General features: G+C 42.8%; 5 protein-coding genes and 1 pseudogene across 10 annotated transcripts; 3 read left to right on the top strand and 3 right to left on the bottom strand.

The window, feature by feature from the left end:
* Positions 1-28676: 28676 nt before the first annotated feature.
* Positions 28677-123836, bottom strand: LOC311147482 (vitamin D3 receptor A). Of its 4 annotated transcripts, XM_084184206.1 has the most exons (10): positions 123755-123836; positions 123131-123271; positions 66625-66772; positions 65040-65170; positions 56752-56936; positions 56428-56527; positions 55598-55781; positions 30493-30647; positions 29412-29528; positions 28677-29217 (listed from the first exon to the last, which is right to left on the bottom strand). In XM_084184206.1, exons 3-10 carry the CDS (start codon positions 66768-66770, stop codon positions 28964-28966), a joined length of 1272 nt encoding a protein of 423 aa, XP_084040332.1. In that variant the 5' UTR covers positions 66771-66772; positions 123131-123271; positions 123755-123836; the 3' UTR covers positions 28677-28963. The 4 variants fall into 4 exon arrangements, with proteins under 4 accessions (XP_084040332.1, XP_084040334.1, XP_084040333.1 ...); XM_084184208.1 differs by lacking the exons at positions 123131-123271; positions 123755-123836 and adding an exon at positions 111951-112010; XM_084184207.1 differs by lacking the exons at positions 123131-123271; positions 123755-123836 and adding an exon at positions 81420-81629.
* A 2317-nt stretch (positions 123837-126153) lies between these two features.
* LOC311148101 (putative nuclease HARBI1) lies at positions 126154-127186 on the top strand (annotated as a pseudogene). The gene has a single exon. The product of its transcript is annotated as a putative nuclease HARBI1 (transcript).
* Positions 127187-139490: 12304 nt separating this feature from the next.
* On the bottom strand, positions 139491-181226 carry LOC311147353 (calcitonin gene-related peptide type 1 receptor-like). The gene is made up of 14 exons (XM_084184039.1): positions 181140-181226; positions 157200-157302; positions 152291-152345; positions 152051-152201; positions 147593-147700; positions 147351-147463; positions 147096-147187; positions 146531-146657; positions 146172-146325; positions 142816-142876; positions 142548-142614; positions 142215-142433; positions 142044-142085; positions 139491-141867 (listed from the first exon to the last, which is right to left on the bottom strand). The coding sequence occupies exons 2-14, from the start codon at positions 157283-157285 to the stop codon at positions 141604-141606; spliced, it is 1539 nt and encodes a 512-aa protein (XP_084040165.1). The 5' UTR covers positions 157286-157302; positions 181140-181226; the 3' UTR covers positions 139491-141603.
* A 35591-nt stretch (positions 181227-216817) lies between these two features.
* On the top strand, positions 216818-233347 carry LOC311148299 (E3 ubiquitin-protein ligase Itchy-like). 2 transcript variants are annotated; one of them, XM_084185215.1, is made up of 24 exons: positions 216818-216954; positions 221902-221993; positions 224005-224146; positions 224667-224791; positions 225993-226130; positions 226283-226328; positions 226406-226608; positions 226805-227018; positions 227354-227449; positions 227646-227820; positions 228364-228433; positions 228517-228601; positions 228832-228960; positions 229622-229694; positions 229881-229952; positions 230029-230117; positions 230380-230539; positions 230670-230803; positions 230977-231117; positions 231213-231333; positions 231458-231562; positions 231692-231788; positions 231920-231992; positions 232085-233347. In XM_084185215.1, exons 2-24 carry the CDS (start codon positions 221924-221926, stop codon positions 232182-232184), a joined length of 2658 nt encoding a protein of 885 aa, XP_084041341.1. In that variant the 5' UTR covers positions 216818-216954; positions 221902-221923; the 3' UTR covers positions 232185-233347. The 2 variants fall into 2 exon arrangements, with proteins under 2 accessions (XP_084041341.1, XP_084041340.1); XM_084185214.1 differs by having other exon boundaries at positions 216826-216954; positions 227646-227829.
* A 3464-nt stretch (positions 233348-236811) lies between these two features.
* Positions 236812-248945, bottom strand: LOC311147533 (zinc finger protein 341-like). The gene is made up of 15 exons (XM_084184283.1): positions 248888-248945; positions 248318-248428; positions 244527-244717; positions 244113-244262; positions 243332-243535; positions 243023-243206; positions 242796-242889; positions 242414-242673; positions 239102-239292; positions 238686-238894; positions 238423-238519; positions 238210-238342; positions 238006-238117; positions 237772-237842; positions 236812-237625 (listed from the first exon to the last, which is right to left on the bottom strand). Exons 1-15 carry the CDS (start codon positions 248916-248918, stop codon positions 237138-237140), a joined length of 2526 nt encoding a protein of 841 aa, XP_084040409.1. The 5' UTR covers positions 248919-248945; the 3' UTR covers positions 236812-237137.
* A 493-nt stretch (positions 248946-249438) lies between these two features.
* Positions 249439-258020, top strand: LOC311147554 (transcription factor E2F1-like). The gene is made up of 7 exons (XM_084184305.1): positions 249439-250841; positions 251003-251105; positions 251227-251446; positions 251889-252041; positions 253749-253863; positions 254019-254250; positions 256528-258020. The coding sequence occupies exons 1-7, from the start codon at positions 250596-250598 to the stop codon at positions 256761-256763; spliced, it is 1305 nt and encodes a 434-aa protein (XP_084040431.1). The 5' UTR covers positions 249439-250595; the 3' UTR covers positions 256764-258020.
* Positions 258021-288358: the final 30338 nt, after the last annotated feature.

A 288358-nucleotide genomic window follows, 5' to 3' on the forward strand; every position in this document is an offset into this window, starting at 1 on the left:
GGACTCCTACTTAGTTTCTAATATAATCTTTCGCGTCCTCTTCCGCATACTGACAAAAAATCTTCAACATTTAGATAAAAAGACGGTGGAAAGAAAAACATGAGGAACTGAGGACATAGAATGACAGAGGAAGCAGTCCAGTGGGAGCAATACACAGAGGAGAGAGAGAGAGGTAGGCAGAGAAGTACGTGAGACAGAGGGGGGAGAGAGAGGAGGCATGGATAGAGTGGAAGAGTGCATGAGCGAGCGAGCGAGAGAGAGAGGAGAGTGTGTGTGTTAGGGATAGAGCAGTGACGTGAGAGTGAAAGAGAGGTTCTGTGAGAGGTGGGCAGAGTCTCCCAGCTGGGTCCTGGTGTCTGTGTGGTCTGGTCCGGCTGTGTATGTGGTGCTGTTGGGAAACAGGCCTGACTCACCACAGCACACAGACACACAGTAACACTATGTAGCCTTCAGCTTCACATGCAACCAGAACAGAGCAAGAATGCATGCTCTTCTCTCCTCCTCCATGTCCAATCCCTCCCTCCCTGTCTGCCTGCCTGTTGCCCAGGCTGCAGATGCTTGCCTGGGCCTGGGTTCAAATCTCTGTGAGGCCCATCTTTCTTTGAGGCATTATCTGATGATTGTAGCAGACAGAGCTCTTAGCTCAAGGACAAAGTGGTGGGTTTAACAGCATGCTTTGGATGATTCTGCGCCATGTATTAGAGACACCAATATCTTTCACACAACGAGATGTTCAATATCTCCAGAGGACTGTTTCCTTGGGTTAAAATCTGGTACATTATGTCCCCTCTGATGTCATCAACTGGATCACATGGTCAAACCATGGTTGAGCACAGGTCCGATCGGCCTAGTCTGGTCCTGAGAGTTGAGAAAGTTTAGTTGAGAGGTCATGGATAATGCTTAATAATGCTGGTCGTGATGTACAGTGCCTTGCAAAAGTATTCAACCCCCTTGGTGTTTTTCCTATTTTGGTGCACTACAACCTGTAATTTAAATGGATTCTTATTTGGATGTCATGTAATGGACATACACAAAATAGTCCAAATTGGTGAAGTGAAATGAAAAAAATTACTTGTTTCAAAAACAAGTAGTGCATGCACATGTATTCACCCCCTTTGCTATGAAGCCCCTAAATAAGATCTGGTGCAACCAATTACCTTCAGAAGTCACATAATTAGTTAAATAAAGTCCATCTGTGTGCAATCTAAGTGTCACATGATCTGTCACAAGATCTCAGTATATATACACACCTGTTCTGAAAGGCCCCAGAGTCTGCAACACCACTAAGCAAGGGGCACCACCAAGCAAGCGGCACCATGAAGACCAAGGAGCTCTCCAAACAGGCCAGGGACAAAGTTGTGGAGAAGTACAGATCAGGGTTGGGTTATAAAAAAATATCAGAAACTTTGAACATCCCACGGAGCACCATTCAATCCATTATAAAATGGAACGAATATGGCACCACAATAAACCTGCCAAGAGAGGGCCGCCCACCAAAACACATGGACCAGGCAAGGAGGGCATTAATCAGAGGTAACAAAGAGACCAAAGATAACCCTGAAGGAGCTGCAAAGCTCCACAGCGGAGATTGGAGTATCTGTCCATAGGACCACTTTAAGCCGTACACTCCACAGAGCTGGGCATTACGGAAGAGTGGCCAGAAAAAAGCCATTGCTTAAAGAAAAATGTTTTGGTGTTCGCCAAAAGGCATGCGGGAGACTCCCCAAACATATGGAAGAAGGTAGTCTGGTCAGATGAGACTAAAATTGAGCTTTTTGGTCATCAAGGAAAACGCTATGTCTGGCGCAAACCCAACACCTCTCATCACCCCGAGGACACCATCCCCACAGTAAAGCATGGTGGTGGCAGCATCATGCTGTGGGGATATTTTTCATCGGCAGGGAATGGGAAACTGGTCAGAATTGAAGGAATGATGGATGGCGCTAAATACAGGGAAATTCTTGAGGGAAACCTGTTTCAGTCTTCCAGAGATTTGAGACTGGGACGGAGGTTCACCTTCCAGCAGGACAATGATCCTAAGCATACTGCTAAAGCAACACGCAAGTGGTTTAAGGGGAAACATAGAAATGTCTTGGAATGGCCTAGTCAAAGCACAGACCTCAATCCAATTGAGAATCTGTGGTATGACTTAAAGATTGCTGTACACCAGCGGAACCCATCCAACTTGAAGGAGCTGGAGCAGTTTTGCCTTGAAGAATGGGCAAAAATCCCAGTGGCTAGATGTGCCAAGCTTATAGAGACATACCCCAAGAGACTTGCAGCTATAATTGCTGCAAACGGTGGCTCTACAAAGTATTGACTTTGGGGGGGTGAATAGTTATGCACGCTGAAGTTGTTTTTTTTGTCTTATTTCTTGTTTGTTTCACAAGAAAAAATATTCTGCATCTTCAAAGTGGTAGGCATGTTATGTAAATCAAATGATACAAACCCCCCAAAAATCCATTTTAATTCCAGGTTGTAAGGCAACAAAATAGGAAAAATGCCAAGGGGGGGTGAACACTTTCGCAAGCCACTGTAAGAGCAGACATAACCCTCTGACCTTAGTAATGATTCTAAGACCCATTATGGATTCTGTGGAGACAGAGACCCTGGGCTACTGCTGCTCACTCAGAGGAGAGTCTACTCTTTCTGTTACATCAAGTGGAACACATCTGCCTGCTGTTGGAAAAAAGAACAACAATTGGATAAACATTTTAATTCTATTGCTTTGTTTCACGGAGGAGGAGGAGGAATTAGTTGGGAAATAGTTTTTATCCACTTTTTATTTTGGCACAGCCAGAACTCGAACTCAAGCAGAAGAAAAAACCTGATTAAGAACAGAAAAAACGTGAAGAAAACATAAAGGCGTGTTGAGAAGGCAATTTTAAAGGGCCGGTGCTCTTTTTCTCCTGTACAGCCAACAGGCATTTGGTCCGGAACAGCCAGGCTAATGCAGAGGGCCCCCAACCCAATCTGCTTTTGTAGGTCACCATTACATCAGCATGTTTATGGAAAAGACTTGGAAATACTTTTCATCTTGACCTACTTTTAGATTTATGAATGTGGCAATACTCTGGTTTTTCAACATTCTTCACTTCTTCACTGTATCAATGATAGATATGTTGTCTTTGTTTATGAGCGAGGTTACCTTGGTTTCCAGTAATAAATGAGAGAGAAATTGCATCAATGGATGAGCAGATTAGAATATTAACTTAATGAAGTTGAAAAATATTATGTAAGAAGTTAGGGTGCACATATTTTGTAGGGTGCACATTATGTGAAGGGGTTGGGACTTAATGGCTATGGGGAGAGAGCTCTCAGACAGATGAGTAGGAGGAGGAGTGTTTGGGTCTGGTGTTATGTGATGAATGATGCCATGTTGACTGGTCCTTGGGGTTAAGTACTGAATCTGGCCTCTCAGGGAGTGCAACCTGGTCTCAGAGCATTTCGTATTATTCGGTAAATGTGAGACATTCCATTTAGTATGATATGTTACGTTTCGTATGGTATGTATTAATTTGTGGATGTGCATCACCCATTTCGTATTATATGTTACGAATTTGCAAAACATACAATATGTTATGAATTTTCTAAATGTATGATATGTGACGAATTCTAGCTAGGTGGCTAACGTTAGCTAGCTGGCTAACGTTAGCTAGGCTAGGGGTTAGGGTTAAGATTAGGAGTTTGGTTAAAGGGTTAAGGGAAGGGTTAACTAAAATGCTAAGTAGTTCCAAAGTAGCTAAAAAGCATTAAGTAGTTGAAAAGTTGCTAATTAGCTAAAATGCGAAAGTTGTCCGCAATGACATTCGAACTCGCAACCTTTTGGTTGCTAGACGTTCGCGTTATACGGCAACCCATCCACCCCGACCAACCACCCTACTTTAGTTTTTGACTTAAGTAACGGTCTGTCTTATGTAACCATACCAAACGTAAAATATCATACTCATTTGAATGTCCCGGATTTACTTTTACTATGTTATGTCTAGTCTATGAGACCAGGCTGGGGAGTAGTGCACCACAAAGGTCCCCACTGGGCACAGAAGTCAGTTCAATGTCTAGTTTTGATTTACATTTGGTTGAGTTGTCAACTAAACTGAATTCAACGTGAAATCAACAAAACATTTCACCATGTCATTGGATTAAGGTTAAATGTTGGGTGAAAAAAATATACAATGGTCTTACGTTGATGACTTTTTGCAAATCCAATTCGTTTTCAACGTTGATTCAACTCCATCACAGATTCTTTGGGTTGAAATTATGTGGAAACAACATTGATTCAACCAGCTTTTGACCAGTGGGTCATGTTTTTCTCACACACACACACACACGGAAGATATGAACAAACACACTTTGATGGGTGATTTTAAGGAGTCAGGCGCAGGAGGGTAAATCACAGAATACAGAATTTATTCCGGAATCCAGAGTTACGCAGAAATGGGTCACAGTCCAGTACGCAAAACAGGCGCACTGGAACCAAAACAGGCACACGGGGAAAAAATACCCCACAATAAACAATCACACACAAGGACAAGGGGGCAGAGGGAACACTTATACAAGTACTAATGAGGGGATATGAACCAGGTGTGTGTAATAAACAAGACAAAACAATGATGAGAGGAGGAGCGGCAGTGGCTAGAAGGCCAGTGACGACGAACGCCGAAGCCTGCCCGAACCAGGAGAGGCGGCGGCTTCGGAGGAAGTCGTGACACACACCCTGTGCATACTCAATGTCCTACTGTCCTCCTAATATTGACGTATCTAACAGACTATTAATTCACCTTCATTATTTTGTCTGTGCACATTAGCTTTCATTATTTCATCACAGTAGACATTGGTGTAGACTACTTCTGGTCAGGAGGAAAATCCCTTTTCCCTGTGACTGAAATTCCCGTGGAGAGAGGGAGTCTGAGAGAAACAGAGGAGGGAAAATGGCAGCCAGGAACCAGAGGCCAGAGGCTGGGTCTTCCAGGGGCCAGCAGAGACAGTTGTCTCAGGGCATGTGGTGGCTGATTGGGTAGTGTTCTCCCCAACGTCCAGTCTGGTCCAACCATGTCTAAATGTAGAGAGGTTTTAGGAAGCCATCAGAAAAGGCTTTGGTTTGGTAGAGACATATGTGCTTTAGACACAGTAAGGCATTTGTGTGAGAGAGTGTGTGAGGGATTGTATGTGTGTGTGCGTGGGTTGGGTGATGGGGGATTGCTGTTCCAGTCAGCTGTGGTCTGTCTGTCAGAGGCACAGCTATTTCAGAGTCTCAGCCAAGTAAACATTTATCTTGCAAAATAATTATCATAACATCATGCAAACATGGTGATTTAAGAGATTTGGCAGATTAGCACAGCTGGTAAATGCCATGAGCATGAACACACACAAATGATAATGCACAGTGCCACCTACATTCACTACATGACCAAAAGTATGTGGACACCTGCTCGTCGAACATCTCGTTCCAAAATCATGGGCATTAATATGGAGTTGGTCCCCCCCCTTTGCTGCTATAACAGCCTCCACTCTTCTGGGAAGGCTTTCCACTAGATGTTGGAACATTGCTGCGGGGACTTGCTTCTATTCAGCCACATGAGCATTAGTGAGGTTGGGCACGGATGTTGGGCGATTAGGCCTGGCTCGCAGTCGGCGTTCCAGGTGTTCGATGGGGTTGAGGTCGGGGCTCTTTGCAGGCCAGTCAAGTTCTTCCACACGATCTCGACAAACCATTTCTGTACGGACCTCACTTTGTGCACGGGGGCAGTGTCATGCTGAAACAGTAAAGGGTCTTCCCCAAACTGTAGCCACAAAGTTGGAAGCACAGAATCGTTTACAATGTCATTGTATGCTGTAGCGTTAAGATTTCCCTTCACTGGAACTAAGGGGCCTAGCCCGAACCATGAAAAACAGCCCCAGACCATTATTCCTCCTCCACCAAACTTTACAGTTGGCACTATTCATTCGGGCAGGTAGCGTTGTCCTGGCATCTGCCAAATCCAGATTTGTCCGTCATCACTCCAGAGAACGCATTTCCACTGCTCCAGAGTCCAATGGCGGCAAGCTTCACACCACTCCAGCCGACGCTTGGCATTGCGCATGGTGGTGATTTTAGGCATGTGTGCGGCTGCTCGACCATTGGAAACCCATTTCATGAAGCTCCTGATGAACAGTTCTTGTGCTGACGTTGCTTCCAGAGACAGTTTGGAACTCGGTAGTGAGTGTTGCAACCAACGACAGATGATTTTTACGCGCTACGCGCTTCAGCACACGTCGGTCCCGTTCTGTGAGCTTGTGTGGCCTACCACTTCGCGGCTGAGCATTTGACCAACTAACTTGTTGGAAAGGTGGCATTCTATGACGGTGCCACGTTGAAAGTCACTGAGATCTTCAGTAAGGCCATTCTACTTCCAATGTTTGTCTATGGAGATTGCATGGCTGTGTGCTCGATTTTATACACCTGTCAGCAACGGGTGTGGCTGAATTAACCAAATCAGCTTTGATGGTGTGAGGCTGCAGACAGAGACTGAGGCCCTACACACTGTCTCATATCCCCAATTCTGCAACTGCATAGAGACACTACTGATGAAGTAATCAAACAACCCGGTCGTGTGCAAAGATACAGGTATTTTAAGAAACACAGTACACATGCTACAGAACTGTTTCTGTTTCCACACTGAGCTAAAGGCTAGAGCTGCCGCTTTCAAGGAGCGGGACACTAATCCAGACACTTATTAGAAATCCCGCCACAACCTCCGATGAGCCATCAAACAGGGAAAGCGTCAATACCCCCAACCCATAAGACTACTAAATAGTTAACCAAAAAACTACCCGGACTATCTGCATTGACCCCTATTTGCACTTAACTCTTTTGACTCATCACACGCTGCTGCTACTGCTTATTATCATGTTGCCTAGTCACTTTACCCCTACCTACACAGTGGGGGAAAAAAGTATTTAGTCAGCCACCAATTGTGCAAGTTCTCCCACTTAAAAAGATGAGAGAGGCCTGTAATTTTCATCATAGGTACACGTCAACTATGACAGACAAAATGAGAAGAAAAAAAAATCCTGAAAATCACATTGTAGGATTTTTTATGAATTTATTTGCAAATTATGGTGGAAAATAAGTATTTGGTCAATAACAAAAGTTTCTCAATACTTTGTTATATACCCTTTGTTGGCAATGACACAGGTCAAACGTTTTCTGTAAGTCTTCACAATGTTTTCACACACTGCTGCTGGTATTTTGGCCCATTCCTCCATGCAGATCTCCTCTAGAGCAGTGATGTTTTGGGGCTGTCGCTGGGCAACACAGACTTTCAACTCCCTCCAAAGATTTTCTATGAGGTTGAGATCTGGAGACTGGCTAGGCCACTCCAGGACCTTGAAATGCTTCTTACGAAGCCACTCCTTCGTTGCCCGGGCGGTGTGTTTGAGATCATTGTCATGCTGAAAGACCCAGCCACGTTTCATCTTCAATGCCCTTGCTGATGGAAGGAGGTTTTACATTTACATTTTACATTTTAGTCATTTAGTGAATACATTTTATACTGGCCCCCCGTGGGAATCGAACCCGCAACCCTGGCGTTGCAAACGCCATGCTCTATCAACTGAGCTACATCCCTCACTCAAAATCTCACGATACATGGCCCCATTCATTCTTTCCTTTACACGGATCAGTCGTCCTTGTCCCTTTGCAGAAAAACAGCCCCAAAGCATGATGTTTCCACCCCCATGCTTCACAGTAGGTATGGTGTTCTTTGGATGCAACTCAGCATTCTTTGTCCTCCAAACACGACAAGTTGAGTTTTTACCAAAAAGTTATATTTTGGTTTCATCTGACCATATGACATTCTCCCAATCCTCTTCTGGATCATCCAAATGCACTCTAGCAAACTTCAGACAGGCCTGGACATGTACTGGCTTAAGCAGGGGGACATGTCTGGCACTGCAGGATTTGAGTCCCTGGCGGCGTAGTGTGTTACTGATGGTAGGCTTTGTTACTTTGGTCCCAGCTCTCTGCAGGTCATTCACTAGGTCCCCCCGTGTGGTTCTGGGATTTTTGCTCACCGTTCTTGTGATTATTTTGACCCCACGGGGTGAGATCTTGCGTGGAGCCCCAGATCGAGGGAGATGATCAGTGGTCTTGTATGTCTTCCATTTCCTAATAATTGCTCCCACAGTTGATTTCTTCAAACCAAGCTGCTTACCTATTGCAGATTCAGTCTTCCCAGCCTGGTGCAGGTCTACAATTTTGTTTCTGGTGTCCTTTGACAGCTCTTTGGTCTTGGCCATAGTGGAGTTTGGAGTGTGACTGTTTGAGGTTGTGGACAGGTGTCTTTTATACTGATAACAAGTTCAAACAGGTGCCATTAATACAGGTAACGAGTGGAGGACAGAGGAGCCTCTTAAAGAAGAAGTTACAGGTCTGTGAGAGCCAGAAATCTTGCTTGTTTGTAGGTGACCAAATACTTATTTTCCACCATAATTTGCAAATAAATTCATAAAAAATTCTACAATGTGATTTTCTGGAAATTTTTTCTCTCAATTTGTCTGTCATAGTTGACGTGTACCTATGATGAAAATTACAGGCCTCTCATCTTTTTAAGTGGGAGAACTTGCACAATTGGTGGCTGACTAAATACTTTTTTTCCCCACTGTATGTACATAGGCTATCTACCTCAATTACCTCGTACCCCTGCACATTGACTCGGTACTGGTACCCCGTGTATATAGCCAAGTTATCGTTACTCATTGTGTATTTATTCCTCGTGGTATTATTTTTCTACTATTTTTCTCTCTGCATTGTTGGGACGGGCCGTAATAATTTCACTGTTAGTCTACACCTGTTGCTTACGAAGCATTTCTTGCAGACTATCACCGCTCCATTTTGAGGGACTTTTCTGCAGAGGGAATGCTTTCCAAGGGGGAGTCGTCAAAACAGGATACGTTTTATGTTGCTGAAACATTCCTTTTTTAACTCTCACAGGCAAACTAAAATAAATAACCCACTTTAGACTGGCTGAGGCTGATCTGAAGGATGCGGCCCAGAGAGAGAGAGAGAGAGAGCGAGAGCGAGACCAGAGAGACCAACCCCGGGGCGGGTTGGAGGCCCCAGCACCTCGTGAAGTCATTTCCTGTAAGACACACAGCACAGCCCTGACTCTGTGGCTGCTGCAGCCTGCTGCCTGCCGTCTAGTTCCAGTCATGACTGCAGTCCTCCATACTGTAGCAGGTCTGGGGGCCACACCCTCCTCTTCAGACCTAGCAGTAGTACCAGCACCACCATCTAGTCAAACACATCTGGCTGCTCTACTATAGTCTATAACCTTATTTTACAGTTATACTCTTATGGCACTTTTGATAATAAGATTTCCTAGCCCCTTTGAGAGGTATCCATACAGTAGGGAGAACAAGTATTTCATACACTGCCGATTTTGCAGGTTTTCCTACTTACAAAGCATGGAGGTCTGTAATTTTTATCATAGTCACATTGTATGATTTTTAAGTAATTAATTTGCATTTTATTGCATGACATAAGTATTTGATACATCAGAAAAGCAGAACTTAATATTTGGTACAGAAACCTTTGTTTGCAATTACAGAGATCATACGTTTCCTGTAGGTCTTGACCAGGTTTGCACACACTGCAGCAGGGATTTTGTCCCACTCCTCCATACAGACCTTCTCCAGATCCTTCAGGTTTCGGGGCTGTCGCTGGGCAATACGGACTTTCAGCTCCCTCCAAAGATTTTCTATTGGGTTCAGGTCTGGAGACTGGCTAGGCCACTCCAGGACCTTGAGATGCTTCTTACGGAGCCACTCCTTAGTTTCGGGTCGTCGTCATGCTGGAAGACCCAGCCACGACCCATCTTCAATGCTCTTACTGAGGGAAGGACGTTGTTGGCCAAGATCTCGCAATACATGGCCCAATCCATCCTCCCCTCAATACGGTGCAGTCGTCCTGTCCCCTTTGCAGAAAAGCATCCCCAAAGAATGATGTTTCCACCTCCATGCTTCACGGTTGGGATGGTGTTCTTGGGGTTGTACTCATCCTTCTTCCTCCAAACACGGCGAGTGGAGTTTAGACCAAAAAGCTATATTTTTGTCTCATCAGACCACATGACCTTCTCCCATTCCTCCTCTGGATCATCCAGACGGTCATTGGCAAACTTCAGACGGGCCTGGACATGCGCTGGCTTGAGCAGGGGGACCTTGCGTGCACTGCAGGATTTTAATCCATGACGGCGTAGTGTGTTACTAAAGGTTTTCTTTGAGACTGTGGTCCCAGCTCTCTTCAGGTCATTGTCCTGCCGTGTAGTTCTGGGCTGATCCCTCACCTTCCTCATGATCATTGATGCCCCACGAGGTGAGATCTTGCATGGAGCCCCAGACCGAGGGTGATTGACCGTCATCTTGAACTTCTTCCATTTTCTAATAATTGCGCCAACAGTTGTTGCCTTCTCACCAAGCTGCTTGCCTATTGTCCTGTAGCCCATCCCAGCCTTGTGCATTGAGTGTGTGGACAGGTGTCTTTTATACAGGTAACGAGTTCAAACAGGTGCAGTTAATACAGGTAATGAGTGGAGAACAGGAGGGCTTCTTAAAGAAAAACTAACAGGTCTGTGAGAGCCGGAATTCTTACTGGTTGGTAGGTCAAATACTTATGTCATGCAATAAAATGCAAATTAATTACTTAAAAATCATACAATGTGATTTTCTGGATTTTTGTTTTAGATTCCGTCTCTCACAGTTGAAGTGTACCTATGATAAAAATTACAGACCTCTCCATGCTTTGTAAGTAGGAAAACCTGCAAAATCGGCAGTGTCTCAAATACTTGTTCTCCCCACTGTATATACTATATCCACTATAAAAATATGAAGAAAATAAATGTTCCAATTGACCAAAGTGGGATTAAAATAGATTTTTTTTGTCAACAATCTACACAAAATACTCTGCAATGTCAAAGTGGAAGAACATTTCTAGCATTTTTTTAAAGATTAATAGGAATTACCTAAAATATAGTAGTTGCAGAAGTATTCAGTTCGCTGAGTCAATACATATTAGAAACACCTTTGGCAGTGATTACAGCTGTGAGTCTTTTTGGGTAAGTCTCTAAGAGCTTTACACTCCTCCATTGTGCAATATTAGCCCACTATTCTTTTCATAATTCTTCAAGCTTTGTCAAAATGTTGGGGATCATTTCTAGACAGCAATTTTCAAGTCTTGCCATAGATTTTCAAGCAGATTTAAGTAAAAACTGTAACTTGGCCACACAGGAGCATTCACTGCCTTCTTGATAAGCAACTCCAGTGTAAATTTGTCCTTGTGTTGTAGGTTATTGTCCTGCTGAAAGGTGAATTCCTCTCCCAGTGTCTGGTGTAAAGCAGACTGAAGCAGGTTTTCCTCTAGGATTTTGCCTGTGCTTAGGTCCATCCCGTTGCTTTTTATCCTGGAAAAACTCCCCAGTATTTGCTGATGTTAAGCATACCCATACCACGATACAGTCACCACCATGCTTGAAAATAAGGAGGCAGTTACTCAGTGATGTGTTTAGGCCTAAAAGTATATTCCTTTGCAGTGTTTTTTTTCTCAGTATTACTTTAGTGCCTTGTTGCATCCAAGTTTTGTTTTGGAATATTTATTCTGTATATTTGTATTCTTCTTTTCACTCTGTCATTTAAGCCATTATTGTGGAGTCACTACAATGTTGTTTATCCATTCTCTGTATCTGTTTTAAAATCACCAATGGCCTCATGGTAACATCCCTAAACAGTTTAATTCCTGTCCTGCAGCTCAGTTCAGAAGGACGACTGTATATTTGAGCTGTCTGGGTGGTTTAATACATAATCCACAGCATCATTATTAACTTGACCATGCTTAAAAGAGATATTCAATGTCTGATTTGTTATTGTTACCTATCACTTGCCTTCTTTATGAGGCTTCCGAAAAGCTCTCTGTTCTTTGTAGTTGAATCTGTGCTTGAAATTCAATACTTGACTGAGGGACCTTACAGATGTTGTATGCATGTGGGACATAGGAAAGGTTAGTCATTAAAAAATCACGTCAACCTCTATTATTTCCCACAGAGTGAGTCCATGTAACTTAAGTGATTTGTTAAGCCACATTTTACTCCTGAACTAATTTAGGCTTGCCTGAACAAAGGGGCTGAATACGTATGACACAACTATATTTTAGTTATCAAATTTGTATTAAATGAACCACTTTGACAGAGTATTTTGAGTAATCCCACTTTGTAAACACAATAAAATGTGAAGAAATCCAAGGAGTATGAATACTTTTGCAAGGCACTGTATAGGCCTACAACTGAAGGGAATGAGGACATGCAGAATAAATTACACAAACATACAAAATCCCTCTATATGAAATGGAGCGGCAACTGTGGAAATGATTTCCTCTTGCGGCCAATCATCTGGGCCATTCCCAGCTCTGGGGACACACAGGCACATCTTTGTTTGTGCACGCTGCATGATTCGGTGTTTTCTATTAGTCACAGTTACACTATCTGGCCGGCCCCTACAGAGGACCGGCCAACCGTCCGCACCCTGACGGACAGCGGACTGCTGCCGAATATTATGATCTCTGAGGGAGATGACAAGTCAGAGGAAACTGTCACTAAGAGAGACAAGCCTCTATATGTGACACTCAGCCAATACGAACCTGTTATCCCCAGCCAGGTCTTCATCCCATCCAGGAGCAGCAGAGACTTGACTCACCAGAAGATCCAGCCACCAGTCCAGCGACGACAGCTACTTCTCTCCACTCCATCTCCCAGGCCGTTGCAGTGACATGATGACAGGCTGTGGAGGCTGGACCAGGTATGCAATCTGGAGATGGACAGAGAGGGGACAGACACACTGACTAAGACACTGGCATACACACTGACTACAGACATTCTAATTATGGATACCTTAGAGTGTAATGGGCCTCTGATTCCTATAGAATTCACCTTTGTTAACTCAGAGGTAAACATGGGACATTATACAACGGGTGAGTTTAATCCTGAATGAAGTGATTGTGTTAGCTGTGGTGTTGGCTGGCTCCTCTGAACAAGTGTCCTGACGAGTGAGCACATTTTCTATGCCAGGCAATATCGCGCCTCATTAGCTCATTGTTATGGATGTATCCAAATAAATGTCACTAGAAAACAGCTTAAACAAATGCAAATTAAGCTACTTTGCTGTTATTCTGGCTGTAAGTTAGCCGTAGTTGGCTAGCTAGCAAGCAAGGGATAAGAACGTTGCCAGCCAGTATGGCAATGGAACATTTAGAACGAACGACTGGGTCGCGTCCATAGATACAGAAGAAAAAGACTGAACGTCTCTGGCAACCGAACCAATAGAATGAACGACCATCCAGCTAGGATAGCAACCCTAGATTTGTGTCGGGACTATATCTTGTGGAAGGATGAAATAAATAAATACATCAAAATAATTTTTTTAATTAAAATATGTCAATTATTATTTGAATATGTTGGTAACCTGTTATATAAAAGTGATAATACCCACGAAGCCGTTGTTTAGAGGATATATTGGCACGGTTTTATACTAGCAACACCCGTGCCAATATATCCTCCAAACACCAGACTGACAGTTATCCAGGGTCTATTGGTATTTGTTGTGCTGCTGTGCCCCTAGAGGCAGTGGCCATGAATGCCTGAAATTAATGAAAAGATGAATGAGAAACACACATCTCCAACAGGTACAGTTGTAGAGTATATATTTTATTTTCAGAAAGGCAGCAGAAACTACAAATGAATCATTCTCATGCAGTAGTAACGTGGGATCTATGTAGCAGATTGTTTAACATAGTTCAAACCAAAAGCCAGAGCAGAGGAGGATTTTCCAATACCAGAATTCCTCTCAACCCACACATACTTCCTACAGTTACAGCCGTCAACATGGAATCAGCTGGAGGTATGGAGAGCAGTGCAAGTGAGTGGAATTGAGGAAAAAGAGCTGCTGTTCCATATTAAAGTTGTGACAGTTATACAATAAATCATTGGGATATCAAATGGACAATTACAATGTTCCAGTTCCTATTGTCTTAAAGGTGAATGTTAGCAATTTTTTGTGGAGTGAGAAGAGTATGATTCCCCATCCTGCAATCTGAGCGAACGACTGGGATACACACTTCAATCCCAATTCCAGTCCCCAAAAAATATGTACTATTTTTACCACCATTACACTCCATAGAGGGAAAGCACGAGCCCTGAGCTTTTGGTTTTCCCGTAGATATGTTGTCCCTCCAGAAATGAAAATAAACACACGGAAAACCAGAAGGATAAATTTGGCTGCTTGTGTGGAAAAGTCGTTTTTTCTGTCTCTGTGAATGCTCTCTTGCGTGCATCCTTAAAAATAGATAGTTGAGGGGCAGTCAGGGGAAACGTTGGAAAGAAAAGAAAGAATGTAGTGGATGATTAAGTACATTAATGGCTGGCGTTGAGTGTCCACAGAGAAAACAAAGAGGGAATCATTTATATTTTGCTTATAAACGTGCAAGGAGGGATGAATACTTCACAAAGCATAGATCACCCAGAATATCTATGGTACACAAGTAAATCAAAACGAACAAATGCCAAGTAAGAATTTTGGACCATATGAGTATCATAAATCATATAGTGTAATGCAAAAGATAGAAACAGAAGTCATGTTAAAATACATATGCAAAACAAGACAATGCCATATGCTGGCTGTGATCATTAGAAAGAGTCGTCAGAGGAGGGTTTGCTCTCACTGGCTAATCTGCTGCTGATGTTTGTTAAATTCTGTCTGCTCAGCTTTGACTAACGGACACAGTATCACCTGTTGCTCCATATCTAACTGGGAATCCCATTGGGTAATCTGGGAAACGTCTCGCTGAAATAACAAACTGCCCAGCTTTGGTATCACAAACAGATACATTTTTTGACAAATTCCTCCCAGTGCAAGCCAGTGATATAGCAGCTACATTTAAACTGCCAAAATAAAGGAAACGCTTGAGTAAATGAGGCATACAAAGTATATTGAAAGCAGGTGCTTCCACACTGGTGTTGTTCCTGAGTTAATTAAGCAATTAACATCCCATCATGCTTAGGGTCATGTATAAAAATGCTACCATGGCTAGAAGAGATCTCAGTGACTTTGAAAGAGGGGTCTCAAAGGAGCATAGGGTGTGTGTGTCACCAGATCTCAACCCAATTTAACACTTGCGCCTGAGACAGCGTTTTCCACCACCATCAACAAAACACCAAATGATGGAATTTCTCAAGGAAGAATGGCGTCGCATCCCTCCAATATAGTTCCAGACACTTGTAGAATCTATGCCAAGACGCAATGAAGCTGTTCTGGCTGCTCAAAGCCCTATTAAGACACGTTATGTTGGTGTTTCCTTTATTTTGGCAGTTACCTGTATATTGTAGCTGGTGTATAGGGTGGGTCTAGTATATAGTTTAGTCTGCCTCTTGGCAGTGACAATGGCTGCTTCGCTTCTCCAGCTGCAGTAACAGTTGTCTGCTGACCTCCACGGTAACGTGAGCCACGCTGTTATCGGATCCAGGGTGCTTTTCCTCCCCGGGAAAGAAAAATACGTAGGGGAGGAAGAGGAGAAGGAGGAGAGAGCGAGAGAGGGGGGCAGAGGGTTTGGTCATGGTCCCATGTGGGAATATTTAATAACAAACATTAAAAATACCACAGAAATCCTTAACCACATTCCCACGGTCTGACTGTAGCCAGGCCCTGACAGCAGGGTTAGAAATACCAGCCACTGGACCCGCTCCAGAGAGTGCAAGCGCGTGCACACACACAATAAACCAGCACACTTCTACACTGAGTAAACCAAACATTAGGAACACCTTCCTAATATTGAGTTGCGCAACCCGCCCGCCCGCCCCCGCCTTCAGAACAGCCTCAATTCGTTGGGGCATGGACTCTACAAGGGGACGAAAGCGTTCCATAGGGATGCTGGCCCATGTTGACTCAAATACTTCCCACAGTTGTGTCAAGTTGGCTGGATGTCCTTTTGGGTAGTGGACCATTCTTGATAGACACGGGAAACTGTTGAGTGTGAAAAACCCAGCAGCATTGCAGTTCTTGACACAAACCGGTACGCCTGGCACCTACTACCATACCCCGTTCAAAGGCACTTACAACATATTCGGAAAGTATTCAGACCCCTTCACTTTTTCCACATTTTGTTACGTTACAGCCTTATTCTAAAATTGATCAAATATTTTTTTCTCAACTACACACACACACACAATACCCCAGAATGACAAAGCGAAAACAGAATTTTTGCTAATTTATTAAAACAGAAATACATTAACATAAGTACTCAGACCCGAAATAGAGCTCAGGTGCATCCTGTTTCCATTGATCATCCTTGAGATGTTTCTACAACTTGATTGGAGTCCACCTGTGGTAAATTGAATTGATTGGACATGATTTGGAAAGGCACAGACCTGTCTATATAAGGTCCCACAGTTGACAGTGCATGTCAGAGCATAAACCAAGCCATGATGTCGAAGGAATTGTCCGTAGAGCTCCGAGACATGATTGTGTTGTGGCACAGATCTGGGGAAGGGTACCAAAACATTTCTGCAGCATTGAAGGTCCCCAAGAACACAGTGGCCTCCATCATTCTTAAATGGAAGAAGTTTGGAACCACCAAGACTTTTCCTAGAGCTGGCCGACCGGCCAAACTGAGCAATCGGTGGAGAAAGGCCTTGGTCAGGGAGGTGACCAATAACCCGATGGTCACTCTGACAAAGCTCCAGAGTTCCTCTGTGGAGATGGGAGAACCTTCCAGAAGGACAACCATCTCTGCAGCACTCCACCAATCAGGCCTTTATGGTAGAGTGGCCAGACGGAAGGCACTCATCAGTAAAAGGAACATGACAGCCCGCTTGGAGTTTGCCAGAAGGCACCTAAAGGACTCTCAGACCATGAGAAACAAGATTCTCTGGTCTGATGAAACCAAAATTTAACTCTTTGGCCTGAATGCCAAGCGTCACTTCTGGACGAAACCAGGCACCGCTCATCACCTGACCAATACCATCCCTACGGTGAAGCGTGGTGGTGGCAGCATCATGCTGTGGGGATGTTTTCCAGCGGCAGGGACTGGGAGACCAGTCAGGATCGAGGGAAAGATGAACGGAGCAAAGTACAGAGAGATCCTTGATGAAAACCTGCTCCAGAGCGCTCAGGACCTCAGACGTCATACCCAAGAAGACTCGAGGATGTAATCATTGCCAAAGGTGCTTCAACAAAGTACTGAGTAAAGGGTCATAAAAATCCTTCTTTAACCTGTCTCCTCCCCTTCATCTACACTGATTGAAGTGGATTTAACAAGTGCCATCAATAAGGGATCATAGCTTTCAACTGGATTCACCTGGTCAGTCTGTCATGGAAAGAGCATGTTTCCCTAATGTTTTCTATCCTCAGTGGATACAGACTTATCAGTTTGTCAATAGAAACACATGAATACACAAACACAAACACTGTAAAGAGCAAGAACATGCTCACAACATAAACCATAACATATGTGATGTGTCAAGATGCATCACACGCACACACAATAGTAAAGCGAGGAAGTGTTGATAACAGTAGATAGTGGTACTGGTTAGCAATATCTTCCCTTTAAGGGAAGGCTTTCTGGCACTGTTCTCTCAAGCAGACACTTCCACCAGGCCGCATCCTGTCCTCCCTAGCTACAGATTGGAAGGCCGGACAGTGGCTTCTGTGCTGTGGGGTAGGAAACCAAAAGGTCCATTACTTTCCGCTGCTGAAACAACGTGTCTCGGGAGAGGCAGGCTTGTCGTTTGTCTGGAGTGGGTCTCCCCAGCTCCTGCTGCTTGGCCTGGTCACCTATTATACTTCCTGGTGCTACAGCTTAATAAACCCTCCATGGAACACAACATTCTGGATCGAGGGTCCCTAGCACTTACTGTAGAAAGATAAAAAAAATAATCGGTAATTGATAGTTATCAGACCTTTAACAAGTGCTAGATTCTATCCCCTTTCCCTGGAGTACTTAGATCTAGTCAAATAATTAATAGGTAATTGATAGTTATCGGCTATCAGAAGCTAGATTCTCCCCCACCTCAAGTGGGTTGCAAAGTACATTCACGCGGTCGCCAGAGGCTCCATGACCCCATCACTGGGATTAGAGATTCCTGCCAGGGATTCCATTTGCCTTCCCTTCATGTTTAATTCGTGCTTCAGCACTGTTACCACAGGCCTTTTTTCTCCCCTAACCTCCTCATTCTCCCATAGCAGTCTAGCCCAAACCGCCATGCCACCGCCTCCATCCCCCTCTCCTCCTCAGCTGAACTGAACCACCCAGTGCCCCACTTGCTCTCCTCCCCACAGCTCAGGGCCAAGGACAACCTCCCTCCTCAGAGCTGCCAAACTAGCCCTGTGAAACTCAAACTAGCCCATCTGGGCCACTGCAAGAGGAGCAATCAGGAGGGGGAGTCATAGGCTTTAACCGCTTTAGGCCACATTCTCCTCAGGGGTATTTTGGCGCACTGCGAGGCATACTCCCCTGTAAATCTACTTCATGTGTAGTCCAGTGGAGATATGTTGGACATACAGTGCATTCGGAAAGTATTCAGACCCCTTCCCTTTCTCCACATTATTACGTTAGAGCCTTATTCTAAAATGGATAACAATTTTTTCAATCTACACACAATACCCCATAATCAGAGAAAAAACTGGTTTTTAGACATTTTTGCAAATTTAATACAAATACACAAAAATACCTTATTTACATGAGTATTCAGACCCTTTGCTATGAGACTCAAAATTGAGCTTAGGTGCATTCTGTTTCCATTGATCATCCATTGATCATAACTTGATTGTATATTCAATTCATTGGACATGATTTGCAAAAAGGCACACACCTGTCTATATACAGTGAGGGAAAAAAGTATTTGATCCCCTGCTGATTTTGTACATTTGCCCACTGACAAAGAAATTATCAGTCTATACATTTTATGGTAGGTTTATTTGAACAGTGAGAGACAGAATAACAACAAAAAATCCAGAAAAACGCATGTCAAAAATGTTATAAATTGATTTGCATTTTAATGAGGGAAATAAGTATTTGACCCCCTCTCAATCAGAAAGATTTCTGGCTCCCAGGTGTCTTTTATACAGGTAACGAGCTGAGATTAGGAGCACACTCTTAAAGGGAGTGCTCCTAATCTCATTTTGTTACCTGTATAAAAGACACCTGTCCACAGAAGCAATCAATCAATCAGATTCCAAACTCTCCACCATGGCCAAGACCAAAGAGCTCTCCAAGGATGTCAGGGACAAGATTGTAGACCTACACAAGGCTGGAATGGGCTACAAGACCATCGCCAAGCAGCTTGGTGAGAAGGTGACAACAGTTGGTGCGATTATTCGCAAATGGAAGAAACACAAAATAACTGTCAATCTCTCTCGGCCTGGGGCTCCATGCAAGATCTCACCTCGTGGAGTTGCAATGATCATGAGAACGGTGAGGAATCAGCCCAGAACTACACGGGAGGATCTTGTCAATGATCTCAAGGCAGCTGGGACCATAGTCACCAAGAAAACAATTGGTAACACACTACGCCGTGAAGGACTGAAATCCTGCAGCGCCCGCAAGGTCCCCCTGCTCAAGAAAGCACATATACAGTCCCGTCTGAAGTTTGCCAATTAACATCTGAATGATTCAGAGGAAACCAGGTACCATCCCTACGGTGAAGCATGGTGATGGCAGCATCATGCTGTGGGGATGTTTTTCAGCGGCAGGGGCTGGGAGACTAGTCAGGATCGAGGGAAAATAAGCGGAGCAAAGTACAGAGAGATCCTTGATAAAAACCTGCCCCAGAGCGCTCAGGACCTCAGACTGGGGCGAAGATTCACCTTCCAACAGGACAACAACCCTAAGCACACAGCCAAGGCAACGCAGGAATGGCTTCGGGAGAAGTCTCTCAATGTCCTTGAGTGGGCCAGCCATAGCCCGGACTTGAACCCGATCTAACGTCTCTGGAGAGACCTGAAAATAGCTGTGCAGCTCCCCATCCAACCTGACAGAGCTTGAGAGGATCTGCAGAGAGTAATGGGAGAAACTCCCCACATACAGGTGTGCCACGCTTGTAGCGTCATATCCAACAAGACTCGAGGCTGTAATCGCTGCCAAAGGTGCTTCAACAAAGTACTGAGGAAAGGGTCTGAATACTTATGTAAATGTGATTTCAGTTAATAATTTTTTTTGCAAACATTTCTAAAAACCTGTTTTTGTTTGTCATTATAGGGTATTGTGTGTAGATTGATGAGGGGAAAAAAACAATTTAATCAATTTTAGAATAAGGCTGTAACGTAAAAAAAATGTGGAAAAAGTAAAGGGATCTGAATACTTTCCGAATGCACTGTATTTATGCTGTTATACTCAGCGTTATTCCAGGAAGTAACATCTGAATCTCTGAGCAGAGCAGGATATGACTAATCTCAGAAGGGGGCTGAATCAATAACTTGACTGTGAGCGGTTTGTTGAGTAAAATGCAGGAATGTTATTTTATTAACACTTCAGAGTGAGTCCTTCATGAGGCAATCATGACGCACACAGATAATTAGCAATCACTGTTTCACAGCATCTGGCTAGTGTTTTCAAGGCACATATAAAAGGAGGTTATTGCCAACCCAAAGACTTCAGTCATTCCACACCAACGTGTAAGGCACCATCCAGTTCGACGGGTCCACTTCAGACCCCTTCAAAATCTGTGGTGGAGTAAAACAAGGATGTGTGCTGGCACCCACCTCGCCAGCAACTTCACTTACCTTGGGTCCACCATCACCAACAGCCACATCGGAAATGCACCCTCCACCTTTGGTAAACTTACATATAGGGTATGGAACAACCACAGTACACACAAAAGGTACAGGGTGTGAAAAGCCTGTGTCACCAGCTCACTCCTTTATGGCAGCGAAACCTGGACACTAGATTCACAGCAAGAGCGAAGGCTAAACAACTTTCAGTTGCACTGTCTGAGGCGAATACTGGACATCACCTGGAAGGACAGGATCACACATAATGCAGTCCTGGAGAGAGCACAGCTATGTACTATCTCCTGAGGCAGCGACGACTTCGCTGGCTGGACCACGTCCGTCGGAATTATAATTCCCCATGCAGAATTGTCCGCTGGAAAGAGACCAACTGGCCACCCACAGCTACGCTATAAAGAGGTCTGCAAGCAAGACCTCAAGTCCTTTGCCATCAACATCGACACCTGGGAAGATGCCGCCCAGGACCGTCTCCACTGGCAGCAGGGACTTCGCAGCGGGCTGCAGAAAAGCGAAATTAACCTTGGCTCAACACAGAAGCAAAGATGAAAGAACAACATCTACAAACACCCGGAAAGGCCTACAAATGTGACATCTGTGGCAGAGTCTGCCTCTCACGGATTGGACTTCACAGCCACATCAGACACTGTGCTGAGACCTAACCCCTCAAGGCACAAGAAATCTATAGTCTCCCTAGACTGCGATGCCGACAACAGGGAAAGTCGAGGCTAAGGAAATATTTTATATTTTGCACCGCAGAAGAAATATCCCAGAATTGTCTCTCCTTTTCTTCAACCATCTGTCTGCCTCTCCCAGGAAGTGCAGACTCCTGTACATGGAAGGCATTCTAGTGGGTCACATGGCAGAGAGCGGAGATTGGCCTAATGATGTTTGGATGACTTTCACAAAAGACGCCAAACAGCCGGCCTCCTCCTCCTCCTTGTGAGAGCATCTTCTCAGCCATAATGGGGCCCAATTTAAGTGTAAAGTAAGGACGATAAAAACTCAACACAACCACTCAATTGCACTTACAAATCTCACACAAACTTTCAGAAAGCAAGCCAAGCCATATGATCACCACCAACCAATTACGCATGTGAACTTACAAACAAAACCCTCATTCATTTTCCCCACTCGACCTCTCGCTGATCCCTAGAACCAATTCATATATGCATGATTCACACTAGTCCCAACAACATGACTGGGGAGGAGGGCCAGTTGACTGAGGGAAGGAAGTTGACTGAGCAGGGGACTAGCTCCCTCTACTGGCCAAATGGGATAAAACAAGTGCAATTATTTTGGTGAGGAAGGCATCAATAAAACAGCAAGGGTTTTTGTGCCATGTTAACAAATGTATTCAATTTTCAAGACTTATACAGGCCCACCTTGAGGGTAACAAATATAGTATGTTTCTTTTTGAGAAAATAGGAAAATACACATGGATGTTTGCATCATTATGTACAGCGGTTTATTTGTGACTTTCCAAAACATTATATACTACATACAATGCACATAAATCAATGCACAATGGATCAACTTCAGAAGAATAAAAGAAACGTCAAAGAAACAGAACGGGCGGTGATTGAACAAAGACAATGATAATACTATCAATTAGAGCAATGACAAGGCTATGTTGAAAGACAGTTTGAAGCATCGAGTCATGAGAATTACATGGTGTGCATGTATAAAAGTACTTATCTTGGGACTTTGAGATCAATTACAATGATTGATTACTAATGAGAAATGGTCTGGCTATCAGAAGTCACAGTCAACAAAATGCCACATCCAACTAGTCCAAGAGTACACCAGTGTATGTTGCATTTTTGGAACAACTTTTCACAAGATCAATTTGGATGCTTCTTCATCAACTCAATAGTAACATATTGTCCTTTGAGAATGCATTAAGGATTAAAAACAAACACAAAGGAGAACTCGACCACTAGCGCTTGCTAACAACTATTTACTGGCATCCAACAGGAGTAAAGCGGTCCAGATTCAGAACAGTTCACACCGCCTTCCATTCCAGTGACACTTCCGCTACATACAGTGTACCAACTGTATTTGGCAGAAGTATACATAGGCTCTAATAACTACGTTAGCATAGCATGGCACTTAACATAAAAATGAGGAAGAATGGCCATTTGTTATATTTCACACAAATATACTGAACCACATCCTCTCTGCAGAACAATGCACTATGACGGTCTATAGGAATTAAATAAAAACGTTGTCAGGTCTGACATGGTGTCTATATACATGTTATGTTGGCCTTATGTATGCCCCTTAAGCATCACCTATAGTGCATTCGGAAAGAATTCAGACCCCTTGACTTTTTTTTCACATTTTGTTACGTTACAGCCTTATTCTAAAATTGATTATATACATTTTTTCCCTCCACAATCAACACACAATACCCCATAATGACAAAGCGAAAACAGGTTATTATAAATTTTTGCAAATGTATTAAAAATAATAAACAGAAATACCTTATTTACATAAGTATTCAGACCCTTTGCTATGAGACTCGAAATTGAGCTCAGATGCATCCTGTTTCCATTGATCATCCTTTAGATGTTGCTACAACTTAATTGGAGTACACCAGTGGTAAATTCAATTGATTAGACCTGATTTGGAAAGGCACACACCTGTCTATATAAGGTCCCACAGTTGACAGTGCATGTCAGAGCAAAAACCAAGCCATGAAGTCAAATATTTTTGCAGCATTCAAGGTCCCCAAGAACAGTGGAGTCCATCAGTCTTAAATGGAAGAAGTTTGGAACCACCAAGACTCTTCCTAGAGCTGGCCGCCCGGCCAAACTGAGCAATCGGTGGAGAAGGGCCTTGGTCACTCTGACAGCGCTCCAGAATTCCTCTGTGGAGATGGAAGAACCTTCCAGAAGGACAACCATCTCTGCAGCACTCCACACCAAATCAGGCCTTTATGGTAGAGTGGCCAGACGGAAGTCACTCCTCAGTAAAAGGAACATGACATCCCGCTTGGAGTTAGCCAAAAGGCACTTAAAGACTCTCAGACCATGAGAAACAAGATTCTCTGGTCTGATGAAACCAAGATTGAACTCTTTGGCCTGAATGCCAAGCGTCACATCTGGAGGAAAGCTGGCACCATCCCTACGGATGCAACATGCTGTGGGGATGTTTTTCAGCGGCAGGGAGACTAGTCAGGATGAAAACCTGCTCCAGAGCGCTCAGGACCTCAGACTGGGGCAAAGGTTCACCTTCCAACAGGACAATGACCCTAAGCACACAGCCAAGACAACGCAGGAGTGGCTTCGGGACAAGTCTCTGAATGTCCTTGAGTGGCCCAGCCAGAGCTCTGACTTGAACCCGATCAAACATCTCTGGAGAGACCTGAAAATAGCTGTGCAGCGACGCTCCCCATCCAACCTGACAGAGCTTGAGTGGATCTGCAGATTAGAAATGGGAGTAACTCCCAAATACAGGTTATGCCAAGCTTGTAGCGTCATACCCAAGAAGACTTGAGGCTGTAATTGCTGCCAAAGGTGCTTCAACAAAGTACTGAGTAAAGGGTCTGAATACTTAATGTGCAAACATTTCTAAAACCAGTTTTTGCTTTGTCATTATGTGGTATTGTGTGTAGATTGATGAGGGAAAAAACGATTGTATCCATTTTAGTATAAGGCTGTACCATAACAAAATTTAGAAAAGGTCAAGGGGTCTGAATACTTTCCGAATGCACTATGTTTTAAGGAATCTGGCTAAAGAGAGCTTCATAGCTTTCAAGATAAAGCATATTTGCATCCGGTGGATCACTATTTGACATGTGCTTCCCAGCAGGGGTGAGCTGATGGTTATGTTCTCCTAACCACTAAAGATTGATTTGACAATAAAAGGAATGTAGTTGTGAAAAGCCATTTGAACAATGTCTTAAATCAGAAAAAAAGTCCTTTGTTTTATTAAACCCCTGATATTGTCCCAAAATAAGGCTCCGGGTTCTAGGCACACCAAGGTAACTGAGCTAAAATGTGCATTCAATGTTAAAAGACAAACTGTTAATGACCCTGCGATGCCTCCATCATTGCAGATTTGCTATAGTGATCATCAGTAATAGATTTCAGACAAAAGTCAGAGCACAGAGACAGAAATACGAGTGCATCATTGGCAAAATACTGCTGGTGAAAGTGTGGACACAGTGTGTGCACATACTGTAGTAATGTGTTTGTTTGTGGTATGTGTGTGTGCATGTGTGTGAGAAAGCGCATATTAAAAGAGGTAGCAGATAACGTTCAGAGCAAAAAGAAAAGATTCCAAAAGTGACCAGCATTAATATGACTAGACTAAAACAGCCTTTCCTCCTCAGAGATCCGCATACCATCATCTCTTTTCTCATCTCTCTATCCAAAGAAAAATGTTTTGCCCCTCAAGAAGAAATCACAGACATAGGAATGGGAAAATCTCCCCAGCCATCACTACAGAGAAACTATGACTATACACACAACTTCCTTGAGTCCTTTATAGAAACATATTTAAACAGTATGCTTTGTTGGTAAAGCACTGTGCCACCATAGGGCTGTGTCCTGTACGTCAGCGTTTTACAATAAAGACCTGGATTCCAGAGTGATGAGCTATGAGTAAAAGAGGCAGTAGAACACTTTGCTGAGGGCAGACTGAGCAAGCGACTGCAAAGACGCAAGACAACTAAAACATCAAGACAGGATCCCAACATATCAGTTTCATAAAACATTTCATAAATCTTGAAACTACATCATATCACCTACTATGCAGATCGCTAACTGACGCTAACTTAGACCTCCAGCATGAGGAAGCGATGTCATAATATCCCAGCTACAAGCTGAAGGTGACACTTAATAAAAAGAGGAGCCATTTCAGCCCCCCAACACTAAGAGACGTGGAGTGGCGACAGCCTCCTCTTGATCTGTAGGCTTATTTTGAGATGTGTTGAGGTAAATCATCCAGCATTTGAGTAAAAGGAATAAATAAAATGAATTAGTGTAAAAATAGATGAAACAACCATGCCAAAAATACATGTGCGGATGGGAGAGGTAGTTTGTTTTGGTTAACACAGCGCCTGGCGGCACGACTCTGTATACAATCAAGTCTTAACAGGGATTCAGGATTAGGGTTGCAAAATCCCAGGAACTTTCAATAAAAGTCCCCAGAATTTTGCAACCCTATTCAGGATTCAGCTTGCTTCACACATTACCAGAGCAATACAACAGAGCCACCAGAAACCAGCAGCAACCATACAGGCAAAAATGTAGGTTGGGCCGCTGTGAGCGTTGCCTTATCAGGAACCTGCCTGCATTCATTTACGGATCTTAATATTACACTGAAAGAAGAAATGTATTACTTCTCTCTATGTATTATTTTTTGCCAATCCAGGTTATTTCAGTCAGTAAACCTGACAAGGCACTGATCACAGAGACACTGCCTCAAATCAGCCATGGTGACTGCATGATATACATACTATTAGTGATTCCTCAGCATCACTTATTCCTCACAATAAAATACTGATCAGGACTGGACAAAGTGGCAGTGGGAACCATTGATTCAGACGCACTATGATGCTTTGTTTTTTTTGTGGAACGTTGCGGCCTGCCTCTAACACGATTGTCTTGCTGTGATAACAAAGAAAAACAGACAGACACTCTGTGTGTGAAAACAATGTGATCCCTCTATACTGGGTTTGCAACACGGCTCTCTAAGCAGTTTCACTTCAAAGAAACAACTTGACGAAAAACAGAACACTGCAGAGGTTGCTGAAGAGAAAGTCGTGGTGTGTGTGAATGTATGCATGTGTGTGTGTGTGTGTGTGTGTGTTTGGGTCACTGTGTTATGTTTGGTTCCCTTCTATGCTATTATGAACATTTTCTGTTTCATTGAGGTATCTGTTAAATGTTGAACAGAGTTTTGTAAGGCTACCGAGGTGGAGTTGCTGACCTGCGTTGGGAGAGAGGGGTGCAGTTTCTGGGGTGTGTCTTTCTGAGCCAGCTTGGCAGCAGGCAGAGAGCTCTTGGAGGAGTTCCTCCCATTAGAGTCCCTGATCCCATCTTTCCTGCATTCCTTTACATTGGTTTATGCATACGTGATAGGTAAAAAAATAAGTCAGCTTTCTCCACATGACCTGGTTTACACACAGTGGGGTCTGAACAAGGGCTGCAATGTATTCTGTGATTCTTATTCTAAAATTATTCTTTAGATTTGTTATACACTTCTATACAGTCTCAGGGTTCACTCCTGAGTCCACCTCCCCAAGCTCTCCTCACTAGATCAGTTCGATGTCAGTCACTTCCTAGGTAAGGGACGTCCCCTATCTGAGTGACATATTCAAAGCCGCTACGCACAAACTCAGTCCCATCAGCCCTTGGTGCACTACAGCCATTGAGTTGGGCCTGAATGGCTGCTGTCGCGTTAAAGCTATGAAGAGTCCTGCGCGGCTGGCTGCTGTTCTATTGCACAAAAAAAGGTGTTGGTTGGCATGTTGAAGAGAGGCATGCCCGTCGCTACGGTGACTGATTGATTGGCCTGTATCCTTGTCAGTTTGAGTTGAGGCAGTGTTAGTAGTAAAGCGCATGATTGTGTTTGTTGTCTTTTTCCTGGTTCCAACGGTATGGTAGCTTTCCAGAGCAGCTTTACAGAGCAGCAGGTTGAGTCAGAATGTCTCCTTGGTATGTGAGAAGGTCTTGGCGCAGCTGAACGAACGCTGATTTTCGGAAACAATCTTGATTGAAATAAAACCAGTCCAAAGTAATGAGTTTGCATCAAAGCAATTATAGATATATAGTTGTCAAAGCTTATCGATACCTCAACTTAAGAAAATAGTCCATCTCATTTTTGCATATATATCCAGAGCATTCTTCTCAACTGAATTATCTTAGTATTTGCCAACCTTTTCATTATGTACAGAAATAACAAGTGGTATTTACAGGCAATGACCACAAGAGGGCGAGCCAGACCTGCAGAACACTCCTGTGATATGCTGAACTTTTGACCTACTAAGCTAAACCAAAAGACTCTCAAACAAACTGGTGGGGGCGAATTTGTGATTGTATTTTACCGGGATTAGAATTTGATCTAGCCTTAAAAGCATCTTCAGATTTGATTTAAAAGTTTTAGTAATTACAACAGTAATCATTACATCCTGACAGACAGGTTTGACTGAAGAGGCCAACCGTTTTTTTTTTAACATCCCCCTTGATTGTAGGCTTGCGTACATATTAAGTAAAGTGTACATTGTACACTGAACAATAATCAGGCTAACTTCTCCCCGAGGGACGGCCGTTAGTCACCTTACTAGGTTAGTTTAGCTAATCTTATTTTAGCTAGCCAATTATGCAGAATTAAAATGAACTAAAACCATGTTGCTCTTTCCTCTTATGAAGGCAAGAGCTTTTAAAAAATAAAATAAATGTTGAAGGGGGCAACAGATCCAAATAGTTACCAGATTTTCCACACATATCCTGTGTGTAGCCTACACTTTAACCGATCCATTAATTGTGACTTAAACACAGATGTCAGTCCTACTACTAAACACTCAGTCAGAGCCTGTGCGCAACACCCTCGTGGTCATTCAATATACAAACATCAAAAATAGAAGGCCCCTCACACTCTACTCAGGGTGTGTCTGTGCGTGTATGCTTGTGTGCATGCATTACATGTTTTACATTTGAAACACCCCATGTCAACACATACACACATTCATATGCACACAAATAGGGCCTACATAGCCTATAATATACAGAAGATTACTCATCCATTTGTTTTAATCGAAACAACCTTTTTCTTTTTTAAATATAGATATTAGCTTATATGTATTATATATATATATATATATATATATATATATATATATATATATATATATATATATATATATATATATATATATATATATATATATATATATATATACACACATATAAATACATTCTATTTGAAATTCCCTTTTTCTTATCAACGGGAAATTCCAACCTTATCAAAGCCCCTCCCTCCTCTCTTCACCCATAATCCCCTAATTAACCCCCCAAAACCTTCTCTTTGACAGTGTGACTATCAGGTCCATTCGGCTATCCCCCCTCAGAGATCCTTCCATCCCTGAACCCTCCATCCAGCAACTCAACTCCATCTAGGTGGTTCCTCATGGGGAGGGGGGTCGGAGGGGCTGCTATGACACCTCGCTCCCAAACACCTCCAGCACCAGCGGGGTGAGCTGCATGCTGTGCTCGGGCTGGAAGGACAGCGAGCGGTACTGCTTGGAGTGCTCCTCGTTGAGGCTGCGCAGGTCGGCCAGCTTCTGGATCATCCTGGCGTAGAGCAGCCGTCCTCCTGGGTGGTTCACCCTGATGTAGGCCTGGAGCACCTCCGACAGACGGTCCTGGAGAACCTCGATCTTAGCGTGGTCCTGCACCCCCGGACGATCTACAGGGAGGGGAGGAGGGAGGAGAGAGAGGCCCTTAAAAGGAGGGGTGGAGAGAGGGGAATGCACACAAAAAATGCCATACAAACAGAACCAAACACGCTGCACATGCGCGCACAAACACACACAAGGCATACATGTACAAAAGCATGCAAAGCACACTAACAAGCACACATGACAGTAAGCGGGTAGATACCAGGAGACAGCAGGCAGATGGCCATGAGCAGCACGTGTTCCTCCTCATGGAGCTTGAGTTTCTTCAGGCCCACCTGGAACTTCACCAGCGGCTCCAACAGGTCCAGAGTGTGACCCGCTACAAAGAGGGGCGAACAGTGGGTAAGTGTGTGCTCATGTGGTTTGACACTGCCCTCCATGTTTATTTGAACAGTGAAGCTAAAATGTTTACATTTGTCTCGATACTCCAGCATTTTGGATTTGCGATGAAAGCACTTTATATATCTAGTGCCCCCATTTGAAGAAGTCATAAGAATTTGGACAAATTCACTTATAGTGTGTTAAAGTAGTCAAATGTGTAGTATTTGGTCCCATATTCCTAGCACACAATGACTACTACATCAAGCTTGTGACGCTACAAACTTGAATGCATTTGCAGTTTGATTTGGTTGTATTATGTTTTTCCCAATAGGAACTGAATGGTGAATAATGTATTGTGTCATTTTGGAGTCACTTTTATTTAAAAATTCAATAGACTATGTTTCTGAACACTTCTACATTAATGTGGATGCTGCCATGATTAGGAATAATCATGAAGTTTAGCAATTTCTGCATAGTGCAACTTTAATGTAGAAGTGTTCAGAAACATCTTCTATTCTTATTTGTAATAAAAGTCACTCCAAAATGACAACTCATTATTTATCATTCATTTCTATTGGTCACAACCAAAACGAACAGCATATGCATCCAACAAGTTTGCAGAGTCACAAGCTTGATGTAATCATTGCGTGCTAGGAATATGGGACCAAATACCAAACTTTTAACTAATTTAATACGCTATAAGTGAATTTGTTCAAATACTTACGAATTCTTCAAATTGGGGGACTAGATACATAGTGCTTTCATTTCTAAACGGTAAAACAGATATGAAAATACCCTAAAATACAAGGTGACATTCTGCACAGTTTCTTCATATAAAACATTTCATCTCTAACCCAAAATGCTGGAGTATGGAGCCAAATTTAAACATTTTAGCTTTACTGTCCAAATAAATACGGAGGGCAGTTTATGTACAGTGTGTAGAGTGTGTACACGTTTTTCACCCTTGGTGACGTCTTTGACGCAGTACTTGAAGTCAGGGCCACCACCACAGCTCCAGGACATGTCCTCTAGGTTGAAGGACTGGTTGGAACGCAGCATAATTATCTCGATGGCACTTGACTTCAGCAGGGCAATCTGGTCCTCAGCAGTGAGCCCTCTGGAAACACACACACACAGTACATGTTTTGAGCCAAACATGCAGATTGACAGGGTGCCCTCACCCATCATCACATCACACACAGAGGGCCTCATCTGCTTTTATTTTACCAGATGAGAAACTGTGGCAATAGCAACCTGTTTCTCCCAACGTGAAATTCAGTCCAGATTTGATGGCAGAGATGTAAAGACAGTCTTCCATTGGTACCAAAATATTATGGAATCAGCATTACAACAAACCAAGGCTGGAATCTTGCAGCACATTGGACAATATCATTATTCTCTTCCGTAACTAAACAATGTAGCTCTTATCCTTGAAACTGGAATTGCCGGATTGTCTGACTTAATCAAATATTTCATCGCCATATTTTGCTCGTTTTTCTTTTTTGTACACACAGACTTATCTTCTGGCAAGATGAATGCATCAGCACTGTTTTCTAGAATTGTCTATGGGAGGGGGAGACCGGGAAGGACAGGAAGTACAATGCATTCTACGGTTACCGGGAAAATGGCGTTCCACAGTGCACTGCAGCGTGTGCTTCACTTACATGTTCCTATTGGAGGCATGAGCACACAGGGGCATGCGGTTCTATCCCCCCCTCCATATTCATACACCGGTACAAAAGGTTAACACCAAACTAATGGGAAACGATTTGCTCTGTCTATTCCCTTCTTATGACGAGTCATCATGACCCACAATAACACAGCCAGCCAGGCTAACGCACAGCCAGCCAGCCAGGCTAACGCACAGCCAGCCAGCCAGGCTAACGCACAGCCAGCCAGCCAGGCTAACGCACAGCCAGCCAGCCAGGCTAACGCACAGCCAGCCAGCCAGGCTAACGCACAGCCAGCCAGCCAGGCTAACGCACAGCCAGCCAGCCAGGCTAACGCACAGCCAGCCAGCCAGGCTAACACACAGCCAGCCAGGTTATTCTAAACAGATCCTGCGACAATGGGAATCCTGAATATATGCAACACGGACTGATATGGCTGGAGATGGAGATCTGTTTACACCTGTGATCAAAACCTTCGTCACAAATACAGGATTGAGCCATTTACCTGAATGCTTTGAGTCCAAATAAGTACTGTAAGTACTGCGCACAGGCTTTGATAGCTCATGGAGATCAACTATAGGGGAGAGGGTCCAGGAATGATTCAAACACTCTGAGGTGTGCCCTTAAAAACAATATGCCAAATTCAGTATGCGCTGGTGGGGATATTTAAGACCAACCGAAAGATGGCCTTACCGGTAACGTGGTTGGTTATGGCATGGATTTTGACAAAGGAAGTGCACCCTATCCAGCCATGACGCACAGTGACCATATGCACATTGAACAAGAGAGATGTGCTTTTTGTGCACGTAAACCTCACATTTAGTTAGAAACAAAAGTTTTTTCCCCCATTTCGTTTCATTTGATAAAGAAACAAGCATAGCCTCCCCTCCTCTCAATGACTGCAGTTGTTTTTGTCCTGCCCAATGCATTCACCAAGTAGTCAAGACTATCGATAAGGGTTTGGCTCATGAGACCTCTTTGAAATAAATCTTAATCACCAAAGCTTTATTAAAATAATCACATTTTAGAGCACCAAAACAGTGAGCAGACATCCCCTTGTCATCTATGTATGCTAACACTATTCTGGCCAGCTCCTGTTATTATTTTGGATGTGCGTAAAAACCCCTCCATGTAGGCTATATACCCATCATGGAACGAAAGTGAGATAATCCGGTGACACTCGTATTTAGAAACATTTCAGTTATTTTCCTGTAACCATTGCTTGGTTTTCTGTTTCATTTGATTTAAAAAAAACAAGCCCTTATAGCTGGGGTGTCAAACTCAAGGTCGCAAGGTCCATATAGCGCAAGGTCCATATAAAAAAATATAACAAAACACATTTGTGGGCCAGACATAGCCTATTCGGTTGTTTTTTTCCTTACAATGAAACGTGGACCCAAACTGGCCATAATATGCTGTGACCCTAATCAAAAAGTATGTAAATAACAAAAACGTAGCTAGGTTGTTGTAACATTTAAACCTAAAACATGTTTTTCATTTTTTTGCACTGCATGGCTCACCGGTGTGGTGGAACCTTGGCAAGACGGAGCTGCTCTTCCTCCCGGGGAAGGACTGCCCGTTCCATGATCTCGCCATCACGGTTGACAACTCCGTTGTGTCCTCCTCCCAGAGTGCGAAGAGCCTTGGCGTGACCCTGGACAACACCCTGTCGTTCTCCGCTAACATCAAGGCGGTGACCCGATCCTGCAGGTTCATGCTCTACAACATTCGGAGAGTACGACCCTGCCTTACACAGGAAGCGGCACAGGTCCTAATCCAGGCACTTGTCATCTCCCGTCTGGATTACTGCAACTCGCTGTTGGCTGGGCTCCCTGCCTGTGCCATTAAACCCCTACAACTCATCCAGAATGCCGCAGCCCGTCTGGTGTTCAACCTTCCCAAGTTCTCTCACGTCACCCCGCTCCTCCGCACAATCCACTGGCTTCCAGTTGAAGCTCGCATCTGTTACAAGACCATGGTGCTTGCCTACGGAGCTGTGAGGGGATCGGCACCTCTGTACCTTCAGGCTCTGATCAGTCCCTACACCCAAACGAGGGCATTGCGTTCATCCACCTCTGGCCTGCTGGCTCCCCTTCCTCTGCGGAACCATAGTTCCCGCTCAGCCCAGTCAAAACTGTTCGCTGCTCTGGCACCCCAATGGTGGAACAAGCTCCCTCACGACGCCAGGACAGCGGAGTCACTCACCACCTTCCGGAGACATTTGAAACCCCACCTCTTTAAGGAATACCTGGGATAGGATAAAGTAATCCTTCTACCCCCCCCCCCCCCAAAAAAAAAAAAGATATTGTAAAGTGGTTATCCCACTGGCTATAGGGTGAATGCACCTATTTGTAAGTCCCTCTGGATAAGAGCGTCTGCTAAATGACGTAAATGTAAATGGAACGCACCATTGCTGTATGGAGCACTCAAAATGTCTAGTAGTTGAGCAGCCAGCCTAGGCTACTGCTCAAATGTTGTCATAGGCCTACATGTTTCTCCTTTGCGTGGTGTTTTGTTGCAGGTTTTGTTTTTTGGTTATTAATTTGTCAAGATTTAAAAACCGAAACCAGACTGCAACATTTTAGTAGCCTAGCTAGGACTGTGGCATGTGTCTGTAAACTTTCCCTCCGCTGCACGCGGTAAACGAGACACACGAAAGCAGCGCAATTGACATTGAATTCACAGATGCCAGTAAGGGGGGGGGGGGAGTGTTCATTGTTGGACAATAGACCGTAAAAAAAAAACTCAGGGAAATCAGCTCTAAGTGATTTTAATTTAAGAAATCTGTTCCCATGCATAATAGAGAGACATGACGTGATAATATACAAACGTAAGCAAGGTTTGAAATGATTGTGTTTTAGTCAAACATTTGTTTGGGCTTCTTGCAGTCAATTTGCAGTCTACAAATTATTTGTAATTATGTAATCTACAGACCTTGAGACAACGGCATGCAGTATTAAGCACGTTGATTGGCCAGTGAGTGGCCAAGCCCATGTCATAGCCATCATTTATTTATCAAAACCCAGCCCTTTTGTGCCACCCGCAGCTATTGCACTCATAATTCCCGCAGTGAAAATAGCACAAATATTTCTGACACCGACTGACCTAACCCTACCACCAGCGCTAAGATTTATCATTGCGTTAGGTTTGTTAAAATAGAGCTTGGGGTTACTGTTTTTTTGACACTTCATGAATCAAGTCATTTGAAAAACATGTTCAAATGATCAGATCTTAATAATTGTGGTATATACAGTGCATTGGGAAAGTATTCAGACCCCTTGACTTTTTCCTTATTTTGTTACATCACAGCCTTATTCTAAACTGGATTTTTTTTTATTAATCAATCTACACATAATACCCCATAACTTTATTTTTTGTGCAAATGTATTAATAAAACAAAAATACCTTATTTACATAAGTATTCAGAACCTTTGCTATGAGACTCCAAATTGAGCTCAGGTGCATCCTGTTTCCATTAGATTTAGATTTAGATTTTAGTCATTTAGCAGAATGACTAAAAGTCATTTAGCATCCATTGATCATCCAGTCCACCTGTAGCCCCGTGTAGCTCAGTTGGTAGAGCATGGCTTTTGCAACGCCAGGGTTGTGGGTTCGACTCCCACGGGGGGCCAGTATGAAAATGTATGCACTCACTAAGTGTAAGTCGCTCTGGATAAGAGCGTCTGCTAAATGACTAAAATCTAGTAAATTCAATTGAGTGGACATTATTTGGAAAAGGCACACACCTGTCTATATAAAGTCCAATAGTTGACAGTGCATGTCAGAGCAAAAACCAAGCCATGAGGTTGAAGGAATTCTCCGTAGAGCTCCGAGACAGGATTGTGTCGAGGAACAAATCAGGGGAAGGGTACCAAAAAATTTCTGCAGCATTGAAGGTCCCCAAGAACAAAGTGGCCTCCATCATTTTTAAATGGAAGACGTTTGAAACAACCAAGACTTCCTAGAGCTGAACCCAATGGTCACTCTGACAGAGCTCCAGAGTTCCTCTGTGGAGATGGGAGAACCTTCCAGAAGAACAGCCATATCTACAGCACTCCACCAAATCAGGCCTTTATGGTAGAGTGGCCAGACGGAAACCACTCCTCAGTAAAATGGCACGACAGCCCGCTTGGAGTTTGCCAAAAGGCAAATAAAGGACTCTGACCATGAGAAACAAGATTCTCTGGTCTGATGAAACCAAAATAGAACTCTTTGGCCTGAATGCCAAGCGTCACGTCTGAAGGAAACCTGGCACCATCCCTACGGTGAAGCATGGTGGTGGCAGCATCATGCTGTGGGGATGTTTTTCAGCGGCAGGGACTGGGAGTAGTCAGGATCGAGGGAAAGATGAACGAAGCAAAGTACAGAGAGATCCTTGATGAAAACCTGCTCCAGAGCGCTCAGGACCTCAGACTGGGGTGAAGGTTCACCTTCCAACAGGACAACGCAGGAGTGGCTTTCAGGACAAGTCTCTGAATGTCCTTGAGTGGCCCAGCCAGAGCCCGGACTTGAACCCGATCAAACATCTCTGGAGAGACCTGAAAATAGCTGTGCAGCGACGCTCCCCATCCAACCTGACAGATCTTGAGAGGATCTGCAGAGAAGAACAGGAGAAACTCCCCAAATACAGGTGTGCCAAGCTTGTAGCGTCATACCCAAGAAGACTCAAGGCTGTAATCACTGCCAAAGGTGCTTTAACAAAGTACTGAGTAAAGTGTCTGAATACTTATGTAAATGTAATATTACAGTCTTTTTATTTTTAATACATTTGCAAAAATTTATAAAAACCAGTTTTTGCTTTGTCATTATGGGGTGTTGTGTGTAGATTGACGAGGGGAAAAACTATGTAATCAATTTTAGAATAAGGCTGTAACGTAACAAAATGTGGAAAAAGTCGAAGGGTCTGAATACTTTCCAAATGCACTGTATTCTAGTCAATGCCACTCCGACATTGCTCGTCCTAATATTTATATATTTCTTAATTCCTTTCTTTTACATTTGTGTGTATTGTTGTGAATTGTTAGATACTACTGCACTGTTGGAGTTAGGAACACAAGCATTTCGCTACACCCGCAATAACATCTTCTAAATGTGTGTATGCGACCAATAAAATTTGATTGGATTCAATTTAAAATTACGCTTCACCATCTGGCAGTCCGACGGACAAATCTGGGTTTGACGGATGCCAGGAGAAGGCTACCTGCCCGAATGCAGTGCCAACTGTAAAGTTTGGTGGATGAGGAATAATGGTCTGGGGTTGTTTTTCATGGTTCGGACTAGGCTCCTTAGTTCCAGTCAAGGGAAAGCTTAACGCTACAGCATACAATTACATTCTAGACAATTCTGTGCTTCCAACTTTGTGGCAACAGTTTGGGGAAGGCCCTTTCCTGATTCAGCATGACAATGCCCCTGGGCACAAAGCGAGGTCCATACAGAAATGGTTTGTCGAGATCGGTGTGGAAGAACTTGAACGGCCTGCACAGAGCCCTGACCACAACCCCATCGTACACCCTTGGGATGAATTGGAACGCCGAATGCGAGACAGGCCTAATCGGCCAACATCACTAATGTTATTGTGGCTGAATTGAACCAAGTCCCCACAGCAATGTTTCAACATCTAGTGGAAAGCCTTCCAAGAAGTGTGGAGGCTGTTATAGCAGCAAAGGGGGACCAACTCCATATTAATGCCCATGATTTTGGAATTAGATTTTTGACGAGAAGGTGTCCACATACTTTTGGTCATGTAGTGTTATTGTGACAACAATATCTAAAGAAATCCACACACACACACACACCCGTAGAGTATATGCAGTATAAGAAAATACAATGCAAGTCAATGGAGACTGGAAAGAGTCATTTTACAGCGTTCTCTTTTTCAGATCTTGAACATGTTCACACACACTGACCCACTCCTAGAGTACATTATACAGCATAAGCAAATCCAATTCAAGACGGCAAGATTATTAAGATCTGAACATGTTTAAGATCTGATAGAGGGAAAACGCTGTAAAATGACTCGCTCTGCAGTCTCCATTGACTTGCATTGGATTTGCTTAAACATGTATAAAATAAAATAAATGTAACCACGTGCCCAAAGACTAATTATAAACTGGGTGGTTCGAGCCCTGAATGCTGATTGGCTGACAGACGTGGTATATCAGACCGTATACCACAGGTAAGACAAAACATTTATTTTTACTGCTTTATTTAAGTTGATAACCAGTTTATAATAGCAATAAGGCACCTCAGGGGTTTGTGATATATGGCCAATATACCACGGCTAAGGGCTGTGTCCAGGTACTCCGCGTTGCGTCGTGCGTAAGAACAGCCCTTGGCCGTGTTATATTGGCTATATACCACACCTCCTCGGGCCTTACTGCTTAAATATAGTACGATACAGAAATGTCTGTAGTGCACAAACAACAATAAGTTGAATCATTAATTTGTAATTTAGAACAGGTCAAATAACAATACTATATGCAATCCAGTACTATTTCAAAATACATACCCTGAAAACATTAATGATATGTTAATATTTTCTCAAAATCCCAACTTCGACACTAGACGTATGATAGATAATGACAATCTTAATTTCAATGTATCCTGTCTACCACTTGTACTAACTGTTGACACCAAATGTCATGCATTTAAACAAAATAACTTGTTCTGTGGCGCCTTTTTATAGTAGAGGACGTGAATGGGTTATGAATGATGACTCATTCCCACAGTAATCAATTCTACTAGTGAGTCTATGAATGTTGAATTTGTCTGAAACACTCCCCTCCCCAGGTGGACAACATCATTGTTGCTTTGTCTATATACTCGGAACCACTTGTTATAAAAGATGGAACATCTTGTTGTGAATATACATTCACGTCATGTACACCATGTTCACTGACTGCATACAGTGCCTTGAGAAAGTATTCAAACCCCTTGCCTTTTTCCACATTTTGTTGTGTTAAAGACTGAATTTAAAATGGATTAAATAGATTGTTTTTGTGACTGGCCAACACACAACATCCCATAATGTCAACGTGGAGTTAGAGTGGGGAAAAAAAAGTATTTAGTCAGCCACCAATTGTGCAAGTTCTCCCACTTAAAAAGATGAGAGGACTGTAATTTTCATCATAGGTACACGTCAACTATGACAGACAACATTAGAAAACAAAATCCAGAAAATCACATTGTAGGATTTTTTATGAATTTATTTGCAAATTATGGTGGAAAATAAGTATTTGGTCAATAACAAAAGTTTCTCAATAATTTGTTATATACCCTTTGTTGGCAATGACACAGGTCAAACGTTTTCTGTAAGTCTTCACAAGGTTTTCACACACTGTTGCTGGTATTTTGGCCCATTCCTCCATGCAGATCTCCTCTAGAGCAGTAATGTTTTGGGGCTGTCGCTGGGCAACACGGACTTTCAACTCCCTCCAAAGATTTTCTATGGGGTTGAGATCTGGAGACTGGCTATGCTTCACGGTTGGGATGGTGTTCTTGGGCTTGTACTCATCCTTCTTCTTCCTCCAAACACGGCGAGTGGAGTTTAGACCAAAAAGCTCTATTTTTGTCTCATCAGACCACATGACCTTCTCCCATTCCTCCTCTGGATCATCCAGATGGTCATTAGCAAAATTCAGACGGGCCTGGACATGCGCTGGCTTGAGCAGGGGGACCTTGCGTGCGCTGCAGGATTTTAATCCATGACGGCGTAGTGTGTTACTAATGGTATTCTTTGAGACTGTGGTCCCAGCTCTCTTCAGGTCATTGACCAGGTCCTGCTGTGTAGTTCTGGGCTGATCCCTCACCTTCCTCATGATCATTGATGCCCCACGAGGTGAGATCTTGCATGGAGCCCCAGACTGAGGGTGATTGACCGTCATCTTGAACTTATTCCATTTTCTAATAATTGCGCCAACAGTTGTTGCCTTCTCACCAAGCTGCTTGTCTATTGTCCTGTAGCCCATCCCAGCCTTGTGCAGGTCTACAATTTTATCCCTGATGTCCTTACACAGCTCTCTGGTCTTGGCCATTGTGGAGAGGTTGGAGTCTGTTTGATTGAGTGTGTGGACAGGTGTATTTTATACAGGTAACGAGTTCATACAGGTGCAGTTAATACAGGTAATGAGTGGAGAACAGGAGGGCTTCTTAAAGAAAAACGAACAGGTCTGTGAGAGCCGGAATTCTTACTGGTTGGTAGGTGATCAAATATTTATGTCATGCAATAAAATGCAAATTAATTACTTAAAAATCATACAATGTGATTTTCTATTTCTATTTTATATTCCGTCTCTCACAGTTGAAGTGTACCTATGATAAAAATTACAGACCTCTACATGCTTTGTAAGTAGGAAAACCTGCAAAATCGGCAGTGTATCAAATACTGCTTTCTCCCCACTGTATATATATACACAAATACATACACACACTATATACACATATACATATACACACTATATACACATACACATATACATATACACACACATACAGCTGCAAAAAAAATTAAGAGACCACTGCAAGATTATCAGTTTCTCCGGTTTTACTATTTATAGGTATGTGTTTGGGTAAAAATAACATTTTTGTTTTATTCTATAAACTACTGACAACATTTCACCCATAAAAATATTGTCATTTAGAGCATTTATTTGCAGAAAATGACAACTGGTCAAAATAACAAAAAAGATGCAGTGTTGTCAGACCTCGAATAATGCAAAGAAAATAAGTTAATGTTCATTTTTAAACAACACAATAGTAATGTTTTAACTTAGGAAGAGTTCAGAAATCAATATTTGGTGGAATAACCCTGATTTTCAATCACAGCTTTCATGAGTCTTGGCATGCTCTCCACCAGTTGGGTGACTTTATGCCAATCCTGGCGCAAGAATTCAAGCAGCTCGGCTTTGTTTGATGGCTTGTGACCATCCATCTTCCTCTTGATCACACTCCAGAAGTTTTCAATGGGGTTCAGGTCTGGAGATTGGGCTGGCCATGACAGGGTCTTGATCTGGTGGTCCTCCATCCACACCTTGATTGACCTGGCTGTGTGGCATGGCGCATTGTCCTGCTGGAAAAACCAATCCTCAGAGTTGGGGAACAATGTCAGAGCAAAAGGAAGCAGGTTTTCTTCCAGGACAACCTTGTATGTGGCTTGATTCATGCGTCCTTCACAAAAAGACAAATCTGCCCGATTCCAGCCTTGCTGAAGCACCCCCAGATCATCACAAATCCTCCACCAAATTTCACAGTGGGTGCGAGATTGTTAGATTAATTTGGATTTTAAGAATAATGACTAAAGGATTTCACCCCAAATACAGTATAAATGTTAGAATTATCATGTAGTGTCAACCCACTAACAGAGGGGGCGGTACTAAACATTCAAGGGTGAAGGGGAAGGCGGAAACTGTTTAGAAAAGCCACCTAAAGGTGGGAGGAGTCAAGTTCAGGAGGTATAAAATCGTATGTTTGTGTTTTTGGCGGGAGAGCTCTCCATGAATAAATATACAGATAATACTTGTGGGTTGTGGACCTTGAATCATTGATGATTAAAACCAGAGCCTTACAACCTCTGGTAATGATTCAAGCTTAGGGTGAATTAGAGATAGAAATTCATATGACAGATTGGTCCTTTGAGCGGAGCTTAAATACGTCTTTATCGTTCTAAGGACACCGAATCCGTGCGCGGCCGGGTGATTGCATCCGTGGAGAATAGTCCTGGCCTTCGACGTTAAGGTTATAAACAGGCCGGTGATTACTCTTATGAACGATAAAGACGTTAACGAGTTTGAAAAAGCATTTAAATCCAAACTGCAAGGAAAAGGTCAGTAATTTTTATTCATGGATTTTGGTGAAATGATTTGAACTTGTATGAGAATAGTAATTATTGTGGAGGGCAGAGAAAAGTTACCAAAATCTCAAAGGAAGTAATAATTATTACGAAACGGGGAGGGTCCGCAATTGACCCTAGGTAAATAGCTATTACCAGAATAATCTAGTCCGAAATGACAAGGGGTGAAAGGCCATCACCAATGTAAACTAGTTTTTATTGAGACTGTACTGGGTACAGTGCTACGATAAACAGGGAAAGGGATGATTTTTGTCGTGTGCTATGGATACATAAAACAGGTCAAAAGTCGCGTATACGACTGGGGATTTGCTAGAACTCTGTGTGTTTCATGAAACTAGAGCAGTTACGACCTCTAGGTTACAAATAGGTTTAGCAAATGACTGTATAATGTTGTGTACGTGTGAGACTTGAGAATCCATCAGTATACGTGATAATTGTTTCAAGGAAGGAGCTAAAAAAAAAAAATAGGTCGCGTGAGAAAAAATTGTTATCGACCCCTTTCATGAAACCGGAGTTTTAAATAAAAAACTCTGGGTTAGGGGTTAAATAATTTTAAATGGTTAATTACAAAAGCAGATCATACATTGGCTCAAGAGACGCACTAAAATAATAGCTCCTAGAAGAATAATTCTGGGAATTATTACTAAAGGGGGGGGGGGGGGTTATTTTTCCACCATGGGAAATACATCTTCTAAAGAGGTCCGAGAATTAACGGGGGATGAAAGATATATGTTAGGAAGAGATCGAAGAAATATGTTTTATGGATCCATTTGGGAGAAGAGGTATGAATTTATTGGGCATCTCGAAGTAAAAAAGTTAGTAGGCAGATGCATATAAAATGAATTTGAAAAAACAGCGAAAGGAGGGGCTAGAGACAGCGAGTGTTTTTTTTAAGCGCGAACGTGCTTTAACGGTAACAAAGGAATATTTAACCATCGTGACTGCAGGGGTAAAGAAAAGGAATAGGACAGTCAATTTTTTGGTTCAACGGGTAAAATGTTTGAAAAAATGATTGGTGTCAATTAAGAATTGGCTAAAAACACCACAAAGCGATTATTTGAGAGGTACCTATAAAATTCCAACGATGCATATGTATGAATTTTCGCACTCAAACGTAGACGTACGTCATGAGTGAGAAAGTAGAGAATATTTACATTTGCATCTTTGGTCAATAGAGGGTTGCATTGAACTATTATGTTGTGTTGGGCATTTGAATGGCATAAGGTGAAATATGTGTGTAGGAGGGAATTCAACGGCGGGTATGAATGATAACCGGATACTACTTAGTATTTGGTTGGTTAAATGCTGAATAAAAGATTTGAGGCGTGGTTATGGGGTAACTAGGAAGACGCACTTATTCAATAGGGAATGGGTGGAGAGAGAGAGAGTTTTTACGTGTATTAAAAGTTGCATAAGATAGCTTTAGTAGTATTCTAGATAGGTCTATGAAAATATGTTACAAGTACGAATGACATTATTTCCTAAGAAGGTAGATTGTAAGGAAGTTTCCCGCGCCTCCCCCATAATGTAGGAAGGAGCAGGAGGAGGAGGTGAGACAGTACATAGTTCAAATGGTAGGAATGTCATTAAGTGTATGCTGATCAACGATATCAAGCATTTGTTTTATTGATTGGGGCCGAATCAGAGAGAACTGTTAAAGAGATTGAATAGCGAACTGAAATGGGTTAGCGGGAAAATACAAATAGTTGGAAAATTTTAAAACGATAATTTATTTTCGTTACAGGGAAGCAAGTGGCATTGGCTGTTGTGCTGGGGGAATAGCGCCAGCCTGTGGTGGGTTCTGGATTTGTTATAAATAAATTTATATTTTAAACTAAAGTGATGGAATAGACTACAATTATAACATCAGAAAAAGGACAATATAATTCGTAATAGTTATTATAATTATTATTGATAGTTATTGCAGTTATTAGCTCCTGAGTGGCGCAGTGGTCTAAGGCACTGCATCGCAGTGCTAACTGTGCCACTAGAGATCCTGGTTCGAATCCAGGCTCTGTCGCAGCCGGCCGCGACCGGGAGACTCATGGGCGGCGCACAATTGGCCCAGCGTCGTCCAGGGTAGGGGGGAAAATGGCCGGCAGGGATGTAGCTCAGTTGATAGAGCATGGTGTTTGCAACGCCAGGGTTGTGGGTTCGATTCCCACGGGGGGGGGGGGCAGTATTTTTTTTTTTTTTTTAATATGTATTCACTAACTGTAGGTCGCTCTGGATAGGAGCGTCTGCTGGGTGACTAGAATGTAAATGTATTATCATTGATTCAGTAATGATAGAAGGGTAGAGAGGAAATAGGCAGGTTAAGGGTAGAGTTAGATAGAGAGAAAGAGGTAGTAAGAGCTATAGAGGGTGTAGTGCACCCTAAGACAGGAACAGAGGGGTTCAGGAGGGATTTGGAGAGTCTAGCAGCAAGCTTTAAGCTAAACACAGGGGAAATTGAGAGGGCAGTCAGAACCCTAGTTGGGAAAGATTGGGCAGCTGTTCAGGGGCAGTGGGTTTCAGGGGATGCCAATGGAGTAGTCCTACCATGGGCAAATGATGGGCAATATGTTGGGAAAATAACTGAGTTGTGTAATAATTTAAGGGAACCTTACCATTGACATGCTGACTTCTCCAAAGTACATGAATGTAAACAGGAAGACAGTGAGACCATCAGCCAAGTGGCATACCTGAGCCTCCCCAGGGACAGGGAAATGATACTCCGTACCATCAGCAGCTAAAAAATAGCATTCCTTAGTGGAATGAGACCAGAAATAAGCAGGAATATTAAGAGGACTTTAGTGGGATGGGGAACTACTTCGTTAGCCGAGGTCAAGAGATATGCAATCCATCATGAGCGGAATAGTAGACAGGATAGAGTAAGAAAAATAACATACGGGAGCTGAGTATTTAATGGCCACTAGGGGAAATAGCTGGTAGAGGTAGAACTCCAGAATAGAAGAGGAGATAGATTTTACTAGGGGGTGGATCAAATAATTGATAATGGATCATTTGAAATGAGATCACATGTAGCAGATTTAGGGTAATCAATTAAATAATAATTAAATAATCATTGTATACTCGAAGAATTTTGAGTGGTTTTATGGATTAGTTATAAGGAATTAGATTGATACAAACATTATTGATGGGTTAGGACTGGGGATATCTGTATCATGTTTTGTGTGTACTACCATCTTTAGATTACGGATGGTAATTGAAGGTTAACAAAATGTATAACCAGGAGAAAGAGATTAGCTTATCTCATTGGAATATTGCTCAGGGCAAGGGGGAGCAGTAGTGAAGTTAGGCAGTATTTAGGTCATAAGAGGGAGCTACCAAATTAAGTTGACCCTAACTATCTTTGATTGTTATTTTTCAATTGGGTTTTTCAAATAAAAAAAACACACCCAGCATGATGTTTATAAAGGGTTGTTATGTTGAATTTAGGGGATTTTCAGCAGTTCATGGGACGTGTTTACTATGCTGTAGGATGGAACGGTTTGTTGGGGGATATTTGAACCTAAATTAATGGAATAAGCTGCAGTAATCAGAGGAATGTACAATCTAAGGCGAGACAACGATTGCCTAGATCATTGATTTAGCAATAGGATCAGGTAGATAGGGACTAGAGAAAAAATAAATAAATAAATTAGATGAAGAATGATGAGCTTTTTGGTAAGGATAGACTGCTGTAAAGCTTGGGTACTCCATTATGTACTGCATACGGGTAAATTAAGTGATCTTATCTATGGGAAGGCAATGGCGGCCCATGGTAAAATCATTTGGAACTCTAGGGAGGCATACATATATCAGGGATGTTACCCAAATGGTAGAGAATAAAGCGGGATATGACATTGGTCGTGATTTAAAGATGATGTTTTTTTTTTGGTGGGCTATTAGAGATAACTGGGTTAATCACGAACATAGAGGTTTTTATTCTTTGTTGCTAGGCAGAAGACTTAGGTGACCTAAATATGGACTTGTCATGTCCAACAATCAGTCTTCAGGTCAAGCCCGGGAGAGCCGGGGTAGAACAGAGGTTGAACTAAACATAAGTGTTTTTACAAGATAAGAGATTGATTGATTGGATTACTAATTGATTCTGAACTGAATGAAAGTCGAATTTAGCCGCCATAAAAGACAAAGGAAGTGGGAGGAGCAATAAAGAAGCAAAAGACAATCTCAAAAATGAAAGGCATGGCAATTGGTTGATAAATTACCTACGGGAATGTTAGGTAGGTGGTAAATATTGACACATGAGAAGAACTATGTGTCAAGAGGGGGGAAGAGGCTAATTGTAGGATTAAATAATATACGAAGGAGAGGACAAAATACTTAAAAAAACAAAACATTTTTTTAGATACAGTCTAAAAAGAGAATGCAGTCAGAAATTGTTAGATTAATCTGAACATGTGTGAAGATAGTTTATTAACCATACCCGTATGTCAGAGGTTTAGTGCCCCACAGGTGAACTAAAGGAGAAGGTGACCCACTATCTAACCAGGTGACTGGTGAGCATCCAGTCACTAGAAGGAAAACTGGAAGCAGGCCTGTTGGGAAGGGCCCTATCAGGTTATGTTGGTCACCGCCTTGGCCATTAGAATAGCAGAGAGAGGAACCTGGGTCCATGTTACCCACTGCAAGAAGGTAAGACCACATACAAGCACCGCTTAGCACACGCAGAGTTGGCGAGCAGAACTGGCCCACAGGGTCCGGGGGTCACCTCTGTCAACGAAGATCTCCTACCCAGACCTATCATCACTGTAGTGTGTTCCTAGGGTGTGAGTATGGGGTGGTACCGAGCAGAAGGACTCAAGACAGGAGAGGATTGGCGGTTTTTGGGAATATGGGCGACCCTGAGCTGCATCATAGTCTCGACAATAGTCGTGGTATGTCAAGATCCACCACCACCTCGCACCAATTACGCTATGGCCTTACCATTATTAAGAAATAAAAGGGAAGCGACCCGACATACTGACCGTCAAGGGCGAGTGATCTACAAAATAGGAGTCAGAGAAGGGTGGGGAGTAAGATTCAACTTACTGGGCTTGCGCGGACAAATACGGATGGGATACTTGTCTAAGATTACATTTGATGGAGTCAAAAGATATGGAAAGCACAGGTACTGTCATTAATCCACTAACAGCAATAGACCGAGTAGATCAGTCAAGGGATGACGGAGTCAATTCGACTAACCCGTCCACTATGAAAGATTTTCTCCTCCAAGAATGGAACCAAGGGGAAGTGGAGGGGTCCCTGATGATAATCTCTGGTTAAAGTGGATGAAATACACCGCTAGGGCCTTGCGGGAGACCAATTGTTATGCATGCTCCATTGGGCGACCGACAATGTTGACCGCCCCAATGCCAAAGGCAATGTTTCCCTGTGTATTAGACCTGGGGTCCAATCAAAAAGAGCCAAATTGCACAGGGATGGGCTGGCAAAATTGACATACTGGGCCAGCCCACCTAGATTCACTTTAACTCCTGGCGAATACCAGTGTTACAGACATAGAAATGGCACCCGTAACTTGGGTGATTTTGATGGCTGTAAGGAGATAATTAATGTGACTGATTTAGATAAGGAAGGGAGGAAAAAAATTAGGAGCCTAACCATCCCTCTGACTGATGTGTGGTGGGCATGCACTAACAAAGGGAGCATTCGGCAGACATTACCAGAGGGATGGGTGGGTACTTGTGCACCAGTATTGTTGGTCCAACCTGTAAAAATTGGTCATCAAAGACCAGTGACAGGAAGAATAATTAGGAGAAAAATAAATATAAGTCAGGAAGGAAATAGCCCAATTTGGATAGATGGTATAGGTGTTCCAGACGAATACAAAGCTATGAATCAAATATGGGAGAGTTTTACTACAACATTTTTCTGGTGGGTGACAACAAACAAAAATATGGATTGGATAAATTATATCTATTACAACCAACAACGATTTATTGACCAGACTAGAGATGCAGTAAAGGGGATCTCTGAGCGATTATCCGCCATCCCGCTCATAACTTAGTAGAGGTTGGTTCTAGATCAGGCAGAAAGGGCCGGTGTCTATAGAAAGATAAGCCATTGTTGCACATTTATCCCTAACAACACCACACTGGATGGGACAGTCACCAGAGCTCTTACAGAATTAACTGCACTAAGTGAAGGATGAACTGAACTCAGAAGTTAGTACATTGTGGATAGGGTGGTTTGATGAAATATTTGGTAAATGGAAAACCCTAGCAGCCACCATCTTAGGAGCGGTCAGTGTTTGTATGGGTATTCTTGTATTATGTGGTTGTTGTCTTGTTCCCTGTGTCCGAGGATTGGTGAGTCAGGCGTTGGTGAAATGCAGTATCTAAACAATGATGAGAGATGGACTGACTCCGGACTCTGACCAGGGGAATGTGAAAAACGATCCTCCAGGCTTGGTGGATGACGAGGATTTGGACCCTGAAAGACCGCAATTGGATGAAATGTTTATTAGTTCTGATGTGATCTCTGAGATTAATCATGCTTGTAAAATACATTTATCCTGAATGTGGGAATATTTAGTCAAAGGGGTGGATTGTTAGATTAATTTGGATTTTAAGAATAATGACTAAAGGATTTCACCCCAAATACAGTATAAATGTTAGAATTATCATGTAGTGTCAACCCACTAACAGAGGGGGCGGTACTAAACATTCAAGGGTGAAGGGGAAGGCGGAAACTGTTTAGAAAAGCCACCTAAAGGTGGGAGGAGTCAAGTTCAGGAGGTATAAAATCGTATGTTTGTGTTTTTGGCGGGAGAGCTCTCCATGAATAAATATACAGATAATACTTGTGGGTTGTGGACCTTGAATCATTGATGATTAAAACCAGAGCCTTACAACCTCTGGTAATGATTCAAGCTTAGGGTGAATTAGAGATAGAAATTCACATGACAGAGATACTGTGGCTTGTAGGCCTCTCCAGGTCTCCGTCTAACCATTAGACGACCAGGTGTTGGGCAAAGCTGAAAATTGGACTCATCAGAGAAGATTACCTTACTCCAGTCCTCTACGGTCCAATCCTTATGGTCTTTTGCAAACCTCAACCTGGCTCTTCTTTGCTTCTCATTGATGAAGGGCTTTTTTCTAGCTTTGCACAACTTCAGCCCTGCCCCTAGGAACCTGTTTCGAACCGTCCTCGCCGTGCACTTCACCCCAGCTGCCGTTTGCCATTCTTTTTGTAGGTCACTTGATGTCATCCTACGGTTGTTGAGTGACATTCGAATGAGTTGGCGGTCATCCCGGTCAGTAGAGAGTCGTTTTCACCCTCTGCCGGTCTGTAGCTTTGTTGTCCCCAATGTCTGCTGCTTGACCTTGTTCTTATGAACCGCAGTTTTTGAAGTTTTAAGGATGGAAGCAACCTGACGCTCACTGTAGCCCTCTGCCAGTCAAGCCAGAATTGAACCCTTCTTTTCCTCACTCAAAACTTTCAACTCTTTTGGCATGGCCAATAGTTATTTTTTTATTAATATTACTTTTGAGGTACTATTAGCACTGTTTTTGCCATCCAGCTGGTCCTATTGCAAGAGGATAGTGATGACCACAGCAGTGGTTTTGATACTTTTCCTCATTAAAAAAGATTTGGTTCATGTGCTCACCTAATCAGTACCTAATTCAGTAGAATGAGGTGTGCCTGTGTTGGAATTCAACAGACACTGGAATGGAAGTCATACATGTAGAGATGCTGATTTAAGAAACATTTGCAGTGGTATTTAAATTTTTTCCACAGCTGTATACATATACGGGCCCCATGTAGCTCAGATGGTAGAGCATGGCGCTTGCAACGCCAGGGTTGTGGGTTCGATTCCCACGGGGGGCCAGTATAAAAAAATATTAACATTTATATATATATAAATATAAAAATGTTAATATTTTTTTATACTGGCCCCCCGTGGGAATCGAACCCACAACCCTGGCGTTGCAAGCGCCATGCTCTACCATCTGAGCTACACGGGGCCCGTATATGTATACAGCTGTGGAAAAAATTTAAATACCACTGCAAATGTTTCATTCATATATATATATATATATATATATATATATATATATATATATATATATATATATATATATATATATATATATATATATATATATATATATATATATATATATATATATACACACACACACACACACACACATACACACACTAACTGTAATTTGCTCTGGATAAGAGCGTCTGCTAAATGACTAACATGTAAAATACATACACTACCGTTCAAAAGTTTGGGGTCACTTAGAAATTTCCTTGTTTTCGAAAGAAAAGCAAATTGTTTTTGTCCATTAAAATAACATCAAATTGATCAGAAACACAGTGTAGACATTGTTGTAAATGGCTATTATAGCTGGAAATGGCAGATTTTTTACGGAATATCTACATAGGCATACAGAGGTCCATTATCAGCAACCATCAGTCCTGTGTTCCAATGGCACGTTGTGTTTGCTAATTTATCATTTTAAAAGGCTAATTGATCATTAGAAAACCATTTTGCAATTATGTTAGCACAGCTGAAAACTGTTGTGCTGCAGCAAAGCACCCCCATAGCATGATGCTGCCACCCCCGTGCTTCACAGTTGGGATGGTGTTCTTCGGCTTGCAAGCTCCCCCTTTTTCCTCCAAACATAACGATGGTCATTATGGCCAAACAGTTCCATTTTTGTTTCATCAGACCAGAGGACATTTCTCCAAAAAGTACAATCTTTGTCCCCATGTACAATTGCAAACCCTAGTCTGGCTTTTTTATGGCGGTTTTGGAGCAGTGGCTTCTTCCTTGCTGAGCGGTCTTTCAGGTTATGTCGATATAGGACTCGTTTTACTGTGGATATAGATACTTTTGTACCCGTTTCCTGCAGCATCTTCACAAGGTCCTTTGCTGTTGTTCTGGGATTGATTTGCACTTTTTGCACCAAAGTACGTTCATCTCTAGGAGACAGAAAGCTTCTCCTTCCTGAGCGGTATGACGGCTGCATGGTCCCATGGTGTTTATACTTAGGTACTATTGTTTGTAGAGATGAACGTGGTACCTTCAGGCGTTTGGAAATTGCTCCCAAGGATGAACCAGACTTGTGGAGGTCTACAATTCTTTTTCTGAGGTCTTGCCTGATTTCTTTTGATTTTCCCACGATGTCAAGCAGAGAGGCACTAAGTTTGAAGGTAGGCCTTGAAATACATCCACAGGTACACCTCCAATTGACTCAAATGATGTCAATTAGCCTATCAGAAGCTTCTAAAGCCATTACATCATTTTCTGGAATTTTCCAAGCTGTTTAAAAGGCACAGTCAACTTAGTGTGTGTAAACTTCTGACCCACGGGAATTGTGATACAGTGAATTATAAGTGAAATAATCTGTCTGTAAACAATTTTTGGAAAAATTACTTGTGTCATGCACAAAGTAGATGTCCTAACCGACTTGCCAAAACTATAGTTTGTTAACAAGAAATTTGTGGAGTGGTTGAAAAACGAGTTTTAATGACTCCAACCTAAGAGCATGTAAACTTCCGACATCATCTGTATGCTGAGCACTTGTTGGCTGCTTTTGCTTCACTCTGCGGTCCGACTCATCCCAAACCATCTCAATTGGGTTGAGGTCGGGGGATTGTGGAGGCCAAGTCATTTGACGCAACACTCAATCACTCTCCTTCTTGGTAAAATAACCCTTACACAGCCTGGAGTTGTGTTGGGTCATTGTCCTGTTGAAAAACAAATGATAGTCCCACTAAGCCAAAACCAGACGGGATGCAGAATACTGTGGTAGCTATGCTGGTTAAGTGTGCCTTGAATTCTAAATAAATCACAGACTGTGTCCCCAGCAAAGCACCCCCACACCATAACACCTCCTCCATGCTTTACGGTGGGAAATACACATGCGGAGATCATCCGTTCACCCACACCGCGCCTCACAAAGACACGGCGGTTGGAACCAAAAATCTCCAATTTGGACTCCAGACCAAAGGACACATTTCCACTGGTCTAATGTCCATTGCTCGTGTTTCTTGGCCCAAGCAGGTCTCTTCTTCTTATTGGTGTCCTTTAGTAGTGGTTTCTTTGCAGCAACTTGACCATAAAGGCTTGATTCACACAGTACCCTCTGAACAGTTGATGTTGAGATGTGTGTTAGTTGAACTCCATGAAGCACTTATTTGAGGCTAGTAACTCTAATGAACTTATCCTCTGCAGCAGAGGTAACTCTGGGTCTTCCATTCCTGTGGCGGTCCGCATGAGAGCCAGTTTCATCATAGCGCTTGATGGGTTTTGCGACTGCACTTCAAGAATCGTTCAAAGTTTTTGAAATGTTCCGTATTGACTGACCTTCATGTCTTAAAGTAATGATGGACTGTCGTTTCTATTTGCATATTTGAGCTGTTCTTGCCATAATATGGACTTGGTCTTTTACCAAATAGGGCTATATTCTGTATACACCCCCTACCTTGTCAAAACACAACTGATTGGCTCAAACGCATTAAGGAAAGAATTTCCACAAATTAGCACCTGTTAATTGAAATGCATTCCAGATGACTACCTCATGAAGCTGGTTGAGTGAATGCCAAGAGTGTGCAAAGATGTCATCAAGGCAAACGGTGGCTATTTGAGGAATATCAAATCTATTTTGATTGGTTTTTAACACTTTTTTGGTGATCACATGATTCCATATGTGTTATTTCATAGTTTGATGTCTTCACTATTATTCTACAATGTAGAAAATACTAAAAAGAAAAGAAAAACCCTGGAATGAGTAGGTGTCCAAACTTTTGACTGGTACAGTATATATGTCGTTTTTTGATGAAACATTGAATTTGTCCATACTGCCATTAGCCCATAGAAACGCATTGAAAAACAGATTCATATACAGAAAAACAGAAAGTAAAAAAATTAATCAAAAGGAAGTGTGTTTTAAAGTGTCTGTCCTATAGCTTTCTTATCTAAGAAAGGAATTATTATTTTTTAAACATTGACCCATATTTAACAAAAAAAATAAGCACTAAACTACTTCAATATATAGTTCAAATTATTATTTTTTACAGGTACCAGGCCACCTTCAGACGAGTCTTGCGAGGATTGTGGGCATCCTAGAGCAAAACTACCATTGAAAAGTTTGGGGTCACTTAGAAATGTCCTTGTTTTCCATGAAAACATACATGAAATTAGTTTGAATAGAAAATATAGCAAAATGCATAGGAAATGTAGTCACTGACAAGGATGGAAATAATAATTGTGTCCTTCAAACTTTGCTTTCGTCAAAGAATCCTCCATTTGCAGCAATTACAGCCTTTGGCATTCTAGTTGTCAATTTGTTGAGGTAATCTGAAGAGATTTCACCCCATGCTTCCTGAAGCACCTCCCACAAGTTGGATTGGCTTGATGGGCACTTATTACGTACCATACGGTCAAGCTGCTCCCACAACAGCTCAATAGGGTTGAGATCCGGTAACTGTGCTGGCCACTCCATTATAGACAGAATACCAGCTGACTGCTTCTTCCCTAAATAGTTAATGCGTAGTTTGGAGCTGTGCTTTGGGTCATTGTCCTGTTGTAGGACGACATTGGCTCCAATCAAGCGCCGTCCACAGGGTATGGCATGGCGTTGCAAAATGGAGTGATAGCCTTCCTTCTTCAAGATCCCTTTTACCCTGTACAAATCTCCCACTTTACCACCACCAAAGCACCCCCAGACCATCACATTGCCTCCACCATGCTTGACAGATGGCATCAAGCACTCCTCCAGCATCTTTTCATTTGGTCTGCGTCTCACAAATGTTCTTCTTTGTGATCCGAACACCTCGTCTGTCCATAACACTTTTTTTCCCAATCTTCCTCTGTCCAGTGTCTGTGTTCTTTTGCCCATCTTAATATTTTATTTTTATTGGCCAGCCTGAGATGTGGCTTTTTCTTTGTAACTCTGCCTAGAAGGTCAGCATCCCAGAGTCGCCTCTTCACTGTTGACGTTGAGACTGGTGTTTTGCGGGTACTATTTAATGAAGCTGCCAGTTGAGGACCTGTGAGGCGTCTGTTTCTCAAACTAGACACTAATGTATTTGTCCTCTTGCTCAGTTGTGCACCGGGGCCTCCCACTCCTCTTTCTATTCTGGTTAGAGACAGTTTGCGCTGTTCTGTGAAGGGAGTAGTACACAGCGTTGTACGAGATCTGCAATTTCTTGCACAGAATAGCCTTAATTTCTCAGAACAAGAATAGACTGACTGAAAGTTATTTGTTTCTGGCCATTTTGAGCCTGTAATCGAACCCACAATTGCTGATGCTCCATATACTCAACTAGTCTCAAGGCCAGTTTTATTGCTTCTTTAAATCAGCACAACAAACAAACATAATTGCAAAAGGGTTTTCTAATGATCAATTAGCCTTTTTAAATGATAAACCTGGATTAGCAAACACAACGTGCCATTGGAACACAGGACTGATGGTTGCTGATAATGGGCCTCTGTACATCTATGTAGCTATTCCATTAAAAATCACCCGTTTCCAGCTACAATAGCCATTTACAACAATGTCTACACTGTATTTCTGATCAATTTTATGTTATTTTAAAATGGACAAAAAAATTGCTTTAGAAAACAAGGACATTTCTAAGTGACCCCAAACTTTTGAACGGTAGTGTACGTCTTCGTGAAAGTCTCACCTTTCCATAGAGGGGTCTTTAGTGTGTATCCCAAACTGTTTGGACGCTACAGACAGAAGTTGGGAGATTGGCGGTGCCGACTTCAGACGAGTCCCGTTACGCTTGTGGGGGTCATTGAGCAAAACGGAGAACACCATTGTGTTCGTGACACGTAGGCCAAACCGTTCGGATGCTACAGAAGTTTTCATGAGAAGACTGATTTTCGGGACGTCTCATGGTCTGACAAACACCGCTGTAGCTTGGCCACCTTCCACCGCATGTGGTGGATTGAGACGCAGCCCAGGCAAAAATACACAACTCTAGCTTAGACAGATTTTGATGGGGATTTTTATTATAATGCTAATTATATTTCCACTTTGGATGGTGTATCAATACACCAAGTCACTACAAAGATACAGGCGTCCTTTCTAACTCGGTTGCTGGAGAAGGAAACCGCTCAGGGATTTCGCCATGAGGCCAATAGTGACTTTAAAACAGTTACAAAGTTGAATAGCTGGGATAAGAGAAAACTGAGGATGGATCAACAACATTGTAGTTACCCCACAATACTAACCTAATTGACAGAATGAAAAGAAGGAAGCCTGTACAGAATACAAATATTCCAAAACATGCATCCTGTTTGCAACAAGGCACTAAAGTAATACTGCAAGAAATGTGGCAAAGCAATTAACTTTTTGTCCTGAATACAAAGTGTTATGTTTAGGGCAAATCCAATACAACAATCACTGAGTACCACTCTCCATAATTTCAAGCATAGTTGTGGCTGCATGATGTTATGGGCATGCTTGTAATCGTTAAGGACTGGGGAGTGTTTTTAAGAAGGAAAAAAATAAACGGAATGGAGCTAAGCACAGGCAAAGTCCTAGAAGAAAACGTGGTTCAGTCTGCTTTCCACCAGATACTGGGAGATGAATTCTCCTTTCAGCAGGACAATAACCTAAAACACAAGGCCAAACCTACACTGGAGTTTCTCACCAATAAGACAGTGAATGTTCCTGAGTAGCCGAGAATGTTTTGACTTGAAAATCTATAGCAAGACCTGAAAATGGTTATCTAGCAATGATCCACAACCAATTTGACAGAGCTTGAAGAATTTTGAAAATAATAAAATGGGCAAATGTTGCACAATCCAGGTGTGGAAAGCTCTTAGAGACTTACCCAGAAAGACTCACAGCTGTAATAGCGGAAAAGGGTGCTTCTACAAAGTATTGACTTAGGGGTGTCAATACTAATGTAAATTAGATATCTGTATTTCATTTTCAATAAATGTGCTAAACATTTCTAAAAACATATTTTCACTTTGTCATTATGGGGTATTGTGTGTAGATGGGTGAGAGAAAAAAAAATACTTAATCCATTTTGAATTCAGGCTGTAACAACAAAAAGTGGAATAAGTAAAGGGGTATGAATATTTTCTGAATGCACTGTGCATCTGGGGAGCGGATGGATCAGGAACCTTAATTGAACTCGTGTTGCACCCACTCTGTTCCAGTGTATTCCAGGAAGTCTTTATTAAATGCCTTACACACATAATAACACACTGTACCAAAGCATGTAGCTATGCAATTACCGAAGTTGACCACCAACATAAATAACTATTAATGGACAGTAGGAGCCTGACTAAGACAAAATCTCAGATTGAAATGTTGTTGTGTGATGGCCTAATTAACGATATATGGTGGAGCAATCATGTGTGTAGATCCTACACAATCCCTTTAATGTACTATATTAAGGATTCGGGGGGGAAGTTTCCACTATGTACAGATCTAGGATCAGCTTCCCCTTCCAATCCTAACCTTTAACAGAGGGGGGAAACGCAAAACTGACCCAAGACCAGAATCTAAGGGCAACTTCACCCTACACCTTTAGTAGGCACATGATATGCTAGAGTCCCACCTGAAGCCAGGAATCATCTTAGCGAAGCCGATGACCTTCTGGATGCTGTAGCTGACCAGGTCAGCCAGGTGGGGCAGCATGGAGAGTTTGGAGCCGTCGTCCTCACTGGAGTCTGGGCTGCCTGCACTGTCCTGGTACATCATCAACAGACTGCTGAAGTTCATCAGCTTGCTGTCCACAGACTCTACACACACAGAGAGCGAGAGAGACACACACACACACACACAGAGAGAGAGACACACACACACACAGAGAGAGAGACACACACACACAGAGAGACAGAGACAGACACAGACACAGAGACAGACACAGAGACAGACACAGAGAGAGGAAATATAAGAGTTCATGGGGAATGTGAATAAGGGAGATATGTAAGAATGGCAATAAATGGTTGCTAAAAGAAGCAACAGGTTTACAATGCAAGGTACAAAAGGCCATTCCTCTTCCTCAGTGATTACTGCAGTTCCAAGAGTATGTAGGGAAAGCTGCAGCCCATTATGCGATTATGTAGTGTAGGAGTAAGGCAGGGACAGGCGTGTTGTTAAAGAACCTTGGTACATCTGGACAATATGTTAGAGTGCTTTTTCAAAAGACACCCAGGCAGGCATTTTATAAAAGCAAATGTATGGTACACGGCAGCTTCATAACAAACCTCAGAGTGGTGTGTGATTGTGAATTTTTCCACAGCCAAGTTATGGCCTTTGGTTCTACCTCATCACTTTAAGGAGACACTTGAGACTTTTTATGCCAACACATCTTGTTAATGGAAAATGTGATTGTGGTGCATGTATACTGTGTGTACGAGTCCTATATGTGCATGCGTCCCTCACCTGGTGAGTGGTTGAAGGAGTCTGAGGAGGCATCTGACAGAGAGTGAAGGGAAGCTGCACGACTGGCACTGCGTGTTACTGGACCCTCTCGCACCGGGGGCTGCAAACACACAACACATACAACTAACATAACACAAGAACATATTTTGATTTGTCTTGGAAAGTGCACATAGAAGTGATTGATAAAACAGACCCATAATCACTTTAAGTGAGAATTGTAAAACATTACATTAACGTCATGCATATCTGTGATTTTGTATATAAAAGCAATATTGCAAAAAAAGTGAGAATGTGAGCGGCTCGGCTAGTTTGAGCAGTACTGACCCTGAAGCGTGAGAAGTCAGAGTAGGAGTCGTCATAGGTCTTGTGGTGGGCCTCCACCAATGAGGCGATGACCTGGCTCTGCTCGTCATTCAGCCTGGGTCTCAGGGCCTCCCGCGCCGCCTCCTCCTCCTTCCGCTTCTGGATCAGGTCCTTCTTCCTCTGCACCTCCTCATCTGTCAGGATGACTGGGGGAGAGAGGGAGGCGAGGGGGAGACGGGTGAGAAGAGGAGGGGTGGGAGAGAGAGAAGGAAGAACACAGCTAGCCTGATTGCCTCACACAGGAGCCTCAGATCTACTGACAACAGTGGTCGATAAGTGAGTTTCTATCACTTGCTGATAGTTTTCTTCACACAAACAGCAGCTAGCTATGAGAGACTCTAGAATGTAGGTTTATAATCTTCCAAGGAGAAAACCATTAGCGCCACAAGTGCTGCAGAGTGTAATCTGAGCCATGCTGTTTCTCAAACTAAATCTGACAAACCAGTCAATTTACATGCCAATAAAACGTGTCAAACTCATTCCACAGAGGGCCGAGTGTCCGCGGGTTTTTCCTCCTCCCTTGTACTTGATTGATGAATTAAGGTCACTAATTAATAAGGAACTGCCCTCACCTGGATGTCTAGGTCTTAAAACAGCCGACACTAGGCCCTCCATGGAATGAGTTGATACCCCTGCACTAGAAGATGATGCACAAAGCAATAGATAAATCAAATCAAATTAGAAATGTACGAGACCGAGGCTAAACAAGGGCTGGGGCTGACTCCATTTAGTCAACTGGTCGATTGGCTGTTGGTCGAACAATATTTTTTTAGTCAAGCAGTCGCAAACATATATATTTTCTCTTTTTTTTTTTTTATGGCACACGAGACACCCGTCTGATTCACGCCTGTCTCAGTGGACTAATCCAATGCGGAGGCCGCGGGGCTGGCACACCAGCATCACTAGTAGTACATTTACCCTTAATTCCCATCATTTCTAATCTACAATGTTTGTTTGGTTACCGTCATTTCTGTTAATGCATTCAATATATAATTACAGTCCACTCTGCGTGAAAGGGGAAAAAAATGTCATGCTGTGATCCGGTGGAAACGTCATAAAAATAGGCCTACCTGATTACTTCTTATCCCTTGCGCAAATAGCCTACAGCTGTGTCTGTCTGGTGCAGGAAACTGAGGGCCCAGAATATTTTATACAAGTTTGCTAGCACCAGCTTCAGGCCAGACCCAAGTTAATAGTTGATACAATGTTTCAAGTTCTATGTTTCAGGCCATGTGTAGCCAATGTGATTTATAGGATATTTATTTTTATAAAGATATTCTTTACCTGCAGGCTGCAATGTTTTTATTTGTTGGCTTTATGTAGGCTATTTTTACATAGTTTGAAATGACAATAGAAGTAACTTTTTGAATTTTGATTAACCACACGATAAGGATTGAGATACGAATACTTTATTATAAATTAAATTAATCTGTTCCACGAAAATGTGCATATGAAAATTATAACTGGCACGCAGATCGGTAGAAATGGTAAGATAAATTGGCACTCCAAATGGAAAAAGGTTGCCGACCCCTGGTGTAGCCTATTACCTAGTGGAAACTTCAGGAGCGTAACAGCAGAGTCTGCGAAGGCCAGCAGCAGCGGGAGGAAGCGGGTCAGATTTGTTTTTTCTCTTCTTCTGGTTAGGCTATCTTGATCTCTGGCTCCCGAGTAATTTGTTGGTCTTCATTATTTAAATCACAGTGTGCAGACAAGCTCAGTAGCCTATATATAGTTGATTTTATTAACAACACATAGGGTGTGTGTCTATATAGGGAAGAATACGTTTAAAAATGTAGACCAATCGATTGGTCGAAAGAACAGACGACTCTAGGTCGACCAAGATCAGTAAAATAAATTGTCGGGGACAGCTCTACTACACACTAGTAAATAAATTGAAACTAAACTAGAATGTATTTTTGTTTCAATGACGAAACAAATAAATCATACAAAATGTACCAGACAGAGACTAACTGCTACAAGTTAGCCTTGTAAATAAATAGCAATTAAAAGCTAAAAGCCTTTTCTGAATGTGAATAGGGTGGGGAATTGTCAGGGACCTCACGATACGATATTATCACGATACTTGGGTGCCGATACACGTATTGCGATTATCACGATTCTATATGTATTGCGATTCGATGTTCCAAACATATTGCTCACCATATGTCTGCTGCACACAGACAAGAGACAACATGAGAAAACGAGTTTTGATCAGTCATGGAAATAAGAAAGTGCTGAAAACAAATTGGCTCTATTTAATATGATGAGAAACAAGCTATGGAAGGAAAAATACTGGAGTTTTGGTGCCAGTACAGCCAACTAGCGCAAAAATGATAGTGATAGTCAAAACGATACAATATATTGTCAAAGATAATACCCCAATATGCAACTGTATTGATCCCCATCACAAAATGTGAATCAGCTTCATGGCAGGACAATCCTGTCTTGCCTGATGTTTTCTAGAAACTCCTGCACACTTCATTAGCAAAAAATTGCTTTTACCACCCTTGTCAGAAAATGTATTACGCAACAGTAAAACAAATGTTGCCTGTTTCACACACGGACAGATCGAATTCCTGCTAAACCAAGTTTGCCTGCCATTAACAGCAGCTGTGGTAGAATACATTTAATGTTTGTGTCTATCATTTGCCAATAGTCTTCACTGAACAGCAGATTGAAGGAAACGTAGGTGATAAAACCAAAATACTTTGGGAGCTGACTAACCACAACCAGGCAGCTGGTTCGTATTATATGCTAGCTAGTAGCTACAGTGGGGAAAAAAAGTATTTAGTCAGCCACCAATTGTGCAAGTTCTCCCACTTAAAAAGATGAGAGAGGCCTGTAATTTTCATCATAGGTACACGTCCACTATGACAGATAAATTGAGGGGAAAAAAATCCAGAAAATCACATTGTAGGATTTTTTATGAATTTATTTGCAAATTATGGTGGAAAATAAGTATTTGGTCACCTACAAACAAGCAATATTTCTGGCTCTCACAGACCTGTAACTTCTTTAAGAGGCTCCTCTGTCCTCCACTCGTTACCTGTATTAATGGCACTTGTTTGAACTTGTTATCAGTATAAAAGACACCTGTCCACAACCTCAAACAGTCACACTCCAAACTCCACTATGGCCAAGACCAAAGAGCTGTCAAAGGACACCAGAAACAAAATTGTAGACCTGCACCAGGCTGGGAAGACTGAATCTGCAATAGGTAAGCAGCTTGGTTTGAAGAAATCAACTGTGGGAGCAATTATTAGGAAATGGAAGACATACAAGACCACTGATAATCTCCCTCGATCTGGGGTTCCACGCAAGATCTCACCCCGTGGGGTCAAAATGATCACAAGAACGGTGAGCAAAAATCCCAGAACCACACAGGGGGACCTAGTGAATGACCTGCAGAGAGCTGGGACCAAAGTAACAAAGCCTACCATCAGTAACACACTACGCCGCCAGGGACTCAAATCCTGCAGTACCAGACGTGTCCCCCTGCTTAAGCCAGTACATGTCCAGGCCCGTCTGAAGTTTGCTAGAGTGCATTTGGATGATCCAGAAGAGGATTGGGAGAATGTCATATGGTCAGATGAAACCAAAATAGAACTTTTTGGTAAAAACTCAACTCGTCGTGTTTGGAGGACAAAGAATGCTGAGTTGCATCCAAAGAACACCATACCTACTGTGAAGCATGGGGGTGGAAACATCATGCTTTGGGGCCGTTTTTCTGCAAAGGGACCAGGACGACTGATCTGTGTAAAGGAAAGAATGAATGGGGCCATGTATCGTGAGATTTTGAGTGAAAACCTCCTTCCATCAGCAAGGGCATTGAAGATGAAACGTGGCTGGGTCTTTCAGCATGACAATGATCCCAAACACACCGCCCGGGCAACGAAGGAGTGGCTTCGTAAGAAGCATTTCAAGGTCCTGGAGTGGCCTAGCCAGTCTCCAGATCTCAACCCCATAGAAAATCTTTGGAGGGAGTTGAAAGTCTGTGTTGCCCAGCGACAGCCCCAAAACATGACTGCTCTAGAGGAGATCTGCATGGAGGAATGGGCCAAAATACCAGCAACAGTGTGTGAAAACCTTGTGAAGACTTACAGAAAACGTTTGACCTGTGTCATTGCCAACAAAGGATATATAACAAATTATTGAGAAACTTTTGTTATTGACCAAATACTTATTTTCCACCATAATTTGCAAATAAATTCATAAAAAATCCTACAATGTGACTTTCTGGAAAAAAAATTCTAATTTTGTCTGTCATAGTTGACGTGTACCTATGATGAAAATTACAGGCCTCTCTCATCTTTTTAAGTGGGAGAACTTGCACAATTGGTGGCTGACTAAATACTTTTTTTCCCCCACTGTACCTATTGAGCTGTGCCGCTGCCGCCCACATTTGATTTAATCTATTGTCATATTTAAGGATTTATCCACAATGGAGACAATATACAGCCACACTGTTCAGAACTAGAGGTGGACCAGCTTTACTCTAAGATAGAATCTTGTTTTACTACTGCTGGTTGGCTGACATCAGGCCAGAACGGGACACCGAGTAGCCCATCTAGCATGGCATTGTCAGAAGGACCGCCGCCGCAGCCAGGCTAGCATGTGGTCATTTTCCAGAGTTAACCAGCAATCGTCTGCTGTGCTTTCTGGATAGTATTTCACAGTGCCTTTTTGTTTGGTTGGCACAGCGGTGAGGTGACAGACAGCCGGCGGAGACCAGAAAAATCGAGCTGTTTACCACAAATGTCTCCACATTTATTCATTAGCCTCATGCCTGGATCGACATGGCAGAGGACTGAGCTGCAGGGTGAGAGAGAGGAGAAAGAACGAAAGAAGGAGAGAGAGAGGGAGAAGGCGAGAGAGAGAAGAGAGGAAATAGGAAGGAGAGAGAAAGGAGAGAGAAAAAGAAAGGAGAGAGGAGAAAGAATGAGAAGGCAAGAGAGGAGAGAAAAAGAGGAGAAAGAGGAATGAGAGAGAAAGAGATAAAGAGAAGGAGATAGAGGAGACAAAGAAAGAAGGAGAGAGAAGAGGAGAGAGGAAAGAAGAGAGCCGAGAGAAAGAGGAGAAAAGGATAGAAAGGATAAAGGGGGAGAGGGCGAGAGAAAGGGGAGAAGTAGAGAGAAAGAGCGAGAGAAAGAGAAGGAGTGAGAGAGGAAGGAGAAAGAGAAAAGAGCGCGCAAAGAAAGAGAGAAAGAACGAGCAAAAGAGAGGAAAGAGAACGAGAGAAGAGAGAGAGGGATGAGAGAGAAATAGGAGAGAGAAAGAAGTAGAGCTAGGAGAAAGAAAAGGAGAGAAAGGAGAGGGTAAGGGGAGAAGGAGAGCGAGAGCGAGAGAAAATAGAGGAGCGAAAGAGTAGAGAGAAAGAGAAGAAAGAAAGAGAAGTCGAGAGAGAAGAGATGAAGAGAGAGAAAGCAAGAGGAGAGAAGGCAAGATAAAGAGGAGCGCGAGAAGGAGAGAAAGAGGAGAGAGAAAGAGAGGGAGAGACCAGTTCTGAACGGACCCGAGGACAACTCAACCATTTCCGTATAGACCTGGTCAGATCAGAGTTAGGGAAGCAGCAGAGAAGTGAATTTGTAAGCTACTTTATTAACAGAGCTGATAAAACGCAAGAGAGAGACGCTCTAGCAGGTGTAGGAGGGGCCTTGCGGTGTGAGTACTGTGAGCGAGTGATACAGGAGCAAGGAGGGAGGGAGAGAGAGACAGCAACCAACCATACCAAGCAGACTCGCGCTAGTGTACTAACTTCTAGTTTGTCACAGCTAGGTTATTTATCATTCAATATGATTACGTAGTACCGGTCTTGACTGCATCAAACCGAGAGAAGCTAGCTAGCTACGCTATCTTGGCTAACTCAGGCTGCATGCGCTTTCTCCCTGTCCTACAGTTCCAAATAACAACACTTCCATTCAGGTTATTAAGTAGCAGCGTACCTGTTGGCTCTTGTAGCCTATCCTTCTCATTTTAATGCCATTTTCCATTGATTAGATCATCTCCTAACTTGCTTTGCCACACACGGAGGCTCTATGACTGTAGTGTCGCTTTGAGGACTTGTGATTGGCCGACAACAACAAGCCACTGCATAGGATATTGTCGTTGAGCAGTGGTGACATACTGTTAACGTTTTATCCACAACTCTGTCCATCGCCGTTGTAATCTACTGTGAAGCCGAAATGTTCCCAAACAGGAGATTTAAAACAATGGAGGATCCTCTAATTATGTTTTATAGACCACACCACTCGCCATCGTACAGAACTAGTTCCCAGCTGCGCCTCACAAAAGGATAGTTTGGAATGCACCAATTAACCTTAGAATTTTGATTACAACGTGTGCATAGGCTCTAGTTGTTCTAACGGAATAGCCTACAACGTTTCTTCAACTCAGATTTACTCAAGAGGCAATGGCATACAACACAGCGTAGTCATAGCTTAAAGGCTAGTTTACAGAGAGGTCATAATAGTTTGTAGGCCAAACCGATTTTCGGGATGTCTCATAGTCTGACAAACACTGCTCTAGCTATGTCACCTTTCACCGCAGACGTGCGACATCGGCGCATCCAATGCAAAATAATATTTCTCTAGCTTAACCTGACAGATTTATGGGAATTTTTTTATGCTAATTAGATTTCCGTGGGGCGCGGACCTCGACTTTAGGATATCATCAATATCACTACAACTACCCCTCTATTACTCAGAGAAAGTAAGGTAGGAGGCACCTCCATGCAGAATGAGCACAGAGGCGCTATTCCTTGCTGCTTTCCTGGTAACCCTGTAGCTTAAGGGAGCATGGGTAATTGTGTACTGCTCACTGATTTGGCAGGCTGCGCAGAGTGGGCAGGCCTGCTCTGTTGTCTTGGCACTCACACTAACAACTGTGGACAACGTGGCTGGATCCTCAGCATGGCAGGGGTGCTTTGAAGAAGCAACAAAAAACTGTAGGGGCAAGGCTTTGGATTGACCAATTACAGTGTTAAGACTACACCCACAGGTCATCAACGTCAACTGTCATTACTGTCATTAACACACAGAGCTGTGCAAAACATCTCCGTGTAGCATTTAACATGATTTATTCATGCGAACATACAGTGCTATTTGAGTCACATACTGTAACAGTCCAAAAAAAGAGGCCCAACAGGCAAACTTTAAAGAACATCAACATTCTACTTTACATAACCGCTTCCGCTTGTGTCCACATCAAGCTTAGCACAGCTCGACAACTGCTCAGTCGCCGCGCTGATCCAATCGCAAGTCTCATTCCACACATCTGCCTGAAATGTTTCGTGCCACATCGTTTTTACATGAGTGAGCTCCACATGACTGGGGCATGCAGCGCCAGGCAGCTCCTGCCTCATCCATGACTCAGTGGCCTATAGCACTTGTGTAGACAAAGAGGCCATTTTAGCAGTTTGGATCCTTTTTTCTTTTCCAGGGGGCTCATTTAGGCTTGTGACTGTTTGCAGGCTAGGCTACATGGCAGCAGCTCCACTCTCCTCCTGCTGGTGAATTAAATCTGTGTCGGACCATTGTGTAACAGGCCGGAGATAGTGTGTCATTGTTGGACTGGTCTTAATTTCTGTCCCCTCCCTCTTTCTGTCACCTCAAAATGAACAGCTTGTTTATTTTCATAACCATGCTGATTTGTTGGTGTTCCAGCACAGTAAAGTGGAGGGTATTTCATAAAGCTGGATTAATATGATTTAGCTAGTTAATTTTTCTAAATATTCTGAAACAACCACATATTTTCTAATTCGGTAAAGAATGTACAACAGGCCTGGGCATTGTTGTTCACTAATTTACTCCAAGTAGGGAAAGGATGGCGGAGTTGAAAAGTAATAAAAGGGAGTATATATATAAAAAACATGGGGGATTGGAAGTGATGCAGACAATTACATTGATAGAAGATACAATCTATCTGCAATATTAAGCTGATCCATCCCCCTCAAAAAAAAGATAAAAAAAGAAAAGAAAAAAAGAATGTAAAACAGTACAACCCTGGTCTATTTTCTGGCTGAATGCAACCCAAATACAGACAACATAAAGAGCATGTCCAGGCAACGATGACTATTCATGAATGTACAGTAAAACAGAAGGTAGTAACATGCTGTACAGTGGAGATTGTACTGTACTGCTCTTCACATTAGGCCTACATGTAAATAGTCTTTAGCCAGCATGAGCCCAGCACTTAAAGTGCTGAAGTTACTTTATTTATGACCATTTAGCAATCAGTCTCTGAGCACTCACACTCCTTCATCATGCCGATGTCCACGCAGCGTTTGAGCCGGCAGGCCTGGCAGTGCCGCCGGTTGTCCTTGGTGATGGTGCAGCTGCTGTTGAAGGGGCAGGTGAAACTTGCCTTACGCTTCATGCTGCGTCTGGTGGGGGCAGAGATATTAAAACCTGGCTCACTGGCACATTCATATATACACAGAGACATTAAAACCTTGCTGCATACACTGGAATTTTTTGCAAAAAGGGAGGCAGATGGGATTATTACTCAGCTGGATTACATTTGTAGACACACAAACGGAATTAGAAAACTACACTACTAGACATGAGAGGACAGCTGACTTGACATTTACATTTATATTTTAGTCATTTAGCAGACGCTCTTATCCAGAGCGACTTACAGTTAGCGAGTGCATACGTTATTTTTTAGATTTTTCAATCCCTCCCCTACCTTGGACGACGCTGGGCCAATTGTGCGCCGCCCCATGGGTCTCCCGGTCACGGCCGGCTACGACAGAGCCTGGATTCGAACCAGGATCTCTAGTGGCACAGCCTTAGACCACTGCGCCACTCGGGAGACTCAAGAGTGACGAGTGAAGGGTTGAGTTTAATGAGAACAGCATAATGCCTGAGAAAGACAGTCTGGCATTTTTTCCCCCTTCTTTCCTGTAGACACTTTCTCTCATCCATATACATCGGTTACATTTTAAGAAGCTGCATAAAGTTACCTAGACTGAGATATGATATGGCCAACCCTTTTGATAGGGTGCTTCTGCCCTGCAGTAGGAGTACTTCGATCACTATGAACCCTATAGGTATAAACCTAGAACCGTACAGTGTTTTATATGTTTTCTTGATGTTCTTCATGGTTTCAAGAAATCAAAGGGAAAAAAATTGAAGGGAAACAGCTCAGCTTTGAATTCAGCAGCGAAACGGACGTCTATGGAAAACTCTATTTGACCTGTACTTGTAAAGATATACACAGTGGCGTTGGACTCACGCAACTGCACTGATCGCGAGCACTTGTTTCTATGATCGACTAAACTGGTTTACGGTTAACAAGTTTATAACAAGGCTGTGGTTTCTGACATCTTCTGCTGTAAAATAACAGCCACAAACGACAGATCTTGGCTACATTAATGAAGTTACCCCCTCTAGGCCAATTCCTTGTCTTTAAACAAAAATACTCACATTCTCCCATTCCTGCTCAAAAGACCAGCTTGCACTAGCTTTAAAAAGCTTCCAGGTAATACGCTTCCATATGGACAGCACAACCAGGTTGAGGTTGGTTTAGTTTGGCTTGGATCGGAGGCTGTCAGATTTGCATTATTTTTTTATTATTTTAGTATTGCCCAAAAGACCACATTGTTTTTATTCCCGGATAGTGTGGTATGTTCTCCTCTGTGCAGGAAGTATAGAGCCCTAATAAGCCCCGGAGCCCCACAGGCTACTCCACTACATTGTGTTCATTAGGGCAAGCAACTGGAAATAAAAATGAAGACAGCCCCGGACAACCCTTCCTGTTCCAAGTCAAACTGGACCCTCCAGCCCAATCCCATCCCATGTATAGTGTACCTGCCCTGTCCTGGTGAGTACCCACCTGAAGAAGCCCTTGCAGCCCTCGCAGGTCATGGCATTGAAGTGGAAGCCTGTGGCCTTGTCCCCGCAGACGCCACAGATGCGCGGCGCGTTGCGGTCGAACTCATCAGGCCCCACCACAGAGGTACTCACAGCCATGGCCTCCATCACTGCAATGAGAGAGGAGAGAGAGTGGTTGGTTAGCAGTGGTCTGGCGCAGTCTTTATCCTTCCCATGTGTGTGAACAAGGCTGTATCAGACAGGTTGCATGTGTTGCTACTCATATTATAGGGACAGGTGTTTGGGAAATTAGCATAAGCGAATAGCCACAAGACAAGAAGAACACCCTGATGATTGTTCCTGTTATTGGCTCTGTAGTGACATAACGATCACACCATCTGTCCCTGTCAATTAAAAAAAACTACTGAAGTAATGCACACCAGAGGTAACACACCTAACCCCTTTTCAATCTCACTGCCTAATTTCCTTTGACAACCAAAGATCCTCTGGCACTGTATGTCTAGAGATGAGCAGAGAGAGACATTATATCCTATTAGTGGTGTTACATATAGGAATTAGGGACCTCCCAGGAGGATGAAGCAGCTCTAACAGGGAACAGAGGGAAGAGGAAGCTGGACCAAAGAAAAGAGAAACGGGAAGAGGTTGTGATTGACGGGGCGTGAGAAAGTGAGTTCAACAGTCAGTTACATGGCCAGACTGGGTTTAGCCTGCCTGTAGGGCAGGTTTCCCCAACTGGCAGCCCACGAGCTGAATTTGGCCTGTGGGTGATTTTATTTTGGGGGGGGGACATAAAATACTAAAAACACCAGCAAATCAGCTCAGAGTGGTTTACATTTTGGAAATCTGTTCCAATGTATTCCCACGCATAACAGAGATACAGTGCCTTCGGAAAGTATTCAGACCCCTTGACTTTACAGCCTTATCAAAAATTGATTAAATTGTTTTTTTTCCCCTCATCAATCTACACACAATACCCCATAATGACAAAGCAAAAACTGGTTTTTAGAAATGGTTGCTAATATAAAAAATAAAGAATAAAAAAAAGATTTATGACATTTATATAAGTATTCAGACCCTTTACTCAGTACTTTGTTGAAGCACCTTTGGCAGCGATTACAGCCTTGAGTGTTCTTGAGTATGACACTACAAGCTTGGCACACCTATATTTGGGGAGTTTCTCCCATTCTTCTCTGCAGATCCTCTCAAGCTCTGTCAGGTTGGATAGGGAGCATTGCTGCACAGCTATTTTCAGGTCTCTCCAGAGATGTTCGATCGGGTTCAAGTACGGGCTCTGGCTGGGCCACTCAAGGACATTCAGAGACTTGTCCCGAAGCCACTACTGCGTTGTCTTGGCTGTGTGCTTAGGGTCGTTGTCCTGTTGGAAGATGAACCTTCGCCCCAGTCGGGAAGTCCTGAGCACTCTGGAGCAGGTTTTCATCAAGGATCTCTCTGTACTTTGCTCCGTTCATCTTTCTCTCGATCCTGCCTAGTCTCCCTGCCGCTGACAAACATCCCCACAGCATGATGCTGCCACCACGCTTCACCGTAGGGATGGTACCAGGTATCCTCCAGATATGACGCTTGGCATTCAGGCCAAAGAGCACAATCTTGGTTTCATCAGACCAGAAAATCTTGTTTCTCATGGTTAGAGTCCCCTTTAGGTGCCCTTTGGCAAACTCCAAGCGAGTTGTCATGTGCCTTTACTGAGGAGTGGCTTCCGTCTGGCCACTCTACCATAAAGGCTTAATTAGTGGAGTGCTACAGAGACGGTTGTCCTTCTGGAAGGTTCTCCCATCTCCACAGAGGAACTCTGGAGCTCTGTCAGAGTGACCATCGGGTTCTTGGTCACCTCTCTGACCAAGGCCCTTCTCCTCAGTTTGGCCGGGCGGCCAGCTCTAGGAAATTGCCATCGATAAAATGCAAATTGTTTTTGTTGTCCGTAGCTTATGCCTGCCCATACCATATCCCCACCATGGGGCACTCTGTTCACAACATTGACATCAGCAAACTGCTCACCCACACGACACCATGCACGCTGTATGCCATCTGCCCGGTACAGTTGAAACAGGATTCATCCATGAAGAGCACACTTCTTCAGAATGCCAGTGGCCATTTAAGGTGAGCATTTGCCCACTGACGTCGGTTACAATGCCAAACTGCAGTCAGGTCAAGACCCTGGTGAGGACGAGGAGCACGCAGATGAGCTTCCCTGAAACGGTTTTTGACAGTTTGTACAGAAATTCTTCAGTTGTGGAAACCCACAGTTTCATCAGATGTCCAGGTGGCTGGCCTCAGACGATCCTGCAGGTGAAGAAGCCGGATGTGGAGGTCCTAGTCTGGCGTGGTTACAGTGCGGTTGTGAGGCCGGTTGGACGTACTGCCAAATTATCTAAAACAACGTTGGAGGCGGCTTATGGTAGAGAAATTAACATTCAATTCTTTGGCAACAGCTCTAGTGGACATTCCTGCAGTGAGCATGCCAACTGCACGCTCCCGCAACTTGAGACATCTGTGGCATTGTGTTGTGTGACTAAACTGCACATTTAGTGGCCTTTTATTGTCCCCAGCACAAGGTGCACCTGTGTAATGATAATGCTGTTTAATCAGCTGCGTGATATGCCACACCTGTCAGGTGGATGGATTATCTTGGCAAAGGAGAAATGCTAATTAACAACAGGGATGTAAACAAATTTGTGCACAAAATTTGAGAAATATGCTTTTTGTGCACATGGAAAATGTCTGCAATCTTTTATTTCAGCTCAGTATATAAACAATCTCTCAAGCACAAGACCACCTGCTTGTGAGTAGTCAGCTAATCTTATATTTAAAGTTTAGCCAACTTGGATCTAATTGCTAGCTAACAAGGCAGAACAGTTGAATTGTTATGAACACACCCTTCTGTCCGTCCCTAACTGTTTGAACAGCATGTTAGCCTGTCCACTTTGTTCAGATGTTGAAATCAAGTGGCCTACCTTATTTCTCAGAATAAGACTGAGTTGCCAATTCCTTATATAATTGTGTTTTATGTTTATTGTTGCACATTTATAAAAACAGACTAGACAGCTAGTACAACAGTATTTGGCTAAAATGCTGCTAACGGCACGTGGTACCGCAATGCTGCGCGCGACAAACTGAGCACTCATTTTCCAGAATCAGTGTTCACTGATACTCTCGTTTTAGTAGTGTCTGCTCTGCGCGCAATTTGAGGAGTTGAGACATAAAAACGTTATCGTTAGAAAAGGTTAACTTCACTATTACAATAAAATAATGACCGATTCTGTTGGAACAAACCTCAAATGCAAATAGTTTAAACAGCGTGTCAGAGACGAAGAAGTGATCTCTAATCTTTGTTGTTTTGAGTGGTAGGGGGAAGGGCTTGGTTTGTGTGTAAACCACAGAGGAAGAGGCAAAGTGCTAAAATCTGTCCAACATTAGCCCAATGCGTCTCTATGAGCTTATTTTGGGCCTAACTAAACTTGTCGCCTGCCTTCCCGCCTTTGGGACAACGACTCCCATTGTTAGGGCGGAGACATGTGAATCTCGTCATTATATAATCATAATAATAATATAATATGCCATTTAGCAGACGCTTTTATCCAAAGCGACTTACAGTCATGCGTGCATACATTTTTGTGTATGGGTGGTCCCGAGGATCGAACCCACTACCTTGGCATTACAAGCGCCATGCTCTACCAGCTGAGCTACAGAGGATCTCTGGTGTAAATGGGAAGCACAGAAAGAGCATAGGAGATGAGACCAAAAAGACAGCTTGAGAACAAGTGGACATAAAATGCTCAATAAAAAATGTAACAAATACAAATTATTGCGATACAGGCATTTGGAATATCGCGCAAAAACATAGATTTGAATTAATTTCATATAGGTTACCCAGCCCTACTGATTAGGCATTCCCGTCAAAATGCCAGACACCAATAACCCCCATACACATAGAAAACAAGGACATGCCATTTCTCAATATATAGTACTAGCAAATTCTGAACCATTAGACTGAAAAACAGTAATAATACATTCTTATTTAGCAAGTAATGACCCATGTGTAACAGGGGCGTGTACATACAGTGCATTCGGAAACCATTCGGACTCTTTGACTTTTTCCACATTTTGTTACGTTACAGCATTAGTCTAAAATTGAATAATCTATCTACACACAATACCCCATAATGAGAAAGCAAAAACAGGTTTTAGCAAATGTATTAAAGATTAAAAACAGAAATACCTTATTTACATAAGTATTCAGGCCCTTTGCTATAATACTCGAAATTGAGCCAAGGTGCATCCTGTTTCCATTGACCATCCTTAAGATGTTTCTACAAACTTGATTGTAGTTCACCTGTGGTAAATTAAATTGATTGGATTTAGAAAAGGCACACACCTGTCTACGTAAGGTCCCACAGTTGACAGTGCATGTCAGAGCAACAACCAAGCCATGACGTCGAAGGAATTCTCCGTAGAGCTCCGAGACAGGATTGTGTCGAGGCACAGATCTGGGGAAGGGTACCAAAAAAGGGCCTTGGTCAGGGAAGTGACCAAGAACCCAATGGTCACTCTGACAGAGCTCCAGAGTTCCTCTGTGGAGATGGGAGAACCTTCTAGAAGGACAACCATCTCTGCAGCACTCCACCAATCAGGCCTTTATGGTAAAGTGGCCAGACGGAAGCCACTCCTCAGTAAAAGGCACGACAGCCCGCTTGGAGTTTGCCAAAAGCCACCCAAAGGCCATGAGAAACAAGATTCTCTGGTCTGATGAAACCAAGATTGAACTCTTTGGCCTGAATGCCAAACGTCACAGAGGAAACCTGGCACCATCCCTACGGTGAAGCATGGTGGTGGCAGCATTTCAGCGGCAGGGACTGGGAGACTAGTCAGGATCGAGGGAAAAATGAACGGAGCAAAGTACAGAAAGATCATTGATGAAAACCTGCTCCAGAGCACTCAGGACCTCAGACTGGGGTGAAGGTTCCCCTTCCAACAGGACAACGACCCTAAGCACACAGCCATGACAACGCAGGAGTGGCTTTGGGACAAGTCTCTAAATGTCCTTGAGTGGCCCAGCCAGAGCCCGGACTTGAACCTGATCGAACATCTCTGGAGAGATCTGAAAATAGCTGTGCAGCGACGCTCCCCATCCAACCTGACCGAGCTTGAGAGGATCTGCAGAGAAGAATGTGAGAAACTCCCCAAATGCAGGTGTGCCAAGCTTGTAGCGTAATACCCAAGAAGACGAGGCTCTAATCGCTGCCAAAGGTGCTTCAACAAAGTACTGAGTAAAAAATAAAAAATAATAAATGTATGCACTCACTAACTGTAAGTCGCTCTGGATAAGAGCGTCTGCTAAATGACTAAAATGTAAATGTAAAAATGAGTAAAGGGTCTGAATACTCACGTAAATGTGATATTTCAGTTTCTTTTTTTACACATTTGCAACAATTTCTAAAAACCTGTTTTTGCTTTGTCATTATGGGGTATTGTGTATAGATTGATGAGGGGAAAAAACGATTTAATCAATTTTAGAATAAGGCTAACGTAACAAAATGTGTAAAAAGTCTAGGGGTCTGAATACTTTTCAGAACGCACTGTATTTGTATGGGGATTCAATAACGCAGACGCAGGATGTTGATTGATTAACATGGGCTACACACTATAATCAAAATAGTCCAACCACAGGCCATAACATTATTCATCGTTGCACTAGAGAAATCAACAAGGTTTAGCCAAGATGTGAATAATTGAACAGCTGTCATCTGTTTCTCTGATGACAAAGACACTGGTTGGTTTGACCATTTAGTGTTTTCGTCCATGGCTCACCACAGGGCCAGAGCAGAAACAAGTTGTTTTTCTTTAGCTAGAAGCTGAAAACATAATGCGGACTGGCGAAGCAAGTCCCCCTCTATTCCTGGAAGCAATCATTAGGTTGTTACTCTGACTGGCAAATAGTTGCATAGAGACCGAGGTGCCTAATATAAAGTCAGGCTGCCCCAATGGTAGACTAGTCCAGCGTTGCCACTTGCCAGTCTCATATGAGATAGAGGCCCAATCCCAAAATCAACCCCTAAGCCCCTACACCCTAGCAAATCAGAGGGCAAAAGGAACTATTACCATATTGCTTACACCTGTCAAATCCACTCAGATCTCCACAAGTGCATAGGGAGTAGGTCTTAGGGGTCGATTTAGGATTGGGCCAGAGCTTCCCCATCATTGTGCCAATCATTGAAACACAGGCTTTTAAGCACCATCCCTCCCCAAACACAGAGCTGAATGGAAACTAGGACTAACATTCCTAATAGTGCTGGGTCAATGTCAGTGTGTGTGCACTTTCAACATCTGTTGTATTTTTGTTAGCTTGCCTTGTAGCTTGGTTAAATTGTAATTTTGACATGGATAGTGCCGGTTGTCCAATAAAACAATTCTCTGAACTCGCCACAACATGGGGAAAATCGCTTTCTTTCTAAACATGATCCACCTGCCAACAGTGCTGTGTAATGAATAGAGCATGAACACAAATCTCAGTCAGGTCAATGCCATTTAGTCCTTGAGCAGATGCTTAACACCCAGTAAACATCCAACTGTATCAACACGTGATGCAGCAATGTATGCTATTTCACTGGATGTGGGCTCTTATGTTAACAAATGGAACAAGCGCAATAAAGCAACAATATTAAGCTAGTTTCATATAATCTATGCAGGTCAGGAGATGAAACATGGATCCTCCACCCTGCTTTGACTGCATCTATGTCCTCTGGTCTCTTGACACACCCCATCCACTAACAAGTAGTACAGTGCCAGTCTTCTCTTTGTGAGTTCTTGCCATCACAAATCTGATGTTCCACAACAGACCTCTGACCGTGAAAGACGGCCTGCCTGGAGTCTCACACCGAGAGGATAATAAAAAGAAAGGTCAGGGCTCCAGACTAACTTTCTCAGTTGGTGGCACCAGCCCATTAATTAGTAATCACCTTATAAAGGCATTCAGTGAGATTTTTTGTTGTTGAAAAATAGACTACTGAGATGGCATGATAAAAAATGTTTTATCAAACATGTCCAAGCAGGAATGCATGATTCAAGTAATTTGGATGTGCAACCTAAACGAGTGATTTTAATAAATGTTTGGTTGACAATTAGGTTATTGTTGATATATTCTACTTTCAAAATAGGGCTCCAGAATTGAGATTGATTGTTTTTGCTCAATAGAGATCCATTTGCCGTAATGTTTTTGAGCACTAGCTAATAGGCTAATTCATTTGTGGATAATTCAAGACCTGAGGAAGTGGAAACTGAAAACACATTAGCTAGATTGCTAACTGTAAATATTGCTGATAGTTAGCTGTGTAGTTGATTAATCTAGCAGTAATATCCAAAAAATACATTTGCACGCTCTACATCTCAAAGATAGCAGTTTTTAAAACTGTGTCATTGGCACAATATTGAGAGTTGAGAAATAAAGTGTCATACTCACAGAAAGCAGAGACACTCCTCTCTCAAAACAGCATATAAAAACAGTTTTTCCCACGATTGCATTTCGAAATGTTGCAATCAGAATGCATTTCTCTCCCTCTAAATACATCGCACAGGGGAGGGAGAGGCAATGCGAGGAGCTCTCTCATCACAGCAGGCACTGTCAGGGGCAGGCACTTTCACGGCAGGAATCAATGCACTTTAATTTGCGCGTACTGTTTGACCAAATCAAGGTTTTAGACGCCCAGGGCTCGACATTAATGCTGGTCCGGGACAAGTTTTAAAAAAATATCAGACAAGAATATAGATTGAAGTTGTCCGAACGGAATGTCCAAAACCGATGCAGACATGAGGCACCAGAAAATGTAGCCAAACTTTAAATGAGACTTTTAATTACATACATATAGGCTAAACGCCAGTCATGTTTGACAAATATAATGAACATTAACGTCTAAAAGGAAAGATTCTGTCAACATACTCGAGGCACGTTTCGTTCAGATCAAAAATGGTCACGAGACCGGAGAGTGAAGGAAAGCGCCTTTTGCGCACCGCACATCACCCACCTGGAATCTGAGAGGTGGCAGTCAGCATTTTGAAACTTTAACCATAAACGTAATTGTTTAAAACCTGGACGTTTTATGTAATTTTATGAAGCACGTCTTACCTTATTTCAAAAGTAGCCTAGCCAAAATATGACTATAGACATGTTGAGGGTCATTTTCTAAAATAAACACCTCATGTCATTGAAATTTCTCTCATGTTCTATAGGTTTTCAAATCAATGTTACTTTATATTCCAGCAGCCAAAGGCACATTCCTAGTCATATTAGTAACCCATGCTAGTTGACGCATCTTTAGATCTCCCCTCTTTATTTCGAACAGATATTTATCTCCATCACATGAAACCGCTCACAAGTGTGGTGAGCTTTTGACAACTGTCAACATTTTAAGCTAAATGTTCTGATCTGTTGAGTCAGCCTCATTGCTTTAAAATATGTTGATGTGGAGTGGTTGTACGATTTTGGGATCTGTCATCCCAGAACTGTCCCAGAGTGCGTTTTGAGCGGTCTTAGGCATCTTTTTTTTTTTTTTATACTCGTCCCAGGGACGACGGGACGCCCTTAATTTCAAGCCCTGGGGGGAATTATTTTATAAAGAAAAAAAGTATTTGGTTGTAATTGTGATGTTGCAATATTTTATAGGCTACTCAGGGTGGCCAACCATCCTCCAGTAGAGCCTTAAACCTCGACGGGATTGGTGTCCCGTATACAGGACGGTTGACCTAACATGCGCTAATGTGATTAGCATGACTGTTGTAAGTAACAGTAAACTTTCCAGGACATAGACATGTCTTATATGGGCAGAAAGCTTAAATTCTTGTTAATCTAAGTGCACTGTCCAATTTACAGTAGCTATTACAGTGAAAAAAAAACATGCTATTGTTTGAAGAAAGTGCACAACAACAAAAAACGTATCACGGCAACTGGTTTGATACATTCACCTCTGAAGGTAAATGTACTTACATTGATTAATCTTGCTCTGATTTGTCATCCTGAGGGTCCCAGAGATAAAATGTAGCACAGTTTTGTTTGAAAAAAACAATTTATATATTCAAATGTAGGAACTGGGTTCTACAGTTTGAACCCCTGCTGTCTCTGGCTCCACACCCACCCCGCACAGCCATCTAGATGTGTGAAAGTTGGTGTATAAGCTAATGATCCATTATGTATGACATTCCTGGGAGTGTGTAAACTTACAGTTTGTATTACCATATCATTTCTGTATGTTCTCTATAGTTATGTACATGAAAATATAGCAATTGACCAATTCGGCACATTTGGGCAGACTTGATACAAAATAGTCCAGTATTGCAACGCTTCACTGAATCAATCTGAAACTTTGCACACACTGCTGCCTAAACTGCAATATTATATTGTGGCCTCTCTCTTGCATTTCAAAGATGATGGAACAAAAAAATTAATAGAAAACTCGTGTTTTTTTGTTTGTATTATCTTTTACCAGATCTAATGTGTTATATTCTCCTACATTAATTTCACATTTCCACAAACCTCAGTGTTTCCTTTCAAATGGTATCAAGAATATGCCTCTCCTTGCTTCAAAATGCGACTAAATGGTCGCAGTCTGGAGCCCTGGGCTAGGTTGAATGTTACGATGCTGTGCAATGGAGTTTGCTACTCAGGGACCTAACTATTCGGCTAAACTGTTACACTATTCAATCAGGATGATTAGTTTAGTCACCAATCACTACACAGAGTACAGGTTGTTCCTATTGTCACTCCAGACCTGACCTGAGAAACATCCAACCTCCACATTACAGCACAGCTACAGAACATCAAAAAGAGGGAAGAAAGCGCTGATGTTATCTAACCGGACGCTCGCACATTGAGCAAACGACCCAGAAACCATTAAGATGAGGGGCCATAGGAAAGGGGCCATGTGAGTCGCATTTAGTCACAGACATAAAACCCAACGATGGGGCGAAGCCTTTCCCAGGCCTTCCGAAAAATACACACACAATGTTCAGATTGGCTAACGTGCCCCCCATGGACGCATTGCTCTGATTGGTCGGTGAAACCGCACCCTAGTTACACGCTAAAAAACAGATCAGGTCACAGCACCATTGTGTGCCGCCTCACTTGTTGTGCATGTTATTGAAGCAACAATCATAGGGGCAGAATTGAGCTGAAGGGCCAAAAAAAAGCAGGTGGGCGGCCTATTCTTGCTGAGCTAAGTGCAGGCGAGGGTAATACAAGGGGGAGATGCACACACGTGACACGTCTGGGAAAAAGCGCATGGTGGCATACGGGCCCAGCCATCAATCCTGGGCACTTCTGCAGCAGAGACATGGTTGTTTAACGATGGGCACAGTGAGCAGGGTTCAACACACGCCCAGCTGTACAAACGGATAATATGCTAATGAAATCACCAGGCTTCCCTAAGCAGCCCTGGATAACTAATATTATTCTCTTACTCATCAAAGCAATAGAATGAAAATAAAAAAAAGAACATTATCCCTGGAAAAAAAATCCCTTGCCCCAGATCCACACTGCTGCAGCGACTGAACTTTGGACCTTGTTTTCGGCATTGGCTGGAAATGAATAGACCGCCATGTTGTTGGCAGGCTGAAAAAAGTGAGAAGGGAGAGAGAGAAAAAAGCTACTTGTGGTTTAGAGTGGTATGGGGGGCCCCAAATCCCTCGCAGGGATGAATAACAGGAGCGTAAACTTGCATAGCAGCATAACTGAGCTGAGCAGTTCTGAGTAGTGCAGTGCTTTACTATGACGACTGTCCACACTCCTCTCTCAACCACGGTGGAATGTACATCTGAATTCTACTAGCTATGTATTATTAGGACCTAAGCTAACTTTCCCTTTGATCAATCTTTTATTTACTTCAACAGTAAGTGACTGTCATTACATTAATAGATAACATACATTTAAGAGCAAACTAAAAAGAGAACTGTAGTGCTTATGGTCTCCGAAACAGGACAGGATGAAGTATGGTATCTCTGTTTAGACTGGGGTCAAGGTGTGTCATCTTGTGACCACTAATTAGATTAGTTGACCACACAAAATCTAACCTCCCAACCCGTCCCCTCTCGAAAATATGCTTTCAGCCCATCCTCCATTTGCCTTGACTCAATCAAGAGGGCCGTAGTTCAAAGTTCATCAGAGGCGCAACAACAGTCAGAGGATCCACACACACAGAAACACAAAATCAGATTACCACACAGCAAAGAAATCCCTGTCTGTGGGAATGATTGCCTGAACTCTTATATCCCCGATAAGCGCAAAACGCAGTTAACAAAAACAGACTGGCTTGTAACCTTTGAGATTTAAAGTAGCGTGAGGCATGTCCAACGGTATAGCCTATCGGGCTGACAGGTTATCAAAGTGTGATGAGCTGGAGGGAGATGAACTCCCCTATAGAGCAACAAGCCATTTTGTTACTCCTAGTAAGAATGATACGTCAGCCATCTTACTCAGGCAGCTTTGACTAACAATTAGAGAGAATGGAGGGCAGAACGATAAGGTAAAAAGGAGAGATGACTTGTATGTTCCCCACAGGGCAGTAATAACATACCTGGTCAAAGGTTTAGACGTGGCAAACCCTCCTACCTTGCGGAAAAAACTAGTCAAATAACTGCACAAGAGCACAAGCATGTACTACAGCCCTGAGTAATGCAAAGAAAAGTACTGTACAGTCGTACAAAAGTTGGTAGTATTGGTATTGGTCTTCACAAAGTTCGCTGCTTCAGTGTTCTGAGATATTTTTGTCAGATGTTACTATGGTATACTGAAGTATAATTACAAGCATTCCATACGTGTCAAAGGCTTTTATTGACAATTACATTAAGTTTATGCAAAGAGTCAATATTTGCAGTGTTGACCCTTCTTTTTTAAGACCTCTGCAATCCGCCCTGGCATGCTGTCAATTAACTTCTGGGCCACATACTGACTGATGGCAGCCCATTCTTGCATAATCAATGCTTGGAGTTTGTCAGAATTTGTGGGGTTTTGTTTGTCCACCCGCCTCTTGAGGATCGACCACAACTTCTCAATGGGATGAAGGTCTGGGGAGTTTCCTGGCCATGGACCCAACATTTCAATGTTTTGTTCCCCAAGCCACTTAGTTATCACTTTTGCCTTATGGCAAGGTGCTCCATCATGCTGGAAAAGGCATTGGTCGTCACCAAACTGTTCCTGGATGGTTGGGAGAAGTTGCTCTCGGAGGATGTGTTGGTACCATTCTTTATTCATGGCTGTGTTCTTAGGCAAAATTGTGAGTGAGCCCACTCCCTTGGCTGAGAAGCAACCCCACACATGAATGGTCTCAGGATGCTTTACTGTTGGCATGACACAGGACTGATGGTAGCGCTCAACTTGTCTTCTCCAGACAAGGTGTTTTCCGGATGCCCCAAACTATCGGAAAGGGGATTCATCAGAGAAAATGACTTTACCCCAGTCCTCAGCAGTCCAATCCCTGTACCTTTTGCAGAATATCAGTCTGTCCCTGATGTTTTTCCTGGAGAGAAGTGGCTTCTTTGCTGCCCTTCTTGACACCAGGCCATCCTCAAAAAGTATTCGCCTCCCTGTGCGTGCAGATGCACTCACACCTGCCTGCTGCCATTCCTGAGCAAGCTCTGCACTGGTGGTGCCCCGATCCCGCAGCTGAATCAACTTTAGGAGACGGTCCTGGTGCTTGCTGGACTTTCTTGGGCGCCCTGACGCCTTCTTCACAACAATTGAACCTCTCTCCTTGAAGTTCTTGATGATCCGATAAATGGTTGATTTAGGTGCAATTTTACTAGCAGCAATATCCTTGCCTGTGAAGCCCTTTTTGTGCAAAGCAATGATGACGGCATGTGTTTCCTTGCAGGTAACCATGGTTAACAGAGGAAGAACAATGATTTCAAGCACCACCCTCCTTTTAAAGCTTCCAGTCTGTTATTCTAACTCAATCAGCATGACAGAGTGATCTCCAGCCTTGTCCTGGTCAACACTCTCACCTGTGTTAACGAGAGAATCACTGACATGATGGCAGCTGGTCCTTTTGTGGCAGGGCTGAAATGCAGTGAAATGTTTTTTGGGGATTAAGTTCATTTTCATGGCAAAGGTGGACTTTGCAAATAATTGCAATTCATCTGATCACTCTTCATGACATTCTGGAGTATATGCAAATTGCCATCATCAAAACTGAGGCAGCAGACTTTGTGAAAATGTGTATTTGTGTCATTCTCAAAACTTTTGACCACGACTGTACATTTAAACATCTGGGAAACAGGATATTGTCAATGTGTAAAATAACAAGTAAAAACCAAATAAGGCAAATGACTAGAGCCCGACCGAAATAGGATTTTTGGGTCCGATGCCGATACCGATTTTAGGGAGGCAAAAGTCACCGATTACATCTGCCGATAGTGTTTGTTTATTCCACCGATAGAGGTGGAATAAAAAATACTTATTAAATTAGTTCTTTTTACAAATCGTGCTCCAAAGGATTAAACAACTCTAAATGGTTTTTTCTTACCTAATATTACAATTAACATTATTTAAGAACATTTTATCGTGGTTTACATGATAACCACCAAAAAGCAACTATATCCTCTATAAATATTAAAGTAAATACAACACTTCTTCAGTTTACCTTCCTAGGTGCAACTTAAAAGATGTGTCCATCTATGGGAGCGGATAAGAATGCAAAAGCGTTTGTGCTGAAGAACCACAAGCACACTAATAAACAAGGGCTGAATGAATTGAACTTGGTCTCAAAGTAAACCTGAAACTGCACTTCTCACAAGATCAAACTATCAGTGGAATAAAGACAGATTCACAGAAATATTTGTGTAAAGGCTAAAATCCGCCGATAATAATCGGTCAACCGATTTATCGGTTGGGCTTTACAAATGACACAGCATTTCTGAACCCGTTATTTAAAGCGGAACTAGGATAATAGCCAATTTTGTAAGGGAAGGAATTTCAAAAACGCAAAATACTGGGGCCTAGTAGATTTGTATTTTGCTGTTTTCGCTAATCCCTTTCAAAAGTTGTTTGTTTGTTAACATTTGCTAAGACTGTTAGTAAACAAAATAGCTGCTCATCATCAATATAGGCCTGTTGTATTAAAGTGATCCTCCTGTGGGGAACAACAATGCCCCCTCCGCTGGAAAGCCATGTGGGGTCTCTTCAAGTCAGATTTCAACATCAGTGAGACAACTTATCTGCTGAGAGGAGGTCCCGCAAAGATCAATGGAATTCTGTCAATTACGGAATTGAAGTATAGAACCAAAGTGTCAATGCAAACGCCCAGCAGACAGCCGCAGTCCATGAACTGAACTGACACACTGACAGCTAATGTGGGGCATCAAAGTCCGACCAGGCTAGATTTTACTATGGCCACCATCACTTTTCCCTGAAGAGTCACACTAAACTTGCCCATTAAAACCCAAGAGGCTAGGTACTCACATTCAAGTATTAGATGGGCTCACTAAGCATTCACCGAGTGGAGCTGTCAATGAGTGCTCAGTGCTCACCGTGTGGTCTTTTTTTGTCGACAGCTTGTGTTCACACATTCATTGACCGGGCATCGAACACAGGCTAATTTAATAGTCAAATGCACAAAGATGATATGCTTCCAAAGAAACTGCTCAAAATGCAGTGTTCACCTCCTAAAATAAAAGCTAGAATACCTCACATAGGCACTATTAGGCAGAAACTATAAGCAATCCTTAAAACGACTATAAACATAGTATTGATAAGTCAGTCAGACTTTGTCAAACTGGGTAAAACACAGCAGCACTGACCTGAGCGACTCAGAGAAGGGTCTGTGGATCCATTTCCTCTGAATTAGAAAATAAAGACAGTTTCCAGACAAAATCCCCCAAGGTCCGCGAGAAAAAAAAAGAGAGTCTTCCTCTCTCCTCTACCTAACACTCCTTTTGGTAGCTCACTTATTCCCTCTCTCTCCCCCTCTAGTTCACCCTCTCATTCTTTCTACCCCTCAGTTGCAGTAATGTCTCTCTGTACCGGTTTGGTAGTGATGCCAAAGAGGTGAGTGGTGTTTGCTAATGTTTAACATACTCATGGGGTCAGCAGGGCAAACTCCAGAATTATAGGACTGGCATGGGCAAAAGAGAGAGAGGTCCACTTTTCCCCCAACATATGAGACGTGGCCTACAAATGTGCTCATAAAATCCTGACATGTAATTCTATTAATCAAAATAAAGGCCCATGGGCAAGGGAAGGCTGGGTAGTGAAACCGCAACAGTTAAGAGACCAGCCTTTAAAACAAGAGTATGTACTTGACATTCACTTAAGTGGGGAAATCATTTAATATACACAGTAAATAGGATCTGTGGACAGATCAAAGTTAGCATTATATTAACATAATGCAGCGTAACAGCATTATGGTGCTCCGATAGTTACGGTGAGATTGCTTTCATCCAATACTTGGCAAAGTAAAACCTACATTCTAGCTGAATCATGTGTGTGATGAGCCCCTTTGATTTAGATTTTTTTCTATGGAATCGGCTATAAGCTGGAACAGCCCACATGACATTGGAATGTTGTAGGTTAGCAGAACAGTGTTCTGAAATGGCTGTGAAGAGTTTAGCTCTGCTCGTCGTGTGCACTGAGCCACCGATCAGTATGTTGTAACATCACCTGACCAATGGGAGTACGGCCTACGTCAAAAATTCACTTGACAGGAAGGTTTGGATTTTATTACAGAACTACATTACAAAAGCAAAACAGGTGATGGAAAGTGTAGGGGAGTTCACTTCATCTCAAGACGAGACATGGCAGAGGATGAGCCTTTCAAAGAGAATCATAGGCTATGCATCTCTCTATTAAATATACTGTTAGCGACATATGATCTTGGGAAACTCCTCAACGCTACATTGTCTGTACAGCACCAAGAACACAAGTTTGTGAGGGAGTTGAGGAAACTATACATCAAGTTCTTCTCAGCTAATAGCGGCGGACTCACCAAGAACATTGAGATTTCATCAACTTGGTTTAGAAGGGGAACAGATTTAGATCTGGAGCTTTGTCCTCTACCAAATCTTCATGTTAGGCAAAAAAAAGGTGCCAAGCCAAGACTAACATATTAGCCTGTTGGGGAAAAAAAGGTGCCAAGCCAAGACTAACATATTAGCCTGTTGGGGAAAAAAAGGTGCCAAGCCAAGACTAACATATTAGCCTGTTGGGGAAAAAAAGGTGCCAAGCCAAGACTAACATATTAGCCTGTTGGGGAAAAAAAGGTGCCAAGCCAAGACTAACATATTAGCCTGTTGGGGGAAAAAAGGTGTCAAGCCAAGACTAACATATTAGCCTGTTGGGGAAAAAAAGGTGCCAAGCCAAGACTAACATATTAGCCTGTTGGGGGAAAAAAAGGTGCCAAGCCAAGACTAACATATTAGCCTGTTGGGGAAAAAAAGGTGCCAAGCCAAGACTAACATATTAGCCTGTTGGGGGGAAAAAGGTGCCAAGCCAAGACTAACATATTAGCCTGTTGGGGAAAAAAAGGTGCCTAATATGGCAGTAACAGCCCTACAGGCAACGTGAGGAAATTTAGGATTAGGAACACATTCATCTTCACTTCAGCCACTCAAAATAAACTAATTTAAGAAATTCCTTTCATTAAGGATCTGTAGATTATTGAACAATTATTACATTGGTTGAGTTAGGGTAAGCGTACCTATTAAGCCCACTTCCATCTTTGGATTAAAAAATAAATAAAATATCTGCTGTTTAATGTTTCTACTAACTCATCTAGTTATATCCATAACTTGTTTTATTATAAGCCAATCAGATGTTTTATTATTAAGTTATTGACCATTGTGTAAGTTCCCACTAATGGCCAATTTCATAGAAGAAAAAATAAATAAAAATAAAAATAAGAGGCTACCCTCAGATATACACTACCATTCAAAAGTTTGGGGTTACTTAGACATTCCCTTGTTTTCGAAAGAAAAGCAATTTTTTTTACCATTACAATAACATCAAATTGATCAGAAATACAGTGTAGACATTGTTAATATTGTAAATGGCTATTGTAGCTGGAAACGGCTGATCTTTTATGGAATATCTACATAGGCGTACAGAGGCCCATTATCAGCAACCATCAGTCCTGTGTTCCAATGGCACGTTGTGTTTGCTAATCCAAGTTTATCATTTTAAAAAGCTAATTGATCATTAGAAAACCCTTTTGCAATTATGTTAGCACAGCTGAAAACTGTTGTGCTGATTAAAGAAGCAATAAAACTGTCCTTCTTGAGACTAGTTGAGTATATGGAGCATCAACAACTGTGGGTTCAATTACAGGCTCAAAATGGCCAGAAACAAATAACTTTCTTCTGAAACTCAACAGTCTATTCTTGTTCTGAGAAATGAAGGCTATTCTATGCGAGAAATTGCCAAGGAACTGAAGATCTCGTACAACGCTGTGTACTACTTCTTTCACCAGAATAGAAAGAGCAGTGGGAGGCCCCGGTGCACAACTGAGCAAGAAGACAAATACATTAGTGTCTAATTTGAGAAACAGACACCTCACAGGTCCTCAACTGGCAGCTTCATTAAATAGTATCCGCAAAACACGAGTCTCAACGTCAACAGTGAAGAGGCGACTCCAGGATGCTGACCTTCTAGGCAGAGTTGCAAAGAAAAAGCCATATCTCAGACTGGCCAAGAAAAATAAAAGTTTAAGATGGGAAGAAAAATAAAAGTTTAAACATTTGGGAAGACTTCATGCAAAACAGTCCAGTATTGCAACGCTTCACTGGATCAATCTAAAACTTTGCACACACTGCACTAAATTCTAAATTGCGCCTAAACTGCAATATTATATTGTGGTCTTTATCTTGCATTTCAAAGTTGGAACCAAAAGATTAATAGAAAACGAAAAAAATGTGTTTGTATTATCTTTTACCAGATCTAATGTGTTATATTGTACTACATTATTTTCACATTTCCACAAACTTCAGTGTTACCTTTCAAATGGTATCAAGAATATGCTTTTCCTTGCTTCAGGTCCTGAGCTACAGGCAATTAAGTGTAAGTGAACAGCTAAAAGAGTTTTTATTTACTAACTCTATTTTTTCAATGTATCAATCGGGCTTCAGGAAGAAGCATAGCACAATTACAGCAGCCATGAAGGTTTTAAATGATATCACTGAAGCCCTTGACAAAAAACAGCACTGTGTCTCACTTTTTATTGATCTCTCTAAGGCTTTTGATACAGTTGATCATGCTATACTAAGGCAGAGATTGTTGAGTGTAGGTCTGTCGGAGCATGCAGTTGCATGGTTTGCTAACTATCTGTCTGATAGAACTCAGTGCACTCAATTTGATGGGCTTATGTCTGTTAAATTGTCTGTCCTGAATGGTGTGCCCCAGGGCTCTGTACTTGGTCCTCTCTTATTCACTATTTATATTAATGATTTAGACAAAAATGTCCAAAATGCACAACTTCATTTTTATGCTGATGATACTGTTATTTACTGTTGTGCCTCATCTCTTACAAAAGCTTTCCAGAACTTGCAAACTGCTTTTTATACTGTTCAACATACCTTGTGTCAATTGAAGCTTATCCTCAATACTGACAAAACTAAACTAATGGTGTTTTCTAATGCAAGAAATAGACCTCTGAACCTTTCACCTGTTACTACCTGTCAGGGCAAGGAGATTGAGGTTGTAACCTCATAAATATCTTGGAATTCTAATTGATGACGGCCTCTCTTTTAAATTGCATATTCAACAACTTACAAAAAAATTGAAGCTGAAATTGGGATTTTATTTTAGGAATAAGGCCTGTTTTTCTTTTGAAGCCAGAAGGAGGCTAGTATCAGCTACATTTATGCCTTTACTAGACTATGGGGATATTTTATATATGAATGCTTCCGCTCAGTGTTTGAGATCAATTGACACTCTTTATCATGGTACTTTGAGATTTATTTTAAACTGCAAAACCCTTACGCACCACTGTACTTTGTATACCAGGGTTGGCTGGCCTTCTCTAGTCACTCGTAGGCTCAGTCACTGGTATACTTTTATTTACAAAGCCATTTTGGGTTTTCTACCTTTTTATTTGGGCATTTTTATTGTTCAGAAATGTGGTGGGTACTCTCTTCGTTCACTGGACTTTATCCTGCTAACTGTTCCAAATGTCCGAACTGAATTTGGTAAAAGGTCTTTTATGTACTCTGCGCCATCGTCTTGGAACACCTTACAAAATAATTTTAAACTGGAAGAACTTGTCCCGATTGGTGTTTTTAAATCTCTGATGAAGGATTTTGAGGCTGATTCCCTGACCTGTCAATGTTTTTAATTTGCTGTTTTTGATATTGTTATACTCTTGTGAATTCATGAATGGTTTTTACTAGATTACTTGTAGTTTTTCATGTTGTCTGTCTGTAATTTTTTGTAATGACTTGGTGCTGCCTATCTTGGCCAGGACGCTCTTGAAAAAGAGATTTTAAATCTCAATGAGCCCTTCCTGGTTAAATAAAGGTTAAATAAAATAAATAAATAAATTAGATTTGGGAATGTCATTTTAGGCGATAAAGGTTCACCTTCCAACAGGTCAACGACCCTAAGCACACAGCCAAGACAACGCAGGAGTGGCTTCGGGACAAGTCTCTGAATATCCTTGAGTGGCCCAGCCAGAGCCCGGACTTGAACCCGATCAAACATCTCTGGAGAGACCTGAAAATAGCTGTGGAGCGACGCTCCCCACCTGACAGAGCTTGATAGGGTCTGCAGAGAAGAATGTGAGAAACTCCCCAAATACAGGTGTGCCAAGCTTATAGCGTCATAACCAAGAAGACTCACGGCTGTAATCGCTGCCAAAAGGTGCTTCAACAAAGTACTGAGTAAAGGGTCTAAATACTTATGTAAATGTTATATCAGTTTATTGTTAATACAAAATGTGGAAAAAGTAAAGGGGTCTGAATACTTTCCGAATGCACTGTGTATACACACACACACACACACACTACATGAACAAAAGTATGTGGACACCTGCTCGTCGAACAACTCATTCCAAAATTATGGGCATTAATATGGAGTTGGTCCCACCTTTGCTGCTATAACAGCCTCCACTAGATGTTGGAACATTGCTGCGGGGACTTGCTCCCATTCAGCCACAAGCATTAGTGAGGTTGGGCACTGATGTTAGGCTTGGCTCTCAGTCGGCGATCCAATTCATCCCAAAGGTGTTCGATAGGGTTGAGGTCAGGGCTCTGTGCAGGCCAGTCACGTTATTCCACAACGATGTTGACAAACTATAATCTAATGAATTCATTGCTTGTTTAAATTATACCTAGGCTAAATATACAGTTCATTCGGAAAGTATTCAGGCCCCTTGACTCTTTCCACTTTGTTACGTTACAGCCTTATTCTAAACTGGATTCAATTGTTTTTTTCCCCTCAATCTACACACAATACCCCATAATGACAAAGCAAAAAACAGGCTTTAAAGAAATGTTCGCACATTTATGAAAAATAAAAGATACAAGCATAACATTTACATAACTATTCAGACCCTTTACTCAGTACAAGCTTGGCACACCTGTATCTGGGGAGTTTCTCCCATTCTTCTCTGCAGATCCTATCAAGCTCTGTCAGGTTGGATGGGGAGCGTCGCTGCACAGCTATTTTCAGGTCTCTCCAGAGATGTTCGAGTCGGTTCAAGTCCGGGCTCTGGCTGGGCCACTCAAGGACATTCAGAGGCTTGTCCCGAAGCCACTACTGCGTTGTTTTGGCTGTGTGCTTAGGGTCGTTGTCCATCAAGGATCACTCAATACTTTGCTCCGCTAATCTTTCCCTCGATCCGGACTAGTCTCCCAGTCCCTGCTGTTGAAAAACATCCCCACAGCATGATGCTGCCACCACCATGCTTCACAGTAGCGATGGTGCCAGCTTTCCTTCAGACATGACGCCTTGCATTCAGGCCAAAGAGTTCAATCTTGGTTTCATCAGAACAGAGAATCTTGTTTCTCATGGTCAGAGTCCTTTAGGTGCCTTTTTGCAAACTCCAAGTGGGCTGTCATGTGCCTTTTACTAAGGAGTGGCTTCTGTCTGGCCACTCTACCATAAAGGCCTGATTGGTGGAGTGCTGTAGAGATGGCTGTTCTTCTGGAAGGTTCTCCCATCTCCACAGAGGAACTCTGGAGCTCTGTCAGAGTGACCATTGGGTTCAGCTCTAGGAAGAGTCTTGGTGGTTCCAAACTTCTTCCATTTAAGAATGATGGAGGCCACTTAGGGGTGGGCGGTATACCGGTTTGAACGTGAATACCAGTATGACGTTACGCCATGATATACATTTCTGTCGAGTGATACAGCCTAGTGGGCTAGTTCAATTTGTTTATTTTACTAGAAACATAGCCTTTTTTAGCAAAGAATAAAACTAGAAGCATGGACGTTACGCGCAATCTGCCTGCCAATCAATCAAAGTCAACAAACAAGCATGCGCAACTGCAGAGTAAGCAAACATTTACTGAAGTAAACTCCTTTCATTAGCAAAAGTGTCAGAAAATCAAGCTTTGAGGATGACTGAAGACAAGGAAAATAACGCTATTGAGGTTGATTTGCAGGACGACGAAGAACTGTTCGAAAAAAGGGGGCTTCCTCTGTCGTTTGGAACTGACAAGAAGAGCAAGAAGTGGAATGAGATAACGAGTGCAATTACGTATCACATAGCGAAAGACATGGAACCAATTCAAACTGTGAAGAAAGACTGTTTCAGAAAGTTGATTGGAACTCTAGACACAAGATACGAGATCCCGAGCTGTAAATACATCAGCAAAACATGGGAGGCAGTTAATTGTTACATGCTGAACTGAGAAACACACAGACTGTCTGGTTAATGCTTGACGTTAATTTGAAAAGGTTTACAACTTGAATTCATAATGACCGGTGTTATGCTGAAAAAAGACTGCACTTCTTATATTTGACAGGAAAGTTTACACCCTGAGTACTTTAAAAATATTTTTATAAAATGTTACTGCATATTTATTTAACTCCTATACCTTTGTTTATGTTTAATGTTTGCACAGGTTTACCACAGAAGTAAAACAAATAATCATTTAAAAAAATGTGCAATGCCCCCTTTGTTTCTATAAGGTTTTTAAATATTTAGTAATTTATTTACTTTGAAGGTCTCATAAATTGTAAAAAAAAATGTTTTACAGTATATCGTGATATTATATCGTTATCGTCCGGACAGTGGAAAATATCGTGATATGAATTTGTTAATATCGCCCACCCCTAAGGCCACAATTTTCTTGGGGACCTTCAATGCTGCAGACATTTTTTGGTACCCTTCCCAGATCTGTGCCTCGACACAATCCTGTCTCGGGGCTCTACGGACAATTCCTTCGACCTCATGGCTTGGTTTTTGCTCTGGCATGCATTGTCAACTGTGGGACCTTATATAGACAGGTGTGTGCCTTTCCAAATTATGTCCTATCAATTGAATTTACCACAGGTGGACTCCAATCAAGTTGTTGAAACATCTCAAGGATGATAAATGGAAAGAGGATGCACCTGAGCTCAATTTAAAGTCTCATAGCAAAGGGTCTGAATACAGAAAGGCCTTTGATAGAGTTGAGTGGAAAATGTTTGCTGTATTAGGAAAAGTTAATCTGGGTGACCATTTAATTAATTTAGTAAAATTACTTTATTCTGACTCATCAGTGGCAGTTAACACAAATGGTAAATTAATCAGGAAGATTTCCTATCGGTAGGGGCTGTCGTCAAGGCTGTCCTTTATCTCCGGCTCTGTTCTCATTAGTCATAGAACCACTGGCTGAGGCAATAAGGTCTAGTAATATCATCAGGGGCATCTCTGTGGGTGACGAAGAGCATAGAATTCATTATTTGCTGATGATGTGCTTTTATACATGTCCAAACCAGAGACCTCCGTCACTGCAGTAATGGACATCATATCTGAATATGGTAACCTGTCAGGGTACAAAATTAACGTGGATAAATCCATGGCTTTACCTTTGAATATCCCCTCCACAATCAACTTAGAAACGATGTCTCCATTCCAATTGATTGAAACAGGCTTTTAATAACGTTACTCCAAATCTTAAAGACCTGTTCACTTCAAATTATATGCCTTTGCTCACAAAGATTAAACAGGACCTGGTTAACTGGTCTACCCTACCAACCTCTCTTTTTGGCAGGATGAATGTGTTCAGCATGAATATTCTTCCTTGGCTACATTTTCTATTCCAAAATCTCCCCTGCCATCTAGCTCAGTCCTTTTTTCAGAAAATGAATGCCAATCTCTAAATATATCTGGAACAATAAGAAACCTAGAACCAAATTTACCAAACTAAGTAAGCCTAAAGACTTAGGATTGGTTTCTTTCCCAAATCTGCAACTATATTACCGGTTCCTCATTCGGTGAGGAAGAATGGACTTTATCTGTGAAAGGGTCCACCCCAAATGCACCTCCATAAGCGTACAAGAACTACATTTCAAATGTTTTCATAGAACCTACTTTACACCTGTTCGCCTTCACAGAATGTTTTCCAATGCATCATGTTTCAAATGTAAACAGGATACTGGCACATTCCTGCACATTTTATGTACTGTAGCAGAATCCAGTCTTATTGGAATGATATTCATTTACACATCCAGAAGATCTTGGCTAGACAATTTGCTTTTTTACCAAATTTACAGTGCCTTCGGAAAGTATTCAGACACCATTACTTTTTCCAAATGTTACGTTAGTCTTATTCTAAAATGGATTGAATAAATACAAATCCTCAGCAATCTACACACAATACCCCATAATGACAAAGCGAAAAATTTTACCAAATGTATTAAAAACAGAAATACCTTATTTACATAAGTATTCAGACCCTATGCTATGAGACTCGAAATTGAGCTCGGGTGCCTCCTGTTTCCATTGATCATCCTTGATATGTTTCTATAACTTGATTGGAGTCCACCTGTGGTAAATTCAATTGATTGGACATGATTTGGAAAGGCACACACCTGTCTATAAAAAGGTCCCACAGTTGACAGTGCATGTCAGAGCAAAAACCAAGCCATGAGGTCGAAGGAATTGTCCGTAGAGCTCCGAGACAGGATTGTGTCGAGGCACAGATCTGGGGAAGGGTACCAAAAAATGTCTGCAGCATTGAAGGTCCCCAAGAGCACAGCGGCCTCCATCATTCTTAAATGGAAGAAGTTTGAAACCACCAAGACTCTTCCTAGAGCTGGCCGCCCGGCCAAACTGAGCAATCGGGTGAGAAGGGCCTTGGTCATGGAGGTGACCAAGAATCCGATGGTCACTTTGACAGAGCTCCAGAGTTCCTCTGTGGAGATGGGAGAACCTTCCAGGAGGACAACCATCTCTGCAGCACTCCACCAATCAGGCCATTATGGTAGAGTGGCCAGACGGAAAGCACTCCTCAGTAAAAGGCACATGACAGCCCGCTTGAAGTTTGCCAAAAGGCACCTAAAGGACTCTGACCATGAGAAACTAGATTCTCTGTTCTGATGAAACCAAGATTGAACTCTTTGGCCTGAATGCCAAGCGTCACGTCTGGAGGAATCCTGGCACCATTCCTACGGTGAGGCATGGTGGTGCTGTGGTGATGTTTTTCAGCGGCAGGGACTGGGAGACTAGTCAGGATCGAGGGAAAGATGAACGGCGCAAAGTACAGAGAGATCCTTGATGAAAACCTGCTCCAGAGCACTCAGGACCTCAGACTGGGGCGAAGGTTCACCTTCCAACAGGACAACGACCCTAAGCACACAGCCAAGACAACACAGGAGTGGCTTCGGGACAAGTCTCAGAATGTCCTTGAGAGGCCCAGCCAGAGCCCGGACTTGAACCCGATCGAACATCTCTGGAGACCTGAAATAGCTGTGCAGCAACGCCCCCCATCCAACCTGACAGCGCTTGGATCTGCAGAGAAGAATGGGAGAAACTCCCCAAATACAAGCTTGTAGCGTCATACCCAAGAAGATTCGAGGCTGTAATCGCTGCCAAAGGTGCATCAACAAAGTACTGAGTAAAGAGTCTGAATACTTACGTAAATGTGATCTGTTTTTTTTATTTAAATACATTTGCAAACATTTCTAAAAACCTGTTTTCGTTGTGTCATTATGGGGTATTGTGTAGATTGATGAGGGGGAAAAAAACTATTTCATCCATTTTAGAATAAGGTTAAATAAATAAAAAGTCAAGGGGTCTGAATACTTTCCGAATGCACTGTATATATCAGAGCACTGTGATCTGTTCACTTATTCCACAGCGTTTATCAGATAAGGCCCACAGGCATTAGCCTATATATCAGTCACAGCTGGGGAGCGATTCAGGTCAGTGAGTGGTATGCTGGGTAATTATGGGGCAATTCCACAGTAAGAGTGCCAGACTCAGATATTTCACTTTAAATGTATGTCTAACAAAATCCAATGATTGCAAAGTTAACCCATACAACTCAGTGGAAATTGTTAAAAAGTAATCATTGTGCATAGAGTTGTATGGTTTCTTTAACTTTGCGATCATCGTTTTTGTTTGACATACATTTTAAAGTGAAAAATCTGAGTCAGTCACTCTAACAGTGGAATTGCCCTATTGTATCACACACCAGGAAACCTAATAGCCTATCAGCTATTAAGGAAACTTTTGTTAATCCAAATTGCGATCAATGTTTAGGCTATGCATATCAGAGTGTCTAGCCATGTCGTACTAGCCGTGTACAGCAGGTTTGGTAAAGGGGCAAAAGGCCACTGACTCTTTCTTCACCATGTACTTTTTGGAAGGAAATGGTTGTGATTGATACTCCAGATAAAAAGCTGTTCCGGGCAGTGTAAATGGTGAAAAGTGGCACCCTAGAGGGAGAGAGCTCCTCGAGGACAGGGAGACTAAATGTATACAGGCTCCCATCGAGACTCAGTCCCTACCATCTCCAATTTGACACCCCTTGGCCTTCGTTTTACACCTTGGATCTGAACACACTGGGATGATGAACATCAGGACAACTTCAAAGGAAAAACCTGCACTCACTGAAATATTTGTTGTTTTAATAACATTTTTATCAGCAGAGGTCAGAACAAACGGACACATTTCGGCGGCAGCCTTCGTCAACGCTGGTGAAGGCTATCGCCAAAACGCCTCTTTTTTCTTACCTCTGCTGCTAAAAAAATAGATTAAAATCTAAATAATCTTTCAGCGAGTGCAGGTTTTTCCCCTTTCTTCATGTATATTCCTTTAGAATCCAGCACCCGAATACCTTTTGTCACTACAGACATTTGAGCTGAACACAATCTTTCTATGAACAGGACAAGTCATCTTCACTGTTTCCCCTATATTCATTTAGCAGTGGCGAGCTGCTAAATGATTTTTAAGCCTTGAGACAATTGTGACATGGATTGTGTAATGTCTGCCATTCAGAGGGTGAATGGGCAAGTCAAAATATTTAAGTGCCTTTGAACGTGGTAGGGTAGGTGCCAGGCGCATGGGTTTGTGTCAAGAACTGCAACGCTGCTGGGTTTGACACTCCACGGTTTCCCATGTGTATCAAGAACGGTCCACCACCCAAAGGACATCCAGACAACTTGACAACTGTGGGAAGCATTGGAGTCAACATGGGCCAGCATGCCTGTGGAATGCTTTAGACACCTTGTAGGATCCAAGCCCCGACAAACTGAGGGGGGTGGGGGGGCGGGGAATGCAACTGAATATTAGGAAGGTGTTCCTTATGTTTGGTATACTCAGTATATACAGTGCATTCGAAAAGTTTTGGAGACCTCTTTACTTTTTCCACATTGTTACGTTACAGCCCTATTCTAAAATGTATTAAGTAGTCCCCCCCCCTCAATACCCCATAATGACAAAGCAAAAATCAGGTTTTTAGAAATGTTTGAAAATGAAACAGAAATCTCATTTATGTAAGTATTCACACCACTGAGACAATACTTTGTAGAAGCACATTTGGCGGCGATTAGAGCGTTGAATCGTCTTGGGTAGACCAGTTTTGCACATCTGGATTTGGGAATTTTCTCCCATTCTTCCTTGCAGATTTTCTCAAGCTCTGTTAAGTTAGATGGGGAGCGGCAGTGAACAGCAATCTTCAAGTCTTTCCAAATGGGATTCAAGTCTGGGCTTTGGCTGGGCCACTCAAGAACTTTCACATTCTTGTTCTGAAGCTATTCCAGCGTTGCTTTGGCTGTATGCTTGTGGTCATTGGCAAGACAATGTTTTTTTTTCATTTATGATGCTCGGTACCCATTAGTAGTGGTTTGTGATAACTGCACTGTGATTTTAATTGTGGCGGAAAAGGGATTTTTTTTCTTAACGTTAAGGATTCAATTTCATTTAAACATTTAAAGATTCACAGCCCTAGCCTTGAGAAAAATGTAAAGGGTTGAAGTGGGACAGGGAACTTCAGAGACAAAGCTAAGCGCCTGTCTCCAAGGAGGGTAAAAACAAGAGGAGATAGCCTACAAACATACAAAGGCTCTATAAAAGTCCTGTGATCTATAAGTGGCTCTAAACCTTGAGGAACTCCGGTGCCGCAAATCTTTTCCTAATCTAGAAATATATATTTTTTATTTTCTTTACACTCACTTAGTAAATAACGGGATGCACGTGGAATTTGGAGTTGGAATGCACATTTCGGTCAATTTTGCAGCCGACTAACCGACCCTCATCCAGTCAACAAACGGTTACATTTTTTCCAAACAGTAAAATGACGAGACCAACAGAAAATACTACGCATGCATACAAGGAACTGACATTTTTCATTAAGAGCTTAATGAAAACATGCAACAATAGCAAGCCTATCATCTTACAGTAAAAGGGCTATAACCTATTATTGAACATGCAACTCCTGTAATAAAGCAGCTAATAAAACATCATTTTCAAACATTTGCTAAAATACAATTTTTCAGGAAAACACCGTTCTAAACAGTGCACTTAATGCGAACGGTTCCATATGTGACAGAGATTAAATTCTCAGCTAGAAATATAGAAAGAGGGGGAATCTAATAGCAATAACTAGGATGGGTTGCTAATATGACTAGGATTGTGACTTTGGCTTCTGGACAACGAAATAAAGTTGATATGAAAACCAATATAACAGGAGAGAAATGCTGTTAATGACATGAGGAAGTCTTTATAAAATAATGTTTATATTGTTGGATTTTGGCTAGGTTACATTGAAGCAAGGTAAGACATGCCTCATTTTATTTAAAGTAAAACATTCAGGTTTCAAACAATTATACTGCCTTTAGCTCACAATACAAAGTGGTGGGTGACGCGCTGATCGCCTATGCACTCGAACAGAGAATGGGAGGCGAGCTTTAATTACGAGTTGAGAAATAAGAATAGTAGTTCTTTTTAAAATCTTAGCCATCAGTTAACACACAATTGCATTTAGAATGGATATTTGTTGCGCAATGATTGGGCTTATAAAAGCATGTTTCACTCCAGTACCAGCTGACAAGTGACGGGTCATTCCGCTCCTCAAATTAGGCTATGCGGTGCGTGTGTGATAAATAAGGCTAACGAAAATACACGCGGCAATTTAAATGTAACAAAATTATGCAAATGAACCTATAAACTGATAACCATAACCGGTCAAATGTATTTATTTTCGGTGGCTAACCGATTATAGGTTAACATCCCTACTTGGGAGCACTAGTGCCGGTCAGATAATACATTAAAATGACACGCTTACATCTGTATCGTTGTTTCAAGTCCAGTGCACTCAGGCTGTTACATTTGTATCATTTGAGTCATGTGTAATTTTACTTTGACAAAACCATTAGCACAGGCAAGTGTGATTAGACATAGCCAGAGTCAATTGTTTCTTATGGCTCTGGGCTTAGCTATACCACAGCCTCTGCCATAGAAACAAACAGAGCATGGCTTTGTGTCTGCGGTTGCACCTTCACAATACAGAAAGCCGCTCGTCTGTAGCCCAACCCATTCGAAACTAAAGATATCCATTTTACTGAAGCTACATTTTCTTTCTGCCGCAGATTCACGGGATGCTCTTAACACTAAAACCGCTGGGCCTTGAGGGACCCCCATTCAAGCTAATGAGCAGTCATTCTGACTGCAACATTCTAACAGTGTAATGAATAAATTTCATATATGCCGTCGCAAAAATAATCATTTGGTTGTATTTATGAAGGTCTTTGGTCACATTAGAATACGATTATTATTTTATTTCAAAACACAATAGCATTTTCATTATTTTATGTTAAAAACACAGTAAGAGCGACAAAATAAAAATACCCCAACCACCAAGACACATGGTCAGCAAGACGTGCGGTCAAATGATGAAAACATCAGTAGCCTAAACATCATTAGAAGTGCCAAGTGTGCTTGATAAATGGTGAAATTCAGCACAAAAGCAATAATGGCATAATAAGGAATATAAGTGTCGATATGACAATCAATAGTCAAATGATTTATACGTTGTTTCTTTGTCATTAACACGAATGTAACCCATGATCTCTGAAGCCATCCCGTGACATGGTTTCTCCAAAGAAAGGTATCCCATACAGCACTCCATATACACGCTCTTTCCACCGAATGCTCCACATACATACAGGATTGAAATGAATGCTTCCAGCTCATCAACAGACAGATCCCAGGCAGTGTCTCCTTGCTCCCGGTGCACCTCAGCCACAGTACAGTTCCTGATGTGCTGTAGCATTATCTATCTCACATAAACAACAAAAGCTGTTGAATGCGTTGCTGATGCTTTTTGCTTGAGCCTGCTCTCTCAGCGATGACATTTTGTGCTGACAATCGTCCTGTAGCATTGTCACTGGCTTGTTCTATCCAAACGGTGCCATCCCTTCCCTCTCACAGTTTCATTTGGTGGTGGCGCGGGCACCTGCTCAGCGCGCACCGTTCTGGCTTTTTTGCGCTTAGGCCTTTTTTGGGGCATCAGGCTGAGGCCCAGAATCAGAAGAATAATCAGAGATGTCATGATTAATTTCTTTCCCACTATCTTAGTAGTTTTTCATTCAGATCTTGTAACAGCGCTAACGCAGCATTTGCATCCATTCATCTTGGTCTTCTTGACATTGTAAATTACGCACGCTCTCACTGTGTACTCCAAGTAGGCCAGAGTAGACTGATAAGACTGCTTGGATTCGGTGGACTGATACAGGGTACATACCATTTAGAGATTAGAATTAGAACAGATCAATACAACAGAATAGCCCGCCATGTTCTTTATTCACAACTGGTGATTACATAATTATGCACTGTTCGCTTCCCCTCGCTCATCAACTCACCCATCATACTTTACTTCATTCATTTAATCTGTTGAGATGCATAAATAACATTTGTGTCAGTATAGTTTAGGTTCAGTTGAGGCAATTTGGGAGAAGGAGAAGATCGGCCATACTGTCGGGAGGCGGGGCAGCGAGGGAAAACCATTCAAAAAAATGACATAACCAGTTTTAGGAGGGCATAACTCCAGTTCTGTTGTGATATTAAGACTTGAACAACACAGTGTGTTACAGACGTATTTAGGAAAAGTCAAGGTCATGACTTTAAAAATGGCAGAGAAAAATAATAATAATCATGAGCAGTCAGAATGACTGCTTCAGATGTTCTCGTGTTAAAGGAGTACACATAAATTAACCATAATGAGTATTAGGAACTATGAAAATATTTCAAATAAACCCTATTTAAATCTTTATTTCTTTTTTTTAAGTCATAGAAAATAGATGATTTGCAGTAGGTCTGTAATTGGCTTGGCGCACTTTGCTTTCCACTCACTTTGCAGAGTTCACCTGATATTAACCCTTCCTGGAGTCACGTGTCCAATCCCACATCTCCAGCAGACACACCACCACTCCCTCTGCTCAGGGATTCAGCCTGCCCTGAACCTCCCTCCACACAGCTCCACCATTACTTTCGCCACGCAACCCTGGCATCAATTAATGATTAAAAAAATAAAACAAGTGGAAAAAAGGCTCACAAAGAAAATGACTCATCCATCGTTGCCTGCTACATCCGTTTAATAAAAAAGCCACAGAAATCTACAGGCTGTTCGAGGAACTGACAGCGAGGAAGAGCGTGAGTGAGTGGGTGGGTGAGTAGACAATCATGCCAGCTCAAATGCAGCCCACAGCTGAAGTCAGGGGAGGAGATTTATAGGAAAACGGGGAAGAGGAAAAGTGGGGAAAGCACATAGATGCCACTAATTCAAGACCCACTTGCTGCACTTACCACACTTGATTAGGACAGCAGAAAAAGACCTCACACACAGCCAGAGTCAGCATGCAGTACTGTACAGTGTGGGAGGTACCTGCAGGGAAAGCTACTCTGCTCCACACAGCCAAGCCTCAGACTACACATACACACACTGGTGGATCCGACCACTGCTGCCTGCCACGGAGCCAAATAGTCCATCACTGGGAATTATAACAGAGCATTACATCAGATTGATCCATTCATAATTCTAAAATATCATCAAGTCACAGCCTGAATTATCTGATTGCAAAATCTAGTACACTACCTCTATCCAACAGAAGTGTAAACAATAAGGCCTTATGAGATAATGGGCACAGCAGCACACCGCTACATTGTCCCTCCAGTCCAGAGAGGGCCTCGATGTTTCTCTGCATTCCTCAGCCAGACACGAGTCGCTCCAACATGCAACTGACTGAGGGAGGAAAAACAACCACCAAGTCCATATGGGGAAAATAATGAGAGAGCGGGAGAGGCAGTTCATTACCTCACTCTTATTTGGTGTTGGCTTAGTTTGTTTTTCCCTCCCGCCCTCACTCAGGAAAACGACTGATTGTCTGTGTTAATGCAGCAGCAGTGCACAGGAGAAAAAGGCACAAAGTTGTGTTGGCTCTTGGCTGGTACTGCTATGGGGGAGTGTGCTGCAGCCTGCTATCACATCATCCACCACTACTACTGCTGCTGTAGCCTACATCTGCTAAAGCTGACCAGGCCCAGCTGGCACGCAGGACAGAGTTATGAGTGCAGATCCATTGAAGGATTTTATTTCCAGGCTAAGAGGAATTAAAGGAGTAGTTTACTATTTTACACTATTTTAGCTAAAAATCTAAATGGCAGTGATTGGGGCCTGTTATCACCTGTGACCACATTCACCGGAAATCAACTCCATATTTGGTTTGATGTTACTTTAAAAAGGCAATTTGGCTATTTAAAGCTTCAACATGTATATTTTTGGGCGACCTGACCAAATTCACATAGAAGTGTGTTATAGATCTGTTCTATGTGCGCTATTTCTACGCTTCCCATTCTTAAGTTTAGTTTTTGCATCTTTTACTTTCGGTTTTGTACACCAGCTTCAAAAAGCTGAAAATACTAAATATTTTTGGTTACGGAAAATATATTTCACAGCAGATGTACTATGATTGTCTACACTATGCTTGCTTGTTTTGTCACAAACCAGGAAATGGCGGAGTGATTCCTGCATAGTGAATCAAAAAAATGGCTATAGTTAACTTAAGTTTGTAGTGGCTGTTTAAAGAAAACCGAACTATGGATTACAATTTCTCCCGGCCCATAGACTACTTTCAGGTGAGGAACGGCTAACATCACTGTGTAAAATAGAGAACTACTCCTTTAAAATACCTCACCTCCCTGCTGCATCTGGGTGAAAGCCATCCTGAGGCCTTACTGCGTCCCTGCTCACATGGTGCATTCTATACTTTTACTCATATCCGCAGTGCGGGCGGTTTTAGGGTCATGAAATAGTGTGGATGAAGGGCGGGTCGGCGGCAGGCAGGTTGAATAAAGAGAAAAACAATGCATTAAAAAGCCATACATGTATAATTATTGTGCAATTTATATCTACAGGCTACATTTAGATTCTTCTTTCATTATTTGTATCTGGTGTTAGTGCGTAGCCTAAGCTTAGGCTACACACTAGCTGTATGCTCGCCAAATACACGCCAATTGACAAATGCTTTTGGGAACTTGGGCAGAAAAAGTGAGAAAAGCTGATAAGTGAAGAGTTGAAAATAAAAAGAAGGGAGGGACAGAACAGTAGCCTAATGTTTGGGAAAGACCTGGTGAAGTGGTAAAAGATGTTGATAACAGCGGCGGCAAAGTTGTGTGTGATGATTGTGAGGAGCTATACAAATTCGACATTCACAAGACGGGGATCTCAAAATGGCACATTAAGGGAACTGTAGGCTACTGTTGAGATGTGTTAAATGGAATAGTAATTTGAGATCTGGACACCGACTGTAGGCCTATAACCTCTCACATAGCCCAATATAATATTAACTCCTGCAAAATTAAACATTTCTTGCAGTAAAATGATACACCAAATGTAAAATGACTTGGGAACAGGAGTGGAGAAATAGGATTTCTTTCAGCATCTTGAGAGAACAAATGCACGGTTAGGGACCGTCTGTAAAAGGTGCCATCTTTATCAGCATCATAGCAGCTGAGATAGTATTTCAACCACATAAAATATGCATCTACAGTTGCAGTCGCAAGTTCACATACACTTAGGTTGGAGTCATTAAAACTCGTTTTTCAACCACTCCACAAATTTCTTGTTATCAAACTATAGTTTTGGCAAGTCGGTTAGGACATCTACTTAGTGCATGACACAAGTAATTTTTCCAACAATTGTTTACAGACAGATTATTTCACTTATAATTCACTGTATCACAATTCCAGTGGGTCAGAAGTTTACATACACTAAGTTGACTGTGCCTTTAAACAGCTTGGAAAATTCCAGAAAATGATGTCATGGCTTTAGAAGATTCTGATAGGCTAATTGACATAATTTGAGTCAATTGGAGGTGTACCTGTGGATGTATTTCAAGGCCTACCTTCAAACTCAGTGCCTTTGCTTGACATCATGGGAAAATCAAAAGAAATCAGCCAAGACCTCAGAATTTTTTTTTGTAGACCTCCACAAGTCTAGTTCATCCTTGGGAGCAATTTCCAAACGCCTGAAGGTACCACGTTCATCTGTACAATCAACAGTACACAAGTATAAACCCCATGGAACCACGCAGCCATCATACCGCTCAGGAAGGAGACGCGTTCTGTCTCCTAGAGATGAACGTACTTTGGTGCGAAAAGTGCAAATCAATCCCAGAACAACAGCAAAGGACCTTGTGAAGATGCTGGAGGAAACAGGTACAAAAGTATTCATATCCACAGTAAAACGAGTCCTATACCTACATAACCTGAAAGGCCGCTCAGCAAGGAAGAAGCCACTGCTCCAAAACCGTCATAAAAAAGCCAGACTACGGTTTGCAACTGCACAAAGATTGTACTTTTTGGAGAAATGTCCTCTGGTCTGATGAAACAAAAATATAACTGTTTGGCCATAATGACCATCGTTATGTTTGGAGGAAAAAGGGGGCAGTTGCAAGCCGAAGAACACCATCCCAGCCGTGATGCACGGGGGTGGCAGCATCATGCTGTGGGGGTGCTTTTCTACAGGAGGGACTGGTGCACTTCACAAAATAGATGGCATCATGAGGAAGGAAAATTATGTGGATATATTGAAGCAACATCTCAAGACATCAGTCAGGAAGTTAAAGCTTGGTCCCAAATGGGGTGCCAGTATGAAAAAAAATATATATATATATAAAATATATATATATATATATAAATAAATGTATGCACTCACTAACTGTAAGTCACTCTGGATAAGAGTGTCTGCTAAATGACAAAAATGTAAAAAATGGGTCTTCCAAATGGACAATGACCCCAAGCATACTTCCAAAGTTGTGGCAAAATGGCTTAAGGACAACAAAGTCAAGGTATTGGAGTGGCCATCACAAAGCCCTGACCTCAATCCTATAGAAAATGTGTGGGCAGAACTGAAAAAGCCTGTGCGAGCAAGGAGGCCTACAAACCTGACTCAGTTACACCAGCTATGTCAGGAGGAATGGGCCAAAATTCACCCAATTTATTGTGGGAAGCTTGTGGTAGGCTACCCGAAACGTTTGACCCAAGTTAAACAATTTAAAGGCAATGCTACCAAATACTAATTGAGTGTGTAAACTTCTGACCCACTGGGAATGTGATGAAAGAACTAAAAGCTGAAATAAATAACTACTATTATTCTGACATTTCACATTCTTAAAATAAAGAGAGGTGATCCTAACTGACCTAAGACAGGGAATTTTTACTAGGATTAAATGTCAGGAATTGTGAAAAACTGAGTTTAAATGTATTATGCTAAGGTAAACTTCCGACTTCAACTGTGAGTCTAACTGAAATCTTAGTTTTCACAGCTTTTAATTTCCTTAAAAGGGATATTCCACTCAAAACCACTCATTCTTGTGATTTACATGGTTAAAGAAGGCAAACACGTGATAACATTGTATGATTTTTTTTGCATTTAATTGTGATAAGGTAGGAAGCAACATGTGAAAATTGTTTTGGAAATCTGTTGGGAGCTCAAGTTGACTACAAAACCCACAATGAAATGCTCTCTCTGTACAGACTGGCTAGCTAGAAAACATAGCTACACAAAATAATACCAAAGTCAATATCAACATGTGAAGTTGGTAGCTAGCTGTAAAATCCCTGAAACACACTGCACTATCAATTTAACCTGGTAGAGATCATGTGTCTAGCTCATAACGGAGTTGGTGAGTTGGCTATGGAAACGTGCAAAGGGCACGAGCCTGCTAGCAGGGAGCCGAGAGGAGAAAACTGCTATGCGTCAAGGGAGTTGAAGGAAGAAAGGATATTAAATCTGACAGTGCACTGTGTGCTTTGTGGACATTTGAATGAAATATATATGACATAATGGCGCCGGAGAAGATGGCTGCCGTTTTACAGCCCTCTAACCAATTGTACTATTATGTGTGTTTTTCCGCGTTATTTGTCATTTCTTTTGTACATAATGTTTCTGCCATCGTCTCTTATAACCAACAAGAGCTTCTGGATATCAGGACAGCGATTACTCACCTCGTATTGGACAAAGATTTTTTCTTCAACGAGGCGGCCGCAAAGGATATCCTACAGACACCCGACAAGGCCCAAATCCCCGTCATTCGCATGAGGAAGAGACGGAGATATCGTGGACGTAGGTCGGGGTGCCTTGTAAGGATCCGACGGCGAGCGAGTAAACTGCCGCTCCCATCAATCCTATTAGCCAATCTTCAATCATTTGAGAATAAATTGGATGACCTAAGATTACGGTTATCCTACCAACATTAAAAACTGTAATATCTTGTGTTTCACCGAGTCGTGGCTGAACGACGACATGGACAACATACAGCTAGCGGGCTATACGCTACATCGGCAGGATAGAACGGCTGACTCCGGTAAGACAAGGGGTGGCGGTCTGTGTATATTTGTAAACAACAGCTGGTACACAAAATCAAATACTAAGGAAGTCTCGAGGTTTTGCTCGCCTGAGGTAGAGTATCTTATGATAAGCTGTAGACCACACTATTTACCAAGAGAGTTTTCATCTATATTTTTCGTAGCTGTCCATTTACCATCACAAACCAATGCTGGCATTAAGATTGCACTGAATGAGCTGTATAAGGCCATAAGTCAACAGGAAAACGCTCATCCAGAGGCAGCGCTCCTAGTGGCCGGGGACTTTAATGCAGAGAAACTTAAATCCGTTCTACCTAATTTCTACCAGCATGTTAAATGTGCAACCAGAGGAAAAAAAACTCCAGACCACCTTCACTCCACACACAGAGACGCATACAAAGCTCTCCCTCGCCCTCCATTTGGCAAATCTGACCATAACTCTATCCTCCTGATTCCTGCTTATAAGCAAAAACTAAAGCAGGAAGCACCAGTGACTCGGTTAATAAAAAAAGTGGTCAGATGACGCAGATGCTAAGCTACAGGACTGTTTTGCTAACACAGACTGGAACATGTTCCGGGATTCTTCAGATAGCATTGAGGAGTACACCACATCAGTCACTGGCTTCATCAATAAGTGCATCGATGATGTCGTCCCCACAGTGACCGTACGTACATACCCCAACCAGAAGCCATGGATTACAGGAAACATCCGCACTGAGCTAAAAGGTAGAGTTGCCGCTTTCAAGGAGCGGGACTCTAACCCGGACGCTTATAAGAAATCCCGCTATGCCCTCTGACGAACCATCAAACAGGCAAAGAGTCAATACAGGACTAAGATTGAATCGTACTACACTGGCTCTGACGCTCGTCGGATGTGGCAGGGCTTGAAAACTATTACAGACTACAAAGGGAAGCACAGCCGCGAGCTGCCCAGTGACACAAGACTTCCAGACGAGCTAAACCACTTCTATGCTCGCTTCGAGGCAAGCAACACTGAAGCATGCATGAGAGCACCAGCTGTTCCGGATGACTATGTGATCACGCTCTCCGTAGCCGATGTGAGTAAGACCTTTAAGCAGGTCAACATTCACAAGGCCGCAGGGCCAGACGGAATACCAGGACGTGTACTCAGAGCATGTGCTGACCAACTGGCAAGTGTCTTCACTGACATTTTCTACATGTCCCTGACTGAGTCTAATACCAAAATGTTTCAAGCAGACCACCATAGTCCCCGTGCCCAAGGACTCTAAGATAACCTGCCTAAATGACTACCGACCCGTAGCACTGACGTCTGTAGCCATGAAGTGCTTTGAAAGGCTGGTCATGGCTCACATCAACACCATTATCCCAGAAACCCTAGACCCACTCAAATTTGCATACCGCCCCAACAGATCCACAGATGATGCAATCTCTATTGCACTCCACACTGCCCTTTCCCACCTGGACAAGAGGAACACCTACGTGAGAATGCTGTTCATTGACTACAGCTCAGCATTCAACACCATAGTGCCCTCAAAGCTCATCACTAAGCTAAGGACCCTGGGAATAAACACCTCCCTCTGCAACTGGATCCTGGACTTCCTGACGGGCCGCCCCCAGGTGGTAAGTGTAGGTAACAACATATCTGCCACACTGATCCTCAACACGGGGGCCCCTCAGGGGTGCGTGCTCAGTCCCCTCCTGTACTCCCTGTTCACCCATGACTGCATGGCCAGGCACGACTCCAACACCATCATTAAGTTTGCCGACGACACAACAGTGGTAGGCCTGATCACAGACAACGATGAGACAGCCTATAGGGAGGAGTTCAGAGACCTGGCCGTGTGGTGCCAGGAAACAACCTCTCCCTCAACGTGACCAAGACAAAGGAGATGATTGTGGATTACAGGAAAAAAAAAAGAGGACTGAGCACGCCCCCATTCTCATCGACGGGGCTGTAGTGGAACAGGTTGAGAGCTTCAAGTTCCTTGGTGTCCACATCACCAACGAACTATCATGGTCCAAACACACCAAGAAAGTCGTGAAGAGGGCACGACAAAGCCTATTCCCCCTCAGGAGACTGAAAAGATTTGGCATGGGTCCTCAGATCCTCAAAAAATTATACTGCTGCACCAGAGAGCATCCTGACTGGTTGTATCACCGCCTGGTATGGCAACTGCTTGGCCTCCGACCGCAAGGCACTACAGAGGGTAGTGCGTACGGCCCAGTACATCACTGGGGCCAAGCTTCCAGCCATCCAGGACCTCTATACCAGGCGGTGTCAGAGGAAGGCCCTAAAAATTGTCAAAGACTCCAGCCACCCTAGTCATAGACTGTTCTCTCTGCTACCGCACGACATGCTGTACCGGAGTGCCAAGTCTAGGTCCAAAAGACTTCTCAACAGCTTCTACCCCCAAGCCATAAGACTCCTGAACAGCTAATCATGGCTACCCGGACTATTTGCACTGCCCCCCGACCCCATCTTTTTACGCTGCTGCTAACTCTACCCACATGTACATATTACTTCAACTACCTCAACTAGCCGGTGCTCCCGCACATTGACTCTGCACCGGTACCCCCTGTATATATAGCCTCCCTACTGTTATTTTATTTCTGCTCTTTTTTTCCTCAACACTTTTTTGTTGTTTTATTCTACTTTTTTATTAAAAATAAATGCACTGTTGGTTAAGGGCTGTACGTAAGCATTTCACTGTAATGTCTGCACCTGTTGTATTCGGCGCATGTGGCCAATACAATTTGATATATATACAGTGGGGAAAAAAGTATTTAGTCAGCCACCAATTGTGCAAGTTCTCCCACTTAAAAAGATGAGAGAGGCCTGTAATTTTCATCATAGGTACACGTCAACTATGACAGACAAAATGAGAAAAAAATATCCAGAAAATCACATTGTAGAATTTTTAATGAATTTACTTGCAAATTATGGTGGAAAATAAGTATTTGGTCAATAACAAAAGTTTCTCAATAATTTGTTATATACCCTTTGTTGGCAATGACACAGGTCAAACGTTTTCTGTAAGTCTTCACAAGGTTTTCACACACTGTTGCTGGTATTTTGGCCCATTCCTCCATGCAGATCTCCTCTAGAGCAGTGATGTTTTGGGGCTGTCGCTGGGCAACACGGACTTTCAACTCCGTCCAAAGATTTTCTATGGGGTTGAGATCTGGAGACTGGCTAGGCCACTCCAGGACCTTGAAATGCTTCTTACGAAGCCACTCCTTCGTTGCCCGGGCGGTGTGTTTGGGATCATTGTCATGCTGAAAGACCCAGCCACGTTTCATCTTCAATGCCCTTGCTGATGGAAGGAGGTTTTCACTCAAAATCTCACGATACATGGCCCCATTCATTCTTTCCTTTACACGGATCAGTCGTCCTGGTCCCTTTGCAGAAAAACAGCCCCAAAGCATGAGGTTTCCACCCCCATGCTTCACAGTAGGTATGGTGTTCTTTGGATGCAACTCAGCATTCTTTGTCCTCCAAACACGACGAGTTGAGTTTTTACCAAAAAGTTCTATTTTGGTTTCATCTGACATTCTCCCAATCCTCTTCTGGATCATCCAAATGCACTCTAGCATGGACATTGTGGTCCTCTGTAGCTCAGCTGGTAGAGCACGGCGCTTGTAACGCCAAGGTAGTGGGTTCGATCCCCGGGACCACCCATACACAAAAAAAATAAAAAATGTATGCACGCATGACTGTAAGTCGCTTTGGATAAAAGCGTCTGCTAAATGGCATATTATATTATATATATATTATATACTGGCTTAAGCAGGAGGACACGTCTGGCACTGCAGGATTTGAGTCCCTGGCGGCATAGTGTGTTACTGATGGTAGGCTTTGTTACTTTGGTCCCAGCTCTCTGCAGGTCATTCACTAGGTCCCCCCGTGTGGTTCTGGGATTTTTGCTCACCGTTCTTGTGATCATTTTGACCCCACAGGGTGAGATCTTGCGTGGAGCCCCAGATCGAGGGAGATTATCAGTGGTCTTGTATGTCTTCCATTTCCTAATAATTGCTCACACAGTTGATTTCTTCAAACCAAGCTGCTTACCTATTGCAGATTCAGTCTTCCCAGCCTGGTGCAGGTCTACAATTTTGTTTCTGGTGTCCTTTGACAGCCCTTTGGTCTTGGAGAGTGACTGTTTGAGGTTGTGGACAGGTGTATTTTATACTGATAACAAGTTCAAACAGGTGCCATTAATACAGGTAACGAGTAGAGGACAGAGGAGCCTCTTAAAGAAGAAGTTACAGGTCTGTGAGCCAGAAATCTTGCTTGTTTGTAGGTGACCAAATACTTATTTTCCACCATAATTTGCAAATAAATTCATTAAAAATCCTACAATGTGATTGTCTGGATTTTTTTTCTTCTCAATTTGTCTGTCATAGTTGACGTGTACCTATGATGAAAATTACAGGCCTCTCATCTTTTTAAGTGGGAGAACTTGCACAATTGGTGGCTGACTAAATACTTTTTCCCCCCCACTGTGTGTGTGTGTGTATGTATATATATATATATATATTATATTATATTATACTATACACACACACACAGTGAGGGAAAAAAGTATTTGATCCCCTGCAGATTTTGTACGTTTGCCCACTGACAAAGAAATGATCAGTCTATCATTTTAATGGTAGGTTTATTTGAACAGTGAGAGACAGAATAACAACAAAAAAATCCAGATTTGACCCCCTCTCAATCAGAAAGATTTCTGGCTCCCAGGTGTCTTTTATACAGGTAACGAGCTGAGATTAGGAGCACACTCTTAAAGGGAGTGCTCCTAATCTCAGCTTGTCAACTGTATAAAAGACACCTGTCCACAGAAGCAATCAATCAATCAGATTCCAAACTCTCCACCATGGCCAAGACCAAAGAGCTCTCCAAGGATGTCAGGGACAAGATTGTAGACCTACACAAGGCTGGAATGGGCTACAAGACCATCGCCAAGCAGCTTGGTGAGAAGGTGACAACAGTTGGTGCGATTATTCGCAAATGGAAGAAACACAAAATAACTGTCAATCTCCCTTTGCCTGGGGCTCCATGCAAGATATCACCTCATGGAGTTGCAATGATCATGAGAACTGTGAGGAATCAGCCCAGAACTACACGGGGGGATCTTGTCAATGATCTCAAGGCAGCTTGGACCATTATCACCAAGAAAACAATTGGTAACACACTACGCCGTGAAGGACTGAAATCCTGCAGCGCCCGCAAGGTCCCTCTGCTCAAGAAAGCACATACACAGGGCCATCTGAAGTTTGCCAATGAACATCTGAATGATTCCGAGGAGAACTGGGTGAAAGTGTTGTGGTCAGATGAGACCAAAACTGAGCTCTTTGGCATCAACTCAACTCGCCGTGTTTGGAGGAGGAGGTATGCTGCCTATGACCCCAAGAACACCATCCCCACCGTCAAACATGGAGGTGGAAACATTATGCTTTGGGGGTGTTTTTCTGCTAAGGGGACAGGACAACTTCACCGCATCAAAGAGACGATGGACGGGGCCATGTACCGTCAAATCTTGGGTGAGAACCTCCTTCCCTCAGCCAGGGCATTGAAAAAGGGTCGTGGATGGGTATTCCAGCATGACAATGACCCAAAACACACGGCCAAGGAAACAAAGGAGTGGCTCAAGAAGAAGCACATTAAGGTCCTGGAGTGGCCTAGCCAGTCTCCAGACCTTAATCCCATAGAAAATCTGTGGAGGGAGCTGAACGTTCGAGTTGCCAAACGTCAGCCTCGAAACCTTAATGACTTGGAGAAGATCTGCAAAGAGGAGTGGGACAAAATCCCTCCTGAGATGTGTGCAAACCTGGTGGCCAACTTCAAGAAACATCTGACCTCTGTGATTGCCAACAAGGGTTTTGCCACCAAGTACTAAGTCATGTTTTGCAGAGGTGTCAAATACTTATTTCCCTCATTAAAATGCAAATCAATTTATAACATTTTTTACATGCGTTTTTCTGGATTTTGCTGTTGTTATTCTGTCTCACTGTTAAAATACACCTTCCATTAAAATTATAGACTGATCATTTCTTTGTCAGTGGGCAAACTTACAAAATCAGCAGGGGATCAAATACGTTTTTCCCCTCACTGTATATACACTTTGTCATGACGATATAGACTGATGGATGTGTCCTTGACAAGTATGCCCATACCATCTATTGGCTGATTTGGCAATCTGGAGTGCAGGTAATCGTTTTAAAAGCTTTATGAAATGTGATAGTGTGTTATCTCCCCCCCCCCCATCTCTAGTGAACACAGGCTTTCACCAAATTGACAGGAGTTTCGGAGGGGGGAGGGGAGGGGTGAATTATCCTTTAAAAACTGGTCAAATTAATCATTCCCGTTTTTTTGTTGAGTTACTGCACTCTCTCCCCGGTCCCTAAACATATTTGCTGTACAAGAGAAGCAGAGAGGAAAGAGAAAACTTTACTGATGTCAACTAGATTGAAGCATTCATTCTATCGATTTATGACATTCTGCTGAGCAAGGGTTTATTTAGTATTCTAGGGCAACAAGTAATGACAGAAGAGAAGCTGCATGCATCTATTTATAGACAAGTTGACTGACAAATAGCCTCCCAAAATGTCAGAAGGTATAAGCACAAAGATAGGACTATAAAAAATATATTTATTTGCTCGGCCATTTGAATGCATTTTTTTTAGGGTCGGGCCTCACATTTTCACATAGTCGGGCGGTTGCCGATGGATTATTAGCAATTCCGGGCAGGTGAACAAACAGCGGACCCGTGCATCACTACTGTGCATGCCTACCACTCTCAAAGAAGCAAGTCCCTCAGATCTTAGACCAGTCAGTCAATTCACTTTTGTTATTGTCATCAGTTAATAGTCGTCAGTATGACTTGACGACTACAACTAGGGATGTGACAAATGGACCATCTTTCTTAACAGACATTAGTTTCACATATTTTCCATTAAAACGATAAGGGGAAAAAATCATAGAATTCCACAGAAATTCACAATGCAGCTGCGCTGCCAGCAATGGTTTAGGTCCAGTGGAGGCTGCTGAGGGGAGGACGGCTCATAATAATGGCTGGAACGGAGCAAACGGCATCAAACACATGGAAACCAGGTGTTTGATGTATTTCATAACATTTCACTTATTCCGCTCCAGCCATTACCACGAGCCCGTCCACCCCAATTAAGCTGCCACCAACTTCCTGTGTTTGGGGTCTCACGATACGTCCCTTTCAGATGGTTAAGCATTGCAACTGTACTACCATTATTGTAGGCCTACCTCAATTCCACCTCGCAAAGTTTACATTTCCTTCTCATTTAACGGTCGCTTGCCTTTCTGCCATTTTTCCGACGGTTAACGACGATGACGTAGCGGTGGTGAGTCGACTCTACAATAATTGATTCCTCGACTCCCCGTGTTGACTCCCATTTCTGAGTGTCAAGATTAGTTTCCGCTAGGAATCGACTCCTAAGAGTTAGTACTTTTGGAATGGAGGAGACTGATTAGCTGCCGTACTTCCGAGAACAAACACTTGCATCTTTCATAGCGAACTAGCAATGGACAGAGAAAGAGAGGGGCACAGTATAGGCAGGTCGGCCACCAGCCAGAACCGTGCACTAGGCCTATCTGTCGGCAATCAAAAGCTGTATCTCGCAATGTAATGCTTTATCTCGCAATTTCTTGGCTTGCAATGTATTGCAACTTCAGTAAAGCAGGGCCTATCATTAATGAATAGGCTAGGATATTCTACACGCAACAGACCGAAGACTCAACATACACTCGGATTATTAGCAAATAGAGAGCAGGGGCGTAATCATTCATCTAAAACGAGAGTTTCTATTGGCCAAAATCCATTTGCACCCGTTTAAGAAACATTTTGCAACATAATCAGCGTAATGAATATGCCCCAGGCGAGCCAGCGCGAGGTAGAGACAGGAGGGGCAGGCCGTGGTGTGCATATGTCTTGGTAATCTGTCTTGCATGCTTTGCAAATTCACCAAAGTAGCCTAAAGTTAACCTCTTCCGCTCTGGTTTTATTTAAATTACACAACTTTTCCCAGGCCTTTATAGCCTATCGTCTAGTTGGGCTATAACACGGATAATAATGTTTTGTGATAACTGCACTGCGATTAAAATGTTGTGGGGTGGGGGCAAACATTTAGGTTTTTCTTAACATTAAGGGTCCAAATTTCATTTAAACGTTCACATCCCGCACTACAACAGTGCAATTGAGCATTAAAGATGAGTGATGAGATTATAGACAAATAACGCAATAGAGACAATAGCCGCCCACAGAGCTGAGGTATCATTGTTTCCTGTGTTCTTAACGAGCAGCACCAAAGTATAAGCATAAAATGTCAGATGTCCTTAGTTCTCACAATATTTGCAATCACACATTGTATCTGTTCTCTTTAGGTTTTCCATATGCATTCCAGAGGTACTCCATCCCTGGGATGAAAGGTGAACACAGGAACGCAACAGGAGAGTAACTGTAGCCTGTGGAGTAGGCAGAAAAGTCACTGAAGCATAGTGGTGTCAGCTTTCACCTCCAATACAGGGAAACCCACATACAGCCATCAGACAAATGCATCCTGCCAGGGGAAACCAAACACAAAATTATATCTAACTACCCCATTAATTCAAATGCAGGCTGCGTCACTGGGTAATTTCTCCATCTGATCTGACAGAGTTCCTAAGAGAGAGGAACGCGGGTGTTGGTTTTATTGCATACTAAGGCTGGCAAACTACAAGCACAGACATAAAACAAATCTGACCCGAGAGGCCCAATCCATAGCACAGAGCTACGCTCCACTCCAGAACCAAACACAGACGCTTCCAAGGACAAGAACACCAGGAAAACAGACGGAAACACAGAGCGAGAGAGAGAAAAACGTTTCAACAAGCTACCTCATATTACACACCTCCGTTTGAGACAGACGCCAAAATGAAAACAGAACCATTCAAAACAGGAGGAGAGAAGAGGAGACAGGAGTGCAAGGAAAAGGGAGAGAGTGTGGAGAAGAACACTTCAAGCCAAACATGCTCAGTCCTGTTCCATGGGCTTACCCCCGTGTTCTGTATTCACAGGAGTCAGCAGCTCTTCTGTGCAGTAGTGGCGGTGGTGAGGATGAGGAGGGGTGGGGTGTGGGGTCTGGGGGGCACATGACTAGGACACAAACAGGAAGGGGAGGGGCTGCAGTGGGGGGCTTGTTGTCTCTCAACCAATCCTATCCAGTGGACTCGGTTTACACCCCGTCCCTCCCTGATCCACTCGACCCATGAGCTGCAGCAGTAGCTGCGGATAGAGGAGGGAGGAGAGCGAGAGGAGTGGATACCCCCCTTGCGCTGGGCCTCTCTGTGAGGACAACCGGTCAGAGAGAGAGCTCAGACCAGAGTCCTTTACAAAACACAGCCCCTCCCTACTGCTATGCTCTCTCCGAGTCCAGGGATCATACACTGCACAGGACAAAAGCCTGTGAATACCTGCACTGCAGGCCCCAAGGATACACTTTACACAGCAGCACATCAACACTACCCATTAAGGCTTAGTGAGCAGTAGTAGCACTAGGAGCAAATGTTATTGTAGCAGTAAAAACATTAAGGTTAAGGTAGTTAAACTATTGTAATTGAGTAGCCAAAATTCAAAAATCTAAAGTAATCCTTGTTCTCTGGTAACTTTAATTCCATGTTGTATGCACCGTGCAAGGCCTTTACAATTGATCGAGCCACCCATTTACATTTTTTGAAAGTCAAAGTCCTCTCCAAGAGCTGTTTTGTGAAGGCTTAAATTGTTCTCAGTGGAGTACTTCAACTTGTAGTTCTCTTGTCATCATTGAATGCTAGCACAGGATTAACCAGCCATGCGGCTTCTGTCAACGTGCTTGGAGACAAACAGTGTCAAGGTGTCCAGATCAGTCACAGCAAGCCGCCTGGCTTGCCTGTTACAAACATTGGCCGTCCCTGGGGATATCACAAAGCCCCTTAGGCCAAGGCCTAATCACAAAACTATAACATCAGCACTTTTTCTAAAGGCCTGAATTATACCTACACTTATTTTGTTCCGTTGCAATTACTCTCATGTGGAAACCATTAGCAATTTTTTCAAAGTAATCCACTACTCAGGCTGCAAGGCTACTGGAGTGTAGTGATTTAACAACAGTTAAACACTTATGCGTAAACTGCATCTTCAAGGAAAATAGTGAAAGACAGTGAGGCAAAGGGTAATAATGAACTAATAATGGCATGGATCTCTAATCATAGTTTTTTAAACAATTGTAATATTGTTGAATGATCTCCCTCGTGTCACTCATAGCTGGGTGGTCCTACCCAATGCGCAAGGGGCCCTCCAGCACAGCAAGTTATTCATTTGCAATGTGTGGTTGGGGGAACACAACGAATGATACACCTTCAGTTCTGATACACCTTCAGTACACAAAATATTTCACAAGACTTGCCCATCTGGGAGCCGTCAAGAGAAAACTCACTGTCTGTACAGCAACACTTGTGCACTCACACCAAAAGCCAGGGAATTGCTGTAGACCAGCAATAGCCAAGATATTCTGGTCCTCTGTAGCTCAATTGGTAGAGCATGGCGCTTGTAACGCCAGGGTAGTGGGTTCGATCCCCGGGACCACCCATACGTAAAAATTTATGCACACATGACTGTAAGTCGCTTTGGATAAAAGTGTCTGCTAAATGGCATATTATTATTAATTTCACCTTTATTTAACCAGGTAAGCCAGTTGAGAACAAGTTCTCATTTACAACTGCGACCTGGCCAAGATAAAGCAAAGCAGTGCGATAAAAACAACAACACAGAGTTACATATGGGGTAAAAAAAAAAACATAAAGTCAAAAATACAACAGAAAATATACATACAGTGTGTGCAAATGTAGCAAGTTATGGAGGTAAGGCAATAAATAGGCCACAGAGCAAAATAATTACAATTTAGTATTAACACTGGAATGATAGATGTGAAAGAGATGATGTGCAAATAGAGATACTGGGGTGCAAATTAGCAAAATTAATAACAATATGGGGAGGAGGTAGTTGGGTGGGCTAATTTCAAATGGGCTGTGTACAGGTGCAGTGATCGGTAAGGTGCTCTGACAACTGATGCTTAAAGTTATTGAGGGAGATAAGAGTCTCCAGCTTCAGAGATTTTTGCAGTTCGTTCCAGTCATTTGCAGCAGAGAACTGGAAGGAATGGCGGCCAAAGGAGGTGTTGGCTTTGGGGATGACCAGTGAGATATACCTGCTGGAGCGCATACTACAGGTGGGTGTTGCTATGGTGATCAATGAGCTAAGATAAGGCAGGGATTTGCCTAGCAGTGATTTATAGATGACCTGGAGCCAGTGGGTTTGGCGACGAATATGTAGTGAGGACCAGCCAACAAGAGCGTACAGGTCACAGTGGTGGGTAGTATATGGGGCTTTGGTGACAAAACGGATGGCACTGTGATATACTACATCCAATTTGCTGAGTAGAGTGTTGGAGGCTATTTTGTAAATGACATCGCTGAAGTCAAGGATCGGTAGGATAGTCAGTTTTACGAGGGCATGTTTGGCAGCATGAGTGAAGGAGGCTTTGTTTTGCGAAATAGGAAGCCGATTCTAGATTTCATTTTGGATTGGAGATGCTTAATGTGAGTCTGGAAGGATAGTTTACAGTCTAACCAGACACCTAGGTATTTGTAGTTGTCCACATACTCTAGGTCAGACCCGCCGAGAGTAGTGATTCTAGTCGGGTGGGCGGGTGCCAGCAGCGTTCGATTGAAAAGCATGCATTTAGTTTTACTAGTGTTTAAGAGCAGTTGGAGGCTACTGAAGGAGTGTTGTATGGCATTGAAGCTCGTTTGGAGGTTTGTTAACAGTGTCCAATGAAGGGCCAGATGTATACAAAATGGTGTCGTCTGCATAGAGGTGGATCTGAGAGTCACCAAAAGCAAGATTGACATCATTGATATACACTCAGAAAATAGTCGGCCCGAGAATTGAACCCTGAGGCATCCCCATAGAGACTGCCATAGGTTCAGACAACAGGCCCTCCGATTTGACACATTGAACTCTATCTGAGAAGTAGTTGGTGAACCAGGCGAGGCAGTCATTTGAGAAACCAAGGCTATTTAGTCTGCCAATAAGAATGCGGTGGTTGACAGAGTCGAAAGCCTTGGCCAGGTCGACGAAGACGGCTGCACAGTACTGTCTATTATGGATTGCGACTATAATATTGTTTAGGACCTTGAGCGTGGCTGAGGTGCACCCATGACCAGCTCAGAAACCGGATTGCATAGCGGAGAAGGTACGGTGGGATTCGAAATGGTCGATGATCTGTTTGTTAACTTGGCTTTCAAAAACTTTTGAAAGGCAGGGCAGGATGGATATAGGTCTGTAACAGTTTGGATCTAGAGTGTCACCCCCTTTGAAGAGGGGGATGACCGCGGCAGCTTTCCAATCTCTGGGGATCTCAGACGTTACGAAAGAGAGGTTGAAAGGGCTAGTAATAGGGGTTGCGACAATTTTGGCGGCTAATTTTAGAACGAAAGGGTCCAGATTGTCTAGCACAGATGATTTGTAGGGGTCCAGATTTTGCAGCTCTTTCAGAACATCAGCTGTCTGAATTTGTGTGAAGGAGAAGCGGGGGGGGCATGGGCAAGTTGGAGCGGAGGGTGCAGAGCTGGTGGCCGGGGTAGTGGTAGCCAGGTGGAAAGCATGGCCATCCGTAGCAACATGCTTGTTGAAATTCTCGATTATTGTAGATTTATCTGTGGTGATAGTGTTTCCTAGCCTCAGTGCAGTGGGCAGCTGGGAGGAGGTGCTCTTATTCTCCATGGACTTTAGTGTCCCAAACCTTTTTGGAGTTAGTGCTACAGGATGCAAATTTCTGTTTCAAAAAGTTAGCCTTTGCTTTCCTAGCTGATTGTGTATATTGGTTCCTGACTTCCCTGAAAAGTTGCATATCGCGGGGGCTATTCGATGCTAATGCAGTACGCCACAGGATGTTTGTGCTGGTCAAGGGCAGTCAAGTCTGAGGAGAACCAGGGGCTATATCTGTTCTTATTTCTGAATTTTTTGAATGGGGCATGCTTATTTAAGATTTAAAAGTGCTTTCCTCTCAAGAACAACCAGGCATCCTCTACTGACAGAATGAGATCGATATCCATCCAGGATACCTGGGCCAGGTCAATTAGGAAGGCCTGCTCGCTAAAGTGTTTTAGGGAGCGTTTGACAGTGATGAGGGGTGGTCGTTTGACCGCGGACGCAGGCAATAAGGCAGTGATCGCTGAGATCCTGGTTGAAGACAGCGGAGGTGTATTTAGAGGGTAAGTTAGTCAGGATGATATCTATGAGGGTGCCCATGTTTACGGATTTAGGGTTGTACCTGGTAGGTTCGTTGATAATTTGTGTGAGATTGAGGGCATCTAGTTTGGATTGTAGGATGGCCAGGGTGATAAGCATATCCCAATTTAGGTCACCAAGCAGTACGAACTCTGAGGATAAATGGGGGGCAATCAATTCACATATGGTGTCCAGGGCACAGCTGGGGGCTGAGGGGGGTCTATAGCAAGCAGCAACAGTGAGAGACTTATTTCTGGAAAGGTGGATTTTTAGAAGTAGGAGCTCAAACTGTTTGGGCTCAGACCTGGATAGTATGATAGAGCTCTGCAGGCTCTCTCTACAGTAGATTGCAACTCCACCCCCTTTGGCAGTTCTATCTAGACGGAAAATGTTATAGTTGGGGATGGAAATTTCAGAATTTTTGGTGGCCTTCCTAAGCCAGGATTCAGACACTGCTAGAACATCAGGGTTGGCGGAGTGTGCTAACGCAGTGAATAACTCAAACTTAGGAAGGAGGCTTCTGGTGTTAACATGCAAAAAGCCAAGGCTTTTACGGTTACAGAAGTCAACAAATGATAGCTCCTGGGGAGTAGGAGTGATACTGGGGGCTGCAGGGCCTGGGTTAGCCTCTACATCACTAGAGGAACAAAGGAGGACTAGAATAAGGATACGGCTAAAGGCTTTAAGAACTGGTCTTCTAGTGCGTTGGGTGCAGACAATAAAGGGGGCAGTTCTCCGGGCGTTGTAGAATAGATCCAGGGCATTATGTACAGACAAGGATATGGAAGGAGATGAGTACAGTGGAGGTAAACCTAAGCGTTGGGTAACAATGAAAGAGATAGCATCACTGGAGGCACCGATTGAGCCGGTCTCCGCGTGTATGGGAGGTGGAACAAAGGAGCAATTTGAGGCAGTTTGAGAGGGACTTGGGGATCTACAGTGAAATTGTATAATAAGAACTAACTGGAACAGCAATAGGCAAGGCATATTGACATGGGAGAGAGGCATAAAGCAATCACAGGTGTTATTCGAGAGAGCTCAGACAACAACTGGTAATGGCGATGAAAGTTTGGGCTGAGGCTAAACAGAAACAGGACAGGGTACCGTGTAAAGGAACAGTCCAGCAGGCATCAGCTGTGCAGCTGAGTGATCATAAGGTCCAGTGAACAGCAATGGGAGTCCGAGAGCAGTTCGAATTGGTGCTACAGCACAGGCGATCAGGAAGCACGGCTGTTGAATTGCGTGTGCTAGCGGGCCGGGGCTAGCAGATGGATCTTCGTGGTCGTCGCAACGGGAAGCCTGTTGAAACCACAGACGATTACGTCGGCAGACCAGTCGTGATGGATCGGCAGGGCTCCGTGTCGACACTAGGAGGTCCCGTCCGGTTGACAGAGAGGTAGATAGCCGGGAGATGGGCCTGACTCGAGGCTAGCTCAAGGCTGATTAGCCAACCACAACATCCATTCGGTTGAAGCTAGCTAGTTGCAATGATCCGGTGTTAAAGGTTCAGTGATTCAATGATTCCGGCAGAAAATCCAATATACGCGCTGTGCAGACTGGCCGATAATAGTCCAGGCTAGAGCTGGCTGGTAGGTAGTGCAGGCCACGGACAATGGTGAAAAAACCCTGCTAACGGTGGCTAATAGCAAGTACCTAGTTAGCTGGCTACTCCCGTCCGGTAGACAGAGAGGTAGATAGCCGGGATATGGGCCTGGCTCGAGGCTAGGTCAAGGCTAACTGGTGCTTGCTTCGGGGGCAGTGGTGATTAGCCAACAGCAACATCCATTCGGTTGCGGCTAGCTGGTTGCGATCCAGTGTTAAGGTCCAGTGGTTCAGTTATTCCGGCAGAAAATCCAATGTTCTGGGTGGAAAAACCGCTAACGGTGGCTAATAGCAAGTAGCTAGTTAGCTGGCTAGCTAGTTTCAACTGGAGATTCTAGATAAAAGGTAAGTAAATAATAGAATCCGTTCCACATTGAGTGAGGCGGGTTGCAGGAAAGTATATTTAGTAGAAGGGTGAAAAGTGTGATAGGGGAATATATACAACAAAAGTTTTAAAAAAGGCTATTTACAAGGACACAAGAGTACACGACCGCAATGCTACGTCATCTTGGATAGTTCAACTTGGACATGTTTGTTAACAGTGTTGGAAACATTTCTGCTTGACAGTTTGTACTGCACTTTGAACTAACCAGCTACTAGGGCAGAACTCAGATGAGCTGGGAACACTTGCCTGAATGTGGGCCTATTATGTAGGGCCCTATAAAATCTGTGATGCGGAGAACGTGGACGGAATACAGACATTAAAATGGAATTCAACAATATTCAAAAATGTATTGTAACTTAGTAGGGAATCAACTAAATGTATTAATTTGCCCAAGTTTATCATAAAACATGAACAGAATGCATCAGTGATTTGTACTTCCTGCAACTGTCTGAAGAGGCATTGAGAATTCCCCGTTTAGGTATGTGCAGTGCACGAGTCTTCCACTTTGTGTAGCCGTTAGCGATGATGCTAATGAAAGTCTTCTGGCAGATGAAAAGGCTTTCCCAAAAACCTTCTCAATTAAATGTTAATTACAAAGTAGCCTATGCTTACTTGGCAGAATTATATGATTATTTGCATCAATCCAGTGGATATTTGTTTTGCAAACTCTACCATCACATAAAATCTCTTTGATAACATCTCTTGCCTACCGTTTGTAGATAAACAAAGATCATTGGCAGTGCTAAATCTTCTGGCTCTTTCTCTATCGAAGTGAACCGCTGTCCTGTTTTATCAGCACCGCCTCAGAAAAGCATGTAGTGCCTTACAATCTGACCACATCAAACAGCCCAACCATGCCAGCCAAGATATCTGCATGGTAATGGCTTCTGAAACAATACAATGACTAAATGTATTGAACTTCATTTGCACAAATTAAATCATAACACATGAACAAAATGCAACGGCACAGGAATGCCCTTCTGTCTGTGTGTGGTGCGTGCGCATGTCTACATGTGTAGCCGTTAGCGACGATGCTAATGATAACCATCTTCTGGTAGAGACGGAAAGGCTTTCCCAAAAACCTTCTCAATTAAATGTTAACTACAAACTAGCCTATAAATCCAGTGGCCATTTATTCTGCAAACTCTACAATCACATGAACTGAAACATTGCTAACCAAACAATGGTATCTTGCATTAAAGGGTAACTACACCCAAAAAGCAACATTTTAGATTTAGACCAGTGTCTACATATGTGAAAACCATCCAGGCTCTGTCGTAGCCTGCCGCGACCGGGAGACCCATGGGGCGGCGCACAATTGGCCCAGCGTCGTCCAGGGTAGGGGAGGGAATGGCCGGCAGGGATGTAGCTCAGTTGGTAGAGCATTGAGTTCGCAACGCCAGGGTTGTGGGTTCGATTCCCACAGGGGGCCAGTATGAAAAAATAAATATGTATGCACTCACTAACTGTAAGTCGCTCTGGATAAGAGCGTCTACTAAATGACTAAAATGTAAAACGGCACATTTCTAAGTTGTAGAAAAACATTTTACGTTAAAAAGTAACAGATGACATCAAAAGTTTAAACATTTTAAAAACAGTGATTTTCAAACACAGATTCGCAGTGATATGGGGGGGGGAAACTACCCTCCCTCTGGCTAGAAACACATTGCAGGTTTTGAAAATCATTGTTTTTCTTACTTTTAACCCTTGGCCCCTGCGGAAATCTAATTAACATAATTTAAAAAATCCCCATCGAAATCTGTCTAAGATAGAGATGTGTTTTTTGCATGGGCTGCGTCTCAATGCACCGCATCCGCTGATCACCCTTCCGAATCTGCGGTGAAAGGTGGCAGAGCTACAGCGGTGTTTGTAGCTTAGTGGTTAAGAGCATTGTGCCAGTAACCGAAAGGTCGCTGGTTCTAATCCCCGAGCCGACTAGGTGAAAAATCTGTCGATGTGCCCTTGAGCAAGGCACTTAACCCTAATTGCTCCTGTAAATCGCTCTGGATAAGAGTGTCTGCTAAATTACTAAAATGTAAATGTTTGTCAGACTATAGACTTCCCAGAACCAGTTTTAAAAAATGAATGGAAGTATATATGGAGAGTTTAGTGCCTAAAATAAGGGGATAAATAAAAAAAATCAAATAAACATTTTAGTTCTCTGATCTTTCTTATATCTCTCAGATATAGGACAGACACCAGGCCAAACTTCCTTTGGATTTTTTTGGGGACCCACATAGCTACTTTAGTGAGTAGGGTTACATGCACACAATAATGAGTATTGTGGATAATCAGATTAAAAGGGCGACTCAGACACTTTTCAACCTCATTTTCATTATCTCCAGCATCAAACTAGTGTCTACATATTAGAAAAAACGGAACATTTCTAAGTTGTAGATAAAAATGAAACGGTAAAAACCGTTAATATCAGAAGTTTAAACATTTTAAAAACAGTGATTTTCAAACACAGATTCGCAGTGATTTGGGGAGAAAGAAATACCCTCCCTCTGGCTAGAAACGCACTGCAGGTTTTGAAAATCATAGTTTTTCTTACTTTTAATCCTACCCTGTGATGTCAGAGAAGCATTTTTTTAGGAACTTTCTTATCTTTTTTTACCACAGATGACAGAAACGCACCGTTTCCACATATGTAGGACACTGGTTTGGTGCTGAGATAATGAAAATTAAGTTGAAGTGGCGGAGTTTCCCTTTAATATAATAGTTTGTTTAAAAACGTTTACATGCTTTGCAAGAATAACTATTTCCGTAATAATTATGTTTACATGGACACATGTGGCTACCCGATGGGACTTTTCGATTTGGAGTTCGGACATTTAAAGTTAGTCTTCTTCTACACGAGACGATCAGGACCAGAAAAGTCACAAAATCGTCTGTAAAAACAGAACCATTTCAGCTACAATCAAAAGATGAGACTCTCACGAACACAACAGGGTCGGTTGTTTTGCTCTACGACGTCCAAGCTTTACGGCAGTCATCTGAACTGTAACCCAGTACCGGGCTTTAAAAATGGCACAACGGGCATCTCTCTCAGATTTAGGAGACACGTCAAAACCTTATGATAAATCTTTTGACTGTCTGTTTTGCCATGTACAAATGTGTAATTCAATGTGTTTCTTTGGGCTATAGCAGTAAAAGCCTAAATCAATTTTTCTAATATTATAATTGTTTAAAGTCTGTGGTTGTTTTAGCTAAAAGTTCTTACAAATGTGAATTTCAGTAGGACCGCAGTTGTACAGGACAAACAGAATAGATTTCAGAATTGACATTTTTACAAGGATCGACTGATGGTGACTCAATAAGTACGTTTACAATAAGTACGTTTACACATTAGAAATTCAATATTAAACCGATTATGGCAGTAAGCAGATTATGCAATAATCACGTAAACACCATACTCTGCTTATCTTAAAAAGGTGCACTAGGCAGAAATCGCTCTGCCATTTCCAGGTTGCTAAAATTCTAATAGTTTGCCTAATTTCAGTCTGTGACAAAACAAGCAAAACAAGTGTAAAGAATCATTGTACCATCTAAACCGCTGTTAAATATATTTTCAATAACCCAAAATATTGTATTTTCAGCTTTTTGAAGCTGGTGTACAACACAGAAAATAAAAGATGCAAAAACAAAACTTAAGAACGGGAAGCATGAAATAGCGCACATTGTACAGATCTACATTTTTCTTAGACTTGCTTTCAATGAGAATGACAGATCGATAAGTCACATTTCTATGTGAATTTAGTCGGGTCCCCAAAACGTTACATATTGCAGCTTTAATATGCGTAATCTTTAGAAATTATTAGGACAAGCAATGACCTTTAAATCGGCGTACCAGCTGTGTATTTGATCTGCGCATGTGCTAGCACCTGCCGAGCGAGCCTCCCTATTCATCGTGAGTGAAGTGTGTTCGGAACTGAATGCATGCATCTTAGAAGTAGTTTGCACATACCAACTTTATATGTACAAACTCAGAATCGAATATGCTTAGCAAAAATAACATGTTAGCTGTGGTAGAACGTTTATTTTGATTGGCAGTTTTCTGCTAGTGCTGAGCGATTAACCGAAGACGCAGTTATTGTTTGGTTTTCAAACAACTAATAACAGTTGCTTCGTGAGGCATCTCTACCTGAAAACACATTATTGTAAGTCGCTTTGGATAAAAGCGTCTGCTAAATGGCATATTATTATTATTATTCTTTTCTAAGTGATTGCTAGTTGGTATTCAGCAGTCAAAAGTATGCCTAATTTATTTAGAAGAACTACAAAATAGTGATTTTGTCAGACAGCATAGGCATCAGATCTATAGAGATGAGATGACTTGAATGAAATAGTCAGCGAATAAAGCAAATATAATATACACAACTGAAATATTTGAATTAAGTAAAGTAATGTGAATAAATGGTTAATAAGTGATAAGCAGTAATGGGCGGTCACTACCATCCTGGGACTTTTATTAACCATTTTATTCTGTGTTGTTACAGCACTCAACCCACATAATGCATAGTGCATTTGCTATTTAAAAAATAATCGAACCGAAACCGAACCCAAAAAGCACTAGTCACTCAGCACTATTTTCTGCATTTATCAGATGTGTCCATGTAAAAATGATTATTAGGTTCTTCTTGCAACGTAAGTAAACGTTTTAATCGAACTATTATATTAAACTGACTATACAAAATAATCGCTTTTGTGGGCATGTAACCGCACTCAATGTTGTTGCTAGCAAATCCCGCGACCAGTTATCAAAACTCAACTCCGCCTCGACATGAGAAAGGAGTTGAGCGTTCCTCAGCTAGCTGCATCATAGTCCCCGCTGTTGTGGATGAATCGAGTTTAGTAACCAACGTTAGTTAACTAGCATTATGCAAAATGGCTAGATTGCTAAAAAAGCTATGTTCATACCTGATGTGGCATATCACGTTTCTTTACTTTGCTGGGAGGGTATCGGGACTGTTAAACTTGAAGCCAGGTCGAGAATTTTCCAAAAGGTTTGGTAGCTGGTGAACGTATTCTTCGTTCAATGGAAACTTTTCTGGTTTGAAACTGAAAGAAATGGCAATGGATCACACAAAGCTTACGTAACGGGTAACGGGCTAGGTATGAGTAAAGACGATAAATCAAACATTCAAAGCAACATTTATTATGCAGAACAAAATAGCTAGCTAGTTATCCAGCTGAATACTCTTAACGAGTAATATTGTAGCAAGATAGTTAGCCATATTAAGTAACTCGTAAAGTATTTAACAATACTATTCACCAACGTAACCAAATTAAACGCAGTAAAATTACATTAGTTAACTACATTGTCAGCATGTCAAAATATTAACAAGCTAGCTAGCTAAACTGCCGCGAGCTAGCCGCGCAGTTGCGATGAAAGCGTGCAGCGCTGCAAGAGCGGACCATTTTTTCAGTCTCAAACGCAACAAAACACATATTGCTAAAAGTCAGTGCATCATTATCAAATGTATTTAAAACATCTGTATGTTATAAAGACCAAATGGCAAGCTTATTAGTAAAACAACTTACATTAATCCGTACGGAGAGGCAAATCTTTAATCTATCCCTAAAAAGATACGACCACCACTTCTGCGTTGTCCCGCCCCATAGCTCAGTAGAAAGGCATGTCTATAAGTATATCACCGCAAGCAACCAATCATAACAAACGTGTAAGCATAGTCTCTCTTTTTATTGGACAGGAGCATGTCATCTGGTAGAATAGAACTCCTCTGAATGTATTGAAGACGACGCCCCCCTGCCATATAGGGGTGTGTCCTGACGTCATAGAAAACCAGCTAAGAGGTAAACAATTTGGCTGTTGTGAAGTTTGGAATTATGGAATTATGTGTATTTTGGGATTTCTGATAATGACTGAAAAGAGAATTGGAGAATGTTGTTGTTTTTCTACAGTGAGCTATAAATATATCGCGAGAAAGAGACATTAACAATTTGGATACAAAAATGTAAAGTGTTTCTGGTTATGAATTATACATTGTCAAATGCTGCATCAAAGCGTCTCTCTTCCTCTCGCTCTGCATTGAAAACGAATGCCACATCCCGAAGAGGAGGGGGATCAAGAGGTTAGGGAAACTGATTTTGTATGCAGCCCAGTGCTGTTGAGTTAGAGCTTAACTTGGGGACATGCCTTTCTGGAGACAGTCTGGAGGAATGACTGTCAGGCATCTTTGTCTGTCAGTGATCATGTGTGAGGCTGCGAGCTGAGCTTGGGTAGGTTGGTTTCACTTACAAATAATGGAGAATTTCCAGACCTTAAAACCAGAGCCACATCTTTGACCAGTAGGCGATTATAATTTTTTCCCGGAATAGCACCAAGTGGTTCCTCAAAGCCATATTGTGAACAGTAGGACACATGCTCACTCATCACTCATTGGAAAGGAGTGTTGTTGTAGAGTCACATGGGCCCCACTCTGACGGTTTCCTGCGTCCTGGGTGTGTCTCTCAAATCTAACCTACCAGAACTCTCCTCCGCACAAAGCACTTTGCAGATGGCAAGCTGTGTGTAGTGTGGAGGAGGGGGCTCAGTGTGTAACAGTGACAGCGTGAAGCTTTGTCTGCATACCTTGTGTGGGCGTATGCATGTGTGTGAATGTATAGGCGACGGTTAGTAGTCTAGTCTTTCAGCGTGCTCATACACACACAGCATGTGGGGCTGTGTGATGGAGTGTGTGAATCTGGCGTGAGCGCCATTGTGCTATGTGTAAATGTCTATGTGAGCATCTGTCTGGATATGTGGGTTGTGTGTGTAACAGAACAGGCATGTGTAATATTTTCCCTGTGCCTTTATGTGCCTGCGTCTGCACGTGCAGGAATCTAGGCCATCCCTGTGGCTTTGTGTCTGAGGGGCGGATCAGTGTATGTGGGGGTGTGTGGTGGTGCCTGGGTCAGGGGTGTGTCCACTGTGTAAACACAGTGCAACTGAGGAACAGGAGACACTCTCTCCCTCTCAAATTCCACCCCATGCTCACACCCCCTTCATACACTAGGCATCTTCTCTCCCGAATGCAGACTCCACTGGAACATTAACAAGCCACAAATTCTCTGGATTCACCTCCATTGGTGGAAATTCCCATTTGCCCAGTGCTCTTGATGGTGAGTGAAATGTGTATTAAAGGATGATGCACAAAGGACGTTTGCAATTTCTGTCCATCATGTTTACTGTTCTGCTTTTACTGTGTTCACCACAGGGGCACATATCCCAGACTGTCCTATTTAAAAAGCCCCAGAGTCACAGTGAGTCCAGCTGGAAAAGCAAATAAAAGCTCACTGACCAGGCCCATGACTCTATGAATGCAGTCTTGAACTTGAACACGTGGTGAATGTAGTAAGTTTAAAATGAATTGAAATAGAGGCTCTATCCGTTATAGAAGTAGGAATTTACCATATAATTATCAATGATATGACATATTCATAAATCATAACACTTATTGTGACCTCTTGCTGCATTATGTCTTATTTCCAAAAGCTGACTTCATTTTATACAGGCCTGTAGGTGGCTTGGGTGAGTTCCCAGCCCACTTAACCCAAAGGAAACGTTTGATAGACAATTTCCACTTATTTGAGGAACATTAACAAGCAGCAGCTTTGTCTGAAAAGGATGCACACCTACCTACGTATGACACTTCCTCTGAGATAAAGTATAGAGAAAAACAATACAACACAAATCATCCTGGTAATAATGTGAAAAAATACTGGTAACTGCCAAAATAAAGGAAAGACCAACATAAAGGGGTGGTTTTGCGGACACAGATTAAGCCTAATCCTAGACTAAATTGCACTTTTAAACTGGACTAACTGAAATGGCATTAATCTAGATCTAAGTGAAGGCTTGAATTAAACCTGGCCAGAGGCAGGTTTAACTTCAGATTAATGGATGTTGGCCCCCAGGTTGACCTTGGCAATAGAGGAAAATGGATTACCTGGACTATTTCAATGATGATCAAAGAGCACCACCAAGGCCAGACAGAAGGGCGGTTATAGACAGAAGTAACCCACTGAATGATTTTGATGAAATCAATTTCTGTGACAATATCCGTATGTACAAAGAAAATGCTCCTGACATAATTTGTTTGCTTGAGCCAAGGCTTTCATCTGACTCCTAGGGGAAGACCCATCCCTTCTTCCCTACAAGTACTGATCACCTTGAGGTTTTTGGCATCTGGAACCTTCCATCGTGAAACAGGAGATTTGTGTGGTGTAAGTGAACCGACTGTATGCAGAATAGTCCACAAAGTCTGCAATGCTATATGTGAACTGAAAGACAATTACATCAAGTTCCCTGATGCTGCTGCCCAAGCTAACTACAAGGTAGCGTTCTATGAATTTGGGAACTTCCCTGGAGTCATTGGCTGTATAGATGGATGTCATATTCCCATCAAGTGTCCCTCTACAGCAGATGCTGAGGAGTATAGGAATCGTAAAAACTGGTTCTCAATAAATGTACAGTGTGTACACTCCCAATATGCAGTTCTCCAACATTGTTGCATGTTGGAAAGGTGCAACTCATGAATCAAGGATTTTCCTAAACTCCTCTTTGTGTGCTCAGCTTGAAGGAGGACAACATAGTGGAATCATCCTTGGTGACTGTGGGTATGCACAGACCAACTTCTTGTTCACCCCTATCTTCATCGCTTAGGACCTGAGCAACAACGTTACAACCAAGCTGATATCGGCACCAGAGGTGTAGTGGAGCGCACGTTTGGTGTATGGAAGAGTCGTTTCCGGTGTCTCAGAAACACATTGCGCTTTCTATCAAGAAGATGCTGCATTGTCATAATTGCAACAGCAGTGTTTCACAATTACCTCAAACAGCATGGCTGCCTAGATCCTCGCATTGAAGATGAGGATGACCCAGATGTTCCCATGGTTGAGGCAGACAATGACAGAAATGGCCTAGCCTGCAGAGATGTTTTTGCTATGCAGCACTTCTCCCAACAAAGATAGCTCAGGTGATTGAAGCAAATAATAAACATGGATTGGTAACAAAAAGGTTTTGAATTCACAAATGGAAATATCGGGACCCCGAACTGGTGCTGGTTTGAGAAGAACATTGGTACTGCTGCTGCTTCATGTTTCTCTCCTCCTCCTTCATAGCCAACTCAACATGAAGGATTCACATCTTCATATCATGCTCTTCTTTTAAATACATTAGTTTGCGCTCATGAAATTCCATGGCCAGTTTCTCATGCATACTCAGCCTCTGTCTTTGGAACGGTTCCCCATCTGAACTGTCCAAATGGTCATCATCGGGGATACCTTCCAGTGTTTGCTGGCTATCAATGATCCCAGTCAACAAGTCCCCCAGCTCATCTGTCTCTGGTCTTACTGGGGTCCGCCACCAGTCTTGAAACACTCCCTACGAGCAACAGCATTTGTCTTCTTTCAGTTTATTTTTATATTTTTCCACAGGACCTTAGAAAGACAATATATAAATGATTTGTAATTATATATGATATTGTTACATTTCAAATGTATTATTATTTTTTCAATGATATCCAATTGGTAGTTACAGTCTTGTCCCATCGCTGCAACTCCCGTACGGACTCAGGAGAGGCGCAGGTCGAGAGTAATGCGTCCTCCGAAACACGACCCGCCAAGCCGCACTCCTTCTTGACACACTGCTCGCTTAACCCGGAAGCACCAATTAGTCAGAGGAAATACTGTACAGCTAGCAACCGAAGTCAGCGCGCATGTGCCCGGCCCGCCACAAGGAGTCGCTAGAGTGCGATGGGACAAGGACATCCCGGCCAGCCAAACCCTCCCCTAACCTGGACGACGCTGGGCCAATTGTGTGCCGTCTCACGGGTCTCCCGGTCGGCAGCCAGGGATCGAACCCGGGTCCGTAGTGACGCCTCTAGCACTGCAATGCAGTGCTTTAGACTGCTGCGCCACTCTTGTTACATTTCTGCCACAAATACATTTAGGCCCCACTGTGTTGTTACGCAAGAAAACTAACATTTCAAAGTGATTTGTAAAAGTGGGCCAACAATAAATACAGCATCATATCTGAAGTTATTGTAGCGTCCTTTTGTTTACTTTTTTACTTTATTAGAGTTCAATTCATTACAAATGGTAGTCCAGGCATTATCTTTCTTGTTTTCTGTTGATTAATCATGCTGTTTGTTCTCGATAATTGGGTGATTTGACACAATTCACTTCAAGAGGGTTTCTTCAAAAGTCAATGAAATTCTTTGAACGTTTTCTTTTACCTCCGTCCATTGTTTGGTTTAAGTGACTTGCTCCAATTCCACATAATGCTTATTTTTATTTAACTAGGAAAGTCAATTTTCAAATTCTTATTTACAATGATTGGCTACCATGGGGCAAAAGGCCTCCTGCGGGGAGGGGGGCTGGGATAAAACATTTAAATGTAGAACAAAACACACATCATGACGAGAGACACCTCAACACTACATAAAGAGAGATCTAAGACAACAACACAACATGGCAGCAACACATGACAACACAGAATGGTAGCAACACAACATGACAACAACACAGTAGCAACACAACATGGTAACAGCATAAACATGGTACAAACATTGTTAGGCACAGACAACAGCACGAAGGGCAAAAAGGTAGAGACAACAAATACATCACGCGAAGCACCCACAAGTGTCAGTAAGATTATGTATTAGTGTCCTATCCCTGATTTTTGAAGCATCCTCAGGTCAGCACCAAGTGCACATTGTTAATCTAATTAGGCTTCACAAAGATTAACTGGTTAGTCCTTATTTACCTTAGTCTGGGACACCCTAGTCTAGAACTAATTAATCTGAAGTTAAGGCCCCGTGTAGCTCAGTTGGTAGAGCATGGTGCTTGCAACGCCAGGGTTGTGGGTTCAATTCCCACGGGGGGGCCAGTATGAAAATATATGCACTCACTAACTAAGTCGCTCTGTATAAGAGCGTCTGCTAAATGACTCAAATGTAAATGTAAGCAAAGTCTCAGAAAGTAGAATTAGCCTAGTCCTGATTTAAATTAAACTCTGTCCGGGAAACCGCCCCCAAGTGTCTTAATAGGGCATTGGGCCACCACGAGCCAGAACAGCTTCAATGCGCTTTGGCATACATTTGACAAGTGTCTGGAACTCTATTGGGGGGATGTGACACCATTCTTTCATGAGAAATTCAATAATTTGGTTGATGGTGGTGGAAAACGCTGTCTCAGGCGCCGCTCCAGAATTTCCCATAAGTGTTCAATTAGGTTAAGATCTGGTGACTGAGACGGCCATGGCAAATGGTTTACATCGTTGTCATGCTCATCAAACCATTCAGTGACCCCTCGTGCCCTGTGGATGGGCAACTGGGCCTGCCCAGCATTTTTATACATGACCCTAAGCATGATGGGATATTAATTGCCTAGGAATTGCTCAGGAACCACACCTATGTGGAAGCATCTGCTTTCAATGTACTTTGTATCCCTCATTCACTCAAGTGTTTCCTTTATTTTGGCAGTTATAGTTGACATTTAGGGCTATATATCCAGCCAGCTGCTACATAAAGCCCATTTCATGAGTGTTGATTAATATTTTGTTCCAACTGTTAACCCACTACACATTGGGCCATATCAACAGAGCAACTGGAATATTATGTAATTGTTTTGTAGAACACCGGAATGTACAATGACGCAACATACTACGTGCAGGTTTCTTATTAACTGCAGTAAAATGACCGGTTGGATGAAAGGCATACAGAGAAGTGAGAGGGACAAAAAGAGGAGCAGCAGGAGTAAAGGAAAATAAGAGGAGAGAGAGGAGGTGGGACCACTCACAATGCACCAGAGAATGAGGAAAACAACAACAATGTGTGTATTACTAGAGAATCGAGGCACAGCAGAGAGTGAAAAGGAAGGAGGCATGTTGTACGGATGTTTAACACCAGTAAACTGCAGTCTCATCGCTCATCAGCCCCAGATCAATGTCAAGTGTTGCACAACAACCGGCCCTGGGAATAAAAACATCCCCCCCACCCTCATAGCCCTGGCTGTTCCGCCACCTCTGCCCCACTGGGCTCTGTGTGGAGATAAGGGAGGGGTTGGACACACAGGACAGCTCCATGCATGTGAGAACTACCCCAGATCAGAGGTTAAGGAGCACACAGAACATGTGACTGTCCCTGGAAAAACGTATAGCGAAGAGAACAAAAGAGAGAGCGGAAAGGAAAGAAACCTTAGTGTTTAAGTTCTCATTTTTTCTGTTTTGAATTGATTAACTGCAGTTTGTGCCCAGTGGGTTGTCACTTGGGTGTGGAGGTTGATATATACTGTATGTTTGCACATGTTCATATTAACATGCGTTGGCAGCACATGTTGATATACTGTAATTTTGTACTAGCTTTTTTCCATAGGGAATAAAATACATTGTTGACTGAAAGATGAAATGAAGGGTAATCAGGACATGTTTCAATGTTAATAAATAAAGACTTAAATATATTTTATGCAGGATATTTGTTGCACATTGAGTCTTGACGGTGTCCGGAAAACATTGGACCAACTTTTAATATTTCCCAATCGTTTGACCTCTGCCACACAGAGTAATGGGCGTGTGGAAAGAAATGGGCATACATTATCTCATGGGGTGCCCAGATTTGTTATGGGATTGCCTTGCCTGCCCGGGCACCCCCGTAACTCAAACCGCAGTTATGTCTTATTTTCTTCTAAAAACAACAGGTGCATACTCTGTACATGTTCAAATGTTTAGTAAACCAAATACTTTAACTTTGTCCCTTATACTACAGTGTGAGATTTGTGACACAGAAACAATAGAGTGGGATATCATCATCCTGTCAGCTGCACTTTCAGAAACACTGCAACAGCTGAGAAAAATGGTCTCATTACCACGGCACCATAGCCTCTCATAACTGTGATCATGGAACATCTGAATATGTCCTGAATGGGTGGTTTGATATGGCTCAGTTGAATAGAACAACGTTTAAACAGTAGTTATCAAGGCTTCAGGTGGAATAACACATAGTTGGTATCCAAGCTAGTTGCAGGACATGTTTGTTATTGTAGATGGTCGGCTCTTTTAACGGCCCTGATTTATGCAGATGAGATTATATGGTATAGTGAGCCATGTTCTCCTTAGGGTTGACTTATGATGAGGCATCACAGCATGTCATCCTGCTGGACCCTCAGAGGTCACCTACTCCCAACACTGTAGTCAGCTTCACATGTCTTGTTTTCTCCTGAGACTTCCTTCCTGCAGAGAAAGAGAGAGAATAGACGGAGGTGGGAAGGAAGAGTTGAGCTGCTACAGGAGGACTTTGGGTTGTCCGTTTGAGCCTGTGTTTGGATCCAATTTAAAAAAGCAAACATAAACTGGCAACCCATGTCCAACTACCCCCTTAGCCAGGGTTATACTTAGAAAATTACACACTTCCCTGCCAAACCCTGCTGACACTGCCCTTGAAAAGTACCAGGGAAAGATGAGACAAAGAGGTAAAATAAGAGGGCTCCCATCACAACTTGGCCGAACACATTCTGCTGTCTTATTTACCCCTGTTGTTTACAGCGCAGTAGAGAGAGATGGCCTCTTTGCCAAACCAGTGATGCAATGTGGACTCGTTCAATCTTTAAATGGCGGTTCGTAAAATAAGTAAACAGGCCTTGTGAAACTCTCCAGGCAACGCTATTAGCTTCTTGCCCGACATGAGTAAATGTTTGACTAACTGTGTGTCCCTCGTTGCTATTTATGTCACGGGGGCACTTTGGAGGTGGCCTCCTTATGACTGCGACCTACCAGAGTTCTGGCATAATTTGCAGTGCCCAAGTAGTAGGTCTTATGTAACAGACGTCGCAGATTAGCTCTCCCTTTTCCCTCCTCCAGGCGGCCACTGGCCTTTCCTTTTCCCTGTCTCTATCTCTCTCTCTTTCTCATCTTCTGACAACCTCCCCTTTACAGTGATTGCTAGCAATGTTTTGTGATAGTTTAGTTCCTTGGTAGACATATCTGTCAAACATGATCGTGTTTGCAAATTCTCTTAATTCGTTCAAATGTGTGTGAAATGGTCTCTTTCTTTCTTGTACTACACCTTTGATTCTCTATAGAGACTATAGTGTGTCTCTTGTTACAATTCACTATTTACAAAAGGCTAGATGAAACAAGAGCCAAATGCACAATGGCCACTTACTCAAAGGATGAGATTACAATGTCAACAACAAACAAACAATAAATCCAGCTGAATCTGATACCATATTATCTCCACCTCATGACACCGTACAGAAGCAAGAAAGGGCTCAAAGGCCTATGAAGTCCTCCAGGTATACATCACCATGACCGATTCACCCATGATGAAAATAGATATGCATCCTCACACCCCGCTGGCCACATAGGCATGGTATATTTGACAAGAGCACTATTGAGACTATGCAACACAAATACTCCTCATTCATTCCTGAAGCCTGGCTTGCAATAAATCTGTAAAGCTGTTGCGTTTGCTCTCGACCTGACTTGACATAGCTAACATTCTAAGTCCACAAACTGTTCCCTGTACCAAAATCCCACAAAAATGATTGTTTTTGTTTGCTCTATTGAGGTGTGGCCAGAGAGAGAGAGAGAGAGAAAGGGAGAGAGAACGAGAGGGAGGAGAGAGGGGAATGAAAAAGTACATCATTCATTACCATCCGCAATTTGAACATGAACTCTTTATGAAGCTCCATCCCAATTTGAGATTCTCTGGACAGCAATTACAGTTGCATGGCCTTGTCTAAGGACATTGTTAGTCGCTGGCAGTTCACTGACGTGTGATTAATCTACAGTAAGTGTATGTCTAAGTACATTAAATAAATATAAAAGTCTTCACTACAAATAAATGTATACCTTGGGAATAGACCTGAAGGTTTCTGACAGAAAGCCATTCATCCTGCAAATGTAAACACTGTGTTTCTATGGCTGCGTTTAGACAGGAAGCCCAATTCTGATCTTTTTTCACTAATTGGTCGTTTGAGCAACCAGATCAGCTCTGAAAAAGAGCTGATGTGAAAAGACCTGATGTGATTGGTCAAAAGACCAATTATTGGAGAAAATATCAGAATTGGGCTGCCTGTCTAAACGCAGCCTATGTCATCTGCTTATGGTCCATTGTGGAATTGGTTTGCCGTGTCTGATTGTCTTATTGTGAGTCTGAGGGCTTTGTAAGAGCCCTGGGATTCCAAGGTGTCAGCTGTGGAGGCAGGTCAAGACAGCTCTGTTCTGGTTAATCAAATGGATGAGAGGACACAGTACCAATACACACTTAACATGTCCAGCATCCCGATGACGGGTTGGAAATGAAGATTAGCAAAGGGTCTAGTAGGAGGTGCCAATTAGGCAAAAATGTTGATTAACACTCATCAGGGTCTTGATAGTCTGGATTAAGGATCATCTCAGGTAAATGGCTTCATTAGTCAAATTTGCATCCTCAATTTAGAAATATTTTACATGTTAACATGTTCCATCTAAAAAGTTATATTCAACACCTCTGATGCACAGGTGATAGTAAATATCTATATGTTATGAAGACTGTAGATGTCTCCTGTAAAGATTCAAATTGACAGAGACATGCAGTAATTGATTTCTGGTCACGTTGCTACTTCCGTGGCTGCGTTTACATAAAGTAGGCAGCCCAATTCTGATATTTTTCCACTTATTTAACTTTTGACCAATCACATCAGATCTTTTCACATCAAGATGTTTTTCAGCACTGATCTGATTGGTCAAAAGACGAATTAGTGGAAAAAAATATCAGAATGTGGTTGACCTTGATGGTGGATTGTGAAGAGGTTAAATACGTTTGGGTGGTATGGACACGCACACCGCACGCACACAAGTATAGGAGGATTGTCATGACGGTGTACATGGTAAGCCTTCGGCGGTATGCCCTCGTCCATCAAGGTAATGTATCCTTAATCCATTTTAGTGCCATGCTCATCTTCTAGTCTCTGTCTCATTTTTCCATAGGACAAAATGTTCTCTTCTAATTTATGTGGATGGAGTGAGATAAAATGATGCTATTATAACCCTCTAAATTGACACAACTGTTAGTGTTTTCTAGTATGACACATGACAGAGTTGAAGATCATCCTGTCATAACAAGAACATGCTGGATGGATGCTGTGAGTAAATCTTTAAGCTCTAGCGCTCTCTGGTGGTAGTAACCTAGACTCAGACTCATTTATAGTCATAGGAAACAAGGGAAAGGGAAAGTGGGATACCTATTCAGTTATACAACTGAATGCATTCAACTGAAATGTGTCTTCCACATTTAACCCAACAAGCTGCTATGATTGAGATATTCCCAAACAAGACACTTACTATAACACAACCTGATTATCTAGGGCAACATAGATTTGAAAGGATTCTGTTTACCTAATTTCTTAATGCTGACTGATGGGCATCCAGACAATATTTTGAGTTGGGGTCCCATAAAGGCTGAAGCATGGGCCCTATAATAAGCTGCCCTAGCCTGGTTGACCAGACAGATAGGCTATTGCTGCAATTGGATCAATATCTGTCTGGTCAACCCAGCTAATCTAAAGCTACCCAAATGGGACTCATCAAATGTTGTCCTTGAGCACTGGTCAATCCCATGGTAACCTAACGTAGCAGGCGTAAAAAGACACCTGAGTGGAGTCCCCACATCTGTTTTTTTAGGGGAAAATACTGTATCCCTAAAAACCGGAAACATCTGCTTTTATCCAACCCTGCAGAGAGTGATCCCATGGTAATGGTGGTATAAGGGCAGGTTTGCAGGTTGTGTTACCTATTATAGTCATGACAAAAACATTGAGTGAGGTGCCTTGTTTTCCATTGTCTCTCTGAGGGCCAGAGAGTGTGTGCACTCATAAACAGCTTGGAGCTCAACTAACTGTGAAATGGCGTGTTCTCTGAGTTTGTTTGACTATTCTTCCATTGCTAACATTCACTTCAAAGCTGATATAATATTTATATTGTTAATGGCAACACTTGCCAGATATAGGAGCAATGGCACTTAGGTGTGTGCTACAGGGACAGCACGTACCATCACTGGCAGGCCTATTCTGAAAAGTTATTGGTGTGTGTGTTTTGCAATGGCCTATAGGCATAGCCTGCTACTGTGCCCTAGAGAGGAAATAGGATGATGAATAATGGATTCAATCACTTTCACACCTCACTTCAAACATGGAGCTTTGGGTTTACAGCATTTATGTCATTGCACTGGTTATGCCTGGCCTGCAGAAACCATTGTTCATTTATTATAGACATGATGATTGGCATGTACCCATATGTGCACTGGCATCATGATATTCATATTTTGTATAGAAATAGCCTACAGTATTTTAGTTCAGACTCATTTTAATTCGTATAACAACTCTATCTTGCATAGCTATCTATTCACATTTGCAGTGCAAATTTAGCATGGAAGAGCTAAGCTAGCTATCTAGCTTGTTCGCATGCATAATCTTTGATATGGCTTACTGCTATTTAGCCAGCAGATCTGACCCCCTTGCTAACAGCTGCACTAGGGTCGGACAGCATTCCTGTGTAGATTAAGACACCTCGGAGCCGGCGCGAGATATGTCTCGGAAAACGTACCTCAATCCAGGGATGAGAAATGCATTGTACTCCGAATTGTCCCATTATCCCAACTGTTACACCAAGAAGATTGAATGACAGCACATTCGTTCAATCTTCTCAGTCGTTCAATCTTCTCAGTGCAACAGTTGGGATAATGGGACAATTCGGAGTACAATGCATTTCTCATCCCTGGATTGAGGTACGTTTTCCGAGATATATCTTGCACTGGCTCCGAGGTGTCTTAATCTACACAGGAATGCTGTCCGACCCTAGTGCAGCTTCACCAAAAAATGAAATTGTTAAAACATTTCTAACCTGTCTATCAATGGGTAACAGGGTTGGCATGTTATGCTCGACCCACTCAGTTTTCCACCAGAAAACACCAGAAAATTGCCAAATAGAGTAGAAACAGCTCACCTGCTTTTACACTATGATTTTACTATTATATGTTCAATGTTTCTTTTGAATAAAAAATAAATAAAAATAGTTTCACCATATTAAAACGAGAGTTCAGTTCACATAACAGGGTTGACCTTACAATGAGGGACAGACATTTCATGTGATTAGATTAATCACTAATCACATGAAATAAGTAATAATCTTCAAAAAATGACTTTGTCAAAGCAACAAAATAACTACGGCTTTACAATGATGGTGAAATGTTGGGATTAAGTGGGTTAAAATCTTCCTCGAAGTCAGAGAGGGAGAGGGAGTACAGAGGGACATGTCAAAATGCTGAATTTTGGCACTTTAGCAAGTCTTTATTTATATAAAAAATCTGATGTATTGAATTTTCTATGTGGTCTATATTAAAGTGCACTTCATTAAATATAACATGCTTTCAAAGGGATACTTCGGGATTTTGGCAATGATTTTGGCGATGATACTCATGGATACCATTTGTATGTCTCTGCATCCAGTATGAAGGAAGTTAGAGGTAGCTTTGCGAGCCAATGCTAACTAGCGTTAGCACAATGACTGGAAGTCTATTGTATCTACTAGCATGCTAGCAAACTGCACACAGAGATATAAAAATGGTATCCATGAGTTCATCTGACTCTGGTGAAGTAGATAAAGGCAGACCCGGCCCCAGGATAAAGTGACTGAGGGGGCAATTGAAATCGGTGAAGGGGCACAATTTTGGGGGGTTCTTGCATTGGAATAATATTGAATTCTGCTTATATCACACTATACCACAATAAACATAAAGTTCAAATACCGAGACTCCGAAACCATTGAGTGCTTTTGAAGTGACAGGTTGGCGCGCAATCTGTAGCCTATCCCTACACACAAGACTGTTGATAACCTAGGCCTTTCTAAGTAATTTTGCCATTCCATACCCTAGATCTTTGCTGAAATGACTCCACTGGCTATACCGTCAAGATTTTAATAAGAACCAACCAGCTAGATTGTTTCTTACCTTTTCAGAAGAGTTGATGCACTGTGGAACTTCCTGAGTAATTGATCATTCCATTCTCCCCAAAATCTTCTTGTAAGATCCCCCTCAAATGCTAGTTGGATTAGTTGAGCTTTCCTCAGGTGTAGCATGCTTCTTCTGTGCTGACTGAACACGTTTGTCAAGGTGGAAAATTAGTTATTGCATGTAGCTGTGGACGCCCCACTCATAAGCCCTATGATTTCATTTGGAATATTGTGTGACGTATATGTGGCATTGTGGGGTATGGTGCTAAACACCTTGGCTAGTTCCTTGTCTTTTCAAATGTTCTTTGCTTGATGCGTGCCTAGCGACTCCTTTGGTACTATCAATAGCATGCTTCCAGTTAGAATACCCACCTTGGGTGAAGGCCTTGTCTGCGTTAGCATTGGACCCAATACAGAACTTTGGACATGGGAAACAAAATGCTGCATCTGCAGTAACAGAGTATTCCAGACACTCTCTTCCTATGACCAGTTGTTATTAAATGAACATTTTTGGACAGAATACCTGGGGCTAGGGTAGGATTCTAAGATAACCTGGGCTGGCTTCTCTGTTCCGATATCGTCAGGAACAGTCAGACGTGGAGGGGGCTGTATATATAAGGGATATTTCATGCTGAAACCCTCATATTAAACACCAACGGTATTCACTTAGTTGACGGTTTCTATTTAGGATAATGTTTTGTCATTCTATATTTTATTTTTAAATCGTATTTTATTATTTAATATATGTTACATGTGATAAGGCCACACGGTGGGCCAGACATGATTACAGACACCTGTGATAACCTGAAGTACCCAAAAAGGCCACTAGATGTCTTGTGATAGATACGTACAATCCTTGAAAGATACCAACATTCTGGTAGTTTACTTGTAAACTTCAAAAGTTTGCAACCCTAGCCACAATAATCACAATGTTTCAACTAGTCGTTCAGTACAGTACCATTTCCGTTGAATTCAATGTTGCACACCATTCTGTCGTACTGAAAGCAACCCAGGTGAGAGGAGAGAGCATACGGTTCTCACAGGAAAATGCTTATGTAGCGCACCATCTTCACGTTGCAGCCTACGGTAGGGCTATTTATTATGCAAGTTGCACTTTAATTGTCTTCAATATCTGCAATAAATAGTAACATCACCCAACTAAAGACCTACGTTGGGAAAGCCAATTAGGCTTATATATGTGGACGCCTCATGAACCTGTGCCATTGGCGTACCATAGGGAATCGCCATTAGGCCTGCATTCAATTTAAGCCAGCATTATTTGCTAGGTTCATGTGATCAAGTATGCACTGTAGGCTTCTCTCCACAAAAAAATACAAATACAATCTAACTAAACTAGGCCACAGAGTAGAAACACCATCTGCCCATAAAAGGTAACTTTTTCCAGCAAGATAATTGAAACAGGCCCTCATCCACTGGCACCTACGATGAAAAGAGTCAGGAAAAAATACCATCCCGTTTTTGAATAGTAATCTTAATGGTTTGCAATAAATTCCCTCTTTCGATTTGTAAGATTAACTAGAGTGAGTGAGTCAGTTTTTAACAAAAGCGTTTCACTCCTGGTGGTCTATTTCTTTTAATACCTCTGCCTTTGAAGATATCACATTCTGAGTGAGTCAGATCTACATAACAAAAAAGTAATAATTCAATAGAAAAGAACTCAAGCAAAAACCTAAATTATAAAAGTTTATTTTAATTCCATTGTTACAAAATTAAACCGGTATATAAAGTAGTGTTATTCAGTTCGACATTTCTTCAGAAGTTAAAGGTGGAATGTTTTTCATACACTGCAGCATTGTAAATTCTCCCCACTACACATATACAGAGTATAAATAGTTCAACTGCAGCTCAGTGGTATAATACAGTGGCTTGCGAAAGTATTCACCCCCCTTGGCATTTGTCCTATTTTCTTGCCTTACAACCTGGAATTAAAATGGATTTTGGGGGGGTTTGTATCATTTGATTTACACAACATGCCTACCACTTAGAAACAAACAAGAAATTGTGAAACAAACAAGAAATAAGACAAAAAAACAGAACTTGAGCATGCATAACTATTCACCCCCCCCAAAGTCAATACTTTGTAGAGACACCTTTTGCAGCAATTACAGCTGCAAGTCTCTTGGGGTATGTTTCTATAAGCTTGGCACATCTAGCCACTGCGATTTTTGCCCATTCTTCAAGGCAAAACTGCTCCAGCTCCTTCAAGTTGGATGGGTTCCACTGGTGTACAGCAATCTTTAAGTCATACCACAGATTCTCAATTGGATTGAGGTCTGGGCTTTGACTAGGCCATTCCAAGACATTTAAATGTTTCCCCTTAAACCACTTGAGTGTTGCTTTAGCAGTATGCTTATGGTCATTGTCCTGCTGGAAGGTGAACCTCCGTACCAGTCTCAAATCTCTGGAAGACTGAAACAGGTTTCCCTCAAGAATTTCCCTGTATTTAGCGCCATCCATCATTCCTTCAATTCTGACTAGTTTCCCAGTCCCTGCCGATTTAAAAACATCCCCACAGCATGATGCTGCCACCACCATGCTTCACTGTGGGGATGGTGTTCTCGGGTGATGAGAGGTGTTGGGTTTGCGCCAGACATAGTTTTCCTTGATGTCCAAAAAGCTCAATTTTATTCTCATCTGACCAGAGTACCTTCTTTCATATGTTTGGGGAGTCTCCCACATGCCTTTTGGCGAACACCAAATGTGTTTGCTTATTTTCTTCTGGCCACTCTGTTCTGTGGAGTGTATGGCTTAAAGTGGTCCTATGGACAGATACTCCAATCTCCGCTGTGGAGCTTTGCAGCTCCTTCAGGGTTATCTTTGGTCTCTTTGTTGCCTCTCTGATTAATGCCCTCCTTGTCTGGTCCGTGACTTTTGGTGGTCGGCCCTCTCTTGGCAGGTTTGTTGTGGTGCCATATTCTTTCCATTTTTTTATAATGGATTTAATGGTGCTCCATGGGATGTTCAAAGTTTCAGATATTTTTTTATAACCCAACCCTGATCTGTACTTCTCCATAACTTTGTCCCTGACCTGTTTGGAGAGCTCCTTGGTCTTCATGGTGCCGCTTGCTTGGTGGCGCCCCTTGCTTAGTGGTGTTGCAGACTCTGGGGCCTTTCAGAACAGGTGTACATATACTGAGATCATGTGACAGATCATGTGACACTTAGATTGCACACAGGTGGAATTTATTTAACTAATTATATGACTTCTGAAGGTAATTGGTTGCACCTGATCTTATTTAGGGGCTTCATAGCAAAGGGGGTGAATACATATGCACGCACCACTTTTTTTAACAAGTTATTATTATTTTTTCACTTCACCAATTCGGACTATTTTGTGTATTTCCATTACATGAAATCCAAATTAAAATCCATTTAAATTACAGGTTGTAATGCAACAAAATAGGAAAAACGCCAAGGGGGATGAATACTTTTGCAAGGCACAGTACATGTATCCTCTTTGATTTTTCATATATTGTGCATAGCAACTCAATAAACAAGATTTGTATTTGTAAAACCGTAAGAAAATAACACTGGATAAAAAAGTGAGTCTTGGGTGTTGTCAGACATAGGGCATCCCCACATCACTGAATCATAGGTTCTCCCATTAGAGTTTCAAAGCACACAGACACCCTTTTCCTCATTGTGTTGTATGCCTTATTCACTGTCACAGTCATCTTACTTGCCTCTGAGAACTCAACATTCAGCAGTCAGAACTATGCCAAGTCATTTCATGGTTCTAAAAAGGCAAGCTTATGCAACACACAATTCAATAATAAGTTCCACATCATTAAAGTGACATCAAAAATACGGATCCAAATTTCAACAATATAAGGAGTGTCAGAGTGAAATAAACTAATGAAATATAAGAGTGCTTATATACTGTACAAATGGTACAATAGGCCTACAGAAAACGATTACATCAGACACTAATCCGCATTGAAGGCCAAGATCAAACATTGCCAGAGATAGCCCTCTTCATTGGATCCTTGTATCACTGGATTTGTTCCATAATGTCTTGTGTCTAAGGCCAACATGAGCAACAGTGAGAAGCTACAGTGAAATGTATATACATCTGGGGTGAATACTTGTCAGCAAGGTTTCAACTGGACCCTATAAACTGCTCATTCATTATCAGATGTGTGTATATGTGTCTTTGTCTGTGTTGTTATGTTGTGTGTTTGTGCTTGCATGTGTATCTTGTACACATTTGTGCGGATATTCTTACCACGTGTGTGTGATCCAACATTTATGGTGACGCAAGAGGTCATGACCCCCTTTTTCTGCTCTGACCAATTGTCTGTGGCCATGCTGTGAGTTAAGTGAGCCTGTTTGTGACCAGCATAACGTGATGATGCCTATGGGAAGGGACAATGCAATGCTCTCAGATGTCAGTGGTCTCCAGGATCCTGGGCGTGTCCATCTCCCTAGTGGTGCAGCGCTTGCCGTTGCTCTGTCCATTGGCTCGGTAGTGCACACTACCACCTGGCTTAATGATGGTGTCCTCCTCAGAAGCGGTGAGCTCCAGGCTGACTGTAGCACGACTCATCTCAGTCACAGAGGAGTTGGTGTTGTAGTGGGAGTAGGAATCTGTCCATTTCCACACCAGCTTGGTCTGGGCCCATTTCCTCCTAAGACATGCCTGCACCTGTGGAACCAAAGACAGAGTGGTTTAAGAGCAACATAAATGCGAGCTTGAACCTTATCAGTAAATACTGGCAAACAAATATATAGAGAATTCTTGAATGACATAATGATTCTATTTCTAAATGAAAAGATAGACTCAGGGTAATCATCAGCCTTTTAAGAAATGCTGGCACTTACCTCTGCATTACAAAAGCAGAATATAATTGCGACCAGGAGTCCCTATAAAGGAATAATTATTCAGTGAACATTCCTCCAGATTAAACATTCTGTAATGGCCTTATATCTCTTGTGGATATTGGGTGTTGAAAGGTTATATCACATTTGCTTTTAATAAAAAAACACCCATACCTGGAAATGTGCAAAGATGTTCATGATGAACTCGTAGATGGCCCTGGCCTTTCGTCCCTCTGGCCTCCAGGGAACCAGGATGAACTGGGCTCCCAGCAGAGGTATCAGGATTAGAGTGGCTCGCACAGCCTTCATATAGGCATTGGACTCTGCACTGTGGGTCACCTGCAGCTTGGTGATCAGCACACGCACTATGTTGAGTAGGAAGAACAGGTTCACCTGGAGACGGCCAGAGAGAGGAGCAGAGGAGGAGGGATAGAATTTGAGCACACTGTACACTTTGGTTTCTGTTTTTGTTACATATTTTTTATTGTTTTTGTAGTGCAGACTAACCAGCAGGGCAGCATGAACAGGGCCATGGATGATGTAGAGCAGGTGTGTGTCTGAACTGATCCAGCATCTGGGAGACAAGGAGAGACAAGTCTAAACTCAACTGAGACAGTAAAATAAGATTCTGAGCTTTACTGGGTATTTACAGTATTGTAACTGACAGGATGCAGCATACTAATGCAGTGTACTAATGCAGCGTACAGTGCACTGTCAACCTCTGCCACTATTATGCACAGTAGCATATTATTCAGAGGGAGTTGTGACACATTACCTGTCATCATAGAAGAGCCCGCGGGCCACAGCATGTGTGATGGCAGGAATGATGGGGAAGCCTGGGAGAGAGAGAGGAGTCCATGGCTGCAGTCCAAACGCAAAGTAGACAGCCCTCGACCCTAAACCCTCAGCCCTTGAATGACGTTTTACATCGTCACATCCGAGTGTACCTTAAATGTCCCTTGCCCAAGCGAGGAAGAGACATGCAATGTCCTTGGTGGAAATTTTGAAGTTGAGCTTAAAAACACCCAACCTAAAGCTATGAATGTACCTAGCATGCTAACGTAGCTAGCTAGCACTCCTGTCAGGTAGCTAGCTACAGTTACCCATAGATGGCTAGCTAGATTTATAGTTTGGTCATTTATTCCAATACATTTCAGAATTCCGAACAATATGTTTATGAAGCTAACTATGTTTTATAGGCTTCTCACTATGAGACTAAGCCAATTTGAGCATCATTCCCATTTGCCAACGCTAAAATCAATTTCATTTACACTACCGGTCAGAAGTTTTCAAGGGTTTTTCTTTATTTTTACTATTTTCTATGTTGTAGAATAATAGTGAAGACATCAAAACTATGAAATAACACATATGCAATCATGTAGTAACCAAAAGAGTGTTAAAAAATCAAAATATGTTTTATATTTGAGATTCTTCAAATAGCCACCCTTTGCCTTGATGACAGCTTTGCACACTTTTGGCATTTTTTTATTTATTTTTTTCACCTTTATTTAACCAGGTAAGCCAGTTGAGAACAAGTTCTCATTTACAACTGCGACCTTGCCAAGATAAAGCAAAGCAGTGCGATAAAAACAACAACACAGAGTTACATATGGGGTATAAAAAAAAAAACATAAAGTCAAAAATACAACAGAAAATATATATACAGTGTGTGCAAATGTAGCAAGTTATGGAGGTAAGGCAATAAATAGGCTATAGTGCAAAATAATTACAATTAGTATTAACACTGGAATGCTAGATGTGCAAGAGATTATGTGCAAATAGAGATACTGGGGTGCAAAAGAGCAAAATAAATAACAATATAGGGATGAGGTAGTTGGGTGGGCTAATTTCAGATGGGCTGTGTACAGGTGCAGTGATCGGTAAGGTGCTCTGACAACTGATGCTTAAAGTTAGTGAGGGAGATAAGAGTCTCCAGCTTCAGAGATTTTTGCAATTCGTTCCAGTCATTGGCAGCAGAGAACTGGAAGGAATGGCGGCCAAAGGAGGTGTTGGCTTTGGGAATGACCAGTGAGATATACCTGCTGGAGCGCAGACTACGGGTGGGTGCTGCTATGGTGACCAATGAGCTAAGATAAGGCGGGGATTTGCCTAGCAGTGATTTATAGATGGCCTGGAGCCAGTGGGTTTGACGACGAACATGTAGTGAGGACCAGCCAACAAGAGCGTACAGGTCACAGTGGTGGGTAGTGTATGGGGCTTTGGAGACAAAACGGATGGCACTGTGATAGACTACATCCAATTTGCTGAGTAGAGTGTTGGAGGCTATTTTGTAAATGACATCGGCGAAGTCAAGGATCGGTAGGATAGTCAGTTTTACGAGGGCATGTTTGGCAGCATGAGTGAAGGAGGCTTTGTTGCGAAATAGGAAGCCGATTCTAGATTTAACTTTGGATTGGAGATTCTTAATGTGAGTCTGGAAGGAGAGTTTACAGTCTAACCAGACACCTAGGTATTTGTAGTTGTCCACATACTCTAGGTCAGACCCGTCGAGAGTGGTGATTCTAGTCGGGTGGGTGGGTGCCAGCAGCGTTCGATTGAAAAGCATGCATTTAGTTTTACTAGTGTTTAAGAGCAGTTGGAGGCTACTGAAGGAGTGTTGTATGGCATTGAAGCTCATTTGGAGGTTTGTTAACACAGTGTCCAATGAAGGGCCAGATGTATACAAGGGCCAGATGCATTCTCTCAACCAACTTCATGAGGTAGTCCCCTGGAATGCATTTCAATTAACAGGTGTTCCTTCTTAAAAGTTTGCGTTTGAGCCAATCAGTTGTGTTGTGACAAGATAGGGGGGTATACAGAAGATATCCCTATTTGGTAAAAGACCAAGTCCAAATTATGGCAAGAACAGCTCAAATAAGCAAAGAGAAACGACAGTCTATAATTACTTTAACACATGAAGGTCAGTCAACACGGAACATTTCAAGAACTTTGAAAGTTTCTTCAAGTGCAGTCGAAAAAACATCAAGTGCTATGATGAAACTGGCTCTCATAAGGACTGCCACAGGAATGGAAGACCCAGAGTTACCTCTGCTGCAGAGAATAAGTTCATTAGAGTTACCAGCCTCAGAAATTACAGCCCAAATAAATGCTTCACAGAGTTCAAGTAACAGACACATCTCAACATCAACTGTTCAGAGGAGACTGTGTGAATCAGGCGTTCATGGTCGAATTGCTGAAAAGATACCACTACTAAAGGACACCAATAAGAAGAAGAGACTTGCTTGGGCCAAGAAACACGAGCAATGGACATTAGACCGGTGGAAATGTGTCCTTTGGTCTGGAGTCCAAATTGGAGATTTTTGGTTCCAACCGCCGTGTCTTTGTGAGAGGCGTGGTGTGGGTGAACGGATGATCTCCGCATGTGTATTTCCCACCGTAAAGCATGGAGGAGGAGGTGTTATGGTGTTGGGGTGCTTTGCTGGTGACACTGTCTGTGATTTATTTAGAATTCAAGGCACACTTAACCAGCATGGCTACCACAGCATTCTGCAGCGATACGCCATCCCATCTGGTTTGGGCTTAGTGGGACTATAATTTATTTTTCAACAGGACAATGACCCAACACACCTCCAGGCTGTGTAAGGGCTATTTTACCAAGAAGGAGAGTGATGTAGTGCTGCATCAGATGACCTGGCCTCCATAATCCCTCGACCTCAACCAAATTGAGATGGTTTGGGATGAGTCGGACCGCAGAGTGAAGGAAAAGCAGCCAACAAGTGCTCAGCATATGTGGGAACTCCTTCAAGACTGTTGGAAAAGCATTCCAGGTGAAGCTGGTTGAGAGAATGCCAAGAGTGTGCAAAGCTGTCATCAAGGCAAAGGGTGGCTATTTGAAAAATCTCAAGTATAAAATATATTTTGATTTGTTTAACAATTTCCCCCAAGGAAAAGTGGCTAGCACGAGGGCTGAGGGGGTAAAATGAACGTGTTTGGACTGCAGCCCAAGACTGTCATGAGCTTCCATAAGGCCTTCATAGATTACATGATACATAATGTAGAGATATGAAAGCATAGAAGACATATTCAACATTATGTGATAGGGGAAAAGGATGCTGAAACAACAATGAATGTCAGACAGCGGAGCAGAACATAGAGCAGTCAGTCACTCACCCCAACCCAGGACATAATACCAGCCCAGCTGCTGCTCTCCCACAAACACAGCCACGATGATGAGAGTGTGCAGGTAGATCCCCTCACACAGCATCCAGAAGTAGTTGGAGCCAAACATATACTGGTTCAGGACTGTCAGGATCTTGCATCCAATCTGAGAACAACACAGGGACAACCCTCAGGACAGGGGTTGTTTTTTTGTGCAGAACAAATGCAAACTTTCTCAAGTTGTCACTGCCACTCATTGACACACATTGTGGAGTGTAGCACTTCAAAATCTTCACCAACTTCATGAGTTCAACCAGTAGCCATTCATGTTTAGGGTAATCCCCTTGATGGCAGAGGCGTACATTACTTACAGGGTTGCTGGCCCCCAGCTGCTGGTTGTTGGCTACAGCAGAGAGCCAGATAACGGTGCAGATGGAGTTGAAGATAAAGGACAGGAACATGTTCTTATGGAGGGAGATCCTCTGGCAGCTCAGACTCCTAATGGGAGGATTAGAACAGAGGGACACAACTCTAAGGTCATAGGGACACAACTCTAAGGTCATAGGGACACAACTCTAAGGTCATAGGGACACAACTCTAAGGTCATAGGGACACAACTCTAAGGTCATAGGGACACAACTCTAAGGTCATAGGATAACTTTATTTATTTTGACTTGCTATGTCCTTTTGACAATTTTTCACTTTTCCACTTCATGGTGTAGCAATAGTAGTCAAATATTGTGAATTCAAATTGGCAATGTAGGAAGAACCAAATACCTCTGTTTAGAATAGAGGGCTCGGTGTGTAGGAAGAGCATCACCAACAGAATCACTTTGATTAGAGGATGTGAAGTGAAAAGGTACACTGTGACATTCAGAGCACAACGGTAGGCTATCTGCCTCAGTTGGTCCATAGAGGAAACAATGCATGACTCACTTGAAGTAGGAAAAGATGCAGAGTGAGATGATGAGGGATACCACAGACAATCCATGTCCCACAATGGCCAAGTAGTACAAGCTGAACGCAAACTGGGCAAGAAGAGAAGGGAAAGGAAAGAGGAAGCATTAATTCACTTCTTTAACTAAGTGGACACAATATAGAGACGTTGACAACAACAATCACTAAATTGACTCTAATAGAAATGTGTTAGCCACTGTCAGAATTGCTAAACTACTTGGCTTAGAAGTATACCATCAGTTTGTCCTTGGTGTACATCTGACACTGGGTGTAGTTGGACCAAATACGGTTGCTCTCAGGGTGACGAAACCACTGTCCATCCAAGTTGCACACTTTGGTCGCTTTCTCTGTTTGAATGGACACAGGGAGAGGATGGATGTCACATAAAACATTTCAGGTAGGGCATCATCAGTATATAGATCAAGTCAGTTGAATTGTGATTATGAATGAGATGTGTGGCTCACTGGCTGGCTCACCTGAGGGGTCAAAGTCCTGGAAGTACTCAGGGCAGAGCTGCGTGGCCGTGCCAGGGGCAGAGTCACTCCAACACAGCCAGCCATCCCACGTGTGGTTACAGAATGTGCCTGCAGGGGGCAAAGAGGGAGGAGCAGCTGTTTGCAGTGTATTATAGTAATGCAACCGTTTAATGTTTCAAAATGTTTAGGTTCATTGCCGTAGTTAACTCTGAACTGTGTATTATATCATGGACATATACAGGTAGAGTGACTTATGTTACTTATATTAGTGATCAAAGAACAGTTCTAAAAACCTAGGTATAAATCTTTCACACTCATTTTAAAATACTGTGTTGGGTCGTTTTCTAAGACAAACTGAAAACAACAGTCTCTTATTTCCTTTGAATGTGACGCAAAAGCCAATAGAGAAATGAAAAACAGATGGGAAAAACAAACACCTAGAATGTCCCTTCAAAATGAATGATATAAAACAGCTGAGAGAAACAGCTACATATGCAAACACATATCACTTTAAATACATTCCTAGTAAACAATACAAGGAAGTCTGTGTCCAGGTTGTTGCATGTAGGGAAATACAGCGCAAAATAGCATTTCAAAGGCTGTTATTTACTGAGCTCCAGTAACGGGGGCAGCTTGGAGACAAAGACCACTTCCCTCCTTTCAGACCTGAGGTTAGTCACTTCCCTTCTCGCTATTTCTCTCCTGACCTGCACTACTCCTCCGCTCTGCTATTATGCGTGCGTGAGTGTGTATGTGGGTGCATGTCAGTGGTGGTCGGTGCCATTTATTTTTTATTATTAACCTGTATTTAACCAGGAGAACCCATTGAGACCAGGGTCTCATTTCCAATGGTGCCCTGAGAACAACAGTTAAGCAATGTGAACAACAATTCAAGCATGATCACTACAAAATTACAGTTAAAACATTTCAAATAGACTACATTCCGTTCAAAAGGGCAGTAGAAACAAATATATACAGTCAATCAAAAAACAAGTGCAGTTTTCATTGGTCAGATTTTTTATCAGAGCCCTAAATTCACCTTTTGTGACCAAAGAATCAAGTTTTAGAGTGCCCTGTAGGTCATTCCAGGACGGAGGGGCATAGTAACTGAAAGCTGTCTTCCCTAACTCAGGAGACCCATGGAACCTTTAGTACTAACCGGTCTTGAGAGCGAGTCTTATAGTGCTTTCTATACAAATAATAGCCAATGTTGGGCTCTTCTTTTAGTCAGAGACTCCTAGCCAACAGAACTATATAAGAGATAAAGATGCGTACGGAATTCCCACCAGTGATAAAATGCAAGGCTGAGTGGTAGACTGAATCTAGAGGTTTTAATACAGAGGCTGCCGGGTGCATGTAGATTGTGTTGCCATAGTCAATTACTGGGAGGAGTGTCTTCCGTTACTCGCAACTTTTTAGTCAGCTTATCAATGTGTGTTTTTAAAGGACAGCTTATCGTCAATCCAAATAACTAGATAATTATAATGGGGGACTAGCTCAATTTGGGCTCCTCTCAAGGTACAGATATGCAGGTCTTTAGGATAAATGTATCAACAATTAGCACTAATTTAAGATTGGTGAGCAATTCTTGAATTGAATCAAAGCCACGCTGAAGGTTGTGAATGGCCTGCTGCACTGAGGGGACACAGGAATAAATAACTGTGTCATCCACATAGATATGTAAGCCCCAGTTATTATTATTCAGGGACAAACCAAAATTATTAATGTAAATAGAGAACAGTAAAGGGCCTAGTATTGAGCCTTGTGGCACTCCTTTGGTTATGTTCAGAACATTTGACTGAACTCCATCAGCAGATATACACGGACTTCTGTCATGCAGGTCATTTTTGAACCAGACGCAGGCCGCTTGGTCTAGACCAACTTCAGATAGCCTCCGTAGCAGGAGTGCATGATCAACTATATCGGATGCTTTCGACAGATCAATAAAAAGGGCAGCGCAGTGCTCTTTCCTGTCTAGTGTGTTAACTACGTAATTTACGACTAGAAAAGCATTCGAGATGGTGCTGTGTCCTAGCCTAAAGCCTGACTGGTGAGCATTCAGAATACATTTTCTATCAAAAAAGGACAGCATCTGAGAATATACCAAGTGTTCAAATATTTTGAGATTGGGCAATAATTATTAAGATCGCAAGGATCACCACCTTTGTGGAGCGGGAGAACAAGGACCGCCTTCCACACCTTAGGAATAATACCCAAGAGAATGGATAGATAAAAAATATGTGTCAAGGTGCAGCAAGCCGTGGAAGGCATGGGTAAAGCATGTCTGCCCCAGTGGATTTTTTTACATAAATAAGAGAGCGTCCAGAACTTCCCTAGTAGTGAGTTACCGAAGAGAGAACAGTGGGTCACCATTTACATTACATTAGCAGGCAAGTTTGTGATTGAACAGTGATGAGCTTTCAAATAAATGGCCTGCTGCAATAAAATGTTGGTTAAACACATCAGTTATTTCAGTTTTGTCTGTAATAGTATTGGAGTTAAATAGAACCTCATTGGGCAGAGAAGTGTGGCTTATTTTTTGCGATTTAATAGCCTTCCAAAACTTAGCTGGATCTCCACGAGGGCCAGAAATTAAATTAATGAAATGGTTTGATTTATTCCTTTTTATGGAAGCAGTACATTTGTTTCTAAGTTGTTTGGAGGTGAGCCAGTCTGCAGAGCATCAGTGTGTCTGGCTTTAGACTAGGGAGATTTTTTTTTTTTATGAGCATGGCCTTATTTCTATTACAGCATATTGGATGACTGTCATTCATATTCCTTTCACCCAGCTCAATGTAACATCGATAGGTTTAGGCTACTACATGATACTCGAATTTGCCCTCTACCCATCATGAGGTTACTACAACCTAGACTACAAATTAAAGTTTATAACATAGGTGCACAGGTTATGAGACAAGTTGGAGTAATCTAGGTGACAGACAGTGACACATTAAATACCGCCTTGTACACTCTTGCCTGCATCTAGCTGATCTGCGGTGTAATCATTAGTCCAAACAGTTGCAAAATTAAAACAAGTTCAACTAGGTCCATCCCCGTTCTCGTTCCGTTTGCTTCCGTTAAACGTTGTGCAACAGAATCGGCGGAATGAATACACCCCTTTTTTATAGCACTTTCATAGCAGCCACATAAAGCATCATCACTTCGATAGTATAATTCCTTCTCACATCTACGTGCTGGACTCTTCTCACCTTTTCCCTTTGATTGTGGATTTCAGTGCACAACACAACAAATTGTAATCAGCAACATAACTTTTGGATTACCAAAACTCAGTAATATAATGTGATTACTGTCCCCTTAAGAGGCATTAAAAGAAAAGAAAAAGGATCCATCAAACACACTTGGTGTGTCATCATAGTGGTCTCTGACTTGTGGTCAGACTCGCTCAGGTGGAACAAACTTAAACTTGCGCCTTTCTTCAATGCTGAATTGAACAAACATCCTTTCTGAATTTAAAAGTAATCCAAGAAGTAATCATCTAGTTTTTTTTAAGTATCTGTAATCTGATTACAATATTTGTGTGTGTAATGTAACTGACTACAGTTCGTTTTTTGTAATAACAGATTACATGCAATCAGTTACTCCCCAACTCCACAATCCAATCCATGTGTACAATCACACAGAACAGTGTACAGCAAGCAGTTTAGCAGTTACACTGGCGGGGCCCAGTGGCAATACATTTATAAAAAGGAAAGCTTACCTTGCGTTGCAGTGTTGGATAGCCTTAGCCAGCAAGCTAACATTAATAGCATTCCTCTCTGTTTAAGTCAGGTTGTTGAGTAGGCTAAATTAGCTGCATTAGCTAGCTAAGTAAGTGAAAGGTAAACTAAGAAGAACAAAAAAATACAACGAAATATAGCTAGCTCTCTCTCTCTCCTGCTTCTCCTTAATTTTTGAATAAAGGAATTGTTCAACTATTGTCTTTCTCTCTCTTTGAGTCAACTACTCACCACATGTTATGCCCTGCAGTGCTGGCTAGTTGTAGTTTATGCTTTCAGTACTAGATTAATTATCTGATAATTTCATTGGATGGACAACATGTCAATTCATGCTGCAAGAGCTCTGATAGGTTGGAGGATGTCCTCCGGAAGTCGTCATAATTACTGTTTAAGTCTATGGAAGGGGCGTGAACCATGAGCCTACCAGGTTTTGTATTGAAGTCAATTAACCCAGAGGAGGATGGAAAATAGCTGTCCTATGGGTATACCATGGTGCTACCCTAGAGAGTGCTGTTGAGGCTACCGTAGACCTTCATTGCAAAACAGTGTGTTTTAATCAGCTATTTGGTGACCTATGAAAATATTTAGTATTGTTTTTATCTAAAAAGGACAACTTTTTTAATGTTTCACTATTTTTATTTGTATGAAATTCACTGAGTTGGATGGTCCGTCCCTTCCTCCTCTGAGGAGCCTCCACTGTTGCATGTGTGTAGTGCCTCACCATCTTCATTGCGTGGTGAGTCATGGATAATCTTTAGGTAGCACTCAAACTGAGCTGAGAGGATCTGGCTGCGGGTCACTGTGGTTGACACAGGCATGATAGGCACCTCCTCTGATTCCAGCATGTCCCCCACATCTTCACAGTGGCACACCTGTTGGATATGTTTAACAGACCCTTTTCAGTTTCTAATATGATAAAAACACACATACACACACACATATTGTGTAGTCTCTCTCTCACCTCAACTCCCAGTAGTAGCATCGGAAGCCATAGTGCTGGGATCCTCCACATGGTTCTATATGGGTCAAAGAGAGGTGTTGCCAGTGAGCATCAGTGAACTATGGCGAGAGGAATCACAAGCATGGAAATAACATAGGGGAGCGAGGGGCTGTATTCCTAACTGTGGGATATACTTCTTGTGGTTTGGTTCACGGTGGGGATTATTAGCAGCAATAGCTCCCTTTTGAATGGACCACTCAACAGCAATTGGCCATACTAGGAGGAGACAACAAAAATACATGCTTGTTTCTGATTCTACTGTCTGTCTTTGCACTCGCTGAACATGCAGCGCAGTGTGTACAAGTGTCTCAGAACAGGATGTAAACTCTCAACAGGAGGTCACAGCACCGCAGTCGTTCCACTCAAGGTCAGGGAACATGCATATTTACAATGCCAGCAGGATGTTTATTTGATTATGGTTGAAATTTGAAACTGGAAAAACGTGAAGTATAACACTAGTCTCCCATCATGAAATCCAAATGTTAATTGACTAACCCAGTTTAAAGCACAATACAATTCCTGCTGGAACAGGAACCTATAAGTATATTGGTCTTTGAGTCGTATGGGACATATGAAAACATATTTTTTGTGAGTTATGAAAAAATGATGAGTGTAAAACATGAGCAAAGGGAGTGAAAGACAGAGGAAAAGAGAGAGGGGATAGAATATGGAATGCTGTTGAGCTTTGGGTGAAGACGGTTAGTAAGGAGGATGAGTCACACACTTCCCCTATCTCACCCCCCCTCTCTCCTTCTTTCTCTTTCTCTCTCCTTCCCTCTCCCTCTCTCTCTCTGTCTCTCTCCCTGTCTCCTAACCTCAGTTAAGAGTTATTTGGAAATGTCATCACTATCAATGGTAACACAGAGATGGGTGTGGATCACAATCTCAGGAAGGAACCACAACATCTTATTGTGGTTCTGCTCTAGATCTCTTGTAAACTTTGACCTTTTGTCTGTGGCCCTGTGTGTGGAATACAGAGATATACTGTAAGTGAAGGAGGGAGAGTTAGACAGTACAGAGGCATAACACCAGCCCCATGGCTGACCCCTATGGCAGGACAATACACAGAGGCACACGGTTGGCCCAGAAATACAATACACTGGTGTAGTCTATACATTCTTAGAAAAAAAGGTGCAATCTAGAACTATAAAGGGTCCTTCAGCTGTCTCCATAGGAGAACCCTTTGAATAATCATTTTGGGTTCCATGTAGAACCCTTTCTATGGGGACAGCCGAATAACCCTTTTTTCTAAGAGTGTTTATACAGTGCATTTGGAAAGTATTCAGTCCACTTGACCTTTTCCACATTTTGTTACGTTACAGCCTTATTCTAAAATGGATTAAATGTATGTTTTTCCTCATCAATCTACACACAACACCCCATAATGACAAAGCGAAAACAGGTTAAAATTTATTTTTGCAATAAATAAATAAATACGAATCAGAAATATCTTATTTACATAAGTTTTCAGACCCTTTGCTATGAGACTCGAAATTGAGCTCAGGTGCATCCTGTTTCCATTGATCATCCTTGATATGTTTCTATAACTTGATTGGAGTCCACCTGTGGTAAATTCAATTGATTGGACATGATTTGGAAAGGCACACACCTGTCTGTCTATATAGGTCCCACAGTTGACAGTGCATGTCAGAGCATAAACCAAGCCATGATGTCGAAGGAATTGTCCATAGAGCTCTGAGACAGGATTGTGTCGAGGCACAGATCTGGGGAAGGGTACCAAAAAATGTCTGCAGCATTGAAGGTACCCAAGAACACAGTGGCCTCCATCATTGTTAAATGGAAGAAGTTTGGAACCACCAAGACTCTTCCTAGAGCTGGCCGCCAAACTGAGCAATCAGGGGAGAAGGGCCTGAGTCAGGGAGGTGACCAAGAACTCGATGGTCACTCTGACAGAGCTCCAGAGTTCCTCTGTGGAGAAGGGAGAACCTTCCAGAAGGACAACCATCTCTGCAGCACTCCACCAATCAGGCCTTTATGGTAGAGTGGCCAGACGGAAGCCACTCCTCAGTAAAAGTCACATGACAGCCCGCTTGGAGTTTGCCAAAAGGCACCTAAAGGACTCTGACCATGACAAACAAGATTCTCTGGTCTGATGAAACCAAGATTGAACCCTTTGGCCTGAATGCCAAGCGTCATGTCTGGAGGAAACCTGGCACCATCCCTACGGCGAAGCATGGTGGTGGCAGCATCATGCTGTGGGGATGTTTTTCAGCGGCAGGGACTGGAAGACCAGTCAGGATCGAGGGAAAGATGAACGTAGTAAAGTACAGAGAGATCCTTAATGAAAACTTGCTCCAGAGCACTCAGGATCTCAGACTGGGGCAAAGGTTCACCTTCCAACAGGACAATGATCTTAAGCACACAGCCAAGACAACGCAGGACTGGCTTTGGGACAAGTCTCAATGTCCTTGAGTGGTCCAGCCAGAGCCCGGACTTGAACCCGATCGAACATCTCTGGAGAGACCTGAAAATAGCTGTGCAGCGACGCTCCCCATCCAACTTGACAGAGCTTGAGAGGATCTGCAGAGAAGAATGGGAGAAACTCCCCAAATATAGGTGTGCCAAGCTTGTAACGTCATACCCAATAAGACTCGAGGCTGTCATCGCTGCCAAAGGTGCTTCAACAAAGTACTGAGTAAAGTGTCTGAATACTTATGTAAATGTAATATTTCAGTTTTTTATTTTTAAAACATTTGCAAAAAAATCTAAAAACCTGTTTTTGCTTTGTCATTATGGGGTATTGTGTGTAGATTGATGAGGGGAAAAACATGTGAATCCATTTTAGAATAAGGCTGTAACGTAACAAAATGTGGAAAAAGTGAAGGGGTCTGAATACTTTACAAATGCACTGTAGGGTCCTCTGTCTTCAATGGCTTGTCACCTGACCAAAGTCCCAGAGGGAGACACAGGGACACGGGTGTCACACGTGTTCAATAGTGTTCTCATCCAAGACAATACAACACCCTTTCACAATCAAGCCATGTTCCCAATCCCTTTCCAGCAGCAAAACTACTATTTGCCTCCTATACCAAGGAAAACAAAGTGTAATGAGAACTGTAATAACAGTCTGGTTGTTTTCATGAACTGAGTAGTAATGAGCAGAATATTACATCCTGAGGACATCAATTCATCAGACATGTTTTAGAGAGAGAGAGAGAGAGAGAGACCCCGAGACCCTGAGGAGACTGCTAGGCCTGCGGGGAACAATGTCCAACACAAAATGTTTCCATGGAGGGACAAAAAGATGAACACGCACATCACTGAGAGGTGAAGGGAAAGACTGAGTCCTTTCTACACTATTGACAGGCAGTGATGTTTCTATTTTCTTGTACCTTTTATCCCTTTTTCTCCCCCAATTGGTAGTTACAGTCTTGTCCCATCGCTGCAACTCCCGTACGGACTCGAGAGAGGCAAAGGTCGAGAGCCATGCGTCCTCAAAAACATGACCCTGCCAAGCCGCACTGCTTCTTGACACACTGCTCACTTAACCCGGAAGCCAGCCGCACCAATGTGTCGGAGGAAACACCGTACAACTGGCGACACGAGTCAGCGTGCATGCACCCAGCCCGCCACAAGAGCGCGATGGGACAAGGCCATCCCAGCCGGCCAAACCCTCCCCTAACACGGACGACGCTGGGCCAATTGTGCGCCGCCTCTTGGGTCTGTAGTGACGCCTCTAGCACTGCGATGCAGTGCCTTAGACCTCTGCGCCACTCAGGAGGCCCTTTCTTTTTTCAATAGGGGTTTCATTCACTCAGATCAGTCTATCATGTGAGTGACACCCTTAACTTTCTCCTTTCATGAAGGATAAAGGTCATCAGTAAACATCATGATCACACAACCCTAGATAATGGAGAACAACCTGAAAAATGTCCATTTGATGCACTATAGCTCTAGCATAGTGGTCAGAGGATTTTCTGCCAACAACAGTTTTTTCCAGTTAGAACCCTTTTGGGTTCCACGTAGAACCCGTTTGGGTTCCATGTAGAACCCTTTCTACAGAGGGTCCTCTTATGGGGACAGCCGAAGAACCCTTTTACACGTCCCGTGTAGTTCAGTTGGTAGAGCATGGCGCTTGCAGGGTTGTGGGTTCAACTCCCACGGGGGACCAGTATATAAAAGGTATGGAAATGGATGCACTCACTACTGTAAGTCGCTCTGGATAGGAGCGTCTGCTAAAATGTAAATGTCCGTGGATTTTCTGCCAACTACACAGTTTTAAGTATGAAATACAATGCTTAGTTGAGTAAATCTTGTTAAAAATGTTTGTGTTTTTAACGTCACTGTAGTTTATCTGTGAACAAAGCTGATTATTGTGTCGTTCAAATCAAATCAAATTGTATCGGTCACATACACATATTTAGTAGATGTTATTGCGGGTGTAGCGAAATGCTTGTGTTCCTAGCTCCAACAGTGCACTAGTATCTAACAATTCACAACAATACACACAAATCTAAAAGTAAAAGAATGGAATAAAGAAATATATATATATAAATATTAGGACTAGCAATGTCGGAGTGCCATTGACTAAAATACAGTAGAATAGAATACAGTATAACAAAAAAATTATTTATCCTCAGAGGGGGGGTTAATAAAAATATATAAAAAATACAGTATATACATATGAGATGAGTAAAGCAGTATGTAAACATTATTAAAATGTCTAGTGTTCCATTATTAAAGTGGCCAGTGATTCCATGTCTATGTATATAGGGCAGCAGCCTCTAAGGTGCAGGGTTGAGTAACCGGGTGGTAGCCGGCTAGTGATGGCTATTTAACAGTCTGATGGCCTTGAGATAGAAGCTGTTTTTCAGTCTCTCGGTCCCATCTTTGATGCACCTGTACTGACCTCGACTTCTGGATGATAGCTGGGTGAACAGGCCGTGGCTCGGGTGGTTGATGTCCTTGATGATCTTTTTGGCCTTCCTGTGACATCGGGTGCTGTAGGTGTCCTGGAGGACAGGCAGTGAATATTAATGTGTGTCTAACAAGTCTGGGATTTTTTTCCTTTTCAATTTCATTTGGCACCACATTGAATTACCCCAATTAACAATTATTGATTCAAACACATGCACAGTGTTTGCTATCAAAGCATTTGAATTCCTGTAGACCAGACAAAGAGGCCTAATTAGGCTATGAAAAATATCAAGACCAAGAAAGAAACTGCAAAAGAAAGCCTTAATCAAGCTGTTTCATTTGTTGCCAGAAACAAAGCCATGACTCATGAACTACAACAGCAGGTAGAGACCCATTTGTCTATTGTTATTGTACTGTTCTGTGTTCGTTGCTTGATGTAGAGAATCGAGGAAGAACGGGAAAAAAAAGATTGAGGCCATGCTGTGATTGTGAACACCCTTGACTTATATAAGGACGAGAAAGACATTTCCAGAGGGCACTGCCTCCTATCATTACCCTGACATGGAAGGGAAGAGTAGTCTGTTTGGATATGTGTCTATGGCCAACATTACAGGCCCCCTACTCTGAGTCCTAATCGAAGTTCAGCAGAATGTCAACTCAGAACACAATACACCAGAGATGGCGTTAAGAAACTCACATCCCTGGTCCAGCATCCTAGGTAATCAACATATTTAAATATGAAATTGGTACTTATACTAATAGTTTATGCAAAATTTAGATTTACACTATTTACATTGATTTATTCACTGGTTTGCACACTATGACAAAAATATTTAGAGGTATGACTATTTAAAACTGTAATTACTGCTAGAAACTGTCCCTTGACAACCACTCAGGAGGCTCTTCATTACCACTCAAAGAATTCATGAAGCTGTTATTCCAGTCCAAGTCTTTTAAGTCTGACTCACAGAAATGTATTCTGTGTTCTAAGCTTTCAAAATACTTTTACTTGTTTTGATTATCTTCTTGGGTTACATATAGCCCTGAATAGCACTTGTGCACTTTCATAGATTAATGAAAATGTACATTTATACTTTCATAAATGTATCCATGTGCCATTAGAGTGTAAAAAAATACAGATGTGGTTGCAGTGTGTCTTCCCACATGAAAAAAATACAACAGTTTTCTATAGTAAAATGTAGTATACTGTAGAATACTATACTACACACTGTAGTAATCAAGTCAAATAAAATGTTATTGGTTGCATACACATGTTTAGCAGATGTTGTTATTGCAGGTATAGTGAAATGCTTGTAATGTAGCGAAATGCTTGTAAAAACTAGTATCCCTCGATCAAGTGTAGTACTTACTATAGAATGTAGTAGTATTCTGTAGAATAATATAGTAAATACTACAGTATTATCAGCTAAAACAAACTCTGTAGTAAATACTAAAGTAATGTCGGCAAAAACACTACAGTCCGCAAAAACATATTTTTTTTTTACTATAGTAAATACTACAGTATTTAATTTGCATATACCCTGCCCATTCCCCTCCCTTGTATCGCAATTTGTGCCACCCATAAGTGAGAAACCTAAATGCCAAGTACATATACATAGATTAGAAATCACTGGCCACTTTAATAATGTCTACATATCTTGCATTACTCATCTCATATGTATATACTGTATTCTATACTATTCTACTGTATCTTAGTCTATGCCGCTCTAACATTGCTCGTCCATATATTTATATATTCTTAATTCCATTGCTTTACTTAGATTTGTGTGTATTGAGTATATGTTGTGAAATTGTTAGATATTACTTGTTAGATATTACTGCACTGTCGGAGCTAGAATCACAAGCATTTCACTACACCCGCAATAACATCTGCTGAACACGTGTATGTGACCAATAAAATATGATTTGATTTGATTTGATTTAGATATACAGTGGGGAGAACAAGTATTTGATACACTGCCGATTTTGCAGGTTTTCCTACTTACAAAGCATGTAGAGGTCTGTAATTTTTATCATAGGTACACTTCAACTGTGAGAGACGAAATATAAAACAAAAATCCAGAAAATCACATTGTATGATTTTTAAGTGATTAATTAGCATTTTATTGCATGACATAAGTATTTGATCACCTACCAACCAGTAAGAATTCCGGCTCTCACAGACCTGTTAGTTTTTCTTTAAGAAGCCCTCCTGTTCTCCACTCATTACCTGTATTAACTGCACCTGTTTGAACTCGTTACCTGTATAAAAGACACCTGTCCACACACTCAATCAAACAGACTCCAACCTCTCCACAATGGCCAAGACCAGAGAGCTGTGTAAGGACATCAGGGATAAAATTGTAGACCTGCACAAGGCTGGGATGGGCTACAGGACAATAGGCAAGCAGCTTGGTGAGAAGGCAACAACTGTTGGCGCAATTATTAGAAAATGGAAGAAGTTCATGATGACGGTCAATCACCCTCGGTCTGGGGCTCCATGCAAGATCTCACCTCGTGGGGCATCAATGATCATGAGGAAGGTGAGGGATCAGCCCAGAACTACACGGCAGGACCTGGTCAATGACCTGAAGAGAGCTGGGACCACAGTCTCAAAGAAAACCATTAGTAACACACTACGCTGTCATGGATTAAAATCCTGCAGCGCACGCAAGGTCCCCCTGCTCAAGCCAGCGCATGTCCAGGCCCGTCTGAAGTTTGCCAATGACCATCTGATCGAGAGGAGGAATGGGAGAAGGTCATGTGGTCTGATGAGACAAAAATAGAGCTTTTTGGTCTAAACTCCACTCGCCGTGTTTGGAGGAAGAAGAAGGATGAGTACAACCCCAAGAACAACATCCCAACCGTGAAGCATGGAGGTGGAAACATCATTATTTGGGGATGCTTTTCTGCAAAGGGGACAGGATGACTGCACCGTATTGAGGGGAGGATGGATGGGGCCATGTATTGCGAGATCTTGGCCAACAACCTCCTTCCCTCAGTAAGAGCATTGAAGATGGGTCGTGGCTGGGTCTTCCAGCATGACAACGACCCGAAACACACAGCCAGGGCAACTAAGGAGTGGCTCCGTAAGAAGCATCTCAAGGTCCTGGAGTGGCCTAGCCTGTCTCCAGACCTGAACCCAATAGAAAATCTTTGGAGGGAGCTGAAAGTCCGTATTGCCCAGCAACAGCCCCGAAACCTGAAGGATCTGGAGAAGGTCTGTATGGAGGAGTGGGCCAAAATCCCTGCTGCAGTGTGTGCAAACCTGGTCAAGACCTACAGGAAACGTATGATCTCTGTAATTGCAAACAAAGGTTTCTGTACCAAATATGAAGTTCTGCTTTTCTGATGTATCAAATACTTATGTCATGCAATAAAATGCAAATTAATTACTTAAAAATCATACAATGTGATTTTCTGGATTTTTGTTTTAGATTCTGTCTCTCACAGTTGAAGTGTACCTATGATAAAAATTACAGACCTCTACATGCTTTGTAAGTAGGAAAACCTGCTAAATCGGCAGTGTATCAAATACTTGTTCTCCCCACTGTATATTGTGTTCCCTACAGGTTATAGTTCAGAGTTTCTGCTCTTTTATATCTGTTCGGACCCCAGTCCTACCTTCCTACAAGTTATGGAAAATGTGTGCTTTTCTCCAGTAGGTTTCCTGAAGGACAAAGCCTCCACTTCTATGTAAAATATAATAAAACAGAAACAGTATAGTAAACACTGCAGTAATGTCTGCAAAAACACTACAGTAAAAATTACAGTATAATAGTCAGCAAAAACACTACAGTATACTACAATCCGCAAAAACACTACATTAATTACTATATTATAAACAAGTTATTTTACTACAGTATTTATAGTTGAGTTAACTGTAAATACTACAGTATACTACATTAAATACTACATTATTCAGTGTAGTGTTTTTACGGACTAAAGTCTGCAAAAATACTACAGTGAATACTACAGTAAAGTCCACAAAAACACTATGGGGAATACTATAGTATTTATACCATAGTATACTATAGTATTTTTTTATGTGGGTTGGACCGTATATTGAACATCTTGAGTACTTCCGACAGCAGCAAGAGGAGCTGTTGTTTACATTGTGTTGGACTTTTACGAGTGAACTAGAAGTGGATGGAGGGTAAGCAACAAGTTTCCCACGATTTCCATAGGACTCTAAAGTGACTGATGGGTTTGTGAAATGGATTGCCATGAAAATGTCATTTTCAACCCAGATCCTGAAACCTTTTTTGTGTTATGATGTGCACCGTCATGTGGCAAGAAGACCCCTCCTTTATGATTTGTCTAACCTGGCTGTCTTTGACCAGACAATACAATATAATCTTATGGTGTGATTCTAAAACCAAGGTCTCTCAGAAACCCTTTTCTCATGTTTTTTTTGTCTCCATCCAGCACCATCCTCCCTATCCCTAAGCTGTTTACCGTTTTCGTTCACAATTATTTTTTAACTTTCATCCAGTCAGTTTTCTGAATTCCTCTGAGACATCAGGCATTGATGACGTCTTGGGTACTTAATCTCTACCCACGCGTTAGAAGCATCTGTAACCCATTTGACTAGGAGAGATGCTAATCATGCATTCCATGTTTTTATGAAAAATATTTGGATTTCCCAGCTCCTTTTTGACGACCCCATGACCCCCGAGAGCAATTCATCTATTTCTGTCCTTTAAGGGAACATTCTAATGGTGGCTCTCTGGTGCCAATTAGTTGTTTCTTGCCACATGATGGTGGTAGTTGAGCTTAGGGACGACCTCTACACATAATTTCCTCCTCTCTTTTGCTAACTGTAGGTCAGGCAGTCATAGCTCACTGACTGTTACTCACTGGGGAGAGGCCTGTTTATTTGTATTTCAAAGGGGCTGCGGAGAGCCTCTCCAAATCCCAGGAAGGAGGAAGTATGAGGAGGCCTCTCTTCCTTAGTTGTCCTGGCACTTCCGTCCCCCTCTCCCAACAGCCACAGGTTAAAAATATGCCATTGTTACACCTACACAAAGGCTGAGGGTTTTAGAAGGAAGAAAACGTTGAACATTCAACATTGGGTGTCTGTGTCATTAATATTATTTTTTTACGTTTAACTGCCTGAAAATGATTCCCGAAATGTTTTATTATAACTAAAACAGTTCTGTCAAATCAAATGAAATCAAATTGTATTTGTCATATGCGGCAAATACAACGGGTGTAGACTTCACCGTGAAATGCTTGCTTACGAGCCCTTACCAATGATGCAGAGTAAAAAAATATTTTCAGCTTCCAGGAATTGTGTACATAGCCTTGCGACATGGGGCCGTGCATTGTCATGCTGAAACATGAGGGGGATGAATGGCACGACAATGGGCCTCAGGATCTCTTCACAGTATCTCTGTGCATTCAAATTGCCATCGATAAAATGCAATTGTGTTCGTTGTCCGTAGCTTATGCCTGCCCATACCATAACCCCACCGCCACCATGGGGCACTCTATTCACAACGTTGACATCAGCAAACCGCTCACCCACACGACGCCATACAGTTACAGTTAACCAGGATTAATCAGTGAAGAGCACACTTCTCCAGCGTACCAGTGGCCATCGAAGGTGAGCATTTGCCCACTGAAGTCGGTTACTAGGCCAAACTGCAGTCAGTTCAAGACCTTGGTGAGGACGACGAGCACACAGATGAGCTTCCCTGAGACAGTTTCTGACAGTTTGTACAGAAATACTTCGGTTGTGCAAACCCACTGTTTCATCAGCTGTCCGGGTGGCTGGTCTCAGACGATCCCGCAGGTGAAGAAGCCGGATGTGGAGGTCCTGGGCTGGCATGGTTACACGTGGTCTGCGGTTGAGAGGCTGGTTGGACATACTGCCAAATTCTCTAAAACTACGTTGGAAGCGGCTTATGGTAGAGAAATTAACATTCAATTCTCTGGCAACAGCTCTGGTGACCATTCCTGCAGTCAGCATGCCAATTGCATGCTCCCTCAAAACTTGAGACATCTGTGGCATTGTGCTGTGTGACAAAACTGCACATTTTAGAGGTGCCTTTTATTATCCCCAGCACAAGGTGCACCTGTGTACTGATCATGCTGTTTAATCAGCTTCTTGATATGTCACACCTGTCAGGTGGATGGATTATCTTGGCAAAGGAGAAATGCTCACTAACAGGGATGTAAACAAATTTGTGCGCAACATTTAAGAGAAATAAGCTTTTTCTGCATATGGGACATTTCTGGGATCTTTTATTTCAGCTCATGCAACATGGGACCAACATTTTACATGTTGCGTTTATATTTTGTTCAGTGTACATCTGGATAGATGGTACTTAAACACATCCGGTATACTGTACATTATATATATTGTTTGCAGTCATAACTATTATAGATCAAGGGCTTTTAAACCCACCCCTCAGCTGCTCTCAGCCCATCCCACCTACAGTATCTCCGTAAACCACCCTCTTATGATTTTCATGTGCCATATATTTTTCAACTGTGCTGTGATAATTCACATACATTCGGAACCTTTCTAATCACATAGTATCTACAGATTATAAGTTAAAGATGAATATTTTCACTAAGAGTATTATTATGTTGTTGATTGATTGACTATGACTTTCCAAATCTCCCAACAGTGCTATTTGTAGGGCTAGTTTTAGGTAAATGTTGTGATTTTTCAGCCACTCCTGAACATGTGATCAAAAACAAGCTACATAGGAGCAATACCAGAATAAGTGATCTAATGATTCTGTCTCTTCTCAGCAAAATCTGCCGAGCTGAGATGGTTGTATGCCCCATATACATAACATTTTATTGGTGGCAAGAATTTTGTATAATAATTTTAATTGAAACACTTTACGTTTTGAATAAAGCATTGTTTTGTGTATTAGTTCATAAACCATGTGCCATGTAATCGGAACATCCAAAATCTCTTCCCAGCTATTTTGCAACCTGTATGGCGCCGCCGCTGTCAACATTTTGGTCCTCAAATGAAACTGGTATATTTGTTTATTTTATGCCCCCCCAAAATTGTCAATTTTGGTCTTTAATAAAGGGCAGACAATCAAGTTCCCTACCTTCTCCCCCTTCCACTTGCCTCCTCCATTTTTACAGTAATGCTGCAATCAGTTGGTTGTAATTTTGGATAGAGCAAACATTTCCATATATTTTTGTTAACTGCACGTGTGACATAACTCCACCATTCATATTCATAATATCATTAACAAAGAATTCCTTATTTTTTAAAATAAAGAATGTTTTTTTTATTATTAATGAGTATATTTGAGTTTAACCATAATATTTATTATAATATTTGTTCTGTCATTTATGGGGGATGAAACTACAGGGTAATGTAAAAGTTGTCTTTTAACGATTCAATACATAATATGGTACACTTATGGTACACTAGATCCTCAATGAGACTGTGCAGTGATCCAGATTGCAGACTTAAGAGAACTTAAGTCATCAGCATTCATTGCCACTTTAGTTTTTAAACACTGGATTTGTAACCCCTTGATATTATTGATGGATCTGATTTTAATAGCTAACATTTCGATGGCCATAACAAATACAGTGGGGGAAAAAAGTATTTAGTCAGCCACCAATTGTGCAAGTTCTCCCACTTAAAAAGATGAGAGAGGCCTGTAATTTTCATCATAGGTACACGTCAACTATGACAGACAAATTGAGAAAAACAAATCCCGAAAATCACATTGTAGGATTTTTTTATGAATTTATTTGCAAATTATGGTGGAAAATAAGTATTTGGTCACCTACAAACAAGCAAGATTTCTGGCTCTCACAGACCTGTAACTTCTTCTTTAAGAGGCTCCTCTGTCCTCCACTCGTTACCTGTATTAATGGCACCTGTTTGAACTTGTTATCAGTATGAAACCAAAATAGAACTTTTTGGTAAAAACTCAACTCGTCGTGTTTGGAGGACAAAGAATGCTGAGTTGCATCCAAAGAACACCATACCTACTGTGACGCATGGGGGTGGAAACATCATGCTTTGGGGCTGTTTTTCTGCAAAGGGACCAGGACGACTGATCCGTATAAAGGGAAGAATGAATGGGGCCATGTATCGTGAGATTTTGAGTGAAAACCTCCTTCCATCAGCAAGGGCATTGAAGATGAAACGTGGCTGGGTCTTTCAGCATGACAATGATCCCAAACACACCGCCCGGGCAACGAAGGAGTGGCTTCGTTAGAAGCATTTCAAGGTCCTGGAGTGGCCTAGCCAGTCTCCAGATCTCAACCCCATAGAAAATCTTTGGCGGGAGTTGAAAGTCCGTGTTGCCCAGCGACAGCCCCAAAACATCACTGCTCTAGAGGAGATCTGCATGGAGGAATGGGCCAAAATACCAGCAACAGTGTGTGAAAACCTTGTGAAGACTTACAGAAAACGTTTGACCTGTGTCATTGCCAACAAAGGGTATATAACAAAGTATTGAGAAACTTTTGTTATTGACCAAATACTTATTTTCCACCATAATTTGCAAATAAATTCATTAAAAATCCTACAATGTGATTTTCTGGATTATTGTTTCTCATTTTGTCTGTCATAGTTGGCGTGTACCTATGATGAAAGTTACAGGCCTCTCTCATCTTTTAAAGTGGGAGAACTTGCACAATTGGTGGCTGACCAATTGTGCAAGTAAGATTGAATCGTACTACACTGGCTCTGACGCTCGTCGGATGTGGCAGGGCTTGAAAACTATTACAGACTACAAAGGGAAGCACAGCCGCGAGCTGCCCAGTGACACAAGCCTACCAGACGAGCTAAACCACTTCTATGCTCGCTTCGAGGCAAGCAACACTGAAGCATGCATGAGAGCACCAGCTGTTCCGGATGACTATGTGATCACGCTCTCCGTAGCCGATGTGAGTAAGACTTTTAAGCAGGTCAACATTCACAAGGCCGCAGGGCCAGACGGATTACCAGGACGTGTACTCCGAGCATGTGCTGATCAACTGGCAAGTGTCTTCACTGACATTTTCAACATGTCCCTGACTGAGTCTGTAATACCAACATGTTTCAAGCAGACCACCATAGTCCCTGTGCCCAAGGACTCTAAGATAACCTGCCTAAATGACTACCGACCCGTAGCACTGACGTCTGTAGCCATGAAGTGCTTTGAAAGGCTGGTCATGGCTCACATCAACAGCATTGTCCCAGAAACCCTAGACCCACTCCAATTTGCATACCGCCCCAACAGATCCACAGATGATGCAATCTCTATTGCACTCCACACTGCCCTTTCCCACCTGGACAAGAGGAACACCTACGTGAGAATGCTATTCATTGACTACAGCTCAGCATTCAACACCATAGTGCCCTCTAAGCTCATCACTAAGCTAAGGATCCTGGGACTAAACACCTCCCTCTGCAACTGGATCCTGGACTTCCTGACGGGCCGCCCCCAGGTGGTAAGGGTAGGTAACAACACATCTGCCACACTGATCCTCAACACGGGGGCCCCTCAGGGGTGCGTGCTCAGTCCCCTCCTGTACTCTCTGTTCACCCATGACTGCATGGCCAGGCACGACTCCAACACCATCATTAAGTTTGCCGACGACACAACAGTGGTAGGCCTGATCACCGACAACGATGAGACAGCCTATAGGGAGGAGGTCAGAGATCTGGCCGTGTGGTGCCAGGACAACAACCTCTCCCTCAACGTGACCAAGACAAAGGAGATTATTGTGGACTACAGGAAAAAAAAGAGGACTGAGCACGCCCCCATTCTCATCGACGGGGCTGTAGTGGAACAGGTTGAGAGCTTCAAGTTCCTTGGTGTCCACATCACCAACGAACTATCATGGTCCAAACACACCAAGACAGTCGTGAAGAGGGCACGACAAAGCCTATTCCCCCTCAGGAGACTGAAAAGATTTGGCATGTGTCCTCAGATCCTCAAAAAATTCTACAGCTGCACCATCGAGAGCATCCTGACTGGTTGCATCACCGCCTGGTATGGCAACTGCTTGGCCTCCGACCGCAAGGCACTACAGAGGGTAGTGCGTACGGCCCAGTACATCACTGGGGCAAAGCTTCCTGCCATCCAGGACCTCTATACCAGGCGGTGTCAGAGGAAGGCCCTCAAAATTGTCAAAGACTCCAGCCACCCTAGTCATAGACTGTTCTCTCTGCTACCGCACGGCAAGCGGTACCGGAGTGCCAAGTCTAGGTCCAAAAGACTTCTCAACAGCTTCTACCCCCAAGCCATAAGACTCCTGAACAGCTAATCATGGCTACCCGGACTATTTGCACTGTCCCCCCACCCCATCCTTTTTACGCTGCTGCTACTCTGTTAATTATTTATGCATAGTCACTTTAACTCTACCCACATGTACATATTACCTCAACTACCTCAACTAGCCGGTGCCCCCGCACATTGACTCTGCAACGGTACCCCCCTGTATATATAGCCTCCCTACTGTCACTTTATTTTACTTCTGCTCTTTTTTTTCTCAACACTTTTTTGTTGTTGTTGTTTTTACTTTTTTTGTTTAAAATAAATGCACTGTTGGTTAAGGGCTGTAAGTAAGCATTTCACTGTAATGTCTGCACCTGTTGTATTCGGCGCATGTGACCAATAAAATTTGATTTGATTTGACTAAATACTTTTTTCCCCCACTGTAGATATGGACAACCTTGTTTAACTACTCTTGAAAGTTCAATACTTTCTGAGAAGTAACCATTATTTACTATTTTACAGTGCCTTCAGAAAGTACTCACACCCCTTGACTTTTTCCACATTTTGCTGTGTTATAGCCTGAATTTAAAATGGATTAAATTTAGATTTTTGTCACTGGCCTACACACAATACCCCATAATGTCAAAGTGGAATTATGTTATTTTTTTATTCTTTTATTTTTTTAAACAATTATTCAACCCCTTTGTTATGGCAAGCCTAAATAAGTTCAGGAGTAACAATTAGCTTAACAAGTCACATAATACGTTGCATGGACTTTAACATTATTTTTGAATGACTACCTCATCTCTGTACCCCAAACATACAGATAACTGTAAGGTCCCTCAGTCGAGCAGTACATTTCAAACACAGATTCAAACACAAAGACCAGAGAGATTTTCCAATGCCTCGCAAAGAAGGGCACCTATTGGTACAGTGCATTCGGAAGGTATTCAGACCCCTTGACTTTTTCCACATTTTGTTACGTTACAGCCTTATTCTAAAATTTATTAAATTGTTTTTTTTTACCTCATCGATTTATACACTACCCCATAATGACAAAGCAAAAACAGGTTTTTAGAAATGTTTGCTAATTTATAAAAAATAAAAGAAACTGAAATATGACATTCACATAAGTATTCAGACCCTTTGCTATGAGACTCGAAATTGAGCTCAGGTGCATCATGTTTCCATTGATCATCCTTGAGATGTTTCTACAACTTGATTGGAGTCCACCTGTGGTAAATTCAATTGATTGGACATGATTTGGAAAGGCACACACCTGTCTATATAAGGTCCCACAGTTGAAAGTGCATGTCAGAGCAAAAACCAATCCATGAGGTCAAATTCCTTGCGTATTTGTTTGGACAGTTTGCATATTCGATTAAAAAACTATTGTTAATTAATATCATCACCCCTTTTGAGTTTCTTTGTCCATGACAGAAATATATTTCTCCCTCCCACACAACCTCATCTGTAATTGTAGAGTGAGTTTCCTGTAAACAATAGATATTCCTTCTCTTTTAGCCAGGTAAAGACTCATCGTCTTTTTTTATAATCTGCTAAAGCATTACAATTATAACTAATTTAGCTATACTTATAATGAGATACAAGTTTCAATTATACTTACCATAATACATGCCTGTAAACGTACTACCAAAAAGTACCATGATGACCAAGCTGCTAGACACCCTGAATTTATCCATACTTACCAATACTACTAGAATCAATGCCTGACCTCTATCCATGTAGCTGTACCATAATATATATACTGCTAAACATAATGTAGCTGCAACTGACTCTAAGTAGACCTCCAGTTGTCTTCCAATATCCTTCCTGTGAAAGCCTCCCCCATCCCAGATGGGGCTATTGTCCCTGATACTATCATACCCCGTACCCGTAACGCGCCTTTAGTGTCCTAAAGCACACCTTCAGCTGCTGATTGGCGTAGCCCAAGTAAATAATTGGGACTGTCCCATGAAACCTGTTTCAATGCTGCCACCCCTCAAGCGCCCAGCCAAAAACCCTATAGGCCTATGGCATGACCATGAGAGATGCATCCTCTTTTGGAATTAGCCACATAACAGACAAAATAAATGGAAAAGGAAAAAAAGAACATAGAAAGAGAGAAATAGAGAACAATAAATGCAATAGCACTGAGGACAACAAGACCTTAAGATACCCAGATAACAGCAAAACGTGGAACATAATACTAATGATAATAATAACTAATTATATCAACAGTGATAATAATAACAATAATAACAATCATACTAATAATAATAGTCTAACAACAGTAATCATCTTCCCAATATTCTACCAATATTCCCTTGTGATCTTTACCTTTAACAGCATTGTACGATGTATTTGAAGTAGATACTGTATGTACATGAAGGTAAAGTGACTAAGCGTCAGGATAGATAATAATAAGAGTAAAATAAAAAACAGTGTAGCTGTGTGTGTGCGTGCATGTGTGTGTGTGTGTGTGTGTGTGTTGTGTGTGTGTGTTTGTCTTGTGTCTGTATGCGTGTGTGTGTGTATGTAGTGTATGTGAATTTGTGTGGGTTTTGTGTGAGAGTGTCAGTGTAGTGTGTGAGCGAGTGAGTGTGTATATAGTGTGTATACACTGAGTGTACAAAACATTAAGAACACCCTCCTAATATTGAGTTCCACCTCTACAAGGTGTCCAAAGCATTCCACAGCGATGCTGGCCCATGTTGACTCCAATGCTTCCCACTGTTGTGTCAAGTTGGCAGTACAGTGCCTTGCAAAATATTCACCCCCCTTGGCGTTTTTCCTATTTTGTTGCATTACAACCTGTAATCTAAATTGATTTTTATTTGGATTTCATGTAATGGACATACACAAAATAGTCCAAATTGGTGAAGTGAAATAAAAAAAATAACTTGTTTCAAAAAATTCAAAAAAATAAATAACGGAAAAGTGGTGCGTGCATATGTATTCACCCCCTTTGCTATGGAGCCCCTAAATAAGATCTGGTGCAACCAATTACCTTCAGAAGTCACAAAGTTAGTTAAATAAACTTCCCGAGTGGCGCAGTGGTCTAAGGCACTGCATCGCAGTGCTAGCTGTGCCACTAGAGATCCTGGTTCAAATCCAGGCTCTGTCGTAGCCGACCGGGAGACATTTACATTTTACATTTTAGTCATTTAGCAGACGCTCTTATCCAGAGTGACTTACAGTTAGTGAATGCATACATGTTTTTTTTTTTTTTTTTCCATACTGGCCCCCCGTGGGAAACAAACCCACATCCCTGCCGGCCAAACCCTCCCCTACCTTGGACGACGCTGGACCAATTGTGCGCCGCCCATGGGTCTCCCGGTCGCGGCCGGCTGCGACAGAGCTTGGACTCGAACCAGGATCTCTAGTGGCACAGCTAACACTGCGATGCAGTGCCTTAGACCACTGCGCCACTCGGGGGTCATGGGGCGGCGCACAATTGGCCCAGCGTCGTCCAGGGTAGGGGAGGGAATGGCCAGCAGGGATGTAGCTCAGTTGGTAGAGCATGGCGTTTGCCAGTATGAAAAAAATAAAATAATGTATGCACTCACTAACTGTAAGTCGCTCTGGATAAGAGCGTCTGCTAAATTACTAAAATGTAAATGTAATAAAGTCCACCTGTGTGCAATCTAAGTGTCACATGATCTGTCACATGATCTCAGCATATATACACCTGTTCTGAAAGGTCCCAGAGCCTGCAACACCTCTAAGCAATGGGCACAATCAAGCAAGCGGCACCATGAAGACCAAGGAGCTCTCCAAACAGGTCAGGGACAAAGTTGTGGAGAAGTACAGATCAGGGTTGGGTTATTAAAAAAATATCTGAAACTTTGAACATCCCACGGAGCACCATTAAATCCAATATTTAAAACTGGAAAGAATATGGCACCACAACAAACCTGCCAAGAGTGGGCTACCCACCAAAACTCACGGACAAGGCAAGGAAGGCTTTAATCAGAGAGGCAACAAAGAGACCAAAGATAACTCTGAAGGAGCTGCAAAACTCCACAACAGAGATTGGAGTATCTGTCCATAGGACCACTTTAAGCCGTACACTCCACAGAGCTGGGCATTACGGAAGAGTGGCCAGAAAAAAGCCATTGCTTAAAGAAAAATGTTTTGGTGTTCGCCAAAAGGCATGCGGGAGACTCCCCAAACATATGGAAGAAGGTAGTCTGGTCAGATGAGACTAAAATTTAGCTTTTTGGTCATCAAGGAAAACGCTATGTTTGGCGCAAACCCAACACCTCTCATCACCCCGAGGACACCATCCCCACAGTAAAGCATGGTGGTGGCAGCATCATGCTGTGGGGAAACTGATATTTCATCGGCAGGGAATGGGAAACTGGTCAGAATTGAAGGAATGATGGATGGCGCTAAATACAGGGAAATTCTTGAGGGAAACCTGTTTCAGTCTTCCAGAGATTTGAGACTGGGACGGAGGTTCACCTTCCAGCAGGACAATGATCCTAAGCATACTGCTAAAGCAACACGCAAGTGGTTTAAGGGGAAACATAGAAATGTATTGGAATGGCCTAGTCAAAGCACAGACCTCAATCCAATTGAGAATCTGTGGTATGACTTAAAGATTGCTGTACACCAGCAGAACCCATCCATCTTGAAGGAGCTGGAGCAGTTTTGCCTTGAAGAATGGGCAAAAATCCCAGTGGCTAGATGTGCCAAGCTTATAGAGACATACCCCAAGAGACTTGCAGCTGTAATTGCTGCGAAAGATGGCTCTACAAAGTATTGACTTTGGGGGGGTGAATAGTTATGCACGCTCAGGTTTTCTGTTTTTTTTGTCTTATTTCTTGTTTGCTTCACAATAAAAAAGATGTTGCATCTTCAAAGTGGTAGGCATGTTGTGTAAATCAAATTATACAAACCCCCCAAAAATCAATTTTAATTCCAGGTTGTAAGGCAACAAAATAGGAAAAATGGGGGGTGAATACTTTCGCAAGCCACTGTATGTCCTTTGGGTGGTGGACCATTCTTGATACACATGGGAATCTGTTTAGTGTGGAAAACCCAGCAGCGTTGCAGTTCTTGATACAAACCGGTGCGCCTGGCACCTACTACCATACCCCATTTAAATGCACATACATTTTGTCTTGCCCATTCACTCTCTGAATTGCACACATACACAATCCATGTTTCAATTGTCTCAAGGCTTAAAAATCGGTATTTAACCTGTCTCCTCCCCTTCATCTACACTAATTTAAGAGGATTTAACAAGTGTCATCAATAAGGGATCATAGTTTCATGTGGATTCACCTGGTCAGTCTATGTCAAGGAAAGTGTTCTTAATGTTTTGTACACTCAGTGTATATAGTCTTGTGAGTGTGCATAAAGTCAGTGCAAGATAGGGTCAGTACATACTGTGTAAACCTACCTCAACTACTGTATGGACCACAGTGAAAAGTCTAATATGACATACAGTAGAGTATTTGATGGAAAATGATTCCATAAATTCCATTCCATTTAATGATTCCATAAATTTCAGTCGACTGTTTTGTTTTCTAGGGATTTTCAAAAAGCTGTCTATTGGTGAGTGATTATGGACTTTCTTATTTTTCCATAGCTGGATCCAAAAATAGTTTTCCAAGCTTGGAGCCTGTCACGGTTCAGACAGACGACCAGAGGACCACAATTGCGTCACACCAGAAAGTTTATTAAACTTAAGGGAAAAGGGAAGTAGGGAGTGAATGAAGGCTCCAGGGGTAACAGGGATCCCGTCCAATGCGCTGGGTCTGTGCCCCCCCCAGTGGCAGCGATGCGTCCTATGAAGCCGGTGGTGGGTGGTCCAGAAGTCCTGGGGGGGGGAGACACAGACACAACAGGGCGGAATGAAACCAGGCAGCAGTACAGTTCAAGGGAAATCCAAAATACGTAGTAGCAAGGCAGAAGGCTGGTCAGAGTTACCGGGATTGAAGAGTAGTCAGGAGTCGTAATGGCAGAAGCAGGTCTGGATCTCCTGAGGCAGAAGAGTATCCAAAAAACAGGCAGGTCCGGGGTCACAAAACCAGGGTGAGCCAGAAGCGCGAGCAAACAGGTTCCGGGTGTGAGCTTTGCAGACGATCTGACACCGGAGAGCTGAAAGACAGGGCCTTAAATACTGGGAGAGGTAGTGGGTAATGCAGCGCAGCTGGCAGAGTAATTAGAGCAGAGCAGAGCAGGGACAGGTGGAGCTAGTTAGGCTGAGTAGAGAGAGTGGTGAGCAGAGTGGAAGAAAATTAAGGTGGTAACCCGGTGGAGTGAGAGGCCCATGACAGAACCCCCCCCCCAAGGGACGGCCCCAGAAGTCCCAAGAGCAACACCACGCCGGGCGGGAGGAGGGGAGCCGGAGGAGGGCTAGAACTCCTCCGAACGGTCCGAGTGAACGTCCTCATCCTCGGAGGAAGCCGGAGGGCCGTGGTCGGGAGATGGGACAGGTCCCGAGACAGGATCAGGCACAGGACAGGAAGCCGAGCGGGCCGGACGGTTAGGGACCCCTCTGGGGCGGCCCCTACGGATTGCAGGTTGATCAGGATGCCGTTGGTGGAAAGCGGTGATGAGAGTCCTATCCACAATCCGACTAGCTGGCACCCAGGTCCTCTCCTCAGGTCCATAGCCCTCCCAGTCAATGAGGTACTGGAGACCCCTACCCCTCCGTCTGGACCGAAGCAGGCGGCGGACGGTGTAAACCAGACCACCATCGACGAGCCGTGGAGGAGGAGGACCAGGCGCAGCAGGGACCAGCGGACTCTCATGGATGGGCTTAATCTTAGACACATGGAAAGTGGGGTGCACCCTCAGGGAATTAGGCAGTTGGAGCCGGACAGCAGTTGGGCTAATCACTCTTATGATAGGGAATGGGCCAATGAACCGAGGTGCCAGCTTCTGCGACTCCACCCTGAGTGGCAGGTTCTTCGATGACAACCACACCCTTTGACCAACATGGTAGGTGGGAGCAGGAATTCTCCGACGGTTGGCCCCGGTAGTGTAGCTGGCAACGGATCTGAGGAGTGTGGCTCGGGCTTGTGACCAGGTGCGGCGACATCGACGGGCAAAAGCAAGTGCAGATGGGCAAGTAACCTCCTCTTCCTGGCTGGCAAATAGAGGAGGCTGGTATCCATAAACACATTGGAAAGGGGACATACCGATGGCAGAGCAGGTCAGAGAATTGTGTGCGTACTCCACCCATGTCAATTGCTGCGACCAGGAGTGGGGGTTGCGTGAAGTCATGCATCGCAGTGCCTTCTCGAGCTCCTGATTAGCCCGCTCTGACTGCCCATTGGATTGGGGATGGAATCCGGAAGTCAGACTGACTGTGGCTCCCAGCAGGTGACAGAACTCCTTCCAAAAAGCGGAGGAGAATTGTGGACCACGGTCAGAAACTACATCCTTTGGCAGTCCGTGGATCCGGAAGACGTGTTCCAGGACCACCTGGGCGGTCTCCTTGGCGGTTGGGAGCTTGGGGAGGGGAATGAAGTGTGCCATCTTGCTGAAACGGTCAACGATGGTGAGAATGACGGTCATGCCACTTGAAGGGGGCAGCCCCGTGACAAAGTCAAGGGCGATGTGAGACCAGGGACGTCTGGGCACAGGCAGGGGCTGCAGCAATCCGGCTGGGGGCTGGCAGGACGACTTGTGTTGGTTGCAGATGGGGCAGGCTTGGACGAATTCCCGTACATCCTTCCTCAGAGAGGGCCACCAGAACCTCTGGGCGAGCAGGTTGTAAGTGCGGGTGGAGCCAGGGTGACAAGCTAGGCGGGAGTCATGTCCCCACTGAACGACCTGGGACCTCAGGTCTTCGGGGACAAAAAGGCGGTCAGCTGGGCAAGTGCTGGGACCTGGCTGGTTACGGAGAGCCTCCAGCACCTGTTCCTCAACAGCCCAGGTCAGAGCTGCAACGATGCAGGGACTTGGCAGAATCGACACAGGGTCCTTGGAGGGGGTGTCATCCTTCTGGAATTGACGGGAGAGGGCGTCTGGCTTGGTGTTGCGTGATCCAGGCCGGTATGACAGAGTGAAATTAAACCTGGTGAAGAACAGGGCCCAGCGGGACTGCCTGGAGTTCAACCGTTTGGCCGTGCGGATGTACTCCAAGTTCTTATGATCGGTCCAAACGAGAAATGGAATGGTGGACCCCTCCAGCCAGTGACGCCACTCCTCCAAGGCAAGCTTCACAGCCAGCAGCTCACGGTTCCCTATGTCGTAATTGCACTCAGAGGGGGACAACCGACGTGAGAAAAAGGCACAGGGATGGAGCTTCCTATCCTCCGCAGCCCACTGAGAAATCACAGCACCAACTCCCACATCCGAGGCGTCCACCTCCACAATGAATTGCCGGTCCACATCAGGCATCTGGAGGATGGGAGCGGAGGTGAACCTCACCTTGAGGGTACTGAAGGCTTTGTCCGCTGCTGGGGTCCAGGTGAAGGGTTGCTTGGTGCTGGTTAGAGCAGTGAGAGGGGCAGCAACGGTACTGTAGTTCCGGATAAACTTCCTATAGAAGTTAGCAAACCCCAGAAACTGTTGCAGCTTCTTTCTGTTCTCCGGAACAGGCCATGAAGTGACTGCTGATACTTTGGCAGGATCCATTTGGATACTTCCCTCTGCCACTATGTACCCCAGGAAGGCCACTGTCTTGACGTGAAACTCACATTTCTCTGCCTTGGCGTAGAGGGAATTCTCCAGAAGACGATGAAGGACTTGCTGGACATGGCGGGTGTGTTCAGACAGGTTTCTGGAGTAGATTAAGATGTCATCCAGGTAAACGAAGACAAACTTGTTTAACATGTCCCGCAGTACATCATTCACTAGAGCCTGGAACACAGCAGGAGCATTGGTGAGGCCAAAAGGCATAACCAGATACTCGTAGTGGCCTGTTGGTGTATTGAATGCGGTTTTCCATTCATCTCCCTCCCGGATCCGCACTAGGTGGTAAGCGTTTCTGAGATCCAACTTGGTAAAAACAGTGGCTCCCTGGAGCAACTCAAAAGCAGAGGTGAGCAGAGGCAGAGGGTAACGGTTTTTCACTGTGATGTCGTTGAGTCCCCTGTAGTCGATGCAGGGGCGAAGAGATCCGTCCTTCTTCCCCACAAAGAAGAAGCCAGCACCAGCAGGAGATGAAGATGAACGGATTAATCCTGCGGACAGAGAGCCATTGATGTAGTCCTCCATGGACTTTCTTTCAGGAGCAGACAACGAATAAAGACGACCCTTTGGAGGAGCTGTTCCAGGGAGGAGGTCGATGGCACAGTCGTACGGTCGGTGAGGGGGCAGAGATGTGGCTCTTGCTTTGTTAAACACCTCTCTGAGACCATGGTAGCATTCTGGGACATTGGAGAGGTCAGGAGCGGAGTTAGTAGGTACTGGCCGAGGGGGTAGTGCGGCAGCAAGCAGGCAGGTTCGGTGGCAGTCCTCTCCCCACTCCCTGATCACCCCGGTCACCCAGTCGAGCTGAGGGTTGTGCCGGCGGAGCCATGGGTAACCCAGGATGAGGGGTTGGCCTGGAGAGGGGAGCAGGTGAAACTGGATAGTTTCTTGATGGTTTCCGGACAGACCCATCGAGACCGGGGCCGTGACATGAGTGACCGATCCGAGTAAGTGTCCGTCCAGTGCCCGGGCAGGAATAGGAGGTGTCAAACGGAGGTTCTCCAGTCCCAGTTGGCGTGCCAGCTTGATGTCCATTATGTTGGCTTCGGCGCCAGAATCCACCAGAGCAGCCAGGGTGTGAGTTGAGTCAGAGAGGCGGAGGTGAACTTGCAGCAGGGGTTTGCGGTCGGAGGACTGGATGGTCATTGAACTCAACCGGACTCCCCCTATGCCCGGTGAGCTTCGGCCCTTTAAAGGGCAGGTTACCACACGATGTCCCTCACCTCCACAATAGAGGCAGAGGTTTGAGGTGAAGCGGCGCTGGCGCTCTGCAGGAGTGAGGGAGGCTCGCCCAATCTCCATAGGCTCAGACTGATCAAGCTGACCTGGGTGAGTGGCAGTAGATGACAGGAGCCCAGTCGGATCTCTCCGAATGCCGGTAGTAGGTGGACCTTGGCGCCCCCTCTCACGACGACGGGTCTGTATCCTTCTGTCGATCCTGACAGTCAGTGCGATGGCTTCATCAAGAGTGGAAGGCAGTTCATGGGAGACCAACTCGTCCTTGATATAGTCAGCCAAACTATGGAAGAACGCGTCCACCAACGATGGTGTGTTCCAAGAACTTCGTCTAGCCAGGGTTCGGAAGTCGATGGAATGGTCTGCGACTGTACGTCTGCCTTGTCGAATACTGAACAGTTCACGAGACGCCTCTGCGGTGGGTGAATCCAGGTCAAACACCTTCAGCATCTCCTCAGCAAACAGGTCGAAGGTTGCACATGCGGGGGTTTGACGTTCGAACTCTGCTGTTCCCCAGAGTCGAGCTCGGCCCGTCAGGTGAGTGATGGCATACCCAACTTTAGCCCCCTCCGTGGCGCCGTGGCGAAGGTCCTTGGCGCAAGGAGAACTGAAGTCGGCAGCTAGTCAGGAATGGCCGGACCTGGTTGAATCGCCGTTGAACCGCTCGGGGTTTCCAATCTTGGGTTCCGGAGCAGCGGCTGCAATGACCGGGGCAGGTAACTCGGGGGCTTGGGGGGCCTGGTGGGGCAGAACTGGCTGGGGTAAGGTTGGTGAGGAGTTGAATGATCATGGCGAGTTGTTGTTGCTGCTGCTGGAACTGCTGCTCAGTGCTCATCGGTTTCCATGTCGGGGAAGTGTGCGCTGAGTCCATAATGGTCAGATCGTACTGTCACGGTTCAGACAGACGACCAGAGGACCACAATTGCGTCACACCAGAAAGTTTATTAAACTTAAGGGAAAAGGGAAGTAGGGAGTGAATGAAGGCTCCAGGGGTAACAGGGATCCCGTCAATGCGCTGGTCTGTGCCCCCCCCAGTGGCAGCGATGCGTCCTATGAAGCCGGTGGTGGGTGGTCAGAAGTCCTGGGGGGGGGGAGACACAGACACAACAGGGCGGAATGAAACCAGGCAGCAGTACAGTTCAAGGGAAATCCAAAATACGTAGTAGCAAGGCAGAAGGCTGGTCAGAGTTACCGGGATTGAAGAGTAGTCAGGAGTCGTAATGGCAGAGCAGGTCTGGATCTCCTGAGGCAGAAGAGTATCCAAAAAAACAGGCAGGTCCGGGTCACAAAACCAGGGTGAGCCAGAAGCGCGAGCAAACAGGTTCCGGTGTGAGCTTTGCAGACGATCTGACACCGGAGAGCTGAAAGACAGGGCCTTAAATACTGGGAGAGGTAGTGGGTAATGCAGCGCAGCTGGCAGAGTAATTAGAGCAGAGCAGAGCAGGGACAGGTGGAGCTAGTTAGGCCTGAGTAGGAGAGAGTGGTGAGCAGAGTGGAAGAAAATTAAGGTGGTAACCCGGTGGAGTGAGAGGCCCATGACAGAGCCATGCCACACTTTTTCCCTGGAGAGAGAGAGAGAGAGAGAGATGAGAGAGAGAGAGAGAGAGAGAGAGAGGAGAGGAGAGTGAGAGAGAGAGAGAGAGGGAGAGAGAGAGAGAGAGAGAGAGAGAGAGAGAGGAGAGAGAGAGAGAGAGAGAGAGAGAGAGAGAGAGAGAGAGAGAGAGAGAGAGAGAGAGAGAGAGAGAGAGAGAGAGAGAGAGAGAGAGAGAGAGAGAGAGAGAGAGAGAGAGAGAGAGAGAGAGAGAGAGAGAGAGAGAGAGAGAGAGAGAGAGAGAGAGAGAGAGAGAGAGAGAGAGCACTGACTGTCCAGATCAGCTCCCCAACACACTGTCCCGACTCCCGTCACTGATCACTGTGATACCCCCAAACAAATACACTCTCCCACTGACCATGGTGCCAGTAGGACTGGGAGGACGCACTCTAGCCCCTCCATCTGATACCATCTCCCCCCGCTGTACTGATATCCACAACACTGACTGAGCAGGAATTACATGTTTCGGACCTGCTGTGGTTATATTACTTAAAGGGCTTGTGCATGCCTTTGGCAAAATACTAATGCCATCTGACATAGACATAATATTGGATGGCGCTGCCATCAATGCTATTTGATGGCTACAACTTCCTTAACCTCCCCCAACTGCCAGTTTATATGCCATCTAGTTACTCAAAATAAAAAAGAATACATAGGTAACATGAATCCCTGGCCCTTTCCTTCCGCTACCCCAAAAAAGCAGAGGTTAGTTAGGCACAGCGTCTTGGCATGATTGCAAAAGGGTTTTGGACTAGAGTAGCAGGCTCACAAAACCTATTTATACCACTCAACAGCTGCCTGGCAGGGCCAGCGTGTTCTGGGGCAAAGACATGTTGGGGGGCGGGGACTTCTGGACTGCACCATTAAATCGATAGTTCACCCAAATAAAAAAATGACACATTGGTTTCCTTAACCTGTAAGCAGTCTATAGACAAGACATGACCACAATCATGTTTTGGTTTAGTTTCCAGTGGTGGAAAAAGTACCCAATTGTCATACTTGAGTAAAAGTAAAGATACCTTAATAAAAAATGACTCAAGTAAAAGTGAAAGTCACCGAGTAAAATACTCCTTGAGTAAAAGTCTAAAGGTATTTGGTTTTAAATATACTTAAAGGAAAATTCCACCCATAAACTATATTTTGGTATTGGTTTCATTAGTCCATGGTTGATATAGTCCCAACATGTTTTGCATGTACGCAATCAAGTTTTCAAGATATATAACTTTCAAAATACAGAAATACAGCCGTTATGATGCATTTTACATCATATGATGCAAAACATCATATGATGCAAAACGCAGCATCATATGATGCTAAATGCATCATACTGGCTGTATTTATGTATTTTGAAAGTTATATATCTTGAAAACTTAATTGCTTATATTCAAAAATGTTTTGCTAAAATATACATAAGTATCAAAAGTAAAAGTAAATGCAATAAATCATTTCAAATGTCTTATATTAAGCAAACCAGACAGCATGATTTTCTATTTTAAATGTTTTTGGGTAGCCAGGGCCACATTGCAACACTCAGACATCATCTACAAATGAAGCATTTGTGTTTAGTGAGTCCGCCAGATCAGAGGCACTAGGGGTGACCACGTGTTCTCTTGATAAGTGCATGAATTGAATGCTAAAACGTTAGCATGTGGAAACCATGCCAGGGCAACTAAATCAAAGCATGGACTGCTGTCATACCTTGTCCATAGAGTGCTTACAGGGTAAAGAAACCCAAATATAATTTTATAATTTGGGCAAACTATCCCTTTAAAACCAGTTAATCAATATGCATAAATCGAACAGACCTGGAAACACCTCAAGTTACTTATTGCAAGCATTTGATGTGAAGCCTATTCATAATTTGAATGACATATAAAACATACACATTTAGTTATGAAGGCTATTCAAGGATATTCATAATTTCATTTCACTTCCATCCCTTGTTCTTAAAAAGCTAACTTGTTGCAATAACCACGCAAGCACACATGTCATTTTTCATTTACTTAAAAGGACACAGAATTCTTGCAGTTATTTCGCTGGGCATACATACAGTAGGCTACTGACAGACACACGCGCCGCTCGTAGCCTATCTGTGATTTGAAATCATGAGACAATCACAGTAACATAGATGTCACGTTCTGTAGCTGGTAAAAAAGAAAAAAAAAGAAGAAGCTATTTCTGTTACAAGCAAAAACATGTACATCTAACATGGACATACCCGTGGAAAATATGTTTAAAAAAATACCTTCAGAATTTGTTGGATGCTCTAACTACTTCCCAAATCTTCCCACCTTCACATGTTCCAGTGTAAATGTGTCAGGCACTGCGTACAGCACGCACCAAAGCGTTGAATTGATAACTGCGAATGTTGAGGGCGGTCCATCTCAGGCTCTTGGGGATTTTATTATCAACATTAAATGTGCAATATGCAAAAATAACACCACCATTTTCTGGTTGCTAAAATTCGAATAGTTCTACTAATTTCAATTTGTGACAAAACAAGCAATGTAGATAATCATTGTACCATCTAAACCGCTGTGAAATATATTTTCATTAACCAAAAATATTGTATTTTCTGCTTTTTGAAGCTGGTGTACAAAACGAAAGTAAAAGAAGCAAACACGAAACTTAAGAACAGGAAGCATAGCGCACATAGAACAGATCTACCACTTCTTAAATTTGCTTTCAATGAGAATGACAGATCTATAACTCATATTTCTATGTGAATTTGTTCGGTAGCCCAAAAAGTTACATATTGCAGCTTTACATTTAATTTTGGACCCTATTTGGTTATTTCCATGATTGATTCAGTGTTTCAATTGTTGAAGTAATGCTCAGACATATTTTATAGTCACTATTATGTGATGTAACCAACCTACTGCTCCTGCCACTGTAAATTACTGAGTCTGAACATGACTGTTGATATTAATGGCAGGTCAGTTGTCTGAGGCTTTTAGACTATAGCAAGCTGCTGCTTCATTCACATTAAATAGAAAATACATGAATTAATTGGCTGAATAGGGTGTGATTTTTTTTTGGTTTCAATTTCATGAATTCACAGTTACATTTATAAACATAGACCTTGCATGGTCACTAATAAAAAAAGGAAACTCTGCACAACCCGAATTTTGGTAACTCACTCAATTTCTCATTATCCAACATTACTAGTTAATATTCAAGAGCACTGAGCACAGACACAAGGATTTCCACCCTCCGACACAGAGAAGACATTACATAGACACTCAGTAGCTACTGAGCAATGCTGCCCTCTGATGACTATTTAGGGATCTCATTTTCTCCTTTTATTTTTCGGCTGAATATATTCTGTACAATCTCTTGCATGGATGTTACTGGATCAACAAAATGATACAAATGATGATGAACAAGTAAAAGTAATCATGTGATTAAGCCTACAGATAAAAATGAACACATTGTATGTTATATTTACAAAATGGAAGATAAAATCTAGAACCACAAATAATTGTCAGTAACCACATTTCCATCCACAGTTTTTATGCGAGTAAAGTCATACAGTATAAAAGAAAATCACAACAGCTGTGATGGAAACAGGAAGTTTCGGTAAAATTGTATAAATGCCGACAGTTCATTTGTTAATTGGACATGGTGGGATCTTTTTGTGTCTAAAATTTAATTATGCTAGAAATGGAGGTGGGAACATCTTTATGCGCAAATATATATAGTGGGTAAATCTACAAGGACATAAGGTTACACATCCTATATATACAGTACCAGTCAAAAGTTTGGACACACCTACTCATTCAAGGGTTTTTCTTTGTTTTTACTATTTTCTACATTGTAGAATAATAGTGAAGACATCAAAACTATGAAATAACACATATGGAATCATGTAGTAGCCAAAGAAGTGTTAAACAAATCAAAATATATTTTATATTTAAGATTCTTCAAATAGCCACCCTTTGCCCTTATTACAGCTTTGCACACTCTTGGCACTCTCTCAACCAGCATCACCTGGAATGCTTTTCCAACAGTCTTGAAGGAGTTCCCACATATGCTGAGCACTTGTTGGCTGCTTTTCCTTCACTCTGCGGCCCGACTCATCCCAAACCATCTCAATTGGGTTGAGGTCGGGGGATTGTGGAGGCCAGTTCATCTGATGCAGCACTCCATCACTCTCCTTCTTGGTAAAATAGCCCTTACACAGCCTGGAGGTGTGTTGGGTCATTGTCCTGTTGAAAAACAAATGATAGTCCCACTAAGCCCAAACCAGATGGGATGGCGTATCGCTGCAGAATGCTGTGGTAGCCATGCTGGTTAAGTGTGCCTTGAATTCTAAATAAATCATAGACAGCGTCACCAGCAAAGCACCCCCACACCATAACACCTCCTCCTCCATGCTTTACGGTGGGAAATACACATGCGGAGATCATCCGTTCACCCACACTGCGTCTCACAAAGACACGGCGGTTGGAACCAAAAAATCTCCAATTCAGACTCCAGACTAAAGGACACATTTCCACTGGTCTAATGTCCATTGCTCGTGTTTCTTGGCTCAAGCAGGTCTCTTCTTATTATTGTTGTCCTTTAGTAGTGTTTTTTTTGCAGCAATTTGACCATGAAGGCCTGATTCACACAGTCTCCTCTGAACAGTTGATGTTGAGATGTGTCTGTGACTTGAACTCTGTGAAGAATTTATTTGGGCTGCAATTTCTGAGGCTGGTAACTCTAATGAACTTATCCTCTGCAGCAGAGGTAACTAAATAGAGCTATCTTCTGTATACCCCCCTACCTTGTCACAACACAACTGATTGGCTCAAATGCATTAAGAAGGAAATAAATTCCACAAATTAACTTTTAAGAAGGCACACCTGTTAATTGACATGCATTCCAGGTGACTACCTCATGAAGCTGGTTGAGAGAATGCCAAGAGTGTGCAAAGCTGTCATCAAGGCAAAGGGTGGCTATTTGAAGAATCTCAAATATAAAATATATTTTGATTGTTTAACACTTTTTTGGTTACTACATGATTCCATGTGTGTTATTTCATAGTGTTGATGTCTTCACTATTATTCTACAATGTAGTAAAAATAAAGAAAAACCCTTGAATGAGTAGGTGTGTCCAAACTTTTGACTGGTAGTGTATATATATGATTCGGGAAACCATGCCATTTATTAGGCTACAGATTAAATAAATGATGATGAACTTCACAGGGTGGTGAAAATGCATGGTCATCTTGATGCTCCTTACAATAAATATCGAGGGTCTTATTCTGGTGACATGATGATCGATGCTTGACTGCCTTTTGACAAATACAAATATTCTAGCTCTTATCCATAAGAATCTCATCATGTAGAACCTATCAGCACAGCGAGCTGTTGGCTAGAGCGCACGTGCAAAAAACAGAGTAGGCACATTTGCTATTTAACGCAGCAGTTTTTGTGACAAAACTGGAGTAGAGTTGAAAATAAGATGGAAACATGAAAACTTAAGCGAAAAAGTACATGTTGTGTGCACTACGTCGTCATGCACTGACTTTTATCTGCAACAAGTCCGTTTGGTGGAAACACACAGCTGTTGGGAAAATGCACATATTTTCTTTATGCTGATTTTAGAATATTCGCATGAAAATCTGTCGCCAATTGGATTCAAACCTAGCTAGTGTGTTACATTGTTTCAATTTCCAGCGGTGGGGGCGGGCTCCATCGCACATAGAGATAGATAGAGGACTCATCTTTATATCAGTGACATTATAGCGTATGTGACAGCATTGGTAGCGCCATAGCGATGTACATAGAGTTGGGAGAGATGCCATTAAAGTTAAGAAGACAACAACTAACGATGACATATCGGGTAAATCTACAAAGACCTAAGGTTACACATCCTACAAAAAGGTACTCCTTGTGTGCTGAGAACATGAACGAAATCTGAGTACAAGTTTTGGGTGGATAGGCAATGGCAGGCAAGAGATATGGGGTTGTTTTGGGAAGAAGTTTAGCCCCTCTGTGGTTCTTCCTGCTATCCCACCTTGGTTTCTCCCTCAGCCAGTGATAGATGTGGGGTTGCTTGAGAGGGTTAGAGCTGTTGAGGAAGGAGTAGATTCAGTTGCAAGTGAACATTTAAGGAAAACACAGTACTATGCTTTCTTGAGTATATTCACAGATGGATCTAAGGACCCTATAAAAGGGAGGACAGTTGCAGCGTTTGGTGTTCCTGAGTTTAAGGTGGCAGTGATAAAAAGAGCAACAGATAATTTATCTGTTTACACAATGGAATTGCTGGCTGCAGAGTGGGTGGAGGAGGTGAGGCCAGACAGGGTAGTCATCTGCTCTGACTCCTGTGCCCACGGATGAGACCTCTGTAGCTCAGCTGGTAGAGCACGGCGCTTGTAACGCCAAGGTAGTGGGTTCGATCCCCGAGACCACCCATACACAAAAATGTATGCACGCATGACTGTAAGTCGCTTTTAATAAAAGCGTCTGCTAAATGGCATAATATTATTATTATGAGCTTAAATTAATTTGTCTCTGAGCAGACAGGATGTATTGTATGAGGTTTTGCAGTGCTTGTATAGGGTGAGACAGATATTTGTGATGTTCCTCTGGGTACCAGCTCATATGGGAGTAGAGGGGAATGAGGAGGTGGATGTTCTTGCAAAGCAGGCTATTAAACATCCTAATATTGAGATGGAATTGTCAATCAGTAAAGCAGAAGCCAAGGGGTTGATCAAAACAGTGTTTAAAAACAAATGGCAAGAGTTGTGGAAAAGACACCTGTATAACATCCAGGAAAAGGTGGGGGCAGGGAGTTCCTCAGGTCGAGAGAGGCGGTGTCATCATTGTCAGGAGGAGATGGAGACAGTGGAACAGGTTCTACTTCAGTTCCAGCAATATAGGAGGGAAAGGGAGCGAGTGTTATTAGATTTATGGAGTAATTACATTTACATTTTAGTCATTTAGCAGACGCTCTTATCCAGAGCGACTTACAGTTAGTGAGTGCATACATTTTCATACTGGCCCCCCGTGGGAAACGAACCCACAACCCTGGTGTTGCAAGCACCATGCTCTACCAACTGAGCTACAGGGGAAGAGCCAAGATGAAGTGAACTGCTGGGGAAATCTTCAGGGGATGTAGTATTTCATTATGTATTTCGAGAGTATTGGGTAGGATTTAGACCTTCCCTGTCGCTGGTCCACACTCCAGTCCAGTAGGTGGCAGTAATGCACCTTAAAGTTGGTTGACAACCACCATAAAAAATCCACAGAAGACGAAGACTCACCGCCGTTGAGGCTACAACCCATAAGAATCCCAAACCTGTTGACTACTTTATAATGGCAGAAGCATGGTGGAAGCCCTCAATGGTGCTGCCCATGCTAAAACCATAGAGTTTCTTAACCCAGATGCGCAACATGGCGAAACTTCCGGGAACGCTTGTGAAACAGAACGAACATACTAGGCCGGGGTTTCAGAAGTCAAAGAGAGAAGTGAAAAATTCTTCCTTAGTTGTTAATTTTCTCAAAATCAATAGACACAACCTAGATTCCAGCTAATGTCTTAAAGGGATACTTTGGGATTTTGGCAACTAGGCCCTTTATCTACTTCCCCAGAATCAGATGAACTTGTGGATACCATTTTTATGTCTCTGTGCCCATATGGAAAAGCAATATATGGGAATATATGTATATTACTTATATGTTTTATATGGGCATATATGGTGGAAACATAATTGCCCATATATGCTTACATATGTATCCACACATATACAGTGGGGGAAAAAAGTATTTAGTCTGCCACCAATTGTGCAAGTTCTCCCACTTAAAAAGATGAGAGAGGCCTGTAATTTTCATCATAGGTACACGTCAACTATGACAGACAAATTGAGAATTTTTTTTCCAGAAAATCACATTGTAGGATTTTTAATGAATTTATTTGCAAATTATGGTGGAAAATAAGTATTTGGTCACCTACAAACAAGCAAGATTTCTGGCTCTCACAGACCTGTAACTTCTTCTTTAAGAGGCTCCTCTGTCCTCCACTCGTTACCTGTATTAATGGCACCTGTTTGAACTTGTTATCAGTATAAAAGACACCTGTCCACAACCTCAAACAGTCACACTCCAAACTCCACTATGGCCAAGACCAAAGAGCTGTCAAAGGACACCAGAAACAAAATTGTAGACCTGCACCAGGCTGGGAAGACTGAATCTGCAATAGGTAAGCAGCTTGGTTTGAAGAAATCAACTGTGGGAGCAATTATTAGGAAATGGAAGACATACAAGACCACTGATAATCTCCCTCGATCTGGGGCTCCACGCAAGATCTCACCCCGTGGGGTCAAAATGATCACAAGAACGGTGAGCAAAAATCCCAGAACCACACGTAGGGACCTAGTGAATGACCTGCAGAGAGCTGGGACCAAAGTAACAAAGCCTACCATCAGTAACACACTACGCCGCCAGGGACTCAAATCCTGCAGTGCCAGACGTGTCCCCCTGCTTAAGCCAGTACATGTCCAGACGCGTCTGAAGTTTGCTAGAGTGCATTTGGATGATCCAGAAGAGGATTGGGAGAATGTCATATGGTCAGATGAAACCAAAATATAACTTTTTGGTAAAAACTCAACTCGTCATGTTTGGAGGACAAAGAATGCTGAGTTGCATCCAAAGAACACCATACCTACTGTGAAGAATGGGGGTGGAAACATCATGCTTTGGGGCTGTTTTTCTGCAAAGGGACCAGGACGACTGATCCGTGTAAAGGAAAGAATGAATGGGGCCATGTATCGTGAGATTTTGAGTGAAAACCTCCATCCATCAGCAAAGGCATTGAAGATGAAACGTGGCTGGGTCTTTCAGCATGACAATGATCCCAAACACACCGCCCGGGCAACGAAGGAGTGGCTTCGTAAGAAGCATTTCAAGGTCCTGGAGTGGCCTAGCCAGTCTCCAGATCTCAACCCCATAGAAAATCTTTGGAGGGAGTTGAAAGTCTGTGTTGCCCAGCGACAGCCCCAAAACATCACTGCTCTAGAGGAGATCTGCATGGAGGAATGGGCCAAAATACCAGCAACAGTGTGTGAAAACCTTGTGAAGACTTACAGAAAACGTTTGACCTGTGTCATTGCCAACAAAGGGTATATAACAAAGTATTGAGAAACTTTTGTTATTGACCAAATACTTATTTTCCACTATAATTTGCAAATAAATTCATTAAAAATCCTACAATGTGATTTTCTGGAATTTTTTTCTCTCATTTTGTCTGTCATAGTTTACGTGTACCTATGATGAAAATTACAGGCCTCTCTCATCTTTTTAAGTGGGAGAACTTGCACAATTGGTGGCTGACTAAATACTTTTCCCCCCCACTGTATGTACATATAAGTACGTCACATATATGTTGAAATATACAAGAATTGGCCATTTTCATATGTGACATATTTCTGCCTTCTATACACATGTGCATATGTATAATACTTATATGCTCATATGTGTGACGCATGTAGTATTAACATTTTTATTACAGGTTCAGTTTAATAAGAAATCCAGTATGAAGGAAGTTAGAGGTAGTTTCGTGAGTCAATGCTAACTAGTGTTAGCGCAACCCCTGGACGTCTGTAGGTATCTACTGGCATGCTATTATTGAACATGTTATTACTCCAACCTTGTGAACGTGACAAACTGACACATTTTCATTTTCGTCAAAAACAACTTTATATCCAAGGAGTGTCTTTGATTTGATAGCCTGAAGTATTTCATGATGTATTTCTGAGCATGAGTTTAGCTAGCCAACGTAGCCATGACATTGCCTACAGGCGTGATCAGGGATTTATATTGGAGAAGCAGTTTCTGCATATCTTCATACTGTACTGTCTTTGCTAAAACGACCTTTTGGCCACTAGAGGCCTCTATCATTCTCTATGCGTACACCCAAGAGGACTCGATGTGGATTTTCCTGGCTGATTGAGCTGGTGGCGCGCATTTTGAATAAGCAAATAATCAAACTTTTCTCGTTGTGTCGGTGGTTCGGCACGGCTGTGCTGTGACTGGGTCAGACATGGTAGGAGATAGTGATGGAAAAGAAAGCGAAGCCAGTATGGGGCATAGCGGGTTTGAAGGGGAGCGAGAGGTCTATGGAAGCAGAGATTAAGAAAAGGAAGTTTGAGGAGAGCAACGTAGTTTCCAATGCCAGCGACGGTTTGGAGGTAGAGTGGCGAGGAGGAAGAGCAAGCTACGCTGCGAGGGGATCATGCTGGAGCACAAAGTAACTCTGAAGTTTAGGGAGGAAGGGAGAGTTGGGGCGATGAGTCTAATGGCTGTGATAAGCCATTAGGGTGGTCCAGGTAGTTAGAGGTTCAAGGGCAGGTGGAGGAGACATGAGAAAGGGGGATACCTAGTCAGTTGTACAACTATATTTTACCCAACCCCTCTAAATCAGAGACCTTAATCGAAATCCACGTTTTTGGGGGTTAACTGTCTTGCTCAGGGATAGAACAACAGATGTTTACCTTGCCGGCTCGGGGATTCGATTCAGCAACTTTTCGGCTACTGGCCCAACCTTCATACCCGCCAGGCTACCAGCCGCCCCTTGTCTACTGTATATGCAGTAGTGGTGCGTGGGTAAAATCACTGGGGAAGACAAAAACAAGCCATATTACAACCTATGTGTTGTAAATGCGTTGTTTGCTCAAAACCTGTTAGTTCATATGCAGTGGCGGCTGGTGAAAAATATTCTCGGTGGGGCTGTGCCATACTTTTTTTTTCCTGTAACCATCGCGATATATTTTAACACAAACTGCAGGAAAGCAGTGCTCAGTGAAACATTCAGTAATTATTTAATGCCAATATTAAAAAGTTGAGGCATTCTTACACAAAAACATATTACACAAACCCAAGCCTTTCATTTGCATTTAAAGTGAACTTTTCACCATTGGTAGTAAACAGGCAACGCAACAGGCATGCTGTCAGAACAGAGTGGAAAGTGGACAATAACATGAAATTATTATAAAGTTTATAGGAAATCTTACACTGTATAAAAGGATGTATAATATAGAAATGGATATCAAGTGGTTGAACTCAAACCTTTGACTGGAAGAATAGCATACAGTATTTTATGATCATACTAAATGTGACTAATTGTTAATGTGCTCCAGAACTGCAACAATTAATTGATACAAAACAACATATATACAGTAATATTAGCAAAGACACTATTAAGACTTTCTAGAGTACCATATATAACTGGATTTTTTATGCTAAGGTCAACTATATACAAAGAAACATGCGGCCAGAGCTGCTCTGTGTGTGTGTGTCTGTCATCTTATTTGTACAGGAATTTTATATATATATATATAGACAGACAGACAGACAGACAGACAGACAGACAGATAGTGTGTATATACACACAAACTATGTCTAGTAACTGCTTTTAACCTGTGATGTACATAATTAACTGATGTTATTACGTTTTAATGCAACATAATTTTGGTCTGCTGTGTACTTAAAAATAATGTTAATCTTCAATAACAACTAGGCCTCTTCTAGAAATTGACCTGGTGGACACCTGAATAATTATTACAAACTGTGTAGTACTTTCCTGCATTATTATCAACGTCTGATTGTGTCTTCTCTTTCCTTTTAAAATACTAAAACAAATATAATTGTGACGGCTCTATGATAATCACTCACTTTGATGACCAGACACATTTAGGCTTTTAAACTGTTGTAAGTGAACTATTCATCTTTCTAACAACATCTTTATCAGCCAATAGTAAATATAGTTATTTACCTGATTGTTAGCATGCTGTCTGTGAACCTCTGGACAAGTGCTTTAATGAAGACAGGGTCGATGTTCCTCTTCTGCAGCTGGCTGAAAAGCATGTCCACATTTGGCATGATCTTGTGGAACAGTGCCAGGAAAAAACAGAAAGCCTCGTCTTCGAGCATCCTCACAAAGCCCCCCGCCTCTCTGACAGTCGGGGCATCAAAGTTCCCAGAGTCTCTGACGGTCTGGAAACACGTTAGTGGGTGGAAACGTCAGTCGTCTCGTCAGCTTGAATGGCGATAAAATCAGCACTCTTTACTTCCTCCAGGATGTAATCCTTAAGCACTGACAGCATACATTCCAACAGCTCGTTCTGTATCGTCTTTGACGTGCCCTTAAAAACGGTAGCTGTCTTCAGGTGCTCCTCCAGCACACTGTCGAGGGAGGCAACAAAATCCACTAAGCCCCGGAAAATGCCGGGGTTGTCCGAGGAGTCAGTCTCCTCGTGCCCACGCAAGGCCAACTCAAAAGCCCCACAGAACTTCACACAATCGATAATTTTGGATAGAATGTGCCTGTTTTTATCCACCTCCTCATTGTGTTTCCTCACCGCAATCCTGTGGCCGTCATCCAGCTGCGTAGCAATGTTCACCCTTCCTAATACAGCTAGCTTTACAGAGTTGTCCATGTGTGCCCTGGTGTTCTCATGTTTCTTTACCTTCTCTGACAGGTGCTTCATATCCCTCACTCCGGTACCTGTCCATGCTGAATCTGACCCCGTCCGGCCCGTCGTTTTAAAAAGCAAGCACGGAAAGCAAAATAAAGCATTAGCATCAGTGCACCCAGCTAGCCAAGCCTTCCTGGTGTACCAGCTACGGGAGAAGCCGCGCATATACTGCTTCCCTTTCTCGCTAGCCTGCTGTCTGATTGAGAGGTCAGGTTGATCTGGGCCCAGCTCTTTCACCCGAACTTTCTCTGACAAAGTTCTCCTCTCAAACGGATCTTGGAGGAGAGATTTCACCGAGTTAGGGTTGGGTCTTGGAGGAGTAACGTTTGCGCTCACCATTGTCGTCTAGTAAAAATGGCGCCACTGGAGCCCGGTCCTTATTTTATCAGGGGCGAACTTGGGGCGATAAAATAATCGCCCTCCTTGGATTCGAATTAAAATCGCTGATTAGCTACATTTTATGTCATACATTCATATCTTAAATTAGCAATTGGCTTAACTGCTACGTAGACCCGCCTCCTCGGGGCACTTTCTGTATCGCCCAGAGCTGACGAGGCGTTTGACAGGCAGAGGAAAGGTTGCGAATATGATTTTCTATCATATCTTACACATATTACCGTGTGCATTCCATATTTCAAACACACAAATATTGACATACTGATGTTTTTATTATTATTATTATTATTTTTATTTATTTTTTATTTTATTTTTTTAAATAATTTTATTTAAGGGGGCGGCGCCCTAGCGCCCTCTATCGGCCAGCCGCCACTGGATTCAACCACAACTTTGTTTAATCACAAAACCTGAGCGCAACATCTCTGTATGAAAAATGTATCCACTCACTAACTGTAAATCGCTCTGGATAAGATCGTCTGCTAAATGACTAAATTTTAAATTTAAATGAAGTCCACAAAGCATATTGCATGTAACAAAGCGTTACATGACCTACAACATGGTCAAGCAAGTTAATGTTTCTGACATTTTCAGACCACTAAACAACTATTGATTTAGAACCAAGGAGAGTTACCGCAAGCTGCAAAGAAAACAGGCTCTGCCTCCACTATTCCAGCACCATTTCAACATCATCAAATCACCTATGCTACAGTGACAACTAAAACATACCAAAAACAATTTGGTCCATTCAACCTAAGTTAAATATAATGTGGCTGTCCATGTTTCTGACATGCTGACCACACCAGCTGCGTTGCAAAATAAATGTACACATACATGTTATTCAATAATTTCATCCACACTGCTCCTGTGCGTCTGCGTAGCAAGGCGCTAAAATATAACACGGTTCTATTTGAAACGCTTGACATGCTGCAAGTCCTGCCTCTCCCATCTCCTCATTGGTTTTTAGGAGCATATACCCACGTGGGTGATTGAAAGATGAACAACGTCCACACTCCAGTCCAGTTGGTTGCATTAATGCCCCTTAAAGTTGGTTGACAACCAGTGGCATGTATTCATGGATGCCAAGGGAAGCCAGGTTTCCCAAAAAAAATTGACCAAGGAAAAAAAGAAAAAAACATATACAATAATTTCTTTAGTCTCTCTGTGTTTCATAATTTTGCTTCAATTCGCAAGAAGTTGAATATACTCACCGGAGAAAGCACCCTCTGTCTCTGTATGTGTAGGGCATCTATCTGATGCTGTCTGGTCCAAAAGATTATGACATTGTTGCTGCAGGTAGCATTGAATGCAAGGGAAGCCAGCAAGCATTTGGCCTCCCTTGATACAAAAAAAGAAGGTATAAAATAATACCCAATCAGCTTTGAGCTAAACTGAGTGAGCTCAATTGTGAATGGTCCTGGCGCACCAAGAAAAGCTCAAGGGAAGACAGTTTGGATTTGGCATCACGCCATCCTACAATCCAAGCTAGATGCCCTCAACCTCACGCAAATTATCAACGAACCTACCAGGTACAACCCTAAATCCGTAAACATGGGTACCCTCATAGATATCATCCTGACTAACATACCCTCTAAATACACCTCAGCTGTCTTCAACCAGGATCTCAGCGATCACTGCCTTATTGCCTGCGTCCGTAACGGGTCCGCGGTCAAACGACCACCCCTCATCACTGTCAAACGCTCCCTAAAACACTTTAGCGAGGAGGCCTTCCTAATTGACCTGGCCCAGGTATCCTGGATGGATATAGATCTCATTCCGCCAGTAGAGGATGCCTGGTTGTTCCTTAAAAGTAATTTCCTCTCAATCTTAAATAAACATGCCCCATTCAAAAAATACAGAACTAAGAACCGATATAGCCCCTGGTTCTCCTCAGACTTGACTGCCCTTGACCAGCACAAAAACATCCTGTGGCGTACAGCATTAGCATCAAATAGCCCCCGCGATATGCAACTTTTCAGGGAAGTTAGGAACCAATATACACAAGCAGTCAGGAAAGCAAAGGCTAACTTTTTCAAACAGAAATTTGCATCCTGTAGCACTAACTCCAAAAAGTTTTGGGACACTGTAAAGTCCATGGAGAATAAGAGCACTTCCTCCCAGCTGCCCACTGCACTGAGGCTAGGAAACACTATCACCACCGATAAATCTACAATAATCGAGAATTTCAACAAGCATTTTGCTACAGCTGGCCATGCTTTCCATCTGGCTACCACTAACCCGGCCACCAACTCTGCACCCTCTGCTGCAACTTGCCCATGCCCCCCCCCCGCTTCTCCTTCACACAAATTCAGACAGCTGATGTTTTGAAAGCGCTGCAAAATCTGGACCCCTACAAATCAGCTGGGCTAGACAATCTGGACCCTTTCTTTCTAAAACTAGCCGCCGAAATTGTCGCAACCCCTATTACTAGTCTGTTCAACCTCTCTTTCATAACGTCTGAGATCCCCAGAGATTGGAAAGCTGCCGCGGTCATCCCCCTCTTCAAAGGGGGTGACACTCTAGATCCAAACTGCTACAGACCTATATCCATCCTGCCCTGCCTTTCGAAAGTATTCGAAAGCCAAGTTAACAAACAGATCATCGACCATTTCGAATACCACCGTACCTTCTCCGCTATGCAATCCGGTTTCCGAGCTGGTCACGGGTGCACTTCAGCCACGCTCAAGGTCCTAAACGATATTATAACCGCGATTGATAATAGACAGTACTGTGCAGCCGTCTTCATCGACCTGGCCAAGGCTTTCGACTCTGTCAACCACCGCATTCTTATTGGCAGACTTAATAGCCTTGGTTTCTCAAATGACTGCCTCGCCTGGTTCACCAACTACTTCTCAGATAGAGTTCAGTGTGTCAAATCGGAGGGCCTGTTGTCTGGACCTATGGCAGTCTCTATGGGGGTGCCACAGGGTTCAATTCTTGGGCCGACACTTTTCTCCGTGTATATCAATGATGTCGCTCTTGCTGCTGGTGACTCTCAGATCCACCTCTACGCAGACGACACCATTTTGTATACATCTGGCCCTTCATTGGACACTGTGTTAACAAACCTCCAAACGAGCTTCAATGCCATACAACAATCCTTCAGTAGCCTTCAACTGCTCTTAAACACTAGTAAAACTAAATGCATGCTTTTCAATCGAACGCTGCTAGCACCCGCCCACCCGACTAGAATCACCACTCTCGACGGGTCTGACCTAGAGTATGTGGACAACTACAAATATCTAGGTGTCTGGTTAGACTGTAAACTCAACTTCCAGACTCACATAAAGAATCTCCAATCCAAAGTTAAATCTAGAATCGGCTTCCTATTTCGCAACAAAGCCTCCTTCACTCATGCTGCCAAACATGCCCTCGTAAAACTGACTATCCTACCGATCCTTGACTTCGGCGATGTCATTTACAAAATAGCCTCCAACACTCTACTCAGCAAATTGGATGTAGTCTATCACAGTGCCATCCGTTTTGTCTCCAAAGCCCCATACACTACCCACCACTGTGACCTGTACGCTCTTGTTGGCTGGTCCTCACTACATGTTCGTCGTCAAACCCACTGGCTCCAGGCCATCTATAAATCACTGCTAGGCAAATCCCCGCCTTATCTTAGCTCATTGGTCACCATAGCAGCACCCACCCGTAGTCTGCGCTCCAGCAGGTATATCTCACTGGTCATTCCCAAAGCCAACACCTCCTTTGGCCGCCATTCCTTCCAGTTCTCTGCTGCCAATGACTGGAACGAATTGCAAAAATCTCTGAAGCTGGAGACTCTTATCTCCCTCAATAACTTTAAGCATCAGTTGTCAGAGCACCTTACCGATCACTGCACCTGTACACAGCCCATCTGAAATTAGCCCACCCAACTACCTCATCCCTATATTGTTATTTATTTTGCTCTTTTGCACCCCAGTATCTCTATTTGCACATAATCTCTTGCACATCTAGCATTCCAGTGTTAATACTATTGTAATTATTCTGCACTATAGCCTATTTATTGCCTTACCTCCATAACTTGCTACATTTGCACACACTGTATATATATTTTCTGTTGTATTTCTGACTTTATGTTTTTTTTACCCCATATGTAACTCTGTGTTGTTTTTATTGCACTACTTTGCTTTATCTTGGCCAGGTCGCAGTTGTAAATGAGAACCTGTTCTCAACTGGCTTACCTGGTTAAATAAAGGTGAAATAAAATAAAAAATAAAAACTCCTATCAAATCGCATTGAGAGCATACATCATTGACAGAAACAACTTGAATTGTTGAATCTTGTTGTGTTGTTGTCCTAAATCAGCCATGGATGGAGATAGGGATTTGGGCTTGTGGTTTTACGTAATTCTCCATACTGGCCAATGATTATAACGGCAATTCTGCTGATCCAACCATTAATTCATATATTGTGCCCCATGGCCTGAGAGGATAGAAGTTGAATATGTAGCTAGATGTAGAAGGCTAACATGCTGACCAGACCACTCGCACGTGTTGATTTTGTCCACCCACACCAGACGCGACCAGTACACACATTTTGAAATATCAAAACGAACTCTGAACCAACTAATCTGGGGACAGGTCGAAAAGCATTAAACATGTATGGCAATTCAGCTAGCTAGCTTGCTGTTGCTAGCTAATTTGTCCTGGGATATAAACATTGGGTTGTTATTTTACCTGAAATGCACAAGGTGCTCTACTCCAACAATTAATCCACAGATAAAAGGGTAAACAGAGTTTGTTTCTAGTAATCTCTCCTCCTTCAGGCTTCTTCTTCTTCTTTGGACGTTATATGGTGGTTATCAACCAACTTTAAGGTGCAATACCACCACCAACTGGACTGGAGTATGAACTTCAGTTCATCTTTCATTCACCCACGTGGGTATATTCTCCTAAAACCAATGAGGAGATGGGAGAGGCGGGACTTGCAGCGCGTCAAGCGTCACATATAGAACAAAGTTCTATTTTAGCGCCTGGCTAAGCAGACGCGCGCGAGCAGTGTGGGTGCAATGATTGAATATCATGTAGGTGTCCATTTATTTTGCAGTCCACGTGACGCGTACGGTGTGGTCAGCATGTAAGGTTAACTAAAGGTTAACTAGCTAACGTTGCCTATGAAAGGAAGTTAGGCTAGCTAGCAACCATTTTAGCCATGTAGCCTAGGACAACAAAAAAATAAAGGATGTCATTGGTGTTTCTCTGCACATAGGGTGAGTCAACATGTTTTTTCTACATTTTACATTTTAGTCATTTAGCAGATGCTCTTATCCAGAGCGACTTACAGTTAGTGAGTGCATACATTTTCATTCTACTTGCACGAACCCGCGCACACACGCACGCACACAGAAATCAGAACCATGGACAGCAGAGGCATAACTTTCACTGGGGACGGGGGACGGGGGGGAACATGTCGGAAACTTTAACTTGCTTGACCATGCTGTAGGTCATGTAACAGTTTGTTACATGCAATATAAAGTTCCAGTCAAAAGTTTGGACACACCTACTAATTCCAGGGTTTTTCTTTGATTTTTACTATTTTCTACATTGTAGAATAATAGTGAAGACATCAAAACTATGAAATAACACATATGGTGTTAAACAAATCAAAATATATTTTATATTTGAGATTCTTCAAAGTAGCCACCCTTTGCTTTGCACACTCTTGGCATTCTCTCAACCAGCTTCATGAGGAATGCTTTTCCAACAGTCTTGAAGGAGTTCCCACATATGCTGAGCACTTGTTGGCTGCTTTTCCTTCACTCTGCGGTCCAACTCATCCCAAACCATTTCAATTGGGTTGAGGTCGGGTGATTGTGGAGGCTAGGTCATCTGATGCAGACGATTTTGTGTGACTCAAAATGGTTCGATATTCTACAAAGATCTAGGGGGAAAAAAGGACCTAGTACATTTCAGGTAAAATAACAACCCAATATTTATATCCAAGGACAAATTAGCTAGCTAGCTAAATGTCGTGGAATGTTTCATAGGTTTCGACCTGTCCCCAAATTAATATACACTACATGACCAAAAGTATGTGGACACCTGCTCGTCTAACATCTTATTCCAAAATCATGGGCATTAATATGGAGTTGGTCCCCCCTTTGCTGTTATAACAGCCTCCACTCTTCTGGGAAGGCTTTCCACTAGATGTTGGAACATTGCTATGGGGACTTGCTTCCATTCAGCCACAAGAACATTAGTGAGGTCGGGGACTGATGTTGGGCAGTTAGGCCTGGCTTGCAGTCGGCGTTCCAATTCATCCCAACGGTGTTCGATGGGGTTGAGGTCAGGGCTCTGTGCAGGCCAGTCAAGTTCTTCCACACCGATCTCAACAAACCATTTCTGTATGGACCTCGCTTTGTGCACGGGGGCATTGTCATGCTGAAACAGGAAAGGGCCTTCCCCAAACTGGTGCCACAAAGTTAGAAGCACAGAATCGTCTAGAATGTAATTGTATGCTGTAGCGTTAAGATTCCCCTTCTCTGGAACTAAGGGACCTAGCCTAAACCATGAAAAACAGCCCCAGACAATTATTCCTCCTCAATAAAACTTTACAGTTGGCACTATTCATTCGGGCAGGTAGCGTTCTCCTGGCATCCGCCAAAACCAGATTCGTCCGTCAGACTGCCAGATGGTGAAGCGTGATTCATCACTCCAGAGAACGCGTTTCCACTGCTCCAGAGTCCAATGGTGGCGAGCTTTACACCACTCCAGCCGACACTTGGCATTGTGCATGGTGATCTTAGGCTTGTGTGTGGCTGCTCGGCCATGGAAACCCATTTCATGAAACTCCCGACCATCAGTTCTTGTGCTGACGTTGCTTCCAGAGGCCCTATTTGGTATAAGACCAAGTACATATTATGGCAAGAACAGCTCAAATAAGCAAAGAGAAACGACAGGCCATCATTACTTTAAGACATGAAGGTCTGTCAATACGGAACATTTCAAGAACTTTGAAAGTTTCTTTAAGTGCAGTCGCAATTAGAGATAGATCGGGTTTTCCAGGTCGTCCAGCGCCTGGAGAGGAGAGGAGCCGACCCTGCAGAACCAGTTGAGCGGCCGGATCCAGTCACCCACAACCCAGCGCCCAGAGGTATTCACCTGTCTCGACCTAGGGAATATGACAGGACAGCGGCCCGCTGCCAGGGTTGCCTCCTGCAGTTGGACCTTTATTTTTTTCCACCATCAGCCCGGCTCCATCGGGTCGGGAGAAGGTGTCCGCCCTCTTCTCCTGCCTCTCGGGGAAAGCCCTGGAGTGGGCCACCCTGGAGTGAAGGAGGAGACGCGTTGGACAACTACGGGGAGTTGGTCCATCTGAGGCAGGGGACGAGGACCACGCAGGACTTTTCCCTGGAGTTTAGAACTCTAGCGGCTGGGTCCGGGTGGAACGAGCAGGCCCTCATCGACCGCTTCCGGTGCAGCCTGCAAGAGGACGTCCAAAGGGAGCTAGCCTGCCGGGATACTACGTTGACCTTCAACCAACTGGTGGACATGGCCATCCAATTGGACAACCTGCTGGCTTCGAGAGGACGTCCTAGAAGGAGTCTGCCCATTTCACCCTCCCTCAACCCGGATCACGTTCCGATGGAGCTGGGTGGTGCAGCGATCCGGGAGAACGGAGGACGACAGATCCAGTGTCACTCTTGGGGCAAGAGAGTACATTCTGCTTCACGCTGTCGTCAGAGTTCTTCTGGGTCTGGAGGCGTCAGGCAGGCCACTCTCGCGTCACCCCAGGTAGCGCAAACCCACACTCGTTCAGAGCCCTCTGCTGCGCACTTCACCATCCACGTCCACTTCCCTGATTACACGGTAGTTCCCCAATGTAAGGCGCTGGTCGATTCAGGCGTACCTGGGAACTTTATGGACAGGTCTTTAACTAATATCCAATGTATTACATTGGTTTCCCTACCTATTTCATTGCCCATCAAAGCACTTGACAGTCGACCATTAGGGTCAGGTTTTGTTAGGGAGGTTACAGCACCAGTCACGATGATTATGCAGGAGACCCATAGGGAGCAAATCACCTTTTATATTATTGAGTCCCCTGATTTCCCTGTTGTGTTGGGCCTTCCCTGGCTAGCACAACACGATCCCACCTTGTCATGGCCACAGAGGGTTCTCACGGGGTGGTCGCAAGTGTCAGGGTAGGTATCTAGCTGTTTTTGTTGGTGCAACCACAGTGGAAAGTCCAGACACTACCTCCACCGTGTGCATTCCCCCCGAATACCTCGACTTGGTGCACGCGTTTTCCAAAACGCAGGCGACCAAATTACCACCCCATTGGGCGGGGGATTGCGCAATAAACCTCTGGTTAGACGCTGTGCCTCCCAGGAGTCAAGTATATCCCCTGTCGCAGGCTGAAACGGAGGCTATGGAGACATTATCCAGTGTTAAAGGTCCAGTGATTCAGTGATTCCGGCAGAAAATCCGATAGGTTCTGGGTCGATAACGCGCTGTGCAGACAGTGCAGACTGGCCGATAATAGTCCAGGCTAGAGCTGGCTGGTAGGTAGTGCAGGCCACGGACAATGGTGAAAAACCGCTAATGGTGGCTAATAGCAAGTAGCTAGTTAGCTGGTTAGCTGGCTACTCCCGTCCAGTAGACAGAGAGGTAGATAGCCGGGATACGGGCCTGCTTGAGGCTAGCTCAAGGCTAACTAATGCTTGCTTTGGGGGCAGTGGTGATTAGCCTACAGCAACATCCATTCAACATCCATTCGGTTGCGGCTAGCTAGTTGCGATCCGGTGTTAAGGGCCAGTGATTCAGTTATTCCAGCAGAAAATCTGATGTTCTAGGTGAAAACCGCTAACGGTGGCTAATAGCAAGTAGCTAGTTAGCTAGTTAGCTGGCTGGCTAGTTTCAACTGGAGATTCTTGATAAAGGTGAGTAAATAATAGAATCCGTTCTACATTGAGTGAGGCGGGTTGCAGGAAAGTATATTTAGTAGAAGGATGAAAAGTGTGATAGGGAAATATATAGGTGAAATACAAAAAAAATCAAAAAACAGGCTATTTACATGGACACACAAGAGAACACGACCGCACTGCTACGCCATCTTGACCTATATGCCAAGGCAGAAAAGTGTCTGTTCTTCCAACAGTCCGTCTCATTCCTCGGATACCACATCACCACCTCAGGTGTGGAGATGGAGGGAGACCTCATTTCAGCCGTGCGTAATTGGCCGACTCCAACCACGGTGAAGGAGGTGCAGCGCTTCATTAGCTTTGCCAATTACTATCGGAGGTTTATCCGAGACTTTGGCAAGGTCGCAGCTCCCATCACCTCTCTGTTGAAGGGTGGGCCGTCCCGGCTCCGCTGGTCTGCTGAGGCTGACAGGGCTTTCAGTAACCTGAGGGCTCTGTTCACCTCAGCCCCGGTACTGGCCCATCCCGATCCATCATTGCTGTTCGTAGTGGAGGTGGATGCGTCCGAGGTAGGGGTAGGCGCTGTCCTATCCCAATGCTCGGGCATGCCACCCAAGCTCCACCCCTGTGTCTACTTCTCTAAGAAGCTCAGCCCGGCAGAGCAGAACTATGACGTTGGTGATCGGGAGCTGTTGGCTGTCAGAGCCCTGACCACGTGGAGGCACTGGCTCGAGGGGGTGAAACACCCTGTCCTATATACCAGGCACAATGAACGTGAAGGCAGACGCACTGTCACGGCTGTACGACACAGAGGAGAGGCCCATAGACAACACCCCCATACTCCCAGCCTCCTGCATTGTGGCGCCGGTAGTGTGGGTGGTGGACGTGGACATAGAGTGGGCGTTACGCACAGAGCCATCTCCACGTCAGTGCCCAGCTGGGCTGCAGTACGTGTCGTCTAGTGTCCGTGATCGTCTTATCTATTGGGCACACACGTCCCCCTCCTCTGTCCCTAGTTTACGTCCAGGGTCTGGAAGGCGTTCATGGAACGTCTGGGGGTCTCGGTCAGCCTGACCTCTGGGTTTCACCCCGAATCTAATTGTCAGGTGGAACTGGTGAATCAGGATGTGGGTAGGTTCCTGCGGTCCTACTGCCAGCACCGGCTGGGGGAGTGGTCAGTGTTCTTGCCATGGGCCGAATATGCCGAGAACTCTCTCCGCCACTCCTCCAGTAACCTATCTCCATTTCAATGTGTTTTAGGTTATCAGCCGGTCCTGGCACCGTGGCATCAGAGCCAGACCAAAGCTCCTGCGGTGGATGACTGGTTTCGGCGCGTGGAGGAGACATGGAACGCTGCCCACGTCCACCTCCAGCACGCCGTGCGTCGCCAGAAGGCCAACGCTGACCGCCACCTTAGTGAGGCCCGGTCTTTGTACCGGGTGATCGGGTCTGGCTCTCGACCTGGATCCTGCCCCTCTGCCTGCCCTGCCAGAAGCTGAGCCTACGGTTTGTGGGGCCGTTCAAAGTCCTGAGGAGAGTAAACGAGGTTACGTATAGGTTACTACTCCCTCCTGATTACCGTATTAACCCCTCGTTTCATGTGTCTCTCCTCAGGCCGGTGGTGGCTGGTCCACTCCAGAAGTCTGAGGTGTGGGAGGTCCTGGCAGGGGGCCTCGGCGTACTCCGTCCGTTCCATCCTGGATTCGAGGCGTCGGGTGGGGGTCCTTCAATACCTTGTGGAGTGGGAGGGGTACGGTCTGGAGGAGTGGTGCTGGGTCCCGGTGAGGGATGCCCTCGATCCCTCCCTGTTGCAGGATTTCCATCAGGCTCGCCCTCCTGGCCGTCCCCGAGGCCGGTGTCGGCGCGCTGCTGGAGCTGCGCGTCAAGGGGTGGGTACTGTCACGACTTCCTCCAACGCTGCCTCCTCTCCTTGTTCGGGCAGGCTTCGGCGCTCGTCGCCACCGGCCTTCTAGCCACTGCCACTCCTCATCTCATCATTCCATTTGTTTTGTCTTGTTTTTACACACACCTGGTTCATATCCGCTCATCAGTACCTGTATAAGTATTGCCTCTGCCCCCCATGTCTTTGTGTGTGATTGTTTTCATGTGGAGGTGACGATAGCTCGGTGGAGCTTTATGGATTGTATCGCCAGGATATTTACCCGTGTGCTTTGTTTTCTCCAGTGCGCCGTCATACCGCACTGTAGAGATTTACGCATTGCTGCGTTCCGCTGTATTTGCTGAATAAACCATTTATTCTGTGATTTACCCTCCTGCGCCTGACTCCGTCCAAATCACCCGCTAAAGTGGATGATTTCATTCCTGTGCTGTTTGTAAATACCCTGGGAGGTTGACTGATAACCTGAACCAGGTTGCAGGCACTGGTTACAGTTTGAAGCTTTTTCTTGAGTGGGCAGCTTGATGAAAGCCAGTCAATATTTAGGTCACCCAGAAAATATACCTCTGTTGATATCACATACATTATCAAGCATTTCACACATATTATCCAAATATTGACTGTTAGCACTTGGTGGTCTATAGCAACTTCCCACAAGAACAGGCTTTAGGTGAGGCAGGTGAACCTGTAGCCATATTACTTCAACATGACTGTGAATATAAACCGCAACACCACCCCCATTGGCATTTGTCTTTTCTATAGATGTTGTAACCATGTATTGCTACCACTTTATCATCAAAGGTATTATCTAAGTGAGTTTAAGAGATAGTCAGTATATGAATGTTATCTGTTACTAGCAAGTTATCGATTTCATAAACCTAGTTTCTTAGGCTACATATGTTCATGTGGGCTATTTTTTACACTTTTCTGGGATTCTTGATTGTTTTATTGCTTTACTGCGAGGCTTGTCAGAGGTAGACATGACAGTGATATTTATACTAAACAAAAATATAAATGCAACATGTAAAGTGTTGGTCCCATGTTTCATAAGCTGAAGTAAAAAAATTCAGAATTTTTCCATACGCACAAAAAGCTTATTTCTCTCATTTTTTTGGCACAAATTTGTTTACGTCCCTGTTATTGAACATTTCTCCTTGGCCAAGATATTCCATCCACCTAACAGGTGTGGCATCTCAAGAAGCTGATTAAACAGCATGATCATTACACAGGTGCACCTTGTGCTGGGGACAATAAAATGCCACTCTAAAATGTGCAGTTTTGTCACACAAAACAATGCCACAGATGTCTGAAGTTTTGAGGGACTGTGCAATTGGCATGCTGACTGCAGGAATGGTCACCAGAGCTGTTGCCAGAGAATTGAATGTTCATTTCTCTACCATAAGCCGCCTCCAACATCGTTTTAGACAATTTGGCTGTACGTCCAACCGGCCTCACAACCGCAGACCACGTGTAACCACGCCAGCCCAGGACCTCCACATCCGGCTTATTCACCTGTGGGATCGTCAGAGGCCAACCACCCAGACAGCTGATGAAACCGTGGAGTATTTCTGTCTGTAATAAAGCCCTTTTGTGGGGAAAAACAAATTCTGATTGGCTAGGCCTGGCTCCTCACTGGGTGGGCCTGGCTCCCAAGTGGGTGGGCCTATTTCCTCCCAGGCCCACCCATGGCTGCGCCCCTGCCCAGTCCTGTGAAATCCATAGATTAGGGTCTAATTTATTTCTGTCAATTGGCTGATTTCTTTATATGAACTGTAACTCAGTAAAATTGTTGAAATTGTTGCATGATAGTGCAGGGTGAACTGCACACAGTGGGCTTCCTACTAGGGAAAACCACCTCAGTGCTAACAGTATAACTTTGGTTCATAGGCGTATGATTACTGCTGACAATAGATGTAGGATTGACAGAGGCATTCATGGGAGTAGAGGGTCATAAATTAGAGATGAAGAGGGCAATGGGCAAGGCAGGGTTAACTTCACTTGGGAAAGATGAGCTATGCTATGTCATCTCAGCAATGAGGCACTGGTTAAGGTATTGGTTCTGTACAACAGAGTGTGGGAGGAGGGGAAACTACAGGGCAGCTGGAAGGAGGCAGTAGTGGTTCCAATCCGGAAGCCAGGGAAGGACCCAACGAGGTCAACAAGCTATTGGCCAATAGCCTTAACATATCATGTATGTAAGATTATGGAACGTATGATCACGGAGAGACTAACGTACTAACTGGAGAGCAGGGTGTTAGTATCGCCACATCAGAGTGGGTTCAGGAAGGGAATGGGAATTATGAACCCAGTGCTCTGTGTAGAAGCAGAGGTCAGAAAGGCCCAGGTGAACAAGGAGACGGTTGTGGCTGTCTTTTTTTATGTGGAGAACAGGAGAAGGCGTACGATATGATGTGGAAGGAGGGGTTGCTAATCAAGCTTGATCTTTTAGGGGTAGGAGGAAGAATGTACAACTGGATAAAGGACTTCCTGTTTGGAAAGTCTATCCAGGTGAGGGTGGGAAGCCTTTATAAGGCAGTTACTTGGTGGATAACGGTACACCGCAGGGGATCTTGATTAGTCCTCCTTTGTTCTCAATCATCATCAATGATGTTTACTCTCCGGTACGACCGGATATTGGGTGGTCTTTATTTGCAGATAATGGGACCTTATGGAAGCAGATGATGAGACCTTATGGAAGAGGGGAAGAAATGTACCATACACAGTCAGGAAGGTACAGGAAGCGATTGATGAGGTAGAGCGGTGGGCATTGAAGTGGGGATTCAGGTTCCCTGTAGAGAACTCAGACAGTGTTATTTTCCATTAGGAAGGTGGGAGATGAGATACGCCTGAGGTTGTATGGGAGAAATCTAGAGAGGGTGGGGTCCTGTTATCATGAGTTTCTAGGGTATTAAGTGATTACGAATGTAAGGATGTACTTCGACACTTTTGATGGGGAGTTCATATAATATATTTAATATGGTACCATGGTTAGTTATATCAGACGAAGGACATGGCCCTGCCGCTGCCATCTTCCTAACTCCAGAACAAAGATCCACTCTCTCTATATATACACTCTGTTACAAGTCTCTCCACGAACATCTGGTACCCATCATGGGCACTCCCTTCTCTTGATGTTATTACCCTTTACCCCTGTCACTATATCCTGTCCATCAATTATTCTAAGATCAACTTCAGTAATCTTCTCTGACATAACGGAATGTAGACTCCGTGGCAGCAAACCGCTTATCTACTAACTCTCCCCTGGTCCACACAATATTATGACATCATTACAATCCACTTTTTTTTATTTCTTATTTTGTGGCAAGTAAAACTACTTAACCCCCAACAATTCATATAAAATACAATATTTCCAATCAGTAGTGTATACAGTGGGGGAAAAAAGTATTTAGTCAGCCACCAATTGTGCAAGTTCTCCCACTTAAAAAGATGAGAGAGGCCTGTAATTTTCATCATAGGTACACGTCAACTATGACAGACAAAATGAGGAAAAAAAATCCAGAAAATCACATTGTAGGATTTTTAATGAATTTATTGGCATATGATGGTGGAAAATAAGTATTTGGTCAATAACAAAAGTTTCTCAATACTTTGTTATATACCCTTTGTTGGCAATGACACAGGTCAAACGTTTTCTGTAAGTCTTCACAAGGTTTTCACACACTGTTGCTGGTATTTTGGCCCATTCCTCCATGCAGATCTCCTCTAGAGCAGTGATGTTTTGGGGCTGTCGCTGGGCAACACAGACTTTCAACTCCCTCCAAAGATTTTCTATGGGGTTGAGATCTGGAGACTGGCTAGGCCACTCCAGGACCTTGAAATGCTTCTTACGAAGCCACTCCTTCGTTGCCCGGGCGGTGTGTTTGGGATCATTGTCATGCTGAAAGACCCAGCCACGTTTCATCTTCAATGCCCTTGCTGATGGAAGGAGGGTTTCACTCGAAATCTCACGATACATGGCCCCATTCATTCTTTCCTTTACACGGATCAGTCGTCCTGGTCCCTTTGCAGAAAAACAGCCCCAAAGCATGATGTTTCCAACCCCATGCTTCACAGTAGGTATGGTGTTCTTTGGATGCAACTCAGCATTCTTTGTCCTCCAAACATGACGAGTTGAGTTTTTACCAAAAAGTGATATTTTGGTTTCATCTGACCATATGACATTCTCCCAATCCTCTTCTGGATCATCCAAATGCACTTCAGACGGGCCTGGACATGTACTGGCTTAAGCAGGGGGACACGTCTGGCACTGCAGGATTTGAGTCCCTGGCGGCGTAGTGTGTTACTGATGGTTGGCTTTGTTACTTTGGTCCCAGCTCTCTGCAGGTCATTCACTAGGTCCCCCCGTGTGGTTCTGGGATTTTTGCTCACCATTCTTGTGATCATTTTGACCCCACGGGGTGAGATCTTGCGTGGAGCCCCAGATCGAGGGAGATTATCAGTGGTCTTGTATGTCTTCCATTTCCTAATAATTGCTCCCACAGTTGATTTCTTCAAACCAAGCTGCTTACCTATTGCAGATTCAGTCTTCCCAGCCTGGTGCAGGTCTACAATTTTGTTTTTGGTGTCCTTTGACAGCTCTTTGGTCTTGGCCATTGTGAAGTTTGGAGTGTGACTGTTTGAGGATGTGGACAGGTGTCTTTTATACTGATAACAAGTTCAAACAGGTGCCATTAATACAGGTAACGAGTGGAGGACAGAGGAGCCTCTTAAAGAAGAAGTTACAGGTCTGTGAGAGCCAGAAATCTTGCTTGTTTGTAGGTGACCAAATACTTATTTTCCACCATAATTTGCAAATAAATTCATTAAAAATCCTACAATGGGATTTTCTGGAATTTTTTTTCTCAATTTGTCTGTCATAGTTGACGTGTACCTATGATGAAAATTACAGGCCTCTCTCATCTTTTTAAGTGGGAGAACTTGCACAATTGGTGGCTGACTAAATACTTTTTTTCCCCACTGTATATATATATATATATATATATGACTAGAGCCTAAACTATGCTAGATAACTGACCCATCATCTTAGACATGCTACCAAGAAAAACATCCATAGAAATAAATTGTCACCATCATGACATCATCCCCACAAATACAAAGATCCATGACACTTACTAAGTTACATGGATATTATAATCTGGTCACATTAATATAAAAATAACAAAAACGTCTGTCTTCATCATCCATGTGAAGTCAGAGGAACCCCAAGCTTTTCCCTGGTCACTTGGGGCGCTATCTGATCTACTGAGATTCTTCTTTCCAAATCTTCAAACCTGTAAACCTTAAAATCCACCTTATACATTTCCAACTTAACATTCCCCATTCCTCAATCAACATTATCAATGGACTCTAAACTGGAATAACATATAGATGAATAATTTATCCTTTCTCTCCTTGCATTTATACTGACTGATACATCTCTATTCATACTCCTAATACCTTCATATATGTCTCTAATATTTCCCATAGCTTTATTTAAATTCCCAATACCTTCCTAATCTTAATGGCCAACATGTATCCCCCATATAATCACATACATTCCCTCTTTATCTACTATAATAGCATCCAATGCTATGTGATTATCACTTACATAGTCTAATGAGTGACATCTCAGACCCAATTGCTTGAAAATCCAAGACTGTTAATAGATACAATGTTCAACTCCGACTTTGTTCTCCTATTATTCCTGAGATAGATACACATTATAACACTCTATTTTCACTCCCTGTTAAATCATTACATCCCTAAACTATTCATGCTTTAAAAATTCAACCAAAATCAGATCATATGAAAATAGCATAACCCCATGATAGGAACCAATTAAGTACTTAATAATATAATAATAATATGCCACTTAGCAGACGCTTTTATCCAAAGCGATTTACAGTCATGCGTGCATACATTTTTTGTGTATGGGTGGTCCCTAGAAACATAGATACAGTGGGGGAAAAAAGTATTTAGTCAGCCACCAATTGTGCAAGTTCTCCCACTTAAAAAGATGAGAGAGGCCTGTAATTTTCATCATAGGTACACGTCAACTATGACAGACAACATGAGAAAAGAAAATCCAGAAAATCACATTGTAGGATTTTTAATGAATTTATTTGCAAATTATGGTGGAAAATAAGTGATTGGTCAATAACAAAAGTTTCTCAATACTTTGTTATATACCCTTTGTTGGCAATGACACAGGTCAAACGTTTTCTGTAAGTCTTCACAAGGTTTTCACACACTGTTGCTGGTATTTTGGCCCATTCCTCCATGCAGATCTCCTCTAGAGCAGTGATGTTTTGGGGCTGTCGCTGGGCAACACAGACTTTCAACTCCCTCCAAAGATTTTCTATGGGGTTGAGATCTGGAGACTGGCTAGGCCACTCCAGGACCTTGAAATGCTTCTTACGAAGCCACTCCTTCGTTGCCCAGGCGGTGTGTTTGGGATCATTGTCATGCTGAAATACCCAGCCACGTTTCATCTTCAATGCCCTTGCTGATGGAAGGAGGTTTTCACTCAAAATCTCACGATACATGGCCCCATTCATGCATTCCTTTACACGGATCAGTCGTCCTGGTCCCTTTGCAGAAAAACAGCCCCAAAGCATGATGTTTCCACCCCCATGCTTCACAGTAGGTATGGTGTTCTTTGGATGCAACTCAGCATTCTTTGTCCTCCAAACACGACGAGTTGAGTTTTTACCAAAAAGTTCTATTTTGGTTTCATCTGACCATATGACATTCTCCCAATCCTCTTCTGGATCATCCAAATGCACTCTAGCAAACTTCAGACGGGCCTGGACATGTACTGGCTTAAGCAGGGGGACACGTCTGGCACTGCAGGACTTGAGTCCCTGGCGGCGTAGTGTGTTACTGATGGTAGGCTTTGTTACATTGGTCTCAGCTCTCTGCAGGTCATTCACTAGGTCCCCCCGTGTGGTTCTGGGATTTTTGCTCACCGTTCTTGTGATCATTTTGACCCCATGGGGTGAGATCTTGCGTGGAGCCCCAGATCGAGGGAGATGATCAGTGGTCTTGTATGTCTTCCATTTCCTAATAATTGCTCCCACAGTTGATTACTTCAAACCAAGCTGCTTACCTATTGCAGATTCAGTCGTTCCAGCCTGGTGCAGGTCTACAATTTTGTTTCTGGTGTCCTTTGACAGCTCTTTGGTCTTGGCCATAGTGGAGTTTGGAGTGTGACTGTTTGAGGTTGTGGACAGGTGTCTTTTATACTGATAACAAGTTCAAACAGGTGCCATTAATACAGGTAACGAGTGGAGGACAGAGGAGCCTCTTAAAGAAGAAGTTACAGGTCTGTGAGAGCCAGAAATCTTGCTTGTTTGTAGGTGACCAAATACTTATTTTCCACCATAATTTGCAAATAAATTCATTAAAAATCCTACAATGTAATTTTCTGGATTTTTTTTTCTCAATTTGTCTGTCATAGTTGACGTGTACCTATGATGAAAATTACAGGCCTCTCTCATCTTTTTAAGTGGGAGAACTTGCACAATTGGTGGCTGACTAAATACTTTTTTCCCCCACTGTATACAGTGGGGAGAACAAGTATTTGATACACTGCCAATTTTGCAGGTTTTCCTACTTACAAAGCATGTAGAGGTCTGTAATTTTTATCATAGGTACACTTCAACTGTGAGAGACGGAATCTAAAACAAAAATCCAGAAAATCTCATTGTATGATTTTTAAGTAATTTAATTTGCATTTTATTGCATGACATAAGTATTTGATCACCTACCAACCAGTAAGATTTCCGGCTCTCACAGACCTGTTAGTTTTTCTTTAAGAAGCCTCCTGTTCTCCACTCATTACATGTATTAACTGCACCTGTTTGAACTCGTTACCTGTATAAAAGACACCTGTCCACACACTCAATCAAACAGACTCCAACCTCTCCACAATGGCCAAGACCAGAGAGCTGTGTAAGGACATCAGGGATAAAATTGTAGACCTGCACAAGGCTGGGATGGGCTACAGGACAATAGGCAAGCAGCTTGGTGAGAAGGCAACAACTGTTCGCGCAATTATTAGAAAATGGATGAAGTTCAAGATGACGGTCAATCACCCTTGGTCTCGGGCTCCATGCAAGATCTCACCTCGTGGGGCATCAATGATCATGAGGAAGGTGAGGGATCAGCCCAGAACTACACGGCAGGACCTGGTCAATGACCTGAAGAGAGCTGGGACCACAGTCTCAAAGAAAACCATTAGTAACACACTACGCCGTCATGGATTAAAATCCTGCAGCGCACGCAAGGTCCCCCTGCTCAAGCCAGCGCATGTCCAGGCCCGTCTGAAGTTTGCCAATGACCATCTGGATGATCCAGAGGAGGAATGGGAGAAGGTAATGTGGTCTGATGAGACAAAAATTGAGCTTTTTGGTCTAAACTCCACTCGCCGTGTTTGGAGGAAGAAGAAGGATGAGTACAACCCCAAGAACACCATCCCAACCGTGAAGCATGGAGGTGGAAACATCATTCTTTGGGGATGCTTTTCTGCAAAGGGGACAGGACGACTGCACCGTATTGAGGGGAGGATGGATGGGGCCATGTATTGCGAGATCTTGGCCAACAACCTCCTTCCCTCAGTAAGAGCATTGAAGATGGGTCGTGGCTGGGTCTTCCAGCATGACAATGACCCGAAATACACAGCCAGGGCAACTAAGGAGTGGCTCCGTAAGAAGCATCTCAAGGTCCTGGAGTGGCCTAGCCAGTCTCCAGACCTGAACCCAATAGAAAATCTTTGGAGGGAGCTGAAAGTCCGTATTGCCCAGCGACAGCCCCGAAACCTGAAGGATCTGGAGAAGGTCTGTATGGAGGAGTGGGCCAAAATCCCTGCTGCAGTGTGTGCAAACCTGGTCAAGACCTACAGGAAACGTATGATCTCTGTAATTGCAAACAAAGGTTTCTGTACCAAATATTAAGTTCTGCTTTTCTGATGTATCAAATACTTATGTCATGCAATAAAATGCAAATTATTTACTTAAAAATCATACAATATGATTTTCTGGATTTTTGTTTTAGATTCCGTCTCTCACAGTTGAAGTGTACATATGATAAAAATTACAGACCTCTACATGCTTTGTAAGTAGGAAAACCTGCAAAATCGGCAGTGTATCAAATACATGTTCTCCCCACTGTATCTCCCATTGTTCAACATATCATAAACAGATTATCGTTTTTAGAATTAATGAACTGTCTGCATAACTCCTTGTTGTCTTAAACAAACTATAGAATTTCAAATAGAACTATCAAATAACGTGTATATATCTAGACATGTTCTTCATATCATCCCAATGCTTCCTACATATTTCAATATAGCCCAACTATCACTACTTCCTTTCACCCTCTTACGAAATCATGTCATTAGTAAATTTTCTCCACAAAGCACTACTACCTAATAACATATTTTGATTCACCTAAATAGAAATAATTATTTTAATACCAGTCTTATTAAACAATCCAATTCAACATCAATTCAACATGTCTCATCACCCAATTAACTTACTTACTTTGTAAACCCTCTACAATATATATTATTCTCTATCGCTAACTTTCCATATAACGGTACCTCAACAGAATATAAATTATTGTGAATTTATAGTCAAAACAAATAAAACATATATTCACCGATATGCAACTTTAATTACTATGTTATACTATCCTCTGTGTTGGTAAGACAATCCCTTTCACATAATGTTATTAATTCACCTAGTAATCTAGGTCAATAGCATCAATGTAAAAGGAACCCTCTACACGTTCACCATCGAAACACCGTTACCCGTCACTCCACAAAATCTGCGGTCCTTGCAAAGCAAGTTAAACAACTACTTCCACGTCGCATAGCAAGTTACGTCACCACTCTAAATGTCACTAGTACGCACCACTAACTAGCTAGCCCTTTCACACCAAACATTCAACCCCCTATGACTTCCTTCTCCACAGCAACCACTGATCCTTGTACACCTAACGTAACCCATAATGTCCCTCACAGAACTCTCACGTTACAGCGAGCCCCAATGGTTAACACCCGCAGACAAAAACATGGAAACTCTTCAATTATTTTTTTTACAAGTAGACAAAATAAAACACATTCTCAAACAGCGTTCTGAATTTACCTCTATCGTAGGTTTTAAAAACTAACGTAACAACATTAACCATCCAAACTTGCTGTAGTAACTTCATGTTAGGTTCAGTTTATCTATTACGATAGTATGTCCATAATACTTCTAACAAAGCTACATCATCCCTAGTGTTTGTTTAATATTCCTATTATTCTCAGAGTTCTCTTGCTTCACTTCCCATGAATATAAGACATTCGCTTCTCTATGCGCCGTAAACTACATCCTATTTCCCCTGTTATCAACTAACATCATAGCCACACAATGAAACCACCAATCCTCAATTATTAGAATACAGCAGATGTAGGTAACTGTTCTTTCTAAGTAGGCTACCAAACCAAGTAACACCAAACACTTGCTGTAGTTTACCAACCTATATTGAACTTACAGTGAGGGAAAAAAGTATTTGATCCCCTGCTGATTTTGTACGTTTGCCCACTGACAAAGAAATTATCAGTTTATAATTTTAATGGTAGGTTTATTTGAACAGTGAGAGACAGAATAACAACAACAAAATCCAGAAAAACGCATGTAAAAAATGTTATAAATTGATTTGCATTTTAATGAGGGAAATAAGTATTTGACCCCCTCTGCAAAACATGACTTAGTACTTGGTGGCAAAACCCTTGTTGGCAATCACAGAGGTCAGACGTTTCTTGTAGTTGGCCACCAGGTTTGCACACATCTCAGGAGGGATTTTGTCCCACTCCTCTTTGCAGATCTTCTCCAAGTCATTAAGGTTTTGAGGCTGACGTTTGGCAACTCGAACCTTCAGCTCCCTCCACAGATGTTCTATGGGATTAAGGTCTGGAGACTGGCTAGGCCACTCCAGGACCTTAATGTGCTTCTTCTTGAGCCACTCCTTTGTTGCCTTGGCCATGTGTTTTGGGTCATTGTCATGCTGGAATACCCATCCACGACCCATTTCAATGCCCTGGCTGAGGGAAGGAGGTTCTCACCCACGATTTGACGGTACATGGCCCCGTCCATCGTCCCTTTGATGCGGTGAAGTTGTCCTGTCCCCTTAGCAGAAAAACACCCCCAAAGCATAATGTTTCCACCTCCATGTTTGACGGTGGGGATGGTGTTCTTGGGGTCATAGGCAGCATTCCTCCTCCTCCAAACACGGCGAGTTGAGTTGATGCCAAAGAGCTCCATTTTGGTCTCATCTGACCACAACACTTTCACCCAGTTCTCCTCTGAATCATTCAGATGTTCATTGGCAAACTTCAGACGGGCCTGTAAATGTGCTTTCTTGAGCAGGGGGACCTTGCGGGCGCTGCAGGATTTCAGTCCTTCACGGCGTAGTGTGTTACCAATTGTTTTCTTGGTGACTATGGTCCCAGCTGCCTTGAGATCATTGACAAGATCCTCCCGTGTAGTTCTGGGCTGATTCCTCACCGTTCTCATGATCATTGCAACTCCACGAGGTGAGATCTTGCATGGAGCCCCAGGCCAAGGGAGATTGACAGTTATTTTGTGTTTCTTCCATTTGCGAATAATCGCACCAACTGTTGTCACCTTCTCACCAAGCTGCTTGGCGATGGTCTTGTAGTCCATTCCAGCCTTGTGTAGGTCAACAATCTTGTCCCTGACATCCTTGGAGAGCTCTTTGGTCTTGGCCATGGTGGAGAGTTTGGAATCTGATTGATTGATTGCTTCTGTGGACAGGTGTCTTTTATACAGGTAACAGAGATTAGGAGCACTCCCTTTAAGAGTGTGCTCCTAATCTCAGCTCGTTACCTGTATAAAAGACACCTGGGAGCCAGAAATCTTTCTGTTTGAGAGGGGGTCAAATACTTATTTCCCTCATTAAAATGTAAATCAATTTATAAAAAATGTTACATGCGTTTTTCTGGATTTTGTTGTTGTTATTCTGTATCTCACTGTTCAAATAAACCTACCATTAAAATTATAGCCTGATCATTTCTTTGTCAGTGGGCAAACATACAAAATCAGCAGGGGATCAAATACTTTTTTCCCTCACTGTAAGCCTTACCACAGATAAGCAGAACTTGACATAATCAAAAAAATGAAAGTCTGCTTACCTGTTAGTTGGGCTGTGAACTGCATCCTTCATTTAGACGCCAATCTGTTATGATGAGTTTCTAGGGTATCAAGTGATTACGAATGTAAGGATGTACTTAGACACTTTTGAACTGCATCCTGTTCATTTAGACGCCAATCTGTTATGATGAGTTTCTAGGGTATCAAGTGATTACGAATGTAAGGATGTACTTAGACACTTTTGATGGGGAGTTCATATAATATATTTAATATGGTACCATGGTTAGTTATATCAGACGAAGGACATGGCCCTGCCGCTGCCATCTTCCTAACTCCAGAACAAAGATCCACTCTCTCTATATATACACTCTGTTACAAGTCTCTCCACGAACATCTGGTACCCATCATGGGCACTCCCTTCTCTTGATGTTATTACCCTTTACCCCTGTCACTATATCCTGTCCATCAATTATTCTAAGATCAACATCAGTAATCTACTCTGATATAACGGAATGTAGACTCCGTGGCAGCAAACCACTTATCTACTAACACTCCCCTGGTCCACACAATACTATGACATGATATTATTACAGGTCCTTCATGTTTCTTGGTGTACTTTGATATTAAGCTGACTTGGGCAGAACACAGAGTGGTGGGGAAATGTAAAAAAGTTATAAATGTGATGCGCTGTCTGACAGGGACAGAGTGGGGGGCTGGGCGTTCCTCACGGAGGACCATGTACTGTATGTTGTTTTGATCCAATCTGTAATAGATTATGGAAGTATAGTGTATGGTTTGGCAGCCAGGTATCAGAATATGTAGTGGGGCCTTTTGGACCTCTCCAGATTTATGGGGAGATGCCATTACATAGCTGGCAATGAACTATTGGGTTAACTAACAGGGGCATGGGGTGTCTCACCTGACGAAAGGGGTCCTACAGGCATGTTCGGAACATAAACGTGGACAGAATAAAAGCTTTGGATGGGTGGGTGATAACCAGGCGAGGTGGATGGGATTATATGGCAGGGAGTTTAGCCCCATGGTACCTATCCCTGTGAGTCCACCATGGCTACTCCTACATCCAGTAGTTGATTTACAAGTGTTCTAGAGAGTACGGAAAAACAGGGAAGGTGTTGATCCATCAGAGTTATTTAAAAGACGACTGGATACTATATATCAGGATTTTATGCCCATATATACAGATGGATCAAAAGATCCATGGACAGGTCAGACTGGGTCAGCCTTTGTTTTAAAGGAAAGTGGGGTGGCAGTAAGGACACATATTACAGACCATCTGGCTGTATGCATGGCAAAACTGTTGGCTGTACTGTCCTTGCAGTGGGTGGAGGAAGTCAAGCCAAACAGAGTAGTTATATGCTCTGATTCATGTGCTGTGTTGATGAGTCTGCAAACATTTAGCTCATACAGCAGACAAGACCTGCTATATGAGGTTCTCCAAATTCATGCAAGGGTGAGACAGATGGGTGTCCAGATACATTTTGCTTGGGTCCTAGCCCATGTGGGGGTGAAAGGGAATGAGGAAGTAGATGTGCTAGCTATACAGGCCCTTAGGACAGAGGATGTGGATGTGGAGGTGCCAATGAGCAAGGCAGAGGCTAAGGGAATGATATGGACAGTGCAGAGATGGCAGGAGCAGTGGAACAGCGAGACTAAGGGCAGGCTTATATACAGAGTAAAGTCAGGGAGGAGGGTAGGAAGAGACAGAAGTGAGGAGGTCATCTTTACAAGGCTAAAGGTGGGACACCACCTATTGAATAAGTCATTAAATGTGATAGGAAACCATCCAACAGGAAGGTGTGATTATTGCCAGGAAACAGACAGTGGAACATGTGCTGATACAGTGTGAGCAGTATGATGGGGGAAAGAGAGAGACTGAGATCAAATACGAGGGAGAAGGGGATACAGGAATTGAGTTTAAAATGCATACTGAGAGTAGAACATTGTTAGATACAGTCTCAAAAATGTTCTATATTTTTAAGAGAAACGGGGCTGGCAGGTAGGTTGTAGTTCCTCCCTGTCCCTGGCCCACACTCCAATACAATAGGTGGCGGTAATGCACCATAAAGTTGGATGCCAAACGCCGGTTAACCCCACAGAAGTAGTATGCGTGCGCACCACCTTGTTTCGGTCAAGTGAGACGATTACGAAGATGGTGGAAGTTTATTTCTTGAAGTGAAGCCGCAAAAGAACCAAAACAGACCGGGATATTGGGGAAAGTTGCCTGTCACGTCTTGAACTTCTTCTGCCCTTGGATTCGGGTAAGCGAAACATCCGAGGTGGAAAGTCCTCAACCGCAATATTTTGCCTCCACACTGGGCTAGCCAGCCATGACACGGGCTAGCTAACCTGCCAGCCAGCTTGTTTTTTTAAAGCCTGTTGTGCTCTTGTGTTATCACGAGCAGTTGCCAGTAGCCCATTCATAGACTGTATATTCATAAGTTGCCAGCTGATATTTAACACGTAAACAACAACACTTTATTGCATCCAATCTCTGCATCACGGAGTAGAACGTAACATTTCAAGGTTGTAATTTCACTCGTTTTGAGACTACAGAGCTAATTTAGCGACTTAGCTAACTAGGCTAAACGCGTTAGCCTTCTTCGTTGTCAAACATGTCGGAGATATCTAAGCGTATCCTTTTGCCAATGTCATATGCGACTGGTGATGGTTAACATCAAATCCTAGCGATGGCAAACAAAATGCAGTAATAATTAACTATGTTTATTTTCTCCAGTCATATTGTTATTGAGTAAAATGACGTTGGGGTTCTCTTGCTTTTATCCAGTCACGTGTTCATAAAACATACTGTCATTTCAACAACCTGATCGTGCCACTTTCTTTGAACTGAGGGGTGGGGCTGGGTAAATGTAGCTAACCTTTTTTTTATTTTTTTTTTATTTATTTCACCTTTATTTAACCAGGTAAACCAGTTGAGAACAGGTTCTCATTTACAACTGCGACCTGGCCAAGATAAAGCAAAGCAGTGCAATAAAAACAACACAGAGTTACATATGGGGTAAAAAAACATAAAGTCAAAAATACAACAGAAAATATATATACAGTGTGTGCAAATGTAGCAAGTTATGGAGGTAAGGCAATAAATAGGCTATAGTGCAGAATAATTACAATAGTATTAACACAATGTATTGTGGGTTATGATGGGTAAGGCAGTTGTAGGGTATTTATAATTTGTATTCTTAAAGAAACAAAGCTCTTCCTTGAATGTTGCACTCAAACAATCCATGTTTTTTAAAAAAGTTATACATGTCTGTGTGTATTATACTGAACAAAAATATAAACGCAACAATTACAACGATTTTACTGAGTTACAGTTTATATAAGGAAATCAGTCAATTGAAATACATTAATTGGGCCCTAATCTATGGATTTTGCATGACTGGGCAGGGGAGCAGCCACTTGGGAGCCAAGCCCAGCCAATCAGAATGAGTTTTTCCCCACAAAAGGGCTTTATTACAGACTGAAATACGCTTCAGTTTCATCAGCTGGCTGGTGTCAGACGATCCCACAGGTGAAGAAGCCGGATGTGGAGGTCCTGGGCTGGCGTGGTTACAAGTGGTCTGCGGTTGTGAGGCTGGTTGTACGCACTGCCAAATTCCCTACAACGACGTTGGAGGCGGCTTATGGTAGAGAAATTAACATTAAATTCTCTGGCAACAGCTCTGGTGGACATTCCTGCAGTCAACATGCCAATTGCACACGCCCTCAAAACTTGAGACATCTGTGGCGTTGTGTTGTGTGAGACAACTGCACATTTTAGTGGCCTTTTATTGTGGACCTTTGTAATGATCATGCTGTTTAATCAGCTTCTTGATATGCCACACCTGTCAGGTGGATGGATTATCTTGGCAAAGGTCAAATGCTCACTAAAAGGGATGCAAAGAAATTTCTGCACAAAATTTTAGAGAAATAAGCCTTTTCTGCATATGGAACATTTCTGGGATCTTTTATTTCAGCCCATGAAACATGGGACCAACACTTTACATGTTGCATTTATATTTTTGTTCAGTATAGTTGATATGTCAGTTCCTATGTTAACTATTAACTTGGTAGTGTTTTGTTAGCTAAACCCATAGACATAACTTAACCTAAACAGTAGTTTATGTGGAAATGTAGTAGTAGCCTACTAGCCTAGCCTTGTAAACACAAACCTCAGCGGCAGAGCTAAAGCTTGTCTGAGGTTCTGTACAATTGCTTAAGCTGCTATTTAGCCTTTAATCAGGATATTTTCGACTAACCTTGGCGATACTTTATTCGTTCTCGATTTGGATGTCCCCGGTGTCTTCTAAACTCCCATGGCTAGTTTCAGGGGGAAAGTTGGAATTTATTTATTTTCAGTTATTAAATTAAATACAATTTTGCTCCATGAAGTAATCCAACAAGATTAGATGGCGGTATATACATTGTCGGATTATTTCATGGAGCAAAAATGATTTAATTTAATAAAGGACTATTTTCTCAATTCCAACTTTCCCCCTGCAACTAGCCATGGTAGTTTAGAAGACTTTGTCAGAAAATCTATTTAGCATAATTCAATATATCAGCTACAACAGCAAATGTTATCTAGTTAGCCATACAATGTGCAACAATGCAACAGAATTTAGATACAAAAATGATTGGACCGAAGCTTTTAGCACTAACAAGGGACTTGTGAAGTATAAAGGACTGACTTGGACTCGGACTCTAACACTAGGGACTTGATACTCGACTTGGACTCGGTTTAGTGACTTGACTACATCACTGCCATCAGCTAGCCTACTTCTAGCCCTGAAGCAGGACCAAGTTGGAACATTACAAATAGGCCTATCCTATGGTGTAGGCCTACAGGCATTCCAAAATTCACAACAACCTCTATAATCAACTCTAATAGCCTAGGCTGTGTTTCCACTTTTTATTTGTTTATGCGTTATCTAACATTTAGGTGAGGCAGGTATTCATTGGATGATGGTGAATCTTTGATCCTGGTCTTAGCTGATGAGTTCCTGACTAGTGAGTTATTTAGCTGGCTCACAACGCAGTCACTCACTGTAGGCCCAGGATCAGCAGTGGTTAGTTATTAACTCCGGGTACAGCCAAAGTTAAAGTTTATCCAGAGCTTTTTCTCTCATTTGCACAGGGGAGATAGGCGAGGAACATACACTATATATACAAAAGTATGTGGGCACCCCTTCAAATGAGTGGATTCTGCTATTTCAGCCACACCCGTTGCTGACAGGTGTATAAAATCGAGCACACAGCCATGCAATCTCCATAGAAAAAACATTGGCAGTAGAATGGCCTTACTGAAAAGCTCAGTGACTTTCAACGTGGCACTGTCATAGGATGCCACCTTTCAGTTTGTCAAATTTCTGCCCTGCTACAGCTGCCCGATCAACTGTAAGGGCTGTTATTGTGAAGTGGAAATGTCTAGGTGCAACAACGGCTCAGCCGCGAAGTGGTAGGCCACACAAGCTCACAGAACGGGACCGCTGAAGCGCATGGCACTTAAAAATCGTATGTCCTCGGTTGCAACACTCACTACTGAGTTCCAAACTGCCTATGGAAGCAACATCAGCACAATAACTGTTGTGTCAGGAGCTTTATGAAATGGGTTTCCATGGCCGAGCAGCAGCACACAAGCCGAAGATCACCATGCGCAATGCCAAGCGTCGGCTGGAGTGATGTAAAGCTTGCCGCTATTGGATTCTGGAGCAGTGGAAACGCGTTCTCTGGAGTGATGAATCACGCTTCACCATCGGGCAGTCCGACTGACAAATCTGGGTTTGGCGGATGCCAGGAGAACGCTACCTGCCCAAATGCATAGTACCAACTGTAAGGTTTGGTGGAGGAGGAATAATGGTCTGGGGCTGTTTTTAATGGTTTGGGCTAGGCCCCTTCCAGTAAGGGAAATCTTAACGCTACAGCATACAATGACATTCTAGACGATTCTGTGCTTCCAACATTGTGGCAACAGTTTGGGGAAGGCCCTTTCCTGTTTCAGCATGACAATGCCCTCGTGCACAAAGCGAGGTCCATACAGAAATGGTTTGTTGAGATTGGTGTGGAAGAACTTGAATGGCCTGCACAGAGCCCTGACCTCAACCCCATCGAACATCTTTGGGATGAATTGGAACCAGGCCTAATCGCCCCAACATCAGTGCCAAACCTCACTAATGCTCTTGTGGCTGAATGGAAGCAAGTCCCCGCAGCAATGTTCCAACATCTAGTGGAAAGCCTTCCCAGAAGAGTGGAGGCTGTTATAGCAGCAAAGGGGACACAAACTCCATATTAATGCTCATGATTTTAGAATGAGATGTTCCAAAAGAACTAGGCTATGATTCCTGATGCTACTTTCACCAGTTTGATTTTCCCTAGAAAGTTAATTGTTGGGTTGCATCACACTCGTGGCTTTTTCCAGAGAACAAGTATTTGTAAATGGGCAATTCCACGGTAACATTGACACTGAGACTCAGATTTTTCACTTTGAAATTAATTTCAAACAAACCAATGATTGCAAAGTTAGACAAACCATACTATGCACAAGGTCTACCTAAACAATTTCCACTGAGAATTTAACAAAACCACATTCACTTTAAGAACAGTGCAGATGCCAAGTTCGGTAACAGAATGATGACACAAACCGTCATTCAGTTATCAAACTTAGCATCTGCACTGTTCTTCAAAGTAGTTATTGTGCATAGAGTTGTATGGTTTCTTTAACTTTGCAGTCATTGGTTTTTGTTTGACATGCATTTTAAAGTGAAAATCAGAATCTGTGTCACTCTGTTACTGCCCAAATGACTCTCTTAGAAATCTTACTACTATACATCTGAGCTCAGTAAGTTTCACACCCACACTTCCACGTACTTATAGAGAAGACTTGCCTAGTCAGAGAATGGTAGGTACCAGCATAACCTTTCTTGCCCATTTAACTAATAGCAATATCATTTCATTACCATTCAAAATAGGTCAATGTATTAGTTGCTGGGTGGTTAAAGTGTGACTAACAGAATGCTGACCATGATATTTTATGTTGTTCCATTACATTTAGGTAAGGTCACTGTCTAATATCGTAAAGCATCTCTCACAATCCAGTGAACCCAAATGTCATGCCTAGACAGAGGATAGAAAGTCTGTAACTTGCATTGCATGGAATGTGCTTTGGGCCATTGAGTGGTTGACTGAGTACGGTGTGGTGTTTGTTGCAGGTAGCCATTCCAGCCCTATGTCATGGCCTCCAGCGTTGCTAAACCAGGCCCTGGGAATGGCTACCCCATGAAGGCACAACTGCAAGTTATGGGTAGGTTCTTAATCCTGATCCTTGTCATTTATTTTGGGTGTTGAAGGGCTTAGTCCATACCAAACATAGGAAACTCTGTTTCTCAGGGTGTGGGCAATGTTTATTTTGTCCACACTCATAAAACAGAATTGACCCGAAGTGCTCTATAATATTATAATATACAGTGCCTTGCAAAAGTATTCATCCCCCTTGGCGTTTTTCCTATTTTGTTGCATTACAACCTGTAATTTATATAGATTTTTATTTGGATTTCATGTGATGGACATACACAAAATAGTCAAAATTGGTGAAGTGAAATGAAAAAAATAACTAGTTTCAAAAAATTATAAAATATAAATAACGGAAAAGTGGTGCGTGCGTATGTATTCACCCCCTTTGCTATGAAGCTCCTAAATAAGATCTGGTGCAACCAATTACCTTCAGAAGTCACATAATTAGTTAAATAAAGTCCACCTGTGTGCAATCTAAGTGTCACATGATCTGTCACATGATCTCAGTATATATATACACCTGTTCTGAAAGGCCCCAGAGTCTGCAGCACCACTAAGCAAGGGGCACCACCAAGTAAGCGGCACCATGAAGACCAAGGAGCTCTCCAAACAGGTCAGGGACAAAGTTGTGGAGAAGTACAGATCAGGGTTTGGTTATAAAGAAATATCAGAAACTTTGAACATCCCACGGAGCACCATTAAACCCATTATTAAAAAATTGAAAGAATATGGCACCACAACAAACCTACCAAGAGAGGGCCGCCCACCAAAACTCACGGACCAGGCAAGGAGGGCATTAATCAGAGAGGCAACAAAGACACCAAAGACAACCCTGAAGGAGCTGCAAAGCTCCACAGCGGAGATTGGAGTATCTGTCCATAGGACCACTTTAAGCCGTACAATCCACAGAGCTGGGCTTTACGGAAGAGTGGCCAGAAAAAAGCCATTGCTTTAAGAAAAAAAAAAGCAAACAGGTTTGGTGTTTGCCAAAAGGCATGTGGGAGACTCCCCAAACATATGGAAGAAGGTAGTCTGGTCAGATGAGACTAAAATTGAGCTTTTTGGCCATCAAGGAAAAAGCTATGTCTGGCGCAAACCCAACACCTCTCATCACCCCGAGAACACCACCCCCACAGTGAAGCGTGGTGGCAGCATCATGCTGTGGGGATGTTTTTCATCGGCAGGGACTGGGAAACTGGTCAGAATTGAAGGAATGATGGATGGCGCTAAATACAGAGAAATTCTTGAGGGGAAACCTGTTTCAGTCTTCCAGAGATTTGAGACTGGGACAGAGGTTTACCTTCCAGCAGGACAATGACCCTAAGCATACTGCTAAAGCAACACTCGTGGTTTAAGGGGAAACATTTAAATGTCTTGGCATGGCCTAGTCAAAGCCCAGACCTCAATCCAATTGAGAATCTGTGGTATGACTTAAAGATTGCTGTACACCAGCGGAACCCATCCAACTTGAAGGAGCTGGAGCAGTTTTGCCTTGAAGAATGGGCAAAAATCCCAGTGGCTAGATGTGCCAAGCTTATAGAGACATACCCCAAGAGACTTGCAGCTGTAATTGCTGCGAAAGGTGGCTCTACAAAGTATTGACTTTGGGGGGGTGAATAGTTATGCACGCTCAAGTTTTCTGTTTTTTTGTCTTATTTCTTGTTTGTTTCACAAGAAAATATATTTTGCATCTTCAAAGTGGTAGATATGTTGTGTAAATCAAATGATACAAACCCCCCCCAAAATCCATTTAAATTCCAGGTTGTAAGGCAACAAAATAGGAAAAATGCCAAGGTGGGTGAATACTTTCGCAAGCCACTGTATGCCATTTGGCAGATGCTTTATCCAAAGCAACTTAGTCATGCGTGCATACATTTTTATGTATGGGTGGTGAAATCGAACCCACTACCCTGGCGTTGCAAACACCATGCTCTACGAACTGAGCTGCTCTCAAACTAACTTCTAACAGACAGTCTTCCTTCTAGCTCTGCCCTAATTGACAACACTCTTCATCCCCTCAGTGCTATCAGCAAAACTGAGAGAGAACAAGAAGAACTGGTTTGGCCCCAGTCCATATGTTGAAGTTGCAGTTGATGGCCAGTCCAAAAAGACAGAAAAATGCAACAACACCCACAGTCCCAAATGGAAGCAGCCGCTCACAGTGTAAGTTGTCATCGTGTTATTGTTGACAGTCAGTGTTGAGAGCAAGGAACAGCCGCATCTTAATTTAACAAGTACAAATTCTCTTAAAAGTGGCAAGTGTACAGGGTTGACTGAGGATCCACTCATGATTTAGTAGTGCCAAGTGCCAACACATCCACACAATCAATCCCTTCTTTATATAGCTCTGGAGTCTTACTCTGCAGTCCCTTCTTAATTTAGAGTCCCTCTCCAATTTCAGTATGTCTTGGTGTGGAGTATTCGGAGCAGTTATACTATGGTGTAGTAAGCTGATGCGCTTACACAACTGTCTTTTCCTGCAAACATTCAGGGTTTAAGTAGGCAGCTGTTATAGTGGGCATGGACACTTGCTTCTATTTGTCTCTCTCTCTTTAGATATATGAAAATAATTATCTTTGACTATTTCATGTCTGATAAACTCTCACATAAAATGTATGCTATATTCCCAGTGAATTAACCAATGTCATCTTCATTGTTTGTTTTTCTTTTACCGCTGCAATAGAATTGTCACTCCTTTTAGCAAGCTCATCTTCCGGGTATGGAGTCACCAGACCTTGAAGTCGGACGTATTGTTAGGCATGGCAACTCTGGAGGTCAGCGAAACACTCAAATCCAACGACATGAATAGTGAGTGCCTTCCTTGTATCATGTTATTCATACCTTGCTTGGCTGTGTGATAAAGGCCTGTACTGTGTCTGTGCTCTCACACTTACATAACACAGCCACAAACACCTCCCTCTGCTTTGACTGTGTGATGTCACAGATCAGAGGCAGATGAGATTACTTCCCCGTTTTAAAGAGTTCATTCAGTCCCCTGACAATTTTCTAAATGCATTTAAGGCAAACCAGATTGAAAATATCACACCAGTCTCCTATTTTGACAAAGCAGTAAACAATGATAACTTCGTTTTGGAGTAGGATAATTACTCTGTTTCTTATGGCTGTACATTTGTTTGACTCTCCTTACATTTTACATTTTAGTCATTTAGCAGACGCTCTTATCCAGAGCGACATACAGCAGCAATTAGGGTTAAGTGCACATCGACAGATTTTTCACCTAGTCGGCCTCGGGGATTAGAACCAGCGACCTTTCGGTTACTGGCACAACGCTCTTAACCACTAAGCTACCTGCCGCCCCATTCCTCTTATGGGAATTCTCTCCATTACTTTTTTCCACTAGTTTGTTGAAGGTATATTTGATAAGGTGACAACAGACATAATTATTGGTCATAGCCTATCTGGTATACTGTCCAAGCAGTTCTTTACTGTCCCTCTCGTGTCCCAAACTCAAGGTTATCATCCTGGTGCAAAGTGGCAGACAAGGATGATTCAAAGTGCTGATAAAGGCTTTTGACAGACGAGGAGCTGAGTGGAAGGAGGCTTTTTATTACATAACCAATAGTGCTGGGAATTGCCAGAGACCTCACAATACGATATTATCGTGATACTTAGGTGCTGATATGATATGTATTGGGATTCTCACGATTCTATATGTATTGGGTTGGATACTGTGATTTTATTGCGATTTGATATTCTAAACATATTGCTCACCATATGTCTGCTGCAGAGGGACGAGAGGCATGAGAACGAGTTTTGATCAGTCATGGAAATAAAAGTGCTGAAAACAAATTGACTCCCTATTTTAAAAAGATGTAGAACAAGCTATGAAGGAAAAATACTAGAGTTTTGGTGCAGATACAGCCAACTAGTGCAAAAATATTGTCAACACGATATATCGTCAAAAATAATATCCCGATATGTAACTATATAGATTATTTCCCCCATCACTAATAACCAATGCTTTTGTTCCATGATGTTTTCCCTTCAGTCTCTGAGGTGGTGCAGACCCTGCATCTGAGTGCAGACAAAGACCAGACAGATGTGGTGGGGGACCTGTCTGTCTGTCTGGACGGCATGCAAGTCGACCCCGAGATGTTTGCCTCTGCTGCCAAGGCCAACAGCCAAAGTGAGTCTGCTCTGTGCAATGTTATCCGCACTGTTATCTGTATTGATTTGTAGGGAGAGAGTTATGGTTTTCCCATCCTTCCCAGAAAATAATCTCCAGCTTCCCCTCAGTATGTTCAGTTCACAACTCTGGGTTTGTCTTTCTGATCTCAGGTACATCAAATGGGGAATCGCAACACAACGGGGATCATGATGTGAGGTAAGCTTATTATTCATGGTTACTGTGGTAATGATGGTCTTGCTTATGGGCAGAGTTAATAGGTGATCTTGTGGCAGGCGGAGTAGAGACGGCTCTCCTTCTGTGGATGGTTTGGAGCACAGAGCTTCCCCAAATGAGCGTGCGGTCGCAGTGAACGGCACAGGGTCTTGCAAAGGGTCTCCTGCTCTGTCAGCAGGGGGCTCCAGGGGGAATCCTCTACGGCCCCCTAGGCCCTCCCGACCCCCACCACCCACCCCGCGCAGACCAACCTCTTCTCCAGGTGAGTGGGTCAACCTCTTAACCCATCTTAAACCAACACTAATGCTCCTGGGGATTTTATGGCATGGTATTTTGCTTTATGCTTCGTTTTGTATGTCCACAATTAAGCGTTTGTCAATTAATGTGGTCGAAAACCATCTAGTGTCATTTTCTCAAACACACTCAATCTTATTTTCTCATTCACTGGTTCATGGCAGCATCCTCTAATGGTTCTATACCAACTGAAGGAAGCGATGGCCCCAGCTCAGAGACCCCAGTCCGTATGCCTGCACCTGCAGGACCAGCCACAGACCCCAATGCCCCACCCCCTACACACGACCAGAGCCAAGCAATAGCAGCCAGACAAGCAGCCAGTGTTGCCCCAGGCCCCCCCAGAGTCCCCACTGTTGCTGCAGGCCCACTGCCTCCTGGGTAAGGGTCAAGCCATCCATGTTGATCAGTCTGGCAGAAACACTCAATCGGTCAGTTAGTGGTGTCAATACAACTCCACCCTCAGGTTCATAATCTGACTTATGATCTGTTAAAAAACTGAAAATGTGAGCAAGAGAGCTGTTGTTTGAAATATATCTGTTGCCGTGACTGCTTACCAACTGCAATTACATGTTATTATTGCTCTAGGGTTACTTAGTCTCATCACTTTTATACTTCAACTCTACACTACCTGACGTGACTTGGCTTTTTGCTTTTGTAGCTGGCTGACTGTTTTAAATGTTTACATTTTCTTTAAATCGCATGTTCCTGTAAAGATGGGAGCAGAGGGTGGATCAGAACGGAAGGCTGTATTTTGTAGATCATGTGGAAAAGAGGACAGCGTGGGAGCAGCCTGAGCCTCTACCTTCTGGGTAACTCCCCTCACATATCCTGTCTTCATACTCAAGTGACACTCAAACTACAATATACATTCTACATACAGTATTAAAATTCATTTTTCCTACACCCATATTAACACTCCAGTTCACAAGACAAGCGGAGAATAGTGTCTTTCTTACTAGAGGATGCTAAATGCGTCTCCCCTGTTCCTCTTTGCTCTGTGTGTAGGTGGGAGCGGCGAGTGGACCCCATGGGCAGGGTCTACTTTGTAGACCACATCACCAGAACTACCACCTGGCAACGGCCCACCATGGAGACAGTGCGGAACTATGAACAGTGGCAGCACCAACGCAACCAGCTACAGGGTGCCATGCAGCAGTTCAACCAGCGCTTCATATTTGGGGTGAGTGGGGTAAGTAGGAACTCTATGACTGGTCAAATCAAGTGCTCAACTCCTTCAATAACAGTACTGCTTGGTACTGAACAGTTGTGAAACACTCAACAGATGAAGATTTTAAATAAATGAGGCCAGCTGCTATTTGCACTGTGTGAGATGATAATGCCATCAAATGGATTGGGTAATTTACAAGAAGTTTATTAGGAACAAAGAAACTAAAGAGGGACACTACCTCACCCCTGGCTTTATTTAGCTAATTGAGCTAGCTGGCAAGCCAGACAGAGCCGTTATAGGAAGATAATATTTTAACTATGAAATATAATTAATTGGGCCTTGGTGTAGTGTCCAGATGATCTATTAGTGTTTGTGTGTCAGCCTTATCAGATTCTCTCTTAAGATTGTCTGCTTCTCTTAATTCTTTACATATTGTGCTGTAAACAGTCTGTCCTTTTTCAGTTGGTGATATTTCACCAATCTTTATCAGTTGACAGTTGACTTTTTTTACTTTGTTAATATATTATTCTGTTTGTCTTCTCTTGTGCACTGAAGCTCCAGGACCAGGTTCCAGCCACTGAGAATAAGCAGTTTGATCCCCTGGGCCCGCTGCCACATGGATGGGGTAAGATCTCACTCGTTACCTCACATCGCACACATTAATTGAATGTTTTCTAGAATTTTTAATGAATTGATTTATGTTCTCAGAGAAAAGAACTGACAGCAACGGGAGAGTGTACTTTGTCCAACACACCACACGGACTACACAGTGGGAGGACCCTCGCACTCAGGGGTGAGAAGTTCATCTGTACTCTTAGTACAGATATTTATCCTAACATCTACTTTTAACCCCAAAGTGAGAGCTATCCTGGCACACCTAGAACAAGACAAGAGTAGCTCAGCCCCTGGGTTTAGTACTCTCCACATGCCAATGCGCTGGAACTGAAGTGTTAATTCAGACATTGTTCAGATCTGTGTCCGACTGTTGGTCCTAGTGTATTGTGATTACACTCTCTCTCTCAGGTTGCTGAATGAAAAGCCTCTTCCAGAGGGCTGGGAGATGAGGTTCACTGTCGACGGCATCCCATACTTTGTGGACCACAACAGGAGAGCCACTACATACATCGACCCTCGCACTGGAAAATCCTCACTGTATGTCACAAGATTACATTCACTTAATATCAAAGCATTGGGCTACCACTCTGACTAAACAATTTTTCTTGAGGCCATATTTTAGACTAAAACTAGGCTGTATTTAACAAACACTGTTCTGTTTCAGAGACTAGTATTGACCTAAAACGGACTAGTGATGGAAGTGTTGCTACTAATAACAACGCTTTCTTTCTGTACCAAAAACGTCAAATAAGGATGACTAAAATGGGCTGAACAGATACTGTCCATCTTTTAGTATTCTAATGAGCCACACCTGAGGGAGGATGGTGTACTGTCAACATGACTGCTCTCTGTGCAGCAGGGACTTTGCTTAGCTCTATTCCCCAACTAACAGGAATTACCTGTTTGGTTTCTTTTACAGGACTGTGTGGTTATTGATATTTCCCCTCTAGTTGTTTGTCTGCTCACCTGTAGCATGTTTTGGCTGAAATAATTGTCATTATCTAGCCATTTGTTTAGTCTGCAGAGAGTAGTGAACACATACCATTGTCTGACTGTCTGGGGTCTATGGTTTGACATTCTTGTATAGTTCTAATAAACTATAGTAAAAGCCAGGTAATCTGACAGAAGGCTGATTCAGTGTTTGGGTCATGATGCGTGACTGAATGTGTGCCTTTATCCTTGTCTCTCTCTACAACAGTGAAAATGGGCCCCAGATTACTTACGTCCGAGACTTTAAAGCCAAAGTCCAGTACTTCAGATTCTGGTGCCAGGTAGGTGTCATGCCTTCTGAGTTTGAGTGGTTAAACATTTACATTGTTTTTATGATCAACAGAACCACATGAATTCCAATACAGTGACCCAATGAAATGAAAACGATGACCCGCTATTTCTGTTGGCATGTTTGAAAAAATGTATATGCTTCAAAATCACTTATGATTTCCTCTCTTCTTGTCCAGCAATTGTCAATGCCTCAGCACATAAAGATCACTGTCACCCGCAAAACCCTGTTTGAGGACTCGTTCCAGCAAGTTAGTAAACATCCTCCCAAATGAGCATGTTGACACTGACATGTTGTCCATAATAATTTGACTCTCTCCGTTGTAGATAATGAGCTTCAATGCACAGGACCTCCGCAGGAGACTATGGATCATATTCCCTGGCGAAGAAGGCCTCGATTATGGTGGGGTGGCAAGGTAAAGTTCTAATGTACTCTCTTCAAGTGCTCTGGTGCAGTCATTGCACCCCAATAAATAATACGTCATTGTAGTGATGAAGGTACCTTCTGTATCCTCTGGTCAAGGTTTCAGCTATTTTAATTGCCTTGTAAAATATCCTAGATAAGTGGTTGCCTACCAGTTATTTGACCAAGTTATAAAGTATGGTGTTAGCTGGATGCTTGCAGAGAGGTATTGTATTGTGATGAGTGTTATGAAATATCAATTTCTTCCTCTGTAGGGAGTGGTTCTTCCTGCTGTCTCACGAGGTGCTGAACCCCATGTACTGCCTGTTTGAGTATGCTGGGAAGGACAACTACTGCCTGCAGATCAACCCTGCCTCATACATCAACCCTGACCACCTCAAATACTTCAAGTTCATTGGACGCTTCATCGCCATGGTAACTATTTTTAGTCACTATGTTAAGTTCTACTTTTTCTACTGCAATGTGATATGTTTGCAAGTGAAAAGATCTGTTGATGCAGTTGTTGTGCATTTTTAGATGTTAGCCTCCTGAACTCTTTTCCCAGGCTCTTTTCCACGGGAAGTTCATTGACACAGGCTTCTCACTGCCGTTCTACAAGCGTATGCTGAACAAGCCATGGGCACTGAAAGATCTAGAGTCCATTGACCCAGAATTCTACAATTCTCTCATCTGGATTAAGTGAGTCTTCTGAGGAAAATGTACTGATATTAACTTTGGTTGTAAATTATGTTAATGTGTGTTCAATATTTTGGTGGCACACTTAACTTAATGGCCCCATTTTTCTTAATCACAGAGTTGTTGTTTTCCATGTTAAGTCGCTGATACGTGTCTTTATCTGTTGTGCACTTCAGGGAGAATGACATCGAGGAGTGTGGCCTGGAGATGTACTTCTCTGTGGACAAAGAGATTCTGGGTGAAATCACCACTCATGAGCTCAAGCCGGACGGTGGCGAGGTCCTGGTCACAGAGGAGAACAAGGGGGAGTATATTAGGTCTGTCTTAGCATATGGCTGCCTACTCCCCTCCTGACCCATGTTCACTACTTTCATGGTGTGGTGCCTTGATGGTCTGTGTGTTTCTCCCCCAGGCTTGTAGCAGAGTGGAGGTTGTCCAGAGGTGTGGAGGAGCAGACCCAGGCCTTCTTTGAGGGCTTCAACGAGGTCCTCCCACAGCAGTACCTGCAGTACTTTGATGCCAAAGAACTGGAGGTATGAGTTTTAGAGTTTGGCCTAATTATTTACACCAGGTTCCCCATATTCACTCATGTAAAGATGAGTTGTTGTTCCAACGCGTGTTCCATTGAGCCAATTGTGACGTGTCCACGTCCTGCAGGTGATGCTGTGTGGGATGCAGGAGATAGACCTGACAGACTGGCAGAGGAACACCATCTACAGACACTACGCACGCAGCAGCAAGCAGGTCCTCTGGTTCTGGCAGGTCAGTGTTACACAGCTCTCCTCACCAGTGCTACAGTCAGATGCCACATCTCCTCAGTATCAATGCATTCATATCACACACTAAAGAACATGCCTGAACATACTGTACCCTCCTGGACTTCCCTTACAGCTCATCAAAGAGATGGACAACGAGAAGCGGATGAGGCTCCTCCAGTTCGTCACAGGCACCTGTCGCCTTCCTGTTGGAGGCTTTGCTGACCTATTGGGTAAGTTTGAGGCTATTCCTTCCCCTCATGGGTGGATGACATACAATCTACAGAGGTAAAAGATAATGAAACATAACATTGTGCCATTTTTACCTGTAAGTAGTTAGTGACTTACATATTTTGTTTTGTAGGGAGCAATGGCCCGCAGAAGTTCTGCGTTGAGAAGGTGGGAAAGGAGAACTGGCTGCCCAGAAGTCACACCTGGTGAGTACTGTATGGAAGAGAGTCAAGGTTAAAACAGAGGAAAGGCTTCACTCAACAGGTAACTAACCTGCCTCTATTTCCCCCTTTTCTAGCTTCAATCGATTGGATCTCCCTCCTTACAAAAGCTATGAGCAGCTGAAGGAGAAATTGATGTTTGCGATTGAAGAGACTGAGGGCTTTGGGCAGGAGTGATCTAGCAACAGATCGATAGACACATGAGTGTGGTCTTCATTTGTCAGTGTTTAAGCCAGGGAGCCTCTCGAAGACTGGCGTGTGTGTGTAAGCGTGTTTGTGTGTGCGTGCTGTTGAAAGGAGAGACCTTGCTCTAAAATACTGGAAGCCTATTAGAGGTGGGTATTGATCCACAAGAGTAAACTGCTCCCGTCTCATAGAATGCCCCCCCCACGCATTAACGCTGGAAACTCACCCTCAATAACATCATATCATATATGGGACAGGGTTATCAGCAGCATCGGTCCCATCATCCTTTTGATTGACCCACCACTATTTCTGACTATCCCAACACTGTCTTTGAGGAAAATTTATAATTTTATTTCAGATGAAATTACGACCTCTGATCAGACAATGGCCAGATCCAGAAGGTGCACTGCACATGCTTCAAAATAGAACAGTTCTTCTGTTCAAGGCTCCTTAGCATTTATCTGTGAATCAATAAAATATTGCACGGGACAATATTGGCCCCTATATTTATAATGGTACAAGTACATGGATGTGGCTCTACTATGACCCTAGTTTTATAGGGCGTTGTGACATGGTAAAATGTAATATCTTTAAATATTCTGGGGAATAGGAAGTTGAAATGTTTGTGTCCAGAATATTGCCTTGATGTCTTGGGTGATATAAGATTTAACCACGTTGTGTGGCAAGGTTGTGCCTGTGAAGACTAAATATGTAGCTTTTAAAAGTCTGGGAGATTTTTAACAAACTGGTTTATCCATTTTATATTAATGGGAGATGTTTTTCTGGCCGTGGCAAAGGCATGGGAACGTCGGTGGGAATACATCTTTTTGTTTGTTTTTTGGGTTGATTTTGAATAGAAATCCCCAGGAAGTTAATGTGTAAATAATGATAATTTATGGTGCGTTGCAAATAAAAAGTCAGCTCCTATTTTTGTCTCCAGATTTATCCTTAATGCAACTTAAACTGCTCTCCCTGTATATGAAATAATGTTGTAAATTGTGTTGATAACAAATTAATTTCATTTAGTAAAATAAAAATAGCATTTAGTAATAAGGGGTGTATTGTGAAACGCCATTTGAAAGATTTTACCCTGTTTGATATGTACATTATGAATTTGTGTAAAAAAAAGAACTGAATAAATTAAATCTATTGGATTAGTGTTTTTTCCTTTTTGGTGTTACTGGGGTAGTGAAGAAATCAAAACAATCTTTATTTGTTACAATCATATTTAAATTAGTGATACAGCGTCAAATCATAGTTATCCATTTTGAATAGTTAATTTTCATTTTAGCTAAATGCAGCATATTTTGCATGTATTATACATATCGAGTGCATTCCTTAAGTTTCATTCATAGAATGTTATATACACAAAATAGAATTGGTACAGTGGGGGGAAAAAGTATTTAGTCAGCCACCAATTGTGCAAGTTCTCCCACTTAAAAAGATGAGAGAGGCCTGTAATTTTCATCATAGGTACACGTCAACTATGACAGACAAATTGAGAAAAAAAAATCCAGAAAATCACATTGTAGGATTTTTAATGAATTTATTTGCAAATTATGGTGGAAAATAAGTATTTGGTCACCTACAAACAAGCAAGATTTCTGGCTCTCACAGACCTGTAACTTCTTCTTTAAGAGGCTCCTCTGTCCTCCACTCGTTACCTGTATTAATGGCACCTGTTTGAACTTTTGTTATCAGTATAAAAGACACCTGTCCACAACCTCAAACAGTCACACTCCAAACTCCACTATGGCCAAGACCAAAGAGCTGTCAAAGGACACCAGAAACAAAATTGTAGACCTGCACCAGGCTGGGAAGACTGAATCTGCAATAGGTAAGCAGCTTGGTTTGAAGAAATCAACTGTGGGAGCAATTATTAGGAAATGGAAGACATACAAGACCACTGATAATCTCCCTCGATCTGGGGCTCCACGCAAGATCTCACCCTGTGGGGTCAAAATGATCACAAGAACGGTGAGCAAAAATCCCAGAACCACACGGGGGGACCTAGTGAATGACCTGCAGAGAGCTGGGACCAAAGTAACAAAGCCTACCATCAGTAACACACTACGCCGCCAGGGACTCAAATCCTGCAGTGCCAGACGTGTCCCCCTGCTTGAGCCAGTACATGTCCAGGCCCGTCTGAAGTTTGCTAGAGTGCATTTGGATGATCCAGAAGAGGATTGGGAGAATGTCATATGGTCAGATGAAACCAAAATATAACTTTTTGGTAAAAACTCAACTCGTCGTGTTTGGAGGACAAAGAATGCTGAGTTGCATCCAAAGAACACCATACCTACTGTGAAGCATGGGGGTGGAAACATCATGCTTTGGGGCTGTTTTTCTGCAAAGGGACCAGGACGACTGATCCGTGTAAAGGAAAGAATGAATGGGGCCATGTATCGTGAGATTTTGAGTGAAAACCTGCTTCCATCAGCAAGGGCATTGAAGATGAAACGTGGCTGGGTCTTTCAGCATGACAATGATCCCAAACACACCGCCCGGGCAACGAAGGAGTGGCTTCGTAAGAAGCATTTCAAGGTCCTGGAGTGGCCTAGCCAGTCTCCAGATCTCAACCCCATAGAAAATCTTTGGAGGGAGTTGAAAGTCCATGTTGCCCAGCAACAGCCCCAAAACATCACTGCTCTAGAGGAGATCTGCATGGAGGAATGGGCCAAAACACCAGCAACAGTGTGTGAAAACCTTGTGAAGACTTACAGAAAACGTTTGACCTGTGTCATTGCCAACAAAGGGTATATAACAAAGTATTGAGAAACTTTTGTTATTGACCAAATACTTATTTTCCACCATAATTTGCAAATAAATTCATTAAAAAATCCTACAATGTGATTTTCTGGAGAGAAAAAAATATTATTTTGTCTGTCATAGTTGACGTGTACCTATGATGAAAATTAAAGGCCTCTCTCATCTTTTTAAGTGGGAGAACTTGCACAATTGGTGGCTGACTAAATACTTGTTTCCCCCACTGTACCTCCAAAGGAAGTCAGGAATCTGCACGATAGATTTACTGTTCATGCGGCAGGTGAAAAAATTGACGTCTGGCCATGGATGAGGTACAGTGCCTTCAGAAAATATTTATACCCCTTGACTTATTCCACATTTTGTGTTACAGCCTTTATTCAAAATTAAATGTTTTTCTCACATATCTACATACAATACCCCATAATAACAAAGTGAAAACATGTTTAGAGATTTTTGCTAATTTATTGAAAATGAAATACAGAAATATCTAATTTACATAAGTATTCACACCATTGAGTCAATACTTTGTAGAAGCACCTTTGGCAGTGATTACAGCCGAGTCTTTCTGGGTAAGTCTCTTAAGAGCTTTCCACACATGGATTGTGTAACATTTTCACATTATTATTTTCAAAACACTTCAAGCTCTGTCAAATTGGTTATTGATCATTGCTATACAACCATTTCCAGGTCTTGCCAGTGTTAAGTCAAAATTGTAACTCGGCCACTCGGTAATATTCACTGTCTTCTTGGTAACCAGCTCAAGTGTATATTTGGCCTTGTGTTTTAGGTTGTTATCCTGCTGAAAGGTGAATTAACCTCCCAGTGTCTGTTAGAAAGGTTTTCCTCTAGGATTTTGCCTGTGCTTAGTTCAATTTATTTTTAATCCTGAAAAACTCCCCAGTCCTTAACTATTACAAGCATACCCATAATATGATGCAGCCACCACTATGGTTGAAAATATGGGGAGTGGTACTCAGTAATGTGTTGTATTGGATTTGCCCCAAACATACCACTTTATATTCAGGACCAAAAGTTAATTGCTTTGCCACATTTTTTGCAGTATTACTTTAGTGCCTAGTTGCAAGCAGGATGCATGTTTTGGAAAATGTGTATTCTGTACAGGCTTCCTTCTTTTCACTGTCAATTAGGTTAGTATTGTGGAGTAATGATCCATCCCCAGTTTTCGCCTATCTCAGCCATTAAACTCTGTAACTGTTTTAAAGTCACCATTGGCCTCATGGTGAAATCCCTGAGCGGTTTCCATCTTCTCCTGCAGAGTTAGGAAGGACGCCTGTATCTTTGTAGTGACTGGGTGTATTGATATTCCATCCAAAGTGTATTAATAAGTTCACCATGCTCAAAGGGATATTCAATGTTTTTTTTGTTTTTTTTTACCCGTCTACCAATAGGTGCCCTTCTTTGCGAGGCATTAGAAAACCTCCCTGGTCTTTGTGGTTCAATCTGTGATTGAAATTTACTGCTCGACTGAGGGACCTTACAGATAATTGTATGTGTGGGGTAAAGAGATGAGGTAGTCATTAAATAAATTATGTTAAACACTATTATTGCACACAGAGTGAGTCCATGGAACTTTACTTATTAAGCACATTTTTACTCCTGAACTTGCCATACAAAGGGGTTGAATACTTATTGACTCAAGACATTTCAGGTTTTCATTTTAAAAAATTCAACAATTCCTCTTTGACAATATGGGGTATTGTGTGTAGACAGTCCATTTTAAATTCAGGGTGTAACACAAAATTTGGAAAAAGTCAAGGGTTGTGAATACTTTCTGAAGGCACTGTAACTCACTGTTCTGAATAACAATCATCACTGTGAAAGGAAAAAGTGCCAAGCTTCAATGTTTTAATATAAAACAAATAATCGACACCCCTTTCATTTAATTGGAGGGATATAGTGAGATTCATATCCCTTCCACATGCAAAGGTAGTCTCAGGACAAGCTTTTCAAGATTCTGCTTGAATAACTCAGGTCTAGTCTTGGCACCAGTCTGTTTAGCTATCTTTCCACTCCTGTCATGCTAAACTTTGGCATATGACAAGGAGTACAAGGAGTGGAATGTTAGCTAAACAGACTGGTACCCAGGCTAACTCAGGCCTCAATCCACTGTCTCTACAAACATGGGTAATCTGCTGTAACCAGCCAGTCTCACTCCACTCAGCAGTCTCCAAAGTGTTCCTCCTGCTCTGCCTCTCCTCCCTCCAACTGATCCTCAACTGGGACAATTGACATCATCGCCTGAGGGTCCTTGATCCTCTCCTCCTCTTCATCATCCTCCTCCTCCTCCTCCTCCTCCTCCTCCTCCTCGTCGTCGTCGTCATCATCATCTTCCCCCTCCCTTTCATCCACCTCTTCCCTGCTCTGTTCAATCTCTGACTCTTCCTGGTTCCCATTTGACCCCTGGTTCCCCTCTGTTCTGTGTCCCTGCCTCTTCCTCGTCACTCTTTTCTCTGCCCCGTCCTTCTCCACCGCAGCCCCTGCCATGGGGCACTTGTGGTCTCTGTAATACTTCTGTCGGGTGAAGCCCTTTTTGCAGGTGGCACAGCGGAAACGATAGTTGTTTGTGTGTGAGCGTTGGTGCTCAAGCATGTGGGCTCTTCTGCTGAAAGCTTTCTGGCAGTACCCACATTTATAGGGCTTGATACCTTGGGACGACAGAAATAAAAGTATGGCTCTCAATTGTTTTGAATCCTCACTTTAAATGGCTGTCAAGAGCTGCAACAAGGTAAATTATGTTTACAGCTGTGATTGGTGTATTAATCATTTACTACAACAGACAGGAAATACTCACCAGAATGAGACAGTATGTGTGCCTTCAACTTGTCTGGTCTGTTAAACTCTTTAGTGCAGCCAACATGTGTCCTGAAAGCACAAAATAATGCTTTGAATACACCAATAAAAAAACAGAGCTTTCTGTTACATTGACGTCAAAAGATATCCCCAGGTTTTTATTGGATTCCTTTGTGGCTCAGGTTTCCAAATAGCCTCACATATGATCTGTTCGAAAAACAGAAGCCTCACTTACCTAAACGGACATTTGTATTTCTTAAAGGGCTCATGAATGAGCATGTGCCTCTTCACCTTGTCCTTCCTGTTGAACATGGCCTCGCAAACAGAACATTTATATGGCTTTTCTCCTGCAATGAAATGACAGTGTTGCCATAAGCACAGTAGAGAGAACCGAGTGAAAGTTATTTGCACCATGGGGTAATGTGTCTGCATGCCTCACCTGAGTGGATAAGAGTGTGCAGTTTGAGGTAGTGCTCTGTTTTGAAGAACTTTGTACATATCTGACATTTGAACCTCCCTCCGATACCATGTGTGGGCAGGTGCCGCCGGAAATACCTCTCACAAGTAAAAACCTGATAAAAAGATATGCATTATTTAGAGTGACTTAATCCTAACATAGCAGCGAGTGACATACATTTTTTCTAGAGCATACCTTTTGGCAATGTGGGCAGGGGAAGTTATGTGAGGCGGTTAACAAATGCTGCTCCAAGGCCTCTTGCGTGGAGTACCGGCTTTGGCATTTCATGCACCTGAGTGTGAAAGAAACACTGGTGAAACCACTAACCCCATGGGGTCAAACTGAAGGCCATATAAAACACTGAGAGAAGCTGTGATCACACTGAAAAGAAAGCAATTGACTGAACTTTGTAAGCATTAGTATGGCCAAATTAGGAGAGTGGAGATAGTGAAGGTGACCTATAGAAAGTGGTCTCCTTGCGTGGGTTCTGCTGGGGACAGAAGCAGTGGGAGTACTGGTGCACCCCCAGCTCAAACAGCGAGGGGAACACCTTGCTACACAGGTGGCAGCGGTAGGTGAGCTGCTCCTGGTGCGTCCGGATGTGCTCCAGGAACAGATCCAGCTTCTGGAACGTCTGGGAACAGGACTTCACTACACACTTATATACCTGAAACACAGCAGGAAGAAACATTAGAAGGATTAGTGGTGAGAACAGAGCTCTTAAGGAAGACATCTGACACAATCACATTTCTATTTGAATACCTGTGCAAAGGAGAACAAAAAAGTTTGCCAAATAATATGCATAATAAGACTTGTGCATGAGTGCTTCATTACTGTTCTGGGTAGATCCTTCCCTCTGGCCATGTGGACTCACCTGCTCCCCTTTGTGCTGGGTCATGTGAGATTTGAGCTGGAAGTAGGTGCTGAACTTGCTGGCACAGAACTGGCACTGGTAGGAGCTGTCGATCAGGATGATCTGCTTGGTCTGGGCCTGCTGGCCGTTCTGCTTGCCGTGACCATCACCCAGGCTGTCACAGTCTCTCTCCTCAGGCTTACCTGGGGCTTCTGGACACACATTCAGCACACAATCTACATTTATAATACATACTTAGGCCCTTAATAATACATACAGTGGGGTGAACAAGTATTTGATACACTGCCGATTTTGCAGGTTTTCCTACTTACAAAGCATGTAGAGGTCTGTAATTGTTATCATAGGTACACTTCAACTGTGAGAGACGGAATCTAAAACAAAAATCCAGAAAATCACATTGTATGATTTTTTAAGTAATTAATTTGCATTTTATTGCATGACATAAGTATTTGATACATCAGAAAAGCAGAACTTAATATTTGGTACAGAAACCTTTGTTTGCAATTACAGACAGAGATCATACGTTTCCTGTAGGTCTTGACCAGGTTTGCACACAATGCAGCAAGGATTTTGGCCCACTCCTCCATACAGACCTTCTCCAGATCCTTCAGGTTTCGGGGCTGTCGCTGGGCAATACGGACTTTCAGCTCCCTCCAAAGATTTTCTATTGGGTTCAGGTCTGGAGACAGGCTAGGCCACTCCAGGACCTTGAGATGCTTCTTACGGAGCCACTCCTTAGTTGCCCTGGCTGTGTGTTTCAGGTCGTTGTCATGCTGGAAGACCCAGCCACGACCCATCTTCAATGCTCTTACTGAGGGAAGGAGGTTGTTGGCCAAGACCTCGCGATACATGGCCCCATCCATCCTCCCCTCAATACGGTGCAGTCGTCCTGTCCCCTTTGCAGAAAAGCATCCCCAAAGAATGATGTTTCCACCTCCATGCTTCACGGTTGGGATGGTGTTCTTGGGGTTGTACTCATCCTTCTTCTTCCTCCAAACACGGCGAGTGGAGTTTAGACCAAAAAGCTCTATTTTTGTCTCATTAGACCACATGACCTTCTCCCATTCCTCCTCTGGATCATCCAGATGGTCATTGGCAAACTTCAGACAGGCCTGGACATGCGCTGGCTTGAGCAGGGGGACCTTGCGTGCGCTGCAGGATTTTAATCCATGACGGCGTAGTGTGTTACTAATGGTTTTCTTTGAGACTGTGGTCCCAGCTCTCTTCAGGTCATTGACCAGGTCCTGCTGTGTAGTTCTGGGCTGATCCCTCACCTTCCTCATGATCATTGATGCCCCACGAGGTGAGATCTTGCATGGAGCCCCAGACCGAGGGTGATTGACCGTCCTCTTGAACTTCTTCCATTTTCTAATAATTGCGCCAACAGTTGTTGTCTTCTCACCAAGCTGCTTGCCTATTGTCCTGTAGCCCATCCCAGCCTTGTGCAGGTCTACAATTTTATCCCTGATGTCCTTACACAGCTCTCTGGTCTTGGCCATTGTGGAGAGGTTGGAGTCTGTTTGATTGAGTGTGTGGACAGGTGTCTTTTATACAGGTAACGAGTTCAAACAGGTGCAGTTAATACAGGTAATGAGTGGAGAACAGGAGGGCTTCTTAAAGAAAAACTAACAGGTCTGTGAGAGCCGGAATTCTTACTGGTTGGTAGGTGATCAAATACTTATGTCATGCAATAAAATGCAAATTAAATTACTTAAAAATCATACAATGTGATTTTCTGGATCACAGTTGAAGTGTACCTATGATAAAAATTACAGACCTCTACATGCTTTGTAAGTAGGAAAACCTGCAAAATCGGCAGTGTATCAAATACTTGTTCTCCCCACTGTACATTATGACATTCACTACCGGTCAAAAGTTTGGATGACATAGTGGTAATAAGTAATGATAACCAAAATCTTATGTCAATGAAGTACACTACTGGTCAAAAGTTTTAGAACACCTACTCCTTCGAGTAGGGGGGGGTATACAGAAGATAGCCCTATTTGGTAAAAGACCAAGTCCATATATTGTGGCAAGAACAGCTCAAATAAGCGAGGAGAAACAACAGTCCATCATTACTTTAAGACGTGAAGGTCAATACGGAAAATGTCAAGAACTTTGTGCAGTCTTCAAGTGCAGTCGCAAAAACCATCAAGCGCTATGATGAAACTGGCTCTCATGAGGACCGCCACAGGAATGGAAGACCCAGAGTTACCTCTGCTGCAGAGGATAAGTTCATTAGAGTTACCAGCCTCAGAAATTGCAGCCCAAATACATGCTTCACAGAGTTCAAGTAACAGACATCTCAACATCAACTGTTCAGAGGAGACTGTGTGAATCAGGCCTTCATGGTCGAATTGCTGCAAAGAAACCACTACTAAACACCAATAATAAGAAGAGACTTGCTTGGGCCAAGAAACACGAGCAATGGACATTAGACCGGTGGAAATGTGTCCTTTGGTCTGGAGTCCAAATTTGAGAATTTTGATTCCAACCGCCGTGTCTTTGTGAGACGCGGTGTGGGTGAACGGATGATCTCCACATGTGTATTTCCCACCGTAAAGCATGGAGGAGGAGGTGTTATGGTGTGGGGGTGCTTTGCTGGTGACACTGTCTGTGATTTATTTAGAATTCAAGGCACACTTAACCAGCATGGCTACCACAGCATTCTGCAGCGAAACACCATCCCATCTGGTTTGGGCTTAGTGGGACTATAATTTGTTTTTCAACAGGACAATGACCCAACACACTTCCAGGCTGTGTAAGGGCTATTTTACCAAGACAAAGGAGAGTGATGGAGTGCTGCATCAGATGACCTGGCCTCCACAATCCCCCCGACCTCAACCAAATTGAGATGGTTTGGGATGAGTCGGAGTGCAGAGTGAAGGAAAAGCAGCCAACAAGTGCTCAGCATATGTGGGAACTCCTTCAAGACTGTTGGAAAAGCATTCCAGGTGAAGCTGGTTGAGAGAATGCCAAGAGTGTGCAAAGCTGTTATCAAGTCAAAGGGTAGCTATTTGAAGAAACTCAAATATAAAATATATTTTGATTTGTTTAACACTTTTTTGGTTACTACATGATTCCATATGTGTTATTTCATAGTTTTGATGTCTTCACTATTATTCTACAATGTAGAAAATAGTAAAAATAAAGAAAAACCCTTGAATGAGTAGGTGTTCTAAAACTTTTGACCGGTAGTGTACTTCATTGACTTAAGATTTTGGTTATCATTACTTATTACCACTATGTCATCCTCAAAAGGTCTCAATGGCCCATAGAGAAATAATAATGATTCCACAGTGAAATGATTACCTGGCTGCTCCTCTTCCTCATGCTGTTGTTCCTCCTGTTGCTCCATGACCTCCTCTGCACACAGTGGGACCACCTTGACTGTGATGGGCAGCCTGGACACCGTACTGGGCAGCCTGGACACCGTACTGGGCAGCCTGGACACCGTACTGGCCACGCCCGAGGGCCACACTTTGTGTGTCTGCATGTGCTTCTTCACATTAGACTTCTGGGCAAAGGCCCGGCCACATACAATGCACTGGAAAGGCTTCTCCCCTGTATGACTGTAGAGACATCAAAGATTATAATGTAAAACATATGATTTTCTTATCCTGGGTAGATTCAATGCATACTGATATTGCTTTTCTGTTTGGGCTGAATGGTAAATGTGATTTGTTAAGCTCACCTTCTGATATGTTGCTGGAGATCAAAGTTTTTGGAGAATACTTTTTCACAGAAATTGCACTTCAGCTTCTGTGACTTTCCTTTCATTTGTTCTGCTGAAAAGCCAATGGATATGAACAACGGACAACATTATTTCATTTTGCCAATGATGAGAAACAATGTAAAAATATATTTTTTAGGATCAGACCAATATGTACTGTATATTGACATTTGTTTTCAAAATCATACCCGCTGCTCCATTCTGGCCTTTCTTGCCATTTTTGGGTCGTTTAGGAATGATCACTTTGTCAAACTCCCCAAGCTCAGTTAGGTTTGCAGTGATGCTGCAGGTTTTGGTTTTGGTGCCTTGCTTCCCCGGGCTGTATACTGGAGGAGTGTTGAATGACTGGCTCTCCACACACTGACTGGGGACCTGTGGGCATAAATAATACACGCATTGTGTTAGTGAACTACTGAGCCAAACTCTTTAGGAAGTTGCCCAAACACTGCAGAGTACAAGTCTGTCATCCTCCTCATTCTCTGTTAGTAAAAACTCACCTGTACAGATTGGAACAGCTGCAAGCCCAGGGTGTGAATCTCTGCACTACCACTCCCAGACATTTGAGGCATTGCGCTGTAGACCTGGACCACTGAGTTGCTGACACTGGATGGCACAGGCTGAGACTGTCCGGGTGGGAGAGAGTGGGAGGACTGCTGATGGTGCTGAAGGTAGGATGCACCTGTGTGCATACTCAGGTTACTCTAAGAAGGAAAGGTAATGAAAATGATCGGAGAGGTTGAGAGTAGAAGAAGTTCAGGAGCAAAATATATATATCTATAATAGAATTATTGTAAAATTAACTGTGTCCATAAGGTGTAGATAGTAAGTATAGACCGGAAGTAGAGGCCTGGGCATTGTTGTTCACTAACTTACTCCAAGTAGGGAAAGGATGGCGGGGTTGAAAAGTAATAAAAGGGAGTATATATATAAAAAACATGGGGGATTGGAAGTGATGCAGACAATTACATTGATAGAAGATACAATCTATCTGAAATATTAAGCTGATCCATCCCCCCCAAAGAAAAAAAAAGAAAAAGAAGGAAAGGTAAACAAGATATGTAGTGAATAAAGGCTGAAAGAATATACTTCTTACTGAGAAGAATAGCTTAATTGGGGATGCAAAGTTCCGTTAACTTGGGTGGGAAACTTTCCGGAATTGTTAGGCAATAAGCAGGGAAATCCCAAATCATCCAAACTGGATTTCTGGAAAACCAGGGAATCTTGGGGAAGTTACTGGAATTGTGCAACCCTATACTTAATTGAATGAAAACAACTTACCTGAATAGGGGGCTGCATTGCTGCCATGGGTTGGTCAATGGATGTGAAAGCGGAGATGGCAGACATCAGAACATCATCACTCACTAAAACATTGCCTTGGACCAGTGTGTGAGTAAGAGGAGATGGAGGCACTGTGATGTATGTGGATACCTGATGTGGATGGCCAAACAAAGAAAAAAGGAAGACTACATTATTGCATTTACATTGCAAGTGAATGATAGTTCTGGAGCATGCTATGATAGTTCTGGAGCATGCTATGATAGTCCCCAGCCCATACAGTAAGTACAGGAGATCGGTAACTAGTTTATTTTGCCAGACTCATGGCGCGCCGCTGTGGGAAGAGACTAAGTAATAAAAAAACATCTTAGCTACCAATCAAAATCATACGTCATAAGCCAGTAGTACAGTACCCACCTGTCTGTTGGCGGGGGTCTGTGGCACAGAGCTAATGGAGGGCACAGGGGTGTAGGCGTTACTAGATGCCAGTGATACTGTAGACAGGGAAGGGGCATTGGACTGGCATTGCTCTCTCTTGTGGGTCATAAAGGCAGGCAATAAGTTGAACTGTTTCTTGCACTTCCCACAAAGAAAGACATCTTCATCATCTGTAGAGAACAATTGGGAATGTACAGTGCCTTCAGAAAGTATTCACACCCTTTGATTTTTTCCATAATTTGTTGCATTACAGCCTGAATTTAAAATAGATTAAACTGAGATTATGTCACCACCCTACACACAATACCCCATAATGTCAAAGTGGAATTATGTTCAAGAGTAAAAATGTGCTCAACAAGTCACATAACAAGTTGCACGGACTCACTGTGTGCAATAATATTGTTTAACATGATTTCCACAGTGTGGAATGACTACCTCATCTCTGTACCCCACACATACAACCCTCTGTAAGGTCCCTCAGTTGAGCAGTGAATTTCAAACACATATTCAACCACAAAGACCAGGGAGGTTTGCCAATGCCATTGAATATCCCTTTGAGCATGATAAAGTTATTAATTACACTTTGGATGTTGTATCAACACACCCAGTCACAACAAAGATACAGGCGTCCTTCCTAACTCAGTTGCCGGAGAGGAAGGAAACCTCTCAGGGATTTCACCATGAGGCCAACGGTGACTTTAAAACAGTTACACAGTTTAATGGCTGTAATAAGAAAAAACTGAGGATGGACATTGTACTTTTTTTTTTCTTTTTTTTTTTTTAGGGGGTAGATCAGCTTTAATATTTCAGATAGATTGTAACTTCCATCAATGTAATTGTCTGCATCACTTCCAATCCTCCATATGTTTTTTTTCTCTCGCATATACAGTATGTATACAGTATACAGTGGGGAGAACAAGTATTTGATACACTGCCGATTTTGCAGGTTTTCCTACTTACAAAGCATGTAGAGGTCTGTAATTTTGATCATAGGTACACTTCAACTGTGAGAGACGGAATCTAAAACAAAAATCCAGAAAATCACATTGTATGATTTTTAAGTAATTAATTTGCATTTTATTGCATGACATAAGTATTTGATACATCAGAAAAGCAGAACTTAATATTTGGTACAGAAATCTTTGTTTGCAATTACAGAGATCATACGTTTCCTGTAGGTCTTGACCAGGTTTGCACACACTGCAGCAGGGATTTTGGCCCACTCCTCCATACAGACCTTCTCCAGATCCTTCAGGTTTCGGGGCTGTCGCTGGGCAATACGGATTTTCAGCTCCCTCTAAAGATTTTCTATTTGGTTCAGGTCTGGAGACTGGCTAGGCCACTCCAGGACCTTGAGATGCTTCTTACGGAGCCACTCCTTAGTTGCCCTGGCTGTGTGTTTCAGGTCGTTGTCCTGCTGGAAGACCCAGCCAAGACCCATCTTCAATGCTCTTCCTGAGGGAAGTAGGTTGTTGGCCAAGATCTCGCGATACATGGCCCCATCCATCCTCCCCTCAATACGGTGCAGTCGTCCTGTCCCCTTTGCAGAAAAGCATCCCCAAAGAATGATGTTTCCACCTCCATGCTTCACGGTTGGGATGGTGTTCTTGGGGTTGTACTCATCCTTCTTCTTCCTCCAAACACGGCGAGTGGAGTTTAGACCAAAAAGCTCTATTTTTGTCTCATCAGACCACATGACCTTCTCCCATTCCTCCTCTGGATCATCCAGATGGTCATTGGCAAACTTCAGACGGGCCTGGACATGCGCTGGCTTGAGCAGGGGGACCTTGCGTGCGCTGCAGGATTTTAATCCATGATGGCGTAGTGTGTTACTAATGGTTTTCTTTGAGACTGTGGTCCCAGCTCTCTTCAGGTCATTGACCAGGTCCTGCCGTGTAGTTCTGGGCTGATCCCTCACCTTCCTCATGATCATTGATGCCCCATGAGGTGAGATCTTGCATGGAGCCCCAGACCGAGGGTGATTGACCGTCCTCTTGAACCTCTTCCATTTTCTAATAAATTGCGCCAACAGTTGTTGCCTTCTCACCAAGCTGCTTGCCTATTGTCCTGTAGCCCATCCCAGCCTTGTGCAGGTCTACAATTTTATCCCTGATGTCCTTACACAGCTCTCTGGTCTTGGCCATTGTGGAGAGGTTGGAGTCTGTTTGATTGAGTGTGTGGACAGGTCTCTTTTATACAGGTAACGAGTTCAAACAGGTGCAGTTAATACAGGTAATGAGTGGAGAACAGGAGGGCTTCTTAAAGAAAAACTAACAGGTCTGTGAGAGCCGGAATTCTTACTGGTTGGTAGGTGATCAAATACTTATGTCATGCAATAAAATGCAAATTCATTATTTAAAAATCATACAATGTGATTTTCTGGATTTTTGTTTTAGATTCCGTCTCTCACAGTTGAAGTGTACCTATGATAAAAATTACAGACCTCTACATGCTTTGTAAGTAGGAAAACCTGCAAAATCGGCAGTGTATCAAATACTTGTTCTCCCCACTGTACATACATCCATACACACACACATATCCTTTTTTAAATTATTTTTCCCTTCATTACTTTCCAACCCCACCACCGCTTCCCCAATTGGAGTAAACTAGTGAACAACAACGCGTAGGCCTCTACTTCCAGCCCATATGTACTATATACATTTTATGGACACAGTCAAATTCTACAATAATTATATTTTGTTTATTTTTACTCCTGAACTTCCTCCGATCATTTTCATGATGTCCATCTGGTTTGCTTCTATATGCCATATTTTTCTAACTGTGCTCTTTCAGAAAAGCTCTCAACCTATAACCTATATACTTATTATGGACACTGTACTTATTCCACAATACTAACCTAAATGACAAAGTGAAAATAAGGAAGTGTGTACAGAATATGAATATTCCAAAACATGCATCCTGTTTGCAATACAACACATCACTGAGTACCAATCTCCATATTTTCAAGCATGGTGGTGGCTGCATCATGTTATGGGTATGCTTGTTATCAGCAAGGACTAGGGAGTTTTTTTTTTGGATAAAAAGAAACAGAATAGAGCAAAGCACAGGCAAAATCCTAGAGGAAAACCTGGTTCAGTCTGTTTTCCAACAGACACTGGGAGACAAATTCCCCTTTCAGCAGGACAATAACCTAAAACACAAGGCCAAATATAAACTGGAGTTGCTTACCAAGATGACATTGACTGTTCCGGAGGGGCCTAGTTATAGTTTTGACTTAAATCTGCTTTAAAATCTATGGCAAGACTTGAAAATGGATGTCTAGCAATGATCAACAACCAACTTGACAGAGCTTGAAGAATTCTAAAAAGAATAATGTGCAAATATTGTACAATCCAGGTGTGCAAAGCTCTTAGAGACTTACCCAGAAAGACTCACAGCTGTAATCGCTGCCAAAGTTGATTCTAACATGTATTGACTCAGGGATGTGAATACTTTTGTAAATGAGATTTCTGTATTTCTGTTTCAATTTCTAAAAACATTTTTGCCATTATGGGGTATTGTGTGTAGATGAGTGAGACATAATATATTTTGAATTCAAGCTGTAACACAACTAAATGTGGAATAAGGGGTATGAATACTTTCTGAAGGCAGTGTATCAACACTTCACTATTTCAACTGCAATCAGTGGAGATACAGAATGCACCCTTGTTTTGAGTTACTGTAGTACCTAGTTTTCTCTGATCAACACATTAGAAATTGCAGTCAGACAAAAATTAAGAGGATAAAGGGAAGTGGAGGGACGCACACACCCATTGCCTGAATGGTAGATGAGCCTGAGACGTTCTGGTTGTTTGGGTCAGAGACACCTCCCTGGCCATCCAACAGAGACTGGACAGCCAGGACTGTCTGGTTGTCCATCCCTGGAAGAGAATAATTGATCTGGAGGTCAGAACGGTGCAGATCATGGTGATGATATACCATAGAGTAGTACGACAGGAACAAATCAAAATAGGATTGGTGCGCCACTTCTATTCCGACAACAAGCAAGTCTCTCAGTGGGTTGTAGCGCAAGTGGCTATTGTTTCAATGCGACATACTCCCTCTTCTCAAAGAATCACCAAACCAAGGAAATAGCTATGCATTACCATAAGCAAATGTAAAGAACACACGCAAAATTATCCAAATCCACTCAACGAAATGATAACTAGCTAGCTCTCTGGCATCGATTATTATATAAATTGTCCTTTATCATATCACATTGACATAATTACACCTCCTAGATAACCCAAAATAACCTCACTTTTTCCAGAAAACGTTGTCTTACAACCCATTCATATGTTGTTAAATTAAAAGTGTGAATATGATCAATGTGTCGATACCTTCCAGGACTTCAAATATAGCCTGCGCCATCTTGTAGTTCTTCTGTGTGTAGGCGCTCGATGAACACGACTGCGTATCCGATAACGTTATGTGGGCGGATTCTCTCCGCCCAACAACTGGTCCAGGGCCAGTTTCAACAGTTTTGGTCTTCTATTTTTAGTTAAGGATTCGGGTAGGAAAGGCTGATCCCAAGTCAGACATTAACTCATTCATCTCCCCTCTCAATTTGCTTCACAAAATAGTTACCAAAGAATAAAGCTAATCAAATAACTCATGATATATTCAAAGGTACACTTTCTCACATTTTATCTATTAGCCAAAAACATGTTTTCCCATTCATAACAATGAAAAGCGTGGCATCACAGAGAGTGGCACTTCATGGAGCCAATGACAAGTCTGGGAAATTCTGACGTTCGAGGGGCGCATTCGCTCAACCAATTGAAATCGTGATATTCATGCACGTGCATGTTTCGCGGCAAAAATATTTGGCGCGTAAACATCAACCCTTGTTCTGATCAGCTGGAACAATAACAACAATAACACAGTCGATTTGGCGCTCAGATTATAATTTTTATGGATGGACTTCAGTCAAGGTGATCAGCAAGAGGATCCATATAATTCGTTTATCGGATATGTTGATTTTTTTGGGAATATTTGCCATTCTTTCGGTTTTGTTGGATTGATTCCAGGGTATGCTAACCAAAACGAGAAGGTGAAGAACTGAGTTGGCTAGTAACATTACTGTAGGTAGCTAGCATTCCAACGTGCCCTAATTGTCATTTGAAAGGATGCATAATACATCCAGTTATTCTTCCAAGGTAGCTGAAATAAAAGTTCATGTTAGTGCAATATTGCGTTAGGAAGAGTAAACGCTATTTAGGTTGCTGATTTGTTTATAGTTAATATGTTGCTGGTAAATTACGTCTGAAACTGAGTTGGCTTGTGTCTTCTGTCCCATCCTAACCCTAAAGCGAACACAACCCCTTTACAATACCAGCTAGGTAGCTAACTACAGTAGCTAAGTTTTTCTAGGTCGTTGGATGCAGTATTCAAGGAACTCTGCTCGCTAGCGACACAGTAAGCAAATTATTAGCTTTACAAACTGTACCGAACGAAAGTTATTTTGATGTCAACCAACGTTAGCTAACTAATTAGCAATTGACAAAGGGAAAGTAGTTGCTAGATGTGGCCAGGCCTCACCGCACACTCATTGTAAAGATGAAAACAATAGATTGCATAGAAAAGCTAGCAGCCAGTTAGCACGCTAGCTAACATTCGTGCATGTTTATTTCACTTTTGTAAGCTATAGAAACATTATTCAATACAACAATTTATCTTGTATAGTTACGGACTGTAACTACTGTCTGCTAGACTGCAGCTGTCAGAAAGCGCAACAACTGTCTCTAACGTTATTTTATAACTGGATAATTGTTAATTGTTAGGAAGCACCACCATACATTACCATGCATTTTTGATTTTGTTCGTTTTAGTTGTTGAAGCTTTATTGTCAGCAAGCTAATGTTAATATTATACATGCTTAATCTCAGTATTTGTAGGTCAACTCTTCTAATACGTTTGCACTATTATTCACATACATTAGAGATGACTTGTGTCAGAAGGTGCTGATAGTAGCATATCAAGCCATTGGACTTGAATTCTGCCCCAAAACACAATTTAGGGAACTAGAGCACCCCAGTTGTGTGTGCAATGTCAGAGGCACTAGTATCAGGTCAGACTTCGGAGGATCTTTTGGCAGACTTTGAGTCTCTTTTGAATGCTGGGAGTATTGACCTAGCCAAGGACCACAGGATAGTCATCATTTCCACCCCCAGCAATGTGGGCTTAAACTCAGCTGTCCCCAGCAACACTGGAGAGATCCTCCTGTTCGCTACCCCCCAAGGCCCTGAGGATGTGGTCCAGGACCAGCGACTGCCAACTCTGGGACGACCTCCGGTAGGTAGTTAACTGACCATTTTGATATGGGTGTTGGCCGGGGTGTGAATATGATGTAAAGTTATCCCTGTACAATGACTACAGAAAGTGTGTATGTGTGAGAGAATGATCTGTAGCATCCATACTAACTTTTTAGCACCCCCCCATAACTTGTGTTTCAGGTGAAGAGGAAGCTGGACTTGGACAGTGATCACCAGTATGTGAGCACCTCTCGCCCACCTTCTCTTGGGAGGGCCCCAACGTCCACACCAGCACCACCCAGAGGTACAGCCCCCTGTTCTACATTCACAATTCAAATATAACTATTCATTTTAATTCAGTTGTAACTATTATAATTTTGGCCAAAGACAATAAAATTATTTTCCTTATTGTGTCCTTCTCTCAGTTCCAAAGCCTTCGACAGAGAAGTCTCGCTATGATACATCTTTGAACCTGACCACCAAGCGCTTCTTGGACCTGCTAGCCCAGTCTCCTGACGGGGTGGTGGACCTCAACTGGGCCTCGCAGGTCCTGGAAGTGCAGAAGAGACGCATCTATGACATCACCAATGTCCTGGAGGGTATCCAGCTCATCTCTAAGAAATCAAAGAACAACATACAATGGCTGTAAGTCTGAACTCTCATACTGTACATACAGTATGACAATATCAAAAGTGTGTTCTGGCCTTTCTGGCTTAGAATCCTTATTGTGCTGGCCTCTACAGATATTTATTATATTTTTTATTTTATCTTTATTTAACTAGGCAAGTCAGTTAAGAACAAATTCTTATTTACAATGACAGTCTACACCGGCCAAACCCAGACGATGCTGGGCCAATTGTGTGCCGCCCTATGGGACTCCCAATCACGGCCGGTTGTGATACAGCCTGGAATCGAACCAGGGGGTCTGTAGTGATGCCTCAATCACTGAGATGCAGTGCCTTAGACTGCTGCGCCAATCGGGAGCCCAAATATCATTCAATACATACACCACATCATCAGTGATTCCACAGGATATGTGTATTAGCAACACTTTTTTTCCATTATCCTAACATTCTGTTTGTGACAGGGGGAACCGCATTGATGGAGCATCTGTTTCCCGTTACCAGGACCTACAGAAAGAGGTCTCTGACTTGACACAGGCGGAGGAGAAACTGGATGAGCTCATTACCAAGTGTAACCTCCAGCTCAGACTCCTCACTGAGGATACCCAGAACAAGAAATATCCTTTTGTGTCTTGTCTGTCTTTCTGTTTGTGTGTCTGTGCTTTTTGTATCTACTGTACAGTGGGGAAAAAGTATTTAGTCAGCCACCAATTGTGCAAATTCTCCCACTTAAAAAGATGAGAGAGGCCTGTAATTTTCGTCATCGGTACACGTCAACTATGACAGACAAAATGAGAAAAGAAAATCACATTGTAGGATTTTTAATGAATTTATTTGCAAATTATGGTGGAAAATAAGTATTTGGTCAATAACAAAAGTTTCTCAATACTTTGTTATATACCCTTTGTTGGCAATGACACAGGTCAAATGTTTTCTGTAAGTCTTCACAAGGTTTTCACACACTGTTGCTGGTATTTTGGCCCATTCCTCCATGCAGATCTCCTCTAGAGCAGTGATGTTTTGGGCTGTCGCTGGGCAACACGGACTTTCAACTCCCTCCAAAGATTTTCTATGGGGTTGAGATCTGGAGACTGGCTAGGCCACTCCAGGACCTTGAAATGCTTCTTACGAAGCCACTCCTTCGTTGCCCAGGCGGTGTGTTTGGGATCATTGTCATGCTGAAATACCCAGCCACGTTTCATCTTCAATGCCCTTGCTGATGGAAGGAGGTTTTCACTCAAAATCTCACGATACATGGCCCCATTCATGCTTTCCTTTACACGGATCAGTCGTCCTGGTCCCTTTGCAGAAAAACAGCCCCAAAGCATGATGTTTCCACCCCCATGCTTCACAGTAGGTATGGTGTTCTTTGGATGCAACTCAGCATTCTTTGTCCTCCAAACACGACGAGTTGAGTTTTTACCAAAAAGTTATATTTTGGTTTCATCTGACCATATGACATTCTCCCAATCCTCTTCTGGATCATCCAAATGCACTCTAGCAAACTTCAGACGGTCCTGGACATGTACTGGCTTAAGCAGGGGGACACGTCTGGCACTGCAGGATTTGAGTCCCTGGCGGCGTAGTGTGTTACTGATGGTAGGCTTTGTTACATTGGTCTCAGCTCTCTGCAGGTCATTCACTAGGTCCCCCCGTGTGGTTCTGGGATTTTTGCTCACCGTTCTTGTGATCATTTTGACCCCATGGGGTGAGATCTTGCGTGGAGCCCCAGATCGAGGGAGATGATCAGTGGTCTTGTATGTCTTTCATTTCCTAATAATTGCTCCCACAGTTGATTACTTCAAACCAAGCTGCTTACCTATTGCAGATTCAGTCGTTCCAGCCTGGTGCAGGTCTACAATTTTGTTTCTGGTGTCCTTTGACAGCTCTTTGGTCTTGGCCATAGTGGAGTTTGGAGTGTGACTGTTTGAGGTTGTGGACAGGTGTCTTTTATACTGATAACAAGTTCAAACAGGTGCCATTAATACAGGTAACGAGTGGAGGACAGAGGAGCCTCTTAAAGAAGAAGTTACAGGTCTGTGAGAGCCAGAAATCTTGCTTGTTTGTAGGTGACCAAATACTTATTTTCCACCATAATTTGCAAATAAATTCATTAAAAATCCTACAATGTGATTTTCTGGAATTTTTTTCCTCAATTTGTCTGTCATAGTTGACGTGTACCTATGATGAAAATTACAGGCCTCTCTCATCTTTTTAAGTGGGAGAACTTGCACAATTGGTGGCTGACTAAATACTTTCCCCCCCCACTGTATGTATTTCAATATGCATTATAGGGCAGTGTTTTTTCTTTAACATAATAGCACGCTGGGTTATTTGATGTGCCAGGATCTACGGAAGTCTTTTGACTCTCCTGACCAGCTGGTGATGGTTATCAGAGCCCCTCCAGAGACCCAGATGCAAGTCTCAGAGCCCAGTGAGGTATGTGGGAGGATAATAGAACAATGGATGCTTGCTCAAGACTATTTTCTGGACCAAATACTGTATTCCAGCTAATGTGGTTTACACACCAACCAGAACTATTGATTTGTATCCTCTCTGTTTCAATAAATTATTCCTTTGTTGTCTTCTGGCAGGGGTATCAGGTCTCCCTGAAGAGCACTCAGGGTCCCATTGATGTCTTCCTGTGTCCAGAGGACATTTCTGGTGTCTGCAGCCCAGTGACAGGCATCAGCCCTTCTAAAGCCACAGATCAGATAATGCCCCAGCCTGCAGAACAACCACCGTGCAGCTCCACACAGGAAACGACATCGTCAACAGCTGTGTCCCAACAGAACTCCTCTCCACTGCCATTGTTTCGTGAAGCGGGTAAGCTGCTCTCACTAGTGTCACCCTGATAGGTTCAGGAATGTCTGAGATTTCTTCCAGAAATCCAATAGAGTGCAACTGAAGGCAATAAACAACTTATCTGATAGAAAACAGCCTATGGGCATCAATATTAGTCAAACACACACAGTGAGACAGACTACCAAGCAGCGCAGCGTATTGCACTTTGTTTACATAAGACAACACGTGTCACATTTTTTAACTTGAGAAATACTGCAACAAACACCTTAGCTAGATTTAAATTGCCCGACTTAAACCTCGGCAAAAACGTCACAATTAATTACTGATTTCTTGAGTTGTCTTAGTGCATTCGGAAGTATTCAGACCCCTTGACTCTTTCCACATTTTGTTATGTTACAGCCTTATTCTAAAATGGAATAAATACATGTTTTCCCACATCAATCTACACATAATACCCCATAATGACAAAGCAAAAACAGGTTTTTAGAAATATTTGCAAATTAATTAAAAATACAAAACTGAAATATCTTATTTACATAAGTATTCAGACCCTTTGCTATGAGAATCAAAATTGAGCTCAGGTGCATCTTGTTTCCATTGATCATCCTTGATGTTTCTACAACTTGATTGGAGGCCACCTGTGGTAAATTCAATTGATTGGACATGATTTGGAAAGGCACACACCTGTCTATATAAGGTCCCACAGTTGACAGTGCATGTCAGAGCAAAAGGGTACCAAAACATTTAAGAGTGTGCTCCTAATCTCAGCTCGTTACCTGTATAAAAGACACCTGGGAGCCAGAGATCTTTCTGATTGAGAGGGGGTTAAATACTTATTTCCATCATTAAAATGCAAATCAATTTATAACATTTTTGACATGCGTTCTTCTGGATTTTTTATTGTTGTTATTCTGTCTCTCACTGTTCAAATAAACCTACCATTAAAATTATAGACTGATCATTTCTTTGTCAGTGGGCAAACGTACAAAATCAGCAGGGGATCAAATACTTTTTTCCCTCACTGTATATCCACAGTAAAACAAGTCCTATATCGACAACCTGAAAGGCCGCTCAGCAAGGAAGAAGCCACTGCTCCAAAACCGTCATAAAAAAGCCAAACTACGGTTTGCAACTGCACATGGGGACAAAGATCGTACTTTTTGGAGAAATGTCCTCTGGTCTGATGAAACAAAAATAGAACTGTTGGCCATAATGACCATCGTTATGTTTGGAGGAAAAAGGGGAACGCTTGCAAGCCGAAGAACACCATCCCAACGTGAAGCACGGGGGTGGCAGCATCATGCTGTGGGGGTGCTTTGCTGCAGGAAGGACTGGTGCACTTCACAAAATAGATGGCATCATGAGGAAGGAAAATTATGTGGATATATTGAAGGAGACATCAGTCAGGAAGTTAAAGTTTGGTCGCAAATGGGTCTTCCAAATGGACAATGACCCCAAGCATGCTTCCAAAGTTGTGGCAAAATGGCTTAAGGACAACAGTCAAGGTATTGGAGTGGCAATCACAAAGGCCTGACCTCAACCCTATAGAACATTTGTGGGCAGAACTGAAAAAGCGTGTGCGAGCAAGGAGGCCTACAAACCTGACTCAGTTACACCAGCTCTGTCAGGAGGAATGGGCCAAAATTCACCCAACTTATTGTGGGAAGCTTGTGGAAGGCTACCCGACACGTTTGACCCAAGTTAAACAATTTAAAGGCAATGCTACCAAATACTAATTGAGTGTATGTAAACTTCTGACCCACTGGGAATGTGATGAAATAAATAAATAAAAGCTGAAATAAATCATTCTCTACTGTTATTCTGACATTTCACATTCTTAAAATAAAGTGGTGATCCTAACTGGCCTAAGACAGGGAATTTTTACTAGGATTAAATGTCAGGAATTGTGAAAAACTGAGTTTAAATGTATTTGACAAAGGTGCATGTAAACTTCCGACTTCAACTGTATGAGGATATATAAAAAAAACGATTTAATCAATTTTAGAATAAGGATGTAACGTAACAAAATGTGGAAAAAGTCAAGGGGTCTGAATATTTTCAGAATGCGCTGTAGATTCATTCTGACTATTTTGAGGAAGTGATACTGGCTTTGTTCCTATGGTGTCTCATGGGGGACAAACATCAGTAACTGCCACACAGAACCACACTCCAAAGACTGAAATCTTGTTTTTCATAATGAGAAACCCATACAGAATCGGTGCGTTCAGTCGTTCTTTAACGTTCCTCAATGGCTATTAGCCGTGGTCACTAAAACTGAATTTCCATTTTTCTTTACAGGAGCAGTCCTGGAATGTGACCCGTTCCCCAACCTGGGAGTGCTGCCGGAATTTGACCTTTCACCCCTGTCGTCCTCTGACTTCCTCAGTGGGGAGTGCCTTGGTAACCCACTGGACGGGTTCATCAACCTGTCCCCTCCACAAAGCCACGACTACCACTTTGGCCTAGACGAGCACGAGGGCATCACTGAACTGTTTGACTCTGACTTTGGAAACTTCACCCCACAAGAGTTCTGAGGATGGGGTGGAGAGAAACACCCACAGAAGGAGAATGAGGTTGTATCTCTATGGAAACACCCAATACCCTCTGAAGAAAGAAGTATACCCATGTGGCTATAATACAGAATTGTACAGCACAAACAGTAATGGCACTTAAGTCGTCTAGCAAAAGAGTTTAGCTTTAGATGGCTATTTAATTTATTTCTATACAGATAATGTTTTTGTACCAAGAATGTTTTTTTTTTTTTTTTAAAGTGGTTTTTGCAGGTGTACTTGTGGGATATGGACTTGTGATTATCAGCTCGAATATTAGCATGTAAGCTAATGCTGAATATGTTATATTAGGTAGGCATTTTTGCCATAGTCTCAGGTGTAAGGAAGAGCCAGACTTTTCCAGTAAGAGTTGGGTTTCAGATACATTTTAAGAAGTCATACAGTATGTTGGCCAATGGTAATGGCAGGATATAGCCTACGTAGGTTAAGAGACCTAACTGTTTTATAGATGAAGTTTGGGATGGGGGCAGTTGGGATGTCATGCCTTAAAGGAAAGATTCACCATTTTGAATGTTCTATCGTTTTTGTGCATCTCTGAGCGATGTTCTATCGATTCCCGGGGTCCTTTCATGTTTTCATGTGTATCTGAGCTATTGCCGTTCAAGCTTAAGATGCACAAAAACGAAAGAACATTCAAAATGGGTGAACCTTTCCTTTTAATATTGATGAGATCCGTTTGGTAATCTAATTACCAATAAGAGAATCTTATCCCTTTTAAAACCTGTCCATATTGGTCTACAGTTTGAATATATTGTTTTACCAGGCTATACATTTGGTTGATTGTCAGTCATACAGTATCAGTTTGTCCTTATCATGAACCTCATCACAACTCCTTTTCTGCAGGACTTATGCAGTGCCTTATAAAAAAAATTCTGGTGGATGGATTCAATTCAGGTGTTATGCTGTGTCTATAATTTAGTTGTTTGTATGCAAGTGTTAGATTTGCATTTCTTAACAGCAAGTTGTTGATTACTACTATTTGGGGGCCATCAGGCTACTATACTTGAGAATTCAGCCACTGTGTTAACAGCGCTTAAGGGAAACTAACTCTGCAGTCAATTTCACTTTGTTCAGCGCTTTGTTTTATAACAATATTACAAAATGAACTTTTTTCCTACAAATTCACTGGTGAAAATAATTACTTGTACCAATCCACCGAGTGGTTTATCAGCATGTCCTTTGTATCAAGTTAGTTTTTTTGAAGAATAAAAACATCTGAAGTTGCCACATTGGGCAGGTGATTAAAAAATAAATTAAAAAACAAACGAACTGTGAAGAGTTCCATTAGCCTAAAACATCTCTCTGGTTCCTTCCCATTGTTTAAGTGTAAGACAGACAATTGATGGCATTTATGACAGTCGGGCAAGTTGAACCTGCATTGAGAATATTCTTACAAACAAAATACAAAGAATTCCAGTACTGATCTTTCTGATTCCTCCCTTGTAGATGACAGGCAGGCTTGGGGTTATTGTTTTGGTGGAAGAGCTTAATTTGCTTCCACTGGTCATGGGGCCTTTGTTAAGGTCAACGACATCATGAACTCTACCCTGTACCAGGACATTTTAGCCAAAATTCTAGTAACCTCTACCAGGAGGCTGAAACTTGGCTGCAAGTGGATCTTCCAGCAAGACAATAGCTCCAAGCACACATCAAAATCCACAAAGACATGGTTAATTGACAACAAAATCAACATTTTGCAATGGCCATTTCAGTCTCTGGACTTGAACCCCATTGAAAACCTGTGGTCTGAATTGAAGAGAGCAGTCCATAAGAGCAGACGGAGGATATTAAGGATCTGGAAAGATTCTGTATTGAGGAATGGTCTAAGATCCGTCCAAATGTGTTCTCCAATCGTATAAATATTTTGAAAAAGGCTCTGTGCAGTTATTCTCGCAAGGTGAGGTATTGAAAGGTATTGAAAACGGGTGCCAATCATTTTGTCCTATCTTTTTGAGATAAAAAAATATTACTTGTTAAACAAAATCTCTATCTGAGCAATTGTGTTAGTATAAAATAATATAATAATTATAAAAAAAATAGCTCATCTTTATCAAGGGTGCCAATAATTCTGGACCTCACTGTATATGGCAATAAATGACACTTCTGCGTGTAAATAGCTAATTTAAATTTTCGGGCAAATTATTAATTAATTAATAATATGCCATTTAGCAGATGCTTTTATCCAAAGCGACTTACAGTCATGCGTGCATACATTTTTTGTGTATGGGTGGTCCCGGGGATCGAACCCACTACCTTGGCGTTACAAGCGCCGTGCTCTACCAGCTGAGCTACAGAGGACCACAAATTATAATTAATATCAGGTAACCAAAAAAATACTCCTGACTTTCCTGATCGGCAAGTGCCTTTCAGAATTTAATCTCAAACCCTGGTTCAAAATATAAATAATTTAAGTGTCACTCCCTCTGAGTTTTAATGTGCTTTATTTTGTTCTTTCACTGAGCGTACAAAACATTAGGAACACCTTCCGAATATTGAGTTCTCCCCCTTTTGCCCTCAGAACAGCCTCGATTTGTTGGGCATGGACTCTACAAGGTGTCAAGCGTTCCACAGTGATGCTGGCCCATGTTGACTCCAATGCTTCCCACAGTTGTGTCAAGTTGGCTGGATGTCCGTAGGGTGGTGGACCATTCTTGACACACACGGGAAACTGTTGAGTGTGAAAAACCCAGCAGCATTGCAGTTCTTGACACACTCAAACCGGTGCACCTGACACCTACCATACCCCGTTCAAAGGCACTTATATTTTTGGTCTTGCCCATTCACCCTCTGAATGGCACACATACACAATCCATGTCCCAATTGTCTCAAGGCTTAAAGATCCTTCTTTAACCTGTCCTCTCGACTTCATCTACACTAATTTAAGTGGATTTAACAAGTGACATCAATAAGGAATCATAGCTTTCACCTGGATTCACCTGGTCAGTCTATGTCATGGACAGACACTTTGCATTCTGGGTGATTCTGGGAAAAAGCGCGCTCTCCTCCAAGGAGTGAATGTCCCGAGACAGAAGAGTCATTTTCCTGTGCGTTTTTGCTGCCAACTTTACTTTATTTTTCTTTTTTCCATCGCAACTTTTTTCCCTCATTCAACTTTTTCACTCCGGACGCTTTATCTGGACATGGTTCGTCAACATCTTCAACAGCCGAAGCTAAGTAGTAACATTAACATGATGTCTTCTAATTGCAGTCGCTGTACTCATAATATACAGGAGAACGATCGCCTTACGGCGAGAATAGCTGTGCTACAAGCCCAGCTTCAGACGCAATCGTTAGGCAAGGGTAATTTCAGTGTAGGAAAGGAAGAAACAGCGTCTGTGCCACCAGTAAGTACAGATAGTAACGTTAGTATAAATCCCCCCGCACAGTCCCCGCAGCCGGACAACTTTCTCATGGCTTCTGGAGGGAAATACTGTCGGAATGCTCAACCGGTGTCGCTCATTCAGCCGACAGAAACTTTCAACCGGTTTTCCCCATTATGTAGCGAGTCGGAGTCTGAGTCTTCTCTTGTCTCTACTCCTCCCGTTACGGGGTCTGAGACGCCGAAGGCTCCCACCATTAGCTCTGACAAATTGAAAACCCTAGTCATTGGCGACTCCATTACCCGCAGTATTAGACTTAAAACGAATCACCCAGCGATCATACACTGTTTACCAGGGGGCAGGGCTACCGACGTTAAGGCTAATCTAAAGATGGTGCTGGCTAAAGCTAAAACTGGCGAGTGTAGAGAGTATAGAGATATTGTTATCCACGTCGGCACCAACGATGTTAGGATGAAACAGTCAGAGGTCACCAAGTGCAACATAGCTTCAGCGTGTAAATCAGCTAGAAAGATGTGTCGGCATCGAGTAATTGTCTCTGGCCCCCTCCCAGTTAGGGGGAGTGACGAGCTCTACAGCAGAGTCTCAGCACTCAATCGCTGGTTGAAAACTGTTTTCTGCCCCTCCCAAAAGATAGAATTTGTAGATAATTGGCCCTCTTTCTGGGACTCACCCACAAACAGGACCAAGCCTGACCTGCTGAGGAGTGACGGACTCCATCCTAGCTGGAGGGGTGCTCTCATCTTATCTACCAACATAGATAGGGCTCTAACTCCTCTAGCCCCACAGTGAAATAGGGTGCAGGCCAGGCAGCAGGCTGTTAGCCAACCTGCCAGCTTAGTGGAGTCTGCCAATAGCATAGTCAGTGTAGTCAGCTCAGCCATACCCATTGAGACTGTGTCTGTGCCTCGACCTAGGTTGGGCAAAACTAAACATGGCGGTGTTCGCCTTAGCAATCTTATTAGGATAAAGACCTCCTCCATTCCTGCCATTATTGAAAGAGATCGTGATACCTCACATCTCAAAATAGGGTTACTTAATGTTAGATCCCTCACTTCAAAGGCAGTCATAGTCAATGAACTAATCACTGATCATAATCTTGATGTGATTGGCCTGACTGAAACATGGCTTAAGCCTGATGAATTTGCTGTGTTAAATGAGGCCTCACCTCCTGGTTACACTAGTGACCATATTCCCCGTGCATCCCGCAAAGGCGGAGGTGTTGCTAACATTTACGATAGCAAATTTCAATTTACAAAAAAAAAAATGGCGTTTTCGTCTTTTGAGCTTCTAGTCATGAAATCTATGCAGCCTACTCAATCACTTTTTATAGCTACTGTTTACAGGCCTCCTGGGCCATATACAGCGTTCCTCTCTGAGTTTCCTGAATTCCTATCAGACCTTGTAGTCATAGCAGATCATATTCTAATTTTTGGTGATTTTAATATTCACATGGAGAAGTCCACAGACCCACTCCAAAAGTCTTTCGGAGCCATCATCGACTCAGTGGGTTTTGTCCAACATGTCTCTGGACCTACTCACTGCCACAGTCATACTCTGGACCTAGTTTTGTCCCATGGAATAAATGTTGTAGATCTTAATGTTTTTCCACAAAATCCTGGACTATCGGACCACCATTTTATTACGTTTGCAATCGCAACAAATAATCTGCTCAGACCCCAACCAAGGAGCATCAAAAGTCGTGCTATAAATTCTCAGACAACACAAAAATTCCTTGATGCCCTTCCAGACTCCTTCTGCCTACCCAAGGACGTCAGAGGACAAAAATCAGTTAACCACTTAACTGAGGAACTCAATTTAACCTTGCGCAATACCCTAGATGCAGTTGCACCCCTAAAAACGAAAAACATTTGTCATAAGAAACTAGCTCCCTGGTATACAGAAAATACCCGAGCTTTGAAGCAAGCTTCCAGGAAATTGGAACGGAAATGGCGCCACACCAAACTGGAAGTCTTCCGACTAGCTTGGAAAGACAGTACCGTGCAGTACCGAAGAGCCCTCACTGCTGCTCGATCATCCTACTTTTCCAACTTAATCGAGGAAAATAAGAACAATCCAAAATTTCTTTTTGATACTGTTGCAAAGCTAACTAAAAAGCAGCATTCCCCAAGAGAGGATGGCTTTCACTTCAGCAGTAATAAATTCATGAACTTCTTTGAGGAAAAGATCATGACCATTAGAAAGCAAATTACGGACTCCTCTTTGAATCTGCGTATTCCTCCAGGGCTTAGCTGTCCTGGATCTGCACAGCTCTGCGAGGGCCTGGGATCGGGAGAGACACTTAAGTGTTTTAGTACTATATCTCTTGACACAATGATGAAAATAATCATGGCCTCTAAACCTTCAAGCTGCATACTGGATCCTATTCCTACTAAACTGCTGAAGGAGCTGCTTCCTGTGCTTGGCCCTCCTATGTTGAACATAATAAACAGCTCTCTATCCACCGGATGTGTACCAAACTCACTAAAAGTGGCAGTGATAAAGCCTCTCTTGAAAAAGCCAAACCTTGACCCGGAAAATATAAAAAACTATCGGCCTAAATCGAATCTTCCATTCCTCTCAAAAATTTTAGAAAAAGCTGTTGCGCAGCAACTCACTGCCTTTCTGAAGACAAACAATGTATACGAAATGCTTCAGTCTGGTTTTAGACCCCATCATAGCACTGAGACTGCACTTGTGAAGGTGGTAAATGACCTTTTAATGGCGTCAGACCGAGGCTCTGCATCTGTCCTCGTGCTACTAGACCTTAGTGCTGCCTTTGACACCATCGATCACCACATTCTCTTGGAGAGACTGGAAACCCAAATTGGTCTACACGGACAAGTTCTGGCCTGGTTTAGATCTTACCTGTCGGAAAGATATCAGTTTGTCTCTGTGAATGGTCTGTCCTCCGACAAATCAACTGTACATTTCGGTGTTCCTCAAGGTTCCGTTTTAGGACCACTATTGTTTTCACTATATATTTTACCTCTTGGGGATGTTATTCGAAAACATAATGTTAACTTTCACTGCTATGCGGATGACACACAGCTGTACATTTCAATGAAACATGGTGAAGCCCCAAAATTGCCCTCGCTAGAAGCCTGTGTTTCAGACATAAGGAAGTGGATGGCTGAAAACTTTCTACTTTTAAACTCGGACAAAACAGAGATGCTTGTTCTAGGTCCCAAGAAACAAAGAGATCTTCTGTTAAATCTGACAATTCATCTTGATGGTTGTAAAGTCGTCTCAAATAAAACTGTGAAGGACCTCGGCGTTACTCTTGACCCTGATCTCTCTTTTGACGAACATATCAAGACTGTTTCAAGGACAGCTTTTTTCCATCTACGTAACATTGCAAAAATCAGAAATTTTCTGTCCAAAAATGATGCAGAAAAATTAATCCATGCATTTGTTACTTCTAGGTTAGACTACTGCAATGCTCTACTTTCCGGCTACCCGGATAAAGCACTAAATAAACTTCAGTTAGTGCTAAATACGGCTGCTAGAATCCTGACTAGAACCAAGAAATTTGATCATATTACTCCAGTGCTAGCTTCCCTACACTGGCTTCCTGTTAAGGCAAGGGCTGATTTCAAGGTTTTACTGTTAACCTATAAAGCGTTACATGGGCTTGCTCCTACCTATCTTTCCGAGTTGGTCCTGCCGTACATACCAATACGTACGCTACGGTCACAAGACGCAGGCCTCCTAATTGTCCCTAGAATTTCTAAGCAAACAGCGGGAGGCAGGGCTTTCTCCTATAGATCTCCATTTTTATGGAACAGTCTGCCTACCCATGTGAGAGACGCAGACTCGGTCTCAACCTTTAAGTCTTTACTGAAGACTTATCTCTTCAGTAGGTCATATGATTGAGTGTAGTCTGGCCCAGGAGTGTGAAGGTGAACGGAAAGGCTCTGGAGCAACGAACAGCCCTTGCTGTCTCTGCCAGGCCGGTTCCCCTCTCTCCACTGGGGTTCTCTGCCTCTAACCCTGTTACAGGGGCTGAGTCACTGGCTTGCTGGTGCTCTTTCATGCCGTCCCTAGGAGGGGTGCGTCACTTGAGTGGGTTGAGTTACTGACGTGATCTTCCTGTCTGGGTTGGCGCCCCCCCTTGGTTTGTGCTGTGGTGGAGACCTCTGTGGGCTATACTCGGCCTTGTCTCAGGATTGTAAGTTGGTGGTTGAGGATATCCCTCTAGTGGTGCGGGGGCTGTGCTTTGGCAGAGTGGGTGGGGTTATATCCTTCCTGTTTGGCCCTGTCCGGGGGTTTCTTCGGATGGGGCCACAGTGTCTCCGGACCGCTCCTGTCTCAGCCTCCAGTATTTATGCTGCAGTAGTTTATGTGTCGGGGGGCTGGGGTTAGTTGGTTATACCTGGAGTACTTCTCCTGTCTTATCCAGTGTCCTGTGTGAATTTAAGTATGCTCTCTCTAATTCTCTCGTTCTCTCTTTCTCTCTGAGAACCTGAGCCCTAGGACCATACGTCAGGACTACCGGGCATGCTGACACCTTGCTGTCCCCAGTCCGCCTGGCCTTGCTGCTATTCCAGTTTCAACTGTTCTGCCTGCGGTTACGAAACCCCTACCTGTCCCAGACCTGCTGTTTTCAACTCTTAATGATCGGCTATGAAAAGCCAACTGAGAGACCTGAGCCCTAGGACCATACGTCGGGACTACCGGCCGTGGTGACTCCTTGCTGTCCCCAGTCCGCCTGGCCTTGCTGCTATTCCAGTTTCAACTGTTCTGCCTGCGGTTATGGAACCCCTACCTGTCCCAGACCTGCTGTTTTCAACTCTTAATGATCGGCTATGAAAAGCCAACTGAGATTTATTCCTGATTATTATTTGACCATGCTTGTCACTTATGAACATTTTTGAACATCTTGGCATGGTTCTGTTATAACCTCCACCCGGCACAGCCAGAAGAGGACTGGCCACCCCTCATAGCCTGGTTCCTCTCTAGGTTTCTTCCTAGGTTTTGGCCTTTCTAGGGAGTTTTTCCTAGCCACCGTGCTTCTACACCTGCATTACTAGCTGTTTGGGGTTTTAGGCTGGGTTTCTGTACAGCACTTCGAGATATTAGCTGATGTACGAAGGGCTATATAAAATAAAATTGATTGATTGATTGAATAATGTTTTGTACACTCAGTGTATATGTCATGTATTGGTGGATTCTCCATTGTAGTGGCTCGACTTCTAAGGTGTAATGTTTGTGTCAATCCAACAAAATGTTCATCACATACAGTACTTTACTCTTTCATTTTATGGTAGCCCAGGGGTTATTGACAGATGAGGTGTTGCAGGGTTCACATACAGTATGTACATCAGTGACACGCAAGGCCTTGAGCAATGAATACCGATGTCTAAAACATTGATTGACTGTTATTTGATCATTTCCTAGAGGAACAATGTCTCTTTCTGAGTGGCAAAGATAAGGATTATCCAAGTGAGGGGATGTGCGGTACCTATTAACTTATCTTTTGCTATGCTATGTTGGTCCCCTGCCATTGTCCCCTGCCAAGATTATAGGTAATGTCTCATTTGCCTACAGTGTCTCAGGGCATATAGTTCTCTCTCATAACAGGCTGGTTCTCAGTCTCTCTCTCTTTAAAATCACCTCAGGTAGGAGGAGCAGTCTGTCCCTGGAAAGTTCAAACAACAAGAGGGGAATGTACTCACATCACTTTTTGTACATGGGCACTCCTCACAATGTAATATCAAGACCATGGTCATTTGGCCAGGTAAGTGGCTGCAAAGAAAACCTATCTTCAGTTGTTGTTAATCATTGTGTCTCCTTGGGGAACATACAATAGTAACCCCTTTCCAAATATATTTTCTTCCTCGTGTGTAGTATGAACAGGGCATACTGGAGATCTGCCTTAACATCCTCCAGGTCAGCCCACATCACAGCAAAGACAAGCAGAGAGACTACTTCTGCCATACAGACCCTGTCTACATCAGCAGAGTGGTGTGTGCCATGGGGAGTAAGCTATTGCAACGTGCTCTCAGGGAAATTCGTACTATTCTGTACGTAAATCTGTGACAAGCCATTTAGTATGATATGTTGCGTTACGTTAGGGTATATTATGAATTCAATAGAGGTCGCACAATATCATACGAATTAGAGGACGTATAGTATAATACGTCTTACCCAGTGATGTAGTGGTAAAAAAAAGATGGGTAAACTATAAACATATTACATTCTTAGAACTACAGTGCCTTGCAAAAGTATTCACACCCCTTGGCGTTTTTCCTATTTTGTTGCATTACAACCTGTAATTTAAATTGATTTTCATTTGGATTTCATGTAATGGACATACACAAAATAGTCCAAATTGGTGAAGTGAAATGAAAAAAATAACTTGTTTCAAAACATTCTCAAAAATAAATTATGGAAAAGTGGTGTGTGCATATGTATTCACCCCCTTTGCTATGAAGCCCCTAAATAAGATCTGGTGCAACCAATTACCTCCAGAAGTCACATAATTAGTTAAATAAAGTCCACCTGTGTGCAATCTAAGTGTCACATGATCTCAGTGACACCTGTTTTCTGTCCATAGGACCACTTTAAGCCGTACACTCCACAGAGCTGGGCTTTATGGAAGAGTGGCCAGAAAAAAGCCATTGCTTAAAGAAAAAAATAAGCAAACACGTTTGGTGTTCGCCAAAAGGCATGTGGGAGACTCCCCAAACATATGGAAGAAGGTACTCTGGTCAGATGAGACTAAAATTTATATTTTTGGCCATCAAGGAAAACGCTATGTCTGGCGCAAACCCAGCACCTCTCATCACCCCGAGAACACCATCCCCACAGTGAAGCATGGTGGTGGCAGAATCATGCGGTGGGGAAGTTTTTCATCGGCAGGGACTGGGAAACTGATCAGAATTGAAGGAATGATGGATGGCGCTAAATACAGGGAAATTCTTGAGGGAAACCTGTTTCAGTCTTCCAGAGATTAGAGACTGTAAGCATACTGCTAAAGCAACACTCGAGTGGTTTTAAATGTCTTGGAATGGCCTAGTCAAAGCCCAGACCTCAATCCAATTGAGAATATGTGGTATGACTTAAAGATTGCTGTACACCAGCAGAACCCATCCATCTTGAAGGAGCTGGAGCAGTTTTGCCTTGAAGAATGGGCAAAAATCCCAGTGGCTAGATGTGCCAAGCTTATAGAGACATACCCCAAGAGACTTGCAGCTGTAATTGCTGCGAAAGGTGGCTCTACAAAGTATTGACTTTGGGGTGGGGTGAATAGTTATGCACGCTCAAGTTTTCTGTTTTTTTGTCTTATTTCTTGTTTGTTTCACCCCCAAAAATATTTTGCATCTTCAAAGTGGTAGGCATGTTGTGTAAATCAAATGTTACAAACCCCCCAATTTAATTCCAGGTTGTAAGGCAACAAAATAGGAAAAATGCCAAGGGGGGTGAATACTTTCACAAGCCACTGTATAAGGAAGGCCTAATGTAGTTAAAAATTACACAACATGCATATCATGTCGCCCTCCCAAAATAGTTAATTTGGACTGGACACTAGAAAAGTCCAGAAAAATAGGATGTGGAGATGTTTACATAACATGTTATCTTTTTAATCACGTTCATGTTCTTAGTATCTCATGTGAGCTGCACTGCAATTCAGTTCTGTTTTGCAAACTGCTAAAGTGCACCCATGTAAAAGGCCCATAGTTGACTCTAAAATGTTTTATTCTATAAACATTTGAAGATAAACATTTTATTTTGATTGATAAAATTACAGAATCTCTCAGGGGACCCCACATGGGTCCCGACCCCAAGTTTGGGAACCGCTGTAACCTCTGTGTCTCCTCTGCCTCCTCCTGCATTGCAGCCTGCCTCAGCCTCACCAATTTCTGCCTCACCACTGTGTCTCACTACTCACTGTAAAGCAGTTAAAAACATATATTTTTATATACATGAGAATAATATTGAATTGTCTTTATATTTAAATTCTTTATCTTTCACTAAATCTTAGGTCCCACATGCTGTACCAAAACACATAATGACATGAAAGTGCATTCTAACAGTGTAAAAGGCCCTTCGTTTGTTTACTCAAAAATGTTGTATTCTATACCCATTTGAAGAGAAACAAGTTATTCATGTGTTTGATAAGATTAAGGATTCTCTCAGGGGACCCTATTTAAATTTCAGGGGACCCCACATGAGTCCCCAAACCCAAGTTTGGGAAGCGCTGTACTACGAGCCTCTCTCTCCACTTGCATCCTCTCTCTGTGTCTCCTTTGCCTCCTGCAAGCTGCCTCACCAATTTCTGTCTCACTACTCTCTGTAAAGCAAAGTTATTTTGTTATGAGAACTCATGTAGCCTATCTTTTGTTAATATTATAGCTAGCTTTTAAAAGGCTTTTGATAAAGTATGACTGGAATTTATATATAAATGCCTGGAATATAAAAATGTGTACAATGGGTTAAAGTTATGTATAATAACCCTAGGTGTAAAATAGTAAATAATGGCTACTTCTCAGAAAGTATTAAACTGTCAAGAGAAGTAAAACAAGGTTGTCCACTATCGGCATATCTATTTATTATGGCCATGGAAATGTTAGCCATTAAAATCAGATCTAACAATAATATCAAGGGGCTAGAAATCCAGGGCATAAAAACAAAGCTATCATTGTACGCTGATGATTCATGTTTTCTTTTAAATCCACAATTTGGATCCCTCCACAGCCTCATAGATGATTGAGATAATTTTTCTAACCTCTCTGGATTACAATTAAATTATGATATGTGTACTATGTTACGTATTGGATCACAAAAAAATACAACTTTTACATTACCGTGTAGTTTATCAATAAAATGGTTGATAGTGAGGTGGAAATACTAGGTATTCATATCCCGAAATAAATAAATGATCGCTCTACAATACATTTTAATAGAAAGTTATCAAAAATAGTATATTTGTGGAAAAATCTCCCTGATTAACTATTTAGTCATATCCCAGTTTACCTAGTTGCTTATGGCCCTGCCTATACCTAACGACTTGTTTTTTTTAAATTATATGAGCAAAAAATATTCAATTTTATTTGGAATGGCAAGCCAGACAAAATTAAACAGGCCTATTTATATGAATAATGAAACATTTTATCTTTAATTTACAATCTGTAGAAAATGAGAATAGAAAGGTTCAGGACTTTTGTGAAACATCACAGCACAGTTGAAAAATATATGGCTAATAGAAATCAAAACTGGATGGTGTTCAGAGATAGATAGGAGGGGTTGAGGTGAGCTGAAGGGTGAGACTAAAAATAACAAAAAAACGAGATAACCAATGTAAAATAAACTGTGTCTGTAAAATGTACACTACCGGTCAAAAGTTTTAGAACACCTACTCCTTCGAGGGTTGTTCTTTATTTTTACTATTTTCTACATTGTAGAATAATAGTGAAGACATCAAAACTATGAAATAACACATATGGAATCATGTAGTAACCAAAAAAGTGTTAAACAAATCAAAATATATTTTATTTTTGAGATTCTTCAAATAGCCACCCTTTGACTTGATGACAGCTTTGCACACTCTTGGCATTCTCTCAACCAGCTTCATGAGGTAGTCACCTGGAATGCATTTCAATTAACAGGTGTGCCTTCTTAAAAGTTAATTTGTGGAATTTCTTTCCTTCTTTATGTGTTTGAGCCTATCAGTTGTGTTGTGATAAGGTAGGGGGGTACACAGAAGATATCCCTATTTGGTAAAAGACCAAGTCCATATTATGGCAAGAACAGCTCAAATAAGCAAAGAGAAACGACAGTCCATCATTACTTTAAGACATGAAGGTTAGTCAATACAGAACATTTCAAGAACTTTGAAAGTTTCTTCAAGTGCAGTCGCAAAAACCATCAAGTGCTATAATGAAACTGGCTCTCATGAGGACCGCCACAGGAATGGAAGACCCAGAGTTTTTAATTTTTTTAATTTTTTTATTTCACCTTTATTTAACCAGGTAAACCAGTTGAGAACAAGTTCTCATTTAAAACTGCGACCTGGCCAAGATAAAGCAAAGCAGTGCGATAAAAACAACAACACAGAGTTACATATGGGGTAAAACAAAACAAAGTCAAAAAAATACAACAGAAATACATATATATACAGTGTGTGCAAATTTAGCAAGTTATGGAGGTAAGGCAATAAAATAGGCTATAGTGCAAAATAATTACAATTAGTATTAACACTGGAATGATAGATGTGCAAGAGATGATGTGCAAATAGAGATACTGGGGTACAAATGAGCAAAATAAATAACAATATAGGGATGAGGTAGTTGGGCGGGCTAATTTCAGATGGGCTGTGTACAGGTGCAGTGATCGGTAAGGTGCTCTGACAACTGATGCTTAAAGTTAGTGAGGGAGATAAGTGTCTCCAGCTTCAGAGATGTTTGCAATTTGTTCCAGTCATTGGCAGCAGAGAACTGGAAGGAATTGCGGCCAAAGGAGGTGTTGGCTTTGGGGATGACCAGTGAGATATACCCGCTGGAGCGCAGACTACGGGTGGGTGTTGCTATGGTGACCAATGAGCTAAGATAAGGCGGGGATTTGCCTAGCAGTGATTTATAGATGGCCTGGAGCCAGTGGGTTTGGCGACGAATATGTAGTGAGGACCAGCCAACAAGAGCGTATAGGTCACAGTGGTGGGTATTATATGGGGCTTTGGAGACAAAACGGATGGCACTGTGATAGACTACATCCAATTTGCTGAGTAGAGTGTTGGAGGCTATTTTGTAAATGACATCGCCGAAGTCAAGGATCGGTAGGATAGTCAGTTTTACGAGGGCATGTTTGGCAGCATGAGTGAAGGAGGCTTTGTTGCGAAATAGTAAACCGATTCTAGATTTAACTTTGGATTGGAGATTCTTAATGTGAGTCTGGAAGGAGAGTTTACAGTCTAACCAGACACCTAGATATTTGTAGTTGTCCACATACTCTAGGTCAGACCCGTCGAGAGTAGTGATTCTAGTCGGGTGGGCGGGTGCAAGCAGCGTTCGGTTGAAGAGCATGCATTTAGTTTTACTAGTGTTTAAGAGCAGTTGGAGGCTACTGAAGGAGTGTTGTATGGAATTGAAGCTCGTTTGGAGGTTTGTTAACACAGCGTCCAATGAAAGGCCAGATGTATACAAAATGGTGTCGTCTGCGTAGAGGTGGATCTGAGAGTCACCAGCAGCAAGAGCGACGTCATTGATATACACAGAGAAAAGAGTCGGCCCAAGAATTGAACCCTGTGGCACCCCCATAGAGACTGCCATAGGTCCAGACAACAGGCCCTCCGATTTGACACATTGAACTCTATCTGAGAAGTAGTTGGTGAACCAGGCGAGGCAGTCATTTGAGAAACCAAGGCTATTTAGTCTGCCAATAAGAATGCGGTGGTTGACAGAGTCGAAAGCCTTGGCCAGGTCAATGAAAACGGCTGCACAGTACTGTCTATTATCGATCGCGGTTATAATATCGTTTAGGACCTTGAGCGTGGCTGAAGTGCACCCATGACCAGCTCGGAAACCGGATTGCATAGCGGAGGAGGTACGGTGGGATTCGAAATGGTCGGTGATCTGTTTGTTGACTTGGCTTTCAAAAACTTTTGAAAGGCAGGGCAGGATGGATATGGGTCTGTAACAGTTTGGATCTAGAGTGTCACCCCCTTTGAAGAGGGGGATGACCGCGGCAGCTTTCCAATCTCTGGGGATCTCAGACGTTACGAAAGAGAGGTTGAACAGGCTAGTAATAGGGGTTGCGACAATTTCGGCGGCTAGTTTTAGAAAGAAAGGGTCCAGATTGTCTAGCCCAGATGATTTGTAGGGGTCCAGATTTTGCAGCTCTTTTAGAACATCAGCTGTCTGGATTTGTGTGAAGGAGAAGCGGGGGGGGCATGGACAAGTTGCAGCGGAGGGTGCAGAGCTGGTGGCCGGGGTAGTGGTAGCCAGGTGGAAAGCATGGCCAGCCGTAGCAAAATGCTTGTTGAAATTCTCGATTATTGCAGATTTATCGGTGGTGATAGTGTTTCCTAGCCTCAGTGCAGTGGGCAGCTGGGAGGAAGTGCTCTTATTTTCCATGGACTTTACAGTGTCCCAAAACTTTTTGGAGTTAGTGCTACAGGATGCAAATTTCTGTTTGAAAAAGTTAGCCTTTTCTTTCCTAACTGCTTGTGTATATTGGTTCCTAACTTCCCTGAAAAGTTGCATATCGCGGGGGCTATTTGATGCTAATGCAGTACGCCACAGGATGTTTTTGTGCTGGTCAAGGGCAGTCAAGTCTGAGGAGAACCAGGGGCTATATCTGTTCTTAGTTCTGTATTTTTTGAATGGGGCATGTCTATTTAAGATTGAGAGGAAATTACTTTTAAAGAACAACCAGGCATCCTCTACTGACGGAATGAGATCTATATCCATCCAGGATACCTGGGCCAGGTCAATTAGGAAGGCCTGCTCGCTGAAGTGTTTTTGGGAGCGTTTGACAGTGATGAGGGGTGGTCGTTTGACCGCGGACCCTATATGGACGCAGGCAATAAGGCAGTGATCGCTGAGATCCTGGTTGAAGACAGCGGAGGTGTATTTAGAGGGTAAGTTAGTCAGGATGATATCTATGAGGGTACCCATGTTTACGGATTTAGGGTTGTACCTGGTAGGTTCGTTGATAATTTGTGTGAGATTGAGGGCATCTAGTTTAGATTGTAGGATGGCCGGGGTGTTAAGCATATCCCAATTTAGGTCACCAAGCAGTACGAACTCTGAGGATAGATGGGGGGCAATCAATTCACATATGGTGTCCAGGGCACAGCTGGGGGCTGAGGGGGGTCTGTAGCAAGCGGCAACAGTGAGAGATTTATTTCTGGAAAGGTGGATTTTTAGAAGTAGAAGCTCAAACTGTTTGGGCACAGACCTTGATAGTATGATAGAGCTCTGCAGGCTATCTCTACAGTAGATTGCAACTCCACCCCCTTTGGCAGTTCTATCTAGACGGAAAATGTTATAGTTGGGGATGGAAATTTCAGAATTTTGGTGGCCTTCCTAAGCCAGGATTCAGACACTGCTAGAACATCAGGGTTGGCGGAGTGTGCTAACGCAGTGAATAACTCAAACTTAGGAAGGAGGCTTCTGATATTTATGTGCAGAAAACCAAGACTTTTACGGTTACAGAAGTCAACAAATGATAGCTCCTGGGGAGTAGGAGTGATACTGGGGGCTGCAGGGCCTGGGTTAGCCTCTACATCACCAGAGGAACAGAGGAGGACTAGAATAAGGATACGACGAGTTACCTCTGCTGCAGAGGACAAGTTCATTAGAGTTACCAGCCTCTGTCACGTTCGTTGAGAGACGGATTGGACCAAGGTGCAGCGTGGAATGCATACATGTTTATTTAAAAAGAAAACACACGACAAAACAACAAAAGCAGCGTAACGTGACGCTCACAATGGCTACACACACAAGCCAAACAAGAGTCCCACAACTAAGGTAGACAAAATGGCTGCCTAAGTATGATCCCCAATCAGAGACAACGATTGACAGCTGCCTCTGATTGGGAACCACACCCGGCCAACATAGAAATACAATAAACATAGACAGCCTCAGAAATTGCAGCCCAAATAAATGCTTCACAGAGTTCAAGTAACAGACACATCTCAACATCAACTGTTCAGAGGAGACTGTGTGAATCAGGCCTTCATGGACGAATTGCTGCAAAGACACCACTACTGAAGGACACCAATAAGAAGGAGAGACTTGCTTGAGTCAAGAAACACGAGCAATAGACATTAGACCGGTGGAAATGTGTCCTTTGGTCTGGAGTCCAAATTGGAGATTTTTGTTTCCAACCTCTGTGTCTTTGTGAGACGGGGAGTTGGTGAACGGATGATCTCTGCATGTGTAGTTCCCACCGTAAAGCATGGAGGAGGAGGTGTTATGGTGTGGGGTTGGTTTGCTGGTGACTCTGTCTGTGATTTATTTAGAATTCAAGGCACACTTAACCAGCATGGCTACCACAGCATTCTGCAGAGATACGCCATCCCATCTGGTTTGGGCTTAGTGGGACTATAATTTGTTTTTCAACAGGACAATGACCCAACACACTTCCAGGCTGTGTAAGGGCTATTTTACCAAGAATGAGAGTGATGGAGTGCTGCATCAGATGACCTGGCCTCCACAATCCCCCGACCTCAACCCAATTGAGATGGTTTGGGATGAGTTGGACGGCAGTGTGAAGGAAAAGTAGCCAACAAATGCTCAGCATATGTGGGAACTCCTTCAAGACTGTTGGAAAAGCATTCCAGGTGAAGCTGGTTGAGAGAATGCCAAGAGTGTGCAAAGCTGTCTTCAAGGCAAAGGGTGGCTACTTTGAAGAATCTCAAATATAACATATATTTTGATTTGTTTAACACTTTTTGTTTACTACATGATTCCATATGTGTTATTTCATAGTTTTGATGTCTTCATTATTATTCTACAATGTAGAAAGTAGTAAAAATAAAGAAAAACCCTTGAATGAGTAGGTGTTCTAAAACTTTTGACTGGTTGACACGGCAGTAATCGACGGACGTTTACAAAATTGCTTATGTCTGGCATCTCACAAGGGCACTGTCAGTGTGTCAGGGCTAGATGGGATGGAGCTTTTGTCAAATTAACATCAGATTTGATGTTTTGTAGCAGGTTAGGAGACTTTACGCAGCAGGTTAGGAGATTTAATGTAGCAGGTCAGGAGCATTAGGTTAAAGTTACGAAATGGGTTAGGGTTAGCTATAATACAAACAATACAAATAAAAGCAACTTTTGAAATTTATTTCACGAAGCTGGATCCCTTCTAGCGTTTACCCTGTAAGCGGAGTCTCTCTGACACTTGTCAGCTTTGGTCTGGGCTGAGGTACAGTGGCTTGCGAAAGGATTCACCCCCCTTGGCATTTTTCCTATTTTTTTGCCTTACAACCTGGAATTAAAATTGATTATTTGGGGGTTTGTATCATTTGATTTACACAATATGCCTACCACTTTGAAGATGCTAAATATTGAAACAAACAAGAAATACGACAAAAAAACTGAAAACGTGAGCGTGCATAATTATTAACTCCCCAAAGTCAATACTTTGTAGAGCCACCTTTTTGCAGCAATTACAGCTGCAAGTCTCTTGGGGTATGTCTCTATAAGCTTGGCACATCTAGGCACTGGGATTTTTGCCCATTCTTCAACGCAAAACTGCTCCAGCTCCTTCAAGTTGGATGGGTTCCGCAGGTGTACAGCAATCTTTAAGTCATACCACAGATTCTCAATTGGATTGAGGTCTGGGCTTTGACTAGGCCATTCCAAGACATTTAAATGTTTCCCCTTAAACCACTCGAGTGTTGCTTTAGCAGTATGCTTAGGGTCATTGTTCTGCTGGAAGGTGAACCTCCATCCCAGTCTCAAATCTCTGGAAGACTGAAACAGGTTTCCCTCAATAATTTCCCTGTATTTAGCACTGTATATATCATTCCTTCAATTCTGACCAGTTTCCCAGTCCCTGCCGATGAAAAACATCCCCACAGCATGATGCTGCCACCACCATGCTTTACTGTGGGGATGGTGTTCTCGGGGTGATGAGAGGTGTTGGGTTTCATCTGACTAGAGTACCTTCTTTCATATGTTTGGGGAGTCTCCCACATGCCTTTTGGCGAACACCAAACATGTTTGCTTATTTTTTTCTTTAAGCAATGGTGTTTTTCTGGCCACTCTTCCATAAAGCCCAGCTCTGTGGAGTGTATGGCTTAAAGTGGTCCTATGGACAGATACTCCAATCACCGGTGTGGAGCTTTGCAGCTCCTTAAGGGTTATCTTTGGTCTCTTTGTTGCCTCTCTGATTAATGCCCTCCTTGCCTGCTCCGTGAGTTTTGGTGGGTGGCCCTCTCGCAGGTTTGTTGTGGTGCCATATTCTTTCCATTTTTTAATAATGGATTTAATGGTGCTCCGTGGGATGTTCAAAGTTTCAGATATTTTTTTATAACCCAACCCTGATCTGTACTTCTCCACAACTTTGTCCCTGACCTGTTTGGAGAGCTCATTGGTCTTCATGGTGCCGCTTGCTTGGTGGTGCCCTTTGCTTAGTGGTGTTGCAGACTCTGGGGCCTTTCAGAACAGGTGTATATATACTGAGATCATGTGACAGATCATGTGACACTTAGATTGCACACAGGTGGACTTCATTTAACTAATTATGTGACTTCTGAAGGTAATTGGTTGCACCAGATCTTATTTAGGGACTTCTTAGCAAACGGGGTGAATACATATGCACGCACCACTTTTCTGTTATTTATTTTTTACAATTCTTTGAAACAAGTTATTTTTTTCATTTCACTTCACTAATTTGGACTATGTTTTATAAAAATGTATGTAAATTACAGGTTGTAATGCAACAAAATAGGAAAAACACCAAGGGGGATGAATACTTATGCAAGGCACTGTACACCCACAGGTCATGATCAGTTGTGCTATGTAATGTTTAAGCATCTACAGTGAGGGAAAAAAGTATTTGATCCCCTGCTGATTTTGTACGTTTGCCCACTGACAAAGACATGATCAGTCTATAATTTTAATGGTAGGCTTATTTGAACAGTGAGAGACAGAATAACAACAAAAAAATCCAGAAAAACGCATGTAAACATTTTTATAAATTGATTTGCATTTTAATGAGGGAAATAAGTATTTGACCCCTCTGCAAAACATGACTTAGTACTTGGTGGCAAAACCCTTGTTGGCAATCACAGAGGTCAGACGTTTCTTGTAGTTGGCCACCAGGTTTGCACACATCTCAGGAGGGATTTTGTCCCAATCCTCTTTGCAGATCTTCTCCAAGTCATTAAGGTTTCGAGCCTGACGTTTGGCAACTCGAACCACAGATTTTCTATGGGATTAAGGTCTGGAGACTGGCTAGGCCACTCCAGGACCTTAATGTGCTTCTTCTTGAGCCACTCCTTTGTTGCCTTGGCTGTGTGTTTTGGGTCATTTTCATGCTGGAATACCCATCCACAACCCATGTTCAATGCCCTGGCTGAGGGAAGGAGGTTCTCACCCACGATTTGACGGTACATGGCCCCGTCCATCGTCCCTTTGATGCGGTGAAGTTGTCCTGTCCCCTTAGCAGAAAAACACCCCCAAAGCATAATGTTTCCACCTCCATGTTTGACGGTGGGGATGGTGTTCTTGGGGTCATCAGACGGGCATGTATATGTGCTTTCTTGAGCAGGGGGACCTTGCGGGCGCTGCAGGATTTCAGTCCTTCACGGCGTAGTGTGTTACCAATTGTTTTCTTGGTGAATATGGTCCCAGCTGCCTTGAGATCATTGATAAGATCCTCCCGTGTAGTTCTGGGCTGATTCCTCACCGTTCTCATGATCATTGCAACTCCACGAGGTGAGATGTTGCATGGAGCTCCAGGCCGAGGGAGATTGACAGTTATTTTGTGTTTCTTCCATTTGCGAATAATCACACCAACTGTTGTCACCTTCTCACCAAGCTGCTTGGCGATGGTCTTGTAGCCCATTCCAGCCTTGTGTAGGTCTACAATCTTGTCCCTGACATCCTTGGAGAGCTCTTTGGTCTTGGCCATGGTGGAGAGTTTGGAATCTGATTGATTGATTGCTTCTGTGGACAGATGTCTTTTATACAGGTAACAAGCTGAGATTAGGAGCACTCCCTTTAAGATTGTGCTCCTAATCTCAGCTCGTTACTTGTATAAAAGACACCTGGGAGCCAGAAATCTTTCTGATTGAGAGGGGGTCAAATACTTATTTTCCTCATTAAAATGCAAATCAATTTATATAATTTTTGACATGTGTTTTTCTGGATTTTTTTGTTGTTATTCTGTCTCTCACTGTTCAAATAAACCTACCATTAAAATTATAGACTGATAATTTCTTTGTCAGTGGGCAAACGTACAAAATCAGCAAGGGATCAAATACTTATGATAGGGGATGTTCCTTCCATGGTTACTCCCAAATCCTGTTGTTGATCTAACCTTGGAAGGGAAAAGGAAAGATTGGTCAGAAGTCAGTGATATAGGGAAACTGGTTGACAATTACATTGGTAGAAGTTCTTATGCTTTTTTTTACTGCTTTTCACAGATGGATCCAAGGACCCAAATAGTGGGCGCACAGGAGCAAGCGTTTACATTCCTGAATTCTCACCACAAACACCCAGTCTATGACTGTGAGTGATGCCCTCCTACTTTTCTTTGTTTAGTGTCTGTGAAGATGGTCAGGTGTCTTGAAGGGGGACTGGGCAGCAAACTTTAAAGATGGAGTTACCCAGATGGAATGGACTTGCAGTGCCAACATCTTAAAGCTCTGGGGCCGATCCAATTTCAGAACTGTAAGTTACGGCCTGTGCTAGGTCTTTGCCTCTGTCATGTGTACAGTTAACTGAAATTTGACTATCCACTTGAATATTATTCACCATTAAAGGTCTTTCCAGTGGCAATATACAACAGTAAATATCATTGTCGTGAGTTGACTTTGTGCGTTTCTTTCTTTTTTTCAGTTATGACAGTTTTGGGGGTCCCATCAAGAGTTGTCACAATCTTTAACTCTGCCCGTGATACCATTGGAAACCTGGTCATCGAGGAATATTACACCAACACTGGGGGAAAAAATGTACATCTCCAAGGACAGCATATGGGTTGGTGTTCACAAAGTCAAAATGTCATATGTTTTGGTCTGCAATAAAGAACACTTTGTTTTCTCTCAGTCGTCTGAGATGGTTGCATAACCTCTTATAGTATTTAGCTTTTGATAATTTTGGGGTATGCAGTCATGTATGTCCTAAATGTATACAAATATTTCCAGGAACTTCCATGTGTGGGTTGAATGCTGGATGTCACTGCCTGACCTGGGCCAAGGTTTTGACGGGTGGCAGGTATTGGATCCAACTCCCCAGGAGAAAAGTGGAGGTCAAATACCTAATTCTATTCAATTATTACTTTCTGTTAGTTAGATCATCAAGATGAAAGAGGCGGCAGGTAGCTTATTGGTTAAGAGCGTTGTGCCAGTAACTGAAAGGTCGCTGGTTCTAATCCCTGAGCCGACTAGGTGAAAAATCTGTCGATGTGCCCTTGAGCAAGGCACTTAACCCTAATTGCTCCTGTAAGTCGCTCTGGATAAGAGCGTCTGCTAAATGACAAAAAAAAGAAAAAAAAGAAAGAAAGATTGAAAGCTAATGAAAACTATGCTGTTTTAATCTCATTTTGACCTTTGATTCTCTGAAATATCTGACTGTCAAATGTTTGCCCTTTCAATAGATAGCCTATTGATCAGATCAGACAATTCTTCTGAAATGTCTTTAAGTGAATAGAATGATAACATCTGCAACATCTACAGGAATATTCTGCTGTAGTCGATGTTCAGTGAAAGGCCTCAGAAAGCGACGTAATGACGCTTTGTACGACGCTCCATTCATCTATGCGTCGGTCAACGCGGACGTTGTCACAGTGATAGTGAGGGATGGTGTTGGGGACGAGTGTGTACACACAGAGGGTCGGATCTCACTAAGAAGGTGGGCTCAGAGAGACCTCAGAGCCTCTGTGCTTACAAGTGTAATGAAAGTAAGACAGTGCTAACATCATGAAATCCCACACAACTAAATCGCAACTATACAAAAAGTATTCTGCTGTCAAGATACAAAGGTCTGACAGACTTAAAGTACCCATGCAACGTACCTGTAAAAATGTAAATGTCAAAGTGAAAAAGGTTGCTTTTCGTTATTTCCATAATGTATTTTGTTGTTTGTTATCACACCTCATCCTCTGTCCATTTCTCTCTCCGTAGCAACAGTTCAGAGTTTGGAGGTTTCCTTGAAGATTGAGAAAGAGCCAAGGTTGGGGGAGAACATTTACTTGTGCGTCACTGTCACCAACAGGGCGAACGTCCCCAAGGTTCTGAAAGAACATCTCAATGCTCAAACAAAAGAAGACAATGGCAGCCCACGGAACTCGTTCTGGGAGGCACACAAGCAGTTTCATATGGCTCATGTGCAGGTAACAAGTCACAACCAGGGGTTTCAATTGGGTATGGCAGTCGCCATACTCTAGCTCAACACCAACAATTTTAAATAGGCTACTAAAATCATTCCAATCCAGATTTAAGAAAAATATTTCATCTGTTTTAATTTAGACACCCTCTATGCTCAACACCAAATCCAGTAGTCTCCCATAATACAATTGTTTGTTGTTCTTTTCATTACTACTGTGCTTACAGTGTTACTGTGCTTCTTCCAGTTCTGACAGTTAATCACCAGATTCCACACTCTTGAGTATGAGAACATGCTTGTGGGTGAGGGTTTGCTTAACTTGGCGGTGGTCATAAAGGATGAGCGGACCAAAGAGTGGGTCCTAGCGTCAGAAGAGTTAAACATCATCACCCAACAGATCTCTATAGAGGTACAGTACGCTCTCTAACAACTTATCTAGTCTTTACCCGACGTACCTCCCAGGCAGAGTCAGAGTTTCTGAAGTGCTTTTATTCCACAGGTCATCGGTGGAGATAACATTCAGCTGGAGAAGGTGCACAGTGCCCTGGTTTCTTTCATTGATGGTTTCACTATTCCCTTGAGCGGTGCTGTGCTGACAGTGGAAGGCTCAGGCTTGATGGAGGGCAAAGACCAGACAAAGTAAGTGATCGTGCACCGGAAGACCAAGAAACTGATTATATTCTAAACTGTTCTGAAAAAGCAAATAAGACATTGGGCTCTCTGTCTCTATGAAACACATTCTAAGTTTAACACTTTCTTTGTTTGAATGACAACAAAAACACCTATTATTGTGGCTTGAGGAAGTATTGTAGAAACGTAGTCTTGGTACGTCACCAGGTACAGTGAGGGAAAAAAGTATTTGATCCCCTGCTGATTTTGTACGTTTGCCCATTGACAAAGAAATGATCAGTCTATAATTTTAATGGTAGGTTTATTTGAACAGTGAGAGACAGAATAACAACAACAACAAAAAACAGAAAAACGCATGTCAAAAATGTTATAAATTTATTTGCATTTTAATGAGGGAAATAAGTATTTGACCCCTCTGCAAAACATGACTTAGTACTTGGTGGCATTTTGTCCCACTCCTCTTTGCAGATCTTCTCCAAGTCATTAAGGTTTCGAGGCTGACGTTTGGCAACTCAAACCTTCAGCTCCCTCCACAGATTTTCTATGGGATTAAGGTCTGGAGACTGGCTAGGCCACTCCAGGACCTTAATGTGCTTCTTCTTGAGCCACTCCTTTGTTGCCTTCGCCGTGTGTTTTGGGTTATTGTCATGCTGGAATACCCATCTACGACCCATTTTCAATGCCCTGGCTGAGGGAAGGAGGTTCTCACCCAAGATTTGACGGTACATGGCCCCGTCCATCGTCCCTTTGATGCGGTGACGTTGTACGGTCCCCTTAGCAGAAAAACACCCCCAAAGCATAATGTTTCCACCTCCATGTTTGACGGTGGGGATGGTGTTCTTGGGGTCATAGGCAGCATTCCTTCTCCTCCAAACACGGCGAGTTGAGTTGATGCCAAAGAGCTCGATTTTGGTCTCATCTGAACACAACACTTTCACCCAGTTCTCTTCTGAATCATTCAGATGTTCATTGGCAAACTTCAGACGGGCCTGTATATGTGCTTTCTTGAGCAGGGGGACCTTGCGGGCGCTGCAGGATTTCAGTCCTTCACGGCGTAGTGTGTTACCAATTGTTTTCTTGGTGACTATGGTCCCAGCTGCCTTGAGATCATTGACAAGATCCTCCCGTGTCACCTTCTCACCAAGCTGCTTGGTGATGGTCTTGTAGCCCATTCCAACTTTGTGTAGGTCTACAATCTTGTCCCTGACATCCTTGGAGAGCTCTTTGGTCTTGGCCATGGTGGAGAGTTTGGAATCTGATTGATTGATTGCTTCTGTGGACAGGTATCTTTTATACAGGTAACAAGCTGAGATTAGGAGCACTCCCTTTAAGAGTGTGCTCCTAATCTCAGCTCGTTACCTGTATAAAAGACACCTGGGAGCCAGAAATCTTTCTGATTGAGAGGGGGTCAAATACTGATTTCCCTCATTAAAATGCAAATCAATTTATAACATTTTTGACATGCGTTATTCTGGATTTTGTTGTTGTTATTCTGTCTCTCACTGTTCAAATAAACCTACCATTAAAATTATAGACTGATCATTTCTTTGTCAGTGGGCAAACGTACAAAATCAGCAGGGGATCAAATACTTTTTTCCCTCACTGTATGCTCTTCTTAGTTGTCAGTTTCATGGAACTAATGCATTTGGTTGCATCATAAGACTTCCACCTCTAACTAAAAAGGTCACACAGGTTGTGTAATGCCTCAGACAGTAAGATGAAACAATAACATACAAACGCTGCATATATATATTCCTGTGTTTTATATACTGTATATGGTTTTAGCAACAGTAGAAGGAATAGGGGAGTTCATGGATCTTATAGTGACATCCTAGATGAATTGAATACAGCCATTCCTTGACATTATTTACTCCAGCCATTCTCTAAAAGTATTAGGGTGTACCTCGTGCAGCCAGGACAGACCATGGAGAAAAATGATCATTTCACCCCCACAACAACTGCCACCAAACTGTTGCAGGCAAGCCTGGTTTTCAACAACAGTCTCACAGCCATCAGAAACGTCCACAAAGTCTCTGTTTCTGCATAAAGCATAAAGCATGATTGCTTTCTACTGAGCATACTGAAGGATGTGAGTGTTTGTATTGTCTTCACTTTTTGTATTTCTGCGCTTTTGCTAAGTTAATGTTAAAATGTGTTATTCCTATATAAAATGTGTTAGAGCAAGTGTTCAGCTCTATTATTGATTTGTTTCAAGAAAGATGTGTCAATATATTGAAAATGTTTTGTTTACGTTTCATAAAATCTTTATAAGCAAGTCCCACCTTATTCCCTGAACGCATTGTGAATTAATCAATCAATGCAATGTGGAGCGAGCATGGCAATATTGTTATGTAAATCTTGACAGGTTTTTGTATGTTAATTCAGCTCTTGGTTGATTCATGGGAGTGTGTGTCCCCCATTAGAACATGTATCCCTCTTACAGACATTGTGTTGTCAAGTGACTGTAGTATGATGGAACTCCTATTGGATGATAAGGGGCTATCATACCACTCACTGGCAGGGAGTGTTTCCTCGACAGATAGTGTGAGGGAAACGTTCTACAGAGATAAGAGGAGCCACATGAATAAACATGGAACATGATGATACAATGAACAACATTCACAGTGAAGTTTAGCTTTCAGATACAGTGCTGTCCCAACTGTTAAATGATAACATTGATATCTTCAAGTTTTAATAGTTGAATGTACAGGATACACATGGTTTGTACTGTCCAACAAATTGCTTACTTAAAGTTATTTCTCGACAATGCAACAACAATAAGAAATAATAAAAGATAAGAATACAAACAAAAAGTAAATGGCTCAGTAGAATATAATAGACATTTTAGCATCAGTATATACAGTTGAAGTCGGAAGTTTACATACACCTTAGCCAAATACATTTAAACTCAGTTTTTCACAATTTCTGACATTTAGTCCTAGTAAAAATTCCCTGTCTTAGGTCAGTTAGGATCACCATTTTATTTTAAGAATGTGAAATGTCAGAATAATAGTTGAGAGAATGATTTATTTCAGCTTTTATTTCTTTCATCATATTCCCAGTTGGTTAGAAGTTTACATACACTCAATTAGTATTTGGTAGCATTGCCTTTAAATTGTTTAACTTGGGTCAAACGTTTCGGGTAGCCTTCCACAAGCTTCCCACAATAAGCTGGTGTAACTGAGTCAGGTTTGTAGGCCTCCTTGCTCGCACACGCTTTTTCAGTTCTGCCCACAAATGTTCTATAGGATTGAGGTCAGGCCTTTGTGATTGCCACTCCAATACCTTGACTGTTGTCCTTAAGCCATTTTGCCACAACTGCGACCAAGCTTTAACTTCCTGACTGATGTCTTGAGATGTTGCTTCAATATATATATCCACATAATTTTCCTTCCTCATGATGCCATCTATTTTGTGAAGTGCACCAGTCCCTCCTGCAGCAAAGCACCCCCACAGCATGATGCTACCACCCCGTGCTTCACGGTCGGATGGTGTTCTACGGTTTGCAAACAACCCCCTTTTTCCTCCAAACATAACGATGGTCATTATGGCCAAACAGTTCTATTTTTGTTTCATCAGACCAGAGGACATTTCTCCAAAAAGTGCAATCTTTGTCCCCATGTGCAGTTGCAAACCGTAGTCTGGCTTTTTTATGGCGGTATTGCAGCAGTGGCTTCTTCATTGCTGAGCGGCCTTTCAGGTTTTGTCGATATAGGACTAGTTTTACTGTGGATATAGATACTTTTGTACCTGTTTCCTCTAGCATCTTCACAAGGTCATTTGCTGTTGTTCTGGGATTGATTTGCACTTTTCGCACCAAAGTACGTTCATCTCTAGGAGACAGAATGCGTCTCCTTCCTGAGTGGTATGATGGCTGCGTGGTCCCATGGTGTTTATATTTGCGTACTATTGTTTGTACATATGAACGTGGTACCTTCAGGCATTTGGAAATTGAATGATAAAAAATGTTTCTGAGGTCTTGGCTGATTTCTTTTGATTTTCCCATGATGTCAAGCAAAGAGGCACTGAGTTTGAAGGTAGGCCTTGAAATATATCCACAGGTACACCTCCAATTGACTCAAATGATGTCAATTAGCCTATCAGAAGCTTCTAAAGCCATGACATAATTTTCTAGAATTTTCCAAGCTGTTTAAAGGTACAGTCAACTTAGTGTATGTAAACGTCTGACCCACAGGAATTGTGATACAGTGAATTATAAGTGACATAATCTGTCTGTAAACAATTGTTGGGAAAATTACTTGTATCATGCAAAAAGTAGATGTGCTAACCGACTTGCCAAAACTATAGTTTGTTAACAAGACATTTGTGGAGTGGTTGAAAAACGAGTTTTAATGACTCCAACCTAAGTGTATGTAAACTTCCAACTTCAACTGTAATACAGGAAGGCACAATTTATAGTCCAATATTTATACCTATTAGGGAAGGGAGGATTGGGGGGCAAGTGTTTAAATTGTGCACTATTAGCAATAGTAAACTGGTGGTCAGTCCAGTTAAAGTGTTCAGTAGTCAGGTGGCTTGTAGATAGAAACCTGTCTCTGAGCCTGTTGATATCAGACCTCATGCTCCGATACCGTCTACCCAACGGTAAGGGAGTGACAGCTCGTGGCTGGGGTGTGTGGGGTCCTTGATGATGCTGCGAGACTTCCTCAGGCACCGTTTCAAGTAGATGTCATGAATAGGTGGGAGCACAGCCCCAGTAATGTACTGGGCCATCTTCACCACCTGCTGGAGGTATTCCCATACCAGGCCGTGATGCAACTGGTCAGGATGCTCTCGATGGTGCAGCGGTAGTATTTGGAGAGGACCCAGGGTGGCATGCCGAATTTCTTCAGCCGCCTTAGGAAGTAGAGGCGCTGTTGCGCCATCTTGACAAGAGTGGTGTTTTTTTCAAGTCATCAGTGATGTGGACGACGAGGAACTTAAAACTGTTGACTCTACTGCAGTCCCGTTGATGTGGATCGGGGTGTGTTCCCTCCTCTGCTAACTGAAGTCAACAATCAACTCCTTTGTTTTGCTGACATTGAGGGAAAGGTTGTTGTCCTGGCACCACAATGCCAGTTCACTTCCTATAGGCTGACTCGTCGTTGTTGGTTATCAGGCATACAACCATTGTGTCGTCAGCAAACTTGATGATGGAATTGGTGTCGTGCAAAGCCACGCAGTCGTGGGTGAACGGGGAGTATAGCAGAGGGCTGAGGAGACACTGTGTTAAGAGTCAGTGTGGAGGAGGTGCTGTTGCCAATCCTCACATCCTGTGGTGTGCCCATCAGGATTTCCAGGATCCTGTTGCAGAGGATAGTGCCCAAACCCAGGGCTCTGAGCTTAGTGATGAGCTTTGAGGGAACAATAGTGTTTAATGCTGAACTGTAGTCAATGAACAACATTCTCACACAGGTCTTCTCACCCCTCTACCAGGAGGAACTCACTGGAATGTTGTTATAGGAGGTGAGTGCATTGTACATTTTGACAGGGCTCTTAAATAAGCCTATAAGGACCAGGGGTAAGTGTCCCCTGTAGCTGAGTTGGTAGAGCATGGCGCTTGCAATGCCAGGGTTGTGGGTTCGTTTCCCACAGGGGGGGTAGTATGAAAACGTATGCACTCACTAACTGTAAGTCGCTCTGGATAAGAGCATCTGCTAAATGACTAAAATGTAAAATGTAAAATGGGTAAGGATCAGCTTATAGGACTTGGGTTGTGTGTACTGTGGAGTAGGCCTACCTGTTATGATCTTGAGTCATCACTAGATGGCAGCATTGAAGTCTCAAAATTCATGTCACCCCCTTTTCTCTGTGTGTGTGTTTGCCTTTGTATCCCCTCTGTGTGAATATGGCAAGGAATCATATTTCTAATGCAAACATTGTTTTGACAAATGTTCTGCTTTGCATAGAAAATAATAAGCTAAAGTCAACTTGATAGGCCTATAACCTAGGCTAGGTGGAACAGAAATGGTGGGTGAAGGCTGATGTTTTGAACATCTTTGCGAACTCTCTCTTCTGGTGCCATGGAGCTTTCATACGCAGCCATATTGGCAGATGTGTGCGATAATCAGACTGCACGGTTGCTGATTTTCAGACAAATTAAATGTCAGGGGGAAACCGGGGCGTGGGACCACTCCAGTGTTTGAAAAGCTGAGGCAACCATAAATTATTAAAGGCCTAGTGCAGTCAAAAACATGTTTCTCCTGTGTTTTATATTTCCACGCTATGAGGTTGGAATAATACTGTGAAATTGTGAAAATGATGATAATGCCCTTTTAGTGTAAGAGCTGTTTGAAAAGACCGCCTGAAATTTCAGCCTGTTTTGGTGGGATGGAGTTTTGGCCTGCCTGGTGACATCACCAGGCGGTAAATTAGTTAATAGACCAATAAGAAAGAGAGTTCCAAACCTCTCTGGCAATAACAACTAGTTTTCAGTTTTCCCCTCCCCATTAAGACCACTCCCAGACCATCCTAGCAAAATTCTTGCTTGAGAAATTGCTATTTGCCAACAGGCTATTTTTGTTTATTTTTGACCATTTAAATTGAAAATAATCACAGTGCTTAATTGTTATCCAGAAATGATTTGATATTGAGATAAAAATGGCTGCATTGGACCTTTAACAGCTTCTCTCTCCCTCCATCTGCCGTTTCTAAGAGCTTCACACCGAGATTCGAGTTGAGAGGTAAAGTTTCTGAACTTCACAGAGGAGTGGGGGAAACAAAGTGAGAGAGCGGATATATAGTAGATGTATTAAACTGAACAATGACGCAGCTGCAAAGTAAAGTGTCAGTCCACTAACTCTTATGGACAAGCAGAGAGGGTGCTAGGTTTCATAGTTTGGGATAAAAAAGACTGATCTCTCTTTACTTCTCATTATTCTGTAGTCGATCTAGTGTGTGATTTTGAAGTATGTCCTATCTTTCCAGAGAACAGTTCAATTGAAGCCTTTACAGAGTTCCACTGCCAAATGATGTGTTACCTATTGCAAATATGCGGAATTCAGAGGGAAATTGTTCAAGCTATTGCATTGGTGGTAATAATAGTCCCCTAGCAGCCCTAGCTCCAACCCCATGAGTGAGAGATGTGAGTAATCTTTAATGACTGTGATAATTAATCTAGTAGTGACCCATCCATCGCCACCCATTAATGGGTTTGTCCCCGAGGTCACAGCTTCGAGGTCACAGTCAATAGCAAATTATTAACATTGGCTTATGTGCCAGAAGTGCCACGCATTGGTCAAACAGTCCATTATTTTAGCTGTGCAACTGTATCACTGCCTTTGTCTTGCTTTCTCTCACGCCATTGATCTCTGAGTTTCATTATGGTCTATGCATGCTTGGAGAGGTGAGTGAGGGTATTTCCAATGCTACCGATACTAACTCTGCATTGTTTCATTAGCCAAGAGAGGGTCGCCTGTGGTCATTGCAATTACTCCTAGACAAACCGTTTCCACTCCTGGCCTGGCTAGGTAATATGAGTGGAATTGCTGGGGGCTGTTCTAATAGGTGCAGATTGATGGAGATGTAGCCAGGTCTAGCAGAGACCTCTGTTCTGTGTTGTGCTTGCTTTGTTTTATTTATTATGTTT

The sequence above is a fragment of the Coregonus lavaretus genome (genome assembly GCF_964263955.1).
Source record: "Coregonus lavaretus genome assembly, chromosome: 20".
Taxonomy (NCBI): domain Eukaryota; kingdom Metazoa; phylum Chordata; class Actinopteri; order Salmoniformes; family Salmonidae; genus Coregonus; species Coregonus lavaretus.

What these genes read in the sequence shown, in the direction of transcription:
- LOC311147482 (XM_084184206.1), bottom strand. Translation starts at nt 66,770, where the DNA reads ATGGAGGCCATGGCTGTGAGTACCTCTGTGGTGGGGCCTGATGAGTTC. An exon ending in GGCTGCAAGGGCTTCTTCAG is followed by an intron (nt 65,171 to 66,624) that starts GTGGGTACTCAC and finishes TGCCCCCACCAG; the next exon opens with ACGCAGCATGAAGCGTAAGG. An exon ending in AAGATGATTCCTGGCTTCAG is followed by an intron (nt 30,648 to 55,597) that starts GTGGGACTCTAG and finishes GTGTGTTTCCAG; the next exon opens with AGGGCTCACTGCTGAGGACC.
- LOC311147353 (XM_084184039.1), bottom strand. Translation starts at nt 157,285, where the DNA reads ATGTCACAGGAAGGCCAAAAAGATCATCAAGGACATCAACCACCCGAG. An exon ending in TGCATCTTTTCCTACTTCAA is followed by an intron (nt 146,658 to 147,095) that starts GTGAGTCATGCA and finishes TCCTCCCATTAG; the next exon opens with GAGTCTGAGCTGCCAGAGGA. An exon ending in ACATCTTTGCACATTTCCAG is followed by an intron (nt 142,086 to 142,214) that starts GTATGGGTGTTT and finishes ATTCCTTTATAG; the next exon opens with GGACTCCTGGTCGCAATTAT.
- LOC311148299 (XM_084185214.1), top strand. Translation starts at nt 221,924, where the DNA reads ATGGCCTCCAGCGTTGCTAAACCAGGCCCTGGGAATGGCTACCCCATG. An exon ending in GAGGACCCTCGCACTCAGGG is followed by an intron (nt 228,602 to 228,831) that starts GTGAGAAGTTCA and finishes TCTCTCTCTCAG; the next exon opens with GTTGCTGAATGAAAAGCCTC. An exon ending in CTGCCCAGAAGTCACACCTG is followed by an intron (nt 231,993 to 232,084) that starts GTGAGTACTGTA and finishes CCCCTTTTCTAG; the next exon opens with CTTCAATCGATTGGATCTCC.
- LOC311147533 (XM_084184283.1), bottom strand. Translation starts at nt 248,918, where the DNA reads ATGGCGCAGGCTATATTTGAAGTCCTGGAAG. An exon ending in TGAGGAAGAGGAGCAGCCAG is followed by an intron (nt 239,293 to 242,413) that starts GTAATCATTTCA and finishes ATGTGTGTCCAG; the next exon opens with AAGCCCCAGGTAAGCCTGAG. An exon ending in ACACATACTGTCTCATTCTG is followed by an intron (nt 237,626 to 237,771) that starts GTGAGTATTTCC and finishes TGTCGTCCCAAG; the next exon opens with GTATCAAGCCCTATAAATGT.
- LOC311147554 (XM_084184305.1), top strand. Translation starts at nt 250,596, where the DNA reads ATGTCAGAGGCACTAGTATCAGGTCAGACTTCGGAGGATCTTTTGGCA. An exon ending in CAACTCTGGGACGACCTCCG is followed by an intron (nt 250,842 to 251,002) that starts GTAGGTAGTTAA and finishes CTTGTGTTTCAG; the next exon opens with GTGAAGAGGAAGCTGGACTT. An exon ending in AAGAACAACATACAATGGCT is followed by an intron (nt 251,447 to 251,888) that starts GTAAGTCTGAAC and finishes TGTTTGTGACAG; the next exon opens with GGGGAACCGCATTGATGGAG.